At 42.0% G+C, this 236,445-nt stretch overlaps 3 protein-coding genes across 13 annotated transcripts; 2 read left to right on the forward strand and 1 right to left on the reverse strand.

The window, feature by feature from the left end:
• Window positions 1–7,504: 7,504 nt before the first annotated feature.
• Window positions 7,505–172,519, forward strand: DOCK10 (dedicator of cytokinesis 10). 11 transcript variants are annotated; one of them, XM_087739071.1, is made up of 56 exons: window positions 7,505–7,831; window positions 70,394–70,513; window positions 78,536–78,625; window positions 87,842–87,924; window positions 92,696–92,768; window positions 93,095–93,229; window positions 93,503–93,637; window positions 98,431–98,614; window positions 100,236–100,321; window positions 102,511–102,594; window positions 103,706–103,861; window positions 105,401–105,622; window positions 106,363–106,485; window positions 107,109–107,191; window positions 114,293–114,415; window positions 115,749–115,828; window positions 119,281–119,468; window positions 120,105–120,170; window positions 121,045–121,137; window positions 123,018–123,141; window positions 123,293–123,414; window positions 124,065–124,151; window positions 124,698–124,790; window positions 126,659–126,777; window positions 129,637–129,706; window positions 131,811–131,924; window positions 133,135–133,206; window positions 133,850–133,996; window positions 135,961–136,044; window positions 138,865–138,961; window positions 140,276–140,320; window positions 140,804–140,979; window positions 141,112–141,228; window positions 142,256–142,367; window positions 143,088–143,209; window positions 143,295–143,409; window positions 143,577–143,643; window positions 144,405–144,452; window positions 145,109–145,210; window positions 147,386–147,510; window positions 148,181–148,293; window positions 149,022–149,159; window positions 150,537–150,719; window positions 151,291–151,401; window positions 152,811–153,026; window positions 153,731–153,788; window positions 154,114–154,212; window positions 155,963–156,069; window positions 156,556–156,678; window positions 157,614–157,727; window positions 163,644–163,790; window positions 164,306–164,516; window positions 166,794–166,984; window positions 167,633–167,733; window positions 168,089–168,227; window positions 171,866–172,519. In XM_087739071.1, the coding sequence occupies exons 1-56, from the start codon at window positions 7,520–7,522 to the stop codon at window positions 171,983–171,985; spliced, it is 6,765 nt and encodes a 2,254-aa protein (XP_087595197.1). In that variant the 5' UTR covers window positions 7,505–7,519; the 3' UTR covers window positions 171,986–172,519. The 11 variants fall into 11 exon arrangements, with proteins under 11 accessions (XP_087595197.1, XP_087595187.1, XP_087595188.1 ...); XM_087739061.1 differs by having other exon boundaries at window positions 7,520–7,831; window positions 143,103–143,209; XM_087739062.1 differs by having other exon boundaries at window positions 7,520–7,831; window positions 143,115–143,209.
• Window positions 172,520–186,661: 14,142 nt separating this feature from the next.
• Window positions 186,662–191,681, forward strand: CCDC195 (coiled-coil domain containing 195). The gene is made up of 3 exons (XM_087739789.1): window positions 186,662–186,926; window positions 188,334–188,595; window positions 191,549–191,681. Exons 1-3 carry the CDS (start codon window positions 186,662–186,664, stop codon window positions 191,679–191,681), a joined length of 660 nt encoding a protein of 219 aa, XP_087595915.1.
• Window positions 191,682–193,593: 1,912 nt separating this feature from the next.
• Window positions 193,594–214,172, reverse strand: LOC104012992 (guanylate cyclase soluble subunit beta-2-like). Its single transcript, XM_087739607.1, has 16 exons — window positions 214,155–214,172; window positions 213,382–213,455; window positions 212,434–212,528; window positions 212,079–212,239; window positions 211,595–211,694; window positions 210,209–210,429; window positions 210,016–210,121; window positions 208,249–208,352; window positions 206,500–206,716; window positions 203,117–203,437; window positions 202,243–202,391; window positions 199,832–199,978; window positions 199,391–199,545; window positions 197,712–197,926; window positions 197,501–197,623; window positions 193,594–196,728 (listed from the first exon to the last, which is right to left on the reverse strand). Exons 1-16 carry the CDS (start codon window positions 214,155–214,157, stop codon window positions 196,577–196,579), a joined length of 2,343 nt encoding a protein of 780 aa, XP_087595733.1. The 5' UTR covers window positions 214,158–214,172; the 3' UTR covers window positions 193,594–196,576.
• Window positions 214,173–236,445: the final 22,273 nt, after the last annotated feature.

A 236,445-nucleotide genomic window follows, 5' to 3' on the forward strand; every position in this document is an offset into this window, starting at 1 on the left:
GAGGTTTGGCAGAGGTAAAGAGAGGTTGGCTAGTTTTACTGTTTATTTTTATACCATAGACCTTATAGTCTATGTGCTCTGCATTTTCATTTGTGCAATATCTGCTTGTAAAACAGAAAATATGGCAAAGCATCCAGCTTTCACCCAGGAGGGATACCCATTCAATTAGGGTTGCATTCAGCACTCACCCCAGTTCATTTCCATTGGGAATTTGTACCTGTGAGGTAGCAGACTAAATACATTTTAAAATAAAATTTTGAGGTCATGAGACCCATCCTACTAATCACTTCAGGCAGTAGAAAAATCAAGCGGACTGTGCGTTTAGAAAAGAAAAAGAAATCTCATGGAATGCAACCCTCAATGCCAAGTACACTTTGTATAGAGTACCATGGAAAAACAGCATTTAAAAATGGAAAGGTCGGCATCTTGACCTGGTTGACTTCCACAAATGGTAAAATATGTTTACTGTGGAAGAAGAATATGTGCCATGGAGGTACGGGACATGGAAGTGAGAATTAATAGCATGAAGACAATTAATCTTGCCTTTAGTATCATCTGTAAGTACAGTGAAAAATGTGCAGGTGGTGCTCTTACTAGAAGTTTCAAGGTGCTCTGAATATTCCTAAACGAAGACTGTGATCACATGGAATTACCTTAAGCTTCTGTTATTTTATATTTAACTTTTCTGCCCTTTTTTCAAACTAGAGATAGCTATAATGATGCATACTTGTCAAGTGTTATGTGGAACTCGTAGAATTTCTACTTTAAAAGGTAAAGCCTGCTTGACCTATAGTTTTATTTGTGTGAGTATATGCAATTTCACTGATGCAAAATATGACACGGCTATGCATTCATCATGACAACTGATCTCAGTCTATTTACAAGTGGCTTGGTGTCGCAATTAAATCATGAATAAAATTGTACCAGTCATACCAAATGGAGTCTCTCAGCAATGTATATTTAATGTAATTGATAATGGAGAAATATTCTGAAATTGAGAACACATCAGTCATCCAGTGATTAAGATAAACTTGAAATTGATTTGACATGATTTTCCTTGCAGCTTCCATGTTAGAATTTCACGAGAATTTCTAAAATGGACCTACTGACATGGCAGAGATAGGACATGAAGAATGAGTCTTAGAAGGGCTGCACTGCCCAGTGCTGCCATGCCTGAGAAGTCATAACAGAGTTAAACGTATAAACACCAAACTTGTTATTTTCTGCGTACTTAGGAAGGGCACTCTGTATTTAAAGATGCTTGTAGTCCTGTGGGTGCCAGAGCACTTACAGTATAAGACGAGTGTCTTTTGAATCACTGAGTAATGCTTCTGCTCCATAAAGGTGCATAAATACATGTGTGAATCTTCTCCTAAGAGACTAATACAGCTGTTGCAAATTCAAGGGTTTTCTTTTGCACAGCTGAAGTGGAAAGCACTTTTTTTTTTCATGTTCTAGCTAGGTATTTATAATGGTGTTCTTAATGTAGTGTCTGAATGTCTCATAAACAATATTGATCTTGCAGTTCTACGATATTGAAGGGGAAAGTATTGAAAATATTTTACTGGGGAGAATGATTAATGGGAATTATACAGCTGGCCAGAAACTGGAATACAGTATTTAGATGAAAATTCTTAGTGAAACTCCAGATCTGAATGAGACTGATAAACAGTTTAAAATAATTAGCATTAAATTAGTATTAATTCCTTTTGTTCTTAAAAATATTTACGTACAGCCATATCTAGCCTTGTTACTCGTTTGGACCTTGTGAACTAAATATTTGAACACCTTTAAACTACATCCACGATGAGGTAGGAAAGTGCTGTTTTTCCCATCTTTCCGAGGAAAGTCAAACAGAGTAAGATAAATTCTGCAGAATAGGAATCAACCCAGGTGTCCAGACTAGTGCCTTAACTATTAGGTAGTGCCCCCTTTACATTTAACGTTATACAAGTTTGAGACCATGCAAATGGTGCCGCATAAAAACTGTCAGTAAATACTAAGTCTTCAACAGATGCAGCTCTAACATTACAGCTTCTGTAGGGGGAAGCTGGAGGCCATACAGCTGAATGTGCCGTCTGTCATTAAAGAACTGCAAGGCAACCTGGCATTTTACCTCTCTTACACCAATTATAATGGTGAATAAAAATAATTTTCCCTTAATTTTTTTGCTTTCCTTGTTTGTCCCCTATAGTAAAAAGTTTTATCTTCTAAAATAGCAGTTCCGCCTGTCCCATGAGGCACTTGTAGATAGACTTAGGTCACTTGTCATGTTGCACGTGTAGCTTCAAGTAGCAGGTGACTTTGCTTGCAGTGTTATTGCAAGAATATATGATCCTCAATGGAATAATTCCTTTTCTTTCCCAGAGGGATGCCTGCTCTTGATCCAATGGAGGGAGAAGGATTTTTTTCTCTTGACTTCAACGCAGAATTTATGCCTCATTCTATTCACAAGGCAAAGCCAAGTTACCCAAAAGCAACTGGTTTGGATGAATAAATATTTCTCGCAGTATAAAATTTGAGGGTTGGGGTGGGGGAGGAGTGTATCTCTAGAGTTTAAAAATATGGATGAGGTCAGATCCACATGACATACTAATTTTTCTGGCCACTTACCTGATTGCATGCCCTGGTCAGAGATACTGTTAAATATGTATACGTCTTTGTTCTCATTGAAATTGTGTACTTGAATACTACGGTGTCCTTTCAATATAGCACATTTTTTCCTGCAGTGTTTTTTTTCTCCTCAACTTCTTATATTCAACGCTCTAAAAGGACAAGAATTTTGACCCAGCAATGTAACTGAATATGAGGTCAGATCTGGTATTCCATAATTAAGGAAAAATATTCTGACCTTGATGAACTTGTGAAAAAAGTACAAAGCTTGTCTTCTGCAAGCAGTGTGATTTCTAGTCTTTAAGTCTTTCTATAAGTCTTTATAAAAAGGATACACGTTTGCCTGGTGTTTGAGGTTTACACTTAATTGCCTACTTGATCCTGATTCATTAAAGATATACATATGTTAATTGATTAATATGAATAGTTCCACTCAGATCAGTCAGTTGTAGCTCTTCAATGATCAACTTACATCCTTACAAATCTAGCAGAAATAGTTCAATTTATATAGAAACCATACAGAGAGTAGGCCATAGCAGGAATCTTGAAATATCTAGAGCCACTCTGTGACCCTCTTACCTGCCTTGCTAAAATAGCCCTACGGATGCCAATGATGCTTCTACTCAAGGAGCTACACCCCACTTGGTCCCTTAGAGAAAGGCTAGCTGAAGGGCTGGAAACTTATTTCTCTTAATAGCCATTAAGCTAAAAGCCTGTTTTTACCAAGTATAACCTTTGCAGTAAAGCGGACCTGTAAATGTAGATATTGGAGACATTTGCAAGAGTATTACTTTTGTAGTTTTTTAATTTGAGTGTTGAAGGAGATATTTTGTGTTCGCATGTTTTCATTTCCTTCTATTATTATTTTGTGTTATGATATGACTGGCTCTGCCTTAAAACTTCAAATAGATGTATGGCCTTGAATTTGGCAAGTTCTCTTGCTGTCAAATGAAAATGCAAAGGGAAGTCAAGTCTTGGAGGAGTAACCTAGGCACAGTGCAGGTAGCAGCCACAGAGGGAGAAAGCACTCCTCAGTCCTGCGGGGGTGCGTTCTGTCTTGCTAGACTGAACTGTGTTCAAGAGCAATCGTAATTGTCCTGTAAAAGGCAGGTGCCTCCAGGCTGGTTGTGTGCCATGTGCTGCAGGTAGCAGAATCGTTAAAGATTGTGCAATGCTGTCATTTGTAGTCAATCAGACAGAGTGGGAACTAGTTGGGAAGTGAATAGTGAGGTCTTACTGAATTGCTGGACCAATTTAAAAGGCACTTGCATTTAAAATCACATTAAAAGAGTTAACTTTCTTGTGCTATCAATAGTGATGGAGATTGCTAAATTCCATGTTTTGCAAACGGCTGCGTGAGCGGTTAGTGACAACTTAAAATTGTACCAGAAGCTATGGAAGGCCGCACGGACAGGAGAATTAATTTCTTTGCACACAGGAAGAAATTCAAAGCCCAAGAGAAAATGAAGCTACGTTATACAGTATGTTCACTGGTTTTGCAGCTCAGATAACAAAAAACCACAGCAGTTAGTTTCACTTTGCAGTTAGGGTGTGCTGATAATGGTGCAGAACTAAGGTTGTGAACAGTGACAGAAGAGGCAGAGGAGAGGGGAAGCGGGGAAGGCGTTATGTCAATGGAAAAAATGTTCGCATTGAAATTTGTGTGCATCAGCTTAGAAGAAAACCAACAACTTTTTCACTAATCGAATTAATGACCATTTCAAGGACAAAGAAAACTTAGGTAAAATGTTTAAACACACGCTCCTGAGTAACCTTTTGGCATGATCTGGAATCCCCAGACAGCGGAACTAGTTCTCTGCACTAGAAAATTAAGACAATATACAGGGCAAGCTTGCAAGTACAGGTATATAAAATGACAGATTCCTGTAATCTTGCTTCAAAAGCCAGTACTAGAAATGTGAGGTTACCAAACCTGTTAAAGAAGCAAACCTAAGCTGAGTGTTGGTGTATCTTTTGTTTTGCCATATGCCTGTGGGAAATGTCTACTGGGGGAGGCAATTCTTCATTGCATTTGTGAGAAAGTGGAACTAATTTCTATTCAAGGTAACACACAGCTGTGAATGAAAATAGTTTTCATGCTCTTGCTAAAAAGAGACAAAACTCATATGGCCTTGCTACTTAATGCAACTGCAAATTCAAGATTTTGCTTCTGATGAGCAATGGTATTGAAACAAAATTGCTCCAAGCGTTCCTGAACTTTGAGAAAAACTGTTCCAGATCCAAAGCTGGGTTTAAGTTGGAAACCCAGTCCAAACACTTACTGCCAGACATTGTATGCAGTGCTAAAATGGCTCTCCATCAGTGATGCTACAATCATCCAACTCTTAGGGTCAGTCTTAAGTAGTTGTAGGAATAGACTTCAAACTCATGTTTTAAGAATGGCTTGTTTCTACCACTCCAGATCTCCAGCCTAAGACTTACTGATCATCCAAAGTTACAATCCTGCTGTTACTGCTGTTTTACTAATGCTAATTACATGTTTATAAGCTAACAGTTTCTTAAGGGTGGAGAATTAACAGGATATTCCATATATACTTTTTTTTAGCAGTCATGCTAGAACTACGCTATGGGATACTGGAACTCAAATGGAAAGACTCTTACAAAGCACAGTAGTAGCCCTGTGTAACAACTGACTGAAATCTGAAAACTAAAAAACTTCTGAAATACAGAGGAACTCTGAGACAAACCAAAATAATTAATTTTGCGTAATAATTATTTGGTAAACAACCATATGCATGTAAAATCCTGGACACTTGTGCTTTGCACTATGCACGACAATTTCAGAGGCAGCAGACTTGGCTCTTCTTTGACAAAGCTCCTTCCCCAGACTATCGCTCAATGTTTACTTAAGAGGATGACAAAAAATGTGTTATATTCAATCCAACTGCCTTTTTTGCTCATTATTTCAGTATTTGTGGATATTTCTTGCTTTCCTGCAGGCTTGAAAATGTTTGTGGTGCAGAAACAGCTGGCTCTTTTATTTCTTGATGTCTACGAATAGATGTAAGCAGCCAACTGCTCTCTGACAAGTATCTGCATATTCACTCAACCCCTAGCTTGCCCGTGTATAGCTGCAAAGAGAGAAGTCATGTGGAACACGGGCTATTAATGCCTGACCACAGAGCTGACCACATCTGAGCAGGAGCAACAGTACTGTGCCCAACGCCAGGGGTGGCTGCAGCTTCCTGACCTGCATTATGGTCATGATTTTCTGAAAAACATTTTCCAGAATGTACGTGAACATACTGAATGGAAGAAACCGTTAATTTTCCTTATTCTTTCTCACAGATGCAGTGTATGTTTTCTGTGCTGTCTGCAACAAATTGCAGTCAAATTTATCACAAATTATATCTTTGTGTTGAGACAGAACACTTCCTTAGAGCCACTGAGGCTACTTACTCTTCTTTTTTTTTTTTCTTTCTTTGCAACATCAGGCTGCAGTTTCCTATAGTGAGCCTTACCTGGATTGTTTGCGAAGTGAATGGAGTCTCCTTTTTCCATCTCTCAGTGGCTTTTTGTGTCAAATTTCTCAAGAGCAAGGAAACTTTTCCAATCCGGTAGTACTTTCTTACTGAGCTTTAGCTTCAAACAAGTATGATCTCCAAGATATTACAAGACAACGCCTGCTGAATGGTAGAAATATCTAGACTAGTATCTTTAATTGTTTTAAACCAATTCTAGGGCACTTAACACACTTCAGATAATTTGCCTTACTGGGAAATGTTTCCCTTGCAGAGGAATACTTAAACTCTGGGCTATGATGTCCTGTTATCATTGCTGCCCTTGGTATCTTTAGTAAATTTGGAGGAGAGAGCTGGGAGCTACGCATAGGCTGCAGTGATTCATAGCACACCAGTACCTACAGTGACTTACAGCCAGCGACCTCAAAACAGACAGCCTGCTCCTCAGTGAGGATGGAAGCCAGCAGTTCTTGCAACATTGAATTCCCTGATACAACAGTCTAACTAAATGTTAACCGACTGTTGGGTTTTGTGCCTCCGCGCCAATGCAGCTTCAGATGTTGCCCTCACACTTGAGCAGCATCATTGCCTTGTCAGGGATTACACCTCAAGTTCCTCAGGTTTTATTTCAATTTTGTCTTACAGGGATTGCCATGCACCCAGATGTGTGATCCCTCACGGTTGCCTCCTTTCCCAGGCCTACCAGTGTAACTGAATTATGAAAATTCAGCATCACAGAGGAGAATTTAAGTATTTTTGTGTGAAGAAATTCAGACACAGCTCTCGCAGCAATCCTGCGTTCTCCATGTTACAGCTTGGTGTTAAGGCATGAAGCTGTATTTACTAACAGAAGATACGATCATTCTACTTGGGGGGCAGAGCTGTGACTGTTGTGTAACTTCCGTGGGCTTAAATGGCTAAACTTAGTTGTGCATCGGTGGATTTTCCGTAGCAAGAAACAGGGATGCCACGCCAACTGGCAGAAGGACTGGAAGACATCCAGCCTCACTTGGTGCAGGGGCCGCAGCAGCCCTTGCTGCTTGGCAAGTGCTTCCCACCAGCTCCGAGGCCGGCGGGGCTGACCAGAGAGTTGACTTCTCTTGAAACCTGGCGGCCAGGCTCCCGTTTCGTCCGGTGAGCCGACCTTCCCACCCTGGCGAGCGGTTAACACCAAGAGCGGCGCTTCCTCTGCCGAACCCAACCCGGCAGCCCTCCTGGAAGAGCAGCCTCTGGTCACCGCATGCACGCAGGAGGGGGCCCCGGCTGGCCCGGCTCAGGCCCCCTCCCGCACCCCGGGCCCCCAGCCCCCTCGGGGGGCCCCCAGCCCCCTCGCCGCGCAGCCTCCTCGGAGCTGCCGGGGCGGGGGCGGGAGCGGGGCCGTCCCGGCGGCGCCGTCCCGGGGCCGGCGCTCGGCCGCCGCGCACATGGCCAGCGAGGGCGGCGGGGGCGCGACGCTCCCCCGGGGAGGGGCTGCGAAGTTGCCGGCGGCGGGCGGCCCCCGCCCCGCACACCTCCCCCGCGCGGGGGGAGCGGGAGGGAAACCCCCAGTTCCGCTTCCTGACGGCGCCTCGGCCCGGGCGGGGAGCGGCGGCCGGAGCGCGGGGCTGCCGGCGCCCATGGCCGGCGAGCGGACGCGGCGCTTCACGCGGAGCCTGCTGCGGCCGGGGCAGGCGGCGGAGCTGCGGCACAGCGCGGCCACGGCCGCCGCCGCCGCCAGCGGGCGGCTCCAGCAGCGGGTGAGTGCGGCGGGGCAGCGCCGAGCGGGCCGGGGCGGCCGCGGCGGGGAGCGGGCACCGGGCACCCGCCCAGGTGCGAAGCGCGCTGGGGAGCCGGGGAGGGGCGCGGCGTGGCGGGCAGCCCCGCGGGGACCGGAGCGGGGGGCGCCGCGCTGCGTTCCCGGCCCGCACGGCCCCGCCGCCCCGCGCCTCGCAGCCTGCGGGCGAGCGCTCGCCCGCCCGGGCGGCTCGCCGGTCGCCGCCGCGCCGCCTGCCCGCGCCTCGCCGCTTCAGTGCCGCAGACGGCTGCTGATGGCCCTCTCTCGTTGCGGGAGCGCGCTGGCTGCCTTCCTCTCCTGAGTTTCGCCGGTTTTCTTTTCTTTTGAATGAGCTTTGCACGGGCAGATGGAGCGAAACACGAAGACCGCGCTGTCGGTGCCAGACGAGCCCGGTGTGCGCTGGGGGGACGGGACCCGAGCATCCAGCTCTCCCAGTACTTGTCAGTCACGTGATTTTTAGGTACTTCACAGCCCATATGCTGGTGTATAACCATAACTACTGCAATGCGTGTGCGCTCTTGGTGATTTCCACTGGAAACCCCGTGGAAGGGGGCCTGAAGTGCTGCAGAAACACGGACCCTGGTCTTCGTAGTAGCATGTGCTTCTAAAATGCATTGCGTGAGGCTTCAATCCCCATCTCTCCATCAGAGGAATAGCACAAAAGGGCTGTAAACTGTTACCACGCTGCTTTAACAGTATTTCCCCTCTACGTGGTTGTGTGTAAGAACTTAGCTGATAGGCAAGGACAGCAAATTGTTAGGGTTCACAGAGAAATGTCCACTAGCCTTTTTGAATCACTAACCATTTATGAGTCATTTATTAGCTGTTTTTACATTAAGATCCCTTTGGACTTAAAGCTATGTGTTATGAGAGATAAATGACTCCTTCTTAGATGATTAAGCATATAATTTCTGTGAATCATGTAATTCAGATAAATATTTTCCTTTTCTAGTTTTTCAGGCAACACAGTTCATGGACTAAAAAGCTGGAAGAGGGAAAGTTCTAAGTGAAATGTCATCACTCACGAAAATTTACCCCACGCCAGTGCCTAAATGCAGTGCAATCTCTCTCTCTGCATAAAACGGGAAATAATTCTGCAACTATGTTCCCGTAAAGTTAGTGGGCTGTTTCCGTCTTCTGAGGGGCCTTGCCCACTAGAAATGGAGAGCGGCACTAAAACAGCCATTCTGCTTGGAGGCAGCAGCCAGTTCATGCTTCCTAGCTGTCTGTACACCAAATGCGAGTTGTTTTCTTTACCTCACTAGATTTACAGTCAGCTTTGAAGGTCTTCGTAAAGCATTTCCAAGCTTCTGCCATGTGAAAGCTTGGTAGAAACTTAATTGTCTCTTCTGACTTCCCACAAAGGTTGTATGTGCTGTCAGCCCTTGTCAAATCCTAAAGTGTCTCTACAACTGTACCGCTGGCAGGTTTGCACGGTCCTGCTCTCTGGGCACGTAGAGATCAGAATTTGGCCCATTGTCAAACAGGATACACAGAATACCTGCCGGTGAAGTTTCGGTGTAAATGTTCTAGGAACCACCACCGTTGGTGTGGGTTCTGTCCAGACACTGCAGAGTAGTCGTCCCCTAAGAGAGTGTGTTTAAGTCCATATACCAGCTAAACTATTGTATTGTCTAATTGCCTCTTACAGTATTATAAATGAAGTTCTATTAGAAGTATATTTTACTCTGCTGTGTCTCTGCTGCAGGAACGCAAAAAAATAGAGAATGAGGTTGATGAAGAAAATCTGAATTTGATGGTCTGGTTCCCTTGAGGAGAGTGGTTTTTTAAGGTGTTGCTAACAGATCTTACACTGCTAACTTAGGAATACAGTATTTAATTACTGCTTGTGCATTTCAGTTATATTTTATTCAGTCTGTCTTTAAAACATCAAGACTTCAGTTGTGGGGCGGCAAAAATCGTCTACCACTGCTGTGAGCCTGACTTCCTGTTGACTGATGAAACGTACCGGTGCTGGATTTCATCAAGGCTTTTGATTCGATATCTGAGGCAAATGCAGTCAGATCTGGCAGGATGGGCTTTTAAAGATACTGAAGTTAAGATTTGAAGACGCCAGGCCAAATTCTGGTTTCAGTTATACTGCTCAGTGGGAGCACTTAGGGACTTCCAGATGTTATGTTTTATTCACCAGCAGGCACAATGGTTCTGAAGTCTGGGTTGCTTGCTGTGTTGAATATGTATGGCTCTGGGAAGCGTAATGAAGTTACCATCTTTTTACCATACTTTTTTGGGTTGCCAGTAATGTTGCCTGTGAAAGGCAAATTTTTATAAAATGCTGAGGACTCATGCCGGGGTACAAAGCTGTTATCTTCAGGATTCAATCTTTTCTAGCTACATCAACTAAGAATGAGCAGAATTAACCATTGTATCTTGGCTAACAGGCAGAAGATCCCTTGGCAGCCGTAACTGGGGTTGCCGGTTGTCCGTGGCCAGGTTTGGGGCTGCCATCTGGAGCTGCGATGTTCTATGCTGGGCAGCGATCATTGCTGGATCCATAAGGCAGAGTGCCGGAGCTGGCAGGTCTGTTGAGGCTTGTTTTCCAGGGAAGCTCCTCTGGCCTATGTGCCTTGCACACGGAGGATGCTGCAGTGGTGCAGTCGTTGCGGTAAGGCAGTTGTGTTGCTGTTGTAGAAAAGTCCCACAGGACCTGAAATTTCTGACTGAACTTGTACTGACTTTTGTACCAGAAATGAATATCCTTGCAGAAGAGAAAAATCTGGTGTATTCAGTGAGGTGCATTGGTTCTCATCGCATCTTGCTCTGGATGTATCAGCACCTTACATTCCAGTTATACTAAATCTGACTTGTGTCAGAGTGTCCTGAAAGTTGGCACATCTGCTGTCAAGAGCCTCCAAATAACTGGCTGCTGCAAAGTAGGGAAAGTGTAAAGGTGTCAAGTGTACAGAATTAAGCATAAAGGTGTAAAGTGTAAAGAATTAAGCCTGTGTATGTCCTGTATTGAATTGCAGCTGGGCCTCTGTCATCAGGATTTGTCATCATCAGGATTTGTAACAGCACCTGCAGTAGGGGTCGTTCGGGTCTTAGCAATTTGGTAAGAACCTCGGGATCAAATGCCTGTTTGACATGAACTGTCTTAGAGAACAGTGTTGTGTCTTTTAGCTCTTGGCTCTCTTCAAATATATTTTTTTTTCTTTTGTGTACTTTACCTTTCCTTTTGCTCGTATTTATTCATTTAATATGGGAAAAACAGTTGCTAGGATTCAGCACAAAAATCTGTTTGTAGAAAGAAAAAAGTGTCAGTGTAATCAGGGGAAAGGGGATGGCAGAAGTAAGGATGTTTATCATTTGGTGTTGTACAGTATAAGAGAGGAACTTCTGTAGGACCCTGAAAGATAGAAAGTGGAAATGAAGGTTGAGGTTGGAATATATGTGTATATCTTGTTGGTAGGGGGTAGTACCTGCAGTGTTTCAGCACACGTAACACATACTACATTAATTACCCAACTCTTCAGCAGGTGGAGGGAGTGGTGCTATCAGGTGTTAATGGTGTGTGGCAATACTTCAGGTTGTTTCCACAAGTGCCTAGTTAAGCTTTCATGTAGAAAAGGCAAACTAGTCAGTGAAATAGATCGGCATCATCTAGAAGGTAAATAATTTATTGTATTTTGAAACTTTGTTGTGAAATTCTTTGTCTCTTCTAATAGAAAAGGCTTGTTTGCAGGTTGCTTTATGAATGCTTGCTGCCACTGCCCAGGAAAGCTGAATAGCTGTGCACGAGAAAGGGAAATTAATATGTTTGTTGCTTTGTTTGTCTCTGTACCTGCAGCAATGTTTCACTGGAAGTTTTTAAAATAGGAATGGGCCAGTCAGGGCTCCTGGAAGTCAGCTTGCTAGCTGCTTAGCTAATATTAAACTTCACGTTATGCTATTATTTCTAGATCTCAATTAATTTGGCAAAGTACTGCTGGCTGAAGTACTCATCCTTTACATAAAGTATTGTGATGCTGTTTTTACAAAAGAGCTGCGGGGGGTCTTGCTCCTCATCTCTCTTCCATACTTAAACAAGTCAACAACAATCTGGGATTGGGCTGTTGCTCCACGCGTCTTTTTTTTGGCAGAGGTTTCTTTCCATCACACTGCAGCCAAGCACAGAGAGTTGTGGTGTCCAATGACCTCGTACTGGCTGTCTCTCTTGAGTGGAAGGCTGGATTGCATAGCTTTCTCTTCCCCCAAAAAATGGGTTTCTCTCCTTGTTATTTTACTTGAGGCCGCTGTAATTCCTCCCTGAAAGAATAGATTCCGTTTGTTTCCAATGTGTGTTTTATGTGGTATGTTCTTTACAAATAATAAAGTCTCTATTTATATTGAGTTGTATATTTCTAGTTTTGAGTAGGTAATGAACTGTTGGTGGGGTTTCTTTGTGACTCCAGTGGCATTTTGAAGTCTCTCAAGAAGAGTAATGTGTATTGTTCACAGCCTCACAGAGAACACCTACTGCCTTGGTTCCCTGGATAATAATAACAGAGCTTTGACTGTGCTTATACCGTAGGATTGTGTTGTATGGCCTTTTCTTGTTACATGGCCGTGCTTGAATTGGACTTCCATGTTGAGAATCAGGCCAATGAATGAAATGACACTGAAAACTTCATCTGTTTGGAAGGTATGGTGTTAACTGAGCTGTTCCAAAGACAGAAACTGGACTATGAAAGGCTCCTTTCTTCTGAGGATGTTGTGATGTCTGCTGCTTGTCCAGGGTGGACCAAAGTAAGGCATTTATACAGACAGTGAATATACCATGGTGGTGTATATAAAACAGACCCTTGTGTGGTTGTACATATGTGTACATGCAGTCTTCACAGGCCAGCTACTAGATTTTTGTCTGTTTCCCTGCAGACTTCTTAATGTATTTTTATGTTTTCTTTGGTTAAGGCTGAGGTGATAGCCTGGTGAAGTAATCTTCAAAGCACGTGCATAGAGTGAAAGCCTCGTCCCGTTTTGGTGGTTGAAGAAAGAGAGAGTGAGTTTATTCATGGTACAGGCATAAGGGAATGTTATCTGTAGTCTAGAGCCGGTGAAGGTTCTGCTTTTGCAAGCCTTTGCATTTGAGATAAGTTATGGCTTGCTCAGGGTGGGCAACTTGTCCGGCTTATTTAAGATGTTAGCAACCTTCTGTGAATGCAGTGCAAAATTGAAGTATTAAACAACTTGATTGTATTTGTATTTTACCTGTGAACCTTGTTCATGAATCTGTATTCCAAAATTTATCTTTGATTAATATCCTGTGCCACATCCCTTACTTGTTCAGGGACAAGACCTACGTTATTTGCAAGTAACCTCTTTTCTCAGTAATGTTTTTGTTTTGAAGTGTCCGGTGTGTAATTTTGTAGCTGTTCTTCAGTTGGGGTATCCCAAGGACACTTGCAGTGGTGTGGCCCTGACAAGGATCTGACCGTTTTCAGCTGGCTGCTGGAGCCCAGATGTAAGGGCAAGCCAAGCAAAGGGCACAGGGAAGAATGCACCGCTTGCACATTCTCCAGCTGCTAGGCCGCCTCCTCTGCAGGCGGACAAAAGGGCCAGAGTTTTCTCCTGAGCAATTCTAGGAACTTCATTTGAGACTGGTACCGGGGATTAAATTGATGCAGAAATGAGGAAAAGGAGATAAGAGAAGAGAGCCTCGGAGAGGGTGGAGGCAGAGAAGGGAAGAAAATGGTTTAGAAAGAAGTTAAAAGCATTGGAGAAAATGGGGGGAAAGAGAAAAGACTTTGTGGGGAAAGAGAGGCTGAAGAAGACGATAAAACGAAGGAAAGAAATGAAGAGAGCTGCAAGAAAGATTTGTCAGGTTGGTGAATAACTCATGCGGATAAGCCCTCAATATGCAACCCTGGGCAGTAATTTAGTAGGTAGGGAGACCTAGGCACTCCGATTTAAATGCAGAGTTCTTACTGTTGTCTTGAATCTGTCACTTGACTAACGCTTTGTTTTAAATTCATGGGAAGTGAGTCAGCTTGAGTAACTCAAAATGCTGTCAGTTTATAGAAGCCACGTTAACTTTTTTCCCCCTTGCTTACAAGGTTAAATAAGTGGTCTGGGGAGGGAGAGAATGAACAGTAGTAGAAAAGAGAAGGAGAATCTGGAAAATTAAGCTTTGTGTTGGCTTTGGAGGAGGACGGTTGCGCAGAGAGAAGGTTTACTATTGTTGTGGTTTATAACAGGCGGTTCTGCAGCGTGTATGTCACTTCCAGAAGTCAAAACATGTTTGTAACTGTCCTAGCACAAGGTCAAAAAGCTATGAAATAGTGACACAGATGTGATTATTACACAAATAACAAAGACTTACTTGCAGTGTGTGCAATGTTTCCACTTCAGGATTGCCTGCATTTCACAAAACTCAACAATAATTTTCTGAAGCTGGATTATATTTGCTGTCTGTATTATACCAACTGTGTATTCTTATATTAGCAAATGCCAACTTTATTACTGTTTTTGTTGATAAGAAAAACAAAACACCAGGAGCTAACTGTCCAAGATCATGCAATAAATCTATAGTAAGGACCTCAGAATGATTGTCTGCGAGTTCATCCCCATGATGGGCTATCCTGCCCCATACGGCTGAATAATTAGCCTGGCTCTTAAGACTGTTTCATAGTCTGCCCCACTGTTCTCATTGCTGACATGGCCAACTTTTTCCCTCTTCTGTAAAATGTAAGAAAACTGAGATCTGCCTGCCCTTTGTGTGCTTGCTTAGTGTGAATGCCTTCTCCTCACGTTGTCCCTTTCTGGGCAGAACACAGGCAGGCTCCAAATAGCAGTGTAATAAGAGGGCACCAAGCTGCATTCGTGCTTAATGGTAATGTGTGTCAGTGAACTGTTCTGGAGCTGTTCTCTTACAGGAGAAACTCAGGACTTTTTTCTTCTTTTTGTTTCGCACCCCTTTCCTCTCCTTTGTTTTTTACATTGGGCTCACAATGCAGTAATTATTTTTTCCCCTCCATGTCAATGATACATAATTACAACCTAAACACATTGCTTAAATATATTTTTAGTAGATTACTTGTCATCTCTGGTACCATTTTTTTCCCCATGATACACACAGGCAAGAGGTTGATTTTGCTTTTTTGTTCTTAAATTTTACACAGTGCTTTACAAATACAGGGATGGAGTTCCCTCGGAGCACTGGGGACTGTGCTGCCCAGCCTTTCCTCCCCAGCTTGGACTCTGGGAGTTAACATCCAGCCTCTTTGCTTGGGTACTGTAATGCTACTTCTCAGCTGGAACCCAAATACTACATGTTTTGGAACACAGTGTAATGTTTTGAAATGACTTAATGTACATGTGCTTTAAGCTTGTATAAAAATGCATCAGATGAGGAAATCTGGATACATTTGTGACATGCGCGGGTTCATACCGTGCAGACAGCAGTGTGAACTGTAGCTACTGTCATTAGGATCCCGGGCGAATATAGGGAAATGGAAATGGATGCCTCCCTCCAAGAGTCTTCTGCTGCCTCTGTGAAACAATGTTTTATCTCTGTAGACTCAAAAAAAAAAAAAACACCTCAAAAATTGAAAAAAATACACTGTATTACATTTTAAATTACTAATTCATTCATTATTAATTAACAATTAGCTTACTACTAGATTTTCTTCCCACTATTGCTGTTGTGCAGTTGGTATTATATGCATTGTCCAGAAATTTAGTAAGCTGTCAACATTGTAGTGATTTTCTTAATTCTGAGTGTAGTTCTCAACTTCTGACTTTGTGTGTGGAGGAAGTACAAGGCAGTTCTATCACTGAGTCTGAATTGGGCTTTTCAGCTTTGAGAGTAATGTTGGCTGACTTAAAGCAAGCATGATTCTAGGTTACTTTGACATGTTGACCTAAATTAAATGATGTAGATATAATGAAATTTAATGAATGCAATGGAGTTGGATATGCTAGAGGGGAAAAAAAGCTTCCTTTTTTAAGTGTTACTGTTTATCAACAAGAGTAGTACAGAAATATTCTCTCTGAAACTGAAAAGACTTAGCGTAGCAAAAAGGAAAGAACTCTGTTTATTATCTTCGGCTTTGGTTAACCATAATGGATTTTAATTTTTAAACTGTCATCATTTAAATGCATTGTTTGCCCATGTATGTTTTCTGTTAGATCTACCTGCTTTTGCAACTGTGAGTAGGCTGATGTATGTCAGCTGATTTTGAGGAGTGTACTTCTCATTTATAGGCAAGAATGAAATTCTGGACTCTCAAGTGTCTCATAACACATGCCTCTGCTTTTCTGAGGACTAAGTTAAAGGCTCACCTTGCGGGGAGCACAAGGTTCTGCAGAGACAAGACCTATAAGTGTCTTTTATCGAAGAGCTGTCTGGAACACTTTAACTATGGGTTAAATGTGTCTGTGTTTTGATGCAAGTTCCTCAGTGATCTTTGTTCTAGATGGGGTTTTTTCTTGTTTTGGGGGGAGAGGTTGACATGATTTGAAGAAAACGTACTTAGGTCTAAAGTGTGAGAAGCTTCTCCTGTGATTTGAGTTTCTGCCAGGCTCTGGGACAATTTTGAGGGGTTTGTAAACCTTACTGGATTTCAAATCCTGCCCTCCCCACTCAAATTCCTCTGACTTCCAAAAAAGTATTCATTAAAATTCAAACCAGAGTTTTGTATTTTGCATGAGTTTGAGGAATCTTTTAAGAGCTGCGGGTGGCTACCAGCAGTTGGCCTGTGACACCTTTACCAATTTCTTTGTACTTCTTCCTGATATGACGATTAATTCCTTTTGCCTTTCTTTCTCCTGATCCATTTTCTACATTTGCTCTGTGACTAGAATTAATGCAATATAGGACCAGTACAAAACTTATCATTTGAAAGCTCTGAAGTACAGCCTAGCTGGGATTAACATGGGATGCTGTCCCTGCGTGTCTGTGATTCTAGGCACAAGCCTTGTTTTTCTCACACCTCCCCATTTCTTGCCCTGGTCTCCCTCCCTCCTGCCCATCAGCTCTTCCCCTGCTGTTCCCTTTCTGCCCCAGACCATCTCTCTGTTCTCTTCTTATGTCTAGTTTGTGGTGGATTTTTAGACAGATCCTCTCCACTGTGCGGATGGTTTGAAACTAAAAAAAAGTTTTGTGTATCTATTTTAAATGCAACCTCCTTTACTTCCTGTCAGCTTTGATACGGACATGATGTGTGTCTGTTCCCGGGGCATTAAAGTTAGCATCTGTGGGGGATACTGGACTTATTTCACCATTGGCATCTATGATGGCGTCGTTTGGTGTTAAATGTGTTCGTAGAGTGTTTAAACTCCTTTGATACTTGTGCAGGTACTTGCCAGGGAGTGGGGTGGGGGAAGAAATTTGGGACCTTCTGCTCCCTCACGGAGTGTCTGAGCGTGAGTAAGCATCTTCATCCTGATCCTTGCAGGCTCCTGACTCCTCATTGTGCTTAGTGCTGCTGCAGCTGGGAGGTGGGGGAAACGAGCACATTGGAGTGCTCTGGTTTGCAGATGATGTGTCCCCTAAGGTGCATGACAGAACAAGTGTTCTGGGAGAAGGGACATGAGGAGAGTCAGGGAGGACTGTTGTGATATCTTCTGGCTGTAGTGGCGTGTAATGGAGCCTCAGTGGCTTCTAATTCTGAAAGTACTTTTTCCATCCTTTCTTCTGCTGTGAGACACTTGTTGCTGCTTCTTCCTTATCTTCTCTCCACCCCCTGCCTTCTTGCCCTTTTAGCCCTGTGCAAGCTCTGGCAGCCCCGGCGGAGAGTCCAAGCCAAAAAGTCAGCAGAACAGAGAAAAGAAAGGCTGCTTATGCCCAGATATTGTGTAAAATGTATGTGCAGTTTGAGGGAGGGAAGGAGGCCAGTCCTCCGTATCCCCCTTCTCGCCCCTTTGGAAGCAAATACAGCACTCCTTTCCATGCTATGAGTAGGTGCAGAAGAAAGCATTCAGAGCTTGTTGAGTCTTTCAGAGTGAAAGTGATGGGCTGAAGTCAGCCTGGGGGCTGTTGGTTGGACCATGCTGGTTTAGGTAATAAATAATCTTTGGAGTCTGTCCCGTGAAAGAGCTTTCTCCATTGCTGTGCAAGTACTATGGCACATGCCAGGCTTGATGTCTTTTGTTAGGAATGCCTCTGTTGGATTTCACAGGCCATAAATTAAGTTGTGGTATTTGTAGCAATATTGGTCTCTCTTTGAAGATAGAAGTCTACAGACGTTTTCCTGGATTCTTTTTTTTTTTTTTTCTTTTTTATTAGTTAGAAGAGCCTCAAAAGTGGTCTCAAGTCTCAAAAGTTTTCAGGGGCCAAAACTTGGCTATCCTTGGGATGGAACTGTTTCATGGCTTTGAACTTTTAAGCTATGCTAAACAAAATACAGGAAAGTGCACGGTATAGAACAACTGTGCATTGACAGGGAGAGACCTTGGGAAAACAAGGCCTGGGTCACACCTCTGATTCTGCATGCAGAGAGAAAGGGAGTGATGAGTAAGTATTAAAACCAGTAATGAGAAGACTTTGATATTTATTCCAGAATATCATGTGGTCTGTATCTTTTGTATTCACATATTTGCAATGCATACTAAAATATGTGCTGAGCTATCATGTCTCCATTGTCAGTATATAGGCACACTTTTTTTCCTTCCATTCATGTGTAGCAGGTGGACTTCCAGCAGTGGATGAAGAGCAATTAGAGTGACAATGCAGAAGTGAAATATCATACACAGCTCCCATCTGAAAGCGAGTTACTAAAAAGCATCTGCCTGTTCCAAAGCTCACATCTCACTTTAAACATCAGTTGCCTTTTACATGAGTAACAGTTGTTTTTCTCTTTGAGCTGTGTGATGGTACGCTGCTTCTGTTCTGCTGACACCATTTCATTAAACAGCTAAAATTGCAAACACTGGTGGGAACTAAGTCACAGAACATTAAGTAGACTTGAATGATACTCGTCTCTTCAGTGCTGCATGAATTTATCCTCGTAGCTTCCCCAGAATCAATGAGAACTGTTTTGGAGGTTAGTTAGAACTTAACAAACAGAAATTCAGGAGATATATGAGAAGAAATTTAGCTTATCTTCTTTCCTAGTCAAGTAATAATAACCTGTGGTTTAACAGCAACCTTAGGAAATCCGTAATATACACAAAAAAAAGTTGCAGTCTAGGTAGATGATAACTTTTCTTCAGGTGTCTTTCAGAAACCTCCTGTTCCTCCTTTTTGTATTTCAAATACGTACCCAACCATTCGCATGTTTCTGTAGACTTTGGAAAAGAATTGGAGCTCATGAAACACAGCAAATCAAAGTGGTTTAGGTCTGCTCATTTTGGAAATGGAAGAAGATGAGATGATTTTTTTATGTAGGAACGCTAGTTCCAGCTTGCTGTGGATGTTGGCAGTAAAATACTTTTTGCCTTCTATGTATCCTTTCTCCAGAAAGGGTGAGGTGATAACCGTTTGCAGGCCGGGTTCAGGTAGACCTTACAAGTTACTTGCGTCGCAGTAAGCAGGATGGGCAGTAGCACAGCAGGACACAACAACTGATGTGCCTCGGTGTGAGGTTTATCTCCTTTTTTTGTTTTTAAAGTTGTTCTTGTGATGAGAACCCTTCAAATTTACTAGGCATGGCCTGTATGTTGCACTTAAATGTTATCTTACTCTTAATTCTTCATTCTCTTATCTACCCACTCCCTGCTGTGCTGCCCTCTCCCCTTCCAGTCCTCAGTCTTGGTTGCTCTTTGTGTCTTTCTCCCACCCGTCTCTCAGCCTCCGTTAATGCCCCTCTGTATGCAGGAAACAACAGTATGTCAGTTGTCTGTCAGGCACCTATCTTTGCTTGCCATCCACGCCATCTTAAACCCTGCTTCCAGGAATTCTGCTTGCCAGTTCTTCAAACTGATGATCTCTGTGCTCTTTCTCTTCACTGAACAGCTATCCTGTGTTGCTCCGTCTAGCCATGCCTCTCACCCCCATACTGTCAGTGTAAAGTCTTTGGGCTTGGTAAGAAGCCTCTTTCCTAGCTTTAGTGTAAAGTTTTACATTAAACAGATGGTTTTGTATAAATAATTGCTGTTCGAATGACTGCTCATTAGATAAAATATAATTCAAATAATAGGTAGTGACTCTTCTTGAAAGAAGAACCTCTCAGCTATGTCTGTTTCCTTAAAGCATTTCTGTATCAGTGGCTCCCTGTTCAGTACAGTGTGGAAGACAGTAGTGGAATATCTTGATGTGTGTATATATCGATAGATTTGTATTCTTTTTTAAATAAACTTAAGTAAATAGTTAGCTGCCAGGGCTAACATCTGTTTCCTTGGAATAATGTGGCATGCATGTTTTTTGGGGATTTTAAGCAAAGATACTTGACATTTAAATTCCACGCTGATGGATATTGAGATGTGCTAGAATGAGTTGTCAGGGCCACTATACTTGATTTTTGTGCCCCGACACTTCTGGGTTTCTGTTTCCTATCACGATTTGCCAGTGTGTTTTTCAGAAGAGCCCAACTCCTAATCCTAAAGGGTCTGGCAGGGATTCAGATTTGAATACGTGAGTTTCTTTATTTTGGGGAAGTCTTTGTGTGATAAAGAATGGGAGTCAGCAAATGACTCTTATATTGGAGTTTGAGAAGCTGAGGTGTAAAACCTGTATGCTGCAGCAATGAGGGGTTGCTTCTTAATGTGGTGTGGCTCACCCACAGCTCTAACTGATGTGGTAACTGGGAACGGCAAGTGCTTAGCACTGGGGAATACGTAGCCAGACGTCCTCAGTAGCATGATCTGTGCAGAGGAGTGCACCAGTGACGTTCAGACAGAGAGACAGAAGGTGATGCTCACAGGCATCGCTCCTCGTGTGCTGGCAGTACAGCCGTGTACCGCGCCGTCAGCTCTGGGTCTAACAGCGGGTGCATCTCTAGCGTGCGTTGCCCCTGGTAAGCCTCAGGTGTGTTACCGGTGCAGCAGTGGAGTTGCAGAGGTGGCTTTAAGAGTGGTGGTAAAAGGAAGATCGCTGTCAAGGAAAAGCAGCAAAGTGGACCTTGCTGTTTTGCCCCAAAAACACAGCTGCAGTTTTACAAAAGGCTGTGTATCAACTGCCTGTTGACAGTTAAAAGGATGAAACTTTTAAAAACAAGAAGTCCTTATCCGTGTGGTTATTAATAGTTTAAAGTATGAGAATTGCAGGAATTAAAACTAAAGTAATAAAAAGAACTCTGACTCTTCCCCCTCACGCGTTTCCTTCCCCTTTTTTCCCCGCCTCCCTCCCTCTTTATTTGCATGGACGCTTGCATCAGTGGAACTAGATATATTTTCATGTAATGCTACAGTATTTAGGTAGATGATATTAAATGGGAATATTTAGGGGCAAGAAGATAATCTTTTCCCTTGTCTTTTAATTGTGCCTGTTAAAGGTGAACCTTCAGATCACTAAAGTCTGGAGCTGCCTGGAAATCTGCCTATTTGTGTTTCTTTTGCTGTTCTTTGGGTATGTGAGTGAGGGGGCGTGTGTTATGTTTTGGAGCATGTTTCTCTTTCTAAGAGAGGAAAACATCCCAGGATTTGTCACAAAATCTTCCTTTTTTTTTTTTTTTTGCTGTTTGTTTGTTAGTTTTTGTTTTAAGTCCAGTTAAATGCTAGACTTCGGTTTTGCAACTTAGTGTACTGGCACAACTTGCCTCAAGGGGGAACCATACTGAGATGGGTGCCCTCAGTACCAAAAGCCTAGACATTAGCACACTATTCTCCTCTAATTCTTGTTTACGAAGAATTTTTTTCCTTTCTTGAAGAAAAAAGCATGGAAGTAACGGGCAGCTTACAATTTCCTTCAGTTAACTTTATAGTTAACTTGAATTTATAGGGCAAAAAAGATAAGGGAAAATGACAGTGGTCTGATTCTTTTTGCCTATATCAGAGCTCCAGGTGTTCCCCATAACCAGTATGCCAAACAGCTTTTCCTGTCATTAGCTAACAAGGACTTTTTAAAAATGTTTGTCTTAAGGGTATGAAAATAAATGAAAATTGAACCATGACTAAGGAATACTACTTTCTCATTGCTATTATCATGGGCTCAGCTTAGGAGATGTTTTTAGTTTTTTCGTGTCTGTCTGTAAGATAACAGTAGTGAAAACTAGTGAAGTGCAAGTGCTGATGGGACGACTGCTTTGAGGCCGTTTGGCAGGAAACGCTGCTTCCTGTTCTCTTTGTTCTGTTGACTTTCTCATAAATATTAACCCATCTGGGGCTTCAACATTTGTTGCTACAGTGGGATGAATAATGTCAATAACAGTCAAATTTAAATATCTTTGTTGCTTTAAATAGATTGAGTAGATTCTGGTTAAAAAAAAAAAAAACACAAACACATTAATTCTTTTGGTTGCAGTGGAACATGTTCAGATTTCTATCTGCATAGTCAAGTTGGAAAGCAGGATTAGATTTACGTTTAAAGCGTGGTCTCATACTGGTGTGGTTTGGTCTTCTGGATCAGGTTAGAGCTTCCAGAAGTCATGTGTCATAGGCAGATGCTGGCTTCCTCAGCACTCCTGAGTCAAATAATAATTGTAGTGCCATTTGATGATGTGCTTCCCGGATCATCAGATAAATCTACATGCGGAGTAGAATGGTGGATGCATCTTCTCCATTATTTTCTTGAGATTAATTGTTCCCTTGTCTCTTGAAACCCCAAGCAAGTGCTATCCACAGTCCAGGGGTAGCAGCAATACCAAGATAGAGGTGAATCTCCTTTAACCTTCCACCATGCCTGTTTTTCTTGGCTGACAGTCATGTGAATGTTGGTTCAGCAGGATGTCTTTACTTGGTTAGGGTAGTACCTCCTACCAGGGTGTAGCAGTCTTTTATGGCTGGCATTCAAGCTTGTGGTTTTTTTCAAATCAGATGCTGATATATGAGATTTGAAAGCCAGAGGGTGCTGCTTCACAGAGTGGTGAGATGGGCTGATGAGCTTGTGCTGGGTGGAGGACACGTTCCCTAGGTGTCTCACGTGAAATCTGTGGCTTCCATTTCCCAGTGCTTATGTATGCCACCGACAATCTGCCCCGGCTCTCTCCTCAATAAATTGCCTACCTGATCTTTTGTGAAGAGTAGTCATGTTGAATTTAGCATTACCACATCAAGAATAAGACACTAATACTGAGAGAGAGTAATTGTAACCAGCTCCGGCCTTATGCCTGACAGTCTGTGTTTAGTTGTGTGTATATATCTTTATTTGGATGTAACTGTTCCTGATTTGCTCAGCTGCTTGATAAAAGCATAAATGACAGCAAGGTGAGAGCTCTTCTGTTGGTTGCAACTCTGTGTTAGCATGAAATCGTTGTAATATTACATATAAGTGATAAATGTTCGTTAACTTCTGGCTTGTATCTAATTAGAACACTATATGTTGGAGTAAATTTCAGCAGAAATGAACAGTTGCTATCTCTGTATTTTAATTTCTACCAGAATTTTAAGAGAAAGTTGAGAATACTTTTCCTTGCTATGAAAAGGGGGTATGTTTAAAGGAAATTCTGTATGTATGGTAATATATTCACTTGCATATCACGTGTTCTAATTAAAGCTTTGGGAGCATAGACAGCCAGAGTGTTTTACTTTCTTAAAAAACAACAATAAAACAATCTTCACAGTTAAAGTTCCAGCATGTAGTCTGTAACATTTAAATTATTTACTTACGCATTTGCACTTTTGCAGCTGGAGTTACTTAAGAACATAAGCCTGTTGAATGCCCAGCTGCTAGCAGAAGAGCGAGGGGGTGGTCCAGGAAGTAGGTCATCTATTTAAAAATCTAATTGCATGTTCAGCACAATTAGAGAACTGATTGCTTCCCTGAAATAAATCAATCCATTTGTAAGCATAAATAATTACCATTTCTTGAAAAGCACTCTCTGGCTGCTTTGTTCTTTGTTTACTACTCGGGTGGAGAATTCCTGGAAGACTAAATAGAGAAGAGGTCAATGTTTGGGTACTACCTAAAATTATTAGGATCCCCTTGAAGTTCATTTGAGATGTGTCATAATGAAATTGAGAATGACATCACTTCTGTTATATGCTAGATCAAGTTTTTCTTAGTAATGCTCTTGAAAAGGTTCTATGAGAACAGGATTTTTTAATAAATATTGATTAATAAAAAAAATACCAACATGATTAAGGCTTTAATAACAAAATCGAATGACTTGCACCCAGACATTTCAGGCAGTGAGAATGAAAACTCTTTGCACATATGTGTATTTAGATCATAGTTTCTACTCATATTTTAATCTCTTTTGGAGTTCAGTATTAATCTTTCAAAACACACATGTTACTAATCAAAATACTATTATTCTAAAGATTTTTGCCTGAAATACCAACCAGAAGACATATGTTTTTAGAGACTGTGTTACAGCTTAGCAAATATAGACCAAACAACTTATAGTTGGGCTGGTTTTGCTAATTTTGTATTTAGTTGAATAAAGAGCCTTGTGGATGTGAACGTTAATTGATACCAGCAATGCAGGTTCGTTAGTTTTGGGGGTTGTACAATTTTATTCTGTTCTAGAGTTCAAGTAAAAGAAAGGGAGTGAAACCCTGACAAGAGACATGAAATGAAAAGCAGATGTTGCACAGAAAAGCTGTCCAGGGGACAGAACACCACAATGTCGCTCATTAGATGCTAAAATAGCTGTTACTCAGTTTGATATTGTGAGCACATTCTTGTGCTGTGAAAGAAGCAAAGCAAGATCATTTCTAAAAAGTGCAGGATGCATTTTGTTTTTTCCTTTCCGTGGTGATAAGGGCAAAACTGTGGTTTTTCAGGCTCTTCCTTAGGCAGGGCACGAGAGGTAGCAGAGGAGCTGTGTATGAGTTGCTCCAGGTGTAGCCCTTCTGACAGGGCTGCGGTATCCCACGGAGGACAGTTGCTCTGAGGGGCCATGTATTTTTGGCCTGCCGTTGTACGGGTGGTCTCACTGCTGCATTATGCAGCTTGGACTTTCTGGCTACTGTAAAAGGAGGGGCGATATGAGCCCCCCTTAAGTTCTAGATCTGCTAACAACCCCCCATTGTAATCAAGAGGATAACTTCTGTTGTATGATAGTAGCTGGCACTACATACCCACAGATTCCTTTTCTGTTACGCCAGTAGGATTCTGTGTAGGTGGATTTCTGTGTAGAAATTCATGATTTGCCCCATGTGCTTTAGCCCTAGAAGTGTCATGGTTAGGACATACATGACATGATCAAAAGGGAAAAGGTTGCTTGGTTTGCTCCCCCTGGAGCCATCAGGTTCATTTTTGTGGTGTTTTTTTGTTTGGTTTTTTTTTTTTTTTGAGCAGCATTTAAAAAAAAAAAACACCAAACAAAAACCCCAAGACCCTTCCGTAGTATTTACAGCCTGAAAAAATTCTAGAGTCCTGATTTTTCTCTTTATTTTGGGAAAAACTGCCGCTGGATTCTTGGCACTGATTAAAAAAAAAAAAAAACAAGGATCCAAAGCCACATTATTATACTGCTGGTGGAAGTAATCCATATTCTTCTTGTGGGATCTTTCCTGTCAGATAAAAGGATACATCTGCAGCTGCTCTTTTTGGGGGAGTGGGGTGATAGGACATCAGCACCTGAGACAACAGGGGTTTTGTTGGCCACTGTATGTACAAATTTTACTTTGCATTTCCTTTCTTACTTTATCCACGTTTTGTGCCTCATTTTCCAGCTGTAAAAGCTTATGCTCGGAAATTGAATGAGATTGTTCCTTGCTCCTGGCTGAACTCTTTGCATATGGAGACTGCCTCAAAGTGAAATTGTCTTGAAAAAATAAGCAGGGATTATACAGCTGACTGAGTTGAAAGAAGCCTGATTGGGAGCCTCTTTTGCTCCTTTTTATGTTAGGTTAGAAACAGAGCCTTCTGCAAAGTAAAATTGTATGGCCTAAATGGTCAGTTTATAGCCTCTTGTTCTTGTCTTTGTGTTAGCCTTTGGCTTGAGTAACTCCTCTGCTTTGGTTGTGTTTAGGGCTCTCCCAGGCAGGGCACAAATTCAGGCTCTGATTTGCTAGGCTGAATAAGCTGTCTTCTTACACAATGACAAAATAACTTCATTTGGAAGGAATTTCTGGAGGTTGTTAAGTCCAGCTCCCCACTCAAAGCAAGTCCAACTAAATCAGGTTGCTCAGGCCCTTGTCCGGTCAAGTGTTGAGACTCTCCAAGGATGGAGATCCCACAATCTCTAGGGTGCCCTGTTCCAGTGTTTGACCACCCTCATGGTGAAAAACCTTTTTTATTGTAATTAATTGGAATTTCCATTGTCGCAACTTCTGTCTATTGCATCCCATCCCCTGCCAGAGTATCTCCAAGAAGAGTCTAGGTGTGTCTTTTCTATACCCTACTGCTGGGTAATTGAAGACAGCGGCAAGATTTCCCATCGGCCCTCATTTCTTAAGGGTGGACAAACATCTTTCTCTTGCCTTTCCTCATATGTTGTGTCCTCCAGCCCCAGTCTGTCTTGGTGGCATTCCACAGGGCTCAATCCAGTGTGTCGGTTTTGTACTGGGTATCTGAGAACCAGACACATCAACCCCGATACTCTTCAACAGATTAATTCCCTGGTCATGTTAGCAGGCCTTTTCTGCAACTGGTTCATCCTTCAAGGTGGACAGACCTGTACATATATTCTCGGAGAAGTCTCACAAGGGTATTCGTGTCATTACTATTAAATATAGTAGTACAAAGGCTTCCTTTGCTAGAGATACCTTGCATTATGTCCAGAACTATGTTGAACTCTGTACATGCTGGTGCCGGATCAGTAGTTGATGATCATTCTGGTGCTGGCCATTGCCTCCAGCTCTTCCCCCTTTCCTATGGTTTTCAGCTGCTGAACTCACAGCTTGCAGTAGAAATTGTTATCTTCAAGGCATTTGATGTTTTGAATTAAAAATTTATTAAATTAACCTGGAGTGATTTAGGCAGCTAAACTCCTGGCTCCCTGGGACAGTCCGTCTTGCTTGTGAGGGAGTTTGGAAAGGGGTTTCTTGGCTTGAAAATCCAAAAGCCTCCTGCGAATGGCCTGTGCGGAGCCAGGTGGGAATTGCTGCTGGCCTCTGTCACGTGCGTAGTCTGACTCAGAGGCCGAAGGTGTTGGCTGCTACTCTTGTCCTGTCAGTCTGGCTTCTGGGAGAGAGAAAAAGAAGGGAGAGAGGAAGGGTACCAAAACTGGGAGGCAGGAGATGAGCCAGTTTAACCTCTCGGGCCTGACTTCATAGGCAGGAAAAGGCGGGGCGGGGGGGGGGGGGTGGTGGTGTTTTTAATGCAAACAAATAAAAAATGCCCTTGGCTCCCAGGTGTTTGTTCTAAAGGCTGACATGCTAAAGAATGGGAGACTGTACTGGAAAGCTGTGACCTCGGTGGAGATGCCGTCAAAGTTAACGGTTTTCTGCATGAGACACAGCGATGTGCTGGGGAAAAAGTTATTGCAATCCCTGGTAGAGGCTGAGACCGGAGGTCTGCGGAGCTGGTGAAACTCTGTGTGCGGACTTCACGGTCCTAGTGAAGGAGAGTAGAGCAAAGCCTTGTCCCCTCTCCATCTTGTTTGTGGCCGTTCCTTGACATATGCCATGCAAGCTGCCATTGATTGACATACTCCAGTTCCTTACATATTTTTACCCTGTGTTCATTTGCATTTCAGAGTCCTGCTTCTCTAGCTTATCTGGTAGGGCCTGTGTTTGTACCTGTCTTGTGTAAGCAGTTGGGGTTTGTGTATGAAGCCTGACTCATTCATTTAGTATCCAATTCCACTCTTTCGTGATGGTAAATAGTTAACGTTTTTCTCTGTTAAATAATATGAGAAACATTAAAAGAAAGAATTCATTTATCTCATTTAAGTTCCTACCTCAAATTTTGAGCCGTGTGTGTTTTTTCCTACTCGAGTGAGTTGTTTGAAAAGTAAAGCAGTGTATGAGTAGATAGGAGCGTGCCAAGAGATACCTTCCCTTGCAAGCTCTCTCCTGAGCTGAAAGAGAGAGATCATCTTTTCAAAGAGCTAGAGGCTGAAAGTGGTCTGGGTGTGGAGCAGTTCCATTTTTTGTTATCTGTTCTTAGCTGGGTTGTGAGTAGAAAGATGTCATTGGCTTGGACTGGAGGCAAATTGGAGTAAGAAATGCATTTTCTAACAAGATATGACCGTGCTAAAATTCTGCTTTACTCCAGATTTGGGTGGCTTCTTTTTGAAAGTAACTCTAGTCTCTCTGTATTTGTTCTTGCTTTGTATTTCTAGCCTGTATTTGAACAGAAATGCTAATTTTGGATTGTGGCAAGCTGTGGCTTTTACAGAAATAGAGACTAGGTTGTACATCCTGAAGATGGGATGTCAGCAATACAGATTTTTATGGCTCTTGTCCAAAGTTTGTTGATGTCAGTGAGAGTTTTTCCAGTGTTTTGGTAGGCTTTTGATCATGTTTTAAAGGAGAAAGAGTAGTTCATTAAAGCACTGTGCTATTCAACCCATATTCAGGCTATATAACATAGAGAACATTGCTGTACAAATGGCACCTCATCCAAACCCACATGTTATTCTTAAAACCTCATTAGCAGCTGATGACTTACTTCTCTTAGAGCCATGCAATGTGCCATTGGGAGAACCGGCTGAGGGATGTTCCTCCTTGGTCGCTGCACTTGCTCGTTTCTCTTCCCAGTATTTCTGTAAGCAGCAGGGCTAGTGCCAGGGCAGCAAATGGAGAATGCATTTGCTCTTGTGTGGGAACAGTGGCTTTCTGTGTAGCTGGGTGTGTTTCATTCTTAAAAATTAATTTGTGAAACATCTAGACAAAAGTCTGGAGTTTTTGCGTGTCGTGGAAATCTTGAACCCTGGCAAGGTAACAGACCAGCTGTGCTCTGTTAGAGCTGCAAGATCTGTCACAAATAATAACATATTAGAGTGAAAACAAGCTAGTGTGTTTTTTTGGGTTTTTTTTCCCCCCTCTATGCCAGTTTTAGTTTTCTCCCATTGGGTTAGTGAAATGGAAGTCTTCTGGAAGCAGGACCAGCTGCTGATAATGCCATTTGAGGGGCTGTGTGCAAGTCAAACGCGGATCTTTTCAGAAAGAGGGTAAAGATTTGCTACCAGTTCTTTTTGGGAACCAACAGGGTAGTGCCTGTTTTTTCTGCTGTGGCTCATTTATACAATCTTCACTTCAAAAGTGTGAGCCCAGCCTTAGTTGTAACTTCTGGTGAAAATTCTTTCCAGAGTTTATCTTAATACATGTTTTTATTTAACGCTGTGCCAGAGAAGGGATGACTTTTGGTAGCTCCAACTAATTGTCCTCCAATGTTATGGGATAATAAAAGTTCTTTTAAAAAACAAGCAAACAAACATTTGCTTTATAAGTTAAGTGGTTATTTTTCCTCGTATGATGTTAAATATTTATTTTTCCTGTTATATGTTTAAGGAAACCACAACAATGCTCTTAGCTGCTCTTTAGAATATTTAATGCTAGATCCAGAAACCACTGGAGTGCATTGAAGTAAAGAGGTTTTCATCACTGCCCATAGGCTACAGTTCTCCCATTTTACTTAATCTAAGACCTGAGAATAATCCCATTGGTCTCACAGAGGCTGTAATGGTAGAAAACTACCTGTCAAAGTGAGAAATTACTTGAAAATCAGCAGGGTGCTTCACCTGAGTTGGAAATAAGAATGTGGCAATTATTTGCATGCAAGTGACAACATTTTTTTCACATTTTGTATGAAGATAATATTCTGAGAAACCGCTTTAGGTGTTGGAGCTCCAGAGATGTGGGTTCTAGCCCACCTTCTGTCATTAGTCTGTTAGAAATGCTTACTTCAGTCTTTTTTATCCCTTTGTCTCTGTTTCCTTATCTGTTAAATGGTTGCAGTATGTTGGTGTCATTAGTGAACTGCCGTGGGATTTAACGGGGGTATTTTGGCCATGTACAGTGTGGTAGTAATTAAGAGTACTCCACGCAACTTCTGCATAGTACTTTTCACCAGACATCAACATGAAAGAGGTTAAAAAGCAATATTGAGAAGAGAAAGGTGGCATTAGCACATGCAGTCCGGATAGCCTGTTTCTGTGGTTATCAGACTTCCCCCGCCCCTCATGTCCGTACGTGATGATTTCCATTTTCAGCAGGTAAAGTCAAGACACAGCAGAGTTGTAAGAATATGTTTTGCAGCACGAGCTCCCATGAGCTTGCCGGTTGCCCAGCAGCCCCGTGTCTGCTGCTGCGCAGCCCTGGCTGGCCTCCCCATCCCAGGTGCACATCCCCCTTGAGCAGCCGGTGGTTCGGGTAGCACGCTGCCATGTAGTTTGCACAAGGGTGCTTGTAGGGCAGACTCAAGTTCTAGTAGCCTGCTCGGTCTTTCTGTGTCACGTGTAGCACTGTGCTGCATAGGCAGCCTTCAGGTGGTCACTTTTTTTTTTTAAAAGGTCTGTGCTTAACTTGTCATTCAATTTGAACTATGTGCTATTTCGAAAAGTTATAAACAGCAGTCCTAATCCTGCAGCCCGCCCTTTGGGCTGTTTGCCTAGCTGTGGTGGAGAAGACCTGACTCATTTTTAAACGTTTTGGATAGTGCAGTTACTTTCTTTTTTTTTTTTCTTATGTAAAGAGAAGATTTTATAAACACAGTCATTTAATCTATGTTACTTGTCATACCCAGTGAGGAGGGCCGTCTGGTGGTGAATTTTTCTTTCATGTACTACTCCCTAGAGGGTGCCATACACTTACTTTCTGCAGTCCTTCGGTTCGCTCTGTAGCCAGGTGACATCGCAGTGGGTTTGTGGCAGCACTGGGAAGGTATCTCCTGAATGTTGCACTAGTGTAAGATTGCTTGCTGCTGTAGGGTACGATGATGAGAAATGAGCTGGTTGATGATTTGAGCCCCTCTCGTATAGTTATAACCGTACACTAAGAATTGGGGAGTTTGCACTGACGGTAACTTAGTACAGTTAAGAATTGTTTGTGTTGGTCAGTGATAGCTTCATGAGAAGGAATGCAATTTCAAGATAAAAGCGGTGTGTCACTCAGGACCTGTACTGACCAGGTACTGCATTAAATGCTTTCTCAGGTCAGTAAGGAGCAGCCGGTAGAAACTAAAGAAATACAAAGCCTATGTACTTCTGACTGTCTTAGTCACATTTGGCCAGACCCTTGGGCCTGCTTTGCAGTTTGAGACCTCAGTGTTTCTGATATTTAACTGTTTTGAAGCAACGCCTTGAAATGCAGCACATGAATGTTTTCAAATGACTGTAAGAGGGTATGTTACTAGTGGAAGGCACAGATGCTCTTTATGGCTTTTTAACAACTGCGAGTGCATAAGCTTTCTTTGAAATAAGTGCATGATTACTGTGTGCACTTTAAAGCTTTTTTTTTTTTCCTCAAGAGATATGATAGCAGTGGTTCAGCCTAGCACCACACAGCCTCTTGTAGGCCACTGGGCTGGATGTGAAAGCTTTGGGACATAACTGTGTTGGAAGAAAAGACAGGGCAGCTCCTGAAGGTGGATTCTCAGTCCCCCAGACCTCCACCAGCAGCCTGGCAGCAGACAGAGAACAGGAGGTGGTGTTGGAAGTGCTGCCTCTGTGGCAGTGAGAGATTCCACTATAACGTGGTATCCACCATGTTGCTTTAAGGACACAGTCATTAGACAAAGCACGCTGAAAGATCTGAGTTTATACTATTCCTCAGGCATAAAACATGCAAGGAAAGGAGGCAAGTTAAAGAGGGTTTCTGTCATCAAGCAGACTGCCATGAAGACTACCTCTTGGAGTACTTTACCCGTCCAGTCCGGGTCTTGACACTGGTTCCTCAGGAGCTGGTTAGGATTCCACTGTTTGTTTTGAAGTAGCAGAGCATGAAGAGAGACTTTCAAACTTGGGTATGTTTTTTTCCCCTCTGCTTTCCTTGCAAATGCCTCCAAGCCTTTATGAAAACAAATATTGGAGACAAGGACCTTTGATGTCTCTGAGGAAAATTCCCTTTGCTAAGAAGATAATGTCTATCAGCTCTTCTTGTTTTGGAAGGGTGATGTGAGTGATAAATTACAAGGTGCTGAGAGATGACACAGAAGCTCACCAAAACGTGAGTGATCCTCATCTGCATCAAGGTAGAGACTGTAATTTTGTTGTTGTGTCTTGCGTAATATGCTTGCCTGCTACTTGTATAGGCTAGACCTTTACAGAAGTTTTACTATAACTGTGGGTCTATGTGTGGAGCTGTCAGTAACAGCCACTGGCCACATTGCTTATGTGGTGTTGGGAGCTGCTCATCATCTGTACCAGGATGATGTATGTGTAACAGTAACTCAGGTAGGATAGTCTTGAAAAACTGAAAGACTCGCTCTACTCTTCCCAAGAGAACACTTCATGCTTCAGAATGGTTGGGGCTTGCAGGGGAGTCTGACTCCAGAAGTGCTCAGATGTGCTGTGTGTGTCCGTGTGCGCCAGTACAGCACCTGGACTAGAACCATCCCGAGCTATCTCTAATTGAGCTATGTGAGATAAATAGCTCACCTGGCAAATTTTACGCTATCTCTGATGAAGGGTTTTTAGTGAATGGACGTTGTTTTGCCAGTTTATTAATCACGTTTAGTTTAGGTAAATAGTCCTGTGCGTCAGCTTCAGACTGCCAACAAATTGCTCTCTGTGACAGTAGCTTTGTATAAACCTGCTTTACACCAGTGAGTACCCTGCTCAGCTGGATACTGAGCGTCCTTTGGTAAGTCATAATGGTGGCATGAGCATTATCATCTGTAACAACACTGTTGTTATTTGTACTGCTATGCTCTCCTTAGTTCCTGTTAATGGCTTGTGGCTTTCGTGGGCCAGGCTGAACAGTCTGTCATAAGCAGTATCGGAGGCATTCCTGTTTTTGTGGATGGCTCCTGCAGTCACCTGTCATTGCTGCTTTAGGATCTTCGCACTTTAAGAGCTTCTCCATAACTTCTCAATGCATTTAATGCAAACACATCTTGGAGAAGAGGGCTTGTTGTCCAGATAATTTAAAAAAAAAAAAAAAAAATGTGCATGCCATCTTGACAGCTGAGCAAGTGTAGGCAAAGGGTTCTTCTAACCTGCAGCCATCCTCCTTGCCTGAGGAGAATGCAGCAGCCTCTGGGGTTGGAAAGAAGGGTCAGTGTTTCACTTGGAAAATCATCCTCTTGCTAAAGGATCTCCTCTGAAAGCTGCCTTTCTATCTTCCTGTTCAAAGCCCTCAGCTGAAGACCAGCATACCGATAGGTTATATCCTGTTTATTCAGATGACATGAATTCAAATGACATAAAGAGAAAGGAAAATTAATGGAATAAAGAAAGCTTGTGGGAAGGAAACATGAAATTTTAATGTGTGTAATTTTAGTGTGCTAAAAAGGTATGAAATAGGAGCGTTAGCAAATGTTTGGTAAAAGTGAGAAAACTCATGGGTTGAGATAAGAACAGTTTAATAATTGAAATAAAATGAAGTATAATAAAGAATATACAAAGCAAGCGATGCATGATGCAGTTGCTCACCACCCGCTGACCGATGCTTAGCCTGTCCCCGAGCAGCATTCGCTGGCCTCCCACCCAGCTTATATGCTGAGCATGACGCCATACGGTACGGCATAGCCCCTTGGCCAGTCTGGGTCAGCCGTCCTGGCTCTGCCCCCTCCCAGCTTCTTGTGCACCGGGCAGAGCATGGGAAGCTGAAAAGTCCTTGGCTGGTGTAAACTCTACTTAGCAACAACTAAAACATCAGTGTGTTATCAACATTATTCTCATCCTAAATCCCAAACACAGCGCTATACCAGCTACTAGGAAGAAAATGAACTCTATCCCAGCCAAAACCAGGACACATAGCAAGTGTGACCCACTTCTGCTCTTGCACAGCTTTGCTGCTGCACAGACCCAGCCCTTGGAGGGCCAAGGACTGGGTCACTGAAGTCATCTGGGTTAAAACAACTGTCTTGCCTCTTCCATTTTTTTTTTTTTTTTTTTTTTCTTTAGGGTAGCTTTAGTGGTCTGCTTTCCAGCCTGTTCCTGTAAACCATCATGCTGGTGTTACATGGCTACTTAGCACAGCTGAAACGAGTTGTGGTTAAAAATGGAGTGAGAGTGGGCAGCGGATGGCTTCCAGTGCAGATATTCCTTAGCCCAGCATTGTTGCCAAAGTCTTCATAATGATGGATTTAAGGAGTTACTTGCACAAAGGAGTATTTTGCTTCCCAGGGTGTTTCACTGAATTCAGCTTCTGGATTAAAGTGCTAATTAACACAAAATAGTGCTTGATGCTGCACTGTAGGAGTAACTAACATTGTTGATAGTTGGTGTATAAGCATAATATATGCTAATGAGACCCCTACATTTGAAAAGCAAAGCTATTGGTACTGTGTGGGTGTCCAGGCTTTTTTAATGGGCTGGGAGGTTTCCTTTCCAGTGATAGTTCATGCTTCTGTGAGATTTCCTTAAAACAGAAGGGTTTTTTTATCTCTTTAGTGGTTTCTTTTCCCTTGTGCATTAGCTGTTTTTTCGGTTCTCAAATTTTGATCAAGGCCTGGAGGCCACTTTTAGCTGGCTTCAGCTTGTTAGTTTACTTGGTTTTGGACCAAGTGTCATTTTTTTTCTTCTAAGAGATGAAGTGCCAAGGTTATGTCATTCCTACTTGTATCTAATAATAGCTTAATCCACAAATAATTGTAATGAAATCACTTGGGACACTGGCAGAGAATAGTTTTGATCCAAAGACCGCTGAAATGAATGGGGTTCTTCACTGAGAGGAAAGCAAAGCTTTGGGTCAAGCCCTAGGGTGCCGTTCCACGTATGCGTGCACGCACTCACGCATGTGCGACAGTGTTGGGCTGTGCTATGGAAACCAATTTCATAAAAATCCCTGCCAGCTCTCCCAACTGAACACTGCTGAATAAAAGAAGATGCTGTACAGACAGACAGGAGATGCGTTAGCAGCCCCCAAGGTAGCAGAGCAGTTGCCGTAACAGCCAGCAACAGACGTTATCCAGGCCTGTATTGCTGCTGCTGGAATTAGAGTAGGAACGTAGGTCTCCCAGCTGCCAAGTGCATCTTTTGTGTGGCTGAGGTGTCAGTTGCAGTTCTGGAGCAGGCAGGGGACTGATGAAAACGTAAACAATAGCAGCAACAGCAGGCAGGATTGCTGATTTGGTGCAGAAATTACCCAGCTGCGCCACTGCGCTCTTGTAATCGCATTAGAAAAGTCAAACTAATAAGCGTGGTACGAGGCCCCCTCGGTAGTGTATGCCGGGGGATAGACAGGCACGTCACGTAAGCGTGTGAAGTGTGTGCCCAGTGCGATCCAAGGGGGAAGAGCCGGGTAGGTGCATTGGCAGAGCTGTGGGTGAGTTTGTGCAGTGCCTGCCAGTGCTGCTAACGATTTTCCCTATGCACTCAAAGCAGCTTATTCTAAAGAAACAAAGGCAAGAAATAATGGCGATGAGTTTGCTGCTTCTAAAGGACAAATTTAAAGGCTTTAGCTCTTCTGGCAAATGCTTTCATTAAAATGATGATGTCTTTTGCCAGATAGCTGAGCAATTAAACCCTAATCAAGCCCAGAAGAAAGTATTTCCACGGAATGTTTTCAGGGCAATTCCTGATTGAGATTGTGAGGAGGAGTATTATTTACAAAGATCTCATTAACAGACATAAGGTTGCTTATGCCCCCATGGGAACTGATGACAAAACTCTCATGGCCTTCATTAGAAAGCAAAGCCTTTCGATGCAAGGTAAATATGGTTTCGTGTGCACATATAATAAAGTTATACATATTAGCTTAAAAGCAGCTTCTCTGGAAACCCTATTGGAAATTCTTAGTTTTCCTAATGTGTAAGAGAAATCCATTTTCTGTGGATATTTTTAGTGCTAACTTCCTCTCAAGTGCTATTATCTTACACTCTCTACCATTAGCGTTTGCTGTGTTTCCAGGTCAGTCATGTGGTTGTTAAGCATCCCTGCCTGCTTTTTGAATGACTTGTCAGAAGCTGCTTCTCCCTGCCTGGATCCCGATTGATAAAACACTAAAACGCTTTCCTCTTACACTTCTTGGAAGGTCATCGGTGTTTGGTTTAGTGTGAGACCCTGTCAGCAGAGACCCTTCTCAACACAACCCTCCTATGTAGATGTAAAAAATGTATTACTCTGCAGAAGGCATGCATGTGTGGGAACACACAACAACTACACTATTGAAAAGCGTTTCAGAGCTGCACACTGCTGTTTCTCATTGAGCCACGGCTATTTTAGCATGAACTGGATGAAGCAGTCCAGATTTCTACTTTTTTTTTTTTACCAATTTTTACATTTACAACTCAAATGAGCTTGCTGTGCTTCAGAAAATTGCAAGAAGTGAAAAGATTACAGCCCAAATCCCTCAGTGAGCTTAAATATGTCTCTCTTTCTGTGGCAAAACACCCTAAGGCAAAGTATTTTAAAAACAGCAGTGCTGATAATGAGAGCTAATAACTTTCCAGATGTTTGCTATTTTGCTACATATGACTCTTTTAAAAAGGTATTTAAACTGATCCTGCCAGTTGTTGTGGATGCCTCTGTGTGTGTGTGTTTCATGAACAGCTGGCTCTTTTGAACTAGGAATTTTAATACTTTCAGTTCCATGAAACTGGAATCAGAGGAGGCGGCTGATTGTACAAGAGAGGGAGCACATTTTCTCATGTGAATTCAGAAGCAGAAAGGGAGGGAGAGAGAAAAAAGCATCGTAATATTGCGTGTGTTTCAGTTTCAGTGGATCAAATCTTTCCTCTATCTGCATCCAAGCTATTTGGTTGTGATCAGATGATCAGAGCTCAAGGAAGCGATTGGAGAGCGAGCTGGCTGCAGCTGCACTGTAGGCTGTTTTCAGGGACAAGGAGCCACTGTTTTTCAAACATAGCATAAACATAGAAGTTATTTTGTAGGCTTCAGGATGCAGATATGGGTTGTGCTGCCAGCATTGTTCTGCTCCAAGCCTTTCGTTCTGTGGTACAGAGGAACTGTCCACATATCTGCAGGCGACGACGACGAGAGGAGTTGTCACATGAAATTCTGCCGCTGGATAGCGATGATGAAATGAGCAGACCCAGGACTCTCATCATAATGGTACGGTATACTTTAATTGGCAGAGAGAGGTGACAGAATTATTATTACGGATGTTATGTGGGGTTTTTTTCCTGTAATATGTATTCGTAGAGAAAGAGCATTGACAGGCTATTTGTCACTGTAGGTTAGCTTGCTGGTAGATTTGCTGTCTCTGTTGTCAAACAGAGCTGAAATGTTACTTTATAGGTGAAACTGTGAGCTACACATAAGCTCTCTATAAAGGAAATGTTCTGTTATTGAATTGTTGGTGGGTTTTGTTGCTGTTTGTGAGATAGGCAGCACTGGAGCCAGTAGTGTGGTTATGTTTTATTTCAGAGTTGGAATTCCAAACAGCAGACAGCTTAGGAAATGTTTACTAAGTCTGTTCATCATAAAAACAAAAACAAACCCAAAAGCCAGACAAAACAAAACAAAAAACCTTTACTTTCACCTAGGATGCAGTTGGAATTTGTATCAGTTACATGCAAATAAACTCCCATATATCTTTGCTGCAAACAGTTTGCAGCAGTAAAATGTTTGCTGGATCACTGCTTTCCGGTTTAGTGAGTTGCCTCTGTTCTTTCGTGAAGGGGGGCTCGAAAGGCTCTTGGTCTTTGAGAGTCATTTTCTTTCTGAATTAAGTTGCATTATTTTTATTTTGTGGTGGGAATATAATAAGCACCATAGGTTTATTAGGAGTAAGTGACAGGGTTGTTCCTCATTATAAATCACTGTCTCAGAATGTGGAATGCACTCACTGCTTAGTTACTGCTCTTCCTTGCCAGATACATGTATGGTGAGCGTTTCCAGAACCCTGGAGTGGTTTGGGTCTGAGGTGGCTATGATTTGGTACTGTGTGGCTCTCACTTGATAAAAATATTATGAAGACACTGCAAATAGTATTTTTGCCAGTTTGTCAGTGCACTCATGTATATCATTGGAGTGGTAGAGATTTATTTTTTTTTTTACATGAAGTATGTTATGACGAAGTCCAGAGTGCATCCCCCTGATACCCCACTGTCACACAGGGCAGTAACTTAGTTGTAAGTTGCAATTAGAGATTTTAATAGCTGTCATGAGATCTAGAAGTGGTTTGAATAGAGCATTGCTGCCCATAGAGAGGTGTGTGGTGCAGTCATGGCAACTGTTGTAGCTAGGACCCAATCCAAGTGGTGCTTCATGTACCAGCTCAGGGTATTATCCAGTGCATGGGGGGGTCTAATGGTCGTAAGGAGGAAGGGGATGGATTTCATCAACTTGAAGCTGATGTTTAAACTTCTTTTGCTTTAAAATCCGGTATCTACAAAATAAACTTTTTTTTTACTTTTTATCCACTTAATGGTTAAATAAACAACCTCAACAGCATTTAAACAAATAACTGTCTCCTTCCTGGTAGTAATTCCAAGCATAATGAAGTGAGAAGGGTCTGGAAGAAATTGCAGCCTGTCCAAGTATGTATCAGTGAGGTGTGTCGGTCTCTTCTCCCAAGTAAGAAGTGATAGGATGAGAGGAAATGGGCTCAAGTTGTTCCAGGGGAGATTTAGATTAGATATTAGGAAAAATTTCTTCACAGAGAGAGTAGTTAGGCACTGGAACAGACTGCCCAGGGAAGCGGGCAGTGTGCAATCACAGTCCCTGGAAGTATTCAAAAAACGTGTGGATGTGGTGCTTAGGGACATGGTTTAGAGGTGGACCAGGCAGTTAGGTTAACGGTTGGACTTGATGATCTCAGAGGTCCTTTCCAACCTTAATGATTCTATGATCTGTGCAGCTTGCTTCAGTCCTTGGAAGAAAAAGGTGGTCTTGGGTGTTATGGCAGCAAACAACATACCAATCTCCCCATACCCGGATGCTGTTATCAACAGCTTGAGTTGCAGTTCTTTGTGTGGTAAATCCTGAGAGAGTGGGGCTCCAAGAGCAATGGCAAAGGTCCCTGGGCTCTCGGAGAAGTGAGACTTTACCGCAGTGTGGAGGGAGCTGTGGAAGCTGTCCACCACCCTGCAGAGCTGGGGATACCCAAAGGAGAGGCATGCTGGTCGGACGGTCTCTTACCTGCTGCTGGATGTGGATTTTCAGGGACCACCTCCTGGTCTCAAACACATCCAGTCATCGTAGTAATGGAGGCTTTATGTTTTCTACAGCAGCAGTTAACGCACTGGTGTTTGTCGTGTCAAAAGGCTGCCCTTCCCCAGGAGATCTGTGGGATCATTTTCTGCCCCTCAGTCCCTTTGAGAAGAGGAGGATGAGCAGTTCAGCCCTGTCATGAAGCTGGTGTAGGTGCAGGCCGGCGCTTCGGAGGAATGCTATGGGGCAGGGAACGACTCGGGAAAATGGACTTCCCTTGCACATCTTTCTTTCTCATCTGGATGTGTATTAACTGTGCCTTTTTGTTTAGAAACAGTTAATTATGCCACTATCTAAAATAATTTGCCATTGAGCTTTGCAGTTAGGCTTAGTAATGATGTGGAGACCTGGTGAGTTGAGAAGAAAGTGCTGCTTCAGAGCGCTTTTGCGGCAGAAATGCATGGTCCTGTTTCCACCAGAATTCATGTTACTTGAAAGAGCAGCATGATAAAGAGGGCTGGAGGCTACTGGACCTTAATAAAACATGTGTTATGGTCCTAACAGATTATGTTTTTTCCCCTTGGTCTGTTGTAGATCATTGAAGTTTATGTCTGGATAATACAGTGGAGACAACTACGTAGACAAGCAAAAGAGTGTTTAGTTCACAGTGTCATTATGCACATTGTGCAGATGCCAGGAGCTAAACTGATCCTAACGAGATCACTGAGTTTTCATGCCTGAAGGCAGTGAGTGATTGGGGTGCCCAACACAGAGGGGCAAGGAAATCCCCAAATGCAGAATATCTGAAATATACTGATGTGCCTGCGTGCGACCACCAGAGGCTGTGGGCTCCTGTCAGCTGAAGGTCTGGCATTTTATCTTTTCGTGCCTTCAGATGAAACAGTCCTCCTCTTTGTAACTTGTGTGCCACTGGTTATGTGCACCCTACTGAGAGTGTTAGTATTTGGTATTGATTTCAAGAGATAAACTGTGCTGCCTTTTTGAATGGCTTTTTTAAGTCCCCAGGCTCTGTTGCGTGTTCTTGCAAGTTTGCCTGTCCCATGTGAAGCAAAAGTAAAATCTCGGTGTTGCCTTGATACGGAAAGCAATCCTGGGACAGACAGAACAGCAGTCTACCCTAAAATACTTCCAGTAAGTATACAGCTCTATAGATGTGCCCCATTTTACTTTGTTAATCCCTGAAGGGGAACATCTTTGTAGGATATTCTTCTAGGAATTGTGCCTTTGCCGGTGACGTTCCTAGCGAGAGATGCTGTGAGCGCACTCCACAAGAAAAGAAAGGGAGAAGGCCTGAGTACAGCCTCCAGCTATTGCTTAATGGCCACCTACTGATCACTGTATGAAACCTTTAGGCATCACAGCAGGTATTTCTAGCATTCTAGTCCTTGCAGAAAGTGAGGATTGATGTCTTTATTCACAGAATTTTTTTTTCCTCTTCAGTTTGTTAGTTTAGAAATCTGCTTTTATCCTTGGGCAAGACAGATTAATAATCAGGTTTAGATCTTGGCTGGATCCACAGAGCAGGGAGAGATGTCAGAAGGACAGAACTGGAAGTTCTTTGTCAATGACTGTTGTGTGTCATCTTCTCTTGGACACAATCCTGGGAGTTGCTGGAGACATGCAAAATAAGTATCCAAACAACGTCTTAACGAGATGTACAAGTTGAATCAATGTGTTCAGTGAGTCTGCGTTTAATAGACCATCTTATTGTTTTCTGTAGCTTTAAGAGTATGTCTGTAAGAGCTGGGTTTCAAAATAGGTCCATGAGATGGTGAGCTTTGAGATATTAAAAACCTATGTAGAGTGAATGCAAATGACTACGTGCTGTTTCTGCAAGAAAAAGGAGAAGAGGAAGATGCCTGAAGGAAGAAAATGTAGGACGTGGGTTATGTGGAACTGTTTGGTGTTTGGAGTGGGGGCACTAACATTTAGGATGATGCTTTGCATTTGGAACTTGTGACTTGAAAAGAAGCTGAGCTTTATCTAGTAGGTCATTCTTTGTTTTTTCATGTGATTTATGATGAATTGTGGCAGCTGAGATTTGTGTGGAAGAGAGAGCAAAGCGTGATATTTGAGGATACGATCCTCCTCTCCACCACCACCCCACCGGCCCTTGGTAACTAGCTAAACAAAAATGTGGTAAAATGTTTTGCATTTTGAATAAAATACCGTAACTTGAACTGGCGTGTTAGCTTGAACACAGCAACAGCAACGTGACAATAGTACTCTATTTATTCCGTTTTTAATCTCTGAAAAGAGACAGGTTGCAGAGATTTTTCTCTATTCTTTCCAGTTACAGAAGAAGTAAGAGAACCTCCCCTGTTGCACCGATGCAGGATGGCTGCTGTGCTCTGGCGTACAGGCGGGGCTGGGGCGCTGCCCAAGTTGCTTCTCAGGTCACTTAATTTGTAAATGGAATGTTAGTCTTCTAAAAGCAGTAGAAAGAATAAAAGCATGGCTTTGAGAATTTTTCCTCATCTAATACTAAAGTTTACCTCCAGAATTGTGTTCCTTAAGTTTTGTTGCACAATCTGTGTTAATTTTATGTTTCTAGCCGAAATAATTCGGATCACTCATTTCCTCATTTGTACGTATTTACCTACTGAAAATTCGTACCATATGCATAATAAGTTCTACTAATAGGTGGCAGCTCTAAGAATTGCAAGATCTCTGACTTATGACACACTGTTTTTGTAGGTGGGAATGTGTCTGTGTGTACCCAAATGGCGAGGACTTGCAGCGGCTTTTGGAGGTCGGCGTGAGGCTGAACTCTGGCAAGAGAAGGGTGTTCTCTTCCTCCAATGTCTTGGAGGAGGGATTGTCTTTGGAAAGCCAGACTACCCAGGACTGTAAAGTTCAAAAGAAATACTCAAAATATTCATATCTTTTAGCTCAAGTCAGAAGCTTCAATGTGTAATACATTTTTAAGCAACGATAAACATATGTAGCTTTATTTGACCTTAATCAACTTCCACTTCGGTACTTGACCTCAGCAGGAACAGAAATGGGCCTATGTTTGAATAAATGAATAACATTAGAGTGTAAAGAGGAAAAGTAGTAAGTGATGCACAAAATGCAGTTCTAATTCAGAGCCATTTTTGGAACTGTTGTTGTTACCTTTGTGACTTCTTTGCCTTCTGTGCCTAATGCTCAACAGGCCTGCTGGTAACGATGGAACGGTTGCCAGCCTCTTCCCGTCGGTGCATGCGCTCCAGAGGGGTCAGCAGGGCTCGGCACCGTCACCAGCAGAGCAGTGTAGGAGGGGCAGTGTCCATCTCTCTTCTTCAGAGCAGTGTTTGTTCTGTGCTGAAAGACGTTTGGTTTGGTTTCGGCTTTTACCAGTTTAGGCAGCAGCTATGGCTCTGGGTATAGTTTCTTAAATATAGAGGAGAATGAGCCCAAGATGTGGATCTGTTTTCATACTTCAGAGTGTTGCAGTAGCGTTTAAAGTACCCGTAGGGTTGAAAAAGAGATGGCATTAAAAACAGCCTTTTTCCACTGAGCAAATCTTCTCCATCTGACTTTAGTACTCTGAGCAACAACATTTTATATTGCTTTCACTTCTTATTAGTGTTGCAGCAACGTGTGTAGTATGACAGTATGTGGAATGAAATCATTATGAATGACAGCTTATGAAGAGTGTGGACTCAGAAGAGTAAAGTGATGAAAATATCCTCCCACATAAGACGAATTTATTATATTTTTTTTTTTTTAAAGAGAAGCAAGCTATTTATTTGTAATCAATGCATACCTGAAAGAGTAGGATATAAATTAAAGGGGCACAGAAAAGTCCCTGTAAGTAGCAGCCCTTGGGAGTGCTTTGGGAAGGCTTTGTGATTTTATCCCTCTGACAAAAATGACAATTTAAGATGCATGTTCAAAATGCTTCTTGGGAGAGAAGAAAATTGACCTATAGAATGGCAAAGTAATTTGATTAAAGCCAAGAAGGCAAAGAGAGAAACAAACACACACAAGAAAAATCAGATCCACTTCAGGTTTCTCAGGCTTTGGCCATCTACAGCCACACTGCTTTGTGTAATAAGCACATTTATAAACAAATCTATGCACACACATGCTTGATTTGTCGCAGTTTTGTCTGCGATGCTCTGTCTGCAGTTCTGCTTGGCTCTAGCTCTGATGGGCTGTAGCAAATGGCAGCTTTCCATGTTTCCCTTGACTGTTTTGCTCTTTGGATCCTCCTTCGTGCTTTCTTTGTCCAAGTATTCCAGTCCTACAGAGGAAGGTAGGAGAGTTAAGAAAAAAAATCCCCATGATCTGACTGGTCTGGGATTTTAGAACTGGGTGAGTTATGGTTGTAGAACCCTAAGCTATTTACACGGTGCAGTGCCCTCGTACACCAAATCAGCCATGAGTACAGATCTTCCATTTATGTTTGTCCGCTTTCCTGTATTTGTCACAATATTAAATACTTGAATAAATTATAAGGAAAAGATAAACTCTGGGTAACAATAAAGAGGTGAACATAGGTTTAAATGCCGAGTGCTAGGCACAGGATGAACCATCTAAAATAACCACAATAGTATCTTTGAAGTTCTAGAAACATTAAGAAAATGCTTTGAAATGCATTTCTTGTTTGGAAACACAGAATTCAGTAGAGGTATTTTGTTTCATGCTGTTGATAGACAGTGTAGTGTTGGACAGAAATATAAAACATTTTTTTATATATATACATATTTGTGACCAGCAGCCTCTAGGTCTGTTTTCAGAGATATTCTCTGGGTCTTTTTATGTGCATCTTGGGCTGCACACATAGTTCCAGATTCATAACTTAGTTCAAATAATTTGGTCTTTTGCCTCCCACAGTGAGGTTTTGGTAATGGAGTGCGTGACTGCTCCGGGCACTATACTGACCAGGCTGTATGGGTAGGTTAGGTAGACAGTTAATATCTACAGAAATGGACTGGAAGCAGTGATACTGCCTGCTACCATATCTTGGGTGAGAAGCAATGTCATCGCATGCTGCTCAAGCTCCATTACAGGAACACGTCTCCCATTAGCGGTACCACTGTCCACAGCTCACCGGGGACAGGTTGACGCAGCGCAGGGAGTGCGTACGAGCCAGAAGGATGCAGAAATCCACCTGCAATGCTTCATGCATGCCCCCAGCACGGCTGAGGTGTTTGCACTGCATTACCATCGAGCGTGTGCCTGCGGGCATCCGCAGCTGGAGCACTGATCTGCGCCGCACGCGGCAGCTGGAGAGCCTCAGGCTGGGAGGGTGAGCAGCAGTGTGGTGGCGGCAGCGCTTGTCGTCTTAATGCGTATGCACTGTCCTTGGCCCAGGCTCTGATAGACTGGTTCTCTTCTGCTGAGTATGGTGAGCTGCAGCTGGTTCAAGAAGTGTACAAAGGAATGGTAAATGAAACTCATGTTTTCAGAAAATGGCATCAGTGCCAGTCCTCAGCCCTTGCCTCTCACTGGCATTAACTCGCTGCTGGCTGCAGCACCCAGAGCCAGGCTGGGCTTTATTTTTCATGCTGTTGTAGGTACAGAATCCTCCAAGTAGAGCTGATCCGGATTTAAATGCATATAGCTGAGTCTACAGTCCATTTCAGGCTTTTGGCTGCAAGCACGGGGATATTGATTTAGCTTGGAAACAGCTATGCCCTGTAAGAGGTATGCTGAGTGAGGAAGGGAGCCATAAAGAAACCGGGGCCCTCTGAGAAAAACCGGCCAACCGAAAGTACTGCCAAAGTAAAAGCTGCTGGGAGAGGGAGAGCTGTGGAGGCAAAGACGGTGTGTAAGAGAGGAAGAGTTCAGTGATGAGAAAGAGAGAAGCCAAGTGGAAAATGCCATTTCTTCTCATCTGAAATTAATTAGGCACACTGCTGTTAAACTTTGGTAAGACTTGATTTTTGAGGGCAAGCCACCACTACTCTATGTTGACACATCAAGATATTCTGATACTGCTTTTTCCTCACTCCTTGTTCTTGTCAAAAGCTTTGTTTTTGCTTCATGGTGAGCATACTTCTTCCTACCGATGTTAATCCCTCCTCCCTTGCCCTTCTTCCACCCCTTCCTTCCCAAAGCGGAAAACTGTCTTCTGTTTTGACTTCAGGATAAATGCAATCCTTTCCCTTCCTGGGTGAACTGGAAATCTGAATGGAGTGTGACAGAACTGTTCCTGATATTCCTCACTTCCATGAAGTTTCTTCTTTACAACAGTAATCTTAATACACTTGGTCTAAACCCAATTTAAATAAATCAGAATTCCAGTTCAGCACATTTCAGACAAAAGCCCTATGCGAAGTTCCGTTGCTCATGAGAGATGAAGAGAAACATCTCTGAGCCTTTATCTCCACGCTTCATACTCTTCCATCTATCAGAACCATTTGGTTTCAGTGCATGTGGAAAGTCTTTGTTGTGCCGCAGCCTCTCCAGCAACCTCTGGCCAGCAAAGCAGGGTAACATGGCACCGTGCAACAGGAGTCATTTCCCTTAGTGGCAGCTGCTGAACCATTCCACCATCAGCTGCAGCAGAAAGATAAATTGAGGAGTAGATACTGTGAGTATGTCTACGGTGTAAACTGAAGTGTGATTACTGTGTGCCGTAAAACCCAGTGTGGTTTTACACATTTACACATCACCCATTGGTGATCTCTGCATCCCAAGGGGGTTGCCACCTGATTTCTAAAAACCCTCAAGAGATTCTGACTTCTAGATTACATTTCCTGAATCATACAAGGTTTTGACGGAAGGCATCACCACTTCATGACTATTAGATAATGACTGCCAGTGTGTGGGTGAATACAGACTAGTTCCAGGTTGCAATACCTCCTGTGGCTTGAGAGGAACTGCACAAACACAGGCAAATGGTTTTGATGTTCCCTTAACCAAAGAAAGGGTTGTGAAGGCAAAAGGCAGGATTTCATTTCTAAGGCTAAGCAGCATTTCAGCATATTTGAGCCTATCAGCTAGTACTAACTGGCAGCTCTGCTTTCGTGAGTGAAACAAGAAATTAATTCTCTGCCAAACTACTTAAGTAACTGAACTCTTGTTCACTGCAGCACTGTTGTTTCAAGAATACAGAAACAGGCACGGTGTCTTCTGAGCGTTTGGAGCTAAGGAAGATGGAGTGTCTAGGAAATACAGGAACAGTTCCTGGTCTTTCAGCTTTTGAATGCCTTCCTTGAATAATTAAGGCTTCCAGCTTGAATTAGTGATTGGAGTGAGGAATACCATGGTGGAGAAAGGATTAGGATTCAGCACCAAAAAGCATGTCACATGAATACTTCAAGATGTTTTGGGTGGCGAGGGTCTGACATCATCGCAGGGTGCTATTCCACATCTAGACCAGCTGAAGCTGGCTCAGACCGTGGACCGTGGTCTCCTGCGCTGAGGTGTGGTAGCTGTACGTACGTGCTCACATTTCCAGTCAGAAAGAAACTGATTCCTTCATTTTTCTGGGGCTTAATTATTTCACTTCTGCTAGGACTCTTATTTTAAACTTGGGGAACTCTGTAAATAAATACATATTATAAAAAAAAATGTACTTTTTCATCCTGTTAATTTGGTGCCTGTTCAGAACAAAATGTTATGTTCTGTCTAAACAGAAAGAATTTCTGTGCAATATCTTCTGCAATTGCAGTCTGTTAATAATTATTGCCCATTTGTGGTTAGCTTAAAACATAATAGATTCTGTGTGTGTGGTTTTCGATGAAAAATAGCCATTGTAATGTTTGTCAGACTTCTTTCTGCCTCAGGGATCACTCTGAATACAGTGTATGGAACCAATTGAATTGAACACTTCATGCCTTTGGTGTTTGTTTTTCCTCACTTCTCATCTGTCAACTGCTGTACTCATTTTCTTTTCATTAGTATTGATACTTGCTTGAAGATGAGACGGCCAAATTCAGTTCTCCGTTATACGTCCAGCAGAATAGGTTTTTGACTTAAGTCAAGAAGTTCAGAAGTGTAATTCTGCGCTGCTTGCGTGTTTCTCTCCAAAAAAAGAAATCATGAAGTTAGAGTGGAAAATGTGTGCAACCTTGCTGGATCAATCAGTGGTTAGTTATGAAACTTGGATGGTGGGAGTTGCACATCATGTCACCAACCCCTCGTAACTTTCTTTGGTGTTCCAATAAGGACTTGGTGTTACTTTGATGTTTTCCACAGGTTGTGACTTATGTGCTAAAATTAGCTGTTTCAGAGGGTAAGCCTTAACAGTAAAGAGATTAATTAGTGAAATGTAGATTCCTAGAACCAGATGCTCCACTGTCCTTTTTGACATGTTTCTTCCATTAGTAAATCATGTGTAAACATGCATTGCAGCTATCTCTATAGGAGATCTGATCTTAATGGGATTACAGAGGAGGACAAGTTCTTGGGGGAAACGGAGCTTGGAATTAGGCCTATTTTTTCTCACTTTTGGATACTTTTGGCTTGAAAGTAAAGAATAAAAAGTGTTCACACAGCTGATCTGCACTTCTTTCTTTGCAGTGCCTTAGCTCTTTCCCTGTCTTTAACCCGTTCTCCCACATGCTTGAGGAGCCTTTTCTCATCTCCCTAGAGCTCCCTAGAAAAAGCAACCAGGCACAGAGCATCCAGCTGCCTGTTCGGTCTCTCCACCCGCCAGCTGGCGCTTGTGCCTGAATTTGCTTATTCAGGCTGTGACTCTGTTTTGGCTTTTGCTGTGCTTGAGTTCCTCCGGCTATTGAGCACCGTTAGCTCTTTGCTTTTAAGCAAGGGCAGAGGCCTTTAGGAGGTGCAGTGATCTAAGCAGTTATCTAAAAGCTTGTTTGTTGCCAGGAATGTCCGGTTTCTTTGGCCTTACAGCCTTGCAGTTGGGTCTCCTTTTATCTTTTAACTGGCCTGTTACGAAAGAGGCCAAGTCCCTCGTGTGCTGTCTGCTCCCAGGTGTTAGACATGTGCTCCACAACACAGCCTTCAGATGAATGTGAGCAGCAGATGTGTGGAAGATACAGGGACAGTAATCCTAGCCTTGAATCTGGTAGATCCAGTAGGAAACATTTACTGTTTCTGTGCAGGCTTTTAATGAATACATTTTCCAGTATTGAAGATATACAATATATTTTGTTGTTCATGATGCATCTGACTCTTTGTAATGGCCATTGGCCCCTTGTAGCACCTGACTTTGTGTCTGCTGACAACGTAGCAAAGTTGGGGAGTCAGTTGGGGAAGGACTCGTGATTGGAGTGTTTGTGCATCCGTCACCTGCTTTTGTTCAGAAACCTGCCGACCGAGCAGCTCTGACAGATAGCATGCTCGTTCCTCAAACACTTGGGCAAATACAAAATATTATAGCAGAATGTCTGGAAATACAGAGGAAATTCACGAACACAGTTTGGACTGAAGAACTATTTGGAAGTAATAAAATGTTTACTAACACGTGCTTAATTCTGTTTTTTTACATAAAAGATAAAAGTGAATCCAAGCCTGGAATTGTACCAATATGTTTTTGCCTTACTTCTCCGAATCTAATGAAGCTGTAAATATTGGTTAATAAAATGTAATTCTAAAATGTTTTCACTATATAAAAAAGCCAGTTCTTGAACAGTGCACCAAAAAGGACCTGCCCAAGTGAAATGTTTGAGAGATGAGTTGACATAAAAGTTTGTACCAGCTCCCGCTGAGAAGTTTCTTTACACAGTATTTTTAAGCTGCCAAAAGCTTTTGCACTACTAAGTGCTTGCCAATTTTCCTTTTTTTAAACAAAATCAAAGGCAATTTTAAGTTACATGAGCATGCAAAAAGAATCTGAATTGGTGGCTAAACATTGCTTTTTGTAAAATGCATTCAAGAGACAACTGTATTTCTTGGAAATATTTTCACAAAAGGATTTGCTCCTTGAGTCAGACCGTGTCTTCAGTGTTTCAGGCAGAACAAGGAGCTGAGTGAGGAGGAACTGCAGCAAATTCTGCTTTATTTCCCATCCACATCCTTTTCTGGCACTTGTTTATGCCTGGCTGTAGTGTGTGTTTGTAGGAAATCAGAAGTTAACCTCTTAGCTTCTGATTTCCTGACCAATTCTTCTGTACACAGCTGAAGTGGTGCTTAATAGAAATAAGAGTCAGGATGTTCCAGCTATTTCTACAGTAAGAGGGAATTTTCTGGACTTTCCAGAATTTCCAAATTAAAAAAAAAAAAACCAAACAGAATTTCCAAATTAAAAAAAACCTCTTGGTACAGAGTCAGGTTGCCAATGACCAGTTCACGTTTGATGATAAGGCAAGAGTGAAGGTGCAAGGGCTTGTCTTTGCATGTTGAATACAAAGAGCAAGACATGGGAGTGGAGAGAAACACAAGGGCAGGAATACTGGCTTACATTCATCCCATGGGAGAAAATCATCCGGAGAAGGTGAAGGAAGAGGAATGACTATGATTCAGCTCTCTGCCTTGCAGAGGCTGGGATCTGGAAGCTTAGAGCAGCTTTACTGTGTTAAGAATGACATAGTTTTGGTCCTGCTTTCCAGCTCACTGAGAAATCATAAATAAATTTTGCTTTTTGATCTATCCTTGGGTAGCAGAGTTCCATAGCAGCTTCTTGGGAGGGTTTTAATACCTCTCACAATTCGAAACAGACTTACTGGAATTGGAAAATCACAGAGGAGGGTGAGGAGGATCAGCAAAGTTAGTCCATGACTACGTATGTAGATGAAGACTGGACCTGGACTGGCCTGCAAAATAACTTTGAAGGGATACGATGGAAGTCATAATAATGGTCAGAGACATGTAGACTTGGCTTGCAGTTTCTGCTCTCAACAAGAGAAGTAGGGATCATCAAATAAAACTAATGGGGGGCAAGTTTGGAGGAAAAAAAAAAATAATCACAGAATGAATATTAAAACTGGATTTCCCTGCCACAAAATGTTTAGCATCCATAGTGTCTGCAGAGGTTTGAAGAATGACTGGAAGAATTCAGGAGAGAGAAGTTTTTGAGAACTAGTAAATATGTAGATGCCATTTCAGGCTGGGAACCTGCATGAGTGGAAACTGGAAGAGTATTCAGGAGAAATACTATTATATGGACTGTTTTCTGCACTTTTACCTGCGCATCTGTAGATTCTCACAGGTGCAGAAATTGGGGTTAAATGAACTTTCATCCTACCTGGTATGACCATGCTTACATAAACTGGAATTTAGCATGGCATCCAGGTGAACATTCAGTACTTTGCTTGCTACTGAAATAGTATCGTACTTGATGTTGTCTTGTCTCTTACACATGCAAGTATGTCAGCTTGATTGCCTCTGCTCCCGTGAATTATTTTGCATTCGTTGCGAGTCATGGTCCCTGTGTATGGGCCTGTGTGTGTCGGCTGTGTTGTACCTTGTCTGTGCATCAGGACCCGCAGCAGTCCGCTGGGTGTTCCTTGCTCTGAGGATGGAATAACTGAAGGAGTACAACTTGATGCATTGTATTATATTTCTTTTTTCATTGAGTTTTGGTTTATATTTAGTTTTAATAACTTTACACAGGCTTTCACAAACTGTAGGGCTCATTCTGGGATCTGAACCACTGCCACTTTGGTATTTTCCTAGAGTTTTTTACCTTCTTATTTTGGTAGTACTGGAGATTGCACATTTGTTACAAGTCTCAGTTAGCATTAGGAGGTTTTAATTAAGAAATCAGAAACAAAGCCTGGAAAGGTGACACAATTCTCTGGGTGTACAGAAAGTTATGTCAGAGTGAGAAATACTATGTCAAGCGTTGACACTATCTATTAGACTACAGTGTTTTGCCTTCTGTGTTCCAAGAGATCAGTAAGGGAAGGGGAATGTCAAAAGGATGCAAGTTGTCTTTCTCTCTTTTCCACATACCAAACTTAACTAATGTAAATCTGACTTGCGGGGTTTTATATTTCACTCCTTTTTTGCTGAAATAAGGAAATTATCTTGCTTATCTGCTTTTGAAATTTGTGTGCTTTTCCTCTCTTCCAATATGCCGTTATTTAGCTTTCAATTATAGGATCCAGATGGTGAATTATTGTATGGAGTTGCTTTCTTAATTGCTTAAGATACCCACAGGTGCTAGAAGAGAATGTACAGGAATTTGTAACATTGAATATATGTTAGAAGTATGTGATATCAAACACAGTAATGGTTGTACAGTCAGCTTGCATACATATGGAAAGGAGTATATTTTAGTACTTAGAAAAAACAATGAAGATGATCCCAGGGTATTTTTTATCAATATTATGGCATTGTAGATGTTGATTGTGACCTTGAGTAAATAAGTGAGTTGCCTGACCTCCTTTTGCTTCAGTTATTCCAGCTGGAAAATGGGGTGAAAATGTGGATTCTCTTTATAAGCCATATGTTGTCTGAGCTGAGCTTTTCTTGGTAAAGAAAAAGAAAAATCATCTCTGCAACGTAGCACAGACATGAATAACAAATATTAGAACTACAATCAGAAAAGCATGCAGCGGAAGCCAAAATCACAGCCGCATCGACATGTCTGGAGATAGTAAATTTAGATGATTAAATTATTTAATCGCCTTTTATGGCCCTTCATCACTATGTGTTTTGTTATCAAGGGCTGACTCCAGTCCAAGTAGATGAAAACAAAAGGGTAATGTTTGTTTGAAATTTCCCAATGGATCAAACTAAAGAAGAAATTAAAGTAATTGCATATTTTGTTTCTTTACACATCAGCAGGACAACATTGCTAATGGGAAGTTTATTCTTCCAACCTGATTGCTGATGTAAGAAGCAGCATTTTGTTTGCTAAAGAGAATAAGTATAGCCCTATTTCTATCCAACCTGTGCAAAGATACTCGGAACAAAAGCCCATGGATAATGCGCTCAGCTGCGCTGTATGCAAGTCTGCGGCTCCGCTGTGCAACAGGGACTGTCACACTTGCAGAGGACCAGCTGGTAGCACCACGGCACAGTACCCCCTCTCTTCTTGCTCCCCAAGTGGCTGCTTTCTCCAGAGGGCTGAAAGGGTGGATGAGGAAGGATTGCAACCATGAGATGAACGATACTGGTTTTCTGTAAGTGATACTGTGTAGCTGTAGCTGGAGGCCTTTGGGGTTGCATCAACAGGTCTCCATTTAGTGGCAAGGGAATATATTATATTCGTGCCAGGTGCAGGTGGGTTTCCAGCTTGGAAATCTGCTGAAATGATGCAGCTGTTTCGAGTATTTTCTTGGAGGGTTAGCTGGTATAAACATTGCTGTGGCAAGGTGTGTGCACATGGAGCGGTGTTCCCTGGCTGTGGGAGAGGGAGGGACTGCTGCCGGCTCAGCTTCCCAAACGGGAGAACAGCGAGACATTCTTTAGGAGCTGTAAAATCAGCCAAGGCGTAGTAAGTGGCTTTTGGAGCATGGACGTTATCAGCAAGCTCTTGTGAGTGCTTACAAGACCATTTTGAGGTGATGAAATACATGTGCTGTAGGGGCCCTTGGGCGCTGTGGGTGAGATCAGGCTGGGAGCTGCCAAACGGCCCTCCCCAAGGCCTTCTCCTCACACCCCCAGGGGATGCTTTCAGCCACAGATGAATCTGATCGGCTCTGGCAGCACACAGAAACTGGCAAGTGCAGCCTGTGGACGGCTCCTGGCGCCACGGGTTCAACCAGAGGGTGGGTTTTAGCCTTTCACACAGCAGCCTCTCACAGATTTGTTCCGCATGAGTGCACTAATATCTGGGGCATGAAGTGAAGGTGAAGGCACAGAGGAGGGAATGGCTGAGATGAGTGCGCTGTCGGGCTAGGAAGAAAAGAAATGTATTGACGTAGGTGGAGTCACTGATGTCGGGGGACTGCTGTCTGGAAAGATCTGTTAGCAGAGCTCTGACAAATATAAGGGGCTTCTTTTCATGGGTATTTATGCAGGGATGCTGTTCCCCCGCCTTGGAGAGCTCACCTTGTGTGCTGATGTTGTCCTACCTGTGATGGGTTCCCAGCCCTTTGCCTGGTCAGAGCTAGCTGTATGGATGTGTAGGCAGAATGCAAGCATCAGCTACTCTAATGACTTTATGGAGTGTTTATATGCGAAGGTTGATGTTTCAGCTTAACTTGTTAGACCATAGGTGGAGTCATATTTCTAAAAACAATGTCATTCGCTTCCAGTTCATTCAATACCAGAGTGACTTTGCAAAAGGTTGCTTCATATGTAGTTTTTCCTAACGAAATTGTTTTACCTTTCTGTTTAAATTGTTTTGGTTTTATATTCCCCCCCCCCCCTTTTTTTTAAGACATTTTCAAAGCATGGATCAATACTGAGCATTTAATTCCAAAAGACAGTCTCTTCTTGGTTGGGGGCAGGGGGGGGACGATGACTTTGGGGGGACAGGGAGGGAACGTTCAGTCTTTGACAAAGGGATTGGGGTGGAGGTCACTAGGGCTTTCTGTCTTCTTTGGTAGGTGCTAATGAAAAACACCTATCTGTTTCTGGTCCTAGTGTAGTAATCTGCTTTACCTGGCTAACATGAAGCTTTTAGGAAGCGCAGTTTTTACGTGCATTCACAAACCACTACAGAGCACGTGCTGTTCCCAGTGCGTGGAAGATGCAGATGAGATGAATGTGTGGTGTCCAGTCATTGTTGCCTCAATTTTAGTCTCACAGTCCCATTAATAGATTTTTGGCAGTCATATCTGAAAACACATGCAGTGTGTTGCCACTCCCTGCAATCAGTTTCCTAGCAAGCACTCTGACCACAGAAAGGATAGCAAATTGTGTCTGATACAGCTTGCTTTGTCCAAATGCATAACTGCCTTTTGGCGGCGTTGGCCTGCTGCACCGTTCGGGGTGTGACAGACAGTGATGGTGGGCTTGCTGAAGGATTGAAATTGAAGACCAGGTGAGGAATAGATGAAAAGCAGCATCAGTGTGTATTAATATAGCTTGTCTACTGGCACTGCCTGCATGTTGTGGGATAACAACTGTGTTAATCTCCTTGTTATTGGTTTCAGTAGTTGAGTATGCTAGCAAGGTCTCCAAGTTTTGTCATTTCTGCACCCTATATCCATAATATGGGATACAGAAGGCTGGAAGGCTACGTGGAGTAAGTTGTGTTTTTTTTAAAAAAAAAAAATCTTAAAATTTAAAAACTAAAAAAAAAAAAAATAGGGAGCCCTTTGTGACCCTCTCCAGGGTACCATATTTTTTCTTCTTCTCACCAATACCTGAGCTGATAGCTGCTGGCTGGCCATGTGCTAACATCATGGTTGCACAGTACAGAATTGTTTCTGCTCCAAGGGCTGGGTGTTGGGTATGGCTGGCATCCTCTGGTTTTTCTTCAACGACTTTGTTGCTGTGGTTCTACCAAGAACTCTGACGTGCTGGAAACGCCACAAGCCATTCAAGGGAGGTGTGCGGATACCTTATCTGTACTGTACTCTGCCAAGCGGTGAAGCATTAAGTTTGTCAGCCAAATTTCTCAGTACTGGTCTACACTGCAGAGACTGCCTGAATGATAGTGTCACTGTCATTGCAGTGGTCGTAGTTTATAAGTGAAGCAAGTTTTGTTACGAGAGGTTTGTCTTTCATTTCAGAATTTAATTTCAGAATAGGCACAATACACAGTTGATGCAGCTTGTTCCAGCAAAAGGAGTTTTCTTACTTGTTAATTAAACTGTCTTTTTCGAATCTGTTACACAAAAGGCCTGAGTCAGAATCTGGTGCATAATGACCATGGATGTGCAATTATTTCTATATACATGGGCATAAGTCAAGACTATGTTTTTGACTTGCACTCTGTTTGTACATGTTAGCATTGCTCCTAGACAGAAGTCCTGAGCTGAAGGGAAGCATTCATTCCCTGAAACTCACTATGAATTCAATCTTTGCGTGTAATTTGGGGTTTTTTTTCCGCTCTCTAAATTTGGAAAAAAAAAATGCTAGCGTGGCTAACTGAAGCTTCATTTCTCGATCCTTCTTGGTGGGAGTTGGTACATTATATTATTGTAGAAGGACAGTATGGTGAACTCAGTATTTGCTACACAGCAACTCAAATATTTAGCCTGTTTTGAAATATCTTTTATGTTAGTTGAAGATACATATTTTAGGGACTGAATTTTTGTATCTTTGTATGGCTCCTAGCAAAGCACTAGTGAAATTCATTTTCCAGTGATTACATGACATACTGTAGCAGTGGATTAGTTTTGTCCAGCAATACAGTTTTACATATTGCTGTATATCATAGATTCAAACTGAAGTCAGTGAAGCATGATAACGAATGCATTTAAGAGGGAAGTAAATTAAGTTGGACAGAGGCTCTAGAAGAAATGTAGGAAAAGAGAATAAAAAAGTTATTAAAGAACTTGTGACCCCTATCAGAAAACTGAATGCTAGTGGCTCTGAAGCAAGGGGAATGCATAGCTATTTCTTAACAGGAGTAGAGGTATCAAGTGTATTATTTTTCCTATTTAGATATTAATACGTTTCTTCAAAATGTTGGGAACAGATGAAAATGTTCAGCAAAGGCGGCAGGGCAGAGGGCAATTAAACACTGAATTGACTGCCTTACATATTTTATCATTTTCTGAAGTGCTTCAACATCTGTATTTTGACTGTATGAATCAGATACAGCAGTTCACAAATGTAAACCAAGGCTTGTGGATTTCCTGTGACCAGATAGCTCTTTTCCTGGGATAACCAGAGGTATAGATAATACTTTTCACCTTATACATAATCGTTCTGAATTTAAAAGCAGCACAGGACCTTTATTCATGTTACCATAACCAATTTTATGATCATATCTTTAATCGAAGAGGTAGAGAAGTCTTTGAGGAAAAATTAGGAAATCTTTTACAGTCACACTGATGCTAATCAAGTTTGCTTAGTAATTCTGCTACAGGACAAAGCATTATTAGACATTTGACTGTTGATGTTATTCCCTATTACAAGTGTAGAGGGATTTGCATTCAAAACAGATCTAAGAAAGTGGAATCTTTATTTGCAGTTGTTGACTATTAGTTCTGTTTATATCTCTGTGTGAATGCTGTAGCTTATTTGTTATTTCATTGCTTCAACCTTTTAATGCCTTCGTGTTGAGAAAATATAACGCTCAGTGCCTTTAGCACTGAGTCTGAAAACTGGCTGTCAGAGATATGGAAATAAATGAGGTTTAATAATATTAGGAATGAAAATCCTTTGGACAAAAGATACTCAGTGGAGTAAAATGGATAAGGACCAGCTGGAAACTTGAACCTAAGTTAATCTTTTGTATTATTTGGGAGAAACACAAGTTCATCAAAGTTTCAGGAAGCGGTGGTGCCGCTTATCTTGGTGGAAAGGACGCCCGGACGGGCTTCTCGGTGCGGCTGGAGGCGGGAAGCTGGGAGAGAGCCTTCCCAAGGAAAGGAAAGATGGAGCTCAGCTCGCCCTGTCTGACAGTTACAGAAAGGAGTCAGTAGGCGAAGGAGCCTCTGGGAGGAATTGATACCTGCTTAAAGTGAAGCCAGCAGAGCTGATGGATCCAGCATTAAATTTAACTTCTGGCAACGACCTCCTGTCTTGGCAGCTGCGTTCACTATGTTACGTGAGAGGCGCTTGGGACTCAGTGTAGATAGTGTGGTGGTTAGAGAGAAAACAAGAGTGATTCCAACTTGGTTAAGGTTGCGGTGCTATATTGGTAGCCACTTGAAATGTCTGCATACTTTGGCAAAGGGTTTCTGTTGTCTTTTCTGTTTTCTAGTGCCAGGCACAGATGCTTTTCACCACTAAGTAGGAGTACAGTGAAATCTGCCTTAAGCAGTCACACAGCAGGCTGGTAACACTCAGTTTCAAGGAGGTGATCTTCTCAAAGGCAAAGCTAAATGACAAAGATAATAATGAGATGGGTTTTTAATTCATGAAGTTGCACCATGTTTTTAACTGTGGAAGACAAAAGCAAACTAATCAGACCAATGCGTTGTTTTGTAGTGCTCAGGTCAGATGCGCTAGGCTCGGTGTGACTGCTCTCCTGGCATGGAAATCCAGCATGTGGAACAATCATGTGGAAATTTTGCAGAGGTTTGTTACTTTGGATCAAATGTTACTAATGCTGAAAGAGTTCATAGAACTCAGAATTATTTGCTGGAAAGAAAAAGGAAAAAAAATGGCACTCAGAGTAGAGTTGCAGATCTCAGACAGAGTACTTAATTGAAACAAGTTGTGAAAAAGATGCTCATCGTCCAATTTGCAAAAAATCCAGAATGAAAAAGCAGAAAAACTTATCAATTTGTCTTAGTTATGCACAATGATATTAAGTGAAAATAAAACACCTAATGCACACCACATAAAGACTATGTGCATAGGGGAATGCAGCTTTGCTGCCACAGCAGGATGAATCCTCAGCTGGAACAAAGGAGAAGAAAAGGGGCTCTGTGTGTGTGTGTGCACGTGTGGGCACTGAGGGGGTTTGTTCAGTTTTAAAAGACCTTTGTGCCCTGCCAGCCTTCAGACAGCTGAGCATTGGGTGAGTCTCCTTACCTTAATTAAGAGTAGTTCGATTGCCCGTGTCGCTGCTCCCACTGCCTCTGCGGTTCTGAGGCACTGCCGCAGAGTGGGGGGCTCCTGACCTGTTGGGGTGCTGCTGTGATTGCCCCCGCGTGAGGTAGTGGGGTGGGGGAGCTGCTGTGGTCGCCCCTGCGTGAGCATCTGGGGAGCTGACTCTGACTGGCAGATTTACTCTCACCTGAGGTGGGAGCAGGGTTGAAGCAAGCAGTGGTTTTGCTTAGTTGGCAGGTGACATGCACTTCTAAAACCAGGTTTTTACAAGCCAAAAATGTATTTTGGATATTAGCATATAAATTTCTCTATTTTTCCCTTTTTGTAACTGTCTGCAGATGTAGGAGCTTGCAGGGTCCTTCCTCTTACCGATGTTTCATGCCACTTTGAAAGGGGAACTGTTACCTTGGTCCAAAAGCGGAGATGATTCTGGGCCCCGGCAACACAAACCTGTTGCTGTGTGCTCTGTGATTGAAGTCTGCTACCGAGGGGCTCGGTAGGAGGTGGCTGTTCTGTGAATGCCTTTTTTCTGTGAATGCCTTTTTTGAGCTTGCAGCCATACGTGCACACGAAGTAAGAGTGCAGCTGGTTTGGCTTTCAAATCGGGGAGGGTGGTGAGGAGAAAGGATGTAATGGGTTTTGAGACAAAGATAAATGTTCAGTTGCAAGCATTTTTTCTACAACTTCCTATTTTTATTTGCATTGGAGGTGGGGGCTGGGTGTATTTATGGTTTAATGAGACACTCTCGCCTTAATAGCAGAATATTATTCACCGGAAGAAGTGAGTTATTGCTGGTTTTCTTCTTCTTTCTGTTCAGTTACTGTGGATACAGTCGTAAGTTTTAGACATACTTCCCCCTTGAACAGTATACACAGCTTCCAGTTGTTATGCTGAAGCTGCTGAAGGAAAGAGGTTAAAGGAGCACAGTTTTTAAAGAGAGATTTGTTTGCTGCTTGATTCCTACGGATATAATGAGCTTTCGCGGGAGATTCAGAAGGGAGCCCAGTGAACTGCGGAGGAAGAGAAGGACCATTAGGCGAGTGAATCAAGGAGAAATTCACAGATTAAGCTGCGTGAGTATACACCCCTTCTTCCATCCCTTCTACAAAATGGCTAAGACATTACAGGTCAAACACTCTTCAGACTACACGTAGGAGAGAGTAGGATTTATTCCCTGGTGTGTACGTAGGATTGGTCGAGTCTCGTCAATCTGTGTGGTGATGTACTGAACATTGGAGAATGATTACTGAAGTCTGAGACTGAAGCACGGGGAGTTCAGGAGTTTACAGAACTCAAGTGCATTAGGGAAACTGTTGTATAGCATCGCGTTGTCGATCAGACACGTCCTGCTAACGGCATTGCGTGATAGCCTCTCTGGTGCCTGGTAACACATGCTTGCTAGTTCCATGAAAATCCATAATGCTGCTTCTGGAGTAAAAAGTTACTCTGTGCTATTTCAGATCTCATGATCTGCTATAGGCGATTTGTGCCTCTCGAGGCCAGGAGGAGGAGGAGGAGAAGAAAGCCACTGTCCTCCTGCAGTGCAGGGAGCAAATAGAGAAAGCTCCAGAGCCCTTGGTGGAAAGCTGGAGTGAGGTTCTGCCCCACGAGGTAGACGGCAGCTTTGCCAGTCATGGCTTTGGGCCAGGACTGCACCTTCCGAAACTCTGCTGTGTGACACTGGGCAGCTCATGTTAACTGCGTCGTGCCTAAGCTTTCCTGACTGAAATTGAAACTGCAGACAATTTTAGGTAAAACGCTTAGAGCCTGCTGTTGAGAAGCCTTAGGCAAGTACTGGTTTTCAGTGTATTCTTTTAACTTGAGAAATTACTTTAGATGTCAAACATTTAATGGCTTCCCCGAGAATGATTTGGAGACAGTGGATCCTTTTCTTCATGGCAAGAGGTGTTTGGTTTTCTTCTGTAGTTTTGTATATCCAGTTACAAGCTGTGTTTGTATGTGCGTGCTGGAGGCTCCTTTGAGGCTACACATCCAGTGTAACAAAGAATCAGTGATAATACACTGAAGGTGATTATTTTCATTAACTTTTTTAAATAGGAAGGAAAACTTTGCAGTTGTAACACTTGGTCACAGATTGATTAAGATGGTCTGTGGTTCATCTAGTAGAGTGTTTGGGTTTTGCTTGTGGCTAGGTGACACTTTGGATAGATATTTTATATGGAAATGAATCTTTTTGACAAGGCTGCTTTACAGTGTAGTTCCTGCTGCCCTGAGCTATTGGCAAACAGTCAAAGACAGCAAGTTTAAGCTTCATGGTCTTGGGTCCCAAGAATGAACGCTGGTGGTGCTGCTGAAAGCATCTAGCCCTGGCAGTTCACAAGACTGTGGTAGGAGGTAGGCACTGCTGCTTGACTTACCCTCTTAAATCCTGGTTAGGAAGGATTTTTGTCATTATTGTACAAATCCTGACTATGCACGAATAATGCTCACCAGAATTGGTTGATGCCTTACAGGAAAGTATGGCTGGAAATAAAACAAAGCCCAAATAGTAACAATAAATCAGTAGCCTCCCTGCAGATAAAGAGGAATGTATTTGTTCATTCTTGCCTGTATCCTCAGATAACAGAAGCTGAGAGTCTGTTCACTTTAGTGGTGCCAAAGAACCTTTAAATTGTTGTCATTTCTAAGAGTCAATAAAATGTATCATACTCTGACCTAAAACTTCGAGCGCTTGTAACCGTGTGCCTGTTGCCTTCAACTGGAAATAGGTAACGTGCCTTTTTCATCAGCGGCTTGTGATTCACACTGCACTTCCCGTGAAGCGGCTGGCTGCTGTAACGTCGGGGACGGAGCTCGGCTTTCTGGGGGAATCTGTTCGTTCTGATTTCTGTTCTTTTCAGACGTATGATAGACTAAGATGGGGTCGCTGTGTCATGTTATTCTGCAAACATATTTCTCAATAGTTTGTTTAGCCCTTAGGAAACGCAGACACACTTGGCTTTACTTTTGTGGCTTATGACCTGTGTCTTTCTACCCAATATTTCATAATTGGAGCATGTTAAATCTTTGGCCTATGGGCACTTTTTACTATCAGCCAAGAGCCAGTCTCTCCTTCATGCATCAGTCCGCCGCACCTCCGATCCTGCAGAATTCAAAGTGGTGTTAGCTCCCACTGCGGCTGTAAAGGCTTTTGTGTATGGGGACCTTACTCAAAGACTGCATTTCTTAATATGCTACATTTAGGCCTGTATTTTCTGTAGATGGACTTGTATTATTTGCTGGAAACTCCTTTTTTTGTAACGCTAATTATGACCTGATTAGTTTTAATTGATTGTAGGTTGTTGATTGAGCTCAGCGTGGTTGACCAGACTTTGCTCTCATTTACATTATGTGTGTGCAAATGACTTGATAGCTAGATAAGGGGAGGGAAGTTGATGTCAAGGAAATTATTATAATTTTAACGTCATTGTGAGTTTATAATGGTCACGTATAGATGAAACCAATTTTTACAGATTAAGCCTCTGTGGAAATACTTACAATTATTTACTGAGATATGTAGCATGAAAAATATCTATAACTCATGAAGAGGTAAGTAATCGTAGTGTAGGTACAAAAAGGGAGATATTCACTGAGTAAAGTGAAGCGGAACAGCATATATGAGATTTGCCCTGCGGGACAGTGACTTATTACTAAGTACTCTCTAGAAGTCAAATGGTATTTTTGAAAAGTTTATTTAGAGCTAATGCAAACATTTTTGTCAGTTGTTTGTGCTTCAGGGGCTTCTGAAGTGGTTGAGCCTCTTTCAAAAAAGCTTTTTGCTCCGTCTACAGGTCTGGGACTTCATACATCTAAATTTTAGTATTTAAGTGAAAACAGGCAATGTAATTTGCTTATGTGCTGTGTTGCAACTTCATCATCAGACTTACAATAGTGACTAAAGTCTTTGGCATCAGAGCATGATCTAATGAACAGACATTAGAGTTTTCCCTTCGGTCCTTAAAAAAAAAAAAGGCTCCTACGTCCTCTAAAAACAAGGTCTACTAGAAAGAAACCTTTATTTTCAAAGTAAATAACGTTTTAAAAGACAATTCTGTGCTGTGCAGGGTGCTATGTAAAATACACCCCTGTTTTAGCAGCAGGTTTGTGCTAGATGAGCCCGGTGGAGGAGCGGGTGAGCTAGGAACACCTGGCATGCCCTCCCCTCTGTCCTTCCCCTCAACCTGTACACAGACGGCTGTGGGTAGATCGCTCCATCTCTCTTACTCATCCAGTTTGCTCAAACGGAGGGGACTGGTTTGCTCTGATCTTGTTGCTATAACCAGTTCTATTATTGCTGTATAGATGCTGTAGGTGTCAGAGCTGGGTTTCTACCTTTGCTATGAGGGTCATCTGGGTGCCACTTCAGGGCAAAAATTGTGAGTATCTTTTTTTTTGATGTAGATTTTCCCTAGACTACAATGACTCTCTCTCTATATGTGAAGTTACACATGTGTAACAGACACAGAGTCAGAAGTGCTGTTTACATAAACTTGGTACTGGAAGCTTAAAAGCTTTGGTCAAATCCACTACGTGCAGGTTGCAGGGTGGTTTTGTTAACGTTCCTGTTTGTGACCGTGAATCTGCCAGCCTGAGACCATGCTATAAAAAGCAAACACGAAGCAAAGAATGTTTACAGAATAGTTGAACTAGACTCACTCCAGCATCCCCTTTGTGGTGCCCAGGGCAGGACAATTCACTTCTCCTTCCCCCCATGAAGTAGTCGCTAATGAGGCAAGCAGCTGGGTCGAGCGCTCCAGCCCTCCAGACCATTGGCAGGTCCTCTCTGCTCCCCAAAGCTCCCACCCCTTCTTCCCAATCCCCTTCCAGTGCATCCTATCTGTCTGTTCAGATGTCTGTATGAAGATGAGTGAACCGCATCTTCAGCTTTTGTTTGCTTTCTTTATGAATAGATTCAGTGTGGTAACTTTAAAGAAAACCTTTTGTTGCTATAACTGCACTTCTTTTTTTTTTCTGGCTAAGGTCAGGTAAGGGGAGTGAAGTGGCTGAGTGTTGCCAGGTTAGAGGTCTGTGTAAATTAAACTTTAAAAAAAAAAAAACCCTTAAGATACTTTACAAGACTTTCTTGTTTTTTTCCCTGAAGTGACGTATGGTCAAATATTTAGTCTAGGCTTCAGAAATACTCGCTATTTAGAAGCTGTCATTCTTGACATTTTGAAAACCAATACATGAAATTTAATTTTAAAACTTACCAGTTTCTTTAGAGGTCAGTGGCATGATAATGCCGATTTTAGTAGTTTTCTGATTACATGAAGTGTGTTTATCCCCTTCCTTAAAAGGGTTTCCAGCTACTGCATAAACACAGAAGACACGTAAGTTGTTTTCTTGTCACCCTGAATATTTTGCAGACTATATTGGTAGTTTTATCTAATGTCTAACATGGCAAGTGCTAGTCATTGAAGATGCACGTGCGTACATGCCCATGCATATACCTTCCAGATTCAGAAAGCACCGCAGCGAGGCTGCGATGCCAGATGTGTATAATCATGGTTGGGAAACAGAATTCAGGAAACACTTATGACTAAGTCGAGCATAGCGTGAAGGATCCCCTCTCTCCCCCCAGCATGGATGCTTTGCTGAACCAACAGTCCTGTGTGGCTTGCACATTTTAACCATGAGTGATATAGTTTCACGAGGCCTAGCGCTTTCAAAGTTCATAACGAAAGCAACGATAAATTCTAAATGGAGAAATAAAAGGTAGTAGAAAGAGTAGGTCGCCCCCGGTTGCCTGAGAACAGGTCTCTGTGGTTTGGGTAGTCTTAACCCTGATCGCTCGTTGGTCGGCTTGCTGGAGAAGTTACATGTCTGAGTGCCACTGAAGTCTCTGATGGCTGCAGCTGGCCCATCAGTTAAAATGAAGATTATCTGAATTAGCTCATCCAGATTAGAGGTGTTTCCATTTTTCAAATATTTAACACACTGAATTCTCTTACAGTAACTTTTAAAGCTGGAAAATATGCAAAGTAGACCTTTACAGATTTTGATCCACAAAACAATGGTAATTTCCAATGTAAGCAATTAGGATTCATCCCATCCCAGCTGTATTTGTACGGAGTAAGTCTCATTTAGTCAAGCAAATCACTTATTGGTGTCAATTGGAATTTTCTTTGAATAAAGAGGCTTTAATGAACGAAAATGACTTTTCACTTTCTGTATTTCCTGAAGGATCTTCCACAGGTTTCCCTGCTTTTGCTTTTGCTTAAGCCAGTAGGTACTACAGCATTTTGTAAACTAATTTCTGAATCGCTAGGAATTTGGGGGTTTGAATCTTTTTGTAATTCTTTGTGATTTTCTCTGTACCAGAATCTTGTGGGAACTGGCAATCCCCTCAATGAATTTATTGGCAAGTTGGCTTCAGCACTGACACTAAAGAGTGTATCAGTTGTGCCCTGAAAGACTGGCTGGGTTCTTCCCAAGTGCAGTTCTCCAAGGTTTACTGAAAGACATGACAAACCAAACGTTTTGGACTTGACAAGCGAATGTATTCTAGGGTGGAAGGGAGGGGGGTGTCACAGATAATTTTCCTTGTACCACTGATTTTAACAAATTTGTTGACTGGATCACGTACTGAGCCAAATGTAGCCTTTGTAACATGGCCAGAGAGTTTGTTGACTGTAAATAGGTGCATACCAGCCCAAGCAATCATAAGAGATCTAAAATAAAAGGAGGGCCTATCTGCCTGCTGGTTCTGGCTGTGCTTCCCAGTCCTTTCCCCAAATGCCTTTTGCAGACCCTGAATTTCCTCCCCTGTGCTTGAAATGCAAAACTCATTCTCCTTAAAGAAAATCCGTAACATGATGCTGAGTCTGTTGGGAGCGGAGAGAGGGCAGGCCTGCGGGGTGAAAGCATTTTGGGTTGATGAGACCTGGCACTCCCAGCTCAGCTGCTTGCGGGTGTTGGGGACAGCATAATCCCTGCGTGGCTGCACTGTCTCTGCTCACTGGGTACAAATCCTGCCATGGGACTCGCAGCCAGGAGCGCGTTGGGTCCTCTGGCTGCTCACCCATGATCTGAGCTGGTGGGGGAAAAACATGCACCCAATGCAGATACCCTTCCCATGGAAATCACCCCAGGCATCAAACTGCCGTACTGCCTAATGGTGAATAGAGACGTACGTTGGTCCTAAAAAAAGCAAAAGTTTTGGTGACTCCATAAAAAGTAAATGGTTTTCTAGCCTCAGCTTCAGCTCCTTGAATATTCAGGCAGCTGTGGCTAACACGCCTCAGAGCTGCTGGGCAGTCTGTATTGCTAGCACGTCTGAAGACAGGGTTAAATTCAGCCTTTATGCTACACCTCCTGCAAAAGTCATGGAGTCCGGACTGTTCTTTAGCTTCAGCTCGGACAGGCTGGGCAAAGAAATATTTAATTTAAATTGGCCCACCCTAGTGGAATAAAATTAACGACATATATTAACCATAAAAAAAAATCTAAAGTACTGTATTATGCCAGAGACAGTATTTAACTGGGGAAGGGAAAGGAAAGGAAGAATAAAAAGTGTGAGAAGCACTTCACATTGATGTCATCCCAGAAAGTAATTCAGTTTGCTGTTGTGAGTTTTAGTAGGATTGAGCTGGGTTAATAGTATCATTGAGAAGTCTATAAAAAATGAAGGAAGGTGATGCTGTTATTTCAGTAAGTGGCCCTTTCTCTTTTAAATCTACCCATTTCAGTATTTCAAATGTATGCTAGAATGAATTATAATTTTAGACAAGCCATAGCTTGGATGAAATATAAAATTAGTCCTGCTTGATCTTGACCAATCTGGCCATCACAATTCTTTTTATTAACATGCAGTGGATCCTCCTGTCATGAAGATATTTTAGTCCAGGTAACTGAAGTCCATCAGCTTAAATTCTTTCTGTGTATCTGTCTCTTTAATTTTCTTCTTCCTGGCATGGGGAAGAGAAGAAATTCATTTAAACATCTGTATTAAATTCTATAAATTTTAGATACTCAGGATTTGGTCATTTAAAGCATTAGAAAATCATAGCATTTGGTCTAGTTTATTTTTAGAATGGGGAAGTGCTTGGGATGACGATTCAGAGACTATCGGTCTCAGTTACATCATTTCCTCCTTTAGTGAGTGTTCACAGAGATACGACTTCAGGAGGACAATATATAAGTCATTTTATCCTATAATTATGAAGAGAAGATGGGTTCTAGCATCAGTGCACAATGTCTATGCAGCTGGAGGCAAGCCAGATACCATATTTGTTCCTGTAAAATCATTTATGTGGATATTTTTGGTCATTATTACTGGGAAAAATAATGCTTTTGTACCTAGACCAGAAGATGATGGCAATCAAGCCGTACGTCACTGGTGGAATCTGGGCCGTTCCACCCATGTGAAATTAAGTAGTGATTATCCCTCAGTGGTGTTGGCTCCGGCGCTCATTAAAGATCTCTTGACTATTCAAAAAGAATTTGGAAAAGCTGGCTGAACAGCATACAGAAGTGCGCTCCACAACACTGTCAGGGTGTGAAGTAAATGGTACTGCTGTGATTGTTGTAGTCAGCGAGGAGTTGGAGGGTGGTTGGAGGGCAGTTTTTAACTAGATGTATTCACAAGCGTTTCAGTACAAGTAAATGTAATTCATTACTCACTTGAGATAGAGAATATAAAAAGCATTATAAAAATCCAAGCCAGCATAATTTGATCTTGGCACAGATGGCTAGGTTGGTCTGTTTCCAGAAAGAACAGACAAGTTAAATTGAGAAGAGGCAGCACTATGGTTATTAAATTAGCTTGAAATCAGCCCTACTCATTTACAAATCTCTGCTAGTGCTTGCAGGGAGAAATTCGCTAATCCCAACATCGCTGCTTCTGTCTGCCTGTGACGAAAAAACTGAGCAGTCATTCCACGCCTTCTAGAGATAAACTGCTAACTAAATCAGCTGCCACTTCCCATCACAAATGCAATACGAAGTATTGCAGTGCTAGGCTTTGCCAGATCCAAAGTACTGGCTCCACAAAGGATGGAGTCGGTGTCCACATTGCATAGTCTTAAGGTTTGTAAGAACATGCAGAACTGATAGAGAGGCATCATGTTTATTATACTGTTATGCTTGATGTTGGCAGGGAATGGACTAGATTATCTCTGCAGTCAGCGTATTGAGGAGGATGGGCTATTACTTGCATTGCTGATTTATAGGAGTTGGCATAATACAGTACTGCATTTTATACAGGATTTTGCTGTAATGCCATAGAAGGAAGAATGGCATTTGTCATTGCATCCATAGAAAAACATCATCACAAATATTGAAGGGCTTCACTGAAAAGTTTAGCAGTAGTTTCGGTAATGTCACATCTACTTACATTTAGTTACATTTCAGATGTGTAAACTTTCTCGTAAGACTTCTCTGTTAACATCTGTTAAAATGTTTCTATCAGATCGTGCACTTTGCAGAACCGAGAGCAAGAGAATTAGTGCTGTGGGAACAGTTGCGTTCATACGCTCGCTGTGTTTCTCTGCTTCAGGGTTTTCTCGAGTTGCATGCTTGTTTCACATAAATGACCTTGCAGCTGTCAAGGAGAAGTTTTCCTCTGGAGTGTTTTAGACAGCTATCAGGAGTGGCTTTCTGAGTGCTGACAGTTTCTGAAGAGAAAAGAGAGGACAATGTGACACAGCTTACTCTGCCTCAACCTTCAGCTGAACATCTGTGTGACGCTAATTTTGAAGGGGATGTAGCTATGCTCACTCCAACATCGCAGGGATTTCCAGGGGGAAGAAGGAATGCCTCTTCATTCTGCCAGCCCCAGCAAGAAGGGTAGTTTCCACTGGTGTAGAGAACCTGCAAATGCCACACGTTTTTATGGGATTCCCCCGTATTTCAAGAGAAGTCCCAAGATTTGTGGGATTTTCCAGTTCTTTCTTAGTCTGTTATTTCAATAGGAAGGTGGGTACTTAGGTCATTTGCTTACTTTATGTTTTCTTAAGAGATTTTGAAAGCTCATGACATTTCCAAGGAGCATCTGACCTAGATTAATATTGAGTTGACACATCTCTGGTTTTGAAAAGTGGACATTTATGGTTTTGATGGCATGTCTGACTTAATAAAAGTTGAGATTGTTGCAAAACCATTTGCCTAACAGTATCTGCTCTAGGAAGGGAGGGTTCTCAGTGTAGTCAGTGTCACAAACTTTCTGCAGAAAACGTACATGCTTTACTGAAACTGCTGCACGGGAAAAACGCCTGCATGAAACACTTACACCTCATAAATGTCAGTGCATGTATTTTTTCACTTTTGAGTGCTCTTGGAAGTGGTTGCTATAAGGTTTCCTACTGAAGGTAACAGTTACACTACCACAAGTTTGCTTTCTGCTAACCTTGGACTGAGTGAACTTTGTTCAGACCTGGGCATCCTTCCCAAAATGAGTGGTATAGCAGAGATGATACACTCAGTGTACACTGCTGTTTTCTCCTCATATTTTAACTCCTTGGAACTTATGTCTCTGTAGGAATATTTAATAAATAGATACAATGGTAGATTTAATGAAGGAGAGTCTAAAACTCATGGCTAAAGGATACTGCGGTGACTCAACATAACTTGAAAGGAAACGAGAGCGAGCTGTGCATGGTGAGATGATTGGATAAGCCCATTACGTTCCGGTGGGGAACCGCTGTCAGTAAAAGGCAGACTGAAACCTCACTAAAGAATACGGCTGCTACTCAACCCGAGTGTTTCTTGAGCAGGACTGGATATTAATGTGTCAGCTGTTACTGGCCAGGGCCAAGTACCAGCTTGGGACAGTCTAAGATAACATAGCTGGGTTAATATGAAGTCTCACGTGTCCTAGTAGGGTGCCTTGTCTTACCTGAACATCACACACTGGTATGCAGTCCTGTCACAGAATCTAAATGAAACTTTAAAGCTGTTTCTTCCCATTTGGGCCTTTTGTGGTTTACAGTGGCCTTCCTCTAGCTAGGTTTCTTTTTTCTCTTAAACAAGCCCAAGTTTTATTTCTAATTCAATCTCCCTTTCATAACTCTAAGGCAAGATGGACAACTGTCCTTGTACGTCTCCAGATTCATCTAGAAAGGAATCTAGCACAGCATCTGTGTGTCAGAATCCTTTTTTATTTTATTGATAGAGACAGATCTTTTAGTGGTTTCGTGGGAAAACCCAGTTGGTAGCTAAAGATACACCATATTTACGTAGGTCAAGTATTGCTTCTCTTTCCTCCCTCTCCCTCACATCCCACAGCAGCATTCATGAACCAGTTTCCTTCGGAAAGAGCTTTCAAAAAAGTTCTGTTGATTACTGTTATGTGTTGATCTTGTCTATCTTTTACAAGTCTCTGTCTCAGCATCAGCGGATAGTGCTTTTCGCCTGTGAATGCTAAAGACTAATGATTTTAGAAGTTTATTAACTCTTAAGCTGGCAAACGGGAGTAAGAGAGTTAATAGACTGAGAAGGGAGTTAATAGACTGAACTGCTGAAGGAACAGCTCCAACTTTTTAAATTGCATCTCCATCCTTGGAGGTTTTCAAGACTCATCTGGACAAGTTCCCAAGCGGCCTGATCCAACTTGCCTTGCTTTGAGTAGGGGGTTGGAGTAGATGACCTGCAGAGGTCCTGATTCTGTGATTCTATCATAAGCTGTTCAGCAATTGAAGAACTTTCTAAGAGCATGTGTATCCTAGTGTTTTAATCTACTTTCTGTGGCTGTGTTACTGATACTTAATTAAACTTCTCATAGATGCATTTGATACCAAAGGGAGTCTTGAACTTCATATAGAAGGGAACCAGTGTTCACAAGGGCTGGGGAGAAATCTTGAGATGACTGTAATTACTGAAAAAGACAGGAACTCTTGAGAACAAAGTCAAAAGAGGGAGAGGCTTGTATATTTGGACCATTATATCTGTAATGGACCATATGTGAATGATATATATATCTAATGAAATATGATGGAAAATTATGAGATTGTCCATTGTTTTATGGAGATGTGAAAGCTTTCTTTTCCAATACACCATGGTTTTCGTTTAGGGAAGAGGGAGGGAGAGAAACTTTATATTATTCTGATAGCACAGTGCAGGAACAGTGGGTAAAATACAACTTACATAATGTCCACCGTTGCATCAGACTGAAAAAGTGTTCTGCAGAAGTGTTTCTGTATTTGCTTTCCACTAGTGTCCTTTTTCTCTCTCATCACCTGCTTTTCCATCCCTTCTAGCAGTTCTCTTTCCCTTTCTCATTTACTCTTTCTGAGGCTTAAGTCTTTGAATTAGGCAAATGTCACTCTAGTACATGACTCTTCATTTGTTTAATGTATTCTAGCATGTCAGATGGGCTTCTCTTTTTCTGTTTTTGGTTGTATTTCAAGAGAGTGTGACTTTACTTTTGTTTGGCTGTTCCCATGGTGGTGTCTTACTTTACTGCTGTTTTGAGCAATAATAGTACTATTACGATACTCATCCCATTTCTGACAAGAGAAACCATGGGGATGGGTGCCAGATAGTTTATTCCAGGAGAATAACCTTGGATTATTACCAAGTAAAACAATGTGGTGGCACTCACAAGGTACCAGCAGTTTAAGAGGTGGGACTGTGTAAGACAGTGAAGAAATTAGTACGGTACTTATTCTAAAACATATTATTAGCTCAAAGTCATATCTGTGTTCAGTTCAAATTGTGTCCGTCTGTCTATTTGCCTACATTTATTTACGGAGAAAGAGAGAGAGTGTTCCTGAGAATGACAGGTAAGTTAACGTGGTGGTTTTGGTCTCTGTAATGAGCTGACAGATTGCTCTTGAGTTATCAGGTGGAGAGTGACTGTTACAACTGGCCCAGCTTCCTCACTTCCACTGTTCTTGCATGAGCTCAGCTGCAACAATTTGGGAAGAATGGAGCAGGGGGGAAGAAGTTATTCATGCTTTGGTGTAAAAAAGGAAAAATTCAGCAGATCTCAGTTTATGAAGGGGGAGGAAGGCAAATTTGAGTGTAGAGAGATTACCTGATCTTTTCTTTATTTCCACAGCAGGAAAAACCCAGACTCTTGGAGCCTTTGGATTATGAAGCTGTTATCACAGAGATTGAAAAAAATATTGGAGATAACCAGTTTAAGGATCTGATATTATTCCCCGACGATGACTTTTCAGTAAGTACAAGGCAAATATGTGTTATTCTTAGGTTTGTCTGTTCATTTATTTATTTTATCTTCATTGCTAGAGGGAAAGCCAGAAGTTGCCTAAGGGCTCTCTAAGATTTTCTTAATTTATGCGTAATGCTTTACTTCCCTTCCACCAAATTCACTCTGATTTTTTTTCTCTGACGTTTGTATATGAGTGAATTTACTGTTCAGGATTAGATAAAGCTCGAAGCCCCAGTTGTTCCCAAATATATTTCAGGAACTCAGAAAACATGTTATTCCATAACGTATTCTTGTCTGTTTGCTCAGCACAGTGGTAGTTTGGTCAGTGCTGGAATCTCTCCCTGCTGTTATAACCTAATTTAATCACACTTCTGTAACTTATATCCAGTCTTTCTGACTTTCTGATCGTCTTATGTTTAATGTATTTGCCCACTAGAATCGGACAGCCCATGATTCCTGGCCTTCTGCTCAAAGTCAGACTTTTTAGATGGTGGCTGTGACGTATTTCCAAGCTGTGCTGTTGCTGACATTAGATTGCACGAGAAAGATAAATCCAAACAGGCTTGATTTTTGTTTTGTTTTGGGGTTGTCTTAAATTCTCCTCCAGTGGGCTTTGAGATCTGGTATCCTGAGTTGATGGGGGGGCAGAGTCCCATGGTGAGATGCTGACAGGCAGTGGATACTGGAGCCCGCAGCCGTGGAGCTGTCTGACCTCATCCCAGGTTCCCCATTCCTTGTCCTGGCAAGCTGCAAAGAAATTGAGAACCTGGAAGTCCGCAGCAGTGATGGGGCAGCTCGGGAGGGCAGGGGCTGCCTGCTGGGCGGCTGGGGAGGTGTGCTGCCAGGCAAGTAAGCTGGCAGATTGCCTGCATTTTATAGCAACTTCTTCAAAATCAGCCCATCTCTGTAAAAGATTTAGATTTTGATGAATAGGCGTTCTCTAATGGAAATACATTTCAATTTGTGACCAATTGTAACTGCTGTGTGAGGGCCCTTCCCATCAGCTCATGGCACTGCTACTGTCCTGTGGGGCCGGCTTAATCTAATCATTTGCTTTGTTTTACTAAATGGCTCTGTTTCCTTGGTGGCATTAACTGAGTTAATGTGCTCATGGGATTGAGGGAAAACTAAACAGAATAGATTTCCTCATCATTGTTAATTCCGTTATCTGTTTTGCACATTTGTGAATTTATGAAATTGAAATTTAGGATTATAAAGCTGACTAGACATACTGTGTGCTGTCACAAGGCCCTGGAGCCCCTTGATTTAGAGTAACTGAGCTCAAGTCAGTGGACCCTCTCAGCGAAAGAAGAATCATGTCCTACTGCTCAAGACCTCTGCCTGTCAAACCATATTTTCGTATCCGTATTTTAATTTCATTTTGAGCAGTTGCTGCCTGGCTTTGAGTAGCTACTTCTATTTTGTCTCCTCTGTGTTATGCTTTGTGACTATTCTGCATAATCTATTTAAATAATAAGAAGGAAAAAAAAAAAAGATTAAGACAGATGAGAGAGGTACTTGCGTAGTAGAGGTGGCCTGTACTCACAGAAGAGCAGAGGCAGTGGTAGGTAGGGTCCATATCCTTGCAATAAACCTGTCTTGTCTCTTTGTTATCTTCTGTTGTAGTCAGCTGCAGTAACAAGAGCCTATGCCACCAGACAGGACTGCCGAGCTTTCATAGCAGGCAGGTTTCTCAGTTGCAGAGTATCTATTTATAGCCCTGCTCCTTCCTGCTGAAGTATCACCTGTGCACAAAAGTCTGGGTCAGCCATTTGAGTAGAAAGAGATCCATGTCTGACTGAATTAGGAGGTGCTCAGGCTGGCTCTGAGTGTTATTTAATGTGATAATGCCCCAGGAAATGGTGGACGTTACTGTTTAACTCCTCATGATTACAATTGCTTCAGACTTTGTGGCTCAGTGTTGATGCAGCCCCAGTTCGGGCCTATGTGTTAGCACATGCTATGGGCAAAACTCTCTTCAGAGTGAAACCCCACCAAAAGAATTAGCTGAGGTAGTGAGCGTAAGAGAAAATTCTGCTTTTAATAATGACTTCCCATTTCTGGATCTGTAGTGTTCACTGCATGCATCAGATATGGGTCAATTATCATCATAGCTGCTGTACTGTCTGGTCTTCTGTTTCGCCTCAGAATTGCTTTCTCTCTTCACATGCGATTCAAAGAGAATGCAGTTATTCTCACAAGACTTCTGTTGGTCATTTCCAACATCTTACGAGAAGGCTGTGGAACAGCAAAGAACTCTTGGTATGAATCTGAACCTGACAGATGGTATTCCTCCATTTCCCTGCATTTCAACAGAATACAAGATGTATATATTACAAAGATGCATTCTCTGGTTTTACCCCAACCAGGGAAAAGATGCTTCACTGTTTTGTAACTGTGCTTAATAATCCTTTTTAAAAAAATAGTCACTGATTCACATCAGTTCCACTTCTTATTTTCCTAGCAATGCCTTGCTTGCTAACTCTCCTACCTGCCTAAAGTCCAGTTTCCCTTTGAGAAAAAGTATGTCAGCTCAGCTTCGTATTTCACCTGCTCCTGGATCCCGTGAACAAATTACCCTTCTGTTGCTGTGCTGTGCAATAATGGCCAGTGGAAATTTCTGCAGCAAATACAGCAGCTGTGTGGAGGAAGGATCTGCAGAGCTTCACAGGAGCTCCTTGTCACAGGAGTACAAGCTTGCACTGTGCGTCTTGGTGGTAGCGAGTGGGAGTTGATGGGCTTCCTGTCACACTCGTAGAAACACGTGCTTGGTGGCGATGCTGGTGGGTTTGCCTCCTCACCATTGGGGTACCGTGCTCCATTCACCTTCTGTTCCCCAGACCTGGCCACACTCTTCCTTGACAACTGGAACTGCTGCTGTCTGGCACTCCTGTTTCTCACTTTTCTCCTACGTGTTTACTGGAAAGGAGGCGATGAAAAAAGTGTGACAACTTCCTTCAGATTGGTCTCCCTCTCACCTTTAACCTTTCACATCTTCGTCTTGCATGGATTCGTTGTCACACATTTGTACTTCTGCTCCTAAGCGCCTTCGTATATCCAAGCAAAATGCTTGCTGTACCCTTTAATAAGTATTTTTCATCCCTTCTTCATGTCACCATCCTTAGGAAAATCCTTGAACCCCTAGCAGTCTCTTTTCAGATCTCTCCAGGATCTCGAGTCTTGCATAGAATCATTGGTGCCCTCCTTAGTGGCAACAGGCTCAGCACCCCTTTGCTAATACCTTTGCTTGTGTGGATGTTTAGTAACTAAATATATGTTAAAAATAAGTTGATAAATATAAGTTAATTGTCATAAAAAGGTAGCTGAAAGTATTTAATAGGTACTTCAATTTGATATGGTATAAAAGCACATTAAACTCTCTGGGTCATGAAAATTTGTTCCTCCGTCTCTCCCCATGTACTACTTCTAAAACTCTGTTTGAAAAGTGGAACTCTGACTTTCTTAAACTAATTGTGTAAATATGGCTGAATGTCTGATTTGAACCTGCAATAGAAATAATAATTCATTGCCTAAATTTAGGACAGGTGAAAGATGGCAAAGCTTACCTGTGTAATGCAAAAGCTATTGAAGTTCAGTCTGACATGTGCTCCTGGCTCTTCTGGGCTTTTGAAAGGCCACCCAGGTGCCCTCCAAGTATCATAGAGGCCTTAGAAGAGGGGCTGATTCATGCAGTGCTGATGCTTTCCATCGCTGCAGGTGTGACTGTTTCCAGGCTTCTTTTTTTTAGCTCTGAACAAGGAAGAGCCAAAATCTCCCTATTTTTCAGATTGTGAAACCTCTGCTGTCTAAATGTTGTTCGGGGACAAAAGTTGCTTGTTCGGATACAGAAGTTCACAACAGAACCAGATGCTTCTTTAAGGGGAGAGGGCAAGAGTAGGCAACGACACTGCCTCTTCACATGAAACAGAGCACGTGTGCCATAGGGGCAGCTCTAAGCGCAGGACTTAGAGCCTCCTCGGAAATAACCCTGTAAACCTGACTGTTCTTTCTAAGATCAGACGGTGGTGAGATCATGGGTTGTTTTCAATAGCACATGACTTATCTCCCACTTTGCCATGTGACAGGCAGTATCTGCTCATCCTGAGAGGAGCAGAAATCGAGTCCATTATTTTCATGACTAATGGGATACGGGTATCCTTGACGTGCAAGTTTGCATTGGCTGGGAGGAGCAGGAAAGGAAGAGGTCTCTAGACTTAGAGAGATGCACTCCAGCTATTTAAATAGAGAGGGCTAATGCAGTCAGCAAAGCAAACACTGTGTGGGCAAAGCATAGCTTCTCACACTACACATGATTCAGTGGGTGATGGGGCAAAAACTGTCCTTAAATGTGCTCTGTGCTTGATTTCCTCTCGCTTTGCCCCCGCGCACGTACCTCCTCAGCGAGGTCTGTGCTGGGACAGCAGCCAGCAGCCTCTTGGGAGCCCCGTATAGTGACAGCATTTGCACGGTGGTATTTGTACAGCAAAGTTGCATCTTATCCTGCTTTTTAATTTGGTGGCCTAACTCATTACAGTTCTTGGTAATGTTAAGTAAATCTGTTTACTTAGATGAAAATGGGGCTGAGCAGCTTTTCTTTAGAGAGACTGAATCTAAGCACTAACATACAGGAACCTTTCTGCCCATGTGGTTAGCTCTCTTAGAAGGGCTGCCTTTTCAGGAAGTAAATATAATCATTTTTGATGCATCCGTCTAAAGATTTAACCACTGGTAACATGCTTTCAGACTAAAAGCTCTTAGAATAGATTCAGAGTGAAAATGTTGGAAATGGCTAATGGAGTTTGAACTCCATTTTCAAATACCAAACTCACCGTGTTAGTGGGAAGTAGCCGCTGTCTGCAAACATTATTCTTAATCAATCGTTGATAAGGAGCAATATTAACTTGTGGCTTTCACTGTAGAAAGTGGATGTAGCAAGAGAGGGTGCTTAATTAAATTGTACCTTATAACTAGTCGAACACCTGGGGCCAACAGTTTATGCAAATGAGGCAGCCTGGCTGAATGCCAGAAATCATTGTTGGATACAGGATATTTATATAAAATAGATTAAAAAAATAATTCAGAAGAATTATAGAATTTAATTTTTTAGGCTGATACTGGCATTATTTGATTAGCACAGTTTGCATGCACAAATGATAAGACAGTTGGCCTCTGATTTGAACAGACAATTGCTATGATTGCCTAAACATTAGAAAATTAGGCTGCATTCAAAGCACATTTATGGATGCTGAATTCTGTAAATAGAGTGCTCTTTTTTTTTTTTTTTTTATGACCCTTTCAGGAGCACTTAGTCTGTGGTTCAAATTTAGTTGTTTTCTGAAGTAAAAAGGTTTTGGTGAATACGTGCTATGCCTGATCAGCCTTTAAGAGCGTTTAACTTTGGAAGTAGTCAGCTATGAACAGGAAGTGTTTTTGTGGCAAGGCTTTTGCAGCTAAGTGGTTGAACATAACTAATTCTCAGAAGGGAAGTGCTTTGTAGTTTTTAAAACAAGTTTAAATATAACAATACACAAGATTTTCCATGTCCCAATTCTGTGTAAATAAACCTGTGATATACTTTGGCAAAGCCTGCAAATGTGACAAGCCCAAAGTTACCTGATTTCTCTGGTTTGCACAATTATGTTTCTTTCTTTCAAGTGCAGTCTTGTGGAGAAGGAGGGTGGGGGAGCATACCACAGGCGAAACAGTGGGCTTGAGTTACATGTCCTGCTCAGCTACAGTCTTTTTAACAAGCTGTGTAAGGGAAGAGAGGCATAATGACCCTGTTAAGGCACGTGTTAGGTTTCTTGGTCAGCGTGGTGATACCAGTTGACAAGAAGCGTTGTATTAAGTAAAAAATTTGACTTACTGTATGACTTAACTAAAAAAAAAAATACTGGAAACTATTTTCTGCATAATACATGGGGCAGATAAGTTTTGTTATGGGCAAGCAGAAGAGGTTGATGGTCACTCCGCAGCTTAGTCACCAGGTGGACGGGGTCAGTGCGAGGTACAGAGTGCATCACACGTCTCTTCTCTTGTGGCCTCCCACTCTACCTTAGTCTGGAAACAGCAGCTGATCTTTAGCAGTGGTGATATCATGGAAGGACGGTGTGCGTGCTTTGTGCCTGCTGCTGCTGGCGGTGGGGCCCCAGCCCTGGGAAGAACTCCGTATGATGGACCCCAGGGGCACCCGTGGGTTTTCAGCTGTGCGTAGAGATTGCGTCTTCTCAGGACCACTTAAAAAAAGGGACTGAAAATGTCATGTATGTGTGAAGTAAAAGTAATGAAGCGCATTCCAGAGACCGTGGGCACTGCTGGGAAGTCCCTAAGCAACCAAGGATTCAGGCATCTTCACTATTACTAAATGTGGCCTGAAAATTCATACTTCTCTATCTGCCGTCTCTTTTACACATAGACTAAACGATTGTGTAAATCGCCACTGCACTCAAGCTTTGGTAATACAGCTGGGTAGAGCCCAGGAACCCACATTTAGGAATCTGCACTTAGTTTGTCAGAACAACAGTGTTTTTTTCACTTTGTGGTGTCTACGAGGCACCATTGTTATTTGTGGAAGCCAAAGTGTTTTAATCACGTTGTATGCTGAGGTATCCAGATGAAACAGCAAAAGTATGGGGAATCCCATGACATTTGCATCTGCCTGAGTGATACATGCCTTTCTTTCATAATTACTCATGTGGAAAGTGATGGGGGGGAATCAGTGTGGTCTGTGTAAACTCTAAGGAAAAATGCAGTCGATAATATCCAGGCAATTGTCGCGTAGAATCTGAGTGCTTCAATTGGTAGAGAAAAAACATCACTTTTTAGTCTGAGACTGAGGACTGGGAGGAGATCCTCCAGGGGCACAGTAGATACTGCAGGCTGCTTCATGGTATTAGTAAGTAGTGGTTCTTCATACTAAACCAGTTGTATGCCATAGACCTCCCTCTGAAAATTGTGTGTCTTTCTGTAATGGAAGAGAAAATGAGCTTGGGAGATCAGGTTTGTCTTGGTTTCAGTCCTTCGTTGTCTTGAGTGGTGGAGTTACTCTATTGTAACTGAGAGCATAATCTAGTCTGCTGGGGTTTGGTTTTGTTTGTTTTCCCCTTTTATGGCAGAGAAAATGAGTGGGCCAGATCCGTGGATTAATTCAAAATACCCCAAAGCTTCCTCTCGTGTGACTTTTGCAAAGTGGCTGCCTTGCTTGACCTCAGCATGGAGGCCCTGGGTCACAGAGAGGAGCACTGCTGGTGGCCCTGGCCTCTCGTTGGCCTAGTGGGAACTAAGGGAAGCTTGGCTCCTTGTGGAGGCCTTCTGGAGATCCACTTCTCTCTGCGGTTTCCTCCTGTCGGGCCTGACAAGCCAGCTCAGTCAGGAGCTGCTTTCAAAAAAAAGGGCTTAATTTTTGCAGCGTCTGTTGAGTCTGAAAGGAGGTTGCAGGAAGCGTCAGGAGTCCCGTGTTAATCCCACTCTGCTCTCTGCACCCTCAGGTGGAAATGCCCCACTGAGAAGCTGTTGCCTGGTTCCACTTGCTTTCCAGCCATCGAGCTGTCCTGTGGCAGTCCTTTTGCAACTTACTGGGAGGACTCTCTGCTCCTCTCTTCTCCTTCCAAAAGAGTCAAAGCTTTTAGTTCTGTTTCCACATTCCTTGCTGAAAAGGCATGGGGTGCAGAAAGGAAGTGGAGGAAGCAAATAACGCTGTTGGATTTGGCATATATTTCTGGGAGAGGATGTAAGGAAGACTTGATGACTTTTTTTATCAGAAACCTCAGAGACCGAAGTGAGTTTTCTTGGAAAACTTTGTTCCCAGAAATCTATTCAAACACTGCTCTTGCTTGTAATTAATGCTTTAGCTGATAGTATTGAATAGCATGTGTGGGCAGGAGCTGGTTTGTAGTTGTTGGTGTGCATGTGTATTGGCTGCATGACAAATTGAAAAATGCAAGCCATAATAATAAGGTTCTTAACCTCTTCATGAGACAAAACTGCTGTTCTGTCACTCTAATTTGCCTTTTTTTTGTTTATTGTCAGACAGACACAATTTCACTGGAAATCAGGACGCTGTATCCTTCTGTACCTGAAGATGCAGAACAAAAAGCAGAAAATTTATTTGTTAAAGAGGTAAATATCTAGTGTGTGTATCCTTTAATTTTAAATAAAACCAAGGCTTTGGGGAAGGCTTGCTATGATTATAATTAACATCTTTTTTCTTTTAATATTGTTTAGGTGATTTGAATCAGGTTTGAATTTTGGAGGCCAGAAGGAGGGGGAGGGTTAACAGCATATCTGCGGGTGCCTATTCTGGGATGTTTGTATCTAGAAAAATTGCAAATGCACTGAATCAGACTCTCATTCTACTGTTTTCCAGCTGCATTCCCTGTCACTACTAGTCCACTGATATTGATGTTGGTATTTTTACATGAGTTCTAATCATTGGTGATCTGAATGCGCTTTGCACTTTGAAAACATTGCTATCTTTTTTGGAAAGATAACTATTTGACACTGGTTTAGACTGTTAGAGTTATTACAAGGTATGTATCTTATTCGGAGGTGTATATTATAACTGTCTGAGGAGTAGTTGCACTGTGAAGGATGTGTACACATTTATATTTATTGTCAGTATTTAGAGTCTGTTCTACCTTCATAGCAGAAAGTCAAGCAAAGTTCTTCCATGGCAGTTAGAGCCCCACCAGGAGTGATTAATTGCTCTACCTTTAAAAAAACCCTATAGTTGTATTGTTTCCAGACCTGATCTCAGATTGTAGGAGAAGATTGCTCTTCCTGCTACCTCAGGCGTATTTCAGGTTGTCACTGGTTTTATCACTTTGAAGGACATTGGAGGTGCTGGCTGCACTGTTCAAAGCAAGTTACTTTGGCTCCCTGAACCTTCTCCATCTTTCACTAGAGATGTGAAGTATAGCTCATCATTTGCATTAACAGAACAAATTTATGAAACCAAATTTTCAGCCAGGGATTTCTATAAGGGTTTTAATTCCAAGCACTTACAGTTAACCCTTAATGTGCATGTTCTCTGCCTTTTTTCACAGATTGGGATTTTTCACACCTGGCTTCCTGGTTTGAATGAGTATGGGCTATTCCGTATGCACTGTAACTGCAAGATAATTTGTGGAGGAAACGTCAGTTGCAGACAAACACAGCGATTAGAAAAAATAAAATCCAACATTAGGCAGAAATGTAGCTGTTGAATTGTATGCGACATGACATTTTACAGGCTGGCCCTACTTCTCTCCAGCAGGTCTAGAAAGAGAAATAACAACTTACTGCCAGCTCAAATTGCCTGAACTTTGCCGTCTTTCTTAATCTGACAGTAGGGTTAAAAGATAACATAGCTTGTGGAATTACCTACCTTCCCAGAAGCCTGGCTTTCCTTTCAGCACTTTGGGGTCTGCTTTTTATTTTAAGGTTCCACAAGTTGCAAGGCCAGCACTGTGCTCATGGCTTTACAGAGTAAGTGGTGGGTCTAAAAATGGAACATAGTACGCAGTGTCTGGGAATCATTACAGCTGAGTAGTCCAAGGGGATGCTAATGACAACCTGGTAAAATACATATTGAGCACATCTATTAGCTTTCTCTGCAATACCAGTGAGCCAAGGGGAGGGGGAGAGACGAGCAGAGCAGTGGAAAAAAACAGTACTACACAACTAAGCCTGTGCATGGAATAGTAGCAGAATAAGACCCTCTTTTAAAGTAGTAATGCATATGTTCCACTTTGCCACAAAGCCAAAAGCTATATATAAAATAAATTAAGCTCCAGGAAGAGGATGGTTTCTAGTCCAAAGTTAAGTAAAACTGAGCACAGGGTGCTCTGAAGATCTGTGATTGTAGTCCACTGCAGCAATTACACAAACCTGTACTGATGCAGCAGCAATCTGTTGTGTTCCAGGCTGGTGTTCAGCACTTCTGGGTAGATGTGCAGGAGTGGAGTTTGTGACCTTCACTTCTTTTTTGGAGCTGTGAAAAAGCCAACTCTTTACTCAGTGAAGGAGTCTTCTCTTTCTACAAATATACTATGATATAAACAGGGAGGCATCCATCTTGTACATACTTGACTATCTGTTGGTCAGCTGGACTTGTTACAACCGACAATCAAATGTCTAATTCCTGATCGGACTGTAAGTCAGTTAACTACAAATAAAGGGTCTGCTGTTGAAGGCAAAACTGATTTTCTTCATATGGCGCAGTGTGAGAACATGGTACTGAAACTATTTCAAGAACTCAGATCCGTGATCTCCTGTCTCATCCTTCTGGACATTTGGTGGTGTTCAGATGGTCTTGTCTATAAGGTACTGCTAGGTCATTTAAAAGGGTTGTCAGAGGTCTGTGATAATGCCTTAAAACCCTGTCTGTCTCTTCCTGGGCGTTTGTTTCCTACTGGTGACTGTAGGACGGCTTTACTTCCACGTCTAGCTCTTTCATTGCTAAAGTCCTTCGAGGATCAGGTTTTTTTCCCCAGCCCTTATCAAAATCCATACACACGACAGCTTGGGGATTTGATCAGATTCCCTTTGCTTAAGTGATCATAAACAGTACTTACAAGCATGCCAGGATGACTTGATTGCCTGTGCAATATTGGTTTATGGATGCAAAAGAGCTGACAAGCCAGATGAAGAAAGATGAGGCTGATGTTGCTGAGGAAAGCTTTTGATATGGATAGCATTTGATGCTCTCCACCTGTAGTGGAAGGTTTGTGCGTCTAGTTGTCTAATTCAGTTCTCTTAGTACTGCTTAGATTACTCAGTAACCAAAAACTTGCACTGTTGGTGATGTTCAGATGTTATGGTAATGGGTGAGGCAGCAGAGTTTACTTTAAATAAGATGTGTAACCTTCTCCTTTCTGCTGGAACTGTAAAATGAAAATTTAAAAAAATAAGGTGATTTGAATAAATAAATAGTCCTTTGATAATTAAATATTTTCTGTAGGATACAAAAAGAATAATTATTTGACATTTATGATTGATTAATATCTGAGTCCCTTTATTAATTTGTACCTAATTATTAGGTATATTCTAAAGGTAATACTTCGTGAATCAATCATTCCTATAACTGTAGTCATCTTAGGATATTTTTCTTGTGGACTTTTCCACCTTAACTTTTCTTAGGCAGGAGGAGCTTGAGTAACTAAATTAGGTTCCAAGAAAAGAGAAGTTTCCAGAAACTTTTAAAGCCAGAATAAAATTGTCTTCAGTGTTTATTTTTTCTAAGTATTCCTCACTTCCTTGAATTCTGTACTGTACCATGCTGTTTCCTCCCAAATTCTGAATTTTCTCACTCATCGCAGAGCCTGCTGCATTTATTTTTGCCAGTCAGCGTTGTCCTCATGGTTCATAATTTTGGCAAATAGAAACATTCACTCCACAAGAAACAAAATTCTTCCTTTTAGTGAAAACATTCCTAATAATATCACCTTTCCCAATTCTGTATTCCTGAATATGCAGATCAAATGGCAATCCTTGGGATTTTTCCACATTTCATTCAGAAATATAAGGGGATAGTGCATTTTGCAATTCAAAGTTATATTTAGTTTAAGGAGCTTAAGCTATCCAATTGCAACATATTTAATCGCATATTGGTTTGCATCAAGTCAGTATTGTCAGAAAGTGTGCATGCATATACACGCACGTGTACTATTTGTATGTGTCCATCTATATGAATGAAATTTTAGGTACATATGAAAAAAAATCCAGAAAGCAAATAAATATTAGCTGTCAACTGTCCTTTCTTAAATAAGTTTAAGCCAGATAATCCCTCCAAAAATGATAGGTGCTACGTGGGTATGTTTTTCAGCAGCATGTTTGCAGAGGGGCTGGCCCCGTGGATGAGGAGGGGTGTGCCGGCAGCTGTGCAGGGGCAGAAGGAGGACGGAGCAGCTTGCTGCAGAAGCTTCCCTAGGTTATGCAGTGTAATTGTGGAAAGTAAGCCCAGAGGGGCCTTTGAGAAGCTGTCTCATCCCTCCCTCCTAGGCAGACCAGGTACCTCCTGACCCATGCTTTTTGCTTCAGGAGTCCGATCCGGTGGGGGTGGCTGCTACAGGACGGGGATCCTTTGGTGACTTGCTGGGCCTTGGGTCAGCTCACAAGTGCCATCACTGGTGGTCTCATCCATATGCTTCCAAAGATGGTGGAGTTCACGTTGCATTCTTAAAATCCTATTGCTACCATTCGTTCTGCTGTGCACTTCTTACTGGTCACTGAGGTAGATTGCCTACTGTCGTGCAGGTGGGCTGATTTGAGGCTTGTTAGTATTATCAAAGGGCCCATTTGCATAGGTTCAAGTCAGGCCCGTTTCCTTCAGAAATCTGCTGGCACTCTTGAGCTGTGTTTGAGCACGCTTGTAGCTTTAAAAGTAGTTGTAGAGTCAATTGCTTCTTTCAAATCACGGATCTCTAGGCAGTTGTCAGCAACCTGTTGGAAAAGGCCTGGAAACAGAGGCAGTTATTAATGGCATGCATGACCTGGTTGCGTCCTGCATGCGGCATCTGGAATCTGCCAGCACATCAAGTCAGGGAGTCTGAGGTAAACCCAGAACGGAGTATGTTAATGGCACTCTGCATATGCAGCACTACTTAAACCTGTTTAGTGACTCTGTATTTGATGTCAAATTGTGGTGTTTTAACTTATGGAAATGACTCTTAAAGATGAGGACAATGAAGAAATGAGCATGCTGGGAAGAGCTGTTGAGACTGAGCTTTTCTGCACCCCAGGTGGGCTCCGTTTCATTTGCGGGTGTAATTGTGGTCCTCACACTTCATTCTTAGAGTAGTAGGGACCATGCTGGCTGAAAAGCACTACATCAAAATGAAATGAGAGCGTAAGAAATGGAATTGAAATCTCAATTGATGGATGATGTAGTTAATTTTGTCTGATTAGTACAATATTTGTGTGGATGCCTCTTAACTTTCCTGTGTAGATTATCTAGATACAAAAGTTGGAGTTGTCACTTGTAGTAAGTTTTTAGAGCCCTCGCCATTCATCTGGGGGATTTTTTTATTTGAGATTTTGCAGGTTGTGTCTGCAGGATCTGTAAGTAATTATTAAATGTGAGTTTTATTAATCATAATGTTAAAAGAGCCACAGCCTTCTGTATAGCTACTGAAAGTGTTTGTGTATCTATAAAGTCGATTCTGAGGCTTTTTTATTCACAGGCTAATGTGCATTGCTCTTACATATTTCAAAGTCAAATTAAAATGGGAACTCCTGTTGATAAATGTCACAAAGAACGTTTTATTACTGCTCATCACGGTGTAGATTTAAGTGCTTTCAGTACTTTAAAGAGCTGTAATGTCAGGACAATGGCATCTGTTATTAAAAGACAGTAGGTCTTTTGATAGCACAAGAGGTAAATACTTTTTAAAAATGTTTAATACTTCAAAACAGTAGTGTGTTTTAATGTTTTGGTTTGTTACACTGCTGTGTCACTAGACTTTACTGAATGTGTGAACTGTGTTCATTTGGAAACAGCTTTGAGAGCCCCAAAATTAACGTCTAGGTTGCTAGCAGGCAGTCGTGACGCTGCCATGCTTGTCATGGGCATAAAAGGGAGCAGGGGTAGGCCTGGGGTGGAGGGCTGAATTTCAAGCCAGGGTGATCACACTGCCTTCTGCCTTCCCAAATCCGTGCAGGCTGCCTTTGGTTGTTGCAGCAGAGGCCACAGGAGGGACATGTGGTTGGGAAGGCTTTATGAGCAGTGCCATGCCTGTCCCCGGTCACGGGGCAGAGCACAGAGCGGTCTCTGCAGCTTCCCCTTTAGCACTGTGGCCACATCTAGCTCTGGAAGGTCTTTGCTTTCTGTTTCCAGGCTCTTGCATGGGTTTGCCCTTCCCTATTCAACATCTCCTGCTGTCCATCTCAGAAATAGCCACTCTTCAAAGGTGAGCGAGGTAGCAGGATTGCTCTGTGCATGCAGTTCCTCTGCAAGAAGCCCAGTTGTTCCATGAACGACTTTTATCATATGTGCATCTGTATTGCCAAAGACCACATACCTAGCACTATCTTAGAATATAAGTGAGGGAGGTGCTTTCAAATGTTTCAAGGTGTTTGCTTCATTTGTGTTTCTCTCACTTCCCATTCTCTTTTCTTGTTTTGTTTTTTTTTTTCCTCCAAAAGGTTCATTTGCATTGCAGGGTAAATCTTTTTTAAGTGCCTCTTTCACTGTGATAGCCGTCATGCTGTCATCGCCAGAACCAGAGCTAAGAAGTTACAGGTGGAAAAAGCTTGCAGGATTGCCTGTCTCTCTAAGGAAAAATTAGGCCAGCTGGGCAAAAAAAAAAAAAGAAAAAAGAAAAGAAATGACCTGAATTTGATAGGGCCCTTGGGAATGGGCTGTGCAGCCTGCCTGGTCAACAATGCAGTAGGAAAGTTCATGCAAACATGTGCCAACCCTCCCACGTCCCAAAGCTTCCATTTCTCCGTCTATATTTTTCCTCCCCCGCAGTCCACTTCAGCTCAACAGCCCCTGCACTGGTGCCTCTGCTCTTTGCCAGGAACAGTAAGATCCAGCTCTGGCCTCTTGATGAAATCTCTGCCTCTAGAAGGGTTTTTCTTGCTCCTCAAATCAGGTTCGCAGGTATATTTCCTCATTGCTAAAATTCAACTTCCAATAATAATTTCCAATTAAAAAAAATAAAATCATTAAAAGTCAGTACGGTCAGCAGAAGTATTTGGTTTTTAGTTGGGTTATTCTGAAGAGAAAATGTAACTTTTTTTTTTTTTTTAACTAGATCTGGTTTACAATGGATAGCTGCAGCAAGCTAGTTCAAGAACAGCATTAGCTGTTGCACTGAACTGGCTTGCCTTTTATGAATTTACTGAATGATGCTTGAATGTGCTGCTTGTCCCCTTTGATTTTTATTTTGATTAGCTTTTTCTTGGAGGAGCACAATAAACCTTCATAGTTATAAGCTAAAATACTGTGTCCTGCTCTATATGTTATTCACAACTGTTTTTTTTAACACATCAGCCTATAATGTTTGCAATAAAAGCCTGCATTGAGAATTCTCTGTGGGCTTTAATTGCATCTGTTAAGTAGAATACTTAGTAATGAAAGTACCACAGGGAAAAAGTGGCCCTTTCTGTAGAAGGTTCAGTTGCTTTACATTTGCCAAATAGAAAGCAAGTGAAGTGTGAATTGGAGGGTCTGTGCTCATCCTCACAACGTTCAATGAAAGAGCTTTTCATTGGTTCATGTAGAACAGAGTATATGGTGCTCTTGTAAGAAGAGTATTCTTATAGCCCAGGTGACTATCAAATAGTTTTAACTAAAACTTAGATCACACAAATACAAGAGTGACCAAGTCATTTTATGAAGATTCACAAAAAAAAGGTTGTTTTTTGGTTGTGTTTTTCGTCTATTCAAAGGCAACGTGCAAACAATGTTGGAGTGGTGTAGGAACATGGTTGTCAGGGGTAGGGTTTGGACCTGACCCTGCAAGGTGCAGAGTTAGTCAGTTATAATGCTGTAGTATTATGTTCATTCTCAGAGAATACGTGATTATTTTATATTGTCTAATGGTTACACTTTATTCTGCATCCTGTAAGATAATGAGGGTTTATGTCAGACCAGAAAGTAGATGCTAGATCCACATGGAATGTGTTTATTGCAGACTGCCTTTGGTTGTGCTGAACTGCTGAGTTCAGTGTCAGGATGGGGGAGACCTGCCTATCAATGTGCATCCACTTCCTTGCTGCCTTTTCCATACTCTAAAACAAATAAAGCTGTCACAGAAGACTGACCCACACCCAGGATGACTTCCTAAATTAATTTGTGGCTACATACTCTGGATGTTTTACACAAGATTTGAGAAGGAGATTTGTTAAGCCAGTGCTGAGTAATTTAGAAAGCACCACCTTTAAGTCTTCAGCCCATCTTAGTTTTTGCTCCAGCAGCCTGATAATCCCCTCGCTGTCCCTCTGAGGCAGAGACTGCTGTGTAAGCAGTGACTCCCATGGGAGCTTCAGAAGAGGCTGGCAGGGAAGAGAGGGAATACTATCGGTTAGAGGAGTACTAGTTTATCCTGTCCTTTCGTTGCCTTTTCTTCCACTTTCTCTGCATAGCTTTTGGTATTTCAATATCTTTGATCTATCCTGTATTCCATTCGCTTTGTCTCCTGGAGTCTCATCCTTCCCATACCTTTCTGTGAGACTGTCTGTCCCATTCCCACCTCGGATTCCTTTCAATGCTGCTGCTGCTTTCTCTACTGTAGATCTCCACCATTTTCCTTCCTGACATGCCTCCTTGTCCTATGGTCTTAGGCAGCAGCTTCTACTGTGAGGTTTAGGCTTGATCCCTCTCTTTCCTCCTGTCTATCTCACGTGGGCTGGTGCAAATGTTCAGGTGGAGTGTGGGGAGAAAATAATACAATACTGGGGTAAATTCTTCAGCATACTGTACAAGTATCAGTTTGCATTTTACACTCTGTAGCAAGAGATCACTGGAAGTTCTGACATTGTGTCATTTTTCTTGTTGTAGATGTGTACCTTATCAATAACTGTACATATTTCATGCATCTTGTTGCCTTTAAAAATGTCATGTTATGTTTAATTGCATTAATAAAAGCTCTGCATCAAGTAAATCGCACAGTTATTCTGGTCTATTTGACAGCATAGCGAAGCCCTTTGGTATCATCTTTGTTCATGTCTGGTTCCCTTATTTAAGGGAGATTGATGTATTAAGAACAATTTTAAAAGACGAATGCAAAACCAGCAAGAAGATTTTTAGAAAATAAAAAGTACAAAGAGATGATGAGATGACTGAGGAAAGGGAAAATGAGACTCTGGTGAGAAACGATAGTACTATTAATATATTCCTGAATGTTGTTAAGAGGTTAAAGATCAATCCTTAAGGGCAGAACAAGAAGTAGAGGGCTTGTGCTGCAACAAGGGAGAATAGAAAGAGTACGGCAGATGTATTTACAATGGAAGGCTTAGTTAATGAAACAGGATGCAAACAAAAAAATGTATAATTAATGTCCATGGAGAAAGTCAGGTCTCAACTAGGTAGTGTCTTTTCAGGCAGTAGCGATAGAATTTAATGGTACTTCCTACAAGGTAGATGAGAATCAGTAAAGCATGTTAAATTGCTCTCAGCCCCCTCCTCCATCTTGTATGATTCAGTGCATTTGATTTAAAAGGGAAATTGTGCTTCAAAATGTGGAAACATATGACTGACTTTCCTGTAAGAACTGTGCACCCAGCTATGAAAGAGAAGAATATGTTCTCTAGCACAAAGGACTCCCTCAGATCTTTCTTAGTTCACAAGCCTTCTTGAGTCTAAATAGTTGTAGTAATTCTATTGTTGTTGTTTGTGTTTTTTCTCTCCAGGCTTGTAAATACTACAGTTCCCAGTGGCACGTTGTGAACTACAAATATGAACAGTATTCAGAAGACTTTCGACACTTACCACAGTAAGATCTAGCATAAGTTCTTCTTTTTTTATTTTTTCCTATTAGGTTTGTGTCATTTTGCTGAGCTTTGTCCATATTTGCACTTTCCTTTGTTTTATATGCTCTGCTTGTTTTACCATATTTATAGTCCCTTGCGTTTTTAAAAAGGGGAAGAAAAGGTCCTTTAGCAAAAGTTCAAGACTCTGCAGAATTCACTAGTATCAACAAACTCTATTAGTGCTGATTCAAATCCTTAGAAGTGTATTTGCGTATTCAAAGCACAGTTGATACAGGAAAGCTGGCTTTCCATTTTACTTAATAATACATAAATGTCACTCACCTTTAACTGGGATTAATTCTCCTTTTAGTTACCCTATGTAACAGAGGAGTAGGATTTCACTTAGCACTTTATAGCTGCACAGTGCAGAAGACCTGGGTGCAATGTGTACAGCACGCACTGGTGCAGCACTGGTGCAGCACTGGTGATACAAGGCTGCAGAAACGTGCAGGTGTCTGGGTAAGTGGGCATCCCTTCTGTGCCTGGAGGCAGTACATTAAAATCAGCGTAAAGGTGCTGGGAGGAGAAGGAACAAGTTCCTTGACTTGAGTGGGGAAAGAAATTCAGAATTTGGTGCTCATTCCTTCATGCATGAGTTTCTACCCATACTCCTCTTTCTGGCAGATTTGTATCCTGTGCTCTGAGGACTGTTTTAGGGAGTAGTTAATGAACAAGCTGTGTTACCACCTCCTTTCCTGGAGTTCAATGCATTAAAATCATGATACTAGATGAAAAAGGCTGTTACGTGCACATAACACAGGAATGGGTGCTCCAGGCTTGGGTTGGATGGAAACCAGTACTAACTAAACATACTGTTGCAGGAATCAATAAACTGATTCTTATAGTGCCTTTAGATGCTGTGTTTAGAGGGGTTTGTGCTGCAAGCTTTCCCTCGGATCTGCATTCTCTCTTGTATGTTGGTATTTTCATGAACAGTGAATATGGTGGTACAAAAAGCCATTAAGAGCAGTTGTGCTAATCAGAGATTATAAACATACATTTTCTTAAGTAACTAGTGTACTGATTGTTTTAGAAAATTAATGCATTTAGTGCTCAAGACAAATGTTTGCAGCATAGCAGTTTTCCGTTTAACGTTAAGCACCTTCACTCTTATGAAATATGCATTTGATAGACATGGTTGCATTACTCTGCACAAAAGTACATTTTAGCTCATTACATACATCCTCTTCTGTGAAGGTTATTTTAATATGGTGCTTAATATGATTTGCTTTCATGAGTTCATACTCCAGGGATGTTATGGTGTCTCACATCTTCCTTTTTTTCCCTCCTTGCATGGAGGATTATAACACAACAAAAGATCTTGTTTTGTCTTGTATCAGAACGTAGTGCTCAGGAATGGTTTGGATGCAGCACTGGTTGGTGTTTTAGAAGCAAAGTTATAGCAGGAGTGTCTGTATTTTGTTTGCTGGAAGTTGCCATGGCTTTTGAGCTTAACATATCTTAGGCAGAGCTGGTTTGGAGTCCACCTCATTTCATACCATTTCCAGCCTCTTCAACGTCAATGGACGTTGATTTGCCCATGCATGTTATGAAGTTCAGTGGTTTAGACTAAATCGACTCATTAAAAATAAACTGGCTTGATACATCCTTGTCTCATAGTATTGTATCTCACTGTTGATAGCTCTGGATGCCCAGTTTCCACAGTTTTTTATTTCATTTGTGCAAAACTGCTGTCTCACTATCAGAAATCTGAGCATATTGTTGTATCAGTTCCTTTATAGGAAATTGTTGTATTGGGGAAGATTGGATGAGTGTTAAGTGTTTAGCTTTGCATCATGAGAAAGGAACATCATTTACAATACCAGATCTAACTGTGGCTAAAGTACTTCCATTCGCTGAGGGTGTGCTGAACCTTCCTGTGGGCTCTCCCATTTAGAAACACACAAATTGGGACTCGGCAGCCTTCAGCAACCCTGGTGGACTTCATGCTTGTTTGTACGTGAGGCGAGGCCATGCTGTGCTTTTTCACACAGTCATACAACTTGTCAAGTAATGGCTGCATGGTGTAGCAGATTTTTATCAGATATCAAAGTTACTCTTTCTGAGTACTGACCCTTTCTGTTTGGGAAGCAGCTGCAATGTGATGCCGACCACCTGGGGCAGGCAATGAGGACTCAACGTGTCCATGGTGCAATTCCATTGAAGTAGCGCTGTGGCACCAGGGAAGAGCTCAGCGACGTGCACAACAACGTGACCAAAAGATTTAGCAATTGCTTTAGTTTTTCTCTGAGTGTGTTCCTCCTTTGAGGTTTTTCTCAGGTCTTTCTACCCCTTAAATTCCTCTCTGTGAGCTCTCACTACCTCTTTTTACACCATTTTTTATGCTTTATGCTAGTGTGTTCTTGCTTCTTGAGCAAGTGGAAGGGTGGAGGAGGAACAGGGGTTCCTTAGTGCGTGCTGTGGTGACGGTGTGTCTGGCAACAGAAATAGTTACTAGCAAAGTTTTTGCTGTCGTTTATAGAAAACCTGGAACATTCAGTGGATATTTCAGGTCTGGTCCCTTGGAATTGTGTATCTTCATATGGATCTGAAGAGGCAGTAGGCAGAGAAAAAGAGGGTATGCCAAGCAGGATCATGTCCTTACCACGCTTTATCTGCCTGCCCTAGAATGATGAGGAGCATGCCCAAAAGGATTCCCATCCAAGGAAGGGAAAAACTTCTGTGGAGAATGACACAGAGATCTGAGTGGATGAGTGTTTCATGGGTGGTCAGTGAGATCTGACACCTGAAGCAGTAGTGATCTGTCCTTTCCTATCCCTTTTATAGCTCTGGTGAGAGGACAGAAGGATTTCCTTCTTTCAAAGAAACTTACCATGTGCCCAGGCTTGTGGAAGGGCTGTGATTTAATGGGACAGGCTCACTCTCTGACCCTGGAGCGGCAGAGCGAGGCAGAGTTGCTGTGTCATACGGTGAGGGGTCAGCACCCCGCTAATCCAGCAGATTTCTGACTCCTCCTTCCCCTCCCCAGTAGCATCAAGGGCATTAGGGCTGCGGTTTTGTTTTGTTGGTTTTTTTTTTTCAGTAGCTGACTAACTTGTCCTATTACTGGTACAGATCCTCAAGCAAATGTGTGCAGTGGTGTTATCTGTCCATGTGTGGCCAGAGAGCATTGGTCAGTCTCCCTACACATCATCCCAAGAGCACTGCAGTGCACTTTTAGCTCTGAATAATGAATAAGCCAATAGGGGGTTTGTCTAAAAATGTGAAGGCTTGAATGGTGTTTTTTGAAAAGGTGGGATTTGGTTTGAGATTTTTTGGGTGGGAGGGAGTGTTTGTGTAAGAATTTTTAACAGCTGCCCTTGGTTGCACTGGAAAACCCGCAGTGGATTTCCATCACAAATACTCTGAATATTAACGCCTTTACAGATGTCAAAGATGTCAACAGATTGCAAATATTCCTTTTGTTCAAAATATTGATCAGTTGTTTACATGAAATAAACACCAAAACTGGAAGAAACTAAAACAGAGAATAAAACACTCCGGTGTTCTGTGTGCGCTTGGTTCTCCTGGCTCTGCTGAAATGCTGACTTCGGTTGCAGTGGGGTAGTCACGTCATGAGAACACTGACTTTGAAATGGGGAAAGTGAAGAGGAGATAGGTATTGCTCATAATCTTCCTAATCTGTAACTTGTGTATGAGTGAACAGAAAATGAAAAGAATCAAAATTGCCACTTCTTTTTTTTTTTTTAATTAGTGACATTTAACATTATGTGCTAGTGTGGGCTAAGTTCACTACGTTGAGAGAGGAAACTAGCTTAGGAGTGTGTGGTTTCTCAACTTCTGTTTGGATTTGCTTCATTGCACGATAGAGAGTAGTGTTGCTCTGTTCCCATTCTCAGGCCAGGTAGATGAAAGTAAGTTCTGGAAAAGTCGGCCTTTCTGATAAGTGATGGCTTTTAGCATAGCAACTTTTGTAGGTTTTCATATGATAACTAAAGATTTCCAAGATGAGATTTGCAATCTTCAGTAATTTGAAAACAGTGTTGGTATTTCTCAGGCCACAGAAAAATCTAGTTTTTCTCCATTTAAAAATATCTTTGAAGTTTTATCATGTGTATTTGGCTGTTACTTAAGGTTTACTTCTGCAACATGAGAAGTACTCTGGGCCTAAGTACAATTACTTATGTGCTTAAAATTAAGCAAGTGCTTAAGTGCTTTGCCTTTTCATGTTCAGTTTTGGTTTTAAGTCCACAATATGAAGATTTTAAATGGCACCACATCAAAAAGACATCTGTGTATTTTTAAAAATTACTTTAAGGCTATGCTCATCATATTGAATAGTAAAAAATATCTTGAAATACTGAAGAAATGTAGAAGCTTTAAGCTGAATGTTCCAGTGTTCTTGGTTAGAAAAAGCTATTCAAGAGTTCATTCTCATTCATTTGACAGCCTTAAACAGGATCTGTCTTTGGAAATTGTTTGGGGTTTGTTGCCTGTTGTGGTGGAAGGGCAGTGAAGAGAACAAGAAGTGGTATTTCATTGTTTGTATAGAACTGTTTCAACTTCATAGTGTTGGAAAAAAAAAAAGATATATGGGGCTTAAGAAAAAAAGCTGTATTTTGAAACTGTAGTGATTTTTTAAAGGAGGTAATAGGATCACAGCAATAGGTGTACTGAAGATGCTATGGGGACTTGGGATGGTTGCCTCCCTGAAATAGCAGGTACATGATTATTTAAAAAAAAAAATTAAAGACATTTTTCCTCCCCCCCCAGAAATGAATGTAGACCAGAGAAACTGCCATCACATTCCTTTGAAATTGATCATGAAGATGTGGATAAGGATGAAGTATGTATTCTGGTTTTTGGTGGTTTGTTTTTTTTTTTTTTCCCCAGGAAAGAGTTATTTATTGCTTTAATATCAAATAAAGAGTGATAATAGAGGCTCATTATCTCCTATAAAATATTTCATATTTTAAATAACTGTGAAGTTAGTGGAACAGCTTTGTCTCTTATGTCATCATGTGCACAGCAGGCATATTAATAATGTCTTATTTTAAAAGGAATGAAAGGATGATTATTTGTTGTCAAGCAGATACTCACACATTACAGTTTTCTTTCTTCCTAGAATTCAAAAAGCAAGCCCGTGCAATATTAATCATGTCTTTCATACAGGATACAACATCCCACTCATCTTCAAAAGGTGGTGGTGGTGGTGGAGGAGGAGGATTAGCAGCAGGAGTTTACAAGTCTGGATGGCTTTATAAAGGGAATTTCAACAGCACTGTAAACAATAGCATTACTGTTCGGGTAAGGGGACGGCATGATTCTTTCTTGATTCCATTTGGATTTATATCCCCCACAGAGGCACACTTCTTTGCCATTGTCATTTAGCTGTTCATATCTCAGGTTTGATTACATTGCTTTAAATGATAGTAAAGTAATATTGCAGTTGTCTGCAAAATAGTGCAATTGAAGTGCAGTTAGGAGTTGCCTATTATTTCAGCCCTGTGAATAAAGTATTAGTGAAAGTAATTTGCAGTACAACTGTCATTCTTTTTTTTTCCCCCTCCCCGACTTCAGTCATTCAAAAAGCGCTACTTCCAGCTGACACAGTTGTCGGATAACTCATATATTATGAATTTTTATAAAGATGAAAAAATATCAAAGGAGCCAAAGGGATGTATTTTCTTGGATTCTTGTACAGGAGTCGTACAGGTAAGTTTCAGTTTGTTTCATTACATTGTTTGGGTGTCAGATAAATTTAGAAAGGCAAGTAGAAGTACACATATATTAATGGAATAGTGGTCTCATTAGCAGTTTCATGACATGAAAACACCATTAGTTTTCTTTTTAAATTGGTGCAAGTGCTCAGACTGACAGGTTACAAAAACCACAGTTGAATTACGGTAGCAGATCATGCATATGCTCTTTGCCCATGGCACAGATGAGAAAAAAAATGTCATAAAATGTTTCCTTTCACTGAAATTATTTTCTTAGCTGCCAGATTTCACCTCATGCTTTCTAAGAGCATGCTTGCTTGTTGTGGGTTAAAGAGGCTCAGGTTACAAAGCATCGACTGTTGGGCAAGTGGTAAATTAATCTTGTATCCTGAGCCTCCTTGAAAATCATCACTTTTGGAGGTGATAGAGAGTCTTAATGGCAGCAGGTAGGACAGAGCCTTATTGTTTATTGTAGCTTGGAAAAATAAATAGCCAGAAATGTCTGACACCACCTTTTCTTTTTGTTCCCCCTAAGATTGAGTTCTTAGTTTTTCCCCCCCGTCTTGCTCTGCCTTTCCTCTAATTCTATTAATGTATTTCTTTTTTTTTCTTTTTTTTTCTTTTTTCCATTCTAAACAAGATGTTATCTTGAATAGTATGTTACTGTGGTTGGTCTAGCCCTGTGTGCCACTACATAAGGAAATTCTTTTTGTTTTAGCTATACTTTATTCTTTACTACTTAACCAGTAAAGATTGGTAACAGTGCTAATGCAGACTGATTTGAGGGTTGCTTTGAAAGAAGCCTTTCAGGTAACGCAAGGGAAGACCCCTGATAAACACAAGCTTTTGTTGGTTGGGAAGTCTCTCTTCACCCCTAAACAGGCCCTTTGGAGCAAGAAAAATAATCAGTGAGTAATTTACTCTGGGAACAAATACTTGTTGACAGCCCCCTGCAGAACCTCATTCCTGCACCCAGGGAAGTACCCAGCTCTGTAGGGAATGACTGTTTCCCCTGTGTAGTTCAAAAGGGTATTTCTTTTTTCAAACAGGTGTAGGACAGGATGGAGGTAAATACGTAGAAGGACAATGATGTTTGCTTGTGTCAGTCCATTGGCTTGAAAGACCCTAACAGGTAGTTTGGAAGTGTGGCAGAAGCCATAGAGGAGATTCTTATACAGAAATCCTGTTCAGAAATTACTGCTTGCTCCTGCTTGCTGGCAGTGTGTGCTTTCTTTTAAAATAGGTCTCAGCCAGAGCTCTAGTTAAGCCCTGAACGTCCCTGTAGTGTGGTTTTAGGTACAGATTTAATGCTATCCCAGAGGGTGCCTGTTCTGCTCTGTTGTTTCTGATGACACTCCACGATAGCAGAAATGTCTTGACTGCAAGATTTCTGGCCTTTTTGACTAACCTCTGACAAAAAAGCTCAAGAAACCTTTGAAATCCTCCTCCTGAACTTTGACAGCTGCCTTCTAAATCTACAATGTTCCTGCAAATTGTTCCAAACTGTTTGAACTGTATGTTCTTCTCTCGCCTACCCCCAGACACTAGTTTTCATGATTGTTCTTTGATTGACATTTAGAATGGGATGCACAAATTTATGAACTGAGAGTCTTAGCCAAGGGGGTAATAGGGGAAATATCAGCTATCAAAGTCTGTGATGAACTTAAAATCATAGGGCTGACAAACAAAACCTGGCTTAGAGTTGCCATAAACAGGGAGACCATAGAATGTGGAGAAAGAGTTGGATAAAACTGAACATTTAGAGGAAAACCGTGATGTGGAAGTTCTAATTTAATGAGTTTTAATACTACTATAAATCATTTAACTCTCTATGAATGACTTTGAGCTCCTGTTTGGTGGAGGTTGAATATCTAAATTGTAGTAAACATCCTGGAGAAATCAACTCCAGATGAAATACAAAATACTTCCAAAACAATTCTTTTATTTTGGAAGAATGACCCTGCAGGCATTAGACTTAGCCTGATGTTTCATTTATAGCTCATCCGTAGTTTATTTTTGAATCTTGCATTATTTCCTTCTGGAAGAAATTTTAAAGTTGAAATTAAGTGTTGAAGATTACAAGTCAACCTCAAGGTCCACATACCATATGGAAGGACTTACAGAGAAGCAAACTGAGAAATGGTACTTTTTTTCCACACCACCCCCACCCCCTCACCCCTGTTAACTGATCGGGAAGAAAATAGTTGGCTTTAGATTTGAAACAAAGACTTTGCTGTAGATCTCATCTGCTTGCCAGAAGTCTGAAGTGCAGATGGAAAAGTGGATATTGAAGTTTTCCTGCCCTAACGTTCTTAAGATTCAGCATGTGAGATGTATTGCTCTATTAGATAATGTCTAATAGTGTTACAGTACCTGATTTAAAGGTCTTGGCCATGTCTGTAAGTAGAAGTACATAATGTAGACAAGAAATGCATTCCTTTTAATGCTCTTTGTACTTTCTGAAGAGAAATTGAAACGTAGCCTTTATAGATTGTGCATAAATTGGTACACGTAATCCACTTACACAAATAATCTCTCTTTAAAAGCTTTGAATGGCCACTACCTAAGATTCTTGGCATAGTTTTGTTCAACTTCTAGCTCTTGGTCAAACCCTAATGTTGTATCAGTGAAAACAGGTTTCAATGAAATTTTAGTCCTCGTTTTACATTAATTTGAATGTATGCAGTGATTGGAGGACTGGAGCGATTTCAGGATCAAGAAGAATATTGGACACCTGAAAACCAGTTGCTACAAAACCCAACCTTCTTCTCACCTTATGTTGGGTGAACTAAAATTTATATCCCTGAAAGAATATTCACCTCAATAAAGTACTTGAGAGGAAAACTATTTCCTACCAAGAGAATTTCCAGTAGCAGAACTAAAAAATAACACACATGCAGACACATATACACACACACAATCCCAAGCCAGCGTGAAAAGCCAAGATTTGACTGACTGTTGATGACCTGAGTAGCTCCAGAAGAAGTTGTTCAGTCTTAACTGGTTCCTGAGCTGGGTCATGACATGTCATATAAGGACTAGAGCAAGTGATTAACAACAGATTGGGTAGGAATCTTCTAAATCATCTCTGCTGCTGGAAAAAAAACGGTTCATGGAACTTTATTCTCAGTGTCTTGGGTTCTCCGTCTCCTCCTCTGCTAATCAGTATCAGATTTTGCCTCTGTTCCTCTGAAATAAAAATCCTGCTATCATCTCACCATCTGGCTTAGAAGCTATTCTTAGTAGCTTGTTGATATAGGACTGTACTGAGAAATAGTTGTAGTATGTAGAACTACAGGATACCATTGTCATGTTATTTGAGACTGTTAATGAAGAAAAATAAAATTGAGTGAAATGGCCAGTTATGGGGTGGATGAATTGTTTTTCGTTTGTCAGCATCACTCCAAGGTTAAATGTGTCAACAAAGCGATGGCAATTCTCTGGAATATTGAGAAGGAAACATTGGCAGTGATGTCCATAGTCAGTGGTTGTAAAAGTTGGGTGAAGTAATAGGGGGTAGGACACATTAGTGTTCTTTCAGATCTAAGCAAGGAGGAGAGACAATTGATGCAACTGCTTCCATAAGACTAAGAGATAAAAGCCCCACTAATTTGATAACTTTGAGGAATGAAGCACATTATATTAGATCACATCACTTTGTTTAATTTTATTGAGCTGTTTCAGTAACTACACACCTGTTAATTCTTAACAGAAATTGATGGATTAACAGTCTACTGCAGGTAAAATCTGGTGATACAGGAGAGATCTCAGAACTCAATCTATTGCCAGTATACTGGGCATTGGTTTCTTATTCTATACTTGAAAAGGATAGCATTGCAATGACTGAACAGCACTATACCTAACCTTTTGCTTCCTGCTAAGAATTGTTGAAATCACTTTAGTTGTTTTTAAAATCCTTCTAACACAAAGGCGGCAGTGGGAAATACCCATTGTAATCTTTTCACGTGGAGGAATTTGTCCTGTTGCAATCTTCTGGAGAGATTTACTGGTTAATCTCTATTCCAAGTTTAGATGCATATCATCCAGAAGCTCTTTCAGAAAAATATAAAAAGAATAATATTATGTAGAAATGTTCTCATCCTAACCACGTTTCTGACTTCATTAGATGCTCAGAAATTGTTACCTTTATGTAGCTTGTTAGCAGCATCTGTAAATATCTCAAAACAGAAGATTTTGTAAACTGTTCACAATTAGCTTTGACCTGTTCAGGTCCAGCCTCAGCAGTCAGGGATGGAATAGTCTTTTACCACGTGCTGACTTCGCTTGCTTGCTAGTTTGAATTTGCTGAACTCTGTCCTGTTCCCACTGAGCAAATAGCCATATGACTTAGCACTACTTAGTATCTTTTTGAGTGTCTGGTGTGCTGGTAAGGTGTAGGACACTCGGGCTTTAGAGGCGTTCTCTCCAGACAACTGCGACTCACATAGCAATGCTGTACTGCACCATCAGAGGTCTTTCATTATTCCACTTGGGAGGTATTCCATATTGTAGTTTGAAGGGTTATTGTCCATAGTCTTGGAATTCTATGGCTAAATAGAAGCGTATATTTGGCCATAGAAGATCTTAGACGCACAAAGACCCAACAATAAATTGACATAAATTTGCATTGATATCACACTACTTGGATTTTCTTTAGAGCCACTGAATTCTGCTTGAATGTTATTTTTAAGGAGTGGCCATATACAAGTCCATCTTATGGATGCCTTTTTCAGTACCTTTTTATAATTAGTTCTAGCGTTTATTTTTCTTTTCCTTTTGTTCCAACAGAATAACAGGCTTAGGAAACATGCCTTTGAGTTGAAAATGAATGACCTCACATACTTTGTGCTGGCAGCTGAAAATGAGCAAGATATGGATGACTGGATTTTCACTCTCAACAAAATCCTGCAAATAAATCCAGAGGGAACCATTCAGGAGAGGAAAAGTGCAGATCTCACTGATCTGAAACTTGGTAAGAGTGAAGAGTCTCTTGCACTGGTTTTTTTTTAATCAAATGCAAAAAATTGAACCTTCAGATGCCACTATTGAATCATTTTAACTGCCTGAGTCTGTAATGGATTCTGCACCTATTGATTTCTGACGAAGCAGCACCAGTCTTTTGGCAATCCCTGAACAATGTCAGCTAACTCCCCATAGGTCATTTTCAAAAGGCTGTGGGGGAGGTAAAGCTGCTACCCACAAAGTCAGCAGGAGCAATGTGGCTCTGCTTTGCATATGCAGCTCTTTTTCAAATATAGTCCTCTCTGTCAGTGATCTTGCTAGTACTTTGTGTTTTACTGTCTTGGGAGTCTGAAGGTTTTAAAGAGTTTTGTGCTGGAGAGAGGTTAGATCAGTTCTTTTTCCAGCATTTTGTTTTCTTTAAAAATCCCAGCTGTGGTATATTGCTCTTTCCCTGGAAGCTTATTGGCTTTTCATTTCTTGCTTTTGTGAGTTTGCGTATTAATATGCTTTCACTGTGGAAGAAAGAATTGGATGCTCTGTTACACTGCACTCTTCATGTGGCAGTAACTCATTCCTCCACATAATAAATCCACATTAAGTTTGGATGAATCCCAGCTGAAATTCTAAGACTGAAAACACTTGAAACCTTAATACAGATTTGAACTGCTTGTGCTCTGAGCTGAATAAAAGCTTTGAATCCACACGCATCTGAATCCTGGAGAAGCTCAGAGCTAATTGAAGACTTTAGCCTGGTGTTTATAATAAATTCTGATTTTTGAGGGACAGGATACTCTTCATGTAACCAAAGATGCTTTTATAATTTGGAGGCACAAGATACTTGCACTTCAGAATCAGAGAATTACTTTTGAAAATCCCACCCATAAGGGATATTAATGAAACAGGAAGAAATATGTGCATAAAAGGTCAAAGACACAAGGCTAACGGAGAACAGAAGTCTCTACTGGTAAAAACCCTGATAACAAGCAACAGGAATGTACTATGGAGTTAACTTGTCAAAAGACATGATGCTTTCTTGGCAGAAGAGCCTTAAATGGCTATAATGACTTATTTCACATTGGGCTGAATTACCTAGTCGAAAGCATAATGATCCCTTGTGAGCTAAGTAAAGCAAACAGGTTGCTGTACAGTGCTGTTCTCTGGATCCACAGATATGCAGCTCACGGAGTCCAGACTGCATCCCTCCCCTTCCCAAAGAGCGGGTAAGGTCCTGCCTGCCTCACTGAAGACTCCCTTTACGGGGAGTCCAAAATCTTTCGGTTGGCATAAACCCTCAGTGTTACCTCAGAAGGGATCCAGAGAGCAAAGGTGGGCATGAATATTTGCCATGAATGAATGTGTCAGACATTTCACTGAGTCAGGCCTCTTGTCTGAAAGCTTAAATATAGACTAAGTTACAGTAAGCACCAGTGGGAGATGAGGTTGAGGAGGTCAGAGGTTTACATTAGTATCTCTTCCATTTGTTAGGCTGATGATACTAAAGGGTAGAAAAAGAAATAGCATGGGGATAGATTTTCTTTCTTTCTTTCTTTCTTTCTTTATTTTTTTTTTAAACCCAATGGTAATAGCAAGTATAATAAAAACATTTGCATATTTTTTTTCTTCTTTTCAAGACCCTGCAGAAGTTTCAGTGAATTATGATTGCTCTCAAGAAGAGACTGATTCTTCAGAGAACACCTTGCACCCAGACTTTGCAAAAGTAATGGATATTATATTTATCTTTACAAGCTTAGTGGCAAGTGCTACCTTGGTGAAAAATGCCTGCCGATAGATGATCATTAATATTGTGAAAGGTTTGAAAATCTAGCACAGCCTGTTGCAATTGTTAAGAGCCATGACAAATGACAGGAGTAATTTTCTTTCTGAACAGCTGAAGGCTTTGTTTAAATGAGAAGAGCTTCACTGGATGTAAAGGAAGTAGGTGCTCCCTAGAGTGGTTTGATTTAGACCCGTGAAGTCAGTAAGGGTCTGGACCCTGCAGTTATCTGTGAAATATTTACTCTTTTTAACTGCATTTCAGAAGAGTTTGGCCCTTGGAGAGCCAAGATTTCCAGTGTGACTTGCAAGGAAACAAGCTGTGAACTGCTCGTGGCCTGCTGTAATTTCATTGAAAGATGTGTGTAGTATCAGGGGAGGCATTTTGTCCTCTGGATTTCATAAACTGCTTCACATGGATGAGATAATCATAGTCGGTGCTAAGAAGCTTTTTGATGAAAAGCTAGATTGGAAATATTTCACTACTTTTTCTTAAATGAATGTATGATCTGTTTGTAATCTTCTGTCAGTGAGCTACTGTAGATGTACAGTAGATACTATCTATCTATACAGCCAAATCCTATTTGAGGATTTTACTCCCACAGATTTGAACTAAAAGCTGTATATGCAAATGAGGACAGAATGTGGCCTACATTTTTCTGTAGGTTATATTCATATATATGAAGTGGTCACCTAGAATTTAAAAAAACCCAATAAACCCAAAATAAAAATAACCAGATAAAACGTAACTGAGTTTATGTATTAAGGACAGCAGTAGTATCTGATCATCTCTTCTGTGGATAGATACTTTCTAATGGTTTAGTTAATGCAGTTATCTCAAAGGTATCTTAAAGATATCTCAAAGACCACTTGTGGCCTGCAAGGCTAAAATAGATGGTCTGCATGTTGTGTGATGCTTGTATTGCCCTTTTTATGGTTGATTCCTGTTGCCCCCGCCTTGCTCTATAGGCCTGGCTGCAGCAGTGATCTGTGGCCTGTCCCTAGTCCATGGCAGGTAAATCTCCTGATCCCATCTTTACCTAAACCAGTACACCAGGGACACATCAGGACCTGCTTCTGCAAGTCAGCCCATGGGTGGGGCATGTTAGGAAGTGAACATAAAGCTCTTGGTCTTGCTTTGCTGCTTCTGCTTGTTATTTAATGTGTGCCAGCAATGTCATGCTATTACGAAAAGCACAAAACGTTGAATGAGACCTGAACAAGCGCATAGCCTGTACCATGCCAGCTAAGGTTTGTGCTCAGTCTTGGGCAACCAGGAAAGTTGTGGACTCCTTTAATAGTTCAGAGATTGAAAAATAAAGAAATTTAGGAGAAACAAAGTGCAAAGAAAGACTGAAGGAATTGAGCATGTTTAGACTGAGAAAAAAGGTTTCAAAGATATCATGAGGGATCTGTAAGGGGTAGGAAATGTGTAGGGCATGCTTCATATGTTGGATGAATGGGCTTAAATAGTGGGCAAAAAATTATCAAAGTTAGACATAAGGATAAGCTTTTAAAAGGCAGGGTGGGAAAGCACCAGGTGGCTTCAAGAAGTTGTTGAGTTGGTTTTATCAGAGCGCTTACTCTGAACTTAGGCATGTGTCTGTCAGCAATAAATGGGTGTGAATGATCCTGCCTTGTGGCAGAAGGATGGATGGGGAGAGGCCTCCCAGCCTTACCTTTGGGTGACACACTGCAGTCTGTGTGTCTGCCCACCTGTAAGGCTGAGCTGCACTTTCCTGCCCTCCTCCCTGTTCCCCCCCGACACAGGTGGGTTTCTGTGGGGCTGTTTTGTTTTTGTTTTTTTTTTCTCAACTTGGGAATCCCTAAAGTGATTTTAGTGCAGTGATCCATAGTTCTGACATTGTACACGATGAGTTCTTTAGTAACATATATGAACTAGAATTCCTTAATTGATCTATTTTGGTGTTCCTTAAAAGTATATCATGGCCCGAAAATCCCTGCTTCACAAGCATATAACCTTCAAAGAGTGCTTGAAGGTGCTTTGCGATAACTACTACAGAAATGAGAAGTGTTGTTACAAGTGAAACATTGATCATTCGTTTAGAAGTCTAACAACTCTATGGATTTCTGTTCTTGTGCAGAAAACTAATTTATTATCTGTCACCACAGTACATCACAGAAACAGAAGAAACAGTGAAAGCCTCTCGAAATACAGAGCGACTAAATCTTTTCTCTTTGGATCCTGATATAGCAGTAAGTGAATTTTTTTTTTTCAAGTTCTTAGAAGTTTTAAGATACAGGTGGTCTAAGTTAACTGGGTTAGCTAAGCCACCAGAGTGGATTTGAGTTCAGCAAGCAACTGGGTGGGTATACCCGAGACTTCAGCTTTGAAGGGTGACAGGAGCTATCTCTGGTCTGTAGAGATTTCTGTATAGACTCTCCCCATATCTGATCACAGAATGGTTGAGGATGGAAGTGACCTCTGGAGGTCATCTAGTCCAGTCTAGTTAAGCTTTGAATCATTAAAGCAAACTGAAAATACTACAGGAGCAGAACCTTCTCTTGGACTGGGAGTGTTACAGGAACAGTGTTTTTATTGTTATTTATGACACTGAAGTTGACCACAAAAACATGAATGGATATAAAAATCAGTGGGAAGGTACAGTTGGAGGTACAAAAGGCTATCTATGTGAAGAAAAGTTTAGCTGGAAATGTAGGAAGTGCAGGTTGCTTTTCTTTTTATCTTCAGCTTGCTTATCGTTTAGTGTCAGAGTTCATGATTCAAGGAATGTTGTTCCTTGCACTGAATGTACATTTGTTGGTGATTTAACTGAAAACTTTATTTTAGTGAAAAAGAAGACTTAAGTAAAATGGGGCTCAGTATATATTCAAACTTGAACCTGTTGTCAATCACTGTAGAACCATTATTAAAAATATTAAGCAAATTGAAATAGTGATGTGGTGTATAAGTAAGAGGAAAGGAGGGGAAAGGTCTGAAATCCTAAAATGTGGTGTTATAGTCTGAAAATATGAGGCTGTTTCATCTATATGAGGAAATTAAAAGCTAAAGTTTCAGAAGCAGTAAGTAAACAAGAAGAAAATCTGTTCTAAAGTTATAGGAAACCTAACTTGGGTCCCTAATTCTGCCTCTAACATTATATATGTCCTCAGGCAGTCTTTTTGCTTTGCTTCCTGATCTATAAATTAGGAATAACACTGATTTACTATAGTAATGTGAAGATATCACCAGTGACTTCTTGAGGTTTTCAGGTGCTTCAGTGATTATCAAGACCTTTAAAAAGCTTACTTAGTTTTGGAATGCCATGCTTTTCCCATGTATAACAAATCACCCAACTTATTTCAGTCATTGAATCCTCAGAAAAAGGAATTTCCAGGGGCAAACTCGGTGATCAAGCCATTTGAAGAAAAGCCTGCAAAGAGGATCCTGATAACTTGCAAATCCCTCAGTTTGAATCTCCAGGCCTGTGTTACTGAAAATGAAAATGATCCTTCAACCAATGTAAGCTTTACTTATTTCCCTGCAATTTTTCTCTTTTTTTTTTTTTTTTTCCTTCTTTTTTCTCTCTGTGCACTTGTTACTTTGGAAAGAGAAGGTAAAAGGAAAGCTGTATCACACATGCATACTGCATTCACTCCTCCTCTGCCCATCCCTTTGAATAAGGAAACTGATGAACTTTTCAGTAAACATTTTGAAGCTGATTTAGATTGCAGACTTTTAGCTACAGTTCAATGGGGAATTAAAAATGTTAAAATCCTTGAGGATTCTTAATAATTGGTATAAGAAGAACAAGTTTAAACTGCCAAGACCTATGTAGGGAGGCAACTGAATATCAGTTGCTGGTGAACTGGTTTTTTGTTTTTCAGAGAGAGACCAGGAACCAAGCAGGTTAAATTACAGAAGAGAAGGCAAAATATAAAGGACTGGATGCTTCATCTAGTGGAAAAGCCCAGCTAAAGACAGGACAAAACAGAAGATTTTGCTTATTCTTACTCTAAGAAAAAAGGTCAGGGAAATGCGAGATGTAGCTGTCAGTCCATAGCTTTTAGTTAGTTCTCCTCTGAAGCAGAAAGGTTTTGAGAAATTAGTGTCCTGGCAACTCAACTTTCATACATCACATATGAGGCATTGATTTCCGCCCCCCCCTCCCCCCCCCCCCCCCCCCATTTGAAGATGACCTCTACAGTGAGTGCATATTCAGCATGATGTAATCAATACTTTTTTTTGGCAGACTGGAATAACTGTTTAAATGAAGTCATGATAACTGTACCAAGGGCATGCAATAATTCACTACAGAGGCTGGAAAAGCAAAGAATATTGTACCTGCCATGTGTTGTTCCTTATCTCCAAAGTTTTAAGATTTTGATTTCTGGACAGCTCAGAAGGTGTTATTTTAACACCGATTTATTTCATCAGAATTACGGAGACTCCTGGGAGGTTACTTACAGTCATAGGACTTAATTCCCTGGTACTATGCGATAGAATAAATGGGTACTGTCAGAGCGGTTGGAATGCTCTTGGTTTCCTAGCAAAATGGAACGTGTGTTTCCCACAGAATAATACACCCACGCATTTGTGTTTGTACCAGTAAACATTTTTCATGTACTGAAATTTGTCATCTTTGTGCCACATTTCTGACAATCCCTGGAAAGCCCACCCTCACTCTTCTTTCTTTTATAATGACTCTGAATCTACATTTTAAAAATCCTGTAACAAGTTTCTCTGGGGGTCTGTTCATTTCCTCTAATAATTTTCTGTGACAAATACTTTTGGTTTTTATTCTGCGAGTTTCCAAGTTAGCTGCCAATTACTGTTCTGGCGCATTGTTAACAAACTACCTGTAAAAGCCCCTAAAATCACATGGTTGGAAACCAACTTTGGCAGGGGTGTGTGTTTATCTGTTTTTAATGACTCTCATAATTTGTAAATAATATTTGTTTGCTTTCTTTTTTTTTCTAGCTGCAGGAACCTATTAAAAGATAAGAGTTTACTGTCTTGCTCTCAGTTACCGCTATATTATGTTTCTGGTGTTTTCTCCAGGTAGAGCCTTTCTTCGTGAGCGTGGCACTGTATGATGTCAGGGATGGCCGGAAGATCTCTGCGGATTTTCATGTGGACTTGAACCACACGCTTGTTAGACAGATGATTTCAGGTTCCTCATTTTCATTAGAAAATGGCACTGTTGAAAATACAGACTCAAATGAAATGGAAGAACCACAGGTCAAGGGGTTCCCAGAAGAATGGCTGAAATACCCAAAACAGGTATTCCACATGTGACTTGCATGACTTAGTGACTTGTGTGACTTATTTTAGTTCAGTAGTAGTGTTCATTTTCATCAGAGAATTTATCTATACTACCAGTGGTTTCTGTTTTCAAGAATACTCTTTTTTTGTGTATCAGTGGTACTTGTATACAGTGCTTCATTTTTGAGCTCCCTGTATAGACCTTAAAACCATTTATAATCAAAACTTTGAAAAAAGTTAGTGTCTGTTATTTAGAGAAACCACCCATGTTTCCTGTGCTTCTTGGGTTCATTTGCTGACCTCTTCCAAACCAGCCAAACAAAATCACAACTCAAAGCAACATCCAGATGCTGCATTCATCTCAGAGTACTTCCACATCCTTGCTGTTGCTGTAAGCCTTACCCCAAAAGCCCATAGATTACCTTTTCTTCTCCCTGTCATTCCCCTGAAGTGTGACCGATTTAGGCCACTGCTTAACTGCTGTCCAAGAGGAACAGTTAGGTTAGGTGATGCTAACGTGCTCATACTGCTTCTTGACTTGAGTCAGTCTGTTTGCAAGGTGCTGCATGTGCACAAGCTTACTTCAGCGCTAGCACAAAGATTTTATTTTCCATCTGGCTGTATTGAATATGCAGCGATAATAATCCTCAAGAATCCTTTCTGAATTTGGTTTGTTACTGTTTCCATCAACAGAGCACTGTATTTCATTTCTCCAGTACTGATATACACTTTTTAACTGTTCTCTCTTTTATCCACAGGCTCTCTTCTCCATAAGTAATCCTCATTCTGAGATTGTATTAGTGGCAAAAATAGAAAAGGTGCTTACGGGAAACATTGCCAGCAGTGCTGAACCTTACATTAAGAATCCTGATTCTTTTAAGGTAAGGTAACAGGAACATCAGTTCCTTCTTGGTCAGCTTCAGCCTGTTGGAAGCTGAAGACGTTGCAAACTGTGCTCAAAAATCTCACCAGTGTGTGATTGCTGAACCAGGACAAGCTCACAGGAGGCCCACGTCAAAGTAAGCAAATGTCCAAGTTCCATTGACTGAATGAATGAAGTACCATTTGTCTGCAACATACGAATCCATTCATGTGCATTCCTATGCTAGTTACATCTTAGCAGAGTAAAACTCTCTTTCAGCAATCTTTTAGAAATTATGAGTTAGTGCACTTCATATACGAGCAAAGTTGGGGTAGGCACCTGTTTCTCTCTGAGAGCAGGCAGCATATCTGCATTGGGTATATTACAGAAAACTGGAATAATAACTGTAGCTAACAATTCTGACTGAAGGGATGGTGAAGGGGTTTAATTCGTCAGCAGCATCGTATTCATCTGTGATGACTTTGCTGCCCAGCCAGAACCTTCTGTTATGGGCAGTATCAGGCTAAATTATTTTAGGGACACTATAGCCTCTTCAGCAGAGGAGTACTTGGATGTACTCTGTTCTGCATTTCAGATATTATAATGATATTGATGAAATAATTCATGTTTTCTTTCTTGTAGTGTGCACAGAAAGTGTTAAAATCCAATAAACAGTTTTGCAGCAAGCTGGGGAAATACCGTATGCCATTTGCTTGGTCAGTGAGGTATGTATTAATTCTTTTTATAATTTTATAAGCATCTTATAGCTTATTCTGCTCTTGGACTTGTATCCTTTTATTCTTTTCCACTTTTTCTGCCTGAAGCTAAGCAAAGCTTTCTGCATGGTCCAGGACCCCAGAAGATCCTGCAGCTTTAGTATTTCATTGCCCTATTTTTCACACAGCTGAATGTTGGTTACTTTCTCATTAAATGTTACTGTGGTGGAATCTTTTCTTCAGGTATGTAGTGAAGTTGCCAGGGAGTAGCAAAGGTGGCTGACAGAGTAACAATTTATTATGAGCTCCACCAGTGATTTGATGCTAAAAATTACAAAAGAGATTTCAAAGTCACAGTTCTCACAAGAATTTCCTACAAAGATTGTTACGGTCTGAAAAAGAGTTGCCACCTAAAATACAGGTGCACAAGTTTGAAGCTCTGTTCTTGTTATGATGCCTGTCAGGTTTTCAAGGATTTGGAGGTTATGGTGCCCCTAAAACAGTGCCTTGGGAGTGATACTGAGGGATTATGCTTCAGGTACTCTTGCATTTTTAGTGGTTAGTAGGTGACAGAGAGCTGTTATTTTCTTGTTTGGCAGGTCAGTTGGGTTTTATTGCAGGTCAGTGCAGTAGCGGTAATGGATTTTTGTTCTTCCTCTCTCTCCTCCTGGGTAATTTCTTGCTGGTCTCACCCTCAAGATTGAGGCACCCCTGTGCCTCTTGATCCCCTTCTAACAGATTAACTCACAAAACCAGATATGGCTTTCTTCTCTTGTTCTCCCTTCAAGTTTCCATGTAATTCCTTTCTCTGTCCTCTGCGTTTTTTCATTGTCAGTCTTCTGTAATTTTGTCAGGTTACTGCTACCCTGGCATGAGAAAGACTCCTGACTGAGACGTCCCTGTGTGTCCCTGTGAGAGCCCTCCCTTCTTTCTGCCGTGCATAGAGCAGAGAATATGAAATTTTATATTCCCTATAAAAAGGAAAGCTGTCAATTGCCGAGTGAAAGCATTCCTTCTTCTCTGTGGCTTCTGTTCTGACCGTGGCAGGCCAGGTAGAGAGCTGCCTGAAGCTGCAGCGAGGAAGGAGGAGCACGTGCTAGGTGAAGAAGTCACATTGTGGCATTACCTGTGACCGTGAGGGATAGCTGTGTGGCTGCGTGCTTCTGGTGTGGAGGTACAGACCACCAGAAGTGCACAGTTTCCCCTGTCGTGTGTAAGGGAAAGCTTATGATTTTAGAATATGGTGCTTAGATGGCAAAGGAGAAAACACACAGTAAGGTATGGCTGTTTGAAGAGTTCATTTGTTTTTTATTGACATACATTTTTGTCAATATCCAGTAGGAACAGGACAAGTACTTGCATGCTCAAGAGAAAGGCAGATAATGTGTTCTGATCTGTCATCGCAATCTCAAGGATACTCATTAATATTTACTACTTATGTGTAGCCAAAGGACCATTCATCAGAGTTATATTGATGGGTGTCTCTTGGGTTGACAGAGGTACTTCTAGCATGTAATGGACTGTACAATGGCAAGAGGTGCAGGCTTGCCATCAGACTGACTTGAGGCTTTTTATTAACTCTGTCCTGCCCGCCTGTGTGGTCTGTGGCAGTACCATCAGTGATATGTCCTGCCACTCAGTCATTGCTGTAGCTATCTTTAGGTGGCATGATGATTTTAACTAGTTAAGGGTCTGGCTAGTCACTCATGCATGCGGAGCAGACTAAAACATTCTTCTGCATCTTCAGCAAATCTTATCTCAGTGTTTCTTGCCCCCAAAAAAATACAGAAAAGTTTTCTCCTTATTATGAAGGAAGTGCATTTCCCTTTCATAGGATTCTCCAAGTGGCAACCCCTAGTTGCCTCTTGGTGAGAGGGAGCAGGCAGAAGCAGGGTTCGGGCTGTGCTGTACTATGCTGGTATGGAGATGCTGGGCTGTGTATGTGCCGTGGCTGTACTGCTCAAGCCCGTTACGTAGTACTGTGCCTCGGCCCAGAATTGCAGCCACAGGTCTGTGTTTGCTCTGCCTAAGGGAAGTCTAACAGCCATGAATGAAGTTTTACTTCTGTCCCTGTAAGGTGCATAGCACCTTAAGTGCCTGTCAAGCTAGAGTGCTCTGAGAAAATGGTGCTTTTCAGATTATCCTCTCCTTTCAGTTCTCTGTTATTTCAGATATTTTATCATTAAAATACCAGTTGGCAACTCCTTGGTCATCTCAGACATAGTATTATAACTGCATAAATTTATTTTGTAATAACAGGCCACATTGATTTGGAGTAAGGAATAAAATCTTTATTAGATCAAGCTTGACTAATAAATAATGCTCCACCAGTTTTAAACCTGCATGTGAGTTTTTTGAGTTCTGGTAACATGGTGTGTGATAGCAGCAGCTTCCAGTCACCACAGCCATGTGAGCAGAAGCGTTTTCTATAGGTGGATTGCTCTACTTAACTACTCATCTAAGAAGAGTGCAGCAGTTGCTGCTGCTGCACCCAACAGTATGTATTGGGTAAATGAACAGAAATTTTCTTTCTGGAATTCCATGAAGAAGGGTTAATTGGCACAGGCTAGAATGTGGCAAAGGACATAAGGCAGGATGAGAGCAATAGAGCTCCATTTGAGAGGAGCTTGCTCGTGTGATGCTCGGTACAGTGGGTATGGGAATACCTGGGGGTCTGAACCTTCCTCAGTCTGTTTCATTGAGACTTTTTGACAATGGAAACCCTCAGCTCTAGTCCCATACTTTTTCAGTTTCAGAGATGGCAATGACTTGTTTCACTGGGTATTCTCTCTGAAATTACAGGCTCCTTTTTCAGTGTGCAGTCCACAGTCTTAGAAAATAAGTTCGAAAAGACCTCTGCATCATACTACGTTTTTGCTTTCCCTAGGACAGGATATATATAGGACAGGATATATATAGGCTATATATAGGGACAGGATATATATCCCAAATACAAATGGGAATATATGCTTGTGGTGTTAGCAAATGCACAGCGAGTTCAACGTTTTGCAGACTTATTGTGTGTGCATTACACAGATGGCCTGCAGATGGGCAGAGGACGTAGCTGGGGTTTGTGGACATCCCTCAGTTCCAGCAGGCAGTATTTTTGGATAGCATCCTAATTCGGTGCTTCACTGCCTGTACATTAAAAAGCTTTCCTCCCATCTGTAGGAGTAATTACAGAAAATATACTTGGGTGTGTTTATCATCTCTTAAACTTTTTCATTATAAATCATATTATGAGATAACATAGTTTTAAAATTGTTGACCAAATACACCAAGTGTATGAACTCGTTGGTATCAGTGATGTTGCGCAAGGAATTTATTTAGTTCATTGGGTCAAGTGCTGCGCTCATTTACATCTGTTTATGTATTAACATTACTCAGGACTCTCTTTGGTAAAAGCAAAGTATAATTTGGCCCTAGAAAATCTATTTCTATTTTCACAGCTTGAAAATAGAGGTTTCCACAGGAGGCTGTTGCACTACAGGGGAAAAAATGGTTTGGCTATGATAAATAGCAAAACCCTGGGTTTGGAAATGTGTTTTCCAGTTATTTCATTCTGGCATTAACCACACTCCTGGTTTTGTGTGGAAATTTTCCCCCTTAAAGCAGTTACAGATGGCCACAGTGCGATTTTTACGTATACATTCAGTGAGCCAAAATCTTGACAGTTGAGCATTGTACAAGTGACTGAAACTCTTAATTAGCTTGTGTGGCATCCAGTTTGTTAGCATCATTCAAAAGCATGACTCAGGGTTCCTCCCTGATTTCTTGCTGGCGTTGGTGGGATCTGGTGTCTGTATGCTCTCGCAGGTATAATTATGGTATGTGTTAGAATTACAGTGTGTCAAACCCATCTTCCATTCTCATATTCCTGCCAGAACTGCCAAAGTTTGCAAATATGTGCCTGAGCTACATATTGTAGATGTGGGGAAACTTCACTTGCAGAGATTAGTTTTTACACTCTGCTGTTCCTTCAAACCTTCTCCACCCTTGTAAACTTCACATTTTAGAGCCTAATATTTGAACCCTTCAACAGTTTGTGCAGCTGCTGGTTTGGTTCTCAGCTGGCATAGGTTGATGTAGCTGAAGGTAGTGGGGCTGCACTGAGTTACAGTAGCTGCAGATCTCACGCTGAATCTCTAACCCTGGAAGTGAGCAATTTTTCCACAAATCATAAGCCACTACTTCAAAAGTAGCTTTTTCGATGTTGAATTATGAACACTGTGTACATTTTCCATGCTTCAAGAATTGTTGTGATTGTGGTCCATCAGCTAACAATGTCAGAACAGTAGAATCATAGAAACACTTTAAATACCGAGATGATGTTTCAGTTTCTTTAGTGAAATCTGTTAATTTGTTTTCCCCTAAATTAACACCTTTAGAACCTCTTAGGATGTTAGTTCTGTGAATTTTTTCTTATTAAAATCTCTCTGGTAAATAAGTAACTGGCAGTAAGGAATCATTAATATATTAGACAAATATTGGACTCCTGGATTGTAGAAGTGTTTTATTAGGTTTCCTTTTCTTTCATGTGACAGTTGTCATTCTCAAATGCCTTCAGTATGTTCACCGTGACAAGGAGCACTCTTGCTCCACCTGCGCCCAGCAGCCTGAAAGGATCTGGCAAAACATGGGATTGTGGTTACCTAACTGCAGACATAATACACGTAATACTTGCTGCTCGGGCAATTCTTCAGCTTCAATGATCCAGGGGAATGGAGACACCAGTACAGTTTGACCAGCAGAAAGCCGTCTAACTCTGCTCTGAGTGCATAAAACATACCTGTTTTTAAGAAGGGTTATCTTGTTTTCAGTGGACATCTAAATTGCTCTTGTAGTGGCAAGAGCTTTACATAAATGGACTATTGTGTGTAAGCTGGAGGGATAAAAATACTTACCTGTTTTGTATTGCGGATACCTGGTTTCATGCCTTTAGTTTTGTCCTGGGTGTATTATTTAGGCTGGGATATGCTGCTGAACTGATGAGGAGCAGTTCTAGAGGTAGGGCATGTGACACCCAGGGAGCACTGATGCTGGGGAGGAGTGGTTGTAGGCAGGAGGACTCTGTAAAGCCCTTCTGACTCCAAACCAGAGTGGCCGGAGGGGAGGAGGTGACGATGCCGTGTCCCTGCATCTCCCAGGAGGCAGTGCTCAGTGCTCAGCACTACTGACCCGGAGTGAGCTACTTCCAGCACAGACCTGGTTTGTTTTTTTTTTTTTCCTTTTACACTATGGACATCCCTAACCCTGCCTTGCTAAGTGCCCCTACACCCTGCTGTGCTGAGCAGTGGTTTGCTTGGTGTCAGAGCCTGCACTGAAATTAGTTAATAAGCTCCAGCAGAGCCTGGGTTTGCTTAGGATCACGCTGCAGAGCCCAGTGGCACGGTGGAAATCACTCACTGAATGTTTTGGTCCTCTCTGTTAGTCTGGAGGAGGAAGCAGTGCTGTGTCCAAGAAATATCATAGTGTCACCAATACTGTAATAATTATTAAATCTTATCTTTTTTCTTTCTTTTTTTTTCCTCACAGCAGTTTAATAGGATTTGTAAAGTAAGTGGTGGCTGCCAGAAATTAGGTCTGGTTTCTCCTTAATAACTTAAGATTTTTGACATGGCGTGTTGGTGTGGACCTTACTTCCTCTAACTGCTGGAGGCAAAAAAACTGATAGAAGAGAGTTGATTATTCTCTACAGTTAGAAAGAAATGAAATAGTGGTGCTTCTCTCAGTTAATTAAGTTAAGACACGGTGCATTTATACTTATCCTTGGGATCCTCTTCCAAAGGTTTACTCCATTATTTTGCATCTGGCAACAATTTGTGCTGGCATCAATTCTTCTTCTCGCTGGCAGTGGAACAGAGAAGTAAATTAAGGAAGCAAGATTGGCCAAATGATTCACAGAACAGCACTTAGTGTCAAGACATTTCACTTTTGTTAAGCAATGTTTTTGCATACTACAGTTGAATCCAAGGTTCATTAATTTGGATAGCTGTTACATTATCCAGTCCAGCCAGCGTGTGTGACCCTTGGGGCTATACAAAGGGCACTGGAATGTCTTAATTAAGTCCTACAAGTGTCAATGAGCAGGAATGGAAATATCTGGGAATGTTTTCCTGTGTGCACAACAGCTGATACTTGTTGTTCCCAGTTATAGATGGATATCCTTTTTTTCCATTTCATTTGGCACTTTGTAGCTGGTTCACCAAAAATTTAGTCGATGCTCCGCAAACTTGTTTTGTGAAGGAAAAGTAAGCCCCAGTGAGTTGGTATCATGCTCCTGGAGGACACAGAACAGATTTAATGCGTAGGAAGATTCAGTAGTGGTCTCTAACCTAGTTTCACAAAAGCATATGTTTCTTTACGTGATGAGAGTAGTGGTTGGGATTTGACATCTTGCTATGATTTCTGTTACTTAAAATTATCATGATTTTCATTGGATAATAACTTCTTGGGTAAAACTACCTATTGATGTAATGAACTCTTCAAAATGATTCCTTGAAATGAGTCAGTCTCTGTTGAAGTGAGGAGTCATGTCCTTGATGTGTGAGCAAGATGATGAAGTCCCATCGGGCTCAGGGGTGGCTTCTCTGGGGCTGCCCCAAGAGCTTGCCGAGAGCCTGGAGAAGGCAGCCTTGCAGCCAGGGCGATGGAGGGGCGGGTGGGAGCAGAGAGAGTGCTCCGGTGAGGTGCTGTACACTTCCAGCTTTCTCAAGTGAGACTTAGCTACAGAAGAGGGGTAAAAACAGTGGATGCTGAACTAGATGGTGATCTCTTCTAGCATTAAACCCCAGCAACTCCAAACTGTGAGCAGTCACACTGCACCTGAGGTCAGCAGGGACTGTCTGCATCATGTAAGATTAAACAAGGTCTTAAGTCTTTGCAGGACTGGGACTGCACATGCAACTAAACGGAAATTGCCTATGCTCCTGCAAATGCACAGCTCAGAAGAGCTTTCTTGTGTGAAGCTCTGCAGGGCTCCAAAGCTCTGAATTTGTGTAAGAATTCATATCATAAACTTGTTAAAAGATTACATGACAATTTCAAATGTTCATATATATATATATATGTGTGAGTGTTTCTAAACATGTCGTTTTTCTTTCTTTATAGACCAGTGTTTAAAGATAATCAGGGAAATGTTGACAGAGACTCGCGATTCTCACCTTTATTCAGGCAAGAAAGTAATAAGATATCCATGGAAGATTTGATTAAACTAATAGCAGAATACAGAAGGTAAGGAACAGTTTTTAATTTGGTTTGAAAAGGAGTAAAGGCTTTATAAAGCTGTGCAGAATAATTTTCACTGCTTTTTTTCTTCATTTAACACAGTGTGCCAGAGTGGACATATTAAATTAGTGTTTTTCACATTAGCCTGTTACCTGCCAAAGAGTGCTTTAGGTTGGACTTTCCAGGAAAACTGAAATGTCATTTGGCACATTAATAAATGTTATTATAACCTAAAGATAGCAATTTCTTAAATTAGCTTCCATCAGGGGCGATGCAGGTGAAGTAACCAACAAGAGAACATTATCTCAGGGAAAAAAAAGAAGGGGGGTAGGGGAAGAGAGAGAAAAATGAAAAAGCATTCTTTAATGGCTTCTCCACTCCTTGCTTTTGTTTGTTTGAGTCTCCATGACAAACTGCAGAGTGCACATTGGAAGGAAAAAACTTCTCCAAATGTTTGACAGTGTGTAAATTAGTGAGTAGCCGTTTGGCTGGATAGTCTTCCACACAGGTGTAAATCAGGTTAATTCTAGAGCAGAGTCTTTGTTTACACTGGATAAGTGACATGAGAATTGAACCAGGAATTTCTTCCTGTCCCTTCTACTCTACATGTGCCTAGAAATGAATTAATCTAATTAACTTCTCCTGTTCCATGTATATAAAATCAGATCATAGAAAGATTGAATGTCAGCTGCAGGGATTGGATTGGGCCTTTAATCTCTTCTGTTATCTTACTGTTACTGGTCAGGAAACTTTACTGAAATTCTTACTACTTTATATTAGAGTCGCCACTGCTGGGTTTGTCTGTCTAAAGCATCTCCTAGATAAAAGGAATTTAGCATCACAGTTTTGGCACTTCTCAAATGGCTTGGGCACAAGGATTATGTCTTGGTCCCTTTTCAGCATGGCACTTATACAAGCCGTGGTGCTGTGAACTCCTCTGGTCTCAGTGGTCATTGAATTCCTTTTAGAGAACATTTGATTCAGATTTTAAAAAGAAAAGGTGGGTAAGTTAATTCTAATAAGCTTTGGTTCATCAATTTCTTCCTCTTCCACAAAATATGCTATAATATTGCTTGCAAAGAGAAGACAGGAATGAGGCCAAGAAAGAAAAAAAAAACCACCAAAACCCAACAACAAAACAAAACAAAACACTTTCTTTCCTTCTTTCCTGCTGTTGCATTTGATTTCAGTTTAATAGCCAATAGGTGTATGTTAGATGTGTTTAATATATATTTATATGTTAAATCAGGGTCTGTTTTTCATGTGAGATTAATTCCTATGATGGGTCTCATCTCCTTTGTTCTAATTTTCTAAAATCTTTTCATTTCTGTCATTGCAGAGCAGAGAAGATTAGCAAAATACAGACTATACCTGGCTGTTTGGAGATTGCAGTTGATTGTGTTCCTTTGGAACATCCAAGTATGATTCCACTTTATAATTAATTATTATAATTAAATAGGACGTTGTCATAGGCTTTCCAGCCATAATTGCTGCCTTGAGACAATTCTGGTAGAATTGTCTGTTGTTGTATAGAAAAATGTCTGCAGGGGAGCGTTCTTGATTTGTTTTCATTTAATTGCACCATTCTTTGTTTTGTCTTGTACTTGGGCAGATATACCCCAGCAATACAGAACACAACAAGCTGAATCCACATGTGATGAAAGTCCAAGGACCACTTTTTGGTCTCTAAGGGATTAGGCCAAAGAGCCAAGTGGACTTCAGTAGCTTGAGGTTAATAGCCTTGCACTGTTGATGGGCTGCGATGCTCATATCCCCTGTGAATTAGCACATATGGGACATGCAGCAGGTTTCAAAAATGCAGAGTAGATGGAGGACTTCATTTAGAGGCCACTCTGGCATCAGTGCAGCAACTGCTAAGGTAGATGCTTCTAACTGGATCCTTTTGTCTCTTTTTAAATTTTCTGTTTCAAGGGCCACATTTCTGTTGCAAAAAACTCAAGACCATTGAATTCCTCTGAAGTCTATCACCACACATTTTATACTCTCTTCATATGGTATTAGATAAAAAAAAGTTTCACTGACATTTCAAAAGCAATTTTTATTTTCGAAATTAAAAGAAGCTGGTAGCTCAAGGGTAGGAAAAATGGTCCAAAGCAGCTTGGGCCTTGTACTGTTACCTGATTCGGTGTGCACTGTGGCCAAGTGAAACTCTGGCTTTAAAGGGTATGTGCTAGTAAAGTGCCCAGTTCCTGTGGAAAGTCAATGAAAATTCCCTCACTCTAAAGAGTAACTGCTTAAACATTGCTTTGGTATGGGGAAAATTTGTCTTACTCTGAATAAGGCTGTAAAATAATTTAAAAACTGTACCAGAAAAATTCCATGCTGTAGGATTCATTAAAATCTCCATGAAAACTCTTCTCGACTTCAGCCAGCTCTGAAGGAAGCCTTCTAATAGCAGTAACCAGTTCTGTTGTAACACCTTCTTCCCACCCAAAATAAGTCGTGCTAGGCTAGTGCTAAAATCCTTCATGGCCAAGAAAAGCCACTGAAAAGGAAGTTGGCCAAAGATCTTGTCAACAATTTGCCGGTACGGTTGTATCTCTAGGGACTGACACTACCCTGCTTCACATTGGCATCAGTTTGCATTAGACAACAGAAGTAGATCTTTGTTTTTACAAGACTTTATTTACTATAGCTACAACAAGAACTGGAGCCAGTAGTATATCAGGGGATGTTGTCTGACAGTGTTTAACCTGAAACAAAACTTCAGCCTTTTCCGCTGCATGCGGGGGAAGCCGAACTCACATAGCTCTAGCAAAGGGGAAGAGAGAAAAAGCTTCCTGAAGCTCCCACCTGTGCTGCATGGTCCCTGCTTGTTGTCCTTTGCGCTGGAAGGTCGGGGCCCTGAAGCTGGCAATAGGGCAGCAGGTACTGTTGCTGCTCCATCCCCTGCTTTCCCCCCTAAAATACCCATTAAAACCCTGAACTGGGAGGCTCCATTCTTGTGGAGGGCGGTCACGGAGAGTAGCTTGTAGCCGAGAGCCATGCGGCAGGCAGCCGACTGGGCTGTTGCCTCTGCGTGCATGTCTGTGCAATGGAAGTGAGGCACAGAGAGACCAGACCTTCACAACTGGCTGAGGGCACCTTCGTTTTCCAGCTGGCTTTTTCCTGTTATTACTGCCTCTTCTCACGCTCTACAGGCTATCGCTGCTCTCCTATCTGAGCTATTGGTATTTAAAAACTTCATTTATTACTTACTCCTCTTTTTGTGTTCAGTTCAATGCTATTTCTATTTCCCCGTGGATTTTCTGCGGGCTACTGGAAGTGCAGGTGTGCAGAGGGCACAGAAAGACTTCTGCAGAGAGGCCTTAGCACTGCATTCTAATCCTTGGGTTGGTCCCCAGATTTCTCTAATGAAAAATAAGGTTAATGATGTTAAAAAATGGACACAATCAGAATGTTTATAAATCAAGTTTGAGGGGCAGCTGGCCGAATTATAGGACATAACACATCCTCTATTTTAAGATGGGTTGCCTGAGATTTGCCCAAACAGAAAGCTGCCTATCTTAGCTTTGTAGGCCGAGGGCAGTGAGCAGTGTCTCCCAAGTACTGGGACTGTTAGTAGCGGAAGAGCAAACCTTTAAAAGTTTGTATGTGACCCTGAGTATCTTCACTGACCAACAGAGGGATTTGCATGATCATCTACAGGGAGATATTGCTGGTGCTGGGGAGAATAAACCTTCTCAAGGCTTCTCTGCAGCAGGCGGTGGTCACTTCTGGCTGACAATTGCAAGTGATTTAATTTAGCTGTTCCCTTTCAATGCCGCTAATTTTGATTGGGAAGGACAAAAGTTTTCATATATGGATCTTTCCAGCTTAATTCAGGAGCTATGTCTGTTGACTGGGTGCACAAGTCAATCAGACACATTCATATTTTGGTGGGGAGCAGGCTGGGAAGAACGTTTGCAGTGTCTATTTGAAAGAAAGCAACGAGAAACCACCCTGCTACAGCTGGCATAGAGCCACTTCTCCCCCACCTGCTCAGGCCGCAGAGGACCTGCCCTATCCTGAAAGTGGCAGTTTCCTCTTGTGCTAGTTTAGAAGGAAGATAAATCAGGCATAGTGTATACAAGGGATCACCAGCTTCTTTCGGCTTCCTCAGCACAAATTGGTAGGCTTTTCCTGTGAGTTATTCTAGGGTTTGAAAAATGAACTTGTAGGCAGGACCTTCAAATTGCTTTTCCCAGCAATAGCTCAGGACATCCCTAAGTTGGTGACGCTTCTCAGCTGCTTTTGTGCAAACAGCCCTTGAGTTCTCCACGCTGAAGTTAAATATCTCACTGATTTAATGGCACGGGCAGACAGAGTATACTCTGTCTGTTTTCAATCTCTCCTTGGCTGGGTGACAGAGTGCTTATTTTCATCTTGTGTTTCTTGATCTGATTTCAGTTATCCCAATTGCATCATATGTTTAATCTAGTTCTGCACTACGTGTTTCTTCATCTCGTTTACTATGTTATTAGATAATAGAAAAACTTAACTGAGATATTGAGCTGTAAAATTAATTAGAAACAGCATCACTTCGGTATACTGTTGAAACTGTCCATATACCAATGGTGCTGTTATGCCATCAAATGCCATCAAATATAGTGTGTGTCAGAAGAGGTTTTCAGTGCTGTACTGTTTAATTTCAGTGAGTTAAACCATTTAAGGATCATATATTGTAATTGTTCTGAGGTAACGTGGATGCAATTTAAGGCAGGATTTGACCTGTTGCATCTCAGCATGACTTATTCTTTTCAAGTTAAGGCAGGATTTTACTTGTTCCATCTCAATATTACTTACTCTTAGTAGTAAGACTGTAAGAACAAACATAATATGTGATGGTTTTCTTTTCTGTTCTTTTGAAGACTGTGTAACTTCGTCTTTTATTCCGATCAAGCCATTTAATGACATAAAGGAGCATCAACCTACAGTGGAAGTTGAGGAGTTTGTACAGGAATCAACAAAATATTCTCGCCCTTACAGAGTATACAAGAACCAAATATACATATATCCAAAACACCTCAAGTATGATAGCCAAAAATACTTCAACAAGGTACAGTATGTGACTAATTCAGGCCAACATTGGGTAGTAGTGTACTGCATGAGCTGTCATTGAAATGAAGGAGTACTCGTCATAAAGGAGAGGAAAAGCGTGATGAGAGTCACTGACTTGGCTTCTAATCTTTTTCAATTTTTGCAATCATAAAACATCGGTACAATTTTAATGAAATGAATCTGTGGATTAATTTTAAGTTGTATCAGTGATTCAAAGAGAGATAATGTGGCAATAGCTTTTTCACAATTTTCAGAAGGGCTGTATTTTAATGAAATTGTGTGCAGATAAAATTAATCTGGATAATATTTGTAGTTCTTAAATGAAACTTGAGTACTACTTGCGTTTTCACGGTGATTGAAAATTAATTAAGGACAAGACACAGGGAAGTGATGGTCACTTTATAATCTACTTCTACACAGTCAGTTTGAGGCTTGGCTTACATTTTGCCAGTTCATCTTGGAAATATTATTTCTAGTGTTACCACTGTGACTTAAAGGCATTTTAAATGTTGTTACACCATCTGCTTGTTTCTTCTAGATTTTGAAAATGTTTATTTCAGCCCTTATAGTTTGCCTTTGTTTTTATGGGTACTCCATTTCTGATCTAAGCTTTAATACCTTCCTGTCTTTTCAGGCACGGAATATAACAGTGTGCATTGAATTTAAAAGCTCTGATGAAGAAGGAGCGAAGCCACTGAAGGTGAGACACAACAGAAGTATATTCAGAGAACATAGTTTCTGAGGACATTATTTATAAAACCCAGGAATCGGGGCTATACTAACCCAGAACAATTAAAGAGTGAATGTTGTTATGCATCCTTCTATATTTGCACTGTGGTTCTGTTTGATCCCAGCTGGTCATGATGTTTCCAGCTCACAGTGCCATTTTGCAGTGCCGGCTTTCTGACTGGTGGATGGGAAAGATGACAATATAAGAAAACGTAACCATTTTTTATAGTGCAATTCACTTATTCTAAAATTTACCATTTACCCTACATTTCTCACTGAGCTCAGGACACTTGATTGAAAAGAGCGATGCACAGAATTAGAAGAACCTTAGACTTAATTCTTAACTTTGCTATTGACCAAGGGCTATTGCATAGCATCGTTGTACTGTAGTTTTACCACGGGTGAATGAAGTTGCCATCACTCAATAATCAAGAGCCTCCAGACTGGACTCTGCCAGCAAGGAGATTGTTAACTTGTGTAACTTTTGTAACATTGAAGAGTCAGTAAAGGCATTGTATTGTGTCTTGAACTGCATAACAGTGAAATAGCTTTTGTAAAGATTTTGCAGAAAACTCTGAAATTGATAACAGCAAGGAAGAAGTCTAAGGACTCTGCATTGCTTAGTAGAGTGCAGGGTAGTTTTCACAGAATCAATGGACTTTTACTGGAAGTGTGTATAAAAAAATTGCAGGTTTGAGCACTTAAAATATTTCTTTTAATATTTGATCAAAGTAATTATCAATCTTTCATCATATTGTTTTCAATGTACGTGCATATTAGATTTATTAATTCTAGTATCATCAGCAGAATTTCACAATATAATTAAAGCATGTTACTTTTATCAGTGTATTTATGGGAAGCCAGGTGGACCATTATTTACAACGGCAGCCTACACCGCTGTGCTACATCATTCCCAGAATCCTGATTTCTATGATGAGGTCAGTCTGCTTTTTCTTTCATTAAATACTTGCCAATGAGACAGAAAAATATGTGTGAAGAATACATCTGTTACAATTGCTTGTATATCTGGATGGGCCTCTGTTACGTAGATTTACATACAGTCCACGTTTTGGTTTTGTTTTTTCTTTCTTAAATCAACTCAATGAATCCTTCCTTTTGTAAGATGTTCTGAGTACAGTTAAGATGCTGTAGAATTAATTAGGAACAGTCTAGCTCTCTAAAATGCATGTCTGGATTACATTAAGGTCCAGCTGCATCTCTGAATTTAATGGAAACAGTAAACATTATGATGCAGGGTGGAGCAAAATGTTAGAACAAATCCCTCTCTGAGATACAAGATCTGCATTGGGGCATTTTTGGTGATCCAGTGGTCTCAACAGAATGTACAGTGACGTGTAGTGGCTGCGGGAAGTCATTTAGCTGGTGCTTTTGAGGATGCAGCTATAGAATAGAGCTCATACGTTGGCCTTTGCCAAATGTTAGTCGCACGTGCATCTTTACGTTTCACCAACACCAAGTATTGATTCCCCAGGCTTTCTGCAGGTGATTTTAATTTCACCCTTTCAGTGACTAATGTGTTTGATGGCCTGTGAATGTCGCGTGTCTGTTCTGGATTTTCCACTGCTACTTTATGTGTAGTGATAAGGCTGGCAGACAGCGTTAGTATGTAGCAGCGTTTTCCAAACTGTTGGCTTGATCTTGGAAAAACTTCCTTTTTCCGTTAAAATTTACTTTGATAAAGTGGCAGAGGCAAGACCAGCAGATAATGTACAACTACATGTGAAGTATCGATTTTAAGATTAATGTTTAGGAACTGAGGTGGAACTTAAAGCATTGCATCTTCAGACATCTTGAACCCCCCCCCACTGCTCCTTTGCGAGCAGTGTTTTGGGTTTTAACACATCTGAAAATGTCCTTCATGTGATGCTAGTGAGCCATCTGCTTTGAGCAGATTACTTTCAACTTGAATGAAGAGCTGAATTCAGAACTTAATAGCTGGTTTGGCTGGAAGAGGTGTGCACCTGTCCTAAATGTTCCTAGTACAGCAAGTGCAGTCTTTAAAAGAATGTAGTATGTTATCAAGGAAGTTGTCTAAATCTCCATGTCTGAATGCCCATTTCATATCTGTTTATGGTATTAGATTCTTATCCATAAGCCGATTTAACACTGGAAGCATTTATCAACGATTTCTAAACATTACTTTAAGCATAGGATTAGCTTGGATAAACTTTATCATAGCTCACAAGGGCAAGGGGTCTTTTTTATTAGTTCCTATAGTAACATGTTTTGATTACTTTGTATTTTTATTCCAATAGGTTAATAATACCTCAAACCCAATCTGTAGGGATTCATGGATGACATGATGCAGGATTTAAGACTGAGCAGAAATCGTAAATGAAAGTTTATTCTCATATCAGCCCTTATTACTTGGTCTTTGCCATGAAATGATGATGAAGCAGTAGCAGGGATGTCATTTTAGTTTTTGGTTTGGTCATCCTGAAAATACGGGAATGGTGATGGCTATTTATGGCTGCTACAGTGCAGGTGATCACTTCTAAGCAGGGTCCATCACTCTTTAGTTCTGTCTTCTTTCATCTTACGCGCTTTCATCGTAAATGTAAATATTCCTTCACAAGACAGAGAGGAAAAAAGCTGTTTTAAGTAAAGGTGATGGATGATCATCCTAAACAATTTCCTTAAGAGAGCATCTATTACCCATGCAGACAAACATTAGCCAGTAAAGGCAGGCTGTACTTAGACCTCTGTATAGAGAGAGATGTCACTCATTTAGACCATCTCTGATGCCTGGTTTAATCGATTTTTAAACTAAAGTGAGGTGTAACATTTTACATTTCAGGTGAAAATTGAACTTCCCACTCAACTCCATAAGAAACACCACATTCTGTTTTCATTTTATCATGTCACCTGTGACATAAATGCAAAAGCTAATGCCAAAAAGAAAGAGGCTCTGGAAACACCAGGTACCTGTAGTAGAATTACTTTCAATTATAAATATAAATGATGTACATTCAAATAAGGATTGCAGAATTTCTGGCTGAATATTATTGTCTTCCTTTGAACTTGAGAGGCTTGTTTTTCCAAAGAGTTGTAATGATTTGTTCTTGTGCACAGTGGGATATGCATGGCTTCCTTTGTTGAAAGATGCCCAGTTAGCTTCCCAAGAACATAACGTGCCAGTGGCAAGCAGTCTGCCTCCCAATTACTTGAGTCTTCAAGAACCAACTAGTGGAAAGGTATTAATTCATACTTTCATATTATTCAAATGGCACAGAGCATTTATTTGCAGATGTTTTACATGAGACCAGATAAATAGGGTATCTGGTTTAGAATATTCACGTGCATATCATTGAGTATATAAACTAATATACGTACCACTGGACCAAGAGTTGTATGTTGCTAATTCACAGGTGTATATGGAAAAGTGTATTTTATAACTGTGTATTCTACAATATTATACCCAGCTTCTCCAGAATGTGAATGAGAGTGGTCAAAAAGAACTCTTTTCACGAACTCAGGCTATATGACAGTCATTCTCCAGCTGATGTGATCTGCGATCATGATTCATTCTCCGGTTTTGTGGTGTGATATCATATTTTCCCACTCATCCTGTCTAGTTTGGATTATTTCTGCCTCATTGTGTTTGTTTTACTATTTTCATGAGGACAGGGTGGGGCAGTGAGCTGGTCCCTTGAATGTCAATGTTCATGGGCTTGTGCTGAAAAGTGGGTTTGTATTGCAATATTTCTGCGATTGTGAAAGCACAGTAACCAGCACAGTTCATGGACACACGTGTGCAAAGCTGTGCAGTGAAAATTTGATGCAGACTTGAATAAGCAGGAAATAAGTGGGAAAATATTTTTTTTATTTGTTTTTGTTTTAATAGCAGATCGGCTGTGATGTAAAATGGGTAGATGGTGGGAAACCACTTTTCAAAGTCTCTACTTTTGTTGTATCGACAGTACATACTCAGGTAAGCCGAATTTCCTCTTAGCTCTGTTACCTGCCTACAAACAAAAAATGTCAAGGAATGTCTGAAAGATGTTTTAAAATCTTGTATTAATGTGTTTCTCTAACATTTAAAGGTTATTTGAACGTAGAAGGGCAAGATGACAATGATGGAATACACACTTTAAAGAAAAATATAAATTGTTTAAGGTTATACCAACAGAAAAATTGTGGAATATCAGTTTAAACAGCAACAAAATAAATTGTGAGCACCAGGAATAAAAAAAAAAAGTCTGGCCATTGAAATCCCTTAGATTGTGAGGAAAAAATTAATTGTTCACAACACTGAAAAACGAGTGGTCAAAGCACCTGGAAGTAATTTGTTCATAACAAGCTGTGCTGGCCAATGGGTTGGGCTAAATAAGTTGATCTGTCTTTCTGTGTCTTATGTCTAAGGTGGTAGGGACCAAGTGTGTTCTTCAATATCACAGGCGATTGCTGTAACCAGTTTATGGAGCTGAATTTTAATCCTTTCTATGACATACTTTATTGTGAATGTTTATCATTTTAGGATCCATACCTGAATAACTTTTTCCATCAGTGCCAAGAAAGGGAAAAGGATCTATCCCAGCCTCCTACCTCAAACTTCATCAATTCTTGTAAGGTAAAGTAATCTGCAGCACGAACTGTGCTATAAGATTATATTTAGGGCTTTCTCTCAACTGATCCATCACTGCACAATTCTAAACATGGCATAGGCTTACCAGGAGGCAGTGGGTCCATGACAACTCCAGTTAGACTGACTTGATGTGACAGTTGCATTACTGGTCACAGAGCTGTCTCCCATCCCTTCTCATTTAGAGCATGGCTGCATCTGCCCCATCAACTTTGATAATCCAGCCTATGCTAAGCCTCACATCGTATGGAAGGATGGTGTAATGTTGCTCTGTTGCTCTAGGAATGTCCAGGAAAAGGAGCCATAGCCTGTAGAGCTGCAGTATTCCTGCTAGTCCTCTCTTGCCTTAGATACATTGTATGCTTACCTCCTACTTGGCTCTTCATACTTTCACTCTGAAAACCTGAATGCTCTCCAAAGGGCTGTTCAGGGTATTTTACACGTATAAATCAAGGGTGCTTGTCGCCTATCAAGTTCTGAAATCAGAAAAAACATACCCTTTCTGCAGAGATGAAACAAATAAGCAAGAACTGCATTAAATGTAAGCATATTCAGTAGAGGTCAAAAGCTGTGAGAAAGGAGGAATATAACAAGCAAATTAGAAGAGCAGCAGGTAAATGTAGGGCCATGGTTCTTTACCTGTTCGTGAATGGTGAAATTCAGAGTTCTCGCTTTGCAATCTGCTTACAGAACTTTAACAGGAAGATAAGCAAAAAAACTGAAGGGTAGCTGTGACACTGCTCCACAGTACTAGCTCTAAAACATCGTACATACGACTTTTATTCATTATTTTTCCTTTTAGCAGTCTGTAAAATCTAATAGGTGTTTTGGGGTTCAGATGTTACCGTCAAATAGGTGCTTTCCCCCTTCCCTTCATTGTTAATGTTTTCCTGTTTGAATATACCTTAATCAGATTTTTATAAAGCTGCTTGGGAAGAGATTTTTGCTTTAATAAGCAAACAGTAAGTTCCAATAAATCATGGCTGTTCTCTGGGCAAGTCCCTAAAGGTGGCTATTGCTTTTGTTGCTAGATGCAGGTAAACCTGAAAGGGGTTGCTTTGTTTTTAAATGCTGTTTTGATTTAAAGAAATGATTAAGGGATGTTTTCAAAAATCAAAGCATCAGTGTTATTTAGAGGTTATACCTCTACAGAATGAAGTCCTTAACTATTAGTTTTTGGGAAGCCATTTAGCATATCGGACAAAGTTTAGGAATCCATAAAAGCTTCACGACTTTCTAGACAGTAAGTCAGTTGCCTAAACTACCAGAATTGCACTGTTCTTTATTTGCTGTTTGTAGTTTACCTTTTAAAAAGATTTCAGTAATTTTATTAGAAAATAGAGACAATGTTGGATGTGACAAGGGTTCAACTATGCAACATAACCAGGGAATAAGTAATTTTCCCCAGAGTATTTTGCTTTTATTTATAAATCACTAATACCTTTGAAGAAATTCTGGAATAATTTGGAAACTACTGAAATGAAAAACTAGGAGGAATTCAAAGGAGGTTGGTTTTTGGTTTTTTTTTCAATTAAAAGTTCAATATTCTCTTTGATCAGAGAAGATAATATAATGTCAGTCCAGTCAGGTTAGAGTGTTGATACTACTTTTTACCAATGTGCTTTTAACATAAGTATTTTAGCCACAAGTTCAGTTTATCAGATCTCTGCATAAAAAGAACGAGTTTTCCTAAAAATACTAGGAAATGCATGTCTTGAAAATAGTAATTAAGTTCTTTTATTGCTCTTACATACATATCCTTAATGAAATATGAAAATTGGTTTTGGGAAAGCAAGTAATGAACTTTCATTGCTCCTATTGGAAATCTCTCATTTTCTTTCTCACATCCATTACAGAATTTGCTGAGGATCGAGAAGATCCATGTAATTTTGAATTTTCTTCCTGTAGTCCTGAATCAACTCTTCTGGGTTTTGGTGCAAAACAGTGATGATGAAGTTACAACAGCTCTGACCAGGTATCTGAATATTTTCTGTATGAGGAAAAGAATTCACTCTGGAGTGCCAATGTAGATGTTAGTCCAATTACAGCTGCTCTTACAAAGACTGACATTTAAACTTTAGTAGGTGAGAATGCCTGCTTCCCCCTTAACACAGAGCTCTGCAAATAATGCATGGAAGAGCGTGGTATCATGTGGCTGACTCTGATACCAACCAGGAAATCATTAACCATGGTGGATGTGTCTCTCTACCCTGAGGAACAGTCATAGGTAGAGGTCTCATTTTTAAGACACTAGGTGCTTCCTAACAAAGCTGAATATCAATTTGGGTTTATGTTTGGGTCTGAGGATGTGGAGTTCAGCGTAGGAAGAACTTAGCATCTTGCAGCATCCAATGCAGAGTCGAACAACCAGGTCACATTGTTCTGGGGCATTTTTTAATTAGAGTATATCAGCAATAACTGAAGAGCAATGGAAGCATTTTCCAGTGAGCAGACAAGCAGCTGGAATGATTTGCTGAGTCTCTCACCCCTCACATAATTAAATTGCCTTTATTGATGCTGTTAATCAGGGCAGCAGGAAAAAAAATGGAGAGATTATTATTGGTCTCTGCAGGAGGGCAGAAAGTTGCATTGCATTTTCTTTTGGCCATAGTGGTGTTTTTGTTGTACTTCTGCCAGTAGCTAAACATGGGGACCGCAATACAACTAGTAGGAAAAAATGACAACTGTCCATAGCAACCCTGTTAGAGTGATCTGCTGTCAGTAGATTTTCTTTCTTTCCACAGAATGTTCTTCAGAATTACTTCCTGAAGAAAGATTAATTAGGAAAACTTAAAGGAGCAAGGAAGCAGAATTCCTCATCTTAGCCTTGGAAAGCTAGAGTTTCAGTATCCTTTATCAAAGGATCATGGCACCTTGCAGGGCAAAGTCCAGTTCTACCACACCTAGGCACTAGGATTAGAAGAACCTTTCCTTGTAAACATGCATGATTCCATCCCTGCATACTGTTTTCAAAGGGAGACAGGCAGCCAGACGTTTGTTCAGGACCCCTTTATGGCCAACAAATGAACTGATGTTAAGGCTAGATAGAGAGAATGAAGAACTGTGTCCCAGGCTAGAATTTCAGTATGGGTTAACTGACGGGAAAAGAAATGCTATAGAAGAAGCAGCTCTTTAAAAAAATAGTTTTAATTATTAGATGGAAAAATGGAAGGATGTTAATTTTTTCATGCTTCAGATTTTGACTATACGCCCACTTGGCCAAAAAAAAAAAAAAAAAAGGATTCTCAGTGTTTTTCTTGTATAGTTGATGTCAATGGGCATATGCACATCTGCGGTGTGTGCCATTCATTGACGTGTCCTATATATACACACACTGTATTTTGTTCTGAATAGCTTGAAGCAGCTTGTGTTGAACATATTAAAAGCAACAACAACAGAATGAGAGCGTAGATGGGCTTATGTGTTGAGGAGAAAACATTATTCCTTTTATACTCTCTCATGGTTATTTACTTGTCTGGGGGCTCAGTCATGTCATCATTTCTCTGTCCCATCTTTGCCAGAACTCGTTTCAATTTCAAATCAGAGTAAAGGCTGAAGGATCAGAATGGGCACAACTAATTTTGTCATAGCTTTTGTGTTTTGCTACAAGTTTTACTTCTACTAACAGCAAGAAATGAGATATATGAAAAATACTGACTTAAAAGAATTACAAAGCTTTTGAATCCAATAATAAGAAGTGGCAAAAAACACTCAAATCACCAAGCTAGTCAAAATGACTACTTCTGTGTGGACCACAGTCAGGCATATTAATAATCCGGTTTAGTCATACTGTTATGCATACCCCTGAATTTCAGATACAGTTCACTGATTTTTGACATTTGAGAATTATTAACTCTTTCCTCCCAATTCTTTTAACATAAAATAAGATTATAAAATTGCAGAGTCTTTTCTATATTAAGTATCCTGAAAAAACAAGATCCCAATAATGAAGAGGTTAAGTTGAAGAAGACTTCTTGCTCAGACTTGTGTTTTCTGAAGCAGGATGATCTCAAACAAAGATGGCCCAGGTACAAATTGAAGAGAAAACTTTGATGAAACACTTGGTCTCAAGTAGTGCCTTCTCTGCTGTTAGCAGAAGCTCAGGTTGTGACAGTGGGTGCTGGCATGACCCAGGCAATTTTCTTCCATGTTGCTGATCACCAAGCTGATCTGCAGAAGCTCAAAGCATCTGTGGTTGCACCAGGTGTCCAGCCTCTCTCCGCTGCTCAGTAACAAGAGGATGCTGTGCTTGGCCTTTTGTTCTTGAGTGCTTGGGCATGCAGGCTGGGGCTGAGTCCGAGGCTGTGGGCAACCAGTGTAGGAGAGAGGTGTGCTCGGGCTTGAGCCTAGGCTTGTGTTTGTCTTTGATTAACAGTGCGGTCATAAGCAAAGTATCAGAGCTTTACAGAATTACCAAAATCTGAGAGAACCTGACAAGTAGCATTCCCCAAGAAAGAGGCTCTTGCCTCTCTGTTTCATTAACATACTCTTATTTTTCTTAATCCTAATCATCTGAGGTCTGTATAAGCTTTAGTTAGTTAATAGTTTTCTCTTGTTGTAATGTCAATACAGTTATAATCATTAAAACTAGGTGCATTTTATTAGACAAATGTATATATAACAGCACAACCCATGCACGTGGAGGGCCCAGGGAATGACCGTTTTTTCCTGGTGGGACAGTTTCTACACATGCTGTTCATCATTTGGATCACATCCCTCATGGACTGTTTTACATGAGGTTACAATAACAGAACAATGTGATGCATCAGATAGACTTTCTCTGCCTTATGACACAAAACAGGTCAATTTTTTTTTTTCTTGTTTTATCTTGCAGGGTTCTTACTAACATTGTCGCTAAGTGCCATGAAGAACAACTAGACAACTGCATAAATTCTTATGTGACGGTACGATTGCTGTTATACTGTTAACTATTTTACGTGGGGGTTTTTGATTTTGTTTTTTGTGGGTTTTTTTCCTGTTTACTCTTAGTTGTACTTGTTCGTAGCTTTCTCTGCATTTGCATGGTAGCTTTCTGCCACTAGTAGGCTGGGTGACTCTGGTTAGGAGACTAATGTAAGATTTGAAAGAGGTTGAGTCAATTCTCCTCCTCTGCCATAAGTTTCTTGTGTCCTCTTGAATAAATTACACTGCCTCTCTGTGCTTTAAGGGCATGGAGCATCCTTCTCCACCAAACTTGGCTGCACCCTGGCTCGCAACCTTATTCCGTTGAGGAGGACAAAGGGCTGCTCATGTTTCCTCTGCATGGTGCAGCTTCCTTTCCATAGGACACCAAGTTGAGCAAGCACAGGAGGAGGAAGCGGCAGTGCGCTCTTAAAGGGTACTGGGATGTGGGAGGGACAGTTCCCCATAGTCGGCTGATGACTGGAGCTCACATATTAGGAGCAAGACCTAGTGCAAATGCACTTCCACTGAGCTTCTAGGAGCGTAGGCTTAGTGTCAGTCTTTGTGAAATGGTCTTAAACTGAGAATTTCCCACCTTGCAGGGCATTTGTGGATTTTGAGTAATATATGTGACATAAGTTTTGGGGGGTTTGGGTTTTTTTTTAAAGTTAACTTTAGGAATAAAGTGAAAGCAAATACGTTCTGATGAACTCTGAAACTTTGGCATGTTCATGGGTAAAATAATGGTAATATGGTAGGAGTTAGGTTACTAAATGGGAAAACTGTTTTAATTTCAGTGTTGACAACTGTTGGTTGATATTTCTATGGTATGGATTTACTTTTATACTTCATGAAAGTATGTGTTTACAGGTGATGCATCTCAGCATCTTAGTAGTCAAATTTTAGTCTGAAGTGCTCTGACTTAAGCACCGAGGAATTCTGCTGACGTCCAGCAGAACTATTCAGGCTCCAAAATAAATAACCTATGTAACATTTAAATGTAGTTAATTAAATGGCTATTAACACCTCTTCTGCTCAATAACTTTTCAAAATTGCAATAGACACCCATTGCGGCTAAATATCTCTGAAATACCAGGTGATTACTAGGCCACACCAAAGGTCCATTTAGCCTGTTTTCCCATTTCCAGCAGCCAATAACTGTTAATCTCTTTTACCCATCTGTAAGGAAATGAATACCTACTTTAGAAATGCTGTTTTGGGAGTAAATAAGTTGAGAATTGTGAGTCACTCAGATGCAATAATAATGCGAAATTACACTGACTTAAATAACAGGACCCAGCAGTGTCAAACTGCATAGGGAGAAGCTTATGGCATCTGCTCTGGAAACAAGGCTGAATATTAATAAGATATTTTCAAGTGATATTCCTTTCTTTTACCTGCCTGGTTAAATTGAAAAGGTATTTAATCCCAACTGATGCCCTGGCAGTGCTCTTGCTTTAGGGAAGGAGTAATGGATCCCAGTGCCAAATTATTAGCTTAAAATGCTGAATAAAACTCGTACTAGATTTATGAGTTCTGAGCAACATGGTAGATAAATTCCTCTCTTGAGGGCTTGATTTCTAAAAGGGGTATAGTTTTCCCCTTCTGTCAGCTCCAGTGGGTGCTTTACGCCTTTCAGGATGAAGAGTTGTTACCAGCTCTGACTAGCTGTTGCCACTGGAAGAAAGGAGCAAGTGAAAGGTGGTCCTGACTAGGTGGGTGAAAAACCCTCCGTACTTCCTCTGCTTGCTTATTCTTTTTTTCCCCTGGTGAAATGGCTTGAAAGGCAGTTTAGAGGAGATCCTATGCCCTATTGCAAAAATAAATCGTAGCGCTGATTTTAAGCAGAAATTCCTCTTCGTTTGCATTAAGCTGAAATGAACAGGAAGTTGTGTTTAAAACTGGGATTTTGTAGGGGAGCAGTGTTGTGCCATTGCTGCTAGGGGAATTAAACTTTATGTGAGTATATTGTTCAGTCAAGATATTTTGGTGGCAAAGATTGTCAGCTGTTAGTGGTGTATAAATAATTTATCTTCTCCTAGTGAGGTTTTTTATATTTGCTTTAATGTACATTTTGATAATTTTTATTTTTACTTGCTTCTTCAGTATGTGTTCAGGACCAAATCGTTTGAAGAAAGGACTGTTCATGAGGAGCTGGCCAAGAATATGACTGGTCTTCTGAAGTTAAATGAGCAAGTAACAGTGAAACAGGTTTTAAAGGTGAATGATAGCTTGAATTAGCACATTTGTAGTTTTACTACTGATTTTCTGCCTGAAACTCACTTGTTGCATCTCTTTCTCTTCTCTTTCCCTCTATGAGCTTTGCAAAAATCACATCCTGCAATGATTCATCAGAACAGACTTACCAGACTTGCTACAGTTTCTCAGCATAACACATTTCTCAGAATGCTGGGGTTTGCATAATAAAATTGCTCCTTTCTGTTACAGCTCAGTCCTGAGTCAGAAACCTAATTCTTACAGAATATGATGTGAACAATTACTTTTAGGATACTTTGTTTTAATTTTTATTTTGGAAGATGCAGGGAGAATATTCATCTGTAAGTAGGACATTTATATGTGATTTCAGCTGCTGCCTTTGATTGACAGTGACCAAAATGAGAATGACTGAGGTTTCCTGAGGTTTCTCATATCAAACCAGGTCTAAGAAATTCATGCGCTTGCAAGCCCCATTACTGAGCCTGTCAGTTATGGTATAAGAGCTAGCCAGTCCAGCTCCGGAGTTCCCAGTGGCAAAAATATGTTCAACTGTTCAGAATGAACCAGTTCCTATTTCCTGTGCTGAGCCACTGGAATAGCAAAAATAGGCTGAAAAAAGCAGACAAGCTGGCCTGCAGGAAACCTGGGCCATGCAAAAGTAGTTGTGGTTGGGTTTCTTGTGGGTTTTTTTTTTGCAATTTTTAAGCTTTTTTGAGCATATTTGTTTCGCATATCTCCTGAGATACAGGAGTTCACTGTTCACTATTACAAATGGTATTTGAAGAATGACTCTGTTTATCTTTTTAAAAAGTACCATCTTATTCTGGGCCAAATTACCAATCTCCTGGATCTAAAAAAGCAGTTTATTCTCAGCTTCTGTTTTCTGAGGTTCTCTGCATCATGCATTTCTGCCAGTTACCTGCAAACAAACAACAAAGTGCTCAGCAGGAACGGAATTGTAGGAGTAATGTTTGTGGGCTCCTTGTTGCACAGAGCCACAGTGACAGAGAGCGTGAGGTGGCTTCAGCTCTCTTAAGGACATGATCCAGTGTTACTCAAATACATGGCACTTAGGGTCTTTATTTGTCGCGGAGAGTTTATCATTGTGCATTACTGAGAAATGCAATCCATCTATAAGGAATGTGGTAATACATCATAAAGTATTTATCAGATAATCATTTTTCCTAATCTCTTTTTTCCTTCTTTTGAACAGCATTCCTGGTTCTTCTTTGCAGTTATCTTAAAATCAATGGCACAGCACTTGGTTGATACAAACAAAACAAAGGTAAGTATACATGTGATCTCAATTAAGTAGGCAATCACTCTCTTAGGGAAAATATAAAATGCGGAATCCTGGGAAATACACGTACTTGGACTTTTCTTCTTGACTGGTTAAAAAAAAAAACCACTGTTATACTTTGTAAAATATTGTTTATACCCACAAAAACATTATATTACCTGCTAGGCTCAAACCTATTCTTGCTTGTACAGAACTGGTGGGCCAAAAATACGGTTGCATCAGCTTTGTAATGGGTGGGTTAGAATGGAATGAGAATTCTCTAATTTCTGCTGGTTACCCAAACAGGTGATTATGCTAGACAGCAAATAAATGATCTAGAAACTCTACTTTGCTTTGAGCAAATCTTACATAGCTGGAGATCAGTGCTTTGACCTCTTTTCTACCTGATTATCAAAGGTGCTCTTAGTATACTTGCACTGGAATCTGAGGATAAGATTTCCCACTTTCCTATGGACCAGATTCTTCCTTTTGGGGTTTATACTCAGAATAGGTCCATGAAACTTTAGGAATATTTTGCTTCTATGTTAAATGACCTGTGTTTTATTGTCTTTATTCTTGGCCTGAATGTATTTTCACATTTAATGTGCGACATCGTACGGTCTCAAGTGATGATCTATTCCCTGCTTAGGTTTCTCGAACTCAGAGGTTTCCAGAATCATTTCAAACTGAGCTGGATACACTTGTGATGGTCTTAGCAGACCATGTTGTTTGGAAATACAAAGATGCTCTTGAAGAAACCAGGAATGCAAACTACAGCACTGCCAAATTTCTCAAGGTGAGATGTTCTGTCATTACAGCATATGCACTTATTTACCCATACTTAATGCAAACTTGAGACTATTCTAGTCTAGTCAAAGGAAATAAAAACAATTCTGAGTGAATGATGGCTCAATTTCCAAGTTTAGTGTTGACCTGCAGTTTAGTTTTTCTATGCCCTTGGGTCTTTGAGAATGCAGAAGCTTTATCTAAGTCTGTTTTAAAGCAGTTCTGATTCATTTATATCTATTCTCTAAAAGAGCCCAAGTTTTCAAATTTTGCAGATTCTTATATTACATTCAAATGGGTAAAAAGTTTGGTGAGGAATGAAACCGTAGCTACAGTTGAGCTGGTATTTTTTCTTTAAATACTATAGCTCTGAATGACTCTGGGTAGATTAATGTTTCCTAATCACAAGCAGAGTGGGCAGCTTTTACAAACCAGAATATGCAAATTGCAAGTATTATGTGAAATACTGTAACCTACCTTTTTAGCTCTGTAATGCCCTTTCATTTGCCAAATACAAGAAAATACATGTGTGTTTTGGAAAAGTCACTAAAAGGGGTTGCATTTTATGGCTTTGTCCTAATATTTCTCAACCCTTTTTATTTTCCCAGCATTGAATTAGTTGTGGAGCATGGGAAAATTGCCATTCAATAAGTTGTGTGGCCAGATACTTAATCTAGATTTAAGCTGAATACAAACACACACGCACACACCCCTTTCCCTTACATAGAATGATGTATATTAATGATGTACAGAACACTGAAACCCAGGCTCAAATCTTTTATGAGAAATGGAAGCACAGCATTAGAGGAGAGAGCAGTATTCCAGCAAGGAAAGGTTCCTGTGAGGTTATAAGGAAAACAACCACAAACTGAAGATGGATTTTTCTCCTTTTGTACACAGGTGAAATAAATGATAAATTTCCTGTCCACTGTGTTGGCCTCTGTTGCTGATACCATATGGACGCCCTAGTTGCTGTTGGCATACTGACATTAAGGCATATCTATCCATAGTGTTACATCATTTGGAAGATGATGCTGGTTTGAGGCAGAAGCATGGATGGAGGGGCTTAGTCAGTAGTTGTGTGGTGTTGCACCCGTGGAGGTGTTGCAGATTTGCGTGCTATTTTTATGTGTTACTCAGCTAAACAGAGAGGACAGTATGTTGCGTTATGTGATAATGGCATATGGCTGTGTTTTGATTTCTTTTCAAATCTAGTCTGCCAGAAAGAATTACATAGGTTAGAGATGATATGGCTTTCTCCAGGCTGGGATTGCAGCAGCCTTGTTTGAATGCTGTGTGGCAGAAGGCTTGGGGCTCTGCTAGTATTGCAGAGCTCAGGAACACCAGAGAAGGGGGGGAATTCAGGATTGCATTCCCTGTCTGGTAGACTGACTCTGCAAGGAAAAAATGTCAAGGAGTAACTGTAGCACCAGGGCCCCCAAAAACCTTTACCTCTTCTGGCTGTTCAGCCCCATCAGTCAGCAAGAGCAGTGTTCTCATCGTAAAGTAATGTAGTGGCATATTTGCTCCCAGAGAGATAATGTAGCTCATAGACAGCGAGTATTGTGGCTGGATTGATTCCTCAAGAATCATTGCTCTGTCACCGAAGGGAGATATTCAGGTCAGCTCCCATCACACACCACCTCTAGTGATTAAGTGTTGCAGTACATTAATGCCTTTCATTAGATAAGCTTTCTCCTAGTGCACTGTACACTGTGATAGTTATTTTAGACTGTAGACACAGTGAAAATGAAAAGTTTGATCAATTTATTATTACTAAAAATAAATTTAAAAATCGAGCCAGATTCACCAGTTCCCTGGTTTTCCTTGCCCTGCTATAAGAGTAACTTCACCTGTGCAAATGATTCGAGTTTATAGGTGATGCAAGGCAAATAGCCAGGTAAGTGAGGCCATGTACAGCAGTATATAGACTTTTGACTATAAAATAATAATTCTTTTTTCCCCCCTTCTTAGCGCTGTTTTACATTTATGGATCGTGGATTTGTGTTCAAGATGGTCAACAATTACATAAGTATGTTTGGAACAGGAGATAGCAAGGTATAGTTTTGATTTTTTTTGTTTCTTTTTGTTTTTTCCAGTGACTCTAGCAGAATATTTTCATATTGAAACTATTTATGATCTATTCCATGGCTTCACCATGCTCAGAACTCAAGTCAGTGAAAACGTTTACTGTAAATACGTGTTAAAACCTCTTGGTTTTGAACCACCTATCCCCTTTTCTGGGAGTAAATAGCTGTGTCCAACCAAGTACTCAATGAGCCCTGCCTGCGAGAGCAGATTCTGCTAAGACCAAAGCATGCAAAAGGCTGACCAGTCAGAAGTCCTTTGAATTCAAGCTTTGATTCTTTGGAGAGTACACTTGTGGTTTGGTCTATAAATATCAGCAGCAATTGGCAGTAATCTTCTTTGAGGAGATTAAAGTAAGAGCATATGAACAAGTTACCATTGTGTAAACTCAAGTGAGAATGTAACATCTCAGTTACTTCGAATGAATGGTATGCTCTTACCTCATTGATGATGCAAGAAAGCCAGTCTGCTCCAAATTAGTTTGTGCTTCCTATGAGGAAAATTCCCTGCAGACTGAATTTCTTGTATAATACCTATAATAGTCAATTATATAGTTTGAACAATAAATTTCAAACTGCAAGAGGTCCCCAAATTATTCAGCTTGACTCCTTTACTCTTCATCCATCAGGATAAGTCACAGGCTTTTTCTCTTCCATGACTGAGTTTCTGAGCTATCATACCGGAGCATATAAGATGATCGATAACAGAATGTATTCAAGATGTACACTTTGAATGACTCATCTTTCCCAAGAAAGCTTACAAAACTTTTGTCCATTAGCTTTTTATAATTCTTTAGCAGTGATCTGGGCATTTGTAGGTAATGAGTGAGATTACACCAGGTCTGTTTTGCTTTTATACTAAAACCAACTTCATGCTGCACTGGGGTCTTTCACCTAATCTCTGGAACAGATGTAAAATGGAGTCTCTCAGTATTAATGTCATAGCCTTAAGTCTATAATTCTGTAAATAGTATTATGCAATCTGAAAATTGGTTCCGCATTTCAGACTTCCGTAAATACGTTCAACCACAGAAACAGATGTTTAATTAAAAAAGCCAATTAATGGCCAGCAGAAAAGCCTGAGATTAGTCAGTGTGCAGGGCAGAACTTAGCACTTCCTCGGCAGTAAGTGCATGCACATTGCCAGCCAGCCCGCATCCCTCCAGAGCCGTCTGCCAGGATGCATGGAAGCGGAATCACTGCAGAGCTGAGACAGATGTACCACTGGAACAGGCTTTGCGGCACTTGAAAACAATAGCCACAAAATAAAATCAGAGATTTCTGACCTCAAGAAGAGAGAGGCCTTGCACTGTTTTCATTTTCAGTCAGATGCCTAAGCAAGAGTCAGTTATTTAAATGTGCTGCGTTATTTCTTTCTGTGTGCCTTTTGTTTCTTTAACTGGATTGTTTATGTATCAAAAAGATGATACTGCAATCTGACCTCTCTCTTCAGAAAATTTTACAGTATATATTGCTGCTTGAATAAATAGTTTGTGGGTATGTCGGTCTGTAACATTGCAGTTTGAATTTATTGTAATTGTGAATGAAGCACCATAATTTCTGTTCCACAGAAAAAATCCCTCACAGTATTCCATATTTTGACATTTAAACATTGTTTTGAGAAATACTAATCCAAAAGTTGAAATACCTCATTAGAATTCAGTTCATTGTTGCGTTCCCTCAAAATGTCACAGTTCCTCTTGGGAAACACATTTCAGGTGCTTCATTTCTTTATTTGCCATTAGACCCTGAATTGCATGTCCAGCTGTATTCCTGATGAGGTACTACAGTGCAATAAAACATTTCAGGGAAAAATTCCCCACCATCCATTACTCGGTAGACTCTGAGAAGTGCATGTTCCAGGTATCCTAGCCTGACGGTGGCAGCAGAAATGCTACAGTTTCATTTTAGGGACTGACAGACTTAAACACAGGGCAAATAGAAGACCTTTACTTTCTAATGCTAGGGCAAGTGTTTGACCTAGGTCGATGCAGTGTCGTACTGGTAGTCCTGAATGACTGCTTTCTGCTACTGAGAACAGTGAGCTGAGAAGACGTAAATAAAAATGTATTACTGGATGTCGTGTATTATCTTTATATCTCAGTGGCACATCATTATAGTGGGAATGATAAATTCTTGAGGTAGTTGCAAGGCTCCACAAAAGATCATAGGTGGCTTCTCGGGAAGGAGATATTAAGGAAATAATACCAAAATTATGTAATACCCAAACGCCTCAGAGCTGGAACTCACTGGCGTCAATAGAGAAGTTTTCACCACTATCAGTTAGTTTTGGATTTGGCCTGTGTGGCTGACACTTTGTATTTGGTTGACCAAAAACAGAAGAAGAGGGGAAAAAAAAAGAAAAGAAAGGAGAAAAAAAAAAAAGAAGATAAGAAAGGCATAATAATTATGACAGTCCCAAATTTATGTGAACTGGAGAAGATACTTTGCTATGATTATATGTTATAATATATACCATCAACAGACCCAGTATAGCTTTAAATATATCTTAAATATTTAGCTTGCATCAAGCTTATATTTATCAGTACATCTTCAATGAAAAATCATAATTCAGGAATCCAAAAAGCTTGTTTGACTGTGACAAGTTCATTTGATAACAGAGACAAAAACCAAATGTTTATTATTCGTGCAGCTTGGTATAACAAGCTGTAAGGTTTCATTATTGGATGTAAGTATGAATTTTGAGGTAGAGGTAAATAGTAGTGCAGCTCTGTCATACCATTTTCCCTGTTTTAATGTGAACTGAGCCGTTGCCTGTTGTGATTTTCAGACTTTACATCAGTTCAAATTTGACTTTCTCCAAGAAGTCTGTCACCATGAGCACTTCATCCCTCTGTGCCTGCCCATACGGTCTTCAAACATTCCTGGTAAGGCACCACCCCAAAAGGGTTTCTGTACAATGGTGAATTATCGGGAAGTTCAAAGAGCAGATAACAATTAACTCTGAAGTATCATGTCTGCACATCAGGCACAGAAGCCCCAAATGGCTTTTCAGGTGTAGTACTTAAGCAGCGTGATTAAAAATAACATCATTTTGGTATGCTTGTAAATAAATGCAATCCCTGACAGCCCAGTTGGGTGGTGGGAGGTGACTCTTTCAGTGGAAGTTTTGAGGTGAATGAACTGGACTATTTGTGAGGACTAATTACTAAAGCTGCAGTAGCCTTGGGGGGTGGTGAGCTAGGGAAGGGGTTGAACAGGTACAGCAGGAAGGCGAAGAAGCTGAGGCAGTGATAAGGGCATTGTGAAACTCTACTATTTGGGAAGAAGCTTTCCTGCTGCTGTTGGGAGTATGGCTTGTCCATGTGACAGCCCCTCCTTTGTGGGGAAGAGCTGAACTGGGCATGCAGCAGGAGTTTGGAAACATCCATCTCTCAGACAATAGGCTGTTGGTACTTTTTGCCTCCAGAGTATCTCTAGGACTGGCAAGCAGGTCCCATGCAATAGCCCTTTTCTCCCAAGTGCATTTACTTTCCGGGCCTGTGGCAAGCCTGAGCTTTACATGGTCACCACATGCTGCAGTGTTTTACCTAGAGCAGTGAGGCAAGAGAGGCTCGTTTCAGAATCTGTTAGTAATACCTCCTGAGCTGTTTCTCAAGGCAGGGGATACTGTGTATAACCCGTGTTTTGTAGAGAAGTGTGAACAGGTTTTGCCTATGCTCTACCACAGGAGTGAATCCACCCTGCCCAGACCCCAAAGCCAGCAGCCACCATGCATTCCATCTCGTGCATTGAAATTTGTTATTTCAAACCTAACTTCATGGCCAATGCCCAGTACTGGGTGCTTTTCCTGTTGGTTTCAAAGGCGCTGGGATTTCAGCCCTGGGCACAATTGCCAGTTCTGACAGTTTTCTGTGGACTCTGGGGAGTTCACTTGGGATGTGGTCCTTTAAGTTGCTGAGAGTAAAAGGTATCTTCCAGTGGAAGGCAGAATTATCTCTCTATGCAGCATCTCTCAGACTGTGGGCCCTTGTCTCCTTTTTGCTTCAGTTTTCAGCACCAAAAAGTGAGTTCAGTTCTGACACTCATAGCCTTCTTTAACAGTAGAAGCTGTTTCATTCAAATTTGAGTCAAATTAAAAAAAAAAAAAGACACAAAGCAAATATATTTTTACACTTAATAAGTAAAAAAAAAATGCATGATTTTTGCCTGTTTTTGTTTTATACTTATGAAAAATGAAGACCCTGTGACGCCTTCAGAATCAACACAGGAATATCGAACATCAGGTATGAACAAAATGACTGCATAAGAAGTAAGCAGAATTGTGGATCAAGAGCTTTAAGATTTACTTTGACCTCTGCCACTGACCTGTGGCAAATTTAGGCAAAAACTATTTACCATTTTCAAAAGTGGAATTAGTCTGGATCTCTGTGTTTCAGAACCCTTCTAGCTAGAATATGGGAGCAACAGTTTGGACTCCGTGCCTCAAAGAAGTGAATAGTCTTATTATGTGCAAAACATTTGAGATTCTCATATGGGAATGTGTATATAAATTGTCTTTTATTATTAAATTGGAAAAACTGCATGATTTCGAGAAATAATATTAGATTAATTCATTCTAGCAAGTGAGGGAGCAGAATGGAGCAGCCAGATCAGGAAATTGAGGTTTAACAGTGAATTAAATCAATAACAGTTATTGAAAATTTGGAAGGGGGGGGCATATGTAACCTATATATTAATTTAAGCATTCTTGTCCATTCTATTCCAAGATATTCCAGAGTACACATTGACCAATGAATTTTGCCGTAAACATTTTCTAATCGGAGTCCTGCTGCGGGAGGTTGGTTTTGCCTTGCAAGAAGACCAGGATATTAGGCACTTAGCTTTGGCTGTGCTTAAAAACTTAATGGCAAAGCATTCATTTGATGATCGATATGCAGAGCCGGTAAAGAAACTGTTTGTTTATTCTTTTTCATTTGCTTGTTCATACAGTAGCTAAACATATATGCAACTTCCTTAGCCACTAGTATATGTTAATTAGTTTCTTCAGGATTATGTTGTATCTTTTATTTTTTAGGCAAAGCAGGCACAAATTGCAAACCTGTACATGCCACTGTATGGAATGCTTTTGGACAATATGCCAAGGATTTACATGAAGGATATGTTCCTTTTCAATATCAATACTTCCAATCAGGTAATTCATGTGATTTTTCAGAACGCTGAAACAATCAAACTGAGGTCTGACCCAGTGAATCTGGTGGGAAGAGGTCCAAGTTTATGCTGGTCACAAATTAGCTAACGAAACGCTGTTCTGAAAATGCTGATTTGTTTGCAACCGCAATCTTTAATTTGGAAGGTCTTGATTTGCAGAGCACCTGCAGGGCCCCGGGAGTCTGTACTGGCAGGGTACAGACTGTGGGTCTGGAACAGACCCAGGACACTGGCTGTTCCAGGGCTGGAAACTCAAAGTTAGAGGTTTGCAGCCTCAGCCACTGCGTCTGGTACATCTGCCCTAGTGGTGCAGGCTGGGGGCGGAGGACCCTGTCCTCAGGCAGGTCCCTGGGCAGGTGGCTGGGAGGCATTGTTGTAAAGAAAAACTCCCATCACCCACAGATTCTTTGCAGGGTTACGTCATGAACCTACAAGCAGTTTCACTGGTGCAACAGAGTGACCATGAACTATACCAGGAGGCAGAGAGAATGCATACAATTAGCTGAAGGAGGGAAGGGGTACAGAAACATCATAAAACAGCTTTACCACCACAGAAAACGTCTGCATAAACTGCGCATGTGGAGGAGCACATTTGTTTATTTCTTAAAAGATTAGATACGTTATAATCATAGCCCTGCTTTAAAAACTAGAAAGAGATTTCTGCAGGAGTGTTGTGTCTTTCAGTCCTTTCAGCAAACAAGCCTGTTTCATCTGATCATTGCTAACAGCAGTTAATGCTCCTTTCCCAATGCTGTGCTAGTGTTTAAGAAGCAAACACAGTTAGACTTGATCTGTCCTTAACAACTTCAATTATGAGGGGGTTTCATACTGCAGGTAACTATTCGGTGTATTATGGCAAGCCTTGATCTTTTAAGGCTGTCATGTCTGAACAACTGACAGCAGGTTTTCAAGCTCAGTGTCTTAAGAAAAGCCTATCAGGTGTGCTGTCATTATAAAAGTTATGAGTGATAGCATTTACTGGAGTTTGTTCTGTTTTTTTCAAAATACAGGGATCTAGGGATGACTTGAGCACAGCCGGAGGATTTCAGAGCCAGACAGCAATGAAACATGCAAACTCTGTGGACACATCCTTTTCCAAAGATGTTCTGAACTCTATAGCAGGTATAAATGACAGATTGAAGACGCACACAGGTAGATTTCTGTGTATCTCAATCCATCGTGCTTTCTGCTTAGTATTCATGGAGGATATCATTAACCCATTTTATACGATATTCAGGGAAACATGGGATGCAATGTTTCTCTTCCCTCTGGGTGTTTTTGGATTGATTTTTATTTCTCTTGTGAAGCCGCTCTTCTTCCACGGCTTCACTTACTCGCCTGCTTTGGAACGATGCCAGTATTCAGGCTCTCACAAATCCCTGTGCCTGAGTTCATTCTTGTAGTCTCTGCCTGACTTAAGAATAGTTCCAAGGTTTCTCGTGAAAACTCCTGAAGTCTCTTGGAGGCAAGTATTCTTAGTTTTTCCAGGCTTAATGGAAGGGTAGAAACACAATCTACTTTGTTCACTTCCTCCAAACCCCATTTCAAAACTCAGGGAAGTGTATGGGCATCTTTCCACTGATTTTTGTGGCTTTAGGTCAGGCCTTACAGAATGCAACAGGCCATTTTAATGCCATGAATAACAGCAAACTGAATCATTTTACTCCAACTTGTTGCATGTTTTCAATACTAAACATACCCATCAATAGCTTTGCTATTGGAAGTTCAAAGCATGGGTGTCAATCTAGCATGTGACAGATTTTAAGTTTTCCATTTTTCTTGTTAGTTTTTGTATCCATAAATGTTTTAGTTTAGCATGTTTGCTATGACTTTCATTTACAGCCTTTTCATCAATAGCTATCTCTGCAGCAAACCATGCTGACTCCAGAGCTTCCTTAGCAAGTCTTGAATCTAACCCAAGTACCAATGAAAAAAACAGTGAAAGAACTGACACGTGTGAAAAGGTACATGTGCAAATGTTGAAAACGGTTACTAGAGATGGAAACCTGTCACTATGATTAACAAGGCCATCTGCTGTCAATTCAACAGATCATGAGACCTTTGTCTTTGATTGGATCAACTCTTCGTTTTGACAAGTTGGATCAAGCTGAAACTAGAAGCCTTCTTATGTGTTTCCTTCACATTATGAAAACCATTTCGGAAGGTAAGAAAATGTGCATGCAGTACCTAATTTATGTTGTTGTAAGATATTGTGAATGCTGAATCCAAACAAACATTAAATTAGAATAAATATCAGTGTATTTTACAGGCTTTGGGTCAAGTTTAATTCCCTGTAACAGAAACATAATATATTTTAATATCTTCCTTTAGACGCACTGATTTCCTACTGGTTGCGAGCACCGTTCTCAGAAATAACAGACTTTTTCAGCATTTTAGAGTAAGTTCACTTTGTGGTTGGTTGATTTCATGTTAAATGATGATGTTCTAAAGTGACTGCTGCAAATAATTTCTCTTCGGGTTTGTCCACCTAGTGGAATAGGCTGAGATAGCTCTTGTATCTTAGATTATTTTGCCATAATCTTCCAAAGTCGTAATGAGACATTACTAAAAAAATCCATATCCTCCAATATGTTGGTCATTTCCATGAACAGGGGGCATAATGCTTGGGGTGTTCCTCCAAAAAGAGATTTTCAGAGTAGTTTCCCTATTTGGGGTTGAGATTCTGTTCTTCCCTTGAGAAAAGAATTTAGCTCCCCAAAACTTCCAAACCATAAGAAAAGCCATGTAATGTAGGATTACCTGCTTTTCACATCGCCAAGGTGGTTTGCTCAATCCAATCTATGCATGTCTGCAGAATACATGCAGGTAGCTATTTTGAGAATTTCCTCACCGTCTCATAAGTGAAATACGAGTTACATAACTTCAGCTGGTGAAGAAGCAATGCTTTTGCAGCCAAGTCTTTACCTTTGACTTTGCCTCCTCACCAAGCAGGAATTTTCAACCATGGAGAAAGGGAACAAGGGTGTGGGAAGTGGTGTCACATCTTGTGCATCCCTAGGCTGGGAACTGCTGCAGTCTGTTCTATTTGCTTACTAGGAGGTGCATATGCCACAGGTCTCTTCGAGGTACTCTGATTCAGCATTTTTTCATCATTAGGAAGCCATTAATAGACATAAAATGTGTTGTTTTATCTTTCAGGGTTTGTCTGCAAAATTTCAGATATTTAGGAAAACGCAATATTGTAAGGTAATTCTCTAGTTATAGATTGTATGTTACAGTATTTAAATATAACTGCATTACATTAGGCTTAAATGAGGTTAACAGTGTATCTATCAGTTTCCTTCTGAAAGCATCAGTCTGACATACTGAAGCCAATGTATGCTTCATTTTTCGTTTTATGCGAAACAATGTTATCATGATGTTCTGGACATCTGAGTACATACCTGGCATAAAAGATAAATTGTGTGTGATGATATGATAACCACTATTGCATTTATAACTGAAAATACTGGGCCATTCTCAACCATATTTCTGTGCATATGCCAAACAAAGGAATTTGAACACTGTATATTCCATCCATGTAATGGAAAGAATAGTTTTAATGGGCATAGATAAATGTTCCACAGCAGTTAAAAAAATCTGTCTCTGCCCACTCTCTGAAAAAGCATGAGATCATGTTCCAGCTGTGAAATGTGAAATGCACACTTTGTCTCAGTTGATGTTTCATTTTTAATTTAATGTTACTACTGTGAACTTGTCTGTATGTCATACTGTGGGAAGACAAAGGTCCCCAGATGAACCAGTTCATGCTCCATGGCAGGTTTTGTCAGGCCTGCATTATTCTTCAAAGGCATGGCAAAATCACGTTCCATAACAGATTAACAGTTATTTTCTCTTAACAGGAAAATTGCTGCTGCTTTTAAGTTTGTTCAGGCCACCCAGAATAATGGAACCCTTAAAGGTTCGAACTCCTCCAGCCAGGCATCGGGTCTGCTCTCACAATGGTAATGACACATTGTATTAACTCCTATAAAACCACAGTCTTTGTTGTCATCCTCCAGCCCTTGTACACTGTCACAGTGTTGACTGAAAGGAGGTTAACACATGTAGTAACATATTTCAGAGCCCCCAAAGCCATAAACCATAAAAGAATTAAGTCCCTTTAACTTCAACTTGACTTATAAGCTGTTGTTTAAAATGTTATGTTCAGAAGAATCTGTGGTTACTGTCAATATTGTTAAGTATTACAGAAACAGTAGCTGCTGTTTTCATCTCAGATCCCTATCTGAAAGATAATCCGCAATTTTCCCCAACCTGGAGGAATTCATAGATCTGCAACCTTATGCTTTCATGGAATCATACTTCTTTGGGTGTAAATACCTATGGATGCACTTAGAGTATCACGGGATTCATTTCTCCCCAATAACCCAGGGTTGCAGGAGCAACCTTTGTTGCTAGTTGTATCTAGCAACACAGAGTCAAACTTAAAGACTAGGTTTGCTTGACACCCGTCTTTTTACATCCTTGCCACTAAGTGTAGCATGGTCCTGTACTGTTATGTCCATGTTGCCAGTTAGAGAATCTTTCTTTCCTAGTCTTTTTTTTCCTTCGTCTTCCTAGTCTGAACATTGCAAGATTTAACCATTTTCATGGACTACATGGTAATAAGCTGCAGGTGCAGCATATCTTTAATAATCTTTTTCATCCTTTTAGGGGAAAGTGGGATCCATTTCATATTAATAATATAAAACTCTAGAGAGAAAGCAAACTTTGGACTCTGTGCAGCTTGTGATTGTATCTAAGAACATGGTGAAAAAGTCTCCCTTCTTCATGAGCTTGGATCATTGACTTTTCTCATTTATGTATAGCTAGAATATGCTCACCATTGTGAGTACGTATCTTGGCATGGAACGAAGGGGAAAAAAGATGCTTTCTCTGACATACTTCTTTCTTTGTTCCTCTGCTGTGCAGTTTTCAAGAAGCAGCACTGATTTCATTACCCCAGCTGGAACTGGCAAGCGGCCTTCAGGAGACTGTTGTTTTGTTGCACATTTGCAGATGAACCAACGTGGTGGCAATCCAGAAAATAAAGTCACATTTCTGCTGTCTCCAGGGCCTTCACACTTTACCACCTCACGGATTTTTGTTGTCCAAATAGCTATTTGTTCGGCCTGTTGTAATGCAGAGCATTTTTTGACGATGAGTTGAGAGTTGAACTATTGCTGGTGATCAGCTCTAACTTGCACTTACATTTATGTATTCCTGTTTGCTGAAATGTTCGTATGAAACCAGACTGTCCACACCTCACCCAAAAAAAAAAACCCAAAAAACCACCACAAAAAAAGCCTTGAAATCAAATTTCCACATGTTACTATCACATTGATTGGCAAAAGTCTGGCCATCAATTCCGTGCCTGTGTTGGGAACTTTTTTTAATTTTCTAAATTATTTTTGAAAAATAACCAACATAAAAGAGGGTTTAGCTAGGTGCAGGAAGTAATTCTGTCCCAGAATATTTTTAAATTATGCAAATCTAGGAAGCTACATTTTTTTAAAGAAATGAAATAAAAGTGTATTTTAATAACTGATCTGAATTTTGAGAGATGTTAAATCTTGCTTAATTCTATAGTGGTTACAAATTCAAAATCCTTTCCAAAATTATGATAAGCATTGGTATTTTAGTTCTAAGCTTATCATAAATTAATGCTACGTTTGTCAGCATCAAAGAGGGTTAAAAGAACACACACGTACACATGTGCATATTTTTACTGTCATTGTCAGTTTGTCATCATTTTTTTTCCCCTCATAGAAGCTGTATTAGTTCTTTCATGAGCAGGATACATTTTTCTTGTACTGAGTTAACAGAACTTATCTCAGTTTCTCTTCACCCAAAGGCAGTTTTCCAAACATCAGCCAGCTATTTCAGCTGATGCTTTTTTTCAGTGCTCAGTGAGTGTTTCGTCTCCTGTGTTCTCAAGAAATCAGAGCACATCTGTATGTTTTGTCCACCTCACTGACTTTCTTCTTCATCTTTGTTTCTCTGAAAAATTTTGCATCAGTTTGTTTAACTTAGCCTTTGAGAAGTACTGCAGGAAATTCTAACTGACATGGAAAAATTCTGAATAGGCATGATAGTTTATTCTTTGTTTCTGTTTTTTTAATGGTACCTTTCAATTTCAGGATGCATTCTGCTTCTAGTCACGATGGCCACAAGCATCACAGATCTCAAACGTTACCAATAATCCGTGGCAAAAATGCACTTTCTAACCCCAAACTCTTGCAGATGATAGACAGCAGCACTGCAAGTAAGTACAAAAAATTATTTACTTCCCTCTGGAATTCTATGGGTTTTGGATCAGGCTCTATACAATTAACTGTTTTCATGAGTGCCAGCGAAAGACAGCCTGAAGAGAAGACCCTAAACATAAATAGATCTGCTGTTTTCAGGAGACTAAGAAATCTGAGCTTAAATTTGGTCAAAGTTCATTTAGAAACAAAATTAATTACAGTAACCTGACATATTAAATAGCCGTAATGACAAGTTATTCCGCACTTCCCAGCTTCTCTTGCATCTATGGTTATGTACCTTGTTGTACAAGCAGATATACGCTGGCTGAAATATTACATTTATTAGATCTAGCAATAAAAGTGACCTTTTCATGACAGGAGGCTCTTTAAATGATGAGATCGAAGTCATCTATCCCACTTTCCAATTAGGTTTCTCTCCTCCTTTGAGGACGAACAGAAACAATGAAACAATATACTCACATTACTGATGCAGCTGGTAGAAGTTGACTCAAATTCCCTCCCCTTTGATCTCCTGTGAGCAGTTTTCTTCAAAATACCCCTTCGGTTAGATGTGCAGTTAGGACCCCATCTCTACTGTCCTGAGACTTAATGACCAGATTGCAGGATTACATCATCTGTAACTATACTCGAAAGGTTGTTTGTCATCTTGCTTTTTATATGTTGCAGGCAGCTCCAATGAAACGGACATTGTACAGTATGTAGACACAGAGGCAAACATTGCTACAGAAGTTTCTCTCACAATCCTTGACCTGTTATGTCTTTACACTCTGAATCACCAGGTATGTTTTGCTGTTTCATTTTCTGCTTGAATTGGTGGCATGTGGTATATGTGGTGGAAAGAAGGCCTGGGGGAGCAGGCACACAGAAAACTTGAAATGCCTGAGACAGCAGGATAGGGAAATAAGATATGCCAGTCCTCAGTGAAGGTATTCTATGAAGAAATTGACTTGTAGTACCCAAACTGAATAGAAGGATGTGGACAAAGAGCATCCTGTGTATCCAGGGCTATGTACAGCCCTGCTCTGCGTCAGTGTTGTGCATCTACTAATATGTCACCTTATCTGAATCATGCTTATCCCACTAGATTTCAGAGATTTTAGACAAAAGATTTCCAAACTGCATATCATCTATATCTCTTTAAGTCAGCAGGTAGATCCTCTGCCTCTTTAAAAATTGCTCTATGAATATTGGCCCAGATGACTTGCTGAAGGTCTCACAGCTACAATAGAGCAGGCAGCTCCTTTTAGATTTAGCGTCTCCTTTCTGCCGTCCTAGCCCTTAAAGCTAGTGTATACCATCCACAGGAGTACGGACACAGGAAAGTGCTGTCCTTGAAAAACAGCACGTAAAGAGAGCGTGCAGCAAGCTGGGAATGCCTCATCTGCAGAGATTTTACACTGAAAAAAGCATCTCCCTAGGAACACTCCGATTTAAAGTCCAGCAGATCCTTATTCTGTTTATTCACTTTAATAACCAGAATGTCCTGTCTTGTCTGTGAACTTTTCAGAGGCAGCTCCAGCAATCTGATTGCCAGAATGCGTTAATGAAGAAAGTCTTTGACACGCACATGCTCTTTTTGCAAATCAACCAGTCAGCAGCAGCTCTCAAACACGTCTTTGCTGCCCTACGGTTGTTTGTAGGCAAGGTAACTATGGTTTTATTCTGTTAGTCTGACCTATTAATATGTTATGGCAAATGCAGCTTGAGGACAGTTGGGTACTTTGAAAGAGTTCTGAACTTCACTGTATTAACGCTTATTCCTGACAAAGATCTTCTGCTTTATTGCTGATTAAAAGTGAGAAGTTCACAATGTCTGAAAAATTAGTTCTGTTTTGAAAAAATTACTTAGAAAGTTAAACTTGTAAAGTAAATAGATAAGTAACGTCCATGTCTGCGGTATCTGGCTGTGTCATTGGCTTTCATACTTTTACCACCTGTGGAAGAAAGCTTGAAACCCTAGAGGTCTATGGTCTTCATGGCAGATACCTGGGTTGCGGAATCCAGCGGTGAATGGTTACAGCTGTCCCCAGAGGAGCTAGCAGGAGGGTATTCCATACACTTCACCAAAAGTTCATCCAAATCAGTACAGTTTTGCAAATACCTTGTTTTCAACATAGAAGAGTTTTTGGACAAAAACATGCTTATGTGTCAAACTGCTTATTTGTTTGCATTGCACATGTGTAAATGATCATGGGCAATTAGACACTTGGTGCCAACTGCAAGGGCTGCACAATTTCCAAGTCATAGACTTAGATGAGATCCTCTTAAAACTAACCAGAATGTAGCACACAGATAACAATTGCTCTGGGGAAGTGAGAATAAGCAAGGCTGGCCTGATCTCCCAGATGTTTCTATGAAACACAGCAATGTAGATGAGATTAAACCATGTGGCCTCCTTCTGTTTGTCATCTTGGGAAAGGAGGAGGAAATCATGCTTTTCCCAGTAACATAGCTTGAGGACATGGGGGAAATATAAAGTAAAACATCCACAGACAGCTTTAAATTACAGCCAGGAATGGAAGAACTCTGTGCAATGGGGAGGATGAGTAAATATGCAGGATCGCCCTTTTCATTCATCCTGTAGTTCTCGAGTTTGAATTCTCTCTTTGTAGTTGGTCAGTTCACTGACTTTGCTACTCAAAGTATTTTCTTTCTCCTGAACAGCTTTTGTAGTAGTGCAGAACCCCACACAGGCTTTTCCTGGTTGGCTGTTCTGCATTCCTTGCAGATAGGCTGCTCTGCTTTTATGCTTGCTGTGCGCCAGCTGCTGTCTGGACTTCCTGGAGGGCAGTTTGATTGTTGCATTGCACACGGTGTTTGTATAAAACCTGTGTGCAGTTTTTACTTAATCTTGATTTGCACATGAGATTATGTTTAGCTGGTGGCTAAACCCTGGTGTGAATGAATATGGGAGAGAGAGTTGGTTTTTACTGAAAGCTTAACAGAAAAAAGTGTTGACTCAGAGTAACTGTACCAAAGCCTAAAAGTAGTGCTAAACATATTCATGCATTTTTTTCAATAGTTCCCATCAGCATTCTTCCAAGGACAAGCAGATCTCTGCGGTTCACTCTGCTATGAAATCCTGAAGTGTTGTAACCATAGGTCACGTTCAACTCAGACAGAGGCATCTGCTCTTCTTTATTTTTTCATGAGAAAGAACTTTGAATTTAACAAGCAGAAATCAATAGTCAGATCCCATCTGCAGGTATGTGAAGTGTGAGATCATCAGTATTTAGCTGATGTGCGTTGTTTTTTATCATTATTATTTTTATGCATTGTAGCAAAGCAGTTCTTTCAGAGTTCTCAGACAGGGGTTCTCTGTGGCAGCTTGATTTTCCTGCCAAGTCTGAAGACATTGGGCTGGATTCTCTGCTGTTCTTGGGCTGCTCGGCTCTGTTCCAGGGAGAGACAACAGCTGTGAATGTAGCCACATAGCCAATAAATAGCCGGATAAATGGCTATTCTTGATTCACGTGTGTTGCTTACAGCAGCGAGGACATAGCTGATGAAGGAACGAAAGAGAATGTGATCGTATAGTAACAGAAATGTTAAGTCCAGTAACAATGCACTTACACTGCAAAATGTGAGCAATTACAAACATTGGGAAGATTACTCACAGTCCTTGCGTTTGTATATGTTATCTTCTTAAGACAGGTATAAAAGTGCATCTCTGCTAGCCTGGTATATCAAGTTATACTAAAATAGCGATTAAAAACTATTCAGAAACTTTGATTTGCTTTGCTAATTGCACCCTGTGTTTGCTCCCCCCCATACAGCTCATCAAAGCAGTGAGCCAGCTGATAGCGGATGCAGGGATTGGCGGATCTCGTTTTCAACATTCACTTGCAATTATAAATAATTTTGCTAATGGAGACAAGCAGATGAAAGTAAGAAACATTTTTTTGTCAATTGCTACCTCTTGCAAAAGGTCAGCAAATTCAGAGGAGCAAGTGTTTCGGTGAATAAAATTGCTCGCTTTTATTACACAGTGATTTATGCATTCATAGCATGCCTTTTTCAGGCAGCCTGAAATTCATGAAAATGTTTGTGACTCAGAGGCTTAATAACTGAAAATAATTTTTGAAACAAAAAAGAGAGATTTTTATTTGAAAATTGTATTATTTGTTATTCGCTGCTTATTCTGTTCATTTGCCTGATGTCAGAGAAGGTGTCATGCATTGTGACTAATGAAACACAATTGTAGTTGACAAACAATTTTTAGTCAACAAACTGTCCCTTTAGTCTGTTCAGTAAATGTGTAGCAAAAACATGCGCAACAGTTGGGTTTTGTAACAGCTTGCTAGCCCCCTGAAAAAGGCACTTAGCTCTTAGATTAGTTACCATTACTATTATATTCATTGTCTGTACTAAATGTATTGGAAAAGGATTCCAATCTTTAATTTTTACAATTCCTGCCGAAACATTTGTCAACATGCATTTTGAATTTTATACTTTGGAGGTGTTTTTCCTTCTCTAAAGGTGACTTTAGGGTATCTCCACTGAGGTTAATAACAAAGTTAGTGTAAGCAAATTGGTAGATAATTGCCATAAGCAATTTGATGTCTCTTCTAATAAGATACAGTTACAGTCATATTTGTTTCCAAAGTACAGCTTTGATTTCCCAGCACTGCAGTCAGTCACACTCCTTCTATAACACGCTCATCTCTGTGTCACATAGAGGAGGGAGCATTTAATTTAATTTAATTTTTCTGGATGCTTTTACTTTTAAACAAAGGGAATGAGGGGAAAAAAGTCTGAAATAGAAATTTATTTCATTGCCCATCTGAAAAAGAGAAGCTGCAGAGCTGAGTTAGATATGTTGAGAACAGCTGATATGAGTAACACAAGGACTCTGTTTTAATCTTGCGCAGCGTGAGAAGGCCAGGAGCCAGACCGTTGTGCTTTATTCACTGCGGTGAAACACACTGTGAGTGTAGTTAAGCAGGACTATGTATAGTGCACGGTACTGTTCGTCAGCTGAAAGTGTACACGAATCCAGTTCTGGATCCAGCAAGCAACCGAGGAACACATGTTTCAGTTTGCTGACTTCAGCGGAGTTGCTGCAGACAGACAGTGGTACAGCTGACTGACTGGGATATCTAGTAGGTGCTATAAAAACAAAGTCAAGGATTTGTGTGCAGTGTGTACGTACTGTGGAGCTGTGACTCTGCTTTGAAACCTGCTGAACTAGGGAAGGGGAAGAAGGTCTTCCATAAGCAGGACTTAAACTCATTCGGGGGTGCTGCATGTGGCTCTTTGGATGGTTTTAGTGATGTATTGCTTATCTTTCCCAAAGAACGTTAATTTCCCAGCAGAGGTGAAGGATCTGACCAAACGCATCAGAACCGTTTTAATGGCCACAGCTCAGATGAAGGAGCATGAGAAAGACCCTGAGATGCTTGTGGATCTGCAGTACAGCCTAGCAAATTCATATGCCAGCACACCTGAATTACGTAGGACATGGCTTGAAAGCATGGCCAAGATTCACGCGAGAAATGGAGATTTATCAGAGGTAATGTAAATAAATGAATAGGAAATCCATTTAGGCTGAGATGTTCCGATGAAAAGGGCTCTGAAAGACAGGCAACAGTAGTGATTTAAGAGAATCATAGTGTGTCTCATATACTTGAAATTAGAGGAAGACAGATTTGAAGAACACCTAGAGATGCGATGTGCTTATTATCCCAGTTTGCCTAATCGTGACTACCTGATATGTGCTTGAGCAAGACTTGAAAATGTCTGACGGGGAAGCTGTGGTCAGTATCCCATTAGCATCTCTGCTGCTTAACCCTAACAGGCACAGCAGGTGTATTGCAGATGAGGTTATGACCAGTGCATAACTTACATAAAGGATTTTCTTCTCCCCCACTATGGCATAGGAGAGGAGCTTCATTTTTAACGCGTTGTCCTTCTCATCAAAAACAAAATGGGTGATGCAAAACTCCAGTGCATAACCCAGGAATATCTTATTTATTAAGTAATCGTCATGGTTTTCTTGAGCAAACGTATGCTTTTGCCCAAGACACCTAGTGAAATTAACACTCAAAAAGGATTTCATCATTTAATCCTTTATTTTCTTAAATAGTTATGATAATTGTCTTCCCTTTTCTGCAGCATGACTTGACAGTGATGAAAGTATGTGCTCCTTATCACATGTATGCTGTAAGTCATACAATGTACTTTAATGTATACATGTGTCTTGGTCTCTCATTACAGGCTGCTATGTGCTATATTCATATTGCTGCTCTCATTGCGGAGTACCTGAAAAGAAAGGGTAAGATCAATGTATTCAAAACCAACTATGTATCTGTAAACATTATTGTTGAAATAATTTTTGGCTGTCCTGCTTTCCTTCTTTATATATGAAGTATTCTTAAAGCTGCTTGAATTCTTCCCAAATATTTTATTTTTAAAATATATCGTAAATGCTAGTCTTAGCACTGGAACAGTGAAAGTGTTTTGTGTAAAGAGCGTTAATTAAATATTTAGTAAGCTAGTGCTAAAAGAGAATGCTTCACTTGTTAGTCTATTGTTATTAAATATGCATGTATTAACACATACCAGTAGCAGTGTACTAATACCATCTTACACTATCATAGGTTACTGGAAAATGGAAAAGATTTGTACCTCACGTATGCTCCTGGAAGATGGTCAAGTCTCTGATAGTAATGTGTTACTAACAACTCACAATGGAGGAAGTGAGTGCTCTAACCGTGCCTGTTTATGGGTCAAATAACATAATTAGGGAATCAAATTACTGTTCTCCAGTTGATCTGGAAAAGTATCTACCAAAGCGAAAATATTTATAGTGCATGTTGATGGCTGTAATAGCAAGCAAGTAATGTCGGAAACATTATATGTTACTTTCCTGATGCTCTCTGGATGGTTTGATGAATTACTCAGAATGTCTCTGGCTAAGGGCTTTTTCAGCAAGAGAACAGTCTGCTCTCCGTCGGCAACAGAAATCCCTCTCAGGTCAATTGGTGTTCAGCACGCAAATCCATGTCCAATTCCTTGACTAGCCAAAGCTGGGAGGGAATGGGGGCGGAATTAGTATCCAGTTATCCATATGTAACTTAGTATAGATAAAGGTTGGTTTTAATCTGTGATGCTTATTAGAGAAATAAAGTGCAGGCTTGTATTATTAAATGCTTCTGTGCCAGTGGTTATTTAGTTTATGAAATGTGTATTTCAAAGTAATTCTCAGAATGAGGTATTTTAGCAGTTTTCACAAAGAGCAATTTCTGGGGGCAAGGGCAAATATGGGTAAGAGAAAACGGTTAGTTTTGGAAAGGCCATGGTTCTCCGATACACTTGGAAGCATCTGCGGGTGAGATGAAAAAATGCATCCTTTTAGAAGGAAGCTTTCTGTTAAGAGCAATATTTCAGAGATGGTTCGCTAGTGCTAAAATACTTAGCATGAATAACAGATCACAGTAGGTGGAGTGAAGAACTTGTGGGTCATTTTAAACCTATGTTTAAATGATTTTTCAAAACTTGACAGAGGGGAAGGAGCCCCTCTGTCTCAGTGCATAAAGGTTAGCTTTTTAATTGTGCCTTACTAGCATTTTTCTACTTTTAAATTGAACACGAACCATGTCAGGAGTTCGTCGCCTCCACTGGCAGGTTTACCTTTGCTGTTCAAGAGTGGTAGTAAAATCTTTGTGGGTCAGACTCTGCCTGTAATGTGCAATGCCTGCGTAAGTTGTTCCTTGTGCAACCATTGCAGTAACGCCCCAGCTTAGCAAATGTTAAATGTAAGCTTGGTTTTAACCCTTGTGAGCCTTCCCATCAGCAGCTTCTGCCACTGGCCTGAGCTTTCTACAAGAGAGTTCCTCGGTTAGGGCTGCAGTCGCCCTGCTGACCCTGGGCAGGGTAAGGAGGGCCACTGGCAGGGTGTCTTCGAGCCCAGCAAAGGCGCACCGTGCTTCGGAGCTGCTGTCTCCCCATCAGCTGCAGTGAGCTTGGGGCAGCTGTGCCCCTCTCGCTTAGGAAACCTGATGGGTGGGATGAGCGCAGGTGCCAGCATGTAGCGTTAAGTGTCTGTAGGTCAGGCCAGGAGCCACAGCACTGGTTTCAAAAGTATAAATTGTCTCGCCTCAGCCTGCAACGGTAATTTCTGTATAGATGAGTGTCGCACTTGTAGTTTTACAAAGACTGCCAGCACTGTACAGCTAAGGAACCAAAATGCCAAAGAGAGGAATAAGATTGCATCAGGAAAATGTTATAGTTATCCTTTGCCTGGACAAGTGGATTTACATCATAGAGAAAATGTGTAATAGTCTCATAAATTCAGTCAGTTCCATTTGTGCTTCTCATCGCTTGGGCTGTGAAAAAAGTAACTAATCCAGTCACATAAAATCTCTCTGTTTTAATGGCATCCAATAACTTTTTGAATTATCTGGTTAGTCAGTCATTAATTGACATTGTTATGACTTGCACTTCAAGGCTTATTTTCCATGGGATGGCCTGCTTTTCTGAGCATTACCCCCAACATTAAAGAAGAAGGTGCTATGAAGGAAGATTCTGGGATGCAAGATACTCCCTATAATGAGGTCAGCAGCATTAACATTTTTATACTTGTTCTATATTAACAGAGGGTGTTATTTCTAATGGATGCCTTTCCATGTTACAACAAATTATAGTGAGAGTGTACTTCACGCAGTATTAAAAGGCATGTAGCTTTTGAGTGAAATGTCATAGCTGTTGTACTAAATAGCAGGGATAGGTGTTTAGCTAACCAGAACATTAAGTACCAGAGCTGGAAGTTAGGGCAGGGGGGGGCCCACGAAGCAAACCTTTTCTTCTGAATGAGACATCAAGTATTCAAGTATTTTCATGTTACTGTTATTTCAGTTTTTTTATCTAAGGAAGAGCTAGGTCACCAATACCTGATTAAACATTGTGTCATTGAAATAAACCTTAATATAGAAGATATAGAACAAAAATGAAATAGTGGGTGTGTCCTTTTGCTGCATTGCTATTAATTAAATGCCACCAGTTGTCAAGTTACTGACCTATTTGTATTTGTGGAATTGCAGAATGTTCTTGTGGAGCAGCTGGAGTTGTGTGTTGAATACCTGTGGAAGTCTGAGAGATATGAGCTTATTGCTGAGGTTAACAAGCCTATCATTGCTGTTTTTGAGAAGCAGAGGGACTTTAAAGTAAGTTGGTTTGGGTTTTATTTTTACATTCTCTTAATACAACAGTAAAGATCAAAATTTTTAGGGGAAAAAAGTGCTTTCTTTAAAAGGAATGTTTTTTTTCTTCCTGTCTGTAATTTCTCCTTTTAATGCTTTGTGCTGTGAGTAAATTAAAAACTCTGACACCTTACCTTCCTCTTTTCAGCATCCGTACAACAGTAAATGAACAAAAAATTTCCAAACAAACCTCTTGTGTTAGCCAGTGGATGTGAATTTTTACATGTGCTTTTAAACCGAAAGCACATTTGCATGGTATTTAAGTTTAGAAACTGCTGATAAATTGGGTGATCTCTTCACCATTCCGGGGTTTCTTCATTTCTTACTTACTTGGCAATTTCAATACGTAATGGATAACTAGATGATAATCTCATTTACTCATTTTTCTGGTTTTAAATTAAAAAAAAAGCAAAGAGGTAGGTAGCTATAAGCTGTATGCTGAAGAACCAGGTCCTCAGATTTAAACTTAGTAGAAATTTTGTTTCACTGTCCTGAGAAAGTGCTTTTTAGTGGTAATTGTGGATAGCATATCTTTTCTTGGGGTTGGGAGCTGATTGGAGTTATTGGCACCCTGCTCTTGCCTGCACATAGGACACTTGGGTTCTCTTACCTTTTAGTAGGCCCCTACCACTGCCCAGTGTTGGGATGCTTGCCTTCCTGTCTGACCCTGTACACAGAGGCACCCACTGCCGCAAAGCTCTGTGCTCAGAAGATGACAGGAACCTTGAAATGAATCTTTACGGACTGCTGGCAAGGTTAAACTTTAGCACATGCAGCCATCTTTGCAAAGGTTTGGTAATCCAGTTAAGACAAGCCATGCTTGCGTAGAGCCATTGTGTCATTTCCCAAAGTACTCATGCTCTCTCACTTCCCCTCGCTCTCCTTGTTTTTTAATGTAGAGACTGTCGGATTTGTACTACGACATCCACCGCTCATACCTGAAGGTTGCAGAAGTAGTGAACTCTGAGAAACGTCTCTTTGGGCGATATTACCGTGTTGCATTTTATGGGCAGGTAAGTCAATTTGTGTTCTTTTGTCTCCACAGATTCCCAGATTTCAGCCACGTTCTTCTAATCCTGATATATTTCAGGGAAGCTAAAATGGGGGAACGCTTGGCAGTGAATCACAAGGTAGCAAGTGCCTCGTGGGTCATACTCCAAGGAGGATTTTACTCAGAAGAGAGAGCACTCATTTGCATCTGTGTAAACTGCTGCTATGGATTTAGTGTTGTAATGGAGAACAGACCTGTACATCAGCTTTAGTTCTTGACTTCATCAAGCAAAACTGAGACTGAGGCAGGGCAGGTTTTTTTCAAAGTAAAACTTAAATAAAACCAGATAAGACATCTTTGATATATGGCCCTCTCTTCAAATAGAGCTTAAAGCAGAGCAGTATGCGGTAGATGTTTTGTTGTGTTTCTTTCTGACCCTGACTTCTGCTTTCAGGCCACCTCTGATTCTGTGCAATATACTGTAGAGTAGTTTTATTCCCTCTGCCGTGCTTCAGTATCCTCAAAGCATTATTTTGTGCTTTCTTCCACTACAAACCAGTGTAGCAATCCAGCATGTTCTTGTAAGACCTGGTTTTGGCAAGCACACAATCTCCTTTACTCTAAAATAATAAGGTGTGTAAACAACAGATTGATGTGAATCATTCTGTTTGCTAATTAGATTTTAATGCAGAAATTTGCTCTTTTCTCCTTTTGATCTTATTCAAGGCTGTGGTAAGTCTAGTTCTTTTGCATGTTTTGTTTAATTCTCCTCACACGTCCTCCATCCTTCCCTGTACTGTTATTTAACATTAACTTTCCTGTGCTCTCAATTCTTTGGTTCGTGGCAGATGAAATAACGTTGTTTCATTCATTGTTGCATCTTGCAAACTAATTTTTGTTTGTTCAGTTACTTGAATTACCAAGCTGTATCTGTTGCCATGTTGTGTGTGCACCATGGGGCCCAATGCTGCATCATCTCATCTCAGTGAAAGTTTTTCTCTCGGCTTCACTGGGAGTGGGATTGGACCCCTTCTTCCTCTGTTGAAAAACTCAGTGTAGCATTAATGCTGTTTGAATGCAAGCCTGCTTTTCTGGCCTGTGCAGTCTACGATGTATGGCAGTGGTAAGTGGAGTGCCCTGGGCAGGGCACAGCCACCTGCCTGCTAGTCCCTTGTAGGAGCAAGGAAATTGGAAGTCAGAGGGCAATGGCAAGTCCTTCCTCAAAACAGGGGCAGCAGAGGGGGAAATGTGACTCTCCTACTTGCAACTTCTTGCCAGGGCTCTCCCAGAGGCAGCTACTTGTAAGTGGGTAATTTAGCTGCAGCAGTTCTGCTGAACTGAGTTAAAATCTCTGTTACAGTGCAATGACTTTTCAGCTGCCAGTGCCTCAAGGACAACTACATTTAAACAGCTTTAGTGCTCTAAAGCATATGACTTTTTCATAGCTGCGTATTGCTCGGTCTGTTCCTTGGTGCCCCCGGACACTGAGCTCTAAATGCAAACAAGCACAGCTTCCTCCTTCCCTTTTGCAGAAGAGATGTTACATGGTAGAAAGTGGGACTGCTCTGTATTGCTCCTTGCAGAGGCATAGTGACAAAAATGTATGGCACAGTGCAAATAATTAAAGGTAGATCATTCCCATCAGCATTACTTGTGCCTCATTTACCAAGGAAAATAGGAGTGGGTGTGCAGAACTGATTAAGGAAGGCTTACCAGTACACAAACCACCACGGCAGGTGTGGGCGCTACAGATGAAGCTCGACCTGGATGGAGAGTCAGAGAGAAGAGTCTTTTCCCATATACGGGTTGTGCCTGCATATTTTTCCCTTTGGAAGGTTTCCTTCAGCCCATTTTTCCCGTGTGCAACTTGCTTCCATTTTGGCTGTGCAAGTGGAAAGGTATGGGGCCTTTTTGTCCTTCTGTTGCCAAGAGTATTGCAGGCCTCCATGCTGAAAGCAGTCTCAGTGCCCAATTCATTTAAAACAGTAAAAGCATTTCCCTCTTTTTGTGCTTCTGGCAGACTTTGCACACTTCCTCCCAAAAGCTAATGATTGCAGGTTTTACTAGTATTACACAGTTAAACCAGTGTAAACCAGTATGAATGACTCTGCTTGGGCCACTACAAAGGAAGTGCCCTAGAAGGAAACTCAATATGAAGGTATGGGATGCTCACTATGCAGGTATGGGATTCCTTTTCAGTCTTACACGTACATTGGTCTATAAAATACCTGTGGGTAGATACATATGTAAGCACACACATACAAAAAATGTATTATTACGCATACGCGTTTATTCATTAAACATTTTTATCAATTGTATCAATAATAAATATATACATATATATGTTTTGTATAAATGGAACACTGCTGTTTCTTTACTGAAACAAAAACTGCAGAGAAAGCAGACTAAAGGACAAAAAAATACTGCAAATACTGTTTGCAGGGAGATTTTTGGGGGTTCTTAGTGGAAAAAGAAAATCTGCAGCTGCACCTGAAAACCATTCTTGTTCATGCAAAGGTGGAGACAGTATTTGGTTACTGCATTGCTGCAGTGACCCTCTGGAAGGATGGCTTGAATGAATATAGTCCTTAGGGAGGATGTAGTCGGTTGTTTTCGCCAGAGAGCTTTATTTGCCAGCTCAGAGAGCCAGATCTCGTGGCAGCTGCTGTTTTAGACTGCAGACTCTGTTAAGGGCCTTTGGTGACAACATCTCATTGCACCACCAAGTGGCCACACTAGCCAGTGCTTGTGATTTTATTTACAGATAAGTGTTTTGAGAAGTCAAGATCTTTCTTGAATTAAAAAAAAAAAAACCTGTTAAATATGTTGAATAGCTGAAAACTCATATTGTGCTGATAATCAAGGACGTTGGAGACTTGTTTTCAGAGCAGCGTTGGATAGAGCTGAGGTTTTATTCTGTCTGTGCAAGAAGCTGTACAAGTCAGAGGGCAGATTTTCATAGCTGTAAGCTGACTGCAGGTTTACGTCTGAAGATCAGATGATGTGTCTCCTCTTCCAAATGTGATAAAACAGCTGTAGCTTCCTTACCAAAAAGTGCAACATGCCCACTTACCATAGGAGGTGATGCTCACTCGATACAGACAGGGAAGGATCCATTAAATGCTAATTCTTGCTTTAATTTTTATTTTTAATTTTAATTTTTAATTCAGAAGGCTTTACCTCAGCACATCAGCTGCAGGGACAGTGTGTATTCTTCTAGCAAAGGGCAGAGAAGAGTCAGATTTACTGTGAGCTCCAAGGGCTGTGACTGAGGGTGTACGGGGAAGAAGAGGGGCCTTTTCAGCGCTCCCACGGTGACAGTCCCGGGTCACAACTTCACTCACAGCACATCAGAGCTCAGTGGAAACCAATAACCTGCTGTCTGGGAGGTCATCTCCCTTCCATTATGTTCGGCTGCTCCGTGTAATCATTTTCATCTGTAAGGCAGCATTTTTCTTGCAGGGCAAAACCAACCAGTATGAAAATAATCTAGGGATATGCATTGATAATGTGACCTTGGCTGCTTAATATTTTAAAATCCTGAAATTGGAGGATATTTGGCTCCTAAAAAGTATTTAATCTTACTTTCAATAGTCTTTGCCAGACATATCGCGTATGGCAGACAATTATTTATAGCTCACAATTAACTTTTGCTTGTCACTTGTCAGCTGAAATACTGTAGGGAATATGTACTTAAATGATGTACCTTGCATTAGAGACAAGACTAAATCTGTTAGTTGTTTGTTTTCAGGGTTTGTTTTGTTTTGTTTTGTTTTTTTAAGTAAAACCATTAATACAGATATCATCTTAGTGTGCCATGCAGCATCAGCACAGAGATTTGGCACTTACATATAAACACTGTGTTCCAGTGTGCAAGCTACACAGAATCAGTGTTTAAGAGGATAAACTATATTCTAGTTCGCTATGTGATTAATTTGGAAAACATGAGGGTTTTTGTTGAAAACATCGAGTAGTCACAGGAAACAGATGTTTTCTGACAGAAGCAATCCTGAGTAGCGTGTATGAGTATGGTTGCATGAGACTAATGAGGTTTTCCATAAAGCAGTTTTGCTTCAGTGGAAGCAAGATCAGAAACCAGGTTATGATCCTGAAGATCTTTTCTCAGTGAAATCAATAGAAAGTCAATTGCCTGTCCAGCTCAGTAATGTTTATAGGGTGTCAGCTTTTGAGCTCTAGATTTGTTCTCTAATTACCTGTAAAGTTCTTCATATGCCTATGGAGTTTAATTGACAATATTGTTAAAAATTGTGCCATGTTAGAAGGTCACTGTGAGACTGATTAAGATACTATCAGACAAGCTGCTGTTGCTGCTATTCGTCATTGGTTTCCAGTAATGCCCATGTTGCTGTTGGCACTTGCCAAATTGAAAGACAATTTTATTGCCGCTTGTCCTCACTGACGGAGAAGCTAGACATGCACATATTTGTTAATCCCTATTGAAAGAAAGCTTAGGGTTTTTTTCCTAAACAAACATTGACATTTACAACTTTTTGTGAAGATTTGCCTAGCCTCTATAATTTTAGTGGCCAAAGTTGAAATACACTTCAACATGAAAAGGCTGGATTTCGCATGAGTACCTTCCAAAGAGACTTTGGAGGTGTCTCTTGCCTTCATTCATTTGTGCCTCTCTCTTTTTCAACAGATGCCAGTTTGCCTAGGCATACTGTAGAATTAGCTGTCCAAGCCACGTCGCGTTAAGTTTAAAGGGCCTTGGGTCTGACATAGTAATGCTGTCTTCCTTTCCCCTTTATCCCTGCAGCTTCAGGTATTTTCCTCTGGGTCACTTTGCATTAAGGTGAAAGGAGGAGACTTTGGGTACAGCTGCAGTGGTTAACACTGCCAGATTTCATCAGCAGCATATGAAATCCTAGGAGGAGGGCTGGTGCTGCTCATGGCGTTGGGATAAATCCAGTCCTTGTTAATGGGGCACGTGCTGCTTTCTGCTCAGCTGGGAGAGCTTCTCCCGGAGTGTTGATGTACGTGTTCATCATGTAGCAGTTGAGTGTCTCACCTGCACATGATGCAATGCTGTGTTAATTTTCTGTGATTGGCATTTCTTCTAAAGCCTGACAGGTTCTTGTTTGGCTCTTCAGTGGAGCCTTTTATTAAAGCTCTGCCAAGTCCATTCTGTGTAATAAGTAAATGACCTTAACAAGATTGAGCTTTTTTGCAAAGGAGCACAGTCTGTGTGTCTTTCCCCGCCCCCCAAATGTAAATTATTACTAATTGTCTCTGAAAATGCTGCAATTCCCTATGGCCTTTCAAGATGCCACCGGAGTTCCTCGTCAGCTGCCCTGAACAGATGCAGACGGTTTCACAGGTGCTCCCCGTGCAGCGGCCCTGCGTGTTGCTGTGGACAGGAGTGGCGCGCACATCGCCGCGGGCAGCAGTGCCCTGCACGGCGCCCAGTCTTTGCCTGCCCACGTAGCTCCCAGATAGGATGTGCTGGAGGTGGCGTGCTGCATGCACCCCAGCTGGGCTGCGTATCCAGCAAGCAGCTGTTGCACTCATGTTCTGTTAGCCTAGTGCTTCCAAAATAGTTAATTTAACCAAATTATTAAAACTTAAAGCATTTTAATGTCTAATTTTTAATTCATTAGGGTTTTTTCATCATACACACATCAGCATTCTCAAGAAAGCACTTTAACTCTTTAAATAGCTAGATCTCTTACATGAATAAATGTATATGAGTTATTTCCTGGGTAACTTCGGAGATACCAGGCCAGTATAAATGCAGACCTCTAGGTATATGTCTGCTAGGAGTGGAGAGAGGTAAGCTTTTAACTTAGGTGCTGGAAATGGCATACTGGAGGCTCTGGTGGGTATACAGGCAGCCTTGATTCCTGATGTAAACACCTTGTTTAGGCTTTGCCCTGCCTATTGCGTTCACTGTATCCTTCCGTTTCTTTCCAAACAGGGTTTTTTTGAAGAAGAGGAAGGTAAAGAGTATATCTATAAAGAACCCAAATTAACTGGCTTGTCTGAGATCTCTCAAAGGCTGATGAAACTTTATGCAGACAAGTTTGGAATAGATAACGTGAAGATCATCCAGGATTCCAACAAGGTACAAAAGATGCGCAGTTCTTGCACGGGGGGGAGAAGTGAGCGCACGGTTCATGTTTTGAGAGCTGTGTTTTGAATGAATGTGAACTGAGTGTATGTGTAAACTACTGTGACCTAGTTTTACAACAAAAAAATGACCCTCACCTTACAGTGTGGCAGATGCTGTATGGAAACAACAATGTTATAGCAAAGCATCACAGTCAGTGGGAAAAGAGCATATTCCAGCATATGCCTGCAGAGAGCATGCAGATGTTTTCTGCAACACAGAAGCAGGTTGTTTTCTCTCTCATTGAGCTTTCATCCGCTTTTGCCAAGGGCTATAATCAAAAGTCCCACCGTTCCTAGGGGCCTCGTTGTTAAGTATCTTTATATTAATCTGTGGTCTGAATATTACATTTGGAAGTCTCGGTTTTAATCAGTATTGCTATGATAGATAAAAGCATCAGAAACATAATGGATGCCTTGGAAGCTCATTGTGCTTAACAGAATTTTATTATGTTTGCCACTGTTACACAGGTCAACCCCAAAGACCTGGATCCAAAATATGCGTATATCCAGGTGACATACGTCACACCTTTCTTTGAAGAGAAAGAAGCTGAAGATCGAAAGACCGACTTTGAAATGCATCACAACATCAACCGTTTTGTGTTTGAAACACCTTTCACACTCTCAGGAAAAAAGCACGGAGGTGTAGAAGAGCAGTGCAAGAGGCGCACGATCCTGACAAGTACGTTTGCTCAGACTGCTTCCCTCCTCCCATCCCACCTCTGCCAGTCAAGCCCAGCAATGTGTTTCATGTGCCAGTTTTTTTGCGGTCAGTGGGCACAGCATGTTGTGCAGAAGGTGAAGTAATCTTTTCAGTGTGTCCGTTGGCAAAGTATGTGCTTTCATACGATCCTGCTGACCGTCCTAGGGAAAGTTATTTTCATTTGTGGAGTCATCAGCTGTCTTATTCTTCCTTATTATTGACATCTTAACTGTTCTTGCAGTGATGTAATTTGGGAGTGGTTCTGCTGGAGGCAGCTTAGCACTCAGAACCATTGTTCTTTTAATAATAAACAAGTCAAAGAAAAAGCAAAGTAGGGTGCCTGTCCTGCTAAGAGTAAAACTTAGCAGATACGAATTTTTGTTCCAAAGGGGAGTAAGATACATTATATAGAATTTTTTAAAGTGAGAGGTAAGATTTCATTTCATTGGTCACAATCAGTGTTTTAAGACAGGAATGTCAGGAGCACCAGATATGTCTGTTCTTACTGAGTCATATTAAGCAGACAATGTTTAGTTCCTTATCATCATTGAAATCTCTTTTTAAAGAGGCATCCTTCGTGAAACTACTACTGAAACTTGACCGGTCTGAATTTTGGCTTGGAGTGTGAGAAACTGTCTGAGATGGAGGCATTATTCTCATGGGCAGCCGTGAGCAGAGAGGCTGATGTTCACAGCAAAGGCTCCTGAGTGACAGAAAATCCAGTTCCCCACCAACTTCAGTGCATCTGCTTCCCCCAAAGGGCAAAGTGAAGAAAGCTGCTTACAGTACAGGCGTAGTCGCCTAAAAGTTTTGTTCTGGCAAGTCAGGAAGGAGGCACTGATGTCTGGGGGCATCTTGTTACATGACACCACTTTACTTAGAAGAAGAAGAAGAAAGGAGAAGTAGCTTGTGTGTGGTTTTTTTAAGTGCTTGAGCAGCAGTAGGTGTTTTGTGATCTGTATTGAAGCAGCTAGTTTCACTGACTTGAAAGTGCAGCTGTTATGGTATGTCTGGCAAAAACAGAGAGGGTTGTTCTTCTAGAAGAACATTTTCCCTAGCTCCCACTGCTCTCAGCCTGGCTCCATCTTCAGCATTAGGTGGGAGTTTGATGACCTTCTCTTCTCCCCTGCTTTGCCCTCTGGCACCTGCCTCACCTCAGTGCTTTTCTCTAAAGGAAGCATCTCTCCCCCACACCCATCCCCCACGAATAAAGTCATATATTTTCATTTGCTTCCTACTTAAGAAGAAGTGCTTTTAGTTTGAGAAGAAAGCAAGGCTTACCGGTATGACTGGAGGAGCAGTGGAAGTTAATTGTGCTTGGGTAGAGGTACTGGGTGGCTGGAATGGTACCTGCTCAGCATCTCTGCTCCAGAGCCCCCTGCCTGCGTTGTGCAGAGGACAAGTGCAGTCTGGCTGCGGTCTGCGGATCACTGGCTCTCTGCCGTGCCTGGTTGTGACTCATGCTTCCAGCTCTGGAAGTCCTGGGTTTCCTGCTCTCCAAAGAGACAGCCCCCCTGTAAGCTGGAGCTCATTTAGGTCTGAGCTGAGGGGCAGCAGATGCTCACCAGAGGAGGGCATACACGGAGTTTGGGAGGCCTTCCAAAGCGTATAGGGCAATTGGGAAAAGATTGTTAGCTTAGATCAGGCTTAATATGCCATAACTGTACCTTTGCCAGACTCTCTGAGATCTGTGAAAAGGCCTTGACTGGAAGGAAGAGGTTTTGACAATGAATAATTCCCCTGTCAGCTCCCCTAGCAGTATTTAAGTTGAATTCTAGAAGTAACTCCGTACTTCTTTAAGGATGTTGTTTTAATAGTAGTTCATTTGTGGGTGAGCAATACCCAATTCAGCTAAACTAGAGGCTCTTGCCTCTAACTTGAAACATGTTTGATGGGATGTTTTGAGCTGTTTGAAGTTTGGTACGGGCTTATCGTTTGGTGCTTTAACTCAGAAGAAGAAATTTGTGGATTCCAAAATCTGAGTGGTAAGAGCTTTTTGCCATGTGGATGTGACAGAGCTCAGTAGCAAACAGTGGTTAATTCAAAAGGAAATGCTCTTCCAGTGCCAGGTACATCAAAATTCAATTTGGACCTGCTGTGTCACTTCCACTTATTTGGCAATTAAAACTTAATTTCTATAGATTGATAAAGAGATTGACAAAGTCAAAAGTTCATACTTTGACTTAATTGTTTTGCTTTCTTAAATACTATTCTTGTTGGGTGAGTTTCTCTGATACATTTCTTGCTTTCGAGTAGCCAGTCACTTGTTTCCCTATGTGAAGAAGCGTATTCAAGTCATAAGCCAAACCAGCACAGAGCTGAACCCTATCGAAGTAGCGATTGATGAGATGTCCAAAAAAGTCTCAGAGCTCAATCAGCTTTGCACAATGGAAGAAGTGGACATGATCCGACTGCAGCTCAAACTCCAAGGAAGTGTCAGTGTCAAGGTAATGACAATTTGCCTTTTTTTCCAGTGCATCTACCTAAATTTTTATTCTGATTTTCATCATTCCAGACATGTTTTGTCTTTTTTATATTTCTGGTCATATCTTGTATTCCAGTGCTGTTGGAGCCCACTCTAAAAAATGTAAGGGAATGGAAAGTTTTGATGACTGCTGGATTTATGTGTAAATGTAACTATTTCAGTCAGATCTTCTCTAAATAAATGTTAAGACCTTTCTAACAAGACGATCATGTGTCACTTGAGAATACAGCCCATCACACAGCCAAGCATGCAGATGCTTTAAAGGGAGTTTTGTTAGGATTAATTTTGTCATTTCCTATTTAGAAAAGTTGGGATTGGTGAGAGGTGCATGTATTTCTGCTGCCCTCATTAAAATGTGTTCAAATGCATAGCTTTCTAGATGGTTAACTAGCTGAGGACTTTCAGAGGCCAGAAGAGATCTGCAGTTTGTGCAAGACTGACCAACTCCTTTTTCCTCAGTGAAACTCTTCAGGTTTCATTCAGGTGACAAGGGGAGTGATGCTCTTCACGCAGGCTCGGTTGCCTGAGGCCAGTCCCCAAGCCATGGAACAGGAGAAAATGACAATAAACTGCTTGTTCTCTGCACCTAAGCTGTGTATTGTTCCCCCAGGTAAATGCTGGACCAATGGCCTATGCTCGAGCTTTTCTTGAAGAGACAAATGCTAAGAGATATCCTGATAATCAAGTTAAGCTTCTGAAGGAAATCTTCAGGTAAACATTATGTTTAGACTTTCCACCCTCTGCATAGTATGAGTAGCATGAGTAGGTGTGACATGAAATCGGGCTGAATTGAACCAGGGTAATTTACGTTTGCATTTACCCTATCTTACAAGTCATTCCCAAGAAAACATTTACTGAAGTTTTGGGCTATCCTGGTAGCCTATGTTCCTCTTGATCTGAGGATGAGTTCTGAAATTCACTTCTAACAAGGTGTAATTTGCAAGGGGGAGAAGAGGTACAGTAGTGTATGTATAGATAGATAGATACATATGTGTATATGTATAGATAGATATTTTTCATTACTACAAAATCTGTATGGTTGTTCTTTGTGGTTTTGTGCTTGTAGGCAATTTGCAGAAGCATGTGGACATGCTCTTGATGTCAATGAACGCCTTATCAAGGAGGACCAATTTGAATATCAGGGAGAGATGAAGTCTCATTACAAGGATATGCTCAGTGAGCTGTCTGCGGTTATGAATGAACAGGTTAGTTCATCTATTTTGCTGCTGATTGGGCTGAACGAGGGTGGCTAATTATGTCTTCTAGTGACAAATGAAGCTGTAGAGCAAAATACTAGAAGCAAAACCTGGCAGTGCAACAGTCACTAAGAAAACATAGGTTACTCCTTTCCCCACGCCCTCTCTTTTTTTTTAATCTAGCTGTATTAGGTATAATGAATCTGATTGATGAACAAAGATTGGTCTTCTTACCTGTCTTGCTGCATACTGAAAAGTTGAATGTTCGTGAGGCTAAATGCAGACTGAGGTCTAGAGGCGTAGAAAGACAATCAGTTAAACTAGTGTTTTATGCTTTGCTTGCTTTATCCTACAGCTGTCATGTATTTAATTAAAACAGTAAATTGCTTTTAAGACCTAGCTTATAACTGGAGGAGATATCTTTACAGTTTCTATTTGTATTCAGCTTTCAGAGCAAGAGTTATTTCTTTCTTATTTTTTTTATATTTAACTACACTGTCATAATACATGCCATGTTAAAACTCTTATTTCAGCTGTTAGCAGCTTCAGAAGGATGAGGGTGCATGGCTACATTATATGAAATGCATCCCAAAACACTGAACTGGACTTCAGTGCACACTTGCAGCTATTCTATTGCTGTGTCTATGCAGATCTGTTTTATTATGTTTTCTGTTTTAATTTAAATATTGAGTGATTCTGCATACTAAAGTGCAAATTAAATCATGCTTAATTATTTCTCTGCATGCTTGTGTGTAGGCCACCTTAGCTTGCACCTGAGAAATACTTACTCTCTAGCAGTTGCACTGCATTTCCAGTTGCCTATAGCACACATAAGCGCTGTTTGTGTGCAGTTACTTTGTTTAACCATTGGTATCAGTGATGGCATCTCACAGAAGTGTCTAACTGGCACCCCATTAGACGATGCTCTATTAATCATCTTCACATGTGAAGAGGATAAGGATTTACCAGAGTTTTTGGCCCATTGTTATTCTTATTGTGGAATCGAGCTAGTTTTTCACAGAGTGTAAAGCTGTGTAATTGCTTTGAAGGCTTGGTGTATGCCAGGTGGGGGTCGAGCTCAGTGGCGGTTGCTGTTCTGTTCTCCCTTCCTGTTTAGGTGTATAAAGATTTGTGAACCTCAAGCATTCCAGTAATTTTATCATATCTAATATTTATCACAGTTTGTTATATTAAGTATGTAAGTATTAAGGGTATCATTTGTTACTCAATGTTCATGCCTCTCCCATGGAAGTTATTTGCCAGTCAATGTGCATAGGCAGTACCATATGTCTTCTGTGAGCTACCATTTCCCACGAGAATGGAAAATGTATGGTCAACTTAAATGAGGCATAAGCAGCCCCTGAGTTTCAGCATTCATAAAATATTTGGTGAGTTCTATTAAATACTCACACCTGTATTTATATCAGTGAGCTCTGAGTTTTCTTCATGTAAATGAAAAGACTAAATAGTACAAAATTACTTGTACCTAAGTTAATACGTAATGTTAAGAGTTCATCCAGCAAAAGTCAAAATCATCATCTGTTCAACCAAAACCACCTGAATTTGGAAGTCCACACTGAAAACCAGTCTCCCACTTACAGCACGGTGGGGCAGCCTTACAAGTGACAGCCCAGTTTTCCAGGCAGTGTGGCTTTTTGGGAAAACTTTACTCCTCTTGCAATGAATGCATGAACTCCCTACTTCTGAGCAGAGTGTTGCCTCAGAGAAATCACATGCTGTAAATTGTGGCTGAAATGTTTATCTCACAGTTGGAAAGCTTGAGGCTCTGTGGTAACTGTGCTGTGTGCTTTACAGTAAGATCTGCCATCTTTCCCATTGTTGTATTCAAGAGGGTTTTGTTTGCTCACCCACTGACAGTGACTCTTTCATCACCGTATGTTTTTCTCTTTTTTTGTTTTGTTTTGTTTTTCTTTTCTGACAGCTCTGTCATGGTCCTTGCTTATACAGCTTCTCTTCTTCCCTGTCTAACATTTCCCTCAATACTATAGCCAAAAGTGGTATGTTCATTTTTCTTACATCTATTTTTTCTTTTAATGTCATGTACTTTCCTCACTTGTTGGTTTTTCTACTTGGTATGTTTGTTTAGTTTCATGCCTCATGACTCCCTTGCTCAGGGAGTTAAAAAAAAAAAAAGACAAGGTATACGTGTGATGTATTGTCCATGAGCAGTGTTGAGACGCATGTTCTTTAGGATCCTAGTTGTGAACTTGGGGAGGTCAGTGGGGCAGCTCGACAAGAGCCTCCTAATGCAAAAGCATGAGACAGTAGTAGCAAAAGTGGCCAGATGGAAGGGCTAGGGACAAATGGCATAGAAAGGTACCGATTAAGCCAAGCCCCCCTTGTCCCATGAGTGTGGTCCCCTTCTCACAGCCCTGCCCACCACGCTGCCCCTGGCCGTACACTGGGACGCAGGCTGAGGCTGTGCTGGGGTGCAGTGGAGAGTGTGCAAACCTGGATGTGCGCGGTTCAGAAGGACTGGTACAGTCCAGCACAACAGCAGCCGCCCCAAGCTCTCTTCTTTTGACACCTCTGGGGAGAGCGCTGGATTTGAGTCACGGCTGGGTGAAGTCAGCAGTCTGCCTGGACTGCCCTGCCATGCTGCCCTGCTCTCCTTGCAGCTTCCCTGGCTTTGCTGGGTGCTGCCAGGGAGTGCCTGAGTCCTGGTGCTCTTCCTCCCGCCCGCAGCATGGGAGCAACTCCTTCCCAGAGCTGCCCAAGCTGCTCGCTCAGGCACTAAAGCTGTACGTGGAGGCAGCATGGTCATATCTGCCCGAGTTATAAATGTGGTGTGGTTGACCTGCAACCCCAGCCAGGGATAACTATGGGTTGATGGCGTAAGATTTGCCTGGAGCTTTGTGAAGGGGAGAGCTTTCTCTTCCACTGCTGATGGCTGCGTGGTCAGTGGGGATGGCCCATGTCTCTGCTGTGGGTGCTTCAACATAGTGCCCCATAGAAGAAGGCAGGTTTTCAGTCTGTATTTATAGAAGCAAGTAGTAAAAATAGCTATTACCAAGGCTAAAAAGAACTTCTTCAGAAAAAAAAAAATCTTCCTTCTTGCTGAAGCCTATATGTAGGACAGGGCAGAGCAAGCTTTTGCCACTGCTCCTCCCCGAGAATGCAGCTCTGCCTACAGCCTCAGCCTGGCAATTGGTCCAAACCCCGCCTAATGGACATATTTTTTCAGCTGCTGTGTGTGTGAAGCTCGGTGGGGATGCTGCGTGCCCCGAATGACTGGGTGGGCAGAGCTGGGGCCAGTCTGTACCATGGTCAGTTGGCGTTAGTGCAGGTGTCTGCTGAGTTTATAAAACGTAGGTGAATTCTCAGTTGTGTTTGTATGAGAGTTGTTAGAGAAGCAGCATTCAGGGAACCCCATGAAGCACGCCTGGCAGAAGCCGGTGGCCCCAGCCCCATTTATCCCCCCAGCTCAGAGGACATCCTCCCTCTCGCTGCAGCCTCCTGTCACTGCTGTCCCTGGGCAAAGGTCCTTTTCCTCTGTCAGATCTTTAGTATCATTGTGTAATAAATAAAAAATGGGAAGTCCTTGGTTAGACAATGAACACTTCAGACTACAAACTATTCAGCTCTCTCTCACTGTTGCATATTTTTTTCTGTTTTTTAATGAAAAGATTGCATACAAGGAGGACTCAGTAAAACAGCAAGGAATGGAGCGCACTTATTCACGAGTCGTCAATAGAGCCAGCTCGTCTGTGCCAGCAGCAACCACCCCGGCAAATCCTGATGCTTGACTGCGGCGTGGGGAACACACGGCCTTGGGAAGACCTGGGGTGGCTGGGGGGGGGGTGTTGTTTGGGTTTTTTTTTCCTTTTAGATTAATAGTACTGAAAATTAATTTGATCACGGACAATGCCAGGAAAAGGATTTGTGGGTTATGATTTTAATTTATTGGAAGTCTTCACGCTGTTATTTTTTAAAACTGCAAGCTTGATATTTTTTTATTTTTTTGCCTGCCCCAATATTTGCACATTCCCTGTCTCTTTTTGTTGTTGATTTTTGGTTTTGAGCAGCCTTTATTAAGCCAGGCTTATTATGAAATTCCCGTTGAACAGATAGGTACACAGCAAACCCTAAGTTTGCTATAAATTATAATATATCTAATAATAAGTCCTAGTACACATGTATTTTAAAGATCAGAGTGGATGTTTTATAACATTTAAGTATATTGCAATTGTAAATAGAAGATGTGTAAAATATGTCATTTTTACAAAATTTAAAAAATATCTTTTTAGTTAATTATGACAGTACTAAGAATATGGATAACATTTCAGTTACCATTCTATTAAAATATTTGTGTATGTGTATAGAAGCGTCCATAACGTTTTCTCTTTGAAGGTCTGTGCATTGGTTCATTCCCATGTCGGCACTTCCCAGAGCGGTGGAGATCAGGATGTCCCCTGCATCATCCCGGCTGTCTGCTGTGTTGCAGTTGCTGATAGGGACATTTATGACCATCTGCAGAGCGTGGCTTCAGATTGTCTCCACGGCCCCAGACTGAGGCCATGCGGGGAAATGGGCTCGGTGTAGTCCTCCTGCTTGAGGCCAAGGAAGCTTTGTTCTTCCTTTGAAGTTCGTAGTCCCAGATTTTGCCCAAGGCCTGTTGGGAAACCGTTTGTCTCTAGTGAGATGTTTGTTTCGGTTTCTGCATCATGTTGGGATGAGATGGCACAGTTCTGCCAGCTTTTACAAGTTCCCTTTAACCTCGGCGCTCCCATACTCCTTCATGTTCATTCTTTTGCCCATAGAAAATCCCTGCTTTCAGGGGTCCTTGCTCATTGTGTGTGTATGTTTGGATCCCTTTCTTCTATGCATACAGTTCCGTGAAGCTGTGGCTCATTTTGCCTGGAGAAACCCTGGTGATTCCCCTGAGGCCTCTACAGGTTCACGAGTGTTCGTTCAGGTCAGAGGCCAGTGCTATGTCTTTCTGTGTGGGGATGCCAGGAGGGTTTTTCCAGTGTATTGCTTCATTCTGCCCTACTGTCTCCTTTCCCTGTATCTCTTCCCCCGACACCCCCAGTTCACAGCTGGTGAGTCTCAAGTTGTAGCCTGGCCCTGCAGGCAAGAGCCAAGGGTGGCCTCTAAATTCACCCCATCTATATGTGCAAGGTAAAAGTGCCATTATCCAGTCTCTGCCTGCCTGCTGGTGCTGCACGTGCTGCCAGCGCTTGCTGCTGTGTCTCCCGATCAGCAGATGTGGGATTTTTCAGAAGAAATCTTTGTTAAGGGTTGAAACCCACATGGTGCTCTTTCCTGGCGGGGGAAGGAGGGGAGCAGTTGGGATGGGCACCCTGTGGGTTGGGATGGGCCCTGCTCCAGCATTAGTGCAGCAGCAGTGTAAGCCCACGCCTGTGACCTGAAAATAGCCTAAGCTCTCACCTGTGCGCTGCACACCAGCATCGACTGCGCGGCTGGACAGGGAGTCAGGCGCCTTCCTCATCCTCGCCTGGAAAAGCCCAGCTCGGCTCTTCAGACACTGCACTGTTCGAAACCAATAGTCTGCTGAAAGGAATGATTTCTGGCCCAAATTTTAACCTGCTTTGTACTTTATATGTAGCAGTAGATCAAGTTACCTGCTCGTTTGTATATATGGGAGGAACCAGTCATCAATGGTGACAGCAGGAATCCGCAGTACAGAGGAGGTGAGTCTGAGCATCGAGCCCTCTTGTCCCTTCGTTTGTTGGTCTCACTGGACTCCTTTTGCATTTACTATGATTTGTGTTTATGGATGGGTACTTCAGAAGCCATCAAGGTGATTTGGAGACAGACTGTTTCTAATTAATGTTCACAAGAATGGAGCAACTAAGTCTGTTGGGCATCTTTGGGAATAACTAGATTGCAAAAGCATGGTTTGCACCTAGGGAATGTTTCAAGCTGATACCAGGCTGGTCTGAAGCCAAGCTGTGCTCTGTAAAGCAGAGGTAAGGACATCCCTGGATTGTTTTCTCAATAGCTTGCACATGAAATGAGTTTCATCTGTAAGTCTTAAGGGCTGTGAGGTTTGGTTTGTTTTAGGCCACCAGCTCTGCAGCCTGCTCTGGGGGTTTGAAAATCCAGCTCATATTCTGGCTGTTACCTTATTGCTGGTGTTAGAGATGCTCAGGCTTGAGCGTAGCTGGGTCCTTGCTCCAGATGGCTCTTCCTCTCCTGCTGTGTTCAAGCACTTTCAGCATAGTCGCATGATAGCAATTAGCAAACATTAGCTTTGAACCAGGGTGGTAACAGGGAGACAAAACAAAGCATTAAACCGTGGATTGGCCTAGTATTTGAGGGGAGAGAATGAGAGAAATGCAGAAGGCATGTGAGGCTGTGGGATTATTACAAAGATGGGGTTTGGCCCTTCACCGCCATAAAATTCAGTGACCAAAACTGCAGAGGATAGATGTGTCAGCACTGAATCCTGCATCCACCCCCATCTGTGGGCTATGAAGCCCTCACAGAACTGAACGCTGTTATAAATGTTCGTGCCTGATGGGCATTGCATGCCACAGGGAAGGCGCTGTAAGAAAGGGCTCTTTTCATACAATCACTGCTTTTCAAACTCTTAGGATTACATGAGGTCTACACCAATTTTTTTTCTGCCAAAAGCTCCACTCTGAGACTCCTTTTGTCTAAGGCAACCACAAGAACATGGTCGGCTGTTCTCGGAGCTGAGGTTTTCTCTAGTAAATTATTTCACTGGGTTTATTTTTCAATCACTTTTGAAAATGATTCTCTGGACTTGCTTTATTTCAAATATTAGGACAATTTTAAAACAACCACAGAACAAACTTCCCATCACTTGTTTTCTTTTTTGCACAAACAATCAGCTCAAGGCAGGTAAAACACAGAGAGAAGAGCAGTTCAGGGAGGGAAACAAGTACAAGAGCAGATGCGCTTTCCCCCTGCTGACATTCATAGGTTTTATTTTTACTGCAGGATGGGCAGGGCCTCGGTGGCCTGAGCACAGGTGTCCCCGGGGACTGGGCAAAGGTGGTGGTGAGAAATGTTGCAGTCAAATTGTGCTGCTTGAAGAAAAGAAAGAAAGATGGACAGGGAAACTGCCGGTGCTTCTTCAAGTCTTTGTCTGACTTCTTGATAATGTGGAATTGCATAGGTGTTTATCTTTACAGATGAAACTTTGACAAGGACTGATTTTAAGGCTATAAGCAGGATTATTAACAATAGGCAAAAAAATCATGCATATGTGCAAGTGCTTGATTTAGGACTACTGTTGGTATCCTTGCCGATGCTCGGCATGTTCAACTCTCTTACATTCAGATTACTTGCGTAAGAGGAAAATCTACATTTTTTTCTCCATTATAGCTTCCTGGCAAATAGTTCTGCATAAGACGACTTTTAAGCGCAGGCTGAGAAGCTATGACAGAGAAGAGGAACATTGCGAGGCAGCCAGAGCCAGAGGAGAGGCAGGCGGCAGAGGGGGAGGTTTGGGGCAGCACAAAGCCCTGCGAAGGAACGGGATACAGGGGCCAGGAGGGCGGGGGGCGAAGCTGAGCTCGAGGAGGCTCTCATCCCCCCGCTGCTGTAGGCGAAGCTGGTGAAAGATTCCCTTTCATCTAAGGAAGGAGATCTTCCTGCGCCAGCCTCAAATCGAGATACTTTAAAAACTTTTTAGAGTGCAAAAGAAATTATTTATGTTTGTTACTTAGTGGAAGCTATCCCAACACCCTGAAAGGAGTTAAGCATTATACATATTTTATGTTTAATCACATCTTTAGTGACACCCAAGCACAACCAAAGGCTTAAATTTCAATTAGAGGGAGATGTCTTAAATGTCTAATAGGAATCATTCCTTACAGGGTAATTATATCTTAACATTCACTGGAAAGATGTTACGTTGGCAATGTAATGTTGATCTGAACAGGGATAATTTATTTTTTTTTAATTTTAATAATTTCCAAATGAGAAACAGGAAGATGATCTGTACCATTTGTACTCCAGACACACTGCCCCTGTGCTGCCCAGCCATGGGCCTGGATCTGGGAAAAAGTGAAATTACATTCATACATAGCTTTGAACATGGATTTTTGGATCTCTGTGTGAAAAATGTAGTCCCACATGTGCTGAGAAACATCAGGCTGCATGTACGTTTTACTTCAGTTTTGAATATTTTTAAAACTGGCAATTGACTACTCAGTATTTCAGCTCTAACTAATATGGGAGGGTGAATCTTCAAGACGGATGATCTATCAAGGATATCTCAAAAGCATCTGCTATGGATTTTAATGCATTCACCAATTTTTAACAAAGTTTGATATGCATGCGAAAGATTTTTCTTGTAATATTTAGATTATCAGAAAAATAATTAGTTACGCATTCACAACAAGCAAAGTAAAGCCGTGAAGTGAATTTTGAACCCAGGATGTTAAAATCAAATATCAAATGAGAACAGAGAAATGGGATTTTGAGAAAAGCATCCAAAGTTGTAGAAAAAGAAAGGAAAAAGAAAAAAAAAAAAAAACAGAACTAGAATGCATTTCTCATTTAAGAGAATTGCATTGAGATAAATAAAATTAATCCAAAAGACAAAGCCCACATAGAACTATGATCACGACCAGGAAGGACCTTCAGCTTCACCATCGCTCTGCTTTAGCACGAGCTGCTCGAACAGGAACCACTGGGCCCAGACCCATCGGCCCCACGCAGGTTTCCTGCTCCTCCTGTCCTCGCCTTGCTTTCTGGAGGCTGCGGCATGGAGCAGGCAGAGCTCCTCCTCCGCCTCCTCGCCTTGCAGTAAGGGGCTGCCAAAGGACCCGGACCCGACGCGGCCGCACTTGGGACGCACCAGAAGGCAGGAGGGCTGCTGCTTCTCCTGGGGTGGCTGCGGCGCACACGGGGTGCGCAGTGGGCAGTTGACGGGGCGGGGGGTAGGCCGTTGGTTGCTGGGTGTCAGTCACGCTCAGGGCATCGCTGCGGAAGCGCAAAGGGCTGCTGGGCCGTGCAGCACTGCCTGCAGTTGTAGGGATTAGCAGTCTGGTTGTGTTGTCCGTTTCTACGCGTTATTTTCTCCAACCCGTTTTGACGCAGGAGCTGGAAACGCTGCTGACAATAACTATGAAACAAAGCACTCGTCATTGCAGCAGAAACTAAGGAGCAAACAGAAGGTGTGAAAGCACCAGGAGCTATTGAAGCTCGGGGCTCTCGGGACTGCCTGCAGAGCTGAGTGGGCAGTGTGCCGAGCTGCGATCTCCCAGCGAACCCTACAAGAAAATCCTGGAGCTTTGCTGCCATGAGACAGAAAGGGACAGCAAGCTATACCGACACGTAAGAGCCAACTGAGGCAAAACAGAGTAATTGGAAATCTGGCGTTCTTGGCTATTATTTTCTTTTTGTTATTTTGTTTGGGGTTTTTTTGCTTTTGTGGTGGCCCCAAGTACATACCTCCTGACAGCAAAGGGCACAGCTCCCGCTCCGGTGAGCACGTGCTGTGCAACAGCGGAGAGAAAGCCTGCTTGTGAGTCTTTCGGGCTCCAAAATTGCAGGAGAGCACCTGCTTGGCTTCTGCTCCCGGATGAGCTCTCTGATGGGAGCAGCAGGGCTGCCCGCGCAGGACAGAACAGGGCTCATGAGAGAGATCGAAGCTCGAATGCAGATGTAAAGATGCCCGAAGCTGAGGACAGTGGGTCAGTGCTTCCCAGAGATCAGACATGCTGGAGCAGTCCGGTTTCCAAGCTCAGCACCTGCCAAGGCCAGGACATTGGGATGGCAAGGTTGTTAGGTCCTGCCTCGTTACAAACCCTGTGTGGTGGCAATTCACACAGCTCTGCTCCCGCTGCTCCTTTGGGGCTGGGTCAGATCTCTCCTGTACTTCAAACATATAATCCTTCTTACTGGAAAATACAACTGAAATTATTTGCTAATTCAAACTGAACAGAGTAAATAATTTTAGTTTGGAAAAGCAGGGAAAACCTTGGGAACGACCAAATCAATGCCTTCCTTTTGAAATTACTAAAATCAGGGATGTGCTGGAGTTTGCTCCAAATGAGGCTGGTCCCTCTGGCCGTGCCCTCCCTGGGCACACCAGCACCCGACGGCGATGCTCACCCCAGCAAGGCGTGCTGCAAAATCCAGCCCTCCTCTTCCCAGTGCATGCAGCAGCAGGTACATCAGAAGGAAAACAGACACTGGACGGGGTTTGCCCCTGCGTGGATGGGGTGGTGGTTCAGGCAGCCACCATGGCAGGGTGGGCTTGCGGCCAGCGGCAGAGCAAGCAGACCGCAGCCCGGGCACCCGCTGCTCTCCCCTGCACAGGGACCTTCCAGCACTTTTTTGTTTGCAGCCTGCAGAGAGCGGCTCTGGGCAGCCATCAGCTCGCAGAGCGGCTCGGGGAGGAAATGAGAACATTATTATGCTTTTCAAGAGAAGTCCAGCACGGTTCCTTGGTGAAATATTAGCTATGAAAAATATCAAGTAACTTTCCTACCTCCCAGGCACGTGTTGGAGTATGTGGAGATGGGAAAAAATAAAAAGTACAGTGAAACCAGCAGGGTTAGGGGAAGGTTGTCGCAGTGTCTAGATTATCAGGACAAAAGACTATGAGCAGTTTTAAGGCAGAATGATAAAAAGCGCATTTGGGAGAGTCTCCTGGTTAGTAGGTCCTATGTCTCTTTTACATGTATAGCCTCAAGATTCAAAAACATTGGCACCCGAGCAGTTCAGGCTCACGGCACTGCAGGAGGAGGTGCTGCAGGCCCTGTGGGGAAGTTGTGCCTGACAGAGGTTTGGGGTCAATCCTGGCCAGCCACCCACATCCCATGCCCTCGGGAGCACCCCTGAGGCCCAGCAGGGTGGGAGTAGAGTAATGAGTGTCCTTCAGGCCAGGAGTCGTGGTCCGCATGGGATAGGTGTGGGGTTGCTTGTAACGCTTCATTAAGTTGACAATGTACAGGTATTTATGGAAAGTTATCAGTAATGCAAAACTGAAACCATAATTACTGACTCTTCTGTCCAGGTTGTTGAGGTTCTTCATGCAGTTCTTAACTCCTCACAAAAGCAAGTAATCTTGAAGTTCTCAGTACGAACATCTCTCCCTGAACAGCAGCAAAGAAATGCACGTTTCCCTTTCTTCCCCTTAATTACTCCCCAGCTTTATAGAAGATGCATTTTCTGTGTTCTTTTTAAGCTGTGCTCCCCATATGCTGTTTCAATTAGCTATAATCGTTCGTTTTTGTCGGAGAACAGCTGTGAGGGTGTTTCTTGCCCTGCAATATGTTTTCATGACCTGCAAATGCCGCGTAGTGTTCCTATAGTTCTGAGTCACGTTTTAAATGTATTTGCACAGATTGCATATGGTGTGACATCTTACAGCTACATAGATACAAATAGCCTCACATACAGTTTATATGGTATGTTTTGTTTGAGAAAAGAAAACTGAGTATGAAATAATTATTATTTTTAATTTGAGGATGGATTTTCTGCTTGGAGCTGCTCCGTAATCATGAGGCTATCTCCCACGAGTGATGGCTTGTTTTAATTTGAAAGCTATCGCAAGCTCTGTGCAGGTAACTATGGGCCCAGCTGCATGCTCCTAGTTATGAAAATCTCCAGCTGGGCATATAGATTTTCTTGCATGAGGCATGGTTTTGTACTCTGTAGCATATGTTGTGCTTGCAGGGAGCTGGCATAAAACAGATTAATTCTGATTATTCCAGACTAACTTGAGGATCCATTTAAAGGGAGAGAGACCCAGAGGCTTGGAAATGCAATACGGAGCCCTGAAGTGATCCCTGAAACGTTCGAAACATTTCTGTAGCCTTGCTTCACTGCCAGCCCAGTCCAAAACCGTAGCCAAGGTTTTCGGATGTGACTCATGTATCTCGGAGTTTCTATTTCCCATGTTCAGGTTACTCCTGGTTTTTGGAAAGTATTGAGCATCCCCTGCTGGAAACCAGACCCCTTTCAGAAACCTCGAATACTCAAAATCAAAGCAACACTAGTAAGATCATTGGGCTGTGTACGCCAAGCTAGAGGTTCAGCGTGTTGCACAGGGACTTGGCTCCCTGCAGCCGCTGAAGCGAGCAGGGTGCTCACAGGGGCTCCTTTTAACAGGGCTTGTGTGAGATTTTCTGCCTACACGTGGGGTTAAGGCACGTGGGGTCAGGCAAATGGTCCTTGCAAAAGGAAAAGGATGCTTAATGGGCATTAACAAGTTAAACCATTACCTGTAAAATAGACTAATCAAATAACTTTCTTTGTGCCATCGTTACCTAATTAGATTATGAAACCTGAGAATGCTTTAAACATTAGTTGATTTTTGCCGTCTTGTTTTCTTTCTGGGAGCTTGTGCAGCTCGCTTCCCACAAGTGCCTCGCTATACCCAGCGTGAGCAAAAGTCACCGCTCAGACATGGTTGAAAGGGAGCGTTTAATTAGTCATGAGTGTAAGGCAAGATTTCATTCAAGCATAAAAAGCAGCCAGCTTTATATTCTCTCATGCCCGGCTACACGTGAGGCCAGTGAATGTTTCCACAGAGTCTGCCCTTACCGCTCCCCGCTTCCTCTCCAAACGCTGCTGGTCGCGTCCGTGCCCCGGAGGCCGCCCGTGTCCCCCTCCCACTCCGTTTGCTGCCACACTTCTTCTCCCTGCTTCAATGTCAAGAGGAGAGCGCTGATGCAGACTTGCAGTCACCTTCTCGGGCTTATCCTGCCAATCCACTGGGTAATTTTCATTCTGCTGGGAAGTTGCTGCCCAAGCGCGCTCAGAAAAACAGCTCTGTACAGAAGCGACACTTGTCAGCTGCTGTTCCTGGCCTGGCGAGATGCAGCGGCTGGGAAGGCGGCTCCCGTGCAGGGTGGTGGGGCTGGCTGCAGCACAGGCGGCAGATGTGCCGGCGGGCCCCCGAGCATCTCACCCTTGGCTGGGGCGGCTTTATGGGCGCTGCTGCAGTGCCCCTGCAGAGCCGCGCGTGTGAGGGTGCCGTCTTGGCCCTTTTGGATGGGTGAAAAAGGGGGTTCCTTCACAGTGCAGGCGGGCTCCAGTTCTGGGGGACATCCCGAAGCAGGGAGGACAGCCACCTGCCTGCTGGCGTGGTAGCACTGGCACCCCACTCACACGGGTGCCCCAGCACCGGCACACCTTGCCCTTGTCCTTCAGAAGGGGCTTAGGAATAGCAGATTTCAACGGTGCGATAGCTTGGAGCCAAAATTCACACTTTCCAGAGTAAGTGTGGAAATTTTTCAACATTTGTAGTTGTGGGAACGTACCAAAATGGGCCTCCAGGTTCTTCTGTTCAGCTGCAGAGTGATGCTAGCTCACAGGAGGTGGAGGTATTCCCACAGTTAAAACCGGGGGCACTCCAAACAGCCCCACAGTGAATTTAGCCGATCAGTAATTAGCTGATTGCTGTGGTGTAGGCCTGAGGCATTGCTGTAGAAATCTGTATGAGGTCCTGTACCTGCCTTCGCATTGGAAGCTCAGCCCTGGCGAGGAGCCCAGGCTGACCCAAGGAAGGAGCGGCGGCCCCACGGGGCCGTACCTCTCAGGTGGGGGCACGCAAGATGGGGCTGACAGCAGCATTCTCCCCGGGGACTGCATGGCCAGGGCACGTTAGAAAATTGTATTAAACGCAGATGTTATCATCAAACTTTAGAGGCTGAGCTGTTTTGTCCAATTATTAGAACATACTCAATTTGTGCTGCAACATCCTCTCTTAGAGAACCCTTCCGTTACAACAAGGATGCATTTCTTTGCGTGGCTGAGCATTTGCAGATGAAATTCATTCAAAGCAAGGTGCGACCTGGCCTGGCAGAGCAGCAGCTGCAGGACACTGATGCCAGCTACAGTGGCTGCCAGCACACCGGACTCGGGTCAGCAAGAGCCTTGTAGCCCGTGTCGCATGTCCCACCGCGTTCAAGCTGCTATTCAAGTGCTGGGAAGAAAACGCATCAATCAAGAAGAGCATCGATCTCAAACCTTCTGCTGAGCCTCAAGCAATAGGACTGGCCAAGTAAAGCATATATAGACTATGGACAATTTAGATGTCTAAATGTCTAAACTTTGAGAAGAGTGAAAGTGGAGAAATTAAAATCGAAAACAGGGAAAAAGATAAATTTACCTCTTGATTAAAATGGGGCAGCCACTGAGAATTAAATAAGGAGAAGGCCAATATGGGATAAAATTTTGACATTAAACCTGTTCAGTCCCTTCAGAAATCGAGCAAGGACTCGGGGCACAGCGACGTTCTTGCGCAGTGGCAACAGGAAGAATTGGGCATTGACCCTGAGTAGTGCTGCTGTTACGCTTTTGCTTGGTCATTTTTATAGGATGAATAAATCCAGCATTGCTGACATACGTGGCTGCTAATAGCAAACCTTCCCTGGAGACTCCTGCGCTGATGGAGATCTGGGCTTGGTGCAGGGATGATGGAGCTGCGAGCCGCGCTCACCCCCAGGTAACCCTGAGTGACGCGTCAGGGCAGGCAGGCTGCTGTGCTTTTCCTCCAGCCCCTCCCAGCGAGGCTGGAGATGCGATGCAGCGTTGCTGGTCCTCAGCAGCGTGACGTGGGGCCTCGCGGCAGGCAGGGGTGAAGGCGCAGCAGCTAGCAGGTGCATCGGAGGGGGAGGAGAGCATCATAAGGATGGAAGTCTATGGGTTAGGAGGAGTTATGATGCCAGACAAAAAGGAAGGGTGTTGGTTTATTGCAAAGTACTATCAGAAAGGGACTTTCCACCTCCAGTCACATTCAGTGTTCGTCCTCTGCCTCCATCTTCTCCTCCCCCAAACTGAAACCTGTCGCAGCCCAGCCACGCTCTGAGCAGCCCATGTTGTGGGAAGGGGCAGCCTCAGCTCGGGGCAGCAGCCCCCGCCGTGCTAGTGCAGGGTGCAGATGTTACAGCGCTGTGTTTGCCCAGCTTTGTGGGAAGCTGAAGCCTGGTACCTGTGCTCTGCCAGTCGGGTTTAGCCCCAGAGAGGGGAGACTCGGTCTTCTTGCGGAGAGGCTCCTCTGTCACTGGGAGGCATGACACACGTCCAGCTGCAGCATGTCTAGAAAATATCCACGCACTTACTGCTGATGGATTTTCAAGGACAAAATGTTGTGATTTGAAAAAAAAAAAAAAAAAAAGGAAAAAAATTAGTTTTACTGGAGTAGCAATGAGTTCTCTGGTTTTTTTTCTCCTTGACCTTCAGGGGAGCAAGAAAGCAGATTTGGCAAGTGAGACAGCTAGAAAAGCTATTCAGCAACGGCAGTAGCTGTGCAGGTGTTATTTTCTGCTGATGGCAGGTTTCACAACGTGCCTTCTCTGCTCACGGCGTAGCCCCTTCCCCAGGGACCCCCCGCCACAGCCACATACAGGCGCGAGTGTCCCACGTCGCCGTGCCGGGCAGGGGGAGGGAGCTGCAGAATGCCAAGTAGTGGCGGGATAAAGAGCTGAGCTCCTCCCAGTTTTGTATGAAGCTGCTCCGCAAGGCTTCTGCGTTTTGTTCACATGTTTTGTGTTGCAGTGCTACTTGGTATGCAGTTCCTACGGTCCACTGAATCACAGCACGTGCTCCAGCGCTCGCATGCAGGTATTGCTGGGGGGCTGCTTGAGCCCTGCAGCTGCCAGGATCCCCACCTCTGCGGCCGGGTGTTTTTCCTGGTGAAAAGGTTTGGACAGGGCTGAAGGTGAATACAACTTTACCTTGTTCAATGTCCTACAAAGCACAACTTGCCAAAGCAGCTCAGGTGTGAGAAGCTCTGTCCTTTCTATTAAATGTCATCAAGTTGAAGTATTTCAGAGTGAAAACAAGACAGCTATAGTTGTTTGTCATAGGCACAGGAAGGTACACTGAACATATGGCCAGCCAAAATCTGCAGCCTACGAGCGTGCCGCAGCCAAGAGGCACGAGCGTGTTGCCCACCTGCGGCAGGTGGAGCGGCACCACCCAGGAGCTGCCCAGCCCTGCCCCAGGTTAGTGGCCCTGCAGGTCCAGCAGCGCAGGCGCATGTCTTGGACCCCACCAAATTTACAAATATAAAGTTGCATGCATGGAGCTCTGTCTGCATATGGTGAACATGGTGACCAGCACAGCCAGCAAATTTAGCTTTGCCAGGTTTTCATTGTACAAAACCCTTGACCCATCTCCTCCCCCTGCCCGTTGGTGGCTGGGAGGGAATCGCAGCAAGAGCAGCAGTACGAGGTTACGAGACAAACGCCATTTCCTTGGAAGTCTCTGGTACAACAAAAGGTCCGTGCCCGCTCTGGTCTGGTTACAGTGGAGCGGCGGGCGTGGGATCAGAGGCGCAGATGTCTTCAGTTGCAGCTGGGGTAAGCTCATTGCTGAGCTGGCGAGCAGCCCCTGCCCATCCAAACCTGCCAGCTGTGGGATCAGCAGCAATATTATAATTACACACGAGTGCTGTCACTGCTCCAGTACCTGATCCACTTGCTGGAGAAACAGAAATATAAATTTGAAACCAGCACTGGAGGGTTGTTGCTATGTTTTAAGTCCTTGGATGACTCCAAAATGGAGGGGATTTGTATTTTGGTTCCAGCAGTTTTGCTCACCACACCTTGTCCCCAGCATGGGGGCACCTGCACATTTAAGCGGGGCTCCAAGCCCATTTCTGAGCCCAGCTTTGCCCACTCCTTCCCATTTGTACGTTGTTAGGCCCTCAGCAACGTGCACCTCGCTGGAGGGAAGGAAAAAACTCGGCATAAGCTGCTGCTGCTTCTTGATGCAATCAGGATGGGCTGGAGAGAGGACAGACGCGACCCACCAGGAGCTTTGCCAAAATGAATGCCAGCACATCAAGCCCAGACTGCCGCCAGCCCCGCAGCGGGCAGGGGAAACACAGCAGGGCCTGATGTGCTCTTCCCCTTGCACTGTGATCTCATGAGAGATCATGGATGCTGTGGGCTTTGTTTGCAGCCTGAAAACTCAAATTCATTTCACCGCTCTGCACGCAGCCTGAATTGAGAGAGGCTCCCGGGCGGAGACAGCAGGGCTACCTGTGACTCCTGCGGCTCCCGGTCCCCAGACTTGTGCCTGTGTCACTGGAAAAATCAGCATAGCTGCATATTCCTGCAGGTCTTACAGCAAGTCCCACCTGCCCTGGCTAGGCACAGCGTGTTGCTGTAGGTCAGAGGGGGGTAGTGAGCACAGCGTGAACTACAGGAACGACTTCATCCTTATGAAGTGCTTTTTGAGGATGCTGCTCCTGAGAAGGCAGCATTGCCCACACGGGAACATGCCCGAGGGCAAAGCTCCTTGTCTGCATCCCTGTTTTTCTCTCAGTTCCAGCAGTTTCTGCCCAACTTCCCGGTAGCTGCTTGGGCAGCAACGCCTCCTCACAGACCTGATGGCTTCCTCACGGTAGCCCTCCTCTGACACCCTCTGGAAAAAACAAAACTGAGTCATCTCTTGTTTTGAGCATCCCACACCAGCTTTCCTTTCTTCCCCCAGCCTCCGGCAGCAAAGCAGTGAAGTGCACGCAGCCAAAAGGTCTTTTTTTCTAAGATATTCCCAAGTCACTGTTGAGCTACTGGAAAGTGAATGGTCTCAAAGTAAAAGGTGTGTTAAATTATTTTCCTGCTGGCTTTCTGGCATTCTCAGTTTTGTATTTTGAAGTAAGTTGAGGGAGGGGGGGAGGATGTTCCATGGGTTTTTGCATTTTACTGCCAGCAGAAAGATGGCTTTAGGGACTAGGTGATGAGAGCAGCACAGAGGATTGTGTTTCCATTCCTAATGCAAGATTCATGCCCGGTCTGTCTCTCCTTACGCTCCTGGGATGCTGGTGCAGGCGCTCCACTCCAGCAAGCCTCCCTGGGCGCCCGGGAAGGGGCAGCGGGCTCTGCTGCGGCCTTTCAGGAGCGCTTTAGGTTACCTGCTCGTCCATCACAGCAGTTGGTGTACTTTGTTAATAGCAGGGGTCTTGCACTGTATCAGCTTTCATTTGGAAATTTAATTTTCCTTTGAGAAATTGCTAATTCTCTTCCAGATGCGCAGAGCAAAAATGAGTAATTTGGCCAGTGTTAAGGGAGAGATGAATTGCTGCCCAGCAAAGGGCAACCCCTCCCTCTGTGCCACGGAGGCGATCGCTGGCCTTTTCGGGTAAACCAGAGGAAATGGGCTCTGTCCTCCTTGGTCCTTTTGGAGAAAAACAAAGATGAGGCAAGCGAGGGGGCGGGAGGGTTTTCCGATGATGCAGCGATATTGTGTTGACAGTGATTTGTGCAGCGTGTAAGAGGCCAGCTCTGCTCTGAAAAACGAGACCCTGAATGAATAAATCATGGGCCCTCTCTTAGTAACCTGACAACTCAGTCCAGCCCTCCCAGTGGCGGGAGCTGGCCCGAGCCCTGCGTGCAGGGAGGGATTCCTATTGTCCAGAGGCTTTTAAGGGCAGGGTGCCTGCCGCCAGCTTAGGAGCTTCTCCGCAGGGCGGGCGCTTTGGTGGGGGAGCGGGGAGCCTTGCTGTGCGGCGTGGGACCATGGAGGGAAACGCGCATCTCCTCCAGGTCATCTGCAAGATGCGTTCCCAAATCAACAAGCTGGAGAGGGAGAACAGGGCCCTGAGGGGAGAGCTGCAGGTCTGCGGGCAGAGAGCTGTGCCACCAGAGAGAGAGGCAGTGAGAGGAGGTGGGAACGGCGGCGTGAGGAGCCTCGCCAATGATGGGGAAGGACCAGCTGGCTCTCCAGCATCTCTGCATGGAAGCATCATGGCCAATCCTGCTCCGGCACCAAAGGAGCAGACAGGTACCAAAGAGCCAGGGCTGTCCATGGCACCCACGTGTGCTGCCCGTGCAGGATCTCCCAGCCAGCTGTTACGTGTCTGCAGGGAACGGGAGATGAGCCACTAGCTGTCTGTCTGGTTAACTTGATGGAAGTGCTCTGGCCTCCTGCAGTGCCCACACCCAAAATGACCTTAACCGGGTGTCTCACTCTGTGATCTTTTTAGGGGGGGTACCTGCATCCCTCAAGCTGAGCTTAGTGGAGTATTTCACTGCTGCTCAAGCAAAGAGTTCAAGAGTTCAGTTTGCCTTTGTTTAAGCAGAATCTGACTTACTGCTCTGAGTTTTCATGGGCAAGGACTACCATCTTGCCCATGCCTGTCCCCTGTCTGTTCCAGACAGAAAAGGACCAACAGTTGTAATCATGATGTAAGCTCTCTTGCCTTAGTAAAAGATGAGAAAATCTCTACAAATAGTAACAAATAGTGATGGGTTGCATACATCACACCAGATGTGCAGTTTCTTTTTGCAGATAATGCAGTTAGTTTTGGCTGAGGGAGAGAGGGGGCAATGTATAGGAATACACTCTCTTCACGGTTTTATCAGAGGGAAAAAATGGAAATACTCCTCAGTTATAGAAGTCTGGTTGGGACTTCTGGAGGATTAAATGAAGGAGGAATTAGAGCAAAATGTTGTTTGGTGAGAAGTAGTTATCTAGAATTGGATGCGGTTATTGGCAGGATCAGGCTGTTAGGTATCGTACGTGCTTGAGGCCTGTCGCCTCCTTGTCTGGTGTCTCTGTCACGTCCAGTCTGCTGGAAAACTGCTTCACTAAGACAGCTTCTTGGCATTAGTATGGTGTGCGTTATGAGTTGTAGCTGCCGTTACAGCCCACGGGCTCCACAGGTCTGATGGCTGACCTAGCCTCAGCTCTGAGCCAGCCCCCTGGAGAGGTCCAGGCCGTGGAGAAATGCCCCCACAAGTTTTGACAGAGACAAGTCTATGAAAATGAACGAGATGAGAGGCTGACCAGTACTGGTGGATTCATGTGAAGCTAGATGAGTGCTGCAATCGAATAACGCCTACTGCCAAGCCCCCTGAGCCCAGTGGTCAGGTTACCAACCTGAGGGCCTCTTAAACTGGAGCTGCTGGTGGCTATGGATATCGCCAGCTTGGGAATAGCTGACTGGTCTTTTGGTGAGCATGAAAGATGAGCAAAGTGCTTTCCAACCTGGTGGCTTTTCCTCTCCATCTGCCTTCTAGTGGAAAGGGTGGGATCCAAAGAGGCTGTTTGGCCTCCTCTGCCTTTCAGCCTCCCCACGTACAAAACTTTTTTGAGCCAAAAGAAAGTAATTAAAAACACACTGAGGATATCTGAATTCTCATTATTATTGTTATTGTTCCTAGCTCTGCTTTTGTCTCTGCTACTCAGATGCCACCATGACCGTGCGGCGCTACTCCACCGCTTCACCAGCGCCCGCTCCTTCCAGCGCGAGGTCTCACCGGGCCAGCAAGAGGCCTCCGAGCAATGGGCTCCCGGGCGCGCCGGGCAGTGCCCCGCCACCCGCCCCTCCTGCTGCACCACAGCTCGCCAGCGGAGAGGAGAAAGGGCTTGAAAACACCCCGGCCAACTGTCTCTCCTACAGTCATTCCAGCAAAATGAAGCTGTTTCAGGAGCATGTCTACAAGTGCAGGTAGGTTCAGTTTGCCTTCACAGCATCACCGGCCTGGGCTGGTTGCAGGTTTCACCTCAGAACATATATGGACATTGCTTTGTGTTTTAGTTCGTTACCGGCAAAATCTTTGTTCGAATGTATATGCGCATGGAGCAGGCAGGAGACCTCTTTTGGGTAAGTTGTCCTGCTCCTCCTTGCAATGCGTGAGGATGGCCAGCGTTAGCAGTTTAAATTCACTATCAAAAGGAGAGGCTGAGGGGAGAGGGAAGGGGGTTGAACTCTTCTCTCCATTAAAACCAGGCAGAGTTTTGCAGATTGATGCATTGTTCTGACAAGCTAAGTCTGAAAAGGATTTTTAAACTTTGAACAAAAAGTATGGAGATATCAAGGAACTCTGAGCTGTGCTTTTGAAAGTGTGATTAATATGGCTCATGGATTTAGATGTACTGTATCATATTTCCCCTGTAATTGAAGCATTGCAAGTTAATGCTTTCAGCCTTGAGAAAAATATTCTCAGGACGGCTTCTAAATTAAGTGAAGGGGCTGCTGGACAGGCCCCGAGTGTCTCTGCTCATTGATGAGAAGCTTTCCAAGACAGGGCAACAATCAAAGGTAGAAGCACCAATAATGAGACTGATATACTAATGTCCTGGTCACGATCTCGTGCTGATATATGCACCCTGGGAATCCATGTAGATTGCTGGTTTTAGTGCTGATCATGGTGTGCTTAAAAGAAAAAGAGTCCAAGTGGCCTCAAAGCGTGGGAGCAGGGAGAACAGGGACAAGTCCATGGGTCTGCCTGCCCGCGCGTGTCCCGGGGCGACTCCAGCGGCCTCTGCTCAGGGGCTGCACGGCTGTAGTGGGTTGTGTTGCCTGCGTTGACGTGCCCGTCCGCATGGCCTGGCACGGCAGCTTTTACTCTGTACCCCCCTCGCACAGCAGCACGTACTCGGAGCAGACCAGAGCACAGCCCCTCGCGCTCCCCCTGCAAACCCAGTCAGGAGCCCAGCTCCTTGCTGAGAGGCTGGAGGGGACAACGGGGTCAAGTTTTCATAGGTACCTAGGTTTTCTTGTAAGGACATTTAAGGGTCAGATGTTTTACAGCATTTAAACACCTAAATTTAGTCCCTGGTAGGGAACTCGTATCATTTTCAAAAGCACCCTGACCCTGTAACTCTGGATTTCAGCATATGCTCTGCTGGGTTCAGGGAAACTTATGTGCACTCTCAGTGCACATAAATGCTTCTGAGGGGTTTGCCCTGAAGCCAGCTCGCATGGAAAGCCTGCGTTTAGGAAACACAGGGTCAGCGTGCAGGAGCAGGGACAGCAACGGCAAACGCTGCTGCTTTCTCATAAGGGGAAAAGAGCTTTCAAAGCAATCAAAATAGCAATGTAGATCTATTACAGCTAATGCCTTGGGACCTACAGGTTTAAAAGCACCAGTTACCCAGCGGCCAAAGGAACAGTGATGATTATTTTATCGCTATCTTTAGAGCTGCTTTGTCAGCTCTGAACAGCAGCGAGCGTGGCACCGTGACTCACGTCCACTCAGTGTTGGCTGCTTTAGGAGGAGAAATGGCTATGGAGGGAGCTTTTACCTAACCCCCTCAGTAGACTGGCTGATATCCTGAAGCATGAAGGTTTGTGTTTCTTATAGCAAAAAAAAGTTTAATATATTTTCTGGTCATAATGGTGGATGTTTCCATTATATACACAACGGTCTAACACAGACAGCAATCTTAGTAAGCTTTTAACTAGTAGGATAATTTGTGGCAATGAGTTCAGCAGCTAATTAAGCTCAATTTTTTACAGCGATGACATTTTTGCTTCCCAGCATGCTGGTCCATGTTCAGGTTCTCCTATTATTTGTTTATTGTAGTTTTCTCACATTTTGCTCCAAAGCTATAATGCTCTATGTGATGCTGAATATTTTTGCTTTAAAATTAACTCTGTAGAAGCATCACCTTGGATTTGTCTAGAGTGCGGTTGCATCCCAGTAATAAAATAACAGCACTGCTAACAAATCATCACTAATTTGCATGACTACAACATTTTGATTCGTATATGCTAAAGCATTATATATACCTTGATTCCTACTTTTTTGGTGAAGAAAAAGAAGACTAAATATTTGAATTCATTAGGCAGGATAAGAGAGGCTGAGAACTATTTTCAGGGCTATTATAGTAAAAGCTACAAGGCCTGTTTGGTACGAATGTCACCATTGGGGTGTTCAGGCTTGATGGTTCCACCGTCCAGTGGGAGAGGTCTAATTGGCAGGTGAGAAGGGGCAAGGAAATGGCGGAGGTCCTCTGCCCTGCAGGACACCCCCCAGTAACCATCAATAAATACTTGCATAGTTTCATGATTTTCCTTTCTCATGCTCCTCAAGGGCCTGAGTGAGCTGACAGCAATCGCAGAGGACAGTCAGAACAAAAACCAAAGCTCTGCAAAACCCAATTCATTTACTTGCCAAACCAACTAGTTTTGGGACACGTAAAAGAGCACGTTTCTCCCCCTGCTTTCGCAGCCAGTGTAACTTACCGTGTGCACACTCACCGCTTGGAAGCCACTGTTCTCACACCCGCTTGCAGCAGCTGGGTACTGATGCATATAAATATAAAGCCACTGAAGGACGCCCTGGGCCCGTGTGGGCGCATGTGCACCCTAAGGGTTCTGTACGCGCGTAGCTCCGTACGTACACACGCATCGGGCGCCGACAGAGAGATGTGAGGCTCGATGGAAAAAGGCAGATGCTTCCAGCAGACAGACAGACAGGCAGGCAGACAACACTACGCTTGGTCCCTTGGGAAGACCGTGTGAACCCCGTCCCAGCGGGGCATGAAATCCTGCCTCCATGCAGTGTGCAAGTGCTGAAAGCATTCACCTTTTACTTGCTGGGTTTTATTTTTTTACTTTCTTTGCACGTTTTATACATTTGTAATCCTTATAATGCTTTCTCATTTTTCTCTAGGTGTAAAGTAAAGGCCGTTAGTTTCCTCTTACCAATGGATATGTCATCATATGCTGAAAAGCAAGGCTCCCTCAAAGGCCCACAAAATCAGAGCACAAAACAGTTAACCACCATCGCTGAAAAGGATATGTGAGCTGGTGAATTTTTAAAGGCCCATTGATTCTCAAGATAAATTGGCCTTAAATGATAGCTGTGTCTCAGGTTCCTTTCCTGCAAAACGCTTTGGCAGGATGCCTGCAGAGAATCACCCAGCCTGTGTTTCGGGTCACTGGCCCGATGTTTAGCATGGAAATGGAAGCCACAACAAAGCCGGCTGGAAGCCCATACACCATGATGAAGCCACATGATAGCAAAGGTACCTCCACAAAGTAGCTTCTGCGCAACATGTCTCAAGGATCCCTTACCTTAGGACTGCTGTAAACAGGTTTTGAAGCTGGTTTTGATGTGTTTGTCACAAAAAGCAGAAACCATGCCACCCCTTGTGTTTGCCGATTCCCTTGCCAGAAAGGTATTTGATGCAAATGACAAAATAAGAGCTATTAAAGAGCCTGTGAGGTTTTCTCTGTAAAACTTTAAAACTTCACAGTACTAATACAGCAAAGTTAAGAGGGCGTTACAGAGTCAGTTAATGTTACTCTGAATTTCTGCAAAGCTTGGCAATGACTGTTTATGTCCATTTGGGGTTCACCTCTAAGGGAGCGCAGGGGAGAGTAGGTACTAATCAGTATGAAAATGTGACTACAAATCTGTTTCTGACTTGGTGCGTTCATCCAGCCGGGGACTAAAGGCTGTACACCAAGTCAAAAGAGGAGGAATTGTGAATATCAGAATTTTTCAGGAATGGCTTCTCAGCACAGCTCGGATCAAAAATCATTAGCAGAAATTCAGAAAACAGGTGCAAAACAAATGTGAGAGAACTACAAACAGCTTGTAAAAAATGAGAAGTGCTTGTTAGTTCTAGCCATATGAGTAAAGATAGTGTCCCACATGATTATTTTGATTACAAGTATTTATGGAACCAAAATACTGCAGATTGCTATTTCTTTATGTACAGGCCGCACTGATGATTGAATATTGTACAGAGAATGCATGAGCAGTAGATGTTTGTACCGATAACTTTAAGGAAGATTTTCATCTCATTGTCTACTCTTAAACTCTTGAGCTTTCAAAAGTGAAAGCAGAGACCTGGTGGAAAAAAAACCCTTCTGGATTTTCTGTGATGTTGTATACTTGCATAAAAATCTGTGCTCCTTTTTTTCATTTTGAAATTCACCATGTTTTGTATATTCAAGTACATTTTTAATATATTCTCACCAATGAAGTAATAATTTCAGTTTCACTGCTATTTTATTTGTGTATTTTTGTGTTCGGCTTGGGTCCATACAGAGTTGATTGTAATGTCAGAAGCAATGAATCGATGACTTCCACCAAATGAGGTTACAGTTTGGAAAGTTTACTGAACAGCTTGCTTTAGGAGGCATTTACAGGGAAGTGCTTTCTAAATGTTTTAAAGAAAGCTGCATTGTCAGAAACTAGACACTGCATATGTGTTCAGTTAAGTACCTAAATCCAGTTGATTTCACTTAGCAAAGTAACAACAATCACCTTTGAAAATCTGGCCCCTAGACCTTTAAGGTACCCAAGCTTTTGACAATTCATGTTTGAACACCAGATTTAATGGGATTTGGGAATCCATATGCTTCAGACAGCTTCCAAAAGTCTCAACTTTTAAATTTTCTAAGCCTCAGCTTCCATGAAGCAGCAGTGGGAATTCTCTTCTCCCACCCTTTTTGTGTCGATTCAATGTAGATAAGTCACTAAGACTGTGTATTAGTAAGCATATGACAATGTCAATTGTAGTGGGCTGCTGATTCTGATGTCGCACAAATACACATAACTTTGTGTATGGTCAAGAAATTAAACTCCCTGGACATTTATTACAGGTATAATGGTCTTAAACTTTTGTATACTTATAGGGAAAAAGAACAGAAAAGGTGGAAGGGGAAGGAGGGAAAGAAATCAAACTAGTCATTGACAAACAGCAGTCAGTATATCAATGGAAAGATTTATTTCTGAATGATATTTTTGCAGTCTTCAGCAGTGCCCACAGATTTAAGAACACATGATAATGCACAGGCACATTAATTTTTAAAAGCAGTTGTGCAGATTTGACCTATCTCTGCATCTCCAGCAGCACCAGATTGTAGCAGAGGCGACAGAGAAACCACTGAGCACATCAGTTTTACCACAGTACAGCATGAAGTAACTTACCATGGAGCACTTACTGGCAATTAAAACATTCCACTATTAAACATTCATAGATTGTTCAGTGCAAAAAGGGCAGGTATAAGCAAAGCGAGTGTTAAAATTTGGACAGAGATGCAGGCAACAATTAAGCCATGGTCCTTTTCTTTCTCCTTCCGAAGAGGATCCATACAAGTTCAGAGGAGTTCTGGGCTTCTACCTAAAACCACTCTGGAATATATCTGTATTAAACCCTGGAATATATGCTAAACCCTATTCACTGATAGCCAGGCTTATTGGACAATTCCAGTTGGAAATTCTTCCTTTCAGAGAGGTGGTCAGTGGTATTCAGCCATGCAGGTACGGGACTGCAAGAGCAGCTGAGACAGCAAGAGGTGCCCTCCTGCATTAGCACTGGCCACCGAGAGATGTACGTGCCTGTGTCACACCTGTGCTTGGGGCTAAGTGGCTTTCTATCTCCATAGCAAATACCAATAAAGACGGAGTCCACCGCTGCTATTTGTTACATGACATGGCCTCAAGTTGCGCCAGGGGAGCTTTAGATTGGATATTAGGAAAAACTTCTTCACTGAAAGGGCAGTCATGCACTGGACCAGGCTGCCCAGGGAAGTGGTTGAGTCCCCATCCCTGGAAGTATTCAAAAGACGAGTAGATGTGGTGCTTAGGGACACGGTTTTAGCGGTGGACTTGGCAGGGTTAGGTTTATCGTTGGACTCAATGATCTTAAAGGTCTTTTCCAACCTAAAGGATTCTATGATTCTATGTGTTCTCTGTTCCATCAGCATGACTAGTCAAGAGTAGTGAAACGCATCTCTAGGCTGGAGACAAAAAAGTCTTGTCAGAGTTGATTCTTGACTGACATCAGTGGGATAGTGCCAATTTAACTCTTACTTCACATTTACATCATTGTAAGTGAGAGAGAAATTGGGTATTATCTTTCTTTGGGAAAGTTTTCTTAAAGCTATGGTCATAGTACAGAAGTGCAAAGCCATGAGCACTGGACTGGTCAGGAGGAGTTACTAAGGATGAAGGTGAGATTTAGACGTTGTGTGTCTGAGGGTAGGACACAGTCCAATGTTTAAAATCTTGATACCCAACTTAATAATCTTTAGATGCATCTTCAACCTACAGTATATCTCGCCCTCGCCAAAATAATGAACAGTGCCTAGATAGCAAAATCCTTACAAATAAATAAATAAATGAATCCTGCCATTCATAAAACTGCCCTCTCCCAGAGTGGTGCTGCTCAGCCGTACCGTGGGAAGTGCTAATGTTAAAGGGTGCTTCTACATCAGCATTTCAGTCAGAGTCAGGAGTACCCTCCTGAGTGAATTTCCTGGTCAAACCCGCTTACCGTACTTTGTTTCACATTGTGGAGCGGTCTCAAAGCACACAAAAGGATGTCTTCTGCATGAAACTAAGTCAGAGGATGGGCTTATAAGGTGCTCCAAAAGCTAACAGGTATTCAGTGCGTGGGACCACACTAGCAAGCCCTCTGAAATACCTACAGTGTGGACAAATGGGTCTCATGCTTGCATCCTTAGGCAACGAATCCATGCCCAAAGGTAATAAATCGGCGTGCAGGGCACATCTCCTGTCAAAGTCACCCAGTACAAGCACATTCCACCTACTCCAAGCATTTATAGGAGTGAGAGCACAATTTATGATGCGCCAAATTGTTCACAACCTTTATATCCATTGTATTTTTGCTCCTGCATCTTAAATCTCTGACAACTGAACTTCAATTTTTCTCTGCCATTTCTGATCAGGCATAATCTAAGAATATATCAGCATGAAAGTAATTCAGCTGAGGAGCCTCTGACACCAGGTAAGTGATGTTGACTTTAACATTGTTATTTTCAATGATGTTAACAACATTAATTCCAGCACTGACAGGCTCCCTCTGTAGTCCTGAAACTTTATTTTTGTTTAGATGGGGTGAGAATATGGAGAAATAAACTTGCAACTTGTTTGAAGGTCTCAAATAGTTCACAGGCCTTGAACAGTCTTCAGTGTTATGATGACTTCGATGCTATGTAACTCCACTATGTGCATGTCCTTCTATGATCATCTAAGCACAGCATGGACAGCTGGTTCAAAGGTTGCAGATGCTTTTTTTACTGTCGGGTGCTATAAGGTACACAGTCTTTTTTCTTCGGGATGGAAAAATACAGGTTGTATTAGATCTATTCTGCACTTCTACTGCATAATGCCTTTACCCAACAAAAGACCTGTTAAGAGATTAAACTGTCATCGCAGTTAAAATGTAGATCGAACTCTGCTAACCTTACATGGGGAAGTTGTTGGCTGTGCTGAAGTCAAGACAGATGGTCACTTCAGGGAATGTTTCTTTTATGGCAAGTGCTCATTTGAGTAGGAATATTTCTAGCTGGATGAGTCACCTCGTTCTCAATTGCTGCATGAGATACCAAAAAGTGATTTTTACATAGGGTGTTCAAAGACATGGCAGAGTGAAAAATACATCTTCAAAGCATCTTGTGGTGGTGTCCTTCTCCTGTGGGAGTATTACATGGCACATGTAGATTGATTAAAAAAAAATCCCCTCTATTGTTTTCTTTTTGCTGAAAACTGTGATGAAATGTCTTATTTCTTTTTTTTTTTTTTCCCTTGGGGTTTTGTTTTCTTTCTTTTTTTTTTCTTTTTTACAAAATCATGTGGTACTTAATATACAAAATCAGTCCCACAACAGCAAAATGCACTAAATCATAACAAAATTGCTCTGTTTAATGTAAAAAGTAAAAATTAGAGTAAAGTGCAAAAATTAGAGCGAACATTTCTAATCTGTGGCTCTTCAGTAGCAGGTTTGACTCTTCCCCGGTTTAGAGGACAAGGACCATCATCTGCATGCTGGTTGCTATGGAGACTCCCATCACTTTTGGAATCGTAAGTTTTGCCTGAAAGGAAACACTCCTTCAGTGCGAGTTTTTAATGACCATAGAGGTTTCTGTTTGTCAGCACACCACAGTCTAGATTAACTACCACGTCTAAGCAGGTGGGAGGGAAGGGAGTGAAATATTTTCTAGTAATCAGGGACAACATATTCAGTCTGTATAAAATCCACAAAACACATAAATAGAATTACAAGACTTGCTGCATTAGATTAGACTGTTATGGCATCAAATCAGTTATCTCTCTTTCAGTGTCAGCTACTTCAAAGGAGAATGAACTTTGGTCGCAGAATATGGGCATGGCAATAAATCCTTCTGACTCCTGCAGGAGCCTGGCTTGAGGACTGCCAGGCTGCACAGCCAGTGAGGTCTCTCTTTCTCAGGCTTGAGTCGATAAGGGCTTCCCCATAACTACAAATAATGCCAGCTTTTCTAGAAAAAGATGTGTACATGAACAATTGGGTCTGTCCATGTGAAAAGCTGTCTAACATTTATCTGTTCTGTTTGCACTGCCAGAAGGGCTCTGGGGTTTGACAGCTATGTCAGCTTCTTTCTCCCTAGTGCACAGTTAGCACCTGGGATTGCTCTGAAGGTGATTTTGTTTGGCCCTAAACAGTGTGCAGAATGGTTAGTTTTACCAACATGGATATGTTGGGATGAATTTCTGCCTTGAGTAAAACAATGGTTATTCAGAAGAGGAATATCACGAAGCTGCAAGATTAAGCCTCAGTTACTTCCTAGTTCTATTGTCTTTGCTAGATGGTAACTAATTAACTACCTGTTAAATCTGCAATTTTCTCTTTCTGTCTTCTTTTGAGGCTGTTTTGTGCATCTGTGGGGCCATCGATATACTTCATTGCAATGGCTGGGGTCCGGTCCTTCTCTGGCTGAGCCTGAGTAACTGAAAGAAGAACAGAAAAGGGTATTTAATTGAGGTGTATTAACGTTCCTTTGCTCAAGCAGGGAAAGATATGTCGAGCTGACTCTACCTGGCTGATGAAAACTTGGTATTGTTTCAGCCCTGCCTTCTTGAAAAGACTGAACCGATTCATGGCCAGAATCTAAGTCTTTCGTTGGCCTTCCCATAATCTCATTCTCAGTCGCTGTTTTATTTCTAATGAGGAAGTATGTGTGCATTTTCCCTTTGCCTTTTACTTCTATTTCTCCTCTTTCAGTCATCTCAAAATTCTTGTATTTTAGGCATCTAAAATATCAGAAGCAAAATGACACATGAAAATTCAAGATTAGCAAAAATGACACCGATGTTTTAAAAGAGCTATTGTAATCTAAGTAATCAAATCACAACAGTCTGGTGAAAACAGTATTGATCCGTGAACAACTGAGGATTTGTTTCCACTGTTTGTTCAAGCCTGCTGTGCTTTTATAGCTTTACACGTACAGCCTGATCAAAAATCAATGGATCACACAGTCAAATACTTCAGTATGGTGGGGGGTTCTTATTGGCCAGTAAATAGAAATTAAGAATTGAGGCAGCCGATATCAGTTAGACAGAACTATCTCCAGTCATTTCATCAGAGAAGGCAGTACGGCCTGTCAAGCATGATTTACTCCTGGTAAATCCAGACTGGCTGTTCCCAGTTGCCTTCTTCATGTGTCCAACAATGGCTTCCAAGAGGACTTGCTTTTTACTGGGACTGACATGAGGCTGACCAGCCTATAGTTCCCCAGCCTGTCCTCCTTGCCATTTTTCAATATAGGTGTAACATCTGGTGTTCTTCAGTTGCTACTGCGCTGATCTTCATGACCTTTCAAAGATGACAGTCAGCAGCACTGTAATGCCATCACCCAGCTCTCTCATTACCTTTGGAGGCATCTCATCTGCTCCCTTACACTTCTATAGATTGAGATTTCTCAAAAGACCCCTGATCTGATCCTCTTCCAATACTGGTACTTCACCTACTCCTTGAACCCTGACTCTAGGTGCAGGGACCTTAAAGACCTCATCAGTGAAGACTGAAGCAAGAGAGGCCTTGAGTAACTCAGCCTTTATTCAGGACACTGTCACCAAATCACCTGCCACAGCAGGTCCATGTTTCCATTTATACTTTTCTGCTAACACAGCAGAAGCTCCTCTTTCTGCCTTTGAGCCTGCCTTGCCCATTTCAATGCTAGTTGAGCTCTGGCTTTCCTAATATCATTCCTATGTGCCCAGACAATGTTTTTGTACTCCTGCCTTGCAGCTTGTCTTCACTTTCACCTCTTGCATACATTACTCACTGCATGAATAGGATAGTGGTTTATGCAGTTAATCCTTAGTAAGTGCAACTCAAACTGTTTCACCGCAAATTTTTGTGCTCAGTCAGAGAGATTTTAAAGCTTTTGTTATGCAGGATGTCAAATTAAATGTTCTCACAGTCTTTCTAGCATCTATATCACTCTATCAGTACTTCCAAATAAGCTATCACAATTTTTTTTCCCATATTTTGCTCTGTAGGATCGAGATTCTCAAACCTCTGGCTCCATATACAAGTGCATTTGAAATAATCAGAACAAATAAAACTCTTCGCAAGCAGTGATTTTTCTTTATAAGTAAGCTGCATAAATCAGTGACTAAAAACAGCGTCATCTACATTGAAAGCTGCAGCTGTCAAGGCAATGTTTTTTAGCACAGCTTTCAACAGGCAAAGTTTCCATCACAGTTACTCACTGATAGGCACTGGAGCTTAGATGAATTTTACTCGGGACACCATGACTCTCCATCCGGGAAGCTATATTCACTGTGTCTCCAAACAAGCAATAGCGAGGCATCTTTTCTCCAACAACTCCAGCCAAGACAGGACCTGTATGGATCCCAACTCTAATCTTTACAAAGACATAAAACACCCCCCAAAAATGTCTCTTGTTATTTAACATCTTTCTTAATGCTATCCAGCCACGTAAAAGTTCATCCTAACACAACACTGGACACCAGTAAAATATCAAATATCCACAGAGAGAGGCTCTTCGTGAAAAATGTACCCATGTGGGCCTTGCCCAAAGTCACAGAGGAATCAGAAGAAGTTCTTTGATGTCCTTCTGCCATACATTAACCAGAAGCCCAACCCAAGAAGCAGACAGACACACATGCATCTCCGTGTTAACAACTTACTTGGATAGGATTTCCAGAAACTGGGTTCTGTACTCCTTTAGCTGCTATTATCATCCCCAAGGCAAAGTTAGCAACTCGCTCAGCATGAGTGGGTACAGGCACAGGGACCCCACCTACTACCATATAGGCATCTCCAATTGTCTCCACCTTTAATTGAGAGGGACAAGCATATGAGCATGCCATATATATCTTGCTTACGTTAGTGCTTTGCTGTTTGGGGCTCTTCTTACCTGCACCAACTCCCCCCTTCTTCTAAAAGATGCTTCCAATCACTAAAAAGCTGTAGCACCTGTGAGTTTCCTTGAGATGGGGATCTTTTCCTTGGCTCCACACTAAAAATTTCAGCGCATTCTGTCCCTGCTTACTTTACCCATTTTAGATATCAGTGTGAGAGACCCTAAGGAGTAAGGGATGCTGTGAAAGTGTCAGACTTTTTGCCTTCCCCTTACCCAGGGCAGACCTATATGCAAAGAGCTATCCCCAGGCACGGACTCCTGAGCCAGGAGGTTATCGGACAGCTGAATACTATTAATTATCTCTAATTCACAATTGGTGTTAAAAGCATATTTCTTTTTTAAAAAAAGATTTCTTTTTTAAAAATTCACAATGAAGCAAGGGAGTCTATTCACTGGTGATTATTATTAAGGGATTCACATGAAATTAAGAAACTTCCAATCTCCAGGATGTCAGAGAATGCAAAGTGTGAACTAAACAGTTTGGGAGCATCCTTCCTTACAACCAGCTGTTTCCCCACAACATGCTGCAGCCTGTGAGGCAAATGCTGAAGGGTTCATCCTCTTTCAAGCATCCAGTCTCCCTGAAGTGCATGATAAGGCACCTGAGAATTACTCTGGGATTTGTTCCTGTACCAGAGATTTCACTGAGAATAGAATAGGCCTGTTTGAAACAGAGAATTCTCAAATGTTTAAAATTCACGGTAAAAGACTTACGCAGTAAGGAAGTTTTCTGAACTGCTCTTATGAGATTTCATTGTTAGATTCACCATCAGTAAATAAGAGATCAGTTTAAATTAGATTACTTGGATTTCCTAAAAATGAACACCAATAGGAGAGTGGGAACATAATTTCATCTTTGGGTTTGTTCATTAACATAATGATTTAAAACTGTTCAGCCCATTAGTCTCGAAAAATGTGTTCCCGTACCTGCCTTCTATCAGATAGCCAACCCCACAGTAATGCCAGCAATTTTCTGTAACAAATTAAAAACAACTGTAAAAAGCTACTAATGCAAATAGATATCCTAATTATTTTTCGGCCGTGGTAAGAGATTTAATTTAACAAGATTTATTCATAACTTCAGATGTTTATAAGCTTGGGCCAAGTTTCTTTCATCAATTTCAATATTTCATTTCTTTCTCAATTCCCTGAAATAGTAATCTCGTCCTCCCTCTCGTACCCTAGTAACCTCCTTCAATATTAATAGCAGTTATATACAGGCATCAAAAGGAGATTATTATAGTGACAGATAATTTACTTATGATGGATGATTTAGATAGAATATGATGCTAATTTATCCTAAAATCTGTGGGCCATATCCTGGATGCTTCAATTATTGAATACAGTTTCCTTGCCAAGGCAGAAACGCTTCTGATTTCCCAGTACAGTTTATTGTGGGATGAACTGCATGCCTTCCCTGAGCAAGGAATGAATGAGATTTGGATTTCACCCTTTACTATTTCTGCCTTCCTAAATATTTAATGTGCTGGGGACAGACAGAAACTTAGGACTTGCTCTTCAGCTTGTCAAATCTGGGTAGCTCTGGAGATGTTAATAACGCTATTATTATATGTCAAGCAGGGCTCTGATCCTTCCAGCATGGTTTGGAGACAACACGTACATTACAGTCTAGATCTAATCAATGCTCTTTGGGGTCAACAGGAGATCTATACCATCGCCTGAGATCTCCATGAAGCAAAACAAAGTCTAGGTATTATCTGGGTATTGTTTATAATGTTATTTCCCACCAAAGGAGACACGTAATGATATGGTCACCTATTTACAACAGGTTGGAACAAAAGAACTAGGAAAATGATTCAAATTGGTCCATAAACTAGGATATCCTGTCATGTTAGGTAGGTATTTGAGAGAGGAGAGAGAGAGATGTATGATAGAACAGTCATTCTGGTGTTAAGTGTTGTGGAAAGAGACTCTAGCCCGTGACAAAAGTTACATTCCTGTCCGAAAATTTTAAATATATTTAATCACACCTCTGCCTGTTTTTTAGTTTCTCTGTGTGGCCACTACAAATATGCAATATTTTATGGTTTATCAAAAAACATGCTGGGGGGAAGAGGATTTAAATGCATTTAAAAACAAAAACCCAAACCAACAACAGCAACAACAAAATCTTTTTCCAGACTATTTCTACAGCCTTTATCGATCAGTACATACCTTGTACACATCATGCACTGTGGTCAGTCTGTCAAATTGCAGGTACATTGAATTTAACATGAGAACTATCTGAATAGGCTCACATTGGGCACAAATGTTGGTAAAGGTCACAACATCGCTGAATAATATGGTGCACTCCTTGAATTCTCCTGTGAGCAGAAAGACCAGTAGTAAGTACTTGTAATGGCTGGACAATCACGACATCTGTTTGAGATTTGTTTGCAAAGATTTCTTTCTTGTCACTCTTTTAGGACATATGACCTATCAGTTGTAATACTCATATACAGGTGCTGATATGAAAGAGAGATGTTGATATAGGAGTATATCAAATATAAGAATCATCACACATCTCAAACAATCCAGACATCTCAATACATCCCTTTGTCCACCCATGTTCAGGATATACTTAGCTCTTTACTCCTAACTTTATATATGGGCTTACTAAAGGGAATTTAAGCATGTTCTTACTTGCTATCCTTAAGAAAAATGGGAATCACGATGACTCTAGGTTTACAGATAGCATAGAGGAATTAGGAGAATTTTCTAGGAAAGACCAATTTCTTTATTCCTTTCATTTTTGAGCCCTCATTTCCCTGGATACCCATGTTAAAAACAAAATCTTAGTTTACTGTGGAAACACTGAATTTTGTTCCCTGAATCGGCACTTGCTACCACCTTTCACCTCCTAGGGAACAACTCTGGCAAACAGCTTTGTTTGAAAGAATAGTGTAAGCTTTGTTATCAGTGAGATGAAGGGTCTGTGGTCCTCCTCCCACGAATGTCACCAAGTTGAGAGAGAGCTAGCACCCCAGTCTCTCTATCATCATCACCTGGTGCACGAATCATGCATGATGAATGGATTCTGTTCATTCACCTGCCTCAACTTGCTTCCCCTCTTTCAGCTGGTTGGCCACATGCTGAGGAAGCATGGCGTAGAGCAGAGCTTCAGTCTTTTTCTTCTCTTCCTCCAGATGCTTCGAGAGTATCCGCAGTTCTTCCTTCTTCCTCTCCAGCTGGTTAGAGAGCTCCATCTCTGCCAGTCGCTGCTGATTGAGAAGAATCAAATCCCTGGTCACGTCATGAGGTGCAATGTCTGCAATATGCATCTGTCGCTCCTCCAGTTCATGCAAAGTGCGAAGCAAAGGTGAGCAGAGATAGAGCATGCACTGCAGGGACTCCATCCAGATCATCTGGCCTGTTTGAAACAAGCATCAGTAAGCGTTTTCAGCAGCTTGGACTCTCACGTGATGCTCAGTATTACTGATGTTAATTTTAGGGGATGAGTTCTAAGGACAGTGGCTTTTTGTAGGGTCTGGGTCATCACAGTAATTACTCTGTTTCCTGGAATTAGAGGTAGACTTGTTTGGATGAGGTACTCTAGGCAAATAAAAAAATTTCAGGACCCAGAAAGCAGTCACTCGCTCATTGCAACTGCTAGGCAGAGCCCAACCATGCTTCAGGTCCCTCCTGTTTAATTTCACAGTGGGTAAAATGTGGGCCCGGTAAAGTCAACAGAGCTTTCCATCCTGGAAGCTGCAGCTTTCAGTCACTATGATCATCTAAATAAGCAGGTACAAAAATGCCTGAAAGGTAGAAGAGATCTGGGGGGACGGGGAGGATTGAGTTTTTGTTTCCTTTGTTGAGATTTGGTTGTGGGTTTGATTTTTCAAAGATTTTTAAATTATTATTATTCTTCATTTGCTTCATAAGTATTCTTGGTTTCTGAACGGCAATCCAGGAATTCCTATTTCTTTCTTTTTCTCTCACCCTCTCCCCAGGGCAAGTGGATGAACAGCTTGAAAACTAACAGGATTGGGATATCAGAGATACCATGTGAATTAACCCTGACAGCATAAGAGGAAGTAAAATTGTACCTGTGACTAGTGGAAGTTCCTTGTTTTGGTAACATCACTTTTTTCAAGGTATCCCTAAACTCTTAATTTTTTCTGAATCTCAGGAATACCAGATTTGACACTCATTATGTAAAGGTGAAAGGAGAGAAGGGAAAATTAGGTCATATTACATAGTTCAGAGAAGCAAAATTGAGGTCACAGAACACTTAAACCAAATGTCATTATAGTTAATTACATGAAGTAGAAAATCATTCCATACTCATTCCTCCCAGTAAAAATGAAGCAATTAAAATATCTTTTTTGCTAAAATAATTTTAACGGGTAAACTCTTATGTAAGAGGTGTGTGGGGGGGGTGAAGGCAGAAATCAGAATGTGAAAATGTGACTACAAAAAATAAAAGCACAGCTAACTAATCTATTTTTATCCACATTTGAAACCCAGCCAGTAGCAAATAACTCCCCTCAAAGGCATAAATTAAGAATGAATCATGTATTCACATTTTAGGAATCAAAATGCACGGAGGCACAGGGGAAGCCATTTCTTTGCTCCAGCTGTAGCAATGGTATCAGGACTTTGTCTCTAAGTGCTTCCCTCGTCCCCTGCCCTTCTCGCCCCTCGCCTGGCAGACGGGACGCGCGCGCTGGCTGGAGTATGCTCACAGTGTGTTATTGCGGGAATGCTCACCCCACGTTTTCGTTATTGTCTGTATGTGCCAAAGATGCCATCCAAGATCCGTGAACTGGCATTGGCTGTGCTGGGTGGCTGCGTTTCAAATGTTGTGCCATGTACAAAGCAGTAATTTCTTTGACAAGAAAATTCTTAGCAGTGCAAAGCGATTCTGTGTTGGGTGCATAGGCTGACGTGCAGAGCTATGGGGAGGTGAGCCATGGCCAGTTACTTTTACACAGCTCAGTGCATCTCCATGCTGAGCCTGGTGGCTCTGTCAGCAGAAGCTGGTTCTGAGGGCTGGCACTGTGTCCCTTCCACAGGTCCCCAGTGAAGCAGGTGGCTGTAGCTGAGGGCTGCGGAGATTCACAGAGCAACTGGCACTGAATCCTAACCAAACCCAAGAGTGACGATACAACCATGTTGCAGGAATTGCCCCAGAGTAATGCCTTACATTACATACTTGGTTCTAACCTCTGCAAAAAAACCCACACAGGGCAGCAGTATGGGGGAAATTCTCATACCTGTTCTGGGAAATGGGCATGACTGGGCACCTCTCTGAGGTGCCTGCACGCATGTGTGCACAGCATGGGGAAAAAAACAGGAGGAACTAGAGGTCTGTGTGCAGTTTCAGGGCTACCATGCCATTGGGATCATAGAGGCTTGGTGGGGTAGTTCACACACCTGGACTACTGCAAAGGATGAACACAGACTCTTTAGAAAGGACAGGCAGGCAAGGAGGGGGAGCTGCCTTTTATGTGAGAGAAGTCCACAAGACCTGATGTGATGCATCCAGGAGTGCTGAGGGAGCTGGCTAGTGTCATTGTGAGGCCACTCTCAATTAGTTTTGAAAGGTCATGGTGACTGGGGGAGGTTCCTGAGGACTGGAAGAAAGTAAAAGTCACTCCTATTTTCAAAGTAAAGGATGGAGGACCTGGGAAGGCTTGGCGCATCTGTCATACAAGGAGAAGCTAAGTGAGCTGGGGTTGTTCAGCCTAGAGAAGACAAGCATCAGGGGGAGCTTACCAATATGAATAAATACCTGACAGGAGGGAGTAAAAAATACTTTTCTCAGTGGTATCCAATGAAAGGACAAGAGACAATGGGCACTAACTGAAATGGAGGAATTCCATTTAAACGTAAGAAAAAAACTTTTTACGGTAAGGGTGGTTAAACGCTGGAATGGGTTGCCCAGGGAGGTTGTGGGGTCTCCACCCTTGAACATATTCAAAACCCAACTAGACATGGTCCTGAGTAACCTGCTCTAGTTGACCCTGCTTTGAGGGGGATGGACTAGACAATCTCCAGAGGTCCCTTCCAAACTCAACTGGAGTTGAGTCAATTCTGTGACACTGTGAATAACTGAGACTAGAGGTGGCTCAGAAAACAATCTAATCCTCCCTTGGCCTTGCCCCTGTTACTCAGGAAACCTGCAAAGATGTGGGGTTTGCAGCATTAGAAAAACACTGTCTTTCCAAGCCTTTCAAATGGGAGCGCAGTTGTTATTTCTGACTGAAAGCCTTCAAAATCTCGTGAGGTAATAGCAGAATTTGCCTACAAGCATCTTAAAGTACTGTTTCTCTAAACAGAACCATCAAATCCTCTCCTCACAGCACAAAGACAAGGCCATTTATAGGACTTACGTGAAGCCAGGAGTCCACAGAAAGGCATTAGTTCAACTCCAGCATAATTCCTGATTTAATATGAACACTTATGCTACTGAAAACAGTGAAGTACCTCTCAGCTCTAGCATTGGCCGTTTTTTCCATGACTCTGGCATCATCTCTCTTCTAGTCTGGAAAACAAATTGGCTGTTGATGAATTTCTGAATGCTAGAGATGGTGAAGGGTACTTCTGGGTGAACAATACTGAAATAGTGATCCAAGCAGATGCCCATGGTCTGAAGGCCAGGTACAATCTTTTGAATGCTCACCCCAGCTTGCTTCACTCTGAGCTTAAAAAGAAAATATGGACAACATGTTATAATTCATATCCTGTTTGGGTTCAGGCCAAGCTATAGCTGATCACTGTTTATACATGTACACACACTTAGCCTTGCTATACTACACGGCTTATTTTTGAGCAAAGTTTCTATCTTATTAGCATATTATTGCAAAGCTCTGAATGAGTGTCCTTCATAGCAAGATAAAGCCCCCAGAAAGGAATGTTATTATCCAAATGCTCTTCCCATCAATTGTTAAAATAAACCAAAACTATCTGCTATTATCCTTGCTTGCATTTGTGTAGGCCTAACAAATAGCCTTACGGGTAGCTGCAAGAGAAAATTAGAGATACCAGAGCATGTCCTGCATTCCAAAAAGAAAATAGGTGTGGCACAAAAGGTCTTGGCAAATATTAATTTTCTAATGGATGCCGTGGGTTACCTTCTCTTAACCGTTGCTGTGTAAAGGTTTAGTCATTCTCTTTTAGCCTAATGGCCATATATAAGCTCTTAACTCCTGCAGAAATGTCCACCATGCCTTCGCTGCTTGTCATCAGAGTTATTGAAGCTCTGACCTAGCTACCAATAATGGGTGCAAAACTTGCCCTTTTCCACACTAGTAATTTTATCAAATTATGCTGACTGGATGTCTTGAAAGGTTTAAAACTCTGAACTTTGGCTAATGTGGACAGTGGCACGAAGCAGACTATGTGCTCTGGAATCTCTATCAGTGTGATGCCAGAACACATGCCCTGAGTGACTGTGTTCAGCTTTCTTCTGCTGTCCCGTTCTCAGCTTCTCCTTTCTTTGCTCCTGTCATAGGCTAATATTCTCTGCACAGAATTGGGAGCAAGAGGAACTATAGCTTGGTGGGAACCCAAGCTAGTTGGAAACCAGCCACAGAGCAGTCCCTGCGAAGGGAAAGGCAATTCCATTGCTGCAGAGTATGTGTGCACGGGAGCGCAGACTCAATCCTCCCCTGGAAGATAAAGCGGTTTTGGGGTCTAGTTCCTACTAGATGGGGTTGCATGCTGCCTGATTTAGTAGGTAGCTGGGTTTTCCCAGCAGAAGTGTGTAGGAGTAGGCTCAGGAAGCATGTGGAGCCTCAGTTGGTAGCAAAGCCTTACAAAAGCCTTTGCCTAGATTGGTAACTGGGAGGAGAGGGTGATTAGCTATCAGTTTAAAGGATGGGTCGTGTCTCTGGCACATCCAAAGACAGGAAGGTGGCCAGAAACCCAGAAAATTCTGTTCTGTGTTTGGTAACGGATAGACAGCTGCAATAAACCTTGCTGGCATACCTGCAGCCGTTTCAGACACGGTAATCTCAATAAATTCAAAGGAGATTCCTATCTGAAATGATCCAGATCCAGTTGTCATGAGTGACTTTTATTGCATGTCTCTGTACAGAGCACTTCTGTAACTGCTACAAATGAGTGTGCTCTGTACACAGAGCACACACAGCCGTGAAGTGTAGGACAGTCAAACAGAAGAAAATTACTATATGGTTTATGCACGTAAATGCCCTTACCACATGCTTGTCCTACCTCTTTGTCAAAAACCATATGAAAAGGAAGTCCATTGCAAAATGTTTTTGTATCAATCCAGAGGCTCTTGGGATAAACAGGAACAAATCCTCTCAGCAGCTTACCTGTGGCAAGATAAATGCGTAGTTTTTAATTGGGTTGCACCTCATAAAGCAGTCAGCATTACTTTTTAGCACTCAGTGAGACAGGACCCTATATCATAATGAATGAAGACAAAGTAAACAGTGTGTGGGTCCAGAAATGTGCACACATCTGTGCTAAATGCTCCACAGTTTAATACACAGCCGATTAGCAACTGAGTTGGCTGAGAGTTGAAAACTTAACCACACAAAAAGCACAGAGCATTGGATGCATGAAATTATGTGGAAACAATACGAATAGATGAACAACTGTAGATGTTTCTGCTCTCTGAATTTGCAGATGTCATAGCAATATAACACAGCTATATCCCACAAAAATGTACACAGAAGTGGATTTAATATATTTTGCCAGCTACTAAGGAACACTTATGGAGAAAAACGCAGCATGATCTGGGTTTCAGTCTCCTATACAAAGAACTCTAGTCCATGACACAGAGACCAAATTACGGTTTGGTTTCCATTTTACTTATCCTGAGTTTTTTTCAGAATGATCACAAATCTACAGAGCAGGTTGTGCTTGCTAGCGAACAGATATTTTTGTAAAATGAATAAAATGGGTAAAATAGTCAAAAGCGCTCATAGGACTGAAGCACCCAAAGCCTTTGATCTTCCCAGTACAAGCTTGGATTCTCCAGTAACCCACAATAATCAAAAGGATATTATTTCAAGTGATCTTCTTCCACCAGAAGGTGGCTATGACAGTTACTCTAGTAAATTCTGCTTGATAACAAATGCTCAAGTCACTTAGGAGACTGGTGAAAAAGATTACAAATTTAGAACCCAACTTTTAGACCTCTCACTGCTTCAGGGGAAGTCAGTGTGGGTTTTTCATCTTTCAAAGTCTGGCTCTTGATAACTCTTGCATTTATTGTTAAAGGATTCTATTTTTTTAAGTAGTAATGCTACTCTAAAATTTTATTTTGAATCTATATTAATTTCTTACTCAATGTATCTGCTCTTGTAATGCATGTGGCATTGCACCAGATGATATCAGGTTCATTTTTTCATTCCTCCCAGAATCCAGACAGCTTGGCGATACTGAGCTGGATTCTCCTCCTCTTGAGGAATCAAAAGATCCTAACTGCAAAAATCCTTCCATTTTATAAACATATATAAACAGAGATTATAAACATATAATATATAAAGATATAAACAGAGATTGCTAGATTAGCAGTAGTTTTTTGGTAGTGGAGGGTATCATTTGGCTTTCAGAATTTACTACAGTTGATAAATTTGGAAAGGAGCTGCAGCTACCAAGTTAAAAACCACTCTTTTAAATTCATCATCTTAGACCAAGTGACATGAGAAGGAAGTATCAAATGTACCACACAATGACATTTTACAGAAGAATACTTCTCAGAAGAAAACCCTGTTTAAGAGACAAAAGTGACAGGTCATATTCCATTTAAGTATCTGTCATTACTAAGCGTGCTTATTATCTGCAATTTTTCTTTGATTACCAGTGTCTAAACAAAAGAAACTTAACCAGAAAGGTTTTGAAAAGACACAGAGGAAATATGAATGGTAACTTCAAAATGGATGGGTGGGTGGAGATAGGGAGGCTTACTGACTTTCTTCTTGAAGAGACTCAGAAAGGATGACAAGCTCCCTCTGCTTGATCTCTCACCTTTTCCTAATGTGATTATTCCTCTTAGTGTTTTCCAGTGACTTTTCTTGACAGGACAAACAGAGCTTCCTCTGTCTCTAATTGTATTCTTGGCTTTTTCAAGGTCCTGTTGAAATAAATCCAAAGGGAAATTCAAAAGTGTTTCTAATTTAATCATATTTTAATAATATAGTGATAATGAATAGTAAAATACCTCTTTATTCAGTTGGTTTTCAATTTGTTTTTCAGAGTCAGCAAGATATTGAGTTGAGGAAGAAAATTTATTTCTTTCCTTGTATGAAAATACAGGGTTTTGAGTGACAAGAAAAACAATATGTTCTTTTTTACCAGTTCTTTCTTCTTCCTCTGTTTGATTGACTATTTCCATTGAAATCTCAATGTTAAAAAAATCCAGGGCTGCTGCACCAATGATTCCTGAAGGGGAAACAAAAGACAAAGTATTGCCAAGAACAAACCCTTTCCATTTTCCCTTTTAGAGGGCCCACAGTGGAATTTCACTGTTTCAGAAATCACTTTTCTGAAGGACTCTGGAAGAAGAAATCAACCTGCTGTTACCTATGTCGTTCCTACTACCGTTGCCATGATAAGAATATGCGCATAGGAGATAAGCTTTAAAGTTACTGTTTCTTTTGTCTTGTCCGATGACAAATGCTTATTTTCACTAGAAAAAGCTCAGCAGGATACCTGAAGAATGTGTCCAAATAGTCATAAATAGCAATAATATGAATTCCCATTAACCCAAAAAATGCAGGGGGTCTAAAGAGATTCTGCTCTAACAATCTATTTCAGTCATTGCAGAATATTTTCTTTTGAAAGGAAAGAAATATCTTTCATGAAGATGCACAATCAGTCCTCTCATTTCTGCTTAGCTCTTAGGCGAAATACTGGACAATGACATGAAAAGCTCTGTCTGAAATTCCACATAGTTCTGTGCTTCAATAGGAATATGAAATGAGTTTTGACAAAGGGGGAAGTTTTGATAAACTTCTAAATTCAGCAGCACCTATGAAAGAAAGGAATATGATCATCTCTTACAGACTTACAGCTGTTTAACCCTTGCACGAGTACAACTGTGGAGATTCCTATAAATGCTGGAAAAAGATTCAGTTTGGAGCAGGGCTCAATAGTAATTTTACAGATTGCATGTACTGCAGGAGTATTTATTACACGATGGATGGATGTCTTCAAATCAACTATAATTTGTACTTCACTGTAATTTAAGGAGCATGAGTTACCGAGAACTAATCAACAGGTAGACACAACACACACCACGAATTTTCATTCTCCTTCAAGGAAAGGAATTTTATAGGAATTCTATAGGAGGAACAGACACTTATGGCCTGGGTTGTCATATTGTAAATCTTGATGAAGCCACTGGGAGCTAGGAGTGATCAGGCAGTCAGGGAAATACCGAGGTCAGATGTCTGGTGACTAAACTCTACCAGGCTTCAATTCCATGGCCAGTCCTCATCTGAAAAAAGATTCTGAAACCGGAGCAAAGTATATCTGCAAATATATGATTACCCTGTATATATATTGCATTACTAGCTGATTTGTACTCTGCATTCTATCTGATTACCTGGCACAATATGGCACAGACCTCTTCTATCTGAATAGTAATGTAAATGCATTGACCCGTCTTCATTCTTTTCTACTCTAAAAGATGGGGCGTTCATCTCCTGAGGAAAAACAAACAAAAACAAAACTTCAATATCTTTTGCTGGTGAATTCCACTTGCACAAAACCATCCCGTGTCTTAATAAAAGAAGCAGTAATCTGAATAAGCTGCAATACAGAAAATCAAATATGCTCATTTGTGAAGGAAAATCTACTATGCATTAGAGACAATGTACTAAATAATATCTAATGTTGAGGAATACTCAGAAAAAAATGATCATAAAAAATTGTCCTAACATTTTGGAGTAATTAATTTCAGAACATAGGAGAGCCTGGTATAGCATCTTTTTCTATTATTCGTTCACACTTATGAGATGCTGTTCCTTCTGTTGCAAACTCTGGCAGAGTCCACCCATACCTGCTCAGTAATTACTACTCGAACTTGCCTGGTAAGAAAGGGACAGGTAGCTGTGCAATGCATCCAGGTTCTCTATGAACTCGTAGAGATTTCCACCCAGTGTCCTCAGCATGTGGTCATAGCCTGAGCGTTTACAGAATTCAAAGAAATACTCTCCAAACTCTCTCAGAACCACGTCAGCAGGAACACCTAGCAAAATAAAGATACCTTAAAGAATAAGAAAGGCTTGGAAGTTCTTGAAATGCTGTCAGGAGGATTAAGAGTGAACGCAGAAAATTTGCAACGTAGGGAGGGCATTCCAAACAGCACAGGAGACTAAAACCTGGGCTGCAGTCTCAGGCTTGACCCAGGATGGTTCATTTTTGAGGCACGGTGACACATACCTAACATTTTGCAGGCTTTATCAACAAGCTGCATTGTTATCTCATCTTTGTAAACCTCAAAAGTCAAGAAAGAATCCTGGACTCCGGCCTGCAGTCTGCAACAGAGAAGACAATATTCTTGTCTCAGCAGTGCTGTAAATATAACATGCTTGGGTGACCCAACTGGCATTCATTAAGCACTGTTTGCTGTTCACCCACTCCTCAGCCTCATGGAAGCGTTATATGGAACACACTGCTTCCCCTAATGGTTTGAGTGTTGTTTTAACATGGCTGAATGGTGCTGTCCACCTCTCCATTTCTGCTGTTTCACATTGTGGTGTTATGGTAAACCCTTTCAAGGATTAGGGCGTCATACTGCGGGGGGCTAGAGCAAGTGGAGTCTTACTTTGTCTTCTGGTCTACTGGCTTGTCGTTCAATGTGGCCGCAATATCAAGGTCTTGGGTCTCCACAGGCTTGACCAAAAACTTGCTGAATTGTTATATTGGCTTCAATGGCTACTATATGTATGTACGTAAGTACCATTTTTATATCTTTCTCTCTTGGGAAATGCCACAAAGCTCATTAAGTAAGGAAAAAACAGAGATGATATATATAGCTGCTTTTCTGAAGGTACTGGAATTAGGCTGCCTTCATATCAAGGATGACATCTTTTCAGTGTAATTACTTTTCGATATTGTCACAGTGAGACAGTGAGCCTATTGCACAGTTGTCTTTAAGACTAAATGTCATCCTTAATTATCTGATATAACAAATTAATTGGGACAAATTAGTATCAGAGTATGAAGTGTTACAAGGTAAGAAACTCTTGCTTTTGCCCTGCTGGTTACTTCTAACAATTATTTGAGATACCCATTAGCTGCCATTTACCAGTGAGAAATTATAATCCTCTGCTGCTAAATTCCTGACCGTTCTCCCTCCATACACCACATTTATTGGGAACACATTACCTTAATTTTTCCCATGTTTCTTCACCGTACTTTTCAACCACCAAAGACTTCAGGCATGTGTTTATAAATCCATACTGCAAAAGCAAATACATGAACATGGAAAAGGCATACTGATTTTCAAAGTTCAGCCCAAATGCCACCTTTTTGTATTTAAGATTCCACTGCTAATTTTATATTGCAAAAGGGAAAGTCATAATGTTTGACATCCATTATGTCTTTCAGCAAACAGCATAGCCTTTATCTCGGCGTTTCACAAGCATTCCGCAAAAGAGAGCAAACACATTCCATCTTGTTTTGCGGGTGAGGACCCAGAGAGGCCGGCCAGGGACCCGTCCTGCCAGGGATGCAGCCCAGAGCACGTCCCCTGCGGCGGCTGGAAGAGCAGCCCCGCACGGCTGCAGCACCGGCAGGTGAGTTGGTCTGTGCCCTGTTATCGTTTGCCTTAGCTCTGACGAACGAGATGGGGGGAAATGTTGAAAGGACAACCGTAAGCGGCGCCGTCACGGCAGCAGCAGCCTAAGGATGGCGTGGTCCAAATCCCGCAAAGCGACGCGGGCTGAGCCGGGCACGGCAGGCAGGCGGCTCTCCGCCGGCTGGTCCCTCGGGCCAGGAGTGAACGGCCGGAGCCGGCTGTCTGTCCCCGACAGGCGCTGTCCGTCCCGACTCGCCCCCGCTCCCCTCCCGCGGGCAGCCTGGCCCCGCCCGGGGCCGGAGGAGGGTCCGACCTGCCCGACCCTGCCGCCCCCGCTCCCGCCGCCCCGCCGGCCGCTCACCATCCTGCCGCCGCCGCCGCCCCGCCGCCGCCTCAGCGCCGCCGCCGGCTCCCGCCGCGCCCGCCCCGCCGCGCTGCCTGCCCGGGGGCGGCGGCACGGCCAGGCCCGGCCCCGCCGCTCTCGCCCGCGGCTGCCAGCGCGGCGGCGGCCGGTGGCCGCGGGCAGAGGCGCTGCCGAGCGCCCGGAGTCGCCCAGCAGGGCGCGGTGCGGGGCTCCCTGCGCCCGCCCGCCCGCCCGCCCGGCCTGGCTTTCGGCAGAAAACGCGCGTTTTCTGTAGTTGCGGGAATTGCGAGTGATGCCGAAGAGCATCGCGGTGAAACGGCATCGGTGACACGATTGCAGGTCACGGCCGTCATGGCTGCTGGAGCCTGCACCGCAGCCAGGCGGGACGCGGTGCGGTTAGACCCGGCTGGACGCTGCCCGGGCCGCCGGGCTCACCGGGTCCCAGCCTCCCGAGGCCTCGCTGGGGCGAGCGGCCAGGAGGGTGACCAGAGAGGAGGGTGTCTTTCCCAGGCTTTCTTAAAACTGCGCTTAGCAGAGCAGGGACAGTAACGGTGGAGTCGATAACCACGCTTGCCCAAGGATAGGAAGTTTGTTGGGAGAAGCATCTTCTGTTTGGCGGGTGGATGCTGCTGAGCTGTGCGTTGCTGCCGTAGGCCTGACAAGAAGCAGGCAATGAAGCCGCTTGCACACAACTGCCCATCATCCAGGCAGTGTTTGGAGCCGCCCAGCCTGAGAGGAAAGCACAGCAGTGGGGATGTTAGCAGGAATACACTGACCAGGTTCAGATGCAATGAATTAATGAGTTTTAGTGGGTGGCAGAGTTATCTTATTTCCTAGGTTTATTTTTGGAAGAATTATTTGTAGGTCAGTTTTGAGAGTGACTCCTGAGAGGACATGATGAAGAACTGTTTGGGGAAAAACACTCTCCCCCCAGTAAAGACGAGTTTCTGGTCTCTGTCAGCTGCACGCGCAGCCCTGGGGGTGGTGAAAGCCCTGTTTCACCTGGGTTGTTGCTGCTGCTCGGTGCAGGGGCTGTGGGACGCTCTGGGGCCCACGCACCGTGCTGGCCTGGCAGGGAGAGTTTTGCTCATGCTGTGGTGATTCCGAGATGTGGTGCACGTTGCTCTGTCTCCGATCTCTCGGTCCTCTTCACAGGTGCCATACATGTTCAGCAGGCACATCCAGACCCGGCGGCAGCCCGGCACGGGGCACGGGTGCCGCTTTCCTAAGGATCGCAGCCCTCCCGCCAGCCCCGTCGCATCCCCTGTGCTCCCCTCACCCTTTCCATCCTGCAAGCTCTAGTGACTCTCACGAGATCTCACTGATCAAGAAACCACGTTTTTTTCTCAAAAGCTGTCTTCTCAGCGAAATGCTGGTGGGAGCCAGGCTCAGGAGAAGAGAAATAATGAAAGCCCCTACACCTGCCCTGTTCCCGCAGCTGCGGGCATGTTAGCATAGACATATATATGCAAACCCCTCTGTACTTCCTGGACAATATCAAATATTTATGTAAACCTCAGCCAGCGCGGCAGATGATGACCCGTCTCGCAGCTTGCCGCCGGTACTGCCGCTGTAAGGAGCACCGCCGCGGCCGGGGCCGGGCCCGTGGCAGCAGAGCTGCTTTCCGTGCAGATGTATGGCTCTTTCCCAAAAGGGTGAAGACACCCTTACTTTAGTTGCCTTAAAAATAGCGTGTCACTTGCACAGCCGGGCTCGCTGCTTGCTCGCAGGCTGCAGAAGGAACTAAAAATAATCGGATTAGGAGTTCATGCCTGCCAGTGCCATCAAGGCAAATGTAACTCACTATGAGGTTACTGATTTTTTGGTGTGCAAATTTTACCCACGTATATCTGCTGTTGACATGAAGGCAAATAATTTGACACTAGAAGTGATAAATCAGGAAGATAAAGCTAAAAGAAATGGAAGAGGAATAAACACCACATAATCTAAGAATTGTATGGGTTTGCTTATTGCCTTCAATTTATAAATTAATATCTATTATACATAAATAAAACCGATTTTCAGGTTTATAAAACCTGAATCCCTGGAGGGATTTGCAAATAAAGCAAGTACTTCAGTATCCTCTCTTCTAGTACTTTGGTATCTTTTCTTTTTCTTATTGTACATGTGACACCTAAATAAGCAATCCAATGATTTCTAATAACAAAGATTAGCAACTGTCAAAAAGGTTTGGAGATGCAATTCAGATAAGCTATCCAAAATTCAAATTAATACCTGTATACTAAATCTATATTGCACAAGGGTAATTCATACTGGAATTGAATTTATTGTTTTTGCTTTAGCCCTTCTTTGGTTAGTGAATCGATCCTACTATTTTTTTCAGGTCAGTTTGTCGTTACGAGAGAAAATTGGATAAAGAATCTTCAAGTCAGGATTGTTTGTGTGCAGGTCATTGGGCTGCTCACCCTTCGCAGTCCGTGGCCCACGATGTGCCCTCAGCCACCTCTGTCACCTCTAGCTGGATAACAGAAGCCTTCCAAGTAAGAGAACAGAAAGCAAGAGAGAAAAAATTATAATACACTTCTGGTGTGACTCTTTTTAAAACTTCTTTATTCTTTTGGCACAATGTAATCAGTGCTTCCTAGACTTTTGAGATCAGCAGCTATTTCCGTGTATAATCACCAGTCTTTAATCAAAGACAGAACAGCCTACATGTTTCTGTATCTCGGCCCACTCTGTGTAAAATGAAGACAACAATACTCCCCTTCCCAATCTGTTGCTGTGCTCCAGTGACGGTGATTATGGGCTCTCTTTCGCAGTGTATTCAGGTCTCTCAGTCTGTACGGGACCCCGTTGCCGTGGTCTGGCATTGACACAAATTGCCACCTGCTGCAGGGGCAGGGGAGCAGGTGTATTTGGGTATGTAAAGGCGAGGCTGGAGCGGGATGTCTTTAGTTTCAGAGGGTTTCTTGCTTCCCAGAACGCACAGGGTGGAAGGGGGTAGGTTCAGACAGAACTGCGCACTGGTATTCTCCTGGGCTCCCTCCTGTGAGGCTGAGCCTCGTTGCAAGGGCACAGGATACCTTCAGTTGAAGTATGTCTGAAAAGTCCTCTGTGGCCTTCACCTGTGCACAGCCATAACCAGCTCGGTGTCCAGTGCTGAGGATGGGGTCAACTACTGATCAAGTGCATCGGTCCCTTATAAATTGCTAAAAGTGACGTGGCTGGAAGCCAAACAGCAGCCTAAGGACTGTGCTGCTAACCCTGTACAATTCTGCAACCTTCCCAGCGGTTTGTGAGCAAGTGTGTCTTATATTTCTTCTGCCTTTGTGGCAAAAGATCCATTAATTTGGAAAAGGGGTGCTGTGGCCTTGCAAAAAAGATACTCATCCATACCTGACAAAAATAATTATATCAAGAGCCAATTTCCCCTGGCCTTTTGTTATGCTTGTACCCCGCTAGTACTAAACAGCATCCTTGGGCTCTAGGCAGTTCAGCAAAATAAATGGGCTATCTGCAAAAACTGTATACCATTTTTTCAATTAGATGAGAAGTGAAAATATGCAATATAGCAATTTATAACTTCTGGTTACAGCCTTGGAGAATGCAGTCATAGACTTTCATAGTCTGTGTATGCAAGGCCGTCCTCCTTTTTTCTTCTTTTTCTTTCTGTTGTGTGATTATTAGCAACAATGCAAAGCCATATGGTAGTTGCCATGGTGGAGGGGCTGCTCCCATAACCGTCTGAGCAGAGCACATTCTAAACATTGCAGTCTGGAGCCCAAAATACCACAGCAGTAACAGAATTCTTTCTCCAAGTGGTTGCCAGCGCTCTCTCCTACTGAAGACCCCGAGGACGCAGTCCTTTTTAGCATACTTCCTTCAAACGCAGCCTCACATCCGTTGTTCAGATATCATGTGTTCACATTTGCCTTGAATTAGCCTGCACAGTGACTTTTTAGTGACTCAAAGAGAAAAAGAATCTGTCCTTCTACCAATGGGAACCAAAAAGGAAGTTTTATATATATGTATTGGTAGGCTTCCAGTACTTGCCGCTACCAAACCATGAGGACAGCTGATGTAGAGTCTAGATTAGGAATAAAAATAAGCACAGAAGATGTGCTGCCCTGCATAGTTTGGATGGCTCCAATTTTTGAAATATATATTTAAAAACCCCAACAGTTATATTTGAATACTTAAAGACCCTGGGCAAAATGTAAATGTCGTTAATGTAGACTAACTCAACAGCAGTGAAATTGGACTAGGGCAGGCTTTACCCTCAAGAAAGCTTTCAAAACCCCAACTCCCCTGGTTATCTGTTAAGCTGAGCTGGAGATGGGAGGCTGGGCCAATAGTATTTAAACGGGCTTTGCAAAACTGTTGGGAAGAGTTACCAGCTCGGGTCCAAAACCTATTCACAAGTGCCCTTTACCACCCTGATGGGGAGGGAGTGGAAGAACTGAATGATTTGCTCTGAGAGCCAGATGGCCTTTGGCATCGTTCCTCTCCCCCGGCTTTCCACGTGTGCTGCCGTGGAGCTCCTCTCTCCCTGTGCGCGACCCGCCCCGGCGCTTCCCTTCCCGGGTGCTCGCCTGCTCTGAGCTGGGGAAGTCAGGCCTGCATCTGTGAAAATACGTGTCATGCAAAGGAGAAACAGGCCCTGCTGGGTACATTTGCTGCGTGAAACTTTCTGGTTGAAGTCTTTATGCATGTTCCTCTGGGTATTTTCTTTAGCTTGCCTCTTGTATTGCTCTTGATTACATTCAAGAGCTAGCATCCAATATCTTTGTTTTCTAAATGGAAAATAGCTCATTACTTGTATTTTTGCCTCTGATTGCTAGTTAATGGAATTTGTTCCAGCTTTAACATCACTGCAATGAGCTATAAAGAATCATTTGTCTCGACTGCCTGGGCCGGCCTCGCTTCTGCTGCAGCTCACAGGCAGCACAGTTATCCAGGAGACTGGAAGAATGCAGTCAAGAATAATGCAAAAATGGGTAAAAGCCAAGGCTCATCAATCTTTGGTGCTGTGCTATTACATCTGTATTGTACTCTGAGCCATATAGCTTGAACATATTAGCATATGGGGCTGTTTGGTTGCTTTCCGGTGTCTTGTTCCTTTGGAAAAGTAACTACAAACTTTAAGGTGCTCGTGTCAAACGAAGAAACAGTGTAATACCAGCCTGGGCAGGCTGTGCTGTTAAACAAGGGTGTATCTGAGGGGTCTGTGGTATATTTCTCTTCCATCCGACCAGTGTCCCTTCTGTGTGCTTTGAAAAGAGGGCCTTTCAGGTACTATTCATGTCACCTATCATCTGCTATGTAACTCAAAAAACTCCAAGGGCCCAGTTCAAGAACCCAATTTAGCAATTTAGCAGCACATCCCCAATAATATCAAACCAATAACTTGTAAATGCTGGCACTAGCTTTATTTGGCTTTCATATTGTGAGAAATTGCTGCTTTACTCTTGGAAATCATAATCCAGTTATCCTCCATTGTGGCATATTAAATATCTGGGGGTTTGTTCTTAAGAGGTGGACTCTGGATTCCTGTGGCTGTGGATCTTAATTAGACCTGTAACTGTTAAATTGCAAATCTTACTGAATATGCTGATGGTTTTACTTTCCTCTTGTCTGAGTTCTGCCCCAGCTCCATCGCATCCAGCCTTGTTCAAATCAAATAGCTCTTTCTCCTAGTGAGCTTTCTCCTTGGCTACCCTTTCCCACGAAACCACCTACCATGGATGCTCTCTTGGTGCTTTAGATGTAACATTCCGCTTCCTTGCTGCTTTTACTCCTCCGAGTAATATTTTGCAATAGTATTGATTATACAGCATGGTTAGATTTCTCATACCATTATTAACAAATACATATTTACTCTAGCTTTCCTCATTTGAACTGAATCTGTGAGCTATATCCCGTATGGTATCTTTGACTGAAAAATACTTGGATCCATTCTGTGCAAAGGTGAAGTTTAACATCCTTTTTTGTCGATAGGGACAAACTGTTCCACAGCTTTAGGAGGGGCACAAGCCCAGCACAGTCTCAGTTTTCAGAGGACTACAGCTCCCATGATCCCCAAGAAGAACTGAACCTGAGCTTTGACAGCGATGCCCTTTGGGAAAAAGAGGAGGTATACAAAAAATTTTCCTTGCTTAAGCGCGAGAAGTAAAGTTTGTAAGTAATTAGGGAGTGCTAAATAGGGAGTAGTAAACTATTCTGGAAGATCCAGGTGGAAATCTGTGATGGTAATATGAGAGAAGCCCAAAGGGCTGAGAGAGGCGGCTAAGGAGCTCTAAGGAAACTCTGTAGATTTGTCAAGTAGAAGGGCTATTAACCAGGAATTTTCAAATGTCCAAGCAAGGATGGCTAACGAGTTAGAAGAATGTAAGTTCTAAGGAAGAAATTTAGATTCTAGTGAAGTGGAAGGGAAAGGAAGACTGAAAGAATGAAGTGAACAGGTTGCCCAGAGAAGCTGTGGCTGCCCCATCCCTGGCAGTGTTCAAGGCCAGGCTGGATGGGGCTTTGAGCAACCTGGTGTAGTGGAAGGTGTCCCTGCCCATGGCAGGGGGGTTGGAACCAGATGATCCTTAAGGTCCCTTCCAACCCAAACCATTCTATGATTCTATGATAAGTGCTTGCCTCTGTGCCCAGCGTGTGCCTATGGGTCTTTAAAGGCACAGTGGGATGAAGGCTCCTGTTCCTCCTGCACAGGAAGAAATGCTGTGATCAGGAGTGAGTAAGGCGATAGGTGCTGGTTAGTTGTTAGAGCAGCTTTATTTTTTGTAATGGGCTCTACAAGGGATAAGGGCTTAACTGGAGAATTAAAGTGACCCGTCTGTCTGTGGTAGGGTGAGTTGGTGGGATAAGAAGCTCAGATACAGACTAGCTGATAGCAAGTAGTAAGAGGCAGTTGAAGGTAGCCTTGTGTTTTCTGTGTCTCCACCTACAACTGTAATCTCCTTTTTGATCTCTCCTTTCGAAACTGTAGGTGTTGCTGATGGTGTAACCAGCACCTGACTCGCCAGCCATTTGTCCTTGGAGGGCTGAGTAGGGACGAGTGCGGCTGCATCGTGCAATGGGGGAGTGGGTGTAACCCTGGTGAACCCCTTCAGAGGATTACCCCAAAATCTCCATAATTCTCCTTTCAGCCTTAAACCACCCCCTCCATCCAATCAACGATGAACAAACTTGAAAGGGACAGTCTGCTGAGGTGATGTGCAGAGTGGAGAAGAGCTAAGCTCTGCACTACCAAGAAAACCTGAGGAATGATCCCTCTGATGCACTTTCTGATGTTTATTGTGTATTCTGTCTTCCCATTGTATCTCTATACAATGCATTGTATATGCAGGAAGGTCCTTCCCCCACAAATCAGGACCACATAGCCAAAACAGCTAGCATTAGATGTTTAAAAAGATTCATCCCAAGGTTTAAACTGTTGGTCTGACTTCTTCTGTGGCTGATTACACTAATCCTCAGGAACAGGAAGTACCTTTCTGTAAACTAGCAATAGTAAAAAGAAAAGCCTTACTAGCCCAGACTAGCTACTGAAAATGTACTGCACCTTTTTGGTCTGTTTATAATGTACTGTGGCTATCCAATAGCTCTTATGGGTTAATTCAGGGACAATAGCAGTCTTTGTTATGGTTTTGGATTTGTGCTTGGTTTTGCACTGATATGAATACTAGATATAATACAACTGAGATTTTGAGAGGTTTTTTAATATTAAATGTGGAGCTACATATACTTGAGATCTCCAGCAATTCCCCTTGAGATTGATTTTTCCTCTGATAATTTGTTTTGCCAAACCCAGTGTTTTCCATTCTTGACTTGGACCATCTTGGTTTCATCAAAAATGGTTCTATATAGTGTGTCTTTGAGTGAGGCTAGGGAATAAAGGTCTCTCACTTATTTTAAGATGAATTATTTTGTTGAAAGGCTATTTTCTTTAGAATAAGAATGCGTATCTGCGCCCCTCTCTAGTTCGTTTGAACTAGTTCTGCCCCAGCTGGATGAAGCAGTTTAGTTGTAGCTATAAAGAACTTGACAAAGACTGTAAAAGCTGTCCAAGAAGCAGGCTAAATAGCTTGAGCTCAGTTCTAGGCCGCTAGCAGGATCAGAACTGGCCCGTTAGTGTGCGCAGGTCCCACGCTCCAGTGTAGATTTGTCACACGCTTGGAAACTGGCATTGTCCTCACAATGGACGTTGCAGAAAGCTGCCCAAATCTGGACAGGTCATCAGCCTTTTAAAAAATTGTTTGCAACTGCAGCTAACCCCTTACTGCTGTGTGTGTGCCAGGTTTGCTCCTTTTTTTCCTGACCAGGACTGCTGCATTCACTGCTGAAAGTAAGGGAAATCCAAGTCCTGGTCTTTCATGGAGCGGGAGGACAAGGGCAAGGGTGGGATGGACATGGCTGTGGAATGAGTGATGTGGGATGATGTGTATATGCACATGTAAAACAGGAGAGAATAAGAATTACAGCTCAGAGGTGCAATGCTAACTTTGGCTGCGTGAAATAATATGGAGACAGCAAACGCACTGTATTTTGTTTGTCTGGCCAGCAAGCATGCTGTAATTTGTTTGTGTGCATGTAACTGTTTCAAAGGGTGCAGGATCACACTGCTGCTGGAGTAATTTGTCCTCTCTGCTGCATGCCCTGCAGTGCCTGCAGCCCCTGAAGGAGCGTGCTGTGGCTTTGCTCGCCTCCTTTGTTGCTGCGTGGCTAGTTTCCCCCTTTCTTTTCTCCCTTCTTTTTCCTACTCTGATGGAATAGCCTTCTGGGAAAGGGAAAGCTGAGTATTTCTGAAGCACTGCAATGCAAACAAATGAGCTCCAAATGAACCTTGACTGGGAAAATCTGTGCCACGCAGCATAGCCATCACAACGTGCAATATGCGCGAGCTGCTAGAAAAGACTGCCAGTGACGAGCCCGAGTGGCTCCTGGTGAGGAGCCCGAAGGACCAGGCATCCTCACGGTCCTTTGCCAGTAGCAGTGTTTGTAAGTAATAGATTAAAACTAATTTGTAAATTAGTTTTAAAATGTTAATTTATTTTTGCTTGATGGGCCTATACACTGTATAAAGTAAACATCAGTTACCAGAGTATGCTGTACCACCTTTTCAAAGCCCCATACAAGTGATACCTGTAATGCAGTTGAATGGTGGTGTCCACGTTTCCCTAAGGGAAAACAGAAAAGCAGTGCAATGTGCAACAGGGTATAGGGGAGATGATCCAGCATGTAACTCCAGAGCTGCTGGCCATCAGATCTGTACTCTGGGCCTTCTTTTGTTAGCTGAAATAAGCAAGTACAAATGTAAAACTGGAGAGATGCGAGTTTCCAACTGAGAAGCAGAACCACCAAGCAGCTAATTGGGAGGAGGCTAGCTCCAACTTGTCCAGCTGTTCTGTCCCAACAGCTTGCCTGATGGTGTAATACATTAAAAACAACAGTAATCCTGCTGTCCAGTAACGTGTATAGGCTAGTTACTATAGTCTTAAGTACAGCTGAAAGCAGAGATGCAGGAAGAAATATCACAGGTAAAGCCAACCCAAATCTATAGCAACAAGTCTTCCAAAGGATTGGCCGTTGGTAAGTTACATTGGCTTCCACTGCTTACCAGACATCCGTTTGCTGCCCCTAAGCCACCTGCTTCATTCCTCCTTTTGCCCTGTGGCAACATCCAGCTATCAAAAATTGTAATGCACGTTTATGTATGGAACTTGCTGGGGCTTCTAGGGCAACACGTCTTCTCTCGCCTCACCTGTCAGTATGGGCATTAAAGAGAAGATATCATTGCCTGCTTCCGCACCTAAAGTGAGAGAATTGTTAACTGAGTAAGAAATATTAGACTACCTTTTGAGGCTGTTTTCCTAACATAGGCTAACACCCTCAGCTATGTGCCTTTATGCCTTGGTTCCCATGCTTTGGGGATAAGAGATGGGAATAGCAATGGAATACCCTGATGCCAAAACAGCGCCTGGCCCTGAGCAGCAAGGTCGCTGCTGTCCTGCGGGCTGCCCAGGCTTTGGGCTCTTCTGACAAGTACTGCTTATGGCATAACTGTCTGAAAATCTGTCCCACGTTCGGGGTTGTTCCTATGACCCCTGCATCTTCTTGTGCATTGCAAATATTTCCTTGCGCAATGCTTAAACAAAGGGAAGATGAGGCAGAGCTGTTTGAACAGCTATCCAGCACCAGAGCACTCTGTGGTCAAAGTAATCCTGAAGAATCTTTCAAATCCATGCATGTCACCAAAATATAATTAAGACGCAGGATTACCCAACAGAGCTCTTGATTCATAGGACTAGGACCGATGAGCACCAGGAAAGTAATAGATTTTATTGGGTAATTTGTGTGTTTGGACACACAATCCTTCAAGCCAAGTCATTCTCATGGGAATGGGAAATCCTTGAATGACAATTTCTGGCATTACCACAGGTCTCCATTAAAACACAGAGCAAAATCCTCTGCATTCCACCCATCGCGTAATACCAAGGAGAAAACACTGTGAGTAAAAATCCTGCTCTAATGGTTAAATTCCTGCCAACCTAAACTAGATGTGTTTTTTCCTTATGGCTGTAGAAATGAGACCTTGGCTCCTGTCAGCAATGAGTCTGATCAAGCACTGTGTCCATCTGACAGCCAGCGTGGCACCACCTCACTGCATGCAGCAGCTGGGCTCCAATGGATTTCATGTGCAAGTAGGCCTGAAAGGCATATTAATTTTTAATAAAATGTTTAAGTGTCAAGTTTAGAAGGCCTTCTTAAGATATGTGTTAGTAATAGGTATGCTACTATGAATGAGAAGGTAGGTCTTAAGGTACGTATGTTGGTAAGCAAACTAAAACTCCCTACGGAGAATAAAAAAATATATCTACACATGTGTGTATATATATGCGTGTGTGTATATATATAAAAGTGTATTTTTTAAAGAAAGATATCTGGCACAAGTAACGACTTTGCAGCAACGAGAGCCTCCTGCCTTGCTCTGGTTTGCATTCAGCGCTGTGGCACTTTCAAAGACCTTGATGGCTGAGGCGGCTGTGCAAAGAGTTTCGATTGGAAGGGAAAATCCTAAAAATAATGTTATAAGCTAATGCTGACACACGTGGAAAGAGCTTGGGAGGGTTATGTAAAGGATTGATTGGTATGGTGTAGATTTCTGTGCAGGGAAAGCTGGCTTGGATTTTTTTTTTTGGTGGCGAATATCTAGGAAAGAGAGGAGAGGTGGAAGAGGACATGAAGAGAGAGACAGAGAATGTTAATGGTTTGGCCTCTGGAGACATATGACTAGAAAATTAATTTTCCCTATGGAAAGAATTGCATCTATTTCACCACATGTTTTTTTCAGCTATTTAGCCCTCTTCAGACCATACTTGCTTCCTAGGGAGTTTTTTAGGAGTTTGGCAGATGGTATGCAGAGCCAGACTTTGATGCTCCTCTTTTCTTTCTGGATGCTTTCCTACAAATACTAAAAAGGAACTCTGGAATATCATAGCATTTCTTCTTATAGGCATCTATACATCTTTTCTTGTTAGTAAGCACCATATGTCACTCTTTAAGCAGCCCAATACTATATTTACTGGGACGCAAGTGTATGTGGTAAGTAACACCACAGCTCCTGTATATGATGTACCAGCTATACATTACACAAAACTGCAATAAACAAGTCACTTTTAATCATTTCTCCCCCTTTCAGAAGTGCATTTATACATGCGTTCTCTTACCCATGGTGAAGAAGTGTTTGGAATATGTTATTAAGGGTAACAGATGTATTTGAAGAAGGGCTTTTTTTAATGTCTGGCTGTTCATTGGGATAAGTCCTTGAAGTCAGGGCAGTCCTGAAATGTGAAAGCAGCATTAAATAAAAAATTACAAAAAAACCCCAACAACAAACCCATGCCACTCTCCCTGAGTGAAAATCTACAATGAAATGAATCACCCTTTTAACTAATTGAAAAATTCTTTAGACATGTTTCTGCTACGGCAACTGGGCCAGCATTAGGCTGATTGATGGGGCTTGTGAAATGATCTTTAGGACTTTGCACTCTGATCAAAAATCTTCCCAATTCCTAATAGTCCAGCTGGCCTGGAGGTGGAGCGAGGGATGTCTTCATAGATCCTTGGGATGTGTTCAAAAATGCTGTCTTTCTTTTAGCAATGTAAGTATATATAAGTCTTTGGTACTTTTCCAGCCACTCACTTAAACTTGACCATGTATTGAGCGCTAGGTGTGAAAGAAATATACATGTCTTTAAAAGTTAACAAGAAAAGGATTTTTGTTTGTTTAATTTAGAAGCTGGCATTCTGCCTTGTGCTTTTTCTAGTTGCTAATAGCAGGCAACTTCAATCTCCGCCAGGTCCTGAGGACGGCTAGAGGCACTGAGTACACAAGAGGACAGGATTTACACCTTTCCATTTGGCTGACTTCGCCTAATTTGGCAGAAGAAGAATCCCTGGCATTCTTCATTTTAAGAAATCTGCAAACTAAGTGAGGTTTGCTGAACTGTTGCCTGATGTCTAGGAGTTGCTAAACTGTGATAGCATTTCGACAATGAAATGGCTAAAATAGCACAAGTGTTGCTCCTGTTATTTCTAAAACACCTCAGGACTACCCTAGAATTTACTTGCTTTTATTTTTCTGAATAATCCAATACTAGAGACAAGGTTTGCAGTTAACGTTCATCCCACACGTATTTCATTAATGCACACATTTGTTAAATTCTTGTTCTGCTAACATGCCTACTTGATTTAAAAAATAAAATAACATTGGAAATCTTTGAGGAGAATTCTTGAAGGTCTTTAGCTAAGGTGAACCCAAACCCTTGCAAGTTAACGAAGAGCCTTCTTAAAGGCAGGCGGATTGATGGCAAGGTCACAAAAGGGCACTGGCCTTTTTGGGGGGAAACTCTGCATGCCTAGATCAAAGGTTATGTTCTAAAAAATGAAAGGAAAAAAAGATGAAACCCTGCTCAGTACCTGTGTATATCTGGAAAGCGTTTGGTGCCTGGATCTGGCACTGGACATGCTCAAACATGGCCAGGTCTGAGACCCGGCTGCCAGGCCTGTAGGTCAGCCTGGTCTTGGTCGGACCCTCCAGAGGGCAGAGACGGCAGCAGACAAACCAGGGCACTGGCAGAGCTCGGCCTCTCCGCCCAGGTGGCTGCTGCTGCTGGGTGCGTTTGCACAGGGCCGTGGGAAGGCGGAGGTGGCCCTTTCTCTGCTAACCTGCTGCTGAGAGACAGGGGTGCCGGACCCCTCTGCCCAGGGGGTGCCAGCCCCCCTGGCACCCTGCCAGAGGACTCAAGGCTCCGGGGGCAGAGGGATGTCAGGAGAGGAAGCCCTGCTGCCTCCCGGCGAGTCAGCGACCACGGGTGCCGCCGCCGTCCCGGTGCTCCTTCGACAGCCCTCCCGGGAGGGGACCGGCCCTGCTGCTGCACCTCTTGAACTTGGAAGAAATATTTGCCCAGTGACTCAGGGAACAGGGGCTGGATCCTTAGCAATAAACACTCTTTTTTCACAGGCAAACGAATGGGAAGTCTTTCTAATATATATTGTGTATACATACAGTTGTCCTGCATATTGGAGACATCAGAAATATCCCTTACAATGGCCTTTAAACTAAAATTGAAGGAACTGTTAAGTAATATTGATCAAAAAATGAAATTGTATCATTTTGAAAATGCCACAATATTGCGATTGTTTTGTATTTTCACCTCCTTTCTGTTTTTATATTACAGTCCTGAAACCAATAGAAAGTAATGAAGCATATAACTGAATACATATTAGCAGTTGAAAAAGGTTTCTGATGATAGCACGTATCTATTCCTAGTTGTTACAACTCCTCAATTAGAAGAGGAATTTGCAGAGGAATTAGAAGAAGCAATTTGCAGGATTTCTTTTATTCCTCCACTCCCAGCTAGACATGGCAGGATCCCACTGAACTAAGAAGAAAATTATATTCCAGAAATAATTCTTATTGCTGGTCTTAAATTTACTACTAGTATTCTCTCTCCATACTGAACAGAAGTGTTTTACAGATTCAGATTTTCTTTACAGTGGTATCAAACTTGCTGCTTGCTCAAATTAAGGAATATCATGGGTATGTGCAATAAAAAATGATTTTCAAGAGTGCTAGGCGCAACGTAGCTCATTTGAGGAATATTGCTTGCCTTATGCTATATGGGCAGAATCTGCAGACTCTCTAACAGTATTTTAAATCAAAGTAGTGTTTTTAGTAATGACATGAATAAAACATCCCCTAGACAGGTAGCTGGAGCCAAATATGCCTTGAGATCTGGCCACAACTGATTTCAATCCCTAGAAAGAATCTGGGTCAGAAACAGACACTAAGAAATGCGATTGCCAACCTGAGTAGTACCACCTGGAAAAGCTGTTACTGTTTGTTCAAATATATATATATATATTTTTTATCAGCACAGCAGGCTCGTTTAAAGTACATCAGTAACAATGAACTTTTGTTAATATACACTGCGTTTACATTAGGAAGATTTTGCCATACATCTGATACGCCCATCCTGGGAAAAATGGTCTTGCATATAGATTTTTATTCTAGTCTATGTAGCTCTTCATCCATTATGATCTTGTTTTTTCTGCACTTTGTCTTTTAATGTCTTGAGAAGCTGTAGCCATTTCATGAGAGTGGGTCTGTGCTACCAAGTATTAACATACCATGCCCTCTCAATAGGACATTATTTATTTAGGTATTTCCTGAAAGTAAAACAAATAACTCATTGGCATCAAAAGCTTATCCTTACCTCGCATCCATGTCATGACTGTTCAAAAAGCCAGGCTTGGCACACGTGGGCCTGATTTACGAAGCCCACTGGACGCTGCACAAGAGACATATGCATACATAGGTGATCTCATGCATGTTCACAGCAGGTTCAAGATATCTAGTATGTGATTTTTTTGTTTCTCATTTGCTTTAGGCCTCCTTTCAGACTGAAAGCCCAAGAACCATAATCTCATTCCTGAAAACACACTTTCCTTCCTGCCACACCTTCCCCATAACCTGCTGTATCTACATCATTTGCAAGCTTTTTTGTAGAAGACCATCTATTTTTTTGTGCTTCTCTGGTGCTGGATATCAGTCTTGTTTGTTGGCCCTTAGATAACAGTGTAGTAAAGATAGTAGCAATAATCTTGTGGTTCAAAGAGGCATCTTGTCTGAATTTATTGTTATGATATAGAATCTGTTAAAAGATCACTTTTTGCATTGAACTCAACCTTGTGAGTTGAGAGCTGTTTAACGGCTGAAGGACAGTTATGTTTTTCATGGATGTTTCCCATTTTTTACACAGAACTAAAGAGATGGACAGCTGTACTGTGCAACGTGCTTAAATACTCGGTGGTCATGTGCCACTAGCACTTCACAAACACCTTTGACTGCTGAAAGTCGTCCTCCGTCTAACCTCCACTTTTGCATTTTCGCCGTAGCCAGGAGTTACCACCGGCACAACTTTGCCAAAAAGGTGTAGCCAGGGGAATAAATGCACACGACTCTGCTTCAAGCAAGTTCCGCTGGGTTGGTTCAAACAGCTGACAAAGGCCGGCTTGCACTAACCAGCACGCTTTGTCTTGGGCAGCTTAGGAAAACAGCAGCACAATTCCAATTTATGGGGCTATGGGAAGAGCCCTGATTTCTGGGAATGCCCATTCCAGATGCCTGGCATCTTTAGCCTGCAGAGCCAGGTCTGGAAGAGGATGTTTACCAGCAGCCTCTAAAATAAAGACTGTTTTCTGAGGCTACAGTCACGCGGTCATTGTAGAAATGGCTTTATGGCACTTGAAGACGTCCATTCCCACCCGTAAACTGGAAATTACCCTCTTCCTGGTACAGTTCAGATGTCAGAATAAATCATCTGGGCAATCCTCGTGTTTCAGCACAAAGGCAGCAGGTTAGTAAGTGCTGGTAGGAGTGATGTCAGTTTACCCACCTGACCTTCCGCTGGAATTTAAACACCAATTTTTTTATACAGTCTTCTCCACTATGCAATAGGGCTGACTGTACAGCTGCTGCGGAGCGATGACAAACATCTGGATGTCAGTCACATCTTAAACTGGCACAGCTGCTTCTTCAATAAATACCTGACCCGAGACTGAAGATTAGTCACTTCGCTGCTCAAGGCTTTCTATGGCAGTGTAAAGGACCTGGAAAGTATGCAAACTACAGCTCGCTGGAGACTCCTCCTGTGCAGAAGTAACTTTTAAAATGATGCATATATTTTAGGAGGAGGAAATTCCCACGTGGGAAATGTAGAGTTTTTACCTGAATGTGGAAAGGCCACAAATGTACAGGCATTTTAAGTATGCAAGGCAACCAATTCTCCGTCACTTAGCTAACAGGAAACGTCAAAATAGCTGAGGCATGAAAGTCAGTAACAGCCACAAACAAAGTAATCTCTGGTGAGTCTAACTGTGAAAACTTTGAAACATGTTTTTCCCCCAACTTTCAAAACAACTTCCTCCAGTCCCAAAGAAACTGAGTTGATACTAAAAAACTAGCTCTCATAAGAATAAAAATTTGTCAGCTGCCTCAGAGCACACATTCTCCACCAGCACCGTGTGTGCCGCAGCAAAGCTGTGGGTGAATGCTACCGAATAGCTGTATTACCCACCCCCATCTGTATATGGTGCCGAGAGCTGCTGATAGTATTACTGCTGAAGTGAGTGCCTCAGTAAGTCCGGAGCTTCTGTTTTGGAAGAAAGTGGCGTTAGCTAGTCCTGACAAAACTTGCCTCGTTTGGACTCTGACTTGGTATTTAGCAAGTTACTGAGCTTCATTTGACAGGTTGAATAATGAAGGATCTGTCGCATCTGTAGGTAAATAGTTTTAAGGAATAATTACCTTTGGTGTTGCATTGTTTTTGATCTTGCTTCACTTTCCAACCATTTTGTTGAGCTGTCTTTTCCTACTTGATTTAAATGGCAGTGCTCGCAGAAACCACTTTCCCACGTGGGTGCTTTATACACCAAGATCAGGTCACCCCTAGCCTTTTGGTAGGTGTTTGGTAGTATGATGGTACTGGTGCAACCTTTTAACTTTCACTTGAGTTTGTGCACAATATTTTCTTCCATGGTTTGTAACAGAAACTTTTTTTTTCTGAAAATTTGCCTTGAGTGTTTTGAAGCGTCTGGCTCTTTCAGGCCATCTTCTGACACACTATGTACACACTTGTTCCCCTCTAAGACCAGCTTGTTGTGATGTGGTAGGAAAAATTTCTGAACCTGAACCATTTGTCTAACCGCACCATTGCAGCTTTCACTGTTCGTTGCAACTGCTGTAGCACGAATTTTTTTTGTAGTGTGAGCGTTGCATAAAAGATTTGCTCCAACCAAATCTCCTGTCACACTACTGAAAGCCTGTAAAAACTCTCCTCTTGACAGTGAGGCAGTGGTCTCACCGCTAGAAAATGGGGCTGTAACGTAAAAGTCTGCCTTTTCTCAACGTGATAGCATCCCCTGTTGTAGCAGTAGCAGTGTAGTGAGGACACAGGCATTTATACAGTTACATTGTACTGCTGTAGTTCTTGTTTGACAGAGACTGAGGTAGGGTGTGAAAGAAGCCGATGGTACAGTAGTTACAGGAATTGCTGCCATACGAGAAGCTGCAGTGCTGATGAATTACAGGCCATCAATTTGCCAGTGTATTTTGCAGCCATATTGTGCAAGACAACTGTGAAAGGCATGCATTAGAGACATGAGTTTGCACTTGAACTGAGACTTGACTTAGTCTGTTAAGGACTTCATTATTATTCCATGTATTATTCCAACAGTCTTGAAGTGGGTCAGGTACTGAAAGGGAAGCCAGTGCTGGTTGGACAGCATTAATTTTGGTTATTATGTGCATTGTCTGGTTAGACCTGTTTTTAAAATGTGCCACTACATGATACACTCATTACAGCAACCTCATCATGTCTCCTGCCAGTCCTCAGCACGCTGCCTGTAAACAGTCCACTCCGAGTCCGCCGGCGCTAGGGGCAGATCTTGTGCAACTGGGTGGTGGTGGAGCCTGCTCTTGGGTTGGCTGATGGGATGGAAAGCGATACACACAGCTCTAAGGGAGAGCTTGGGTTAAGCTGTGCCCATCAGCAAGGGTTTTGCCTGCTAAGTCAAGTCACTAACAGAGAAAATAGGGTTGAGATAATACCTCAACATCTCTTTTTCTTCCTGCTTGCAAGAATATTTGAAAGTACTTTAGGCTGTTTTAATTTTGAAACTGTTGAGTTGTTTAGACTGTCATATTTTAGCATTTACTCTATTTGTGGTGGCATTTAAATGCAACAGAAATTAAATTTGAACACAGCCCAGCCAAATGTTCTAAGCAATGAGTTTCCATGAAGGAACAAGCAAATAACTTTATGCTGCCTGTTTTCCATCTTGCCTTGCCCCTCCGCAGCCTTTCACTGCACCCCCAGGCCTCTCAGCTGCCCCCACTGCTTCCATCATGTGAAAAAAAAACCAAACCCAAACAAACAAAACCCAGTCGTCCTCCTTTTTTATAAAAAAAAAAAATAGTATTTACATTATTTCTATAGAAGGAAGAAAGGAGAGCAAAACCCCCTCCAAAATTACAGATCTACCTAATATGCTGGTAGCTTTATTATGTTGTTATACCTCTCCATAAAGTCCTCGGAAGCAGTGATGGAGGAAGATAAAAACAAGCTTTTTCTTTATCCAGGACATGCAGGAAAGAAAAGAAAAAGTCCCAAATTGGATAGAAACAATGTGAAACAGTGTGCCTTGAAATTGTTCTGTTTCTTTGAAGAGAAATGTAATAGTGCCCTGGTAAATCATGTTTCTGAATATTTATCAGGTTTTTACAGGCCCCTATTGTCCCTGTACCTATTGTAATCTATGAGCCTTGTACACAAATCAGTCAGTTATTGTTTTGATTTGCAGGGGAGGGATTAAGGCACTAAAAGTATACATTTATCTGGTTGTCCTGAGCTTTGTTGTTCTTTCAGTGATTTGGAGCAAAGTTTTGCTTTTGGCAGAACTACTTTTGGCAGAATCCTCAATACGATCTATTTAAAAACACCCTGTGGTTAATTAATTGGATGCTTGTTTTCCTGGTGCATATCTCTGTGTTGTTACAAAAAAATATTTTTTTTTTCCCCCATGTTGTAGAAATTGTGATGAAAAGAATGATTCATTTACTGTATCTCCCAAAATAATAACATGGGAAAGTGAGGGAACTGTCTTATACATCCAGTTACTGTGTCACATATCATTCATGCAAATCTGAAAACAACCATCATATGCAAAGTGATGCAGGCACTTACTGAAGAAAAAAAAAATAGGCAAAAAAAAAAAAAAAAGCCCTCCCCCTGATTCTGGGCTTTAAAGGGAGAGAACTCACTGTTTTTCCCACCACAATATGCAAATGCTATTTTAATTTTTTTTTTCTGCAGTAGGACCTTACAGTGAGGTCAAGCTGTGAAATGCTTACCCCTGTGTTTGCAGTCAGGCATTTAGGTGCTCCGCGGACCAGGATGCGGTCATTCTGTTTCCTGCTGTGATAGAAATACTTCTTTTTCTTTATGTTTGTGTATTTCAATGGTCAAATAGCACTGATGATTGCGGGGGTAAGGGAATATGTAAGGAAGACCTGAAAATATGTATGTATGATTCCTTGGAAGTGATGTTTACTTTCAAAAAACACCCTTGGTTCCTGGCTTTGGTGGACAATCAAGCCTTACCAAGGAAGAAGTCACCATCTGAAATAAAGAAATCATATTCTCAGAGGTATATAGAGAATATTTTTCTGTAAGTTAAACAAGAGCCATGTTCTGCTTTTAAAGGCCTGATTATAAAAATGTAAATTTAGATTGATTCTAATGTAATGTACTCTTCACATTCTTCTAAAATTTCTGCCACCCCTCACATGATTAAGGTAAGTAAGTGCTAAATCAGATTATAAAAACAGCAGATAATAGGACCTCAGAAAAAAAAGAAACAGTGAATGACTGCTTTGGGTAATACTGAGCTCTTCTCTGCACAGCCTAAGTTATTTTGGGGGCCTTCATACCTCTGCATGTTGTTGTGGTTGGTGTAAGATGCGTTTAAGGCTACTACAACGCACAGATGTGAACTTTCCAACAAGGGTGACCATTCTTCTGCACAGGAACCGTTACTTCACTGACGGACTAACAGAAGATACATAAGATATGTATGTGAGATAGCTGAGATGACCCAGTTAAGCAACAGGGTGGCTAACTCTTCCCATGCAAATCTGTCCTTCTCCACCCACCTGTCTTCCTTCTGGCTTTGACCCACCTAGAATTAACATTATAAGCCCTTAACGAACCTCTAAATTAGTTCTTTGTGTAAGCTCAAAGGCTAATTTTTAGTGAAACTTCATTTTGTACATTATGTATGGAAATAGAAAATTTGCACTAAAAAACCAGTAATGGTCTCTGCCTTGGACAGTCACAGAACAGATGTCAGACATGAAGGGAGGAGCCACAGGTGAATTTCTATATAGCAGATATACCCGCTGGGTCATAAATCTGCACAAAAAGAAGGCTGAAACTGCAAATGCAGCTTTTAGTAATAAAGTTAGAACTAGCGATATATTTATGCTGGTGTGTTGTAGCTATAAGCTCACAGTGTAACATAAAGCTACTTGACATGAGAATTGAGATCACTTGGTAGAAGAGGAATTTTATTTTTTGTTGAGCGTACTGTGCCAGACTGAACAGCAACTAAGAGTGAGTCAGCACTTTTCCAACTTTTAGATAAAAATGTGCATTAGTAGCAACTTAGATGAAGAGAAGGCAAGAGGCTGGTGGTCCAGGGCTGCCATAAGCATAAGGCCAGTATCAGAGGAAGCACAAAAGCAGTAATTAGAGAAGTTAATCTAGAGAAATCTGCAGTAATGTATACAGTAGAAGTTGTCCTTTTTCTTCTTTCTTGAAAGAAGAAACACCAGTTCCTCAAAAACAGTTTGTGGGGAAAGTTTTGGTTTTTGAAAACAGCGCTAAATTTGTTGAAAAGTACTCTTGTAACATTTTCAAAATAAAAACTCTGTGTTTCAGTACAAATTTACTTTTTACTTTAGTTTTGCAAACTGTTTTTAGAAGAGTCAAAACTAAACCTTTTCAAATGACTTGATCTTAACTGTCACAGAATGGAAAAAAAAATATTAAGATAAGAGATGTCCTCCTTTGGCAAAGCAAGTACTTAGGAAGGGAAATAAGATTGAAATTATATTGAAACAATGTGGAAGCTGTATTCTTCATATTAACAAATGGCAATCTTTCCCTTCTCATCTCATCTTTGTTTCATCTGCATTTGACTATACTGTAATTTTGAAAAGGACTGGTTTGTATTGCATAGTCATGTTGCAATCATTGTTTATTGTGTTGCTGTTATATAACATCTTCTCTAGGCGTATATACTTAATTCTGATCAGGAGATTAAAAACTATGTCGTATATGAACATGCATAGTCCCAATGGGAAGGGGTTGTAACAAACTCAAAATGACAAAACCGGTGAAATTACTCTTACGGAAGGCAAACTAGCTCAGAGAAGGTATGTTCCTTCCATGCCCTGAGGGCACGTGTTGCATAGAGGCACCTGTAGGAAAACAGTAATGACAGAGGTTAAGTGGAGCTGGATGCAAAATGTGCATCACAAGACGTCTTGCTATTCGGAGTCCAGTTTAAGAGTCACCTGAAAGAAATTCTCTTCCTGGCTATGCCACGTCCTTCCTCTGGGGGACCTTGAGCAAGGCGTGTTTTGACCCAGATTTCAATTTCATCCACTAACTTTTCAGTCAGTCCCCTGGCGACCGGGACCTAGATTGTCTCTGGCTGACCAGCCTAACTGTCAGAGGTACCACGCGGCTGCTACCTCACAGAATCTGACATTTTCAAAACATTCTTCCCTTTTACAGCAATTGCCCTTTCCTGAATGACCTATATTTAACTCCGGGCTCATGTAAGCGTTGCCTCAGGTGGCACCCTCATTTCTCAGGCACGCACTGCGACGAAAACACAAAATGTAAATAAATAAAAACGCCTTGCATCACGCCATCCTGTCAGCCTCCGCGGAGGGATACGCCTACCCGTGACATGATTCAGAGGGGCAGAACTGACATCCGGGGGACTTCAAAGAGCAAGGAATAGGAAAAGGAACAAACTGCCCTTCCTTTTCCAGCTGTGCAGAGCAGGTTTAATACCAGGTAGCCAAAACACGGGGCAGGTGCTTTCCGCCTGGGCACAGGGCTACGGCGATGCCCCGTTTTCCACAGGCCGGCGGGGCTGCAGCAGCGCTCAAGCCACGCTTGATGCTGCG

The sequence above is a fragment of the Nipponia nippon genome, unplaced genomic scaffold (genome assembly GCF_047370975.1).
Source record: "Nipponia nippon isolate SJK-2023a ecotype South Korea unplaced genomic scaffold, ASM4737097v1 scaffold_7, whole genome shotgun sequence".
In the NCBI taxonomy this organism is placed as follows: Eukaryota; Metazoa; Chordata; class Aves; order Pelecaniformes; family Threskiornithidae; genus Nipponia; species Nipponia nippon.

Bases quoted from the DNA above. Each gene is read 5' to 3' on its own strand.
- DOCK10 (XM_087739071.1), top strand. From the start codon at position 7,520: ATGGCCAGCGAGGGCGGCGGGGGCGCGACGCTCCCCCGGGGAGGGGCT. The intron at 133,207-133,849 runs GTAAGTATACAT...TTCCCTGCTTAG, and splicing joins TTGATACAAACAAAACAAAG to GTTTCTCGAACTCAGAGGTT. The intron at 157,728-163,643 runs GTAAGTCAATTT...CTTTCCAAACAG, and splicing joins GTGTTGCATTTTATGGGCAG to GGTTTTTTTGAAGAAGAGGA.
- LOC104012992 (XM_087739607.1), bottom strand. The intron at 202,392-203,116 runs GTGAATGAACAG...TTCTGCTCACAG, and splicing joins GGGGAAGCAAGTTGAGGCAG to GAGAATTCAAGGAGTGCACC. The intron at 199,979-202,242 runs GTATGTACTGAT...TCTCAATTAAAG, and splicing joins CAGTGCATGATGTGTACAAG to GTGGAGACAATTGGAGATGC.
- CCDC195 (XM_087739789.1), top strand. From the start codon at position 186,662: ATGGAGGGAAACGCGCATCTCCTCCAGGTCATCTGCAAGATGCGTTCC. The intron at 186,927-188,333 runs GTACCAAAGAGC...TCTGCTACTCAG, and splicing joins GGCACCAAAGGAGCAGACAG to ATGCCACCATGACCGTGCGG. The intron at 188,596-191,548 runs GTAGGTTCAGTT...ATTTTTCTCTAG, and splicing joins GAGCATGTCTACAAGTGCAG to GTGTAAAGTAAAGGCCGTTA.